The sequence below is a fragment of the Prionailurus viverrinus genome, chromosome B4 (genome assembly GCF_022837055.1).
Source record: "Prionailurus viverrinus isolate Anna chromosome B4, UM_Priviv_1.0, whole genome shotgun sequence".
In the NCBI taxonomy this organism is placed as follows: Eukaryota; Metazoa; Chordata; class Mammalia; order Carnivora; family Felidae; genus Prionailurus; species Prionailurus viverrinus.
In genome coordinates this window covers 97,148,104-97,436,461 of record NC_062567.1, presented here as the reverse complement: position 1 = coordinate 97,436,461, position 288,358 = coordinate 97,148,104, and the positions used below count along the sequence as shown (strand labels likewise).

Here is a 288,358-nt window from a genome sequence, read left to right as displayed (position 1 = left end):
GTGGTGTGGAATGGATCCAAAGCATCTGGAAAGCCAGGAGCTAAGGAGCAGTGGGGAGCAGGCCTAGACACCTATGTAGCCATCTGAGATCACTTTTTTTGCCTGGTCCCACCATGGGCTTTTAATAGTATATAAGTTCTGTGTTTTAAAAAGTGCAGAGTAGAGCAGAAAGTTTAGTAAGATGGAAAAAAGAACGAACTGGTGGTCAGGCTCTGCTGCTATGCAGCTATGTAATTTTACATGATCACATGTTTTTATATGATTATGTTTTTCTAAAATTAGGAAAAATAAGATATTTAACTACTATTTATTTCCACTCAGAATTCCCATTTGTTAGATTTTCTCTCATGTCAGATGGCATTGGAATGGCAACAGGCATTTTTAGAATCCAGCTAAGGAAAGCTGAGTTGGAAAGGGGCCACTTTAACTACAATTTGGAAAGCCATTTTAGCAAAACTAGTCAGAAATGATAGACTTTTAATTTGGAAATATACAAAGGTACCTTCTTTTGTCAGCTTTAAATTTATTAAAGAGCTGATAAAAAATTCTGGTAAAAATTTAATGCAGCATGAAACAAAAGGGATGAAGAATAACAACAAAACCAATGGCAATTATTCTGACATTGAGAGGCAAATGGTAACAAGATTTTTTTCAAACCATAACAAAAGCAATAACTTTTGTTAAGAAAAAGGAAGAAAAGGGGTTTGATACTGTCATCAAAAGAAGATCACATGGAGAAAATTTGAAATTTCTCACTTATTTGATAGATGCGTGGTTACTGGTGTACTGCCTCTCAGTTTCAAATCACCCTTTTTTGTCCGCTCTTTGAAAAACTGATGTTGGCCCTTGAAACAATTTTTCTTTCCTAGCTAGCATTGAGTCTTTGTCAATAGAGGGTGCTGGAGAAGCACCGCAGGAGGGAAGGAGTTTTGCCTCCTAATTCCCGGTGTGCTTGGGCAGGTTCCTGCAGCACACAGGAAGTGCTCACAGCTTTTCCAGCATTAGACTCCTATGGTGTGTGGTTTTGCCACCATCGGGCTCCTACAGTGCTTTAGCTTCTCCAGTACCCAACTCCTGCCGCGCACTGTAGCCTGTAGCTCCCTCTGCCCTCGCCGTCACACACACACACACACACACACACACACACACACACACACACACCCAACCCCGCAAGCCTCTGGGGCAGTTCTGTTAAGGAGTTCCTCAGGTGCCACCTAGATCCACGATCAGCTTTCGTCAGCACTCCATAGCCAGACCCCCAGCTATTTCCGCCAGGAGGCACCATAGCAACCTCTCTGCCATTCAGTGAATTACGGCCAGACCATGTAGGTCAGTCTTGACTGGGGGGCAAGGGGGTTTGGGATGCTCTATCTCAGCCCTGAAGGTAGTAGCTGCCTCTATTATTTGCTATGTCTATATTCTATATTATTTTTAGTTTATTCTTTTTATGTCTTTTTATTAAACTTTTTCCTATCAAATTACTGTGTGGTTTTCTCTCCTGATTGGACCCAGACTGAGACAATATGAAATGCTGATATCTATGAAAATAACACAAAACTCATTCTACACAACTACAAGGAAAACATTGATGATAAAGTAGTTAACAGCTATTATCAATTTAAAGAGTATAAAATTAGTCATTTCTCAAGAAAACTTAAATGCCCTGAGAACCTTGCAGTTTATACATGAAAAAAACTTGATAGAGGATTTTTTTTCCAATTTGACAATCCTAAAAATTTACACAATCCTACTAATCAGAATTATAAAACTGAAAAAAAACCTTTTCTAAGAACTATAATAAAAAATAAGCGTTGGTCAACCATGTTGGAGGAAAAATCAAATTACCTTCCAATTATTTGGAGAGGTGACTAAGAAGTATGCAGTCAAAAAAGGTAGGAAAGAATAACAGAGGTGTGGTGGGGCGCCTGGGTGGCTCAGTCGGTTGGGTGTTCGACTTCAGCTCAGGTCACGATCTCGCGGTCCATGAGTTCGAGCCCCGCGTCGGGGTCTGGGCTGATGGCTCAGAGCCTGGAGCCTGCTTCCGATTCTGTGTCTCCCTCTCTCTCTGCCCCTCCCCCATTCATGCTCTGTCTCTCTCTGTCCCAAAAATAAACGTTAAAAAAAAATTAAAAAAAAAAAAAAAAGAATAACAGAGGTGTGTTGAGCAGATGGTTAATCAGAATATTCTGGTATTTTTTGGATTTTGTAGTATTTGTGATAATCAGCTTTTAAAAATTTATGTGTTGTGAATTTTTTTTCATTATAAGTAGATATTTGCTTGTGTGCCTGTTGTTTCATTCATATTTGTGTATTCTTTATCTTAAAGAAGATTCCTACCCCCCCCCCCCTTCATCGTATAAGGTTTTTCCACTAGATTGGATTCGCCATCTGTGTACTGAGGAGATTTATTTGGGTAAGAGTCCACCAGAGAATGCTTATCCCCACTTCCTTGAGAGATTGTGTTCATAAGGTGACTTGTACCTATGAACATCATGAGACAGGAGAAAAAAAGTTGATGAATTTCAGTTCTCAAATTCTAAGACCCTAATTGACTTATTCTCTGTAGAAATGTTCTCACAAAATAGGCAGGAGGAAAAAAAAAAAGCTTCCTCAGATATTGAGGAAGTTTAGTTTCTACTCACATGTCAAGCACAGGAGGGAAAGAGCTGTGCTGGGCTATACGTGCCATGTGATACCATGTTGGGACCACCCTCCTGCTCCCCCAACTCTTACAAGAGTCAGAACAAAATTTTAAAAGTCTCACCATATAGACTTTTTTAAAAATCTTTTTTTTAAGTTTATTTATCTATTTTGAGAGAGCAAGAGCAGGAAAGGGGCAGAGAAGAGGGAAAGAGAGAATCTCAAGCAGGCTCTGCACTGTCAGCACAGAGCCTGATGTGGGACTTGAACTAATGAACCATGAGATCATGACCTGAGCCCAAATCAAGAATCAGACGCTTAACAAACTGAGCCACCCAGGCACCCCATCACCATATAGACTTTTCTGATGCCTGGAACTGGAGAGATCAGAAGATATCATCAGAAAGATAAAACTTGTGTTTCTACAATAAATAATAAAGCTATAGATCATAAGATACAGATACTTTCAGAGAGTGTAACATATTAACTCAAGTTCATACCGAATTGTCAAATGACTGCAATTATATCCTTTCCTCTAGTTTTTTTAAACTTTATTGAGAAATAATTGACTAATGTAACTGTATATATTTGAAGTGTGTGATGATTTGATATACATACACATTGTAGAATCATTACCAACATGAAGATAATTAATACATCCATCACATCACATAGTTAAAGTAATTTTGTGTACGTGTGGTGAAAATGCTTTAACATCTACCTCCAGCAACGTTCAAGTTTACAATACCATAGTAACTATAATCACCATACTGTATATTAAATCCTCAGAACTTATTCCTCTTAGAACTGAAAATTTGTACCCTTGACCAATATCACATTTCCCCTTCCATAGCAACCAATATTCTATTCTGTTTCTGTGAAATTAGCTTTAATTGATTGAGGAAAGGAAAAGGAAACAAGGATTGGAAAGTACCTCCAGAGAAGAGACTCTCTTTTCCATGTAAAAAGAGGCAGAAAGGCCCTTGGAGAGGGACCATTTCCACATCCAAGTTCCATCTGAAGACTGGTTGGAGAAGCTGACTAAAGTATAAGGAATATCTTTAATAAGAAAAATATGCATAAAATTCATTGTGGACAGAAATAGTCATAAATATGCAAAGGGAAAAAGAAATCTATCAAGAAATACTCATTGCTAGCCCTCTAAGGAACATGAGATGGAAAATTATAATAAGCTTACCACAAAGCTTCTCCAACTCAAAGACATGACTTTTCTGAGTTCTTTCATATTTAATTGTATCTATGGTAATATTTCAGGGGATAGCATTACTCTTTATTCATTATTTCTACTTATAGGGAGGTAAATTGGCTGCATTTTCTTTTTAGGAGAATATGATGTTTTTGTTTTTTGTCAATTTTGAGAGAAGACATGTAATGTCCTTTTTAATACCTGACAAGTACTTTTACATGAATGGCAGATCTTTATGGGGAAAATGTCTAAAATGGGAAATTGAGTAAATATCTCACATTTCTATACTTTTGAAATATTCTAAGTTATCATACGTGAATCTTGTATTGCAACTGTACTTTCTGAGAGAAGTTGCATATAAGTGATAAGAACAGAAGGGCCAATACTTCATTTTAAAAGTTTACCTGACTGTGAGCTTCATTTTACAGTTGCAGAGGGCGGTAGCAATCATCCAGTTTAAGCGCAAGGAAGTTGAGGCTCACAAGAGTTTAACCATTGGTAGCAAAGCTGAAACTAGAATTTATATTAATAATATGCCCAGTTCAGGGATCTTTTCACCACACCAAATTACTCCCTGTATTTGCCTCATTGTTCAAATGAGAATAATAATCAGGTATTACAAATGATTTATTGTCTTGTACCATAGAAATTTTTAAAGGGTTCTTTAGAAATAAAATGATCCCAGGAGGGTCTGAGATGCAAGACAAATGGCAAGCAAAGACCCTGGTAAACATCTAGAGCTATTTAAATACTGTCTGTGAAAAACAAATATTATCATCTAATTTGTAGAGGTATTTTATTTTATTTTATTTTATTTTTATTTTAATGCAAGCTAGTTTTTAGTGTAGTAATGGTTTCAGGAGTAGAATCCAGTGATTCATCACTTACATATAACACCCAGTGCTCATCACAAGTGCCCGCCCTCCTTAATGCCCATTACTCATTTAGCCTATCCCCCCCTCAGCAACCTCCCCTCCAGCAACCTTCAGTTTGTTCTCTGTATGTAAGAGCCTCTTACAGTTTGCTTTCCTCTCTGTTTTTATCTTATTTTTCCTTCCCTTCCCCTATGTTCATCTGTTTTGTTTCTTAAATTCCATATATGAGTGAAATCATATGATATTTATCTTTCTCTGACTTACTTCGCTTAGCATAACACTTTCTAGTTCCATGCACATTGTTGCAAATGGCAAGATTTCATTCCTTTTGATCATTGAGTAACATTCATTGTATATATATACCACATCTTCTTTATCCGTTCATCAGTCGATGGACATTTGGGCTCTTTCCCTAATTTGGCTATTGTCAATAGTGCTGCTATAAGCACTGGGGTGCATGTGCCCTTTCAAATCATCATGTTTGTATCCTTTGGATAAATACTTAGTAGTTCAGTTGCTAGGTTGTAGGGTAGCTCTATTTTGAATTTGTTGAGGAACCTCCATACTGTTTTCCAGAGTGACTGCACCAGTTTGCATTCCCACCAGCAGTGCAGAAGAGATCCTCTTTCTCTACATCCTCACCAACATCTGTTGTTTCTTGAGTTGTTAACTTTAGCTATTCTGACAGGTGTGAGGTGGTATCTCATTGTGGTTTTGATTTGTATTTCCCTGATGATGAGTGATGTTTAGCACCTTTGCATGTGTCTCTTAGCCATCTCGGTGTCTTCTTTGTTAAAGTATCTATTCGTGTCTTTTGTCCATTTCTTCACTGGATTATTTGTTTTTTGGGTGTTGAGTTTGGTAAGTTCTTTATAGATTTTGGATACTAATCCTTCATCCGATATGTCATTTGCAAATATCTTCTCCCATTATGCTGGCTACCTTTTAGTTTTGTTGTGCAGAAGCTTTTTATTTTTATGAGGTCCCAATAGTTCATTTTTACTTTTATTTCCCTTGCCTGTGGAGCCATGTCAAGTAGTAAGTCACTGCAGCCTAAGTCAAAGAGGTTGCTGCCTGTTATCTCCTCTAGGATTTTGGTGGTTTCCTGTCTTACATTTAGGTCTTTCATCCATTTTGAGCTTATTTTTGTGTATGGTGTAAGAAAGTGGTCAGGGTTCATGCTTCTGTCTGTCGTTGTCCAATTTTCTTAACACTATTTGCTGAAGACACTGTCTTTTTTCCACTGGATATTCTTTCCTGCTTTGTTGAAGATTAGTTGCCCATACACTGTGGGTTCATTTCTGGGTTCTCGATTCTGTTCCATTAATCTATGTGTCTGTTTTTGTGCCAGTACCATATTGTTTTGAGGATTGTAGCTTTGTAATACAGTTTGAAGTCTGGAATTGTGATGCTTCCAGTTTTAGTGTTCTTTTTCAACATTAATTTGGCTATTCAGGGTATTGTAGAGTTTTTTTTAAAGGGTAAAATAATGGACAAAAGATCATTATAATCAGGAGGGAGGTGATCAGATTTATGGTGTTCTAAAGTTCTCCCCAAATGTTAACATTTTACCTAATCATAGTGCAATGACTAAAACCAGGAAACACTGATATAACACTATAAACTAATTTACAGACTTTGTTCAATTTTACCAATTGTTTCACTATTGTACTTTTCTAGTCCAGGATAACACATTAAATGGGTAGGCTTGTGACTGCTTCAACCAATAGAATATAACAGAAGTGATGCTATGTGACAAGGGGAAGAAACATAGATCCCACCTCTCAATGGAAAGTATTTAAAGAATCTACACCCATTTTTTTTTCAACGTTTATTTATTTTTGGGACAGAGAGAGACAGAGCATGAACAGGGGAGGGGCAGAGAGAGAGGGAGACACAGAATCGGAAACAGGCTCCAGGCTCTGAGCCATCAGCCCAGAGCCTGACGCGGGGCTCGAACTCACGGACCGCGAGATCGTGACCTGGCTGAAGTCGGACGCTTAACCGACTGGGCCGCCAAGGCGCCCCTACACCCATATATTTTTTAAACTATCCCAAAGAAGAAAGTCCCAAAGATAACTAAGACACTCCTGAAAAAAAATAACAAATTATGGAAATTTTGTTGGTAGATATCATTATAAAACCATTAATTAATATGATGTTGATATAGGAATAGACAACCAATGAATAAAATGAAGAACCTACAAGTAGAAATACACACATGTAGAGGGTTTAGGGGAAGATGGCGGCATAGGAGGACGCTGGGCTCACCGCGCGTCCTGCTGATCACTTAGATTCCACCTACACCTGCCTAAATAACCCAGAAAACCGCCAGAGGATTAGCAGAACGGAGTCGCCGGAGCCAAGCACAGACGAGAGGCCCACGGAAGAGGGTAGGAAGGGCGGCGAGGCGGTGCGCGCTCCACGGACTGGCGGGAGGGAGCCGGGGCGGAGGGGCGGCTCGCTGGCCAAGCAGAGCCCCCGAGTCTGGCTTGCAAAAGCGGAGGGGCCGGATGGACTGTGTTCCGACAGCAAGCGAGACTTAGCGTCTGGGAGGTCATAAGTTAACAGCTCTGCTCAGAAAGCGGGAAGGCTGGAGGACAAAGGGAGGGAGAGCTGCTGAGCCCCCGGACGACAGAGCTCAGTTTGGTGGGGAACAAAGGCGCTCGCCAGCGCCATCTCCCCCGCCCATCCCCCAGCCAAAATCCCAAAGGGAACCGGTTCCTGCCGGGGAAATTGCTCCCTCCGCGCAAACACCCAACTCTGTGCTTCTGCGGAGCCAAACCTCCGGCAGCGGATCTGACTCCCCCTGCTGCCACAGGGCCCCTCCTGAAGTGGATCACCTAAGGAGAAGCGAGCTAAGCCCGCCCCTCCTGCCCCCGTGCACCTTGCCTACCCACCCCAGCTAATACGCCAGATCCCCAGCATCACAAGCCTGGCAGTGTGCAAGTAGCCCAGACAGGCTACGCCACCCCACAGTGAATCCCGCCCCTAGGAGAGGGGAAGAGAAGGCACACACCAGTCTGACTGTGGCCCCAGCGGTGGGCTGGGGGCAGACATCAGGTCGGACTGCGGCCCCGCCCACCAACTCCAGTTATACACCACAGCACAGGGGAAGTGCCCTGCAGGTCCTCACCACACCAGGGACTATCCAAAATGACCAAGCGGAAGAATTCCCCTCAGAAGAATCTCCAGGAAATAACAACAGCTAATGAGCTGATCAAAAAGGATTTAAATAATATAACAGAAAGTGAATTTAGAATAATAGTCATAAAATTAATCGCTGGGCTTGAACACAGTATACAGGACAGCAGAGAATCTCTTGCTACAGAGATCAAGGGACTAAGGAACAGTCACGAGGAGCTGAAAAACGCTTTAAATGAAATGCAAAACAAAATGGAAACCACCACGGCTCGGATTGAAGAGGCAGAGGAGAGAATAGGTGAACTAGAAGATAAAGTTATGGAAAAAGAGGAAGCTGAGAAAAAGAGAGATAAAAAAAATCCAGGAGTATGAGGGGAAAATTAGAGAATTAAGTGATACACTAAAAAGAAATAATATACGCATAATTGGTATCCCAGAGGAGGAAGAGAGAGGGAAAGGTGCTGAAGGGGTACTTGAAGAAATCATAGCTGAGAACTTCCCTGAACTGGGGAAGAAAAAAGGCATGGAAATCCAAGAGGTACAGAGAACTCCCTTCAGACGTAACTTGAATCGATCTTCTGCACGACATATCATAGTGAAACTGGCAAAATACAAGGATAAAGAGAAAATTCTGAAAGCAGCAAGGGGTAAACGTGCCCTCACATATAAAGGGAGACCTATAAGACTCGTGACTGATCTCTCTTTTGAAACTTGGCAGGCCAGAAAGAATTGGCACGAGATTTTCAGGGTGATAGAAAAAATATGCAGCCGAGAATCCTTTATCCAGCAAGTCTGTCATTTAGAATAGAAGGAGAGATAAAGGTCTTCCCTAACAAACAAAAACTGAAGGAATTTGTCACCACTAAACCAGCCCTACAAGAGATCCTAAGGGGGACCCTGTGAGACAAAGTCCCAGAGACATCACTACAAGCATAAAACATACAGACATCACAATGACTCTAAACCTGTATCTTTCTATAATAACACTGAATGTAAATGGATTAAATGCGCCAACCAAAAGACATAGGGTATCAGAATGGATAAAAAAAACAAGATCCATCTATTTGCTGTCTACAAGATACTCATTTTAGACCTGAGGACACCTTTAGATTGAGAGTGAGGGGATGGAGAACTATTTACCCTGCTACTGGAAGCCAAAAGAAAGCTGGAGTAGCCATACTTATATCAGACAAACTAGACTTTAAATTAAAGGCTGTAACAAGAGATGAAGAAGGACATTATATAATAGTTACAGGGTCTATCCATCAGGAAGAGCTAACAATTATAAATGTCTATGCGCCGAATACCGGAGCCCCCAAATATATAAAACAATTACTCACAAACATAAGCAACCTTATCGATAAGAATGTGGTTTTTGCAGGGGACTTTAACACCCCACTTACAGAAATGGATAGATCATCTAGACACACGGTCAATAAAGAAACAAGGGCCCTGAATGAGACATTGGATCAGATGGACTTGACAGATATATTTAGAACTCTGCATCCCAAAGCAACAGAATATACTTTCTTCTCGAATGCACATGGAACATTCTCCAAGATAGATCATATACTGGGTCACAAAACAGCCCTTCATAAGTTTACAAGAATTGAAATTATACCATGCATACTTTCAGACCACAATGCTATGAAGCTTGAAATCAACCACAGAAAAAAGTCTGGAAAACCTCCAAAAGCATGGAGGTTAAAGAACACCCTACTAACGAATGAGTGGGTCAACCAGGCAATTAGAGAAGAAATTAAAAAATATATGGAAACAAACGAAAATGAAAATACAACAATCCAAACACTTTGGGACACAGCAAAGGCAGTCCTGAGAGGAAAATACATTGCCATCCAGGCCTATCTCAAGAAACAAGAAAAATCCCAAATACAAAATCTAACAGCACACCTAAAGGAACTAGAAGCAGAACAGCAAAGGCAGCCTAAACCCAGCAGAAGAAGAGAAATAATAAAGATCAGAGCAGAAATAAACAATATAGAATCTAAAAAAACTGTAGAGCAGATCAACGAAACCAAGAGTTGGTTTTTTGAAAAAATAAACAAAATTGACAAACCTCTAGCCAGGCTTCTCAAAAAGAAAAGCGAGATGACCCAAATAGATAAAATCATGAATGAAAATGGAATGATTACAACCAATCCCTCAGAGATACAAACAATTATCAGGGAATACTATGAAAAATTATATGCCAACAAATTGGACAACCTGGAAGAAATGGACAAATTCCTGAACACCCACACTCTTCCAAAACTCAATCAGGAGGAAATAGAAAGCTTGAAAAGACCCATAACCAGCGAAGAAATTGAATCGGTTATCAAAAATCTCCCAACAAATAAGAGTCCAGGACCAGATGGCTTCCCAGGGGAGTTCTACCAGACGTTTAAGGCAGAGATAATACCTATCCTTCTCAAGCTATTCCAAGAAATAGAAAGGGAAGGAAAACTTCCAGACTCATTCTATGAAGCCAGTATTACTTTGATTCCTAAACCAGACAGAGACCCAGTAAAAAAAGAGAACTACAGGCCAATATCCCTGATGAATATGGATGCAAAAATTCTCAATAAGATACTAGCAAATCGAATTCAACAGCATATAAAAAGAATTATTCACCATGATCAAGTGGGATTCATTCCTGGGATGCAGGGCTGGTTCAACATTCGCAAATCAATCAACGTGATACATCACATTAACAAAAAAAAAGAGAAGAACCATATGATCCTGTCAATTGATGCAGAAAAGGCCTTTGACAAAATTCAGCACCCTTTCTTAATAAAAACCCTTGAGAAAGTCGGGATAGAAGGAACATACTTAAAGATCATAAAAGCCATTTATGAAAAGCCCACAGCTAACATCATCCTCAACGGGGAAAAACTGAGAGCTTTTTCCCTGAGATCAGGAACACAACAGGTATGCCCACTCTCACCGCTGTTGTTTAACATAGTGCTGGAAGTTCTAGCATCAGCAATCAGACAACAAAAGGAAATCAAAGGCATCAAAATTGGCAAAGATGAAGTCAAGCTTTCGCTTTTTGCAGATGACATGATACTATACATGGAAAATCCAATAGACTCCACCAAAAGTCTGCTAGAACTGATACAGGAATTCAGCAAAGTTGCAGGATACAAAATCAATGTACAGAAATCAGTTGCATTCTTATACACTAACAATGAAGCAACAGAAAGACAAATAAAGAAACTGATCCCATTCACAATTGCACCAAGAAGCATAAAATACCTAGGAATAAATCTAACCAAAGATGTAAAGGATCTGTATGCTGAAAACTATAGAAAGCTTATGAAGGTAATTGAAGAAGATTTAAAGAAATGGAAAGACATTCCCTGCTCATGGATTGGAAAAATAAATATTGTCAAAATGTCAATACTACCCAAAGCTATCTACACATTCAATGCAATCCCAATCAAAATTGCACCAGCATTCTTCTTGAAACTAGAACAAGCCATCCTAAAATTCATATGGAACCACAAAAGGCCCCAAATAGCCAAAGGAATTTTGAAGAAGAAGACCAAAGCAGGAGGCATCACAATCCCAGACTTTAGCCTCTACTCCAAAGCTGTCATCATCAAGACAGCATGGTATTGGCACAAAAACAGACACATAGACCAATGGAATAGAATAGAAACCCCAGAACTAGACCCACAAACGTATGGCCAACTCATCTTTGGCAAAGCAGGAAAGAACATCCAATGGAAAAAAGACAGCCTCTTTAACAAATGGTGCTGGGAGAACTGGATAGCAACATGCAGAAGGTTGAAACTAGACCACTTTCTCACACCATTCACAAAAATAAACTCAAAATGGATAAAGGACCTAAATGTGAGACAGGAAACCATCAAAACCTTAGAGGAGAAAGCAGGAAAAGACCTCTCTGACCTCAGCCGTAGCGATCTCTTACTCGACACATCCCCAAAGGCAAGGGAATTAAAAGCAAAAGTGAATTACTGGGACCTTATGAAGATAAAAAGCTTCTGCACAGCAAAGGAAACAACCAACAAAACTAAAAGGCAACCAACGGAATGGGAAAAAATATTTGCAAATGACATATCGGAAAAAGGGCTAGTATCCAAAATCTATAAAGAGCTCACCAAACTCCACACCCGAAAAACAAATAACCCAGTGAAGAAATGGGCAGAAAACATGAATAGACACTTCTCTAAAGAAGGCATCTGGATGGCCAACAGGCACATGAAAAGATGTTCAGCGTCGCTCCTTATCAGGGAAATACAAATCAAAACCACACTCAGGTATCACCTCACGCCAGTCAGAGTGGCCAAAATGAACAAATCAGGAGACTATAGATGCTGGAGAGGATGTGGAGAAACGGGAACCCTCTTGCACTGTTGGTGGGAATGCAAATTGGTGCAGCCGCTCTGGAAAGCAGTGTGGAGGTTCCTCAGAAAATTAAAAATAGACCTACCCTATGACCCAGCAATAGCACTGCTAGGAATTTATCCAAGGGATACAGGAGTACTGATGCATAGGGCCACTTGTACCCCAATGTTCATAGCAGCACTCTCAACAATAGCCAAATTATGCAAAGAGCCTAAATGTCCATCAACTGATGAATGGATAAAGAAATTGTGGTTTATATACACAATGGAATATTACGTGGCAATGAGAAAAAATGAAATATGGCCTTTTGTAGCAACGTGGATGGAACTGGAGAGTGTGATGCTAAGTGAAATAAGCCATACAGAGAAAGACAGATACCATATGGTTTCACTCTTATGTGGATCCTGAGAAACTTAACAGGAACCCATGGGGGAGGGGAAGGAAAAAAAAAAAAAAAGAGGTTAGAGTGGGAGAGAGCCAAAGCATAAGAGACTGTTAAAAACTGAGAACAAACTGAGGGTTGATGGGGGGTGGGAGGGAGGAGAGGGTGGGTGATGGGTATTGAGGAGGGCACCTTATGGGATGAGCACTGGGTGTTGTATGGAAACCAATTGGTCAATAAATTTCATAAATAAATAAATAAATAAATAAATAAATAAATAAATAAAAAAGAAATCCACACATGTAATGTTCTTGACATATTATATGGGTGATATTGTCAGTCAGTGGGAAAAGGACAAAGATATTCAATAACTAGTGCTCAGACACTTGGTGATCCAAATGGGAAAAAAAAATGTTATTGGATATTATACTCAGAAGTCAATTAGTCATTTAAAACTGGGGTGAAAGCACTGGATAAAAATATTATGATGGCATCTCAGTTCCTATATCTTCATCAGAGGCCCATCTTCATTCTTGTCCTTAGGTTTTTATAAGTCATCGTTATATCCTTATAATAAACCCCACATCTTTTTTGGTTTGGCTTCAGCTAGCTATACATGGTTTCTGCATAAGATGTTTAAGTTAAGCTGGTAGAAAAGGAAGGTCAAGTGTTTATCTACCACTTACATCGTGGCCAGCATCCTGTAAGCACTTTACATATATTAACTCATTTAATTCTCACAAAGAAGCCAATGAGATAGTCACTGATTATCCCCATTTTATGATGGACATACAGAGGCACAGAGAAGGGAAGGAACTTGCCTAAAGTCACAGGGGTAAGTAGCTAAACCAGGATTTTAATCTGTATATTGTGGCTCCAAATCTTAACAAAGGAACTGAAATTTGGACTCAGACTTTCTGGCTGCAAAGACCATATTCTTTAACCTCTATGTTGTGCTGTGAAAACCAGAGAATCACTGCACTCTTTAACGGTTTTAGTTGTGGCCAGGCCAATCCCAACTCTTTGGCCTCACAGAGAGGAGCCCTCTTCTGGCACAAACTTGGCAAAGGCTTCTTCTGGAAATACTGTGGTATTACCAAATAATTGCTTCTCACAGGCACTTCTGATTCTGGGACCAAATTTAATCTCTGTCATATTTTGGCTTGTAAGTTCCAGCACCATTTTGCCCTGCCTCCTTCCTCTACCCCAAGCATCTGTAGTAGAGTTCACTGCAGAGGACAGAGGAGACACAATTTGCTTCATCTGTGTTCAGCCTCTCCCACTTCAGGTGTCTGCAAGTCACAACTAAAGTACCCTTAGGCACATTTGGTTCAAGGAAATCAACAATGGTTGAATGTTGACTACAAGTCCAGCACTCTGCTAGGTGTGGCACATGAGATCTTGTACCATCTAGATTTTGCAGATCCTATAAAAATAAGAATTTCTTTTCATCCATCACCTTCAGAGGCTTTGGTTTATAAAAGGGGCCACCACCCAGGCTTGACTTGTGATATTGTACCTTGCAGTTGGCTTGGGCTGTCATAAGAAGCTGTCACTGAGTGCTACCTGAAGCCCAGCTCAAAAACTGTTAGTTTTGTTTTGTTTCTCAATGAGACATTTAGGGTTTGAATATGGTAAAGAGTCTAAAATATGAACTAATAGTTTCTATAAATTGTTTGGAATTTTACCTATCTTTTCTTTCTTTCTTTTCTTTCCCTTTCTGTCTTTCTCTTTCTTTTCCTTTTCTTCTTTCTTTCTTTCTTCTTTCTTCTTTCTTCCTTTCTTCCTTCTTTCCTTTCTTTTTTCTCTTTTCTTTCCTTCTTTCTCTCTCTGTCTCTTCCTTCCTTCCTTCCTTCCTTCCTTCCTTCTTTTCTTTCTCAGCAAAAGCTTCTCTGAATTACCACACCTAGAAATGATCTGCTTCTCTAGCTGCTATACAGTGTAGGCACTTGAAACATGCTCATGCTCTTTTACTGAATAAAGACCTATATACTTCTCTCACCTACCTACCAGACCAAATGCAGTGGTAACATGTGTTCTGCTTGAGCATAAGCTTCAAAAGTTGGCTCCTTTACAATAAAATTTTAAAGGTAAAGTATTGCTATGACAAAGAGATGACTTCTGTTTCATCTTGCATTCCCCACCACACTTCCGTAATACCTTGGCCCACAGTGGACCACCTCATGAAGCATGTCATCACAGCTTTCAAGCAGATGTGTTGAGAAATAGTTACCGTATGTAGCTAAGTCACACAGCCCTGGGTGTTTAATCCCCACACCTGGACTACTTTAAAATGAAGGAAAGAGGTGTTAAGAAAAAAAAGATCCAGTGGGTGCTTGGGTGGCTCAGTTGGTTAAGAGTCGGACTCCTGATTATGGCTCAGGTCATCATCCCTTAGTCTGTGAGACTGAGCCCTGTGTTGGGCTCTGCCCTGACAGCACAGAGCCTTCTTGGGATTCTCTCTTTCTCCCCCTCTCTCTCTGCCCCCCTCCTTCTCATACTCACCCTCTCTCTCAAAATAAATAAATAAATTTAAAGAAAAAGAAAAATCCAAAACTTAGAAATAAGGCAAAGGAAAAGCACCATGTTCTTTCAATATTAAACATTTTAACAAAGCCACTCAAGGGTTATTTAAGTATCTAAGGGATTATACCTTTGTTTGACTCACCACCTAGCACTGATTAAAAAAAACAACCACCCAGATTTTGTGAAGTCACATCTTACCTTACAGATTTTTTTTTCTTCTGGGAGAGATATAAATGATCTCTGTCTAGTGGAAGAATTATCCTAAACTTATGGTTTTATTGCCTTATAGGACATTAGCCAGTTTTATATGCACCCTAACAATCTTAATCTAATATTCTTTTTTCTTATGTCTTTAAATACCCATTTACTTAAATCCTCTGTGAATCAGCTTTGCCATTTTATTGTCTCCTTCATTAGTGACTGAACAAATCTCTGACATTGCCCATTCTATGTATGAGAAACATGGTTTTTAAATTTTTGAAAAGTATACTTTGCCCAAGAAAACTACAGAAATGAAAGTCTTGTTTTCTTTTTCTTTCTTTCTTTCTTTCTTTCTTTCTTTCTTTCTTTCTTTCTTTCCTTATTTCTTTCTCTTTTTCTTTTCCTTTCCTTTCCTTTCTTTTTCTTTCCTTTTCTTTTCTTCTTTTAGGGAGAGACAGTGCACACAAGCAGGGGAAAGGGGCAGAGGGATATATAAAGAGAATCCCAAGCAGGCTCCATGCTCAGCATGGAGCCCGATGCAGGGCTTGATCCCATGACCCTGGAATCATGACCTGAGCTGAAACCAAGAGTCGGACGCTCACTGACTGAGCCACCCAGGCACCCCAGGAAGCCTTGTTTTCTGATAAGAGTACTGGATTTGGTTTTGGGGAACACAGCTTAGACTCCCATTATTTCCTACCCAAATCACAAGGCTCCATGTTGGAGAAGTCTGTAGCCCCACCTGCCCAAGATCGCCAAGAAGTCCCACCCACCTGGAGGAACGCAGTCTAAGTCAATAATGCAGAATCTAAGAGGAGAGCAAAGGTACCAAGCAGTGGAAGTAGTGGCAATCTACACTCCCCACTTCCTAGGGCCAATATAGGTAGGGATGGTGCAAATGATTGGATTTCAAGCTCTTAGGAGAGAGTTTTTGAAAAACCCTGGAAATGGACATAACAAGACTCAGTAAGAGTAAACCTCCAGTTCACTTACATAAGCCAACAAAGGTAAAGGGAGGCATGAAAGAAGTGGATTTCAAATATGATTGCTCAAACCCCCAGGCAGTTAAAGAAATATCAGAAATCTGTCATTAGTTGAACACAAATTCAAATGTTTTGTGAATCCAGATATAATTTTATCTACAGCATGCACGTTAAATATTAATCTCTTTTTGAGTACTTGTTCCTCCTCCCCCTAGCAATTCAAAATAGCTCAAAATATTCAGGGAAAAATTATATTATCAAAACAAAGCAAACTTGAATCAGAGTGAATCGCCCCAGCTATCTAGTCAAAAACCAGTGCTAGACAAGGATGATTCATGTCTGAATTTGCTTGCCTGCAGGGAGGCAAGAAGCCACAAAGTGGGCACTGCACTTGTCTCCTGAGTATCTTTTCCAGTAGTGACTTACTTTCACCAGTTTTAATGTCCCCCCAAATCACTGCTTTTCAGACCGTGATGAAAAAATGTTGGAAGAAGCAGCGTCAACATCAGGAAAGAAAAGAGTCCAAGAGAGGAGTCTTCCTTATACTCACCCCTAGGTGTCTGCGGAAGGCATGCTCCCTCAGATGATGGAACCTTAGTAACTCTCTCCTTACTAGTGGGTAAAAGGGAACGTGTATAAAAAGGACTGATGTTGGGGCGCCTGGGTGGCTCAGTCGGTTAAGCGTCCGACTTCGGCTCAGGTCATGATCTCACAGTCGGCGAGTTAGAGCCCCTCGTCGGGCTCAGAGCCTGGAGCCTGTTTCAGATTCTGTAGTCTCCCTCTCTCTCTGCCCCTCCCCCATTCATGCTCTGTTTCTCTCGGTCTCAAAAATAAATAAACGTTAAAAAAAAATTTAAAAAAAAAAAGGGCTGATGCTCCAAAAGAAATGTTCAACTGGCTTAAAAAAAAAAATTGAACAGTACTTCAAAGGCATTATTAAATTGTACTTACATTAGTAAAAGGATAGAAATCAAACCTGGACAGGACCTTTGTCTATAAATGAATGTCTTTGGTATCACTGAATTCAATACTCAGGTAATAAAATTTCCATTCAGTAAACATTTTTCTATACAGGAAGCAGTTCTAATTCTATTTGAGGAATATAGATTGTTGATGAAATTCAGAGACCATTATCTCTTCTATTTAAAGGATTCAGATTCCCCCATTTTACAAAGCATCCAGTAGTCTTTTATAATCCTCAGGATAATCCTCAGGATAATCCTCAGGGAGGGGTTGGGGGGAAAGCAAGGCTTCAGAACAGGTAGAATTGCTTTTATTGTTCTTTGTTGCCATGACAGGAATTACGTATTCAGCTCTAAATGCTGAATTCACTAATACAATGTTTTTCTCCCTCACTAGGAATAAGACAAACTATTAAATCATTATTTTCTTTCCAGCTAAGGGTCCTTGTTGTCTTGACCAACTAAATGAAACACGGAGTATCTCCTTGGAAAAAAAATGTGGCAGAAGTGTAAATGGTTAAATGGTCACAGAAGCTGGGCTCTAAAAGTGCACAGCTGATTGCATAGTCACTGTTTGCAATTCGCTGCGGGCATCTGTTGCCATTCCGCACAACATTAATAGGCTACCCCTGGGAGTTAGAGCTGATGCTCTCTGAGTAACTCACTTCTAAAATCACCTAAGAAGTGAAGAAATTTTTACTTGCCAGCATGACTTATGCTGCTGGTAAAAGTCATGAATCCATGTTGTTAAACCAATGTGGATTTACTCTATCTTTGCATCACTCAGATTAATTCCAGGGATAATAGGCTAAACTGCTGTCAAGAGCCAGATACCAACAGCTTTGGCTGGAATCAAAGACAAAAGGGGCACCTGGTTTGCTCAGGTGGTAGAGCTGTAGAGCAGGTGACTCTTGATCTCAGGATCACAAGTTCAAGCTCCACTACAGGACACAGAGATTACTAAAACAAAACAAACAGTAATTATCTCTGCAGAAAGCTACCTCCACCAGCACCACCCACCCAAAGGGTCTATTAGCATGAAAAAGAAGGGCTTTTGAAGTCTCCTGTTTCTTGCCTCCTGGCCTTTACTGGCTCACCTAAGGAAACTGTTTGTTTTCTCTCCTGGTGCTTGCATTCTCCCATCCGACAGTGTAACCTTTGCTTCCTTTTTTTTTCCCTCTCATCTAATACAGGAAAGGGTATTTCCCTTTCCTGTCCGACAGGAAGTGTCCACACATCACACCATCCTTCTCTTTTACAAAATGGCATTTGGCAAAGGGAAAACACATCAGGAGCTAGTTCTTAAATCTTTATTGCACTATTTAAATCTTTATTGCACATCTCTAGATGACTGTTCTGTGCCCAAATAGCAAAGAGATGGGCTTCAAGGTTTCCAATGAAATTTGCTATTTACAGCTAGGTTGGGGGAGGAGTTGTGGCTCACAGTGAATGTCAGGAAATAGGGAGTGTAGTTTAATATGTGCCTCCTTCTTCCTTGACTTGCTGTTGGAAGGTGCCGCACTTTGAACTCAAGTGGAATTCAGACATTTCAGGGCTCTCCTGGTGAGCAACAAGGGTGGGGCTTCAAGAATTTGCAAGAGGAGTGCTCTGGGGAGAATCATTCCCAGAGAAAAGAGAATAGACATTACAGCTCTAGGAGGGGAGAGGCAATTCTGAGTACTACATAGTGTCTTCAACCCAGTCTTGCCGTCAGATCAGGCCCCAAAGACTCACATTCCATATAGGATGTAGGGATGGCTAGTTGAGAAAACTTCTAAGTAAAAATTGCTTGTTCACAAAAATTTGGTGAGACACCAGAACTGTCTTGGCAAACGTCTAAAAGGAGAGACAATTTGCACACATCACTGGCACCTACAGGGCTTTGCTCTATAAGAAGTACCAAGTGTGAGGAATCTGTATTGCCCAGCAGGCATAGCCAGTGTAAGTGAGAGCAGGGTCTCACAGACTGGTTCCATCTAGAGAAGCAGGTTGACATGATGAGTAGAGGTGAGAGGATGGAACGAAAATGGCTGTTTCTGTAGGTTAACTGAACAGCCTTGTTTGGAGTGACACCCTGGGGACCTTCATAAATACTTGGTTTGAGAGGATCCTTTACAGAACACTGAAATCTTGTATTAGCAGATGGGAACAAGAGCCAGTGAAACCAAGAAGACAATTGATTCTTTTCCTAAGTGTGGTTTTACTTTGCAGGGAATAACCAAGAGAACAGACTCTTGATGGTTTTTCTTTCAAAGGACAGATGGAGAGCCATGTTGCCCAAGCCTAGCTCCTGAAGTGCTTTGGCACCAGGAGTAGCAAAAGTGGAATGTGCTGTTTGTTTTTGGGGTGCTGCTGACCCACGGAAGATGTCACCGAGAACACTGCCAGGACTACTGATAATTTTAGCACTCCACTGAAGGAATTAAACTACAGTTAACTCTTCATAGCCTTCATCGTTGTCAGAGTAAGCTCCGCCCCCCCAAAAAACTGAGATCATATATTTTTGTGAATATCCTACACATGGCTATGACTAGCAGCTATCACAAATATGTTATGGAGTATTGTTGAAGAGTTGTTTTAACATTTAATTTCTGTAGCTCTTTATATGTTTATTTTTTTGAGAGACTTGGTTCATCCCTGGTGTTCCATGAGAAAATCTTCAAAGAGCTCAGATCTGGATCAATTCTCCATGCTTGTTTTCTATTGTATTTTGTGTATACTTAATTTAAAATTTTATTTTATATTTAAATAATTTGTTTATATTCCTGTCTCTCTTGGTGAGGCTATAGGCTCTTGATGGAACTTACAGGGACAGGGATTATATCAGACATTTGAACTGAACTCTTCATAGCCTTCATCGTTGTCAGAGTAAGCTCAGCCCCCCCCCCGCCCCCAAAAAACTGAGATCAAATATTTTTGTGAATATCCTACTCCATGGCTAAGACTAGCAGCTATCACAAACACTATTTCCCTCTTCTTCAAGAGTAATAAAAATCTTAGGCGGACCTAAAACAACCCAGTAAATACTGTAGTTCTGGCCACTGGGTTGTGAGTGAAGCGTTGAGTGTTACTCCCAGTCTGTGCCAGGAAACAGAAGGAGAATATCTTCCTTCCTCCACATCCTGCATCTTGGATCACAGATTTGGTGATGAACCATCTCCACCCTTAAAGACAAAGGCCCCCCTCTAGACATGGTAGAAAAAAAACAGCTAAAAGGATCCTGGGACCTGACAACACAGTCATCACAACACCTCTGGACTGCTCACCTCTAAACCATGAAATTCTGTGAGGGAGAAATAAATTTCTATCTAACTAAAATAATGGAATAATCACTTTGGTGTGTGCTGTATATAAAAATAGTCATTCCAAGGAAACGGTCAGTGTTATTTTCTTATTTATCATACCTTACAAATGCTCTTGGCACAAAATAATAAGGAGTTTAATATCTAAATAACCATAATAAGTCAGTAGCTGGCATATGAAATTGTCAGGATCTCTTTTACAAACTATCAAATTTCTAATATTTTAAGTCTTTCAATTGTGAAATGAGAGAAAAATCTCCCCTTTAGCATTCATCATTTCCACAGCCACGTGTCAACCACGTAAATATCCATTGGTCCAACTCCAAAAGGCTGAAGTCAAATGTTCTAGTTCCTGTCCTTCCGTTGCCCTGAGGTCATTCAAGTGTGGCTGGCTTCCTACCCTCAATGAAACTCACAGATCACATGCTGAACTCTGACCAAATGTAATGAGAACAAGTTGTAGTTTCTTTCATAATCACCTCCTTCACTCCTCTCTCATTATTTTATGCTCCTCTCCTTATTCCTTAATCCTATGTCTCCCACACATCAATTATTTCCTACCACCCACCACCACCACTGCCTTGTTCCAGAAAGACTTGCTCACAATATCCCCAGGAAGTGTTTATATCCACAACCAATTCTGCGACCTTTGCTCACCCAGGATACTTTCCATGTAGTGAGTGGTTCCACTTATAGGTCCTCTATAGCCTGGCACAGTGCCAGCCATGTGGGCTGAGGCAGGTTGGGCCCTCAAAGACCAGGAGGATCCTACCCTGAGACAATAAGCATTTGTGAAAATGAGGGATATGTTTGATAAAAAAGCCTTTCAAGACAGCAGAGAGTCAGACTTTGAGCATTTAAGGTAACATCATAAAAGGGCAACAGAGCTAAAAAAAAAAAAATGAATGAAAACAAGTCAAATTGAAGTTGGAAGTTACATGTTTCAGACCATTTCAGGTTGCTTGCTGGAATGTAATCAAACCTATACTTTGTTGTTTTTGATTTGAACCTAAGAGAGAACTTATTTACTGATGGCACACTGCTATTATCAGTCTGGGCAAGGGCTCTCTTTTATTTGGTTTTGTTTGATTTTCTTCTTTAATCCTTGATTCCCACTCTTGTTCCCCTCTCCATCACAAGGACCCACCCTAGCGTATAAATGATACACGTCCTTAACTATGTTTATATCATCATAAAACATATAGTATTATTTTGTGTCTGTATTTGTAATTCATAAATTCCAAATTATGTATAGTAACTATGTGAAAGAACTTCAACATGATTTAGGTAAGACCCACTTTCTCCTGACTTTTACAGCTTCATTGTCAATATTCGAATATGTCCAAAGGAACATACTGTGCTCCAGTAATGAAAAGTAATGTCCCTCATTTTCATATTCCCAGAGCCCTGTGCATCTGAAAAGATTCCCACTCCTTACCTTACCACATTCACCACAATCTGCCTATAGATAGACCAACAGAGCCAAATACTTGTGAGGTTTATTTTCTGGCCCATATACCATGCTCCACTGGGCTTGGAGGTGCCTAAGAATGTTCATGTAAAGAACTGTAATGGACTGAGGGACACCTAGGTGGCTCAGTTGGTTGAACACTGATTTTGGCTCAGGTCATGATCTCATGGTTCATGAGTTCAAGCCCCACATCAGGCTCTCTGCTGTCAGTGCAGAGCCCGCTTCAGATTCTCTGCACACACCCTCAAAAATAAACTAAAAAAAAAAAAAAAGAATTGTAAGAGACTGAGATTTTACCCCACTTGCAAGCTAAAAGCTACCTTGCCATAGTTTGACAGATGTTGGCAGAAGACACGAGACTCCTAGGTCAGGGACAAAGAACAGTTTATTATTCACAGCAATAGCAACTGCCAGAGTATCACTGTTTATTCTTTTTTTTTAAACGTTTTATTTATTTTTGAGAGAGAGAGAGAGAGAGAGAGAGAGAGAGAGTGAAAGTGGGGGGGGGGGCGGGCAGAGAGAGAGGGAGACACAGAATCCGAAGCAGGCTTCAGGCTCTGACCTGTCAGCCCAGAGCCTGGCATGGGGCTCGAACTTGTGAACTGTGAGATCATGACCTGAGCCAAAGCCGGACATTTAACCGACTGGGCCACCCAGTGCCCCATCACTGTTTTTTCTTATACCAGTTTGTCAAAGACCAATTCCTGGAGGGTGACACAGAGGTAATACCTGCACACATGGGGATGCATTACAGGAGAGGAACCCTGAGTTTAGGGAACACAAATCTTTTAAAATGGATAATAAGCCTGCCTGATCTTTGCCATATAGAGAGACAATTTTTATTATAATGAACAGTAAACAAACTTGTCCTTTGTTATCTATCTTCCAAAGCTGTTCACTATACAAGCATTCTTTTAAAGATAGAACAAATGCAGTCCACTCATGAGATATGCAAAATTTAAGAGAACCCTTGGAGATTGTCTCCCAAACCTCCTTATAGGCAATTTTCTTCTTTCTCAAACACCCCTCTATGAAGCTGATAATATCAAATAACTCTTTCTTGTTGCAATTGTTTACAAACTTTATGTTACTCTCTCTCATTTTCTGAAGATTTCTGAAGAAATCAGTGTATTGATGATCCTTTACTACCATAGCTTTTTGGTTCCATGACTTCTCCTTCAATAATCTTAACCTCTATTTTCTGATTATTTCTGAAGTTGAATATCACTTCATATGTTAGTTATTAGTATTTCACTTATGTGACTGCCATTTTCATATCCTTTACCCATTTTTCTCTTGGGTTTATCATTTTCTTGCAATTAACAAAATGTCTTATTTACTGTAGATATTTATCCCTTGTTGACTTTAGTTATTTCACATTTCCTTTTCCAATCTGTAATCTGCATATGAATTTTCCTTATTATATCTTTTGATGAAGCAAAGCCTTTAATTTTAATGTCTTTTCCATCCATTTCTTTTTTATCTTAGAGTTTGTGCTTTCTGGAGTTAGTTTAAGAAGTTTTCCCATACCCCAAAGTCAGAAAAATAATCTTCGTTTCTGTTTTTTCTTTTATATTAGTTTTTCAGATTTACATTTTCCATTTACGACTTTAATTCAAGTAAATTTCACTCTCCCAAGGGACATAAACATATATATATATATATATATATATATATACACATATATATATACACACATATATATATATACACATATATGTATGTATATATATATGCATATATATGTGTATGTGTATGTGTGTATATATATACATATATATATAATATTTTTGGTATTAAAATGTCATTGGAAAAGATGGAAAATTGGGGGGGGGGGAGTTCAAAAAAGTTTCTTAAGTAGGCAATATGAAAAAGGGTTGAGAAACACTGCTACAGGTTAAGAATCCAGCATTACTTTTCTCCATAAAATGACACTTTCCTAATACTATCTATTAAATGTTTCATCAATCCTTTCTCCACCTGCACATATCAGCTGTATAATACCTGAGCACCCGCAGGTCCTTTTTCAAAATTGTTTTAATTATTCCTAACATACTTAGTCTTCTTACACCCGGCAGAATAAGTGTGTTGAATTCATTTTTTTACAAGTCCTACTAGGGTGAACCTGGGTGACTCAGTAGATTGCGTGTCCAACTCTTGATTTTGCCTCAGTTCATGATCCCAGAGTAATGGGATTGAGTCCCACATCAGAGTCTGCACTGAGCATGGAGCCTGCTTGAGATTCTCTCTCCTTTTCTCTCTGTTCCTCTCCCCTCCTCATGCATGCTCTCTCTCTCTCTAAAAACAAATAAGAAATAATAAAAAAATAAAGTCTTACTGGAATTTTCATTGGGATTGAACTGAATTTACAGATTAATTTTGGAGAACTGACATTTTACACTGATGGCATCCATTTCTTGAGCATGGTATAGCACTCCCATTTATTTAAGGCCTTTATGCCCTTAATAAATTAAATTTTCTTTTCTTAGAGATCATATGCATTATTTATTCAGTTAAATTCATAGTGTATAGTTTTAATTGTTATTAGGAATGGCATCACAGAATCTGTTATATTTTTAGTTGGCTATTGCTGATGCAGAGGAACACTACTGACTTTTGTAAATAGATCTTATGTCTGACATTCTTATGAAATCTCTTATGAGATCTATAGTCTTTCTGTTAACTTACTCGGGATTATCTCAACTGGAAAAAAAAAAAAAAGAAGAGTGAGGAGATACTATGGCAGGGGAGATACCATGATCACGAAGGTAGTTTTCCCAGGATGAGGCTCATCCATTGCATTCCAGATGTCTTGACTCTTGGGATTTCCCCAAATGAGGGAAACTTGACTGCATAATTTGTGGTAGTAGGGAACTGTGTTCATGCTCTCCCCTCCCTGTGCCACCACACCAAAAAACAAAACAAAATAAAACAATCCAAAAACAAAAGAGAGAGGGGAGAAGAAGGAAAGAAAAAAAAAGAAGAGGAAAGAAAAAGAAATACTTTCTCTGAAGCAGATAAGGAGCAAATCTAGTAACCTATATGTAGCAGGAAGAACAGAGAATTGAACCTTTGTGGAACACACTATATAATAATCAGCTGGTGTGTTTAATGGCACAGGCAATTTCTGCTTTGCATTTGCAATGATCAACTTATTCAATTCTGCCTCATAAATACTTACAATTACTTTTGGCTTCCTTATTCATATGCTCAGTCCTTTTTGCCCTCTATAATTATGAATTTCAGAAAGGTATTTTATTACAAAAGATTAGAACCACTTGTATTGCTTTATCTCGGCAAGCAGAACAGTAGTCAATATTCTATGTCTTTCTTTGAACAGTCATTATTAATAATTCTGAACATTCTCACCAGTACTCAAAATGAGGAAAAAATTTAGTCCTATGGGTTGGAGGAAGAAAACAATCTCTTCAGTAGTTTCCTGAATGATGACTATCAAAAATGGCTACGTCAAAGTGATCCTATTTGCCTGATGATCCAAATTTATTGCTTAATAAGAGCTTTAAGAGATTAGTTGCATCAAAATATACCATTCTCTAAATTGAACACTATCTACAAAATGAAATTATGTTCCATTGCAACAAACTTGGACAAAGTTTCCATGCAAACATATGACTATAGAATCTGAAAATTTCCCCAAATAGTCACAAGAAAAAAACTAGATGACTTTAAATATTTTTAAGATGTTTTTAATGTTTATTTATTTTTGAGAGACAGAGATAGAGTGTGAGCGAGGGAGGGTCAGAGAGAGAGGGAGACACAGAATCCGAAGCAAGCTCCAGGGTCTGAGCTACCAGCACAGAGCCCAACATGGGGCTTGAACCCACAGACTACAAGATCATGACCTGAGCTGAAGTCGGATGCTCAACTGACTAAGCCACCCCGGTGCCCCAAAACTAGAAGCCTTTAGAAACAAGTTCCTGAAAATGATTAAATCAATTGGGACTGAAAATTTCTTCACCACCTAAAAAATCCAAGAAATCATTTGGCCAACAAGTAGTTTCTACCAGAATAAAAGTGTAGCACTTGGAAAAACTTAAACATATGTATTTTAATGTAAAAAACAAAAACAAAAACAAAAACCTTTTTTTTAAAGTAAGCTCTATGCCCAACATGGGGGCTTGAACTCAACCCTAAGATCAAGAGTCACATGCTCTACTGACTGAGCCAGCTAGGTGTCCCTAAGCATATGTATTTTAAACAGCATCACTTGGATTTCTACATAAAGCTTTTTGTAAGCTAAATTAAATACAGTGCTGAGGCATACAAAAGAAACACTAAGATTAGTTCTTATTTAAGAGAACAGACTTCTATGTATCTATTAAGTGGGACAGATAGACAAATTTGTAACAATGGGATAATCTTAGCTGCCTTTAGTAGAGTAGGACTCAAAGTAAAATATAATGGCTTAGCAAGAAGGGAGAAAATCATAACAGAAACATCTTTATGAAGATGATCCTGTATAATTCTAAGACACAAGAACGTGACATTTAATGGAAACGTTTTCAAACAGAACAGTACTGATTTAATGTAGGTCATCATTAAAGGCGGCAGAGCCACCAATGGTATTGCTAACTCACTGCACTTTGTGTATATCTCTATGAAAACACAAGTTCACCCTATGTCATAATTTTGAGCACTTGGCAGTCAGAAATTATCCCTTCCTCTCCTGTTTTGTTTGTTTGTTTGTTTGTTTTAAAATTTCCTGTACTCAGCATGGTGGATAGGTGTGTAGTAGGTGTTCAATCTTGGAAATGCTTTGTGTTTTCAAGTGATCTGATTATATGACTTAAGACTTTGAACTATTTCTAGATGTATTCACTATCACTGGGTTGTCTAATAGGCATATGACTTACTCTGCTTGAGCCACAATACCCTGAATTAGTTCAGTCTAGACCAATTATTCTAACCTCCAACTTGGACTTTTAACTCTGCCAGATGCTATTTGACAGTGGATTCTCCAATACTGAAAATCTTGCCAAGCATACATTATGTAGTTGCATAATTACAGCTTTCTAATACTCAGTATGGTATTATTAGCTCAAGCTGTAGCTCATTTAGTGTACATAATTACAGCACACTCAGCAGTGAACACTGACCTACAAAAAGGGGGGGTGGTTTCTGGTGCTGTTTTTTTATCTACTTCAATTAACAATGTTTGTAGTTATTACTAAAACTCCAAATTTTGACAAAGTTTGATATTCACATTACACTTTCATGTGCCTCTGGAATATCTAACATCACACTGATATTTTAGAACTATGATTTCTGCTAATGGTTATTGAATATTATTTGAATAACACTTCAGGGTTTGTTTTTGTTTTTTTTTTTTCTTTTCCTTCCTCTGGTGGGTACCTGGTGGCAAAAAAACAAGGGATAAAATGGTTTAAAAGAGTATGAGTCTTAAAGAAATGTTCTGCTGGAGAGTTATCATTTGTTAAATTTTTAGAATGCCTAGGGCATATTCACACTTCAGGAAATGACACTTTCTTGTCATCATTCCATTTACATATTTCACAGCATCCAGTACCCGTCTTTAAGAGGCACAGGAGTTAGCCCTTAAGCAAATGGTAGTCCTAGGTGTGTTCTCACAGGATTTGGGATTGTTCTGGACATGAGGTATTAAGTCTTAGAGGAACTTGGGAGGGGCTCCAGTTGCCTGGGCATTTCCTCTCTGACTAGCTTCACATCTTATTGCTCCCCTGTCACTGTTACACATCTCCTCTGAGCCACTTTTCCTTGGCCTACATGCTCCTTGGGACTTACCTGCATTACAAGAAAGATTAAAAACTTAACCCCAACATATGGCACTTAACTGCAACTCACAATATCAATAGTTAAAGAACTTTATTTTTAAAAAGAGATGTCCTGAAGACTATTCTTTTACCTTTCCTTAACTGAATTGTCATGAATAACAAGAGCTAATGCTTTCGCACATTATTTCACACTTGTAAATCTCTGTGAACCTTAAGAAGAAATCGCTTTAAGTGTGAAGTATATTTTCCATTTTATTCAAGTACTCAAATTCAAAAAAAAATGATTTTTAAGGAAGAAGCTTCAGTTTTCAAACTAGTCCTAATTTACATTTTAATTGGAATATTAAATATTCTGAAGGTGAAAGCCATGGCTGCTTCAATTTTAACGACCTCTTGCCATTTCCAAATACACATAAAAGTAATTTTAATTTATGTGGTTGAAAGTTCACATACTAATACAGACAGGAAAATTGATTTTAATTCCATAAAAGTCTTTTTGGTATTATGTAAAAAGATGCTTAACACCATAATCAGTTAAATAAAGGGGTTTTATTTTATGTGGTAATTTTTCAGACTGTGGTTTGACCAATAACACACACACACACACACACACACACACACACACACACACACAGAGTTTTCTTTATACTAAACCATGTTATAATATGGTTCCACTTAAAACATCTTGACATTTCCCTTACACTGGTCTTGTGACCATTATAGAACTGAATGACTATTATGAAACTCAGTGATAGGCTACATTAAAAAAAAAAAAAAAAGGGCCTCTCTTGTTAAGTGTCAATAAAGTACAGATATGTTAGCCCAAGCCCCACTTTGGGTGAGCCTGAGCCCCGCTTGGGGTCTGCACTCTCTTTCTCTCTACCCCTTGCTCACTCATTCTCTCTCTGAAAGAAAGGAAGGAAGAAAGAAAGAAAGAAAGAAAGAAAGAAAGAAAGAAGACAAGACCAGAGATAAAAAAAAAAAAGACTTTTGTTCATTGCTTTCATTCATAATTGAAGGAAATATGAATTTAATTAGAGATAAATTAAAATAAAGATGTCATTTTTATTCCCTATCTAGGTGTACAGACCCTGAAATGTATGCATAGTTATCCCTGGCTCATGCCTTCCTTTCACCCATCCTGTGTAAGAATTATAAGGACCCTGTACTAGACTTATTCTGTGCCATTCAAAAGAGCAGAACCAGGCTCAGTGGGTTCATGTTATAAGAAAGACAGATTTTTGCCTGAAACTAATATAACACTGTATGTTAACCACACTGGAACTTTTTTTTAAAAAAAGCCCACATCTACCAGTAAAAACATTTGGGTAACAGTATGTTTCATTTCTGATGAATACTTTAGAAATAAATACTAAGATTATATAATAGGCAAAAAAAATTAAGTCAAATTTCAGTTAACATAATGGAGAATCTCCCCAAAATTAAAAAATCCTCGAAAACAGGAGACCACATAAAGTAATGAATTTTTCAACGCTAAAAACTTCAAATAAAGTTGAATGTGATTAAATAAGGATTTCTGTATTAGAAATGAAATAAAATGTAACAAGAACAATGTTTTCTAGACATGTGGAATGCAGCAGGCCTGGTAACATTTGCCAGGCACAGCACTTCACCTTCAACAACTCATGCAATTCTAACAGAATACTGGGACGTAGGCAGTATCCCCTGAATATTAGCTCAGGGATTTTTAAATATCTTGGCCAGGCCAAACATCTAAGAGGTTGAATTCAAATCAAGGTCTTTCAGGCCCCGAAGGTTAGTAGTTTCCAACTGAAAAATGGAGTTAATACCTACTTATAGGATTGTTATGAGGACTTAAAAAAATAATAAATACCAAGTGCGTATACCAGACTATCATGGATAATAATATTCTAGGTACTTTACATGTATAAACTCATTTCATCTTCAGAGCAACTCTATGAGGTAGATGATATTATCATCCCCATTTTACAGATGAGAAAACAGAAATGCTAGGATGTTGAACAGCTTGCCAAAAGTTACACAACCAGTAATTGGACTTGAACCGAGGCAGTCTGACTCCAGGTTCCAAGTTGGTAACTACTATGCTATGCTGCAGTCAGATACGGTGCTAGCAATTTGTTTTATACATTTGCAAGATTTCTCTTCTCAACAAGACAATTATCGTTAAGGGTAAAACATTGTCTTAATAAAACTAGGGTTGTTTGAGACATAAAAATTCAAACGAGGCCTACAGTTTTTTTCGTCACTGTACAGTTCATAAATGTTCTGTGCTAAAGATCTCTGTCATCCTAACTTTAATTTACTTTACATGCTATATCTAAGTAGGAAAGAGCTCCTCACTTCTTGATTCTTATTCCTCCACTCCTACTTCTGTCAAGGCTGTTGGAAACAAAAACAAATGACTCCGAGACAAAGCAAAAAATCTGGGCAGGTCTCCTATCTGACTTTGAGGGAGATCAGCAACAAATCTATCAGCTTTACCTAAATCCCTCTGCAACACAAACAATAATCATTTAAAAGAACCTTACGATTTCATTTGTAGATTTCCCCCCTTTTTGCCCACCCACCATATCTTCCTTGTAAGTACGAGACTTTTCAGGATCCATCCCTGTCAGTTTGTTTCAGAACCAACTTGTTTTGCCTCTGTCACCTGTTTCTTTTAGTCATTAATATTATTATTTATAATCTCTGAAGACTTTTTGTTCCTGGTTGGTCACTGACAATGTACTCCGGGAAGAAACAAGAACCACCCACTCTCAGGGAAGCTTTGTAAAGTGCCACTTTGATTGTTGCTAAGCCCGGTTTCTCTGTCCTACGCTGGACTCCAGAATGATGATTCACAAGCTGAGATTTAAGACTTGCTATTTCAAAGAGACAAACAAAATATTTCTGTCTTTCTCTGGAGAAGTTATTTGAGTCACTCACATGTCTCTCTTGGCATTTAAAAGGCTATACTTTTAAGTAATTATATGACAATCTTGATAAATGGATATAAACTGCTAGCAAAGCAGGGTGTTACTATTGTACTTGCAAAGAAAGCAGTGTTTTAACATTCACATGCGTTCTCTCATTTGATCCTCATAAAAACTCTATGAGGTTTTGGGGCGCCTGGGTGGCTCAGTCAGTTAAGCATCCGACTTCGGCTCAGGTCATGATCTCGCGGTCTGTGAGTTCGAGCCCTGCGTCGGGCTCTGTGCTGACCGCTCAGAGCCTGGAGCCTGTTTCGGATTCTGTGTCTCCCTCTCTCTCTAACCCTCCCCCATTCATGCTCTGTCTCTCTCTGTCTCAAAAATAAATAAACATTAAAAAATATATATAAAAAAAAAACTCTATGAGGTTTTAATATTTTGTATGAGTGACTGAAACAAAGTGGTTGAGCAAACCACCGGAGGGCCTGTCCCTGGTATGTGGTAGAACTGGAATTCAATCCATGTCTGTCAGATTCCAGAGCTCAAGTTCTTAAACCTCTATATTCAGCTCTCAGGTACATTTTTCAACAACCCAGACAGGCCACTGGCAAATACTGCTGAAATAGTTGGTTTACATCTTATACACTAGAGTCTTCTATCTACTTATAAAAATGTACCCCAAGCTACTTTCCCTGATATTCTCTGTGTCTTTAAATCCTTTCAGACAGTTCTGTTTTATCTCCTGATCACCATCCTCTGTGCTGCTTAGTCCCAAGAAAAGTTACTTTTAGCAAGAAGTCTCTTCTGGGGGTCAATTTCACAAATGCGGTCACAGCCATTACCCTTCAGTGGGATCAAGCTGAGTCCGGCTGAATCATCCCTGGGGTAATGAGCTGAACAGAGTCTGTGTGTCAGTGACAGCTAACTCATACCCTACAACACCCACCTTTAGAATCTTCTAAGAAGCGGGAAACCACTAGGCCAAGTCACTGGGGGGAAAATTTGGACCCCAGTTATCAAATTCAGATTGCTCACTGTTTTGGAGAACTAGCAACGCATACACCTGTGAACAATATTTTCCTAGAAAGATCCTTTTAGTGTCTCCAGCTGTTCCTTAACCTTCTGACCAGGTCTTCATAATTCAAAAATAACTGCCAGAGTTATGCAGGTGATTTTTGTTAGCTCAAGTCAAGTACTTGTTCCCTCATACTTAAGGTGCCTATGGCTGCTTTGCTAAAGGATTGTTTCATCAATAAATACTGGACTTGACCTTATACCTCTGTTGGCAGCACGGAAGTACAGAAATGTTGTAAGATATCTGGTAGTAATGATTATAGTAAGAAGCATTTCATGGGAATTTATTCTCTTCTTTAAAAGAAATGTAGACTATAAATACTAGAATCTGCCAGAAGAAAAAGAGAAAATCTTAGGTTGGCGGAATTGGAGAATTTTTGTGTTGTTATGTATCATTTTGACTTCAGTTTGCAAAGCTTTAGAAGTCTTTAAATAAATACAATTAAGAAGAAAACCTTTTCTGTGAGCCAGAGAAGCATTTTAGTATTTGTTTGGATTTATTTTTAATTTCTTGCTTACTAAAAAAACTATGAAAGATATTTTCTATTTTTTTAAGTTTATTTATTTTGAGAGAGAGCATGAGCAGGGTAGTGGCAGAGAGAGGGAGAGAGAGAAGTTCTCTGCACTGCCAGTGCAGGGCCCAACATGGGACTCTAATCACAAACTGTGAGATCATGACCTAAGCCAAAACCAAGAATCAGACACTTAACTGACTGAGATACCCAGGCGCCCATGAAAGACATTTTCTAAAATAAGACGTAGTAATGGCTGATAAACACCCAAAAAATTGTTGTATCTAATTAGTGCAATTTTTTTTTAAATTTGTGAATTAAAAACAAGAGAGAGAGAGAGAGGAAGACAGAGAGAGGTCATCAATGGTTGCAGTGGTATGGTTCCTATAGCATGGGTAAGTTTAAACTGAAACAATCCGGGGCGCCTGGGTGGCGCAGTCGGTTAAGCGTCCGACTTCAGCCAGGTCACGATCTCGCGGTCCGTGAGTTCGAGCCCCGCGTCGGGCTCTGGGCTGATGGCTCAGAGCCTGGAGCCTGTTTCCGATTCTGTGTCTCCCTCTCTCTCTGCCCCTCCCCCGTTCATGCTCTGTCTCTGTCCCAAAAATAAATAAACGTTGAAAAAAAAAATTAAAAAAAAAAATAAACTGAAACAATCCTTCTGACAAATTAAGTCTGCATAGGTCTAACAGCAATCAGTCCAAGCTGAAATAGGAGGCAGGAGCAATGTCACCAAAGAAAACTGGGACTGATTATCAGTGTGTTTGACCAGGTCAGAGGAGTTTTACAAACAAAAATTGTGGCAGAAAGACCCTGTAATCTAGTATGTATGTAGATAAGATCAGATTTATATGTATGGCCATAATAATGTAATCATCTAATCTAATGTTAATTAAGTCATTACTAATAAATACTAATTTAACCTAATACAGGTTATAAAACTATATTTGAAGCATGGGAATTGGAAAAGCATGTGTGTGATGGGGAGGAGAAAGTGATGAGGTAGGCTTCAACCTTCATCTTTCATATTAAGAGGTTGCTCAGAATGAATTGAGAGATGGACGTAAGAGTCAGACATACTAAGATAAAAATATCAACTTTCCTATTGAGAGACAAGATTTGGGTTCTGGAAGATTTGGGGGGGAAGTGATCCTAGGAAGTAGAGTGAGGATGTGGGAAAGAGACAGGGAAGGGAGAGAAGCCAGTAAAACATGGGTCAGGGAACTCAATCCCCCAGGGAAACTTCTGAGAAACTGTGTGGAACCCATCTTAGAATTGTCCTACCAGGGAATGGGGAAGCTGGTCCCACTAGCTGAAGATGGTGTTGACTGCTCTGCATTTCTGTTTCCAGTAGCACTAAGTGCGCCTGTGGGGCCAGAGAAAGCCCTTCTGTGGAAAAGCAAAGAGGCAGAGGGGTCAGCCAGATGGAAGCCATCGCCACAGCCATAGGCAGGTAAGCTTAGAGACGGGTGTTGCATAGGGATGGGGTGCTAACAGCTTCTGTCAGACATCCGCTTGACTGAACCATGAAGGGTGAGCTTCCTAATATTTCAACTGTGAGTTGGGCCTACTTAGCCACTCTATCACTGGCCTCACACACAGAGGGCAGACTCTGCCTCAGTATGTTCACAGAATGGAAGCAGAAGGCACCCTGCCTCAGGCAGGTGCACACAAGAGAAAGAAGAGTGTGCTGAGGCAGGCCTCCTTCCTAGCCAGGTAAGTCACTCCTCCTCTATAGAGGAGGGAATGCCAGAGGAGAGAGAGAGGAAGGGCCCCAACAGAAATCAGCATATAAAAGCTAATACTGCAATTAAAAACAACAATGACAGAAAGGAGTGGAATTCACATATTATTTCAGATTATCAAGGTATACACCCCCATACAGCTAAAAAATTGCAGAAGTTATCTTTTGGAGAGTGGGAATTGGACTAGGAGGAATAGAAAAATGACTGCTCTTTTTCACTACAATTTTAATCATGACATCTTATTATTTTAATCTTCATCCATGCATTATTTTGATAAAACATTAAATTTGACAAAACTATATGGCAGACCCACCACACTGAGGAGGAAAAAGTTTTTTTTAACAGATATGACAGAATAATCCCAGGTATAAAAAATTCTACATGAACAGTTGTTACTTTTATAATCAGGAAAATAAACATACATACTAAAAATACTTTAAAATACATAAATAAAGCATAGATGAGTTGGACTCACTGATACGGTCCTTCTACATTTTATACTTACAAGTATTATACTTATTAAGTATTTGATTTTGTTTCAGTAATTAATTCTAAGAAGCAACAGTGAAAATAAATTTAAGAACATGAGTGGTTACACTATGCTAGTTCAAACACCCCTTTTGATTGAAATGTCTGGGTCCATCGGGATGTAAATAAAACCAGTGAGGTACCAATGTGAAATGCAAGAAACTCCAGATTTGGAAGAAAAAAAAGAAAGAAAAAAAAGCCTAAATTGGAGTTCTAAATCTGCCACTCACTAACTCTGATGTTGGTTATGTTCTTGAATGTCACTGAGCCTCAGTTTCCCTCTGTAAAGGGGGTGTAACAATGCTTACCTCACAGGATTATTTTTGAGATGAAGTGAAATAATGTATGAAAGCACTGTAAACAGTTATATAAATACAGGTATATATTTGAAAAGTGTTTTAAATATTATATAGTAAAACAAAAAAATACTTATAGATAACCTATTAATAGAAGAATTATAAAGGCACATTTTAAAATTAAAATTTCAAAAAACAATAAAATTAAAATTTCATTAGAAAATATATTTCAATTTAAAATGTATATGAAGATAGGGGCACCTGAATAGCTCAGTGGGTTAAGCATCTGACTTTTGGCTCAGGTCATGGTCTCATGGTTCATGAGTTTGAGCCCCGTGTCAGGCTCTGCACTGGCTGTGTAGAGCCTTTTTGGGATTCTCTCTTTCCCTCTCCCTCTCTGTCTGACCCTTCCCTGCTCTCTCTCACATGCACTCTTTCTCTTTCAAAAGAAAAAATTAAAATTAAAAGAATTAAGATGTTGATGAAGATAAAAATTTCCATCACTAGGTGCTAGCCAGTACCTTGGCATATTTATAGCAATCCTGTTTTTCACATTACAATTTTTTTATCTCATTATAAAAGAAATATGTGTCTATTAATATATCCTCAAATGTGTCTTCACCCAAAATGACTTTCAGTGGTTACAAAACATTTCATCAAGCAGCTGTGTAGTAATTTGACATCTTCTTATTGTTAAGATAGTTAGGTTGTTTCCAATTTTTCAGTATAATTGACTTGGGTTCAGTATGTTCCTAGACAAATTGTTACACTCTGAGTCAGAATTGCCTATTTACTCATCTGTTTCCCTACACTGGACAATAAGCTTTGGGAAGAACTATTTCTTTTATGCCTTTGTTACTTACTGCCTAGTATTTTGTCTGGCATATAATATCTACATATATAAATATGTGCTCTGTGAATGAACAAGGGAATGAGTTAACAAATGATGGTACTTTTCTACAATTTAAGTGGTATTGTAGGGATGCCCAAGAAAATGAGATAATCTTTATGAAAGTGCTTTGTGTGTTTTAAACTTCATTATCTTTTAATCAGCATTATTTTTGCTGTTTTTGTTGTTACCATGAACCAGAACAATAAGAAGGAGACACTTGAGGGGCAGATGTGGGTATCAGTGGGGATATGATATGATATGGGAGAGAGGGGCGAAACACACCTCTTCCTCTCCTAGACACTGGCAAGCAGGCTCCATTTAGAGCCCTTTGTCTGCCTTCGCAAGGACACAGCTTTCATCTTAATAGAATCCTCTGCTGGCAGTGCAGTAAGTAGCTGTTTCAAAGCAGGAAGGAAAAACAGTAAAAGGAATGGCTGTGGGAAATTGTGAGAGGAAAACATTTTTATCATTTTCTACTTAAAATTTGAGTTAGGAATACACAAAGGGGAATATATGGAAAGAAATGCAGACTGCCTCTGCATACCTAAGTTCTATGCTTGAGGCCAACACAAATGTGTATTTGCTAAAATCTGGATGTAATGTGCTGAAAAAACTGTAGAGGTTAGAAAGTCTTGGAAGCAGTGTGTATTACAGGAGGAGTGCTATATTAAGGTAATTTCTGCTTTCAAGGGTGCACCAAGAACCTTCTGGGTGATGGAAATAGTTCATATCGTGTTGGAGTGGTGGCTACATGGGTGTATACAACTGCCACAACTCTCTAAACTAAACACATAGGATCTCTGTGTATTTTATTGAATATAAATTGTAGAGGCTACTTTTAGGCAACTAACTTAAGCAATAGAAACCTGAATAAGTTTAAAAGATCCCATAGTGGCCACTGGGGCTGAATACAAACAGGCCCATCAGGTGGCCCACTTCAAAATATCCATAAGCCCTAGCTGACCAACTTATACCCAGGCACAGGTACCTAAAAAGGAAAATTCCTTAAGTTCCCATACCTTCTTACTTTCCGCACCCCCCCACCCCCCCACCCCCTCCCACCCCCCGCTTAACTATAGCCTCCCACCACTGCCTCCTGGCTAACAGTCTCTCCTTTGCTGTCTAGCCCGCTGCTGCTCCCTTGCAGTGTATTCAATAAACTTCTATTTCCTTTGTTCTGCCTTGGGTGAATTCTTTCACCACCAGTGCCTCTGGCCTCTACCCTATCAGATCAAGCCAAATAAATTATAACTCAATTTAAAAAATTATTAAGTAATAGAGAGACTCCTGGGTGGCTCAGTTGGTTAAGTGCTGGACTCTTGATTTTGGCTCAGTTCATAATCTCACGTCCATGAGTTTGAGCCCAGAGTCAGTCTCTGCACTGTGGAACCTGCTTGGGATTCTGTCTCTCTCCCTCTCTTTCTGCCCCTCCCCAACTCGTACGCACTCTCTCTCTCAAAATAAACTTTTAAAAAATTAATAAATTTTTCTTCTTTGTGGTTGCAAAAATAACATACATTCATTCTAGAAAGTTTAGAAAATACTGATAAGCACAAAGAAGGAAATAAAAATTATGTGGACTTGTATTGCCCAGAGATAATCACCCTTAACAGTTTGTGTCACTGTTATCTGAGTTTCCATCATCCCGCCATCCCATTTAGGAGGCTACCTAATAAAGCAATATTTATCATAATATGGACATAATGACCCAACCACTTATAAAATTTGTTCCCACCCAACATCCTCTAGCTTAACATGAGGTTTCATCCCCACCCATCCTGTCAAAGTGCTGGTCAGGCAGCCATTGCCTGAATGTTGGATATAAACATCCACAAATGTAACGGAAATTGACCCTAAAGTGAATTATAATTTTCTAAAAAATCAAGGTATACTTCATAAAGTCAGTGAACATAATGTTGGAAAACTGCTGGGTCGTGTAAAAGCCATGGAAAAATAAGGAGTCGACCTGATGTGCCTGTACTAAAAGAAAATAAACAGGCCTGATGATAAGCACTTCAAAAGAGAATGATTCGACTATTAAACATTACAAGAGGCTCTTTGGAAAATAACGAAGCCCTCAAACTATTTTTGTTACAAAAGTTATGATAGTACTATAAATGTCAGCCATAAAGTGGTGAAGAATATTATAACATACTATGATAAAATGATATTAAAAAGAAAAAAGCTAAAATCTCAACATTTTAAGTTTTTTCCCAAACATTTAAAAAATGTTTTTCTATAACATAGTAGCTCAAATATTAACGTGCATAGGAATCACCTGGAGATCTTGTTAAAATACAGATGATAATTCAACCAGGTCAGGAGAGGGGCCATAGAGTCTGCATTTGTAACAAACTCCCAGGAATGCTGATTCTGGTAGTCTCTGGCCCTTACTTGAAAAATAAGACTGTAAAATTGTGGTTTCAGTAGATTCACTTTGCATGGCCTTTATTCAATACTAATTATCTCTGAATATTAAGAAACTCCTCTCTATCCTCCCAGCTATTTCTAATTTAACTGTTCTAGACACATACAATATACATTTCTTAAAATCACGTGAGGGCTCGTTCAAACAGATTTTTGGACCCTGATACCCACAGTTTTTCTCTTGGTAAATCTGGGGTGGGGTCCAAAAATTTGCCTTTCTTACTAGTTCCCAGGTGATGCTACTCTTGTTGGTCCAGGTATATGTGCCATGAATCACTAGTTTAGACTGATAGCAAATAACTTCAGGGTGTTGTTTACAATACTCAAATTAGACATTCTGCTTGTAACATCTGAAAAACAAAGAACAAGATAGAAATTGTACAGATCACAGGAACAAGCCCCAAACATTAAACTATCTAAATGTTCCTGCTATTTACTGAACTCAATGATCCAGCTCACTGCCCAAGGTTCAGTATTATTTTGTATATGATGTATGTCAGTGTTCTCTGTTTTGACTGCGAAATTATTTTTATTAATGATTCTCTATAATTTGTATTTTTAATTATATTTCCAAAGAGAGTAATAAAACTGCATATATTAGATATGCTTAGATTATCAATTGTTTTATGTCTTTGCTGTTCACAAAGGATTGCCCCTCACTTTACAGGTAGCAGCTCTGCTATCATCTTGTGCTTGCATTATTAGAATGTGCAAATACATACATATTTATTGGTATAAACTACTCACTACACACATTTTCTTCGTATGGATCCTTTCAGACAATCCTCTCGTTTTGAGAAGATAAATGCAGATAATACAATCAAATCCACTTCCTATATTTGTAATACGGTGCAATACAATGCAATAGGCAAAAAATCAACAATCAACTTAAGACTTCACTATAATAACCCTCGTCCTCTGAGGACCCACCACTCAGGATACTGCAAACCTTTAATTACTACTCTTAGTATTGTTATTCAGTAGGCAGTGTAATCATGTAACTTCATTTTCATCCAGCACACAGGTTTGCTATCAGTCCAGAGTGCTGTCATGGGAAGCTATGTCAGATACCCCAGGAAGAAGCAGAGTTTGTAGTGGCTACGCGCTCTAACTCTAGAGCCAGATAGTATATAGTTCACATCCTGGCTCTATCATCTACTATGAGTTCTGCAGTCTTAAGCAAGTAAATGGATCACTCTGCTCTCAATTTTCTCATCTGTAAAATGGGAATAATAATACAGCATATTTCACAATATCATTGTGATACTCAAATAAGTTAATATGGTAAAGAATTTAGAACAGTTCCTGGCACAAATTTAAAAGGCAATAAATATAGCTATTTTATTATGCCCCTAACACTGAACTGGAAGTCAGAAGACCGGGGTTCAAGTCTTGGCTCTGTCACTAGTTTTGTAACTTTAGATAAGCTATTTCGCCTTTCTGAGCTTTGTCTGCAAAACAGGGCTCACGATCCCTGCCTTGCCAAGCTGACAGAGTTGTGATCTCAAATAAAATAGTACATGTAAATGTGCTTTAGAACACTGTAAAGCACTATATAATAGAAAGAGTCAAAAATCCTTTTTTATAGTTTTCTCTTATTATAAACCTTATTTTAATGCATTTAATTATATGAAATATTTTATAGAATAGAAATATGATCAAAGCAGGAAAGTATTCTGAATGCTTTCTTTTCTTACATTTTTATAGTCACTTATTTAGCAATTTAATTTTTTTCTGAGATTTAATGTTTATGTATTTTTGAGACAGAGAGAGACAGAGCATGAATGGGGGAGGGTCAGAGAGAGAGGGAGACACAATCTGGAGTAGGCTCCAGGCTCCCAACTGTCAGCACAGAGCCCGATGTGGGGCTCAAACTCATGGACCGTGAGATCATGACCTGAGCCAAAATCAGATGCTTAACCAACTGAGCCACCCAGGCTCCCCTTTTTCTGAGATTTAAAATGAAACTCATTAGAATAAAATTTCTACAGTGTCCTTTTCTCCACTAAAAATAAAAGAAACATTTTGCCATCACTAGTCTTCTAGCTGTCTAGTATGGTATAGTATAAAAAGTGTGGGTTTTGAGAACAGAAGACCAATACAGGTCCCATGTGAGCTGTGTGACCTTGCCCAAGTCATTTAAATGTTCTGAGCTTCTGGTTTTATCACAGGAATGATAGTAGCTGTACAGCTCACCTCCCTAGGTAGGCCCTAGAGGGAACCTAATAGGGAAATACAAATTTTCATAGTTGCATAGGTTGAAGATAGCATCAGATATATATTTAGCCCATGAATCAGTGAATTTTTTTTCATAAAGACTGAACAGTAAATATTTTAGCCTTGGCAGGCCATAAGCCTCTGCCAAACTACCCAATTCTCCCATCATTGCACAAATGCAACCATAGACAGTATATAAACAAATTAACATGGCTGTATTCTTTTTTTTAATAAAAGTTTTATTTGTTTATTTATTGAGCAAGAGAGAGTGGGGGAAAGGCAGAGACAGAGACAGAGAGAAAATCGCGAACAGGCTCTGTGCTGTGAGCGCAGAGCCCAATGTGGGGCTCAAACTCACGAACTGTGAGATTGTACCTAAGACAAAGAGTCAGACCCTCAACTGACTGAGCCACCCAGGTGCCCTGGAATGGCTGTGTTCTAATAAGACTTTTGTGGTAGGGTCCCCTCCTAAGGGGAAAAAAAACAAAACAAACCTCAAGGCAACCTGGCTATACACGTATGTGACAACATCCCTCATGACCTTGCAACATGAGACCATTTAATCAGACTACATGTCTGTGTGCTACCATATATGAGAGACAAAGAAGTAGGAAAAAAAAAAACTAAGCCACATGGCGTTCGGGGCTCAGTTCTTCGGGTACGAACCAAACTGAGCCGTGCCAGCAGGAATAAAGTTGCTTCCTGGAAAGAAAAGGCTCGGTGTCACAACTCTCGGTGCGAGAATCCTGCTACCCTTTGTGGACACTGAAGTTTGGTTTTCATATAAATTTCACGTGACATGAAATATTCTCCTTTCAATATTTTTCAAACCATTTAATTTACCATTCTTGGCACAGAAGCAGGCAGTGGACTGAAACTGGCCTATAAGCCATACTTTACTTACCATGCCTAGCACATAGCAGATGACAGTAGCTAATATTAGACATATAACGTTGATTTATAAAATGTAAACATTAGGTATAATCTATTGGCAACTTTCCTGTTCTTCATCATGACCTGAAGACTATCAGCCATTGTCCCATTATCACAGCTGTACTCTCCCAATAGATATAATTCATCTGGAACTGTGGGTTTGGCACCCTCTAAAGCATTGATTTAGACTCTTACTAAATCTTTCATATATATCAAATTTTAATTTTCTCATTTTCAATTAAATGTTAAAAATCTTTTTTTAAGTAAAGTAATTCTCATTCTAAAACTTTCAAAAAACAGAGAAAAGTAAAAATAATGAGAATCTCTCACAATGATAGCATTCATATCAGTTCCTGCTTATGTTTTCTACCTTCCCCTTTGAAGACTATTCTCTTTACTGAAAAAACAAAAAAGAAGTAAAGCAACAGTTAAGTGGTTACACTTTCTCTGCCATCTGTCAGTATTACATCATTTTCTACCTCCAAACATAGCTTTGCTTTGTTTTGTTTTAACTGAATTGTATTTGTTATCCTCAACTTCAGCTGGTTCTGCACTTTATCCTTCCTGAGTTTTTCTTCCAATGTGTGTCCTTGGTTGTGCACACCTCTTTCTATCATCAGCATTTATCTTAGCAGAGCCCTATTCTTTTCAGCCACATGTTGTTTCTTTGGTATTTTCTTATCAGCTTTATATGTGATTGTAATTTCTTACAACCCATGCTTCCCTATGGAAGGGATAAACCTAAGGATAAAATGGAACCACAGAACAGTAATAAATAATATTTTTTTCTGATTTTCATCCCAACCCTCTATTGTGGGACTTGTAGCTAAACTTTTTTTATTTTTTATTTTTTTAATGTTTATTTATTTTTGAGAGAGAGAGACAGAGACAGAGACAGTGTGACCAGGGGAGGGGTAGAGATAGAGAGAGAGAAACACAGAATCCAAAGCAGGCTCCAGGCTCTGAGCTATTAGAACAGAGTCCAATGTGGGGCTCAAACTCACAAACCACGAGATCATGACCTGAGCCGAAGTCAGACTTTTAACCAACTGAGCCACCCTGGCGCCCCCTGGCGCTGCTCTTAAAGTCTTGTCCAGTTGTCTCTAGGAAGCTCATAGGAGGTGTGAGGAAGCTCATGTGCTCATAAACAAGTCATGTCAGCTATCACCTCTGTCTGCCATGATTCTCTCCTACTCAGGCCCTCTTTGATGACATCTGCTGTCCAAACCTTTGCTTCCCATGAAGTTAGTTGATAGTGCCTGGCCATTGCCTCTACTGCAGGTGATATCCATACCAAGGGTGTTTTCTCCTATAGCTACAAACTATTAAAATCTCTCCCACTCTTGAAACTGGTTCTCACTGCTACAGGGTAATGAGGGCTGGCCTTTACTGCTGCTACCACCATCCCGGCTGGTCACCATTGTAGACTCATTAAATGTTAGAGTTGGAGGAGGCAATTTTTAGAGTCTTTAATGCACTGAAGCCTGCTGCACCAAAGTAGGATCACAGCTCTTCCCCTCTGTGTGTTAGCATTAACAGATGAGTAACAAGATAGGATTGTCTTGTTATCCTAGTATCTTACACAGTTCGTTGAAACAGAGATTTCATTTCTTGTATTCCCCCCTCCTTAGGACTCTAACATGGGTTTACAGACTCTGGGTCAGAGGCTAGACCTGAGACATAGACACCGTGCTCTACTAATTGCCCCTCTTGTGTGGCCAGTTATTGGTCCAAACCTAAGAGCACTACTTTCTCTTCCTTTAGAATGAATTCTTTCCCAGGAAACTCCATTTCCTATCATGCACAATAATGGAGGACTCATGCCCTGACACTATACATGCAGGCATGTCTGAATGCCAGTGGTGATTAAAATTTAGGTTCAAGCCAGAATCTTCCACTGCATCGGAAGAATTCTACCCCTTAGTCTCTCTCATTTTTCTTAATCTATTGTCCATTTTTAATGATGCTGGCCATAAAACCAGAGTTGTCTTTACTCTGAGCTTTTAGAAATCTGTTTTTCTAAAATCTTCCATATGTTTTTATAGTGGACATCTGTTGTTTTGCATGTCTCCTCAAGAACACTGCTCCATCAATCCTGCCTTTACTCTCCTATTATCATCAGTTTCCTCTCTCCACTAGATCATTCTAACCAACATATAAAATTTTCCCATTAAAAAAAATCTTCTCTTGACATCCCTCTTCTAGCTACAGCTCCATTTCTCTGTTCTGTTTTATTGCAAAACACAGATATAAACTGTATTGTTTTTTTAAATTTCTTTTTAATGTTTATTTTTGAAAGAGAGAGACAGTGTGAGCAGGAGAAAGGCAGAGACAGAGGGAGACACAGAATCTGAAGCAGTCTCCAGGCTCTGAGCTGTGAGCACAGAGCCCAATGCAGGGCTTGAACCCACAAACTGTGAGATCATGACCTGAGCCAAAGTTGGGGGCTTAACCAACTGACCACCCAGGTGCCCCTGTATTGCTTTTTTTTGATATTTGTAGCCTCCAAATTCTCTTCTCATGAAGATATCTCTCTTGAACAGACTCTATAGGGTTTTTTCACCTTCAGACATTTAAACTGCTCATGACAAAGCCTCCAAGTAGTTAAACCAAAGGTCAGTCCTTATTTTCACTTGATCTCTCTCTTTTTAAAAAAAATTTTTTTAATGTTTATTTATTTTTGAGAGAGAGAGAGACAGAGTGTGAGCAGGGGAGGGGCAGAAAGAGAGGGAGACACAGAATCTGAAGCAGGCTCCAGGCTCTGAGCTGTCAGCATAGAACCCAACGTGGGGCTCAAACTCCCCAACCATGAGATCATGACCTGAGCTGAAGTCGGACGCTTAACTGACTGAGCCACCCAGGTGTCCCTCACCTGACATCTCTTTATTTGACAGAGTGATCTCTCCCTCTTTGAAGTATTTTATTCTCTTTCCTTCCAGGATATCACATTCTCTTCGATTGCCTCTTATCTCATTGGCTGCTGCTTCTCATCCTCCAGTCTTCTTTAGGGATCCCTTATCATCATCCTGACATCTGAACACTGAAGTACTTCATCCTTGGAGTTCTTTTCTTCTATACTCTCTCTTTCCTTCAGTGATCTCATTCAGTCTCATGTCATTAAATATCATATATATACTGATAAACTCCACAGCCAAGAACTCTTACCTGAATCCTAGACTCATATGTTCCACTGCCATCAATATCTCCACTTTGAATCATAACAAGTATCTCAAATTTCATAAGGATGCAGTGGAACTCCAGTTCTTCCACAAACCTGTTCCTCTCACAATTTTCTCCATCTTAGTTAACTCCAGCCTTCCTGATCACTCTTACCAAAAACCTCAGAGTTATCCTTGATACTTTATTTTACTTCTCCAGCCCTCCCCCCAATTCATTACCTTGAAAATATATCCAGAATCCAACCACATTTTTTTTAAAGTAGGCTCCATGCCCAGGATGGAAACCAGCATGGGGCTTGAACTCACAACCCTGAGATCAAGACCTGAGGTGAGATCAAGAGTTGGTCGCTTAACTGACTGAACCACCCAAGCACCCCCAGAATCTGGCCACTTTTAACCCAGTCCACTGTTATCATTTTGGTCTAAACTATTAATATTTCTAATCTGGATTATTGCACTGATCTCTTACCTAATCTCCTGCTTCTTCCCTTTGGTCTACGTTTTTCAATGTCAGCTAGATGATATCACTACTCTGTTCAAACTCTCCAGTGGCTTCTCGACTCATTAAAATCAAAGTCAATAGTCTTCAAGACATTTTATAATCTTTGACCTCCTCTCCTACTCTTCCCTGGCCCACTTGAGCAAGATAAAAACCCACATATGCACTGCTGTTCCTTCCCCCCATTTACCCAGATATCTACAGAGCTCATTCTCTTATCTGCTTTGGCTCACACGTTCCCTTCTCAATAAGGGCTTTTCTGATAACCCTACATAAAACTGCAGCAATTCCTATTCCTCTTCCCTGATATTTTCCTACAGTACATATCTCTACCTTAAATATTACATATTTTATTAATGTAGCTGTTTATTGTCTCTCTCATCCCAACTAGAATGCAAAGTCCAATGAAGCAAGGATTTTTATTTTTATTATTCATTGTTATGTATCTGGAATCTAAACTAAGCCTACATGTAGTAGGCACTCAGTAAATATTTGTTGAAGCAATGAATCCCCAGCACCTGTAATTCTTGTTGTAGAACCTTAATTTTTCCTTATGGAACGATTCCTTTTCAGTCCATTAGTACTGACTTCAGCTCCTCAGCTTCAGACCTAGTATGTGCCTAGTATATTCCTACCCCCACCCCTCACACGGGTCACATAATTGGTTTAGAGATAGGCCCATACCACAAACCTGTCAAATGACTCTCCAATCCCAGAAATCTGTGGAAAATGTTGGGAAAGAGATATCTCTAATGAGCTTGTTAACCTTGAAGGACAGAAGCTCAGAGCTATTGGAGGCCATCTTGCCACTATGAATGGTGACCCTGTCTTAAGAATGAAGACAGTAGACAGAAAAGCAAATAATAACAAAAGAAAAATACTGTTACTTGATGACTTATTTTGAAAACCTGGATCCGACTGTGCCTGAGTCCATTTGAATTAGATTTCTGCCACTTACAACTAAAGAATACTAACAAATTCATACTCTACTCCCAGTGTTCAACTCTAATGTGACACTGCCTCTCTTTCTTAATCTTCTTGTAGCTTCTGTATACTTCACTAACTGGTTTTTATTTATTAGTAAAAGTCAATTCCCTAATTGCTTCCTTAGTCTTCTGAGTAATAAAATTATCAGGTAGGAAAGTAAAGAATTTTTTTCTAATTCTTTGCCTTTAGTAGAATGGAACATTCGATACACATTGGAAGAGTTGCCATTCCTCCTCTGAATTGCCTCTGTGTCAGTTTTGTAACTGGAATTGGAAAGCAGCTTCTAGAACATCTGTCTGATTAGGTGACAAGCAGCATAATCCTACAATAATATCACTTGCATTTTCCCCTTTTTATATTCAATCAAATTCCTTTCATTATCTCTATCCTGGCACTTTTAGATCTCCTTATAAGTGAACATTATTTTTGAAGTCAGGAAACATTTATTAAATCCAAACTTCATACCTCGTATTTTTCTAGATGCTAGGAATATAAAGATGAAATTTTGTTTTGTTAAATAGCATTATCTTAACACATAGTAGGTGTTTGACAAACATTTGTTGAGTGGGTAAATAAGTGGATACACTGATATGCAGAACTACTTGAATATTCACTGGATCTATTTCCTCTGAACAAGATTTACCTTTCTGTTGACATATTTTAGTCCATTCCAACAATTCTTGGCAGTGAGATAACAATAATTTTGATTTACAAACTACTAACTGATAATATACACAGTGTTTTATTTATATTACCACTATTCCAGTCTGTAATCTTTGGGTGAATAGGAACAAAAACTTATTCAAATTAACTTTAATGAAAAGGCTTTATAGTATATTGCAAAGAAGTGTTGTCAAAGCAATCTAAGAACACTCATAAAGAATTGCTGTAATAGTGCCAGAGAGGAGTTCTGGATTCACTGCATTTTTGGATACCTCCAACAGCAGAAATTCATAAATGTGATCCTTATGTATTATTGTTAATTGCCATGACTCAGTGGTATTCTACATGCCTGACTCCTTGTCTTGTACTCTGGTCAACTGCCACTCCTGGTTCAAGCAGCTCATGGCCAGAGTTAGAAAAACATGACATTAAATGGCAGTCGGCACTCAGTGTGGGAATGACTATTGACAGTATTGACAGTGGTGGAGATGGTGGTGAATTTAGGGGAATTTAAGCCTTATTTAAAATGGACTGCCAGTGTGGAGGTTCCTCAGAAAATTAAAAATAGACCTACCCTATGACCCAGCAATAGCACTGCTAGGAATTTATCCAAGGGATACAGGAGTACTGATGCATAGGGCCACTTGTACCCCAATGTTCATAGCAGCACTCTCAACAATAGCCAAATTATGGAAAGAGCCTAAATGTCCATCAACTGATGAATGGATAAAGAAATTGTGGTTTATATACACAATGGAATATTACGTGGCAATGAGAAAAAATGAAATATGGTCTTTTGTAGCAACGTGGATGGAACTGGAGAGTGTGATGCTAAGTGAAATAAGCCATACAGAGAAAGACAGATACCATATGGCTTCACTCTTATGTGGATCCTGAGAAACTTAACAGGAACCCATGGGGGAGGGGAAGGAAAAAAAAAAAAAAGAGGTTAGAATGGGAGAGAGCCAAAGCATAAGAGACTGTTAAAAACTGAGAACAAACTGAGGGTTGATGGGGGGTGGGAGGGAGGAGAGGGTGGGTGATGGATATTGAGGAGGGCACCTTTTGGGATGAGCACTGGGTGTTGTATGGAAACCAATTTGTCAATAAATTTCATAAAAAAAAAAAAAAGAAAAAAAAAAGAAAAAAAAAAATAAAATGGACTGCCAATTGTTGCCATGTGGGAATATGGGTCTATTGTTGCCACAATGTCTGACTTTTTACAAGGAGCTGGAAATCCTGAGCAAAATTTCTTAATTTTTGAAGGATGACAACTAAGTTTTAAAAAAAAAGAAAAAAGCAAAGAAGAAAACCCTGAATGGGCAAATTCTCTGTCTCCCTCTCTCTCTGCCCTCCACTCGCTATCAAAAATAAATGAACATTTTTTTAAATCTTAAAAAAAAAGTAAAAGAAGAAGAAAACCCTACATGGACAAATCCTATGCAAAATGGTTAATTTAGCAGGTCTACCTGCTTATTCTTAGAAAGGTCTACTGATAATTTACCCTTGGCTAGCATTTGGGAACCTGAACTTTGGGAGGGTTCCCACCATTCCTAAAACTGATAAGAGTGACTCACTGTGCCTGAACTGTTTGTACAAACAATATGGTTTATGCCAAGCAATTGCTTTCTTTCTGGAGTCTGGAATTTTGGTACATGCCTGGCAGAAGCTGCCTACATGATCAGTCCCCAATAAAATTCTGGGTGCTGAGCCTCTAACGAGCTTCTTGGCTGGCGGCATTCTATGTGTGTTGTCATAACTTATTGCTGGGGGCAACTAGGCACATCATGTGTGACTCTACGGGAAAGGACCCTTGAAAGCTTATGCCTGGTTTACCCTGGACTTTTCCCACCTGCTTTTTTTTCCTTCACTGATTTGGCTGCATATCCTTTGCCATGATAAATCATAGCCTTGAGTATGACTATATGCTTAGTCTTGTACGTCCTCCTGGTGAATCATCAAACCTGGGGGTGGTCTTGAGTACTCCTGACACAAGCCCAAGCAAAACTTATCTTTGAGCCATGTCCAGTCCACAGGATATTACTTTTTAACTTCTAATCTAAGAATTGGTCATGGGCAGGACAAGCACCGCTCCAAAATGGAGCATTTTTCCATGCCTTATTTCATTTAATCCTCACAACCCTGCAAAATAAACATTTTTATAATCCCATTTTACACATGAGGAAACTGAGACTCAGAGAGCTTAAGCTTGTATTAAGTCAAATAATCTATAAATAAATAGTAAGGACTCAAACAGAATTAAATCCCATTTTATTTCCATACTGCCTCTTTGAAATTATATTTCCCTCCTCATGTTAAAATTTCAGAATCACTTTATTTTTCATTTCTTATGCATAGCATTTATATCTCTGGAGCTAAAGGTTTAAATTTTTCCTTCTTGAAATATCTGCCTTTCTCTTATTCCATTCCAATCTTCCCTTCTTGTCAGCCATGAATGAAGCTTTCCGAGCCTGTATGGAAAGTGGAAATAGGCATGGACAAGAGAAGGGAAGGATAACCCAGCAGTTTGGCCCACCTTTGCTGGCCTGTCAGGAATCTCAGTAACAGGGTCTGAAGTGGTGTGGAGAATGCAGGACTAATTTGGGTCCACATCCAAGAGAGGATATGATGATTATTACTGACTCCTAGACTATAAAAGTTTTTGTCAGTGGGACAATGATAGTTGTTCCAGAGGGATCCATGGTGTTTGAAGCAACTCTCACTCAGCATCTAAGGAACAGTGGAATACTTGGGGTAACAGGTTAGGAGGGTAAGAAACGAACAGGCAGGTTGTCAGGGCCCTGGCTGAGGTCCAGGAAAAATTCCAATCTCAGGAAAAATCGACATGAAAAACAGGAATCTGGGTAGAAGACCCATTCTGTTTTTTTTTTTTAATTTTTTTTTAATGTTTTATTTATTTTTTGAGACAGGGAGAGAGCATGACCAAGGGAGGGTCAGAGAGAGGGAGACAGAATCTGAAACAGGCTCCAGGCTCTGAGCTGTCAGCACAGAGCCCGACACAGGGCTCGAACTCACAGACCGCGAGATCATGACCTGAGCCAAAGTGGGACGCCCAACCGACTGAGCCACCCAGGCGCCCCTAGAAGCCCCATTCTAAGACCTGAACTCCTGGAGTCAAAATTTAGGAAGGGAAAATGCAGCTTGATGGCTAAGTAAGTACTCTAGAGTCCTCATCTAGTCCACTGACTATCAAGCTTAGAACAGCAAGATGAGTTTGAGCCTCTTTTCTTTTTAAAAAAATTTTTTTTCAACGTTTATTTATTTTTGGGACAGAGAGAGACAGAGCATGAACGGGGGAGGGGCAGAGAGAGGGAGACACAGAATCAGAAACAGGCTCCAGGCTCCGAGCCATCAGCCCAGAGCCTGATGCGGGGCTCGAACTCACGGACCGCGAGATCGTGACCTGGCTGAAGTCGGACGCTTAACCGACTGCGCCACCCAGGCGTCCCTGAGCCTCTTTTCTGAGTAGCCTTCTAGGTAAAGATAGAACTAAGTTCATAAAGCTGATCAGACCTGCGTCTGGGCAAAAGTGTAGGGACTGGCACTTCTTACCCAAGGAATACACCAAAATAGGTTTCCCTAGCTTTGCAATATTGATACAACACCTCTCTTGAAAGATTCAATGAAAGATACATGAACTCTAAATGATACTCAGAGAGATACCATTTCAATGGACTCTTGAAATTATATATTTTTTAAAAAAGATTTTATTTTGGGGTGAATCACTGGGTGACTCAGTTGATTAAGAGTCCGACTTGAGCATAGGTCATGATCTCATGGTTTGTGGGTTTGAGCCCTATGTCGGGATCTGTGCTGACAGCTCAGAACCTGGAGCCTGCTTCAGATTCTGTGTCTCCCTCTTTCTCAGCCCCTCCCCTGCTTGCGCTCTCTCAAAAATAAATAAACATAAAAATTTTTTTTAAATGATTTTATTTTTATGTAATCTCTACACCCAACAGGGGCCTCGAACTCACAACTCCGAGATCAGTCACACGCTTTACCAACTAAGCCAGCTAGGGGCCCTGAGATTATATGCTTTTTTAAAATAAAGTATCATATTACCAATGTGAATGATTATTCCCTTACCAAATGTTCTATGGATATTTTAATGCTAGGTAGTCTCAGTTATAAATATCAGGCTTATGAGTATCCTGTGCATTTATGTATCCACTAATACCTGTTGATATCACATGTGGTCACTATGTGCCTTACGGTCATTGTGCAGTCATACTGACTAACATTTGTTGCATATTTATTCTGTAATCTGCACTGTTTATTTACGTGCATTAACTCTTCATTGATCTCAATAACAGTATGAGGTAGGTTACATCCATTTTAAAGGGAGAAAACTAAAACACAGAAAAGTTCAGTACTTTTTGTTGTATGTGAAAATGTTCTTAGCTTCAAGCAATAAACAATTTAGAAAGAGAGATCAGACATACCTAAATACAGACAACCAGTCACACTGCCTCCCCATATATTCACCCAAAAGCTGCCTTGATCCTAAATATTTCCATCCTCTGTTCTAGTTGGCATTCAAGCTACTCTAATGCCACCTGTTGGCCAGCATGGGAAACTATCTGACTCAGTACCTTTCCTATAATCCTATTCTGGTGGGATTTTGTCCTACATCACCCCCATTTTTTTTCTAGCTTTAAATATCCACTTTATTCCACACAATACTCAACACATACCATTTACATCTGAAGAAGAGATGGCTTATGATACACCTATGGTAAAACACTTACTCTAAGAAATTTAATCCACTGTGAAATACCAAATGGATGATTTCAGAAACATGAAAGAGTTTCTTTGCTATAGAGAATTCACATAGGAATGGAGATGTGTAAAAAGGTTTCTTAAAGGAAAAAAAGGATGATAATCTGGACACATTTTGTTTTCTGTACCTCACATTCTTCTCCTGCATTGTCTAATGTCCATAATGTTAGGTTGTCACTAAGCTACTGCATGATAAGAGTTCTGTCTTTGTATGAGTCTTGATTCAGTACATTAGGTTCTGTGATGGCTTCATCAAAAGTGGTTTTAGCTATGACACAAAAATAGACACATAGATTAATGGAGCAGAATAGAGAGCCTAGAAATAAACCCATGTATATATGGTCAATTAATCTACATCATGCAAAAGAATAAAATAGGACCAGTTACTTACACCATACACAAAAATGAACTTAAAATGGATTAAAGACCTAAATGTGAGACTTGAAACCATAAAGCTCTTCAAAGAAAACATAGGGCATAATTTATTTGATACTGGCCACAGAAATATTTTTCTATATGGGTCTCTTCTAGCAAGGGAAACAAAAGCAAAAATAAACTGTTGGGATTACATCAAACTAAACAGCTTTTGCACAGCAAAGAAAACCATCAACAAAATGACAAGGTAACCTACTGAATGGGAGAAGATATTTGTAAATTATATATCCAAGAAAGGGTTCATATCCAAAAGATATGAAGAGCTTATATAACTGAATACCAAAAAGGAAAACAACAAATAATCTGACTAAAATAGGCAGAAGACTCATATAGACATTTTCCCAAAGAAGTCATAGAGATGGGCAACAGACACATAAAAAGATGCTCAACATCACTAATCATCAGAGAAATGCAAATCAAAACCATAATGTGATATCATTACCCTACATGTGTCAGAACGACCAGAATCAAAAAGACAAGAAACAAATGTTTGTGAAGATGTAGAGAAGAAAGAACCCTCACACACTGTTCATGGGAATGTGAATTGGTACAGTAACTATGGAAAACAGTTTGGAGGTTCCTTTAAAAATTAAAAATAGGATGGGGCGCCTGGGTGGCTCAGTCGGTTAGGCGTCCAACTTCGACTCAGGTCATGATCTCGCGGTCCGTGAGTTCGAGCCCCACGTCGGGCTCTGGGCTGATGGCTTGGAGCCTGGAGCCTGCTTCTGATTCTGGGTCTCCCTCTCTCTCTGCCCCTCCCCCATCCATGCTCTGTCTCTCTCTGTCTCAAAAATAAAAAAACGTTAAAAAAATGTAAAAAAAATAAAAATTAAAAATAGAATTACCATGTGATCCAGAAATTCCGCTACTGGATATTCAAAAGTCTATATGCACCCCTATGTTCTTTGCAGCATTATTTACAGTAGCCAAGATATGGAAGCAACACAAGTGTCCATCAATAGATGAATGGGTAGGGATGCCTGGGTAGCTCAGTCAGTTAAGCATCCAACTTTTGATTTCGGCACAGGTCATGATCTCACTGTTCATGGGATTGAGCCCTGTGCCGGGCTCTGCGCCATCAGCTTGGGATTCTCTCTCTCCCTCTCTCTCTCTGATCCTCCCCTGTTCACATTTTCTCTCTCTCAAAAGTAAATAAATTAACTTTAAAAAGTAGATGAATGGATAAAGAATGTGTGGGGTGAAATATTACTCAGCCAAAAAAAAAAAAAAAGAATGAGATGAGATCTTGGCATTTGCAACAACATAGATGATGGACCTAGAGGGTATAATGCTAAGTGAAAGATAAGAGAAAGACAAATACCAAATAAAGAAAGAAAAAAAAAAGACAAAGAAAACTCTTTTAAAAAATGCTTTTTTTTTCCATTTTATTTTTTATTTAAATTCAAGTTAGTGGGGGGTGCCTGGGTGGCTCAGTCAGTTAAGCACCAGGCTTCAGCTCAGGTCATGAGCTCACAGTTCCATTGGTTCAAGCCCCGTGTGGGGCTCTGTGATGACAGCTTAGAGCCTAGAGCTGTCTAGCCTAGACAGATCCTCTGTCTCCCACTTGCACTCTCTCAAAAATAAATAAACATTAAAAAAATTAAATTCAAGTTAGTTAACATATAGTGTAGTATTGGTTTCAGGGGTAGTATTTAGTGATTCATCACCTACATACAACACCCAGTGCTCATCCCAACAAGTGCCCTCCTTAATGCCCATCACCCATTTGGCCCATCCCTCCACTCTCCTCTCCTCCAACAACTCTCAGTTTGTTCTCAGTATTTAAGAGTTTCCTATGATTTGCCTCCCTGTTTTTATCTTATTTTTCCTTCCCTTCCCTATGTTCATGTTTCATTTCTTAAATTCCACATATGGGTGAAATCATATGACATGTATCTTTCTCTGACTGACCTATCTTGCTTAGAATAATACACTCAAGTTCCATCCACATTGTTGTAAATGGCAAGATTTCATTATTTTTGATCACGAAATAATATTCCATTGTGTATATATACCACATCTTCTTTGTCCATTCATCAGTCAATGGACATTTGGGCTTCATTTTATTTATGTTAGAGAGTGAGAGAGAGAGAGTGAGTGGGGGAGAGGGTGAGAGGGAGAGAGAGAGAGAGAGAGAGAGAGAGAGAGAGAGAGAGAGAATCTTAAGAAGACTCCACACTTCATGCAGAGCCCAACATGGGGTTTAATCCCATGACCCTGGGATCATGACCTGAGCCAAAATCGAGAGTCAGGACACTAAACCAACTGATCCACCCAGGTGCCCCCAAAAATCTGACTCAAATACAAAGACCAATCTGGTGGTTGCCAGAGGGCAAGTGGGTGGGGAGAATGGGGGGTAGATACAGAGGTTTAAGAGTAACCTATGGTGATGAGCACTGAGTAATGTATAGAAATGCCAAATTATTATGTTATACACCTGAAACTAATATAACACTATATGTTAATAATACTTCAATAAAACAACAACAATGGCAACAACAAAAGTGTTGCCAGTGTGCAGGCAAGTTCTGGGTTATTAAGTATCTCATAGTAAAGTACAGAAAAGTTAAGAGTCAACCCAAGGTGGATGGGTGTGTGGGTTGCATCTCTTTATTGTTTATATCAATGCCTTTTGGGAAGCTTCTCCAGAATTATCTATAGTTTGTTTTCTGTTTTCACCATGTGCAACAAAGTTTTCTAGAAGTAAACTCCATTTTCAGATAAAAGACTTTTCTTTTTGGATTAGTTGCATTGGCTGTTAAGTGTTTATCCAACAACTACAGGACAGTGGTGCAGATGGATCTCAGTTCAGACTTTACTTTCTCCCAGTAGTTCTTAATTAGTAGCAACTTCTTATCAGACGTTTTGCTCTTCTGCTCTATGTTCAAGAAGATCCTCCAGGGGCACCTGAAGCCCCTGAAGATGTTCTTATAGGCCACCTAGAGCAGACTCCATAATGGCCTTCATGCAGGTGGGTATGTTGGAGCACTCAGCCTGCTCGGCCAGCTTCGCCTTCTGGATCACTCTTTGTTCTCTTTGGTGTGCAGGCTGCATTCAGGGCTGGTGGGGCTCCAGGACGAGGACACAGAGGAGAGCGAGGGCAAGGCACTGAGGGAGTAAGCACTGATAAGATATGGAAGAGTCCTCCTCAAGAGCCTTCTCATCTCTGCAGCCACTTTGATCTACCTTTGGCTTTAGCAGAGGACCCTCCTGGAGGCAAGGGGCAGGCTGTGGCCTACACACCATGTTTAACTGGTCTTTCTTTTCAGTTCCAATTCTTGGCTTACTCACAGAAAAATTTCACTCCCACTTTCTTTGCTCCATTTGCAAACTCAAAGAGTACTTCCCATGTGTCTACCACCTTGAGGATCATGCTCTTGACCTTCCTGCAGAAGAGTCCCAATACTGGGGGTAAAATCAATGATAACAGAAAACTTGACTCCAATGTGTTTAAAAGTTGTTCACATTCCCTCTCAGAATCATCATGAAGTCCTCAGTGACCACTTCATTCTCTTTCACTTAAGTCCATATTTTGCTAAATACCAACATTCAAGATAAAGATTTCTCATCCATCTAGTCTTAGGATATTAGAGTTGGAGGGAGCCACAGAGACCATTTGGAACTTAACCCTTCTGTTTAAGGTTCTACTCTGTTTGCCACCTAAAATCCATTTCATAGGGAGCCTTTTATTTATTGTATGACTAGGTCTCCTTCCTCATTCTACATTTTTCTCCACAGCCCCTGCTGTCATTCATAAAGGAAGGCCTATGTTGGTAGCTAGGATGGGCTCCTTCAATAATTAGGCATGCCATGCCTCTGGCAGGTCTCACTTCTTTGTTGTTGTGCTATTGGTTTATTTACATTACATTCTATTATGTCAATGACATTTAAATCCTGGAAGTTTGTATTTATAAACAGAAGCCAGTACATTCCTGGAAAAATACTATATATATATATGTATACACATATATATATACACACATAGTCTGTACACATATATATATATATATATATATATATATATATATACACACACACACATATATATAACAAAAACAAGATACAATTAACAGTTAATATGATAGTTGGGTAGCTTAATGAACATCTTGCTTCTCTGAGGTCTCATCTGGGATTTTAGAGTGAAGTATATCCAGAGGCTGCCAGTGGCAATTTATGAAGGAGCTGTAGAGTTCTACACGCTTCACCATAAACTCTTTACTTCCTCAATATTCAAATGAAGATTTGGATCTTCTAGTAGCTTTTCATCTTAGTTTTCAGCCAAGATCTGTGGTTTCCTCAGGTGTAACTGAAGATTTAGCTGTGTGTCTTGAGTAAGAAGGTGGTATCCAGCTCCATCTACTACAGCCACAGCTATAGCCAGAAAAAGAACAATAGCTATGCTGTTGCTCAAATCATTTGCCAAAGAGGCAATCCTGTCAGGGCTAGAACTTGGCTTCACTCTTTGCTAATACCAGTTATAATTATTTTGTTGACTGACACCAAAACCTGCACAACTTTCCTGTCCTTCCATTAGACAGGAGTTAACCATGAGATGGATTAACTGCTAGGCTTCCACGGCCCCAATTCCCCACTCCTCTTGTTACACTAGGGACGCCAAGAGTGGCACAAAGGATGGCAAAGTTGTCAGCTGTTCTGAGCTTAGGGTTTCAGCATTATTTCCCACTACCGCCCTCTAAGTAGTTTCTAAGAAGAAAAAATAAGTATCTCCTTTATTGAAGGCTTTCTTCTCATATCCTATTATTTTTGGCAATGGCAGAGCTGAAAGGGACCTAGGAATTGCTGGTCCCATAATTTCAGGGATGTCCTCTCCCCAATTCTTTAATATTGACCTTTGACAGTTCCTCAGTCTAATATAAAGTGCTTTGCAAAATCAGCTTTAGGGCTCCCCTTCTAACCACACTTCAGCCTCCCATCCATCCTAAATAGAACTTCTGGACATGCCATTGTCTCCTGGAGACCTTTATCAGGGCAATGACTCAAAGCAGGAGTTTGCTGTTTTTCCTGAAGGCCACATTCTATCCTTTGAAGCCTTCATTCTTCTAAACTGAATAGAATTAGAGGTACCTCAATCTTCTCTACATGGTTTGCATATGTGCAGGAGCAAGAGAACCCTGCACCATAGCCTGGCTTCTCAGCTAGCTCGTGGGTCATGTTCTTCAGAGTTTGTAGTATGTGGTTAGGGCATTTCTTAGTTTCAGCGTGGACAAAGTTCCCTTCTCTAATTGGCTTCTTTCAGTTCCTTTTAGTAGGTATGGAATGGGAAGGAATTTTTTTTTAATGTACTTTTTCCACAGCCTTTCTTACCCTTTCATTTTACAAGTGAAGAAATTGAGGGCCAGAGAGATAAAATGATTTGGTTGGATTCACACAGACAGAGAAGAGCAGAACAAAGGACTGAACCCAGGGTACTTGCTTCATAGACAAACGCTTTATTTACCTGTTTGACTTTTAAAAAATGTTTTATGTATTTTGATAGTGTTCATGCATGCATGTGTGAGTGGGGGAGGGGCAGAGAGAGAGACTCTTAAGCAGGCTTCACACTCAGTGAAGAGCCCAGCATGGGACCAGATCACAGGACCCTGGGATCATGACCTGAGCCAAAATCAAGAGTCAGGTGTTTAACCCGCTGAACTATACAGGTGCCCCTGACCCATTTTATTTAAAAATCAATATTGTAACTGTTTTTATTATGAAATATTTAATATTCAACTACATTATGGATTCAGTTAATGATATCGCCTCAGAAATGAATCCTTATTTAAATCAACTTTTCCTATGGGAAACTACATTTTTAAATCCAAATATTCAATTTCCTTGGTGTCAGTCGATTCATGCCAGTAAAATACTGTAGACTGGTGGCTTAAACAACAGACATTTATTTCTCACAGTTCTGGAATCAGGGGATTCCAAGATCAAGGTTGGTAGATTCCACGGTTTGTGGATGGTTCCTTCTTGCTGTGTCTTCATACGGGGGTTGGGGAGTTAGGGGAGAGAGAGAGGAGCACAAACACTAATCTCATCATGAGAACCCCACCCTCATGTGATCTGTAAGTAGACGTTTCTGACTATTTCCTAAACTCTCCTTTCCTTGAGCTCTTATTTGCAGTATGGGCCTGGACTTGTCCTTCTCCTGTGTATACGGTTACCCTGTTTCATCTAAACTGTCAACTCCTTGAAAGTAATTATTACCGTATTATTGAGATGTTTTAGTAGTTCTGCAAAAACATATATGATCATTAAAATTAAACGAAGTGCAAAATTTGTTAGAGATCACATTTAAATAAAATGATTGAAATTTGAAGAGAAAGTCAATGTAAACAACAGAACTTTTTTTTTCAGAGAGTAATTAACCTTTGTATGAAATGGAGGATTGGACTAAGTCACTTGTTGAGGTTCCTTTTGGACCTAGGGTTCCATCATGACCTTATTAGCAATGGAGTGGCAGAAAGCAATGGGATAGCCGATCTGGGCAGGCTTGTGACTTGCTTATAGTCAAAAGGATATGGTGGAAGTGACACTATATGACTTCTGAGGCTAGGTCATTAAAGGTGATGCAGTTTCTGTCTTTTTGGCTGGAACACTTTGGTTTTATAGCCCTAACGTGCCCCTAATACTGTTAAAGCTTGTCACTGTCTGATGTCACTAGCATGAGAGTCCCTGAGCCTGACTCACAGAAACCATAATAAAATGCCTGTTGTTGTTTTACTCCACTAAGCTGGAGGTGGTTTATTACAAAGCACTGTGACGAGAGCAAGTAAGTTAATATTACTGGAAGAAATAAACAAGGACTGGGAAGACCTGGGAGGGAAAGAAGTAAAAACGAGAGAAATCTGCACTTCGGTAGTTTTTAAAGAGCTAATTACAGCGTATGTCATATAGAGAATGGATTTGTTTGTGTATGTGGCGGGGGTGGGGGGTGGTGAGTGTACACAAGCACTCATGGATATGTGCCCAGTCGGGGAGGAGGGTACCAATCTGCATGCTCTACTTTGGGAACTTAAACAAAAAAAAAGATTATCTAAGAATTCTATTTTCATATGGACCCGAAAGTCTACAAGAAGAAAGTATGAAGATTTGGAATTGATATCATAGTATTTTCCACAATTAATACTTACTACAAGACAGTCTTATTACAAGACAGTGATGAGACAAAAATTATACCCACCCTGACTTTGGTTTTGTCTTTTTAAAACTGGCCTTTAAAATTACCCCACCTACTCTCAAGAGGATCCCTGAGGTGTTGAGAATAACTGCACTGGAACCTCTCTCCTAGCCTCAGTCCTCTGTCTCATGCCCATCCCATGTCCATTCTTTAGTAGAGGTACTGCAGTGACTAAGATTCCAGGCTCTAGAAAGACTGCCTGGTTTTGAATTATGGCTTCTCCATCCACTAGTTAGGTGGCTTTAAAATTCCAACAATTGGGATATTCCTTTTAAAGAAAGAAAAAATCAAGGGAATTGCCCAGAGCCTACCCGCCCCAGAGAAAGAGGGACCGGTTAAGAATAAGCTTCAATGAGTAAGAGACTTAAAAAATATAAACATACAGGATGTTATAAGCTGCCATAAAATGAACTTCATTCTGAATCTAAAAGTTAACCTAGAAAAATAATGAAGGAAAGAAATCTCACTTTGTAAGAAATCAAGAAAAGTAAGAGAGTTCTCTATATTGACTGGAAGAAAATGAAGAAATTAGATTCTGAATCAGATTACCTTTTTGTATATAGTATGTGTACCAAGATTTCCTCAAATATAGTACAAAAGTTTTGTGCTTTAATTGCATGGCTATGATAAAACAGGCAGATGACCCAGTGTGGACCAAGAGTAATAAAGGAGAAGACAAAATCTATTCTTTGGATAGATATGGCAAAAATAAAAACAACACCTGCATTTGAGAAATTGTAGGCAACCTCCATTTAAGGGATACCTTTGACTGGTTTCACCAAAGATACAAGGCCTCAATTCACCAGCACATAGCTCCCTTCCTTCCTTTGTGTTGCTCAGGCCTAGGCTATGTACAAAACAAACAATTCTGGAACCAAGCAGATCTCTAAAATCCAGGAGACACCATTCAAGCATACGAGATAAGATAAATATTTGGATATGTACACAAAAGCCAGTATGCTTTCCTGATAAAATGATTTTGTAGAGTTTTATGCTTTTCTAAGAGACTATGAAAATCAAATTAATTTTTCTTCAAGTAGCACTCATACTCAGCCTCCTAAGACCCTGATAAGCAGCTAGTTTATAATACAGATATGAAAACACCTGTCTTTTAATATTCTTTGGGAAATAATAGGAAGTAAAGATCCATGGAATTAAAATACTTTCCCCAGTACTAGGGATGGAAAGTATGAAAATTTATTTCATTTCATTTATTTAATGAAAATAAACTGAGTAATAACAATTAAGGTGATAACAATTAAGGTAAGTTTGAAACGGGGAGTAGTTGCAACCTTGACTGGTCCCAGTTAATGAGACAAAGCTCTCACCTATTTGAATAAGGAAACCAAGAGTCAAAGATGTGTTATTCATTTGTGCATAGGGGAAAAAGACATGCTAAAACTCTTCTTAACAAAGAACCTCATAAATATTTAATTACCTTTTAAAAAGTAGAGAGGTCACTAACATTTTTTTTAATGTTTATTCATTTTTGAGAGATAGAGAGACAGAGCACAGGTGGGGGAAGGGCAGAGAGAGAGGGAGACACAGAATGAGAAGCAGGTTCCAGGCTCTGAGCTGTCAGCACAGAGCCAGATGTGGGGCTCAAACTCATGAACTGTGAGATCATGACCTGAGCCGAAGCTGGATGCTTAACTGACTGAGCCACCCAGGAGCCCCCAGAGATGTCATTTTTAAAATAATTACTGGGGAAGCAAATTATTAAGATAACCAGTTAGACCTGCAGACTGTTGCAGGTTGTAGAGAACTTTTCAACCTCTCAGGTCTGGCTGCCTTTAAAAGACTCCTTTGTATAAATACCTTTCAAAGAGAGTTTTATAACAACAGAAAACAATTAGGTATTATGTTTTTATGAGTGTCCCCAAACTGAACAGGAAAATTAGACTGATACTTTTCTGAACATTCTAGATTCAACCTTTTATCAGAAATACCTTTATACTGCTGAACAATGTCTGCTTCTCTATAATAAAAGAAAGAACACTTCTCGCCTTCTTTGTTTTTCTGAAAAATTCCAGGGATACTTAGCAGGAAAAGGGCAAAACTTTAAGTTTGTTAGAACTTCTGGCGGCAACTGATAGAGACCCAGCCGAGCTACATAGAAAGGGAAAATGGCAGAGATGCAGGACCAGGGCCCCAAGCACCAATGGGAAATCAAAAGAGGCTCTCTACCCTAGGTCTCTGCTTCCCCTCCAAGTCTTCATTCTTCTCTCTTCCTGCACACTAGCTGTCTCTCTAGGCCACAGGACAGAAAATACCCACCATCAGCAACTCCTTTTCTAGAGTTCAAGACAGCTGAAATCCTCAGGCCTAATTCCAAATCCCCAGGGAAGGAGTCTCACTGGCCCATCTTGATCCCCAGGGTGAGTGTATGTCCCTCATTCTTGCAAAATGATTCCATTCCAGGTGATTGCCTTTATACATTTCATAGGTTAAGTAACCCTATTACATTGGAAATATAATAAACTCTGTATCAGTACATTTCAAGCTATTATCATTGCCTATTTGTGATGGTGTTTTCAGAGCAGTAATAACAAGCTCACTCAAATAAACTAGTGTTTCCATTTCAACTGATTTATTTGCAAGAAACAAGTTTATATGCTAATATGCAATTCTGATTCACATGAACTATCCATTAAAAAGTTAGAAGTGTCTTTTTAAGCTCATAAGCACTGAGAAGCAATGGTCTTACCTTGTCTTATGAAGAGAAACAAGGGAGAAAACTTGGGGAGTAAAAGATATTGTTCAATTTACCAAAGTCTGAGTATGGATGTTTGATTTTTATCAGATGATCTATTTTCTTCTATTTTATCATAATAATCTATTTTTCTAATTTCATAAAAATAGATACGAGATAAGCACTATTTAGGAACCACTCAGTAAAAAGCTGGTGTTGCCTATGCTTTCCATCTGTGGGAGAATTTGGAATATAAAGAATTGAAGAAAATTTTGATTACTCAAGAAAATGCCCATTTATTCAATCGACAAATATCTATTATGTTTTTGCTATTGTCTGGTGGTTGGCATACAGTGACCAACAAAACAGACAAATTCCTTTCCCTTTCAGAGATTACATCTAGTGGGAGAGATAGTTAATAAACAAGTAAATCCATAAAATTATGTCAGGTGGTGATAAGAAATATAAAGGAAAATAAAAACAGTATGAAGGGAAAGAGTGCAAGAGGTTCTAGTTTAAATAGAGTGAATGGTCAAGGAAGCCTCTTTGAGGTGATACTTGACAAGAATCTAAAGGAAATAAGAGGAGTAAACTATGTTAATATTTGGGAGATAATGAGTTTTGAAATTCTGAGTGTAGTTGATTCCCAAACAGACTCCAACAAGCTTCTTAAAGTCATCAAGTGAATTTTCCTACAGGACAATCTTAGTTTAGGCAGTGAATGTACTGGTTCATGTGCCCTCCATCAGCTCTGCCACTGCAATCTCTGGTTCTGCCCCCACCATCATTCTCTTGTTCATCTTGGGCTACAAAACACCACCAACAATACTAAGTGCCTTGGTTCTTTACAAGACTTTCTGGAGAATGGCATAACTCTTTCAGCTAACCTTTAGATGGTCATCCTAAGAGAGGTAAGGGTGGAGTAAGGGGACGTGTATATGTATGCAGGGACTTTTATTCTCATCCCTTTATCTCTATCAGCTGCCCAGACAAACCTGACAAATAAATATACAATGAAGTCATAGTGTACTTATATACAAGCAACTTCAAAATAAGCTCCCAAAGTGAGTTCCCCTCCCCCATCCTAATATCTTCAAACACACATACACGAAAGCAAATGCTGTTCCCAATGTCCCCAAATGGAAATTCTGGCACCAATACTGACTGGCCTCATATGGTTAAAGCTCATTTGGCTCTCACTAGCTAGCTTTCCCTTCTGTATTTACAGTTCCCACGTTGTTGTAAGCTGGGACCCCAGGAGCCAACTCTAAGACTAAGTTAATGTGTATGATGTTCATTAAGGGATGCCTTGGGATCAGCAACTGTGGAAGGGAAGGCAAGGAAGCAAGAGTAGACAGAGGGAGAAGTTGATGCTGCTGTGATGCAGTCCCAATGACAGGCTGACCTTATGCTACAGGGAACTCTAGAGCTGGAATGGTCCTTCTGCACTGCCCAAGGTGGGCCAAAAAGAGTAGATCTTTATACTCCCACACTGATCAATTATTTTGAAGAAGCCCAAGCCACAGAGAAAGGACATGTATACATGTTCTAGCCAAAAGCCCTTGCTGAGGTCCCAGCCAACAGCCCACATCTCCTGTACACATGTGGGTGCAGAAGCCTCAAGATGACTCTAGCTCCAGCCACAGTCTGACTGTAGCCACAAGAGCCTGGGCTTAACTGAGTCTAGTTAGCCTCCAAAGCCATGAGTGATGATGATAATAATAATAAATAAATAGACTATTGTTCTGGGCAACTGAATTGAGGTGGTTTATTACACACAGTCTAATTGATAATTAGAACAGTGAAGAATTCTACTAAGAAACTGAGGCAGCTTTTTCTTAACATTTTCTAGTAAAAGCACTTAGTATTATTGTCTTCAGATCTAACCATCATCCTAAAGTTCTCTTCACAATTTCTCTCAAGAGACTTTCATACCTTCAAAATAAGATCCTAAGATCTGCCTTTAACCTCTCTGAGGTAAACAAGCAAATAATTTTCCTGTCTAGGTAGGATGTAGATTATGACTCTAAGGACACTAAAGTAACAACTTATTTTCTGTTGACAGAAACTGTGCTACACTACAGAACCAAGTAGGTGCATCCAATGAAATTACTGCAGTTTATTGCTTTTCCTTTTATCTGCTCACATTTACTAGTTCATTCTGAGACTCTGTTTTAATATGTAGGAAGCAAATGCTAAATACCTTAAAGGAAAAAAACAGTCAACAGTGAAAGAAAAAAAATTTTTTCAAGTTCATGGAAGTCACTGAAGGATTTAAAAAGAATGTCATGTTCTGATTTACAATTTCTTAAATGCTTATTTCTGAGAGACAGAGAGAGAGAGAGAGAGAGAGAGAGAGAGAGAGAGACTACAAACAGGGGAGGGGCAGAGAGAGAGAGAGAGAGAGGGAAAGACAGAATCCGAAGGAGGCTCTAGGCTCTGAGCTGTCAGCCCAGAGCCCGACATGGGGCTTGACCTCATGAACTGCATGAACCACAGGAACTGTGAGATGGTGACCTGAGCCGAAGTCAGAAGCTTAACCAACTGAGCCACCAAGGCGGGGTGCCCCTGATTTACATTTTTAAAACTATGCTGTTTCTGTTGTGTGAAGAATAGAAAGGCGAAGCCATAGGAGGGCTATGGCAATCATCCCACGGAAAGATGATAAGACAAAAATCAGTAGGACTGGGGCACCTGGGTGGTTCAGTTGGTTAAGTGTTTGGCTCTGGATTTCTTCAGCTCAGGTCATGATCTCATGGTTTGTGAGTTCAAGCCCAGTGCTGGGCTCTGGGCTGACAGTGTAGAGCCCTGCTTGGGATTTCCTCTCTCTGTCTCTGTCTCTGTCTCTCTCAGAATAAATAAATAAACAAAAAAATCAGTAGGATTGATGATGACTTCAATATAGAAAGCAGGAAATGTGAAATTATCAAGGGTTTCTGAAATGAGCAGCTGGAAGAAAAAGCTAAAAGAGAAGTGGAGGGGAAGGAAAGATTCAAAGTTCAGTTTCAGCCATGTTCAAATTCAGATGTTTCCATAATGAAAATATCAGAAAAGAACACTCAGATAATGCCCTCTGGAACCCAAAGAGAGGTGTGGGCTGGAGTGGGGAAAATAAGAGAACAATCCAGTTTGCAAATGTGCTCCTGCAATTGTTGTTTAATCAAAGTGCTTTCAATTTCATTTAGAATCTTCAAAAATTATTGTTCAGTCTTGTAGAAATGAAGATGTGCCTTATTTGTAAGGTTGCTGTGAAATGTCTGCCATCTGGTGGACATAAATAAATATAAATTTAGATGTAAATTTTTCTCATCCAATGGAATAGAAACATTACTGCCAAGTTGACCAACATAAGTCTTTCTAACATCACTGTCTTGCTAACAAACATTTACATCTTTGTATTTCTCATTAGGGAAAACATTTAAACCTAAATCACATCAAAGTATACAGTACTGGAAAGATTTATAAGAGGAATCCTTAGTTTGATAAAATATTAAAACCAAACACACGTATAATTCCAAAAACTGGATTTTCTAAGAACTACCTTGGAAAAAAATGTAGCCTTTTGGCTCTTTAACAAAAAAATAAATTAATATTTATCTTTCCCCCAGATCACAGTCAGTGGGTGCTGGGGAGCTGGCTTCCATAGGCTCATGAGAGCTGACTGTGCACATCTCTTCCCAACTCTAAGTTCAGTGATTTCAGGTTGGTAACTTGAAACTGGCCATGGTGGGGGTATTTTTGCTACAGAAATCAGAGATACTTGAAATCAGAGTTGTTGGTTTTTTGTTTTTGCTTTTATTTCAGAAAATCAGTTTAGCAGCATACTATACATACCTCTGTTCTCCCTTGAGTCTATCAATTAAAAAAAAAAAGCATTCCATGAAGCAGTTAAAAACTTTAAGTTTCTACTTAAATACACATTTCCAAATTTTGGAACACTATGGAATTTTTTAGGAAATACTATTTGAGTTTTATATTTTTCTTTTAGTTGGAGGAGACCAGAGCGAACTTTTAAAAGGTTATTCATTATTAAAATTATTGCATAAAGGTAATAGATCTCAAATTGTTGTAGTCTTTACCAGTCCTGGCATTTGGATTCCTTGTACTGATGATCGTCAGTTAATAGGAGTGATGATTAACTACATAGCTCCAAAATTGGGACCAGAAACCTAATGCTCTATATGCTTTGAGACCTTCCTTTTAGAGGGGTGAACTCAAAGGATAGAAGTTCCTATTTGTCTGATGACTCAGAAACAGTCCCTCTGATATTTTCTGAGAGCACTGTGATCAGCTTACCTTTGCCTCAGGTGACATTGCCTTAAAGAGGCGTTTTAAACCATAAATGTGAGGTAATTCATTTCTTACAATCCAATCTCTTGTTAACACATACGGACAACTCCTACACATAAAGCTATTGGACCAGGGTCTTTATGTTCAGGTCCTCTACCATGCCATTTTCTAAAATGGGATTTTCAGACCTTGTGAATTCCATAAAACCCTCAGATCAAAGAAAAAGCAGCTTTCTGCTTTCTGAAACAGAAATTAATAGGCCTGTTTCATGTCAGCTGAGGTTCAATATGGCAGAGAAATTCTGTTCAGTGGAAGAATTCATAGGGTCTTTCGATTAGCCTTCAATGGTAACAAGTGATAGTATTTCATAATAGGTGCAAATGGATTGAGACGGGGATTTGAACAGAAAGGGTATTTGAGTTGGATCATGTTATGAGGCAATGGAGATGTCCAGCATTACTGGTCATTAAAAGTAACAATTAGAGGGGTGCCTGGCTGGCTCAGTGTGCAACTCTTGATCTTAGAGGTGTGAGTTCGAGCCCTCTGTTGGGTGTAGAAATTGCTTAAAAATAAAATCTTAAAAAAAATTTTTTTAAGTAGTAATTAGAAAAGTTTTACCAATGTAATGCATTCCCACCAAGTAGCTTCAACTTTCACTTTCTTGAGGACAGCAATTTTGGTATCTCCTACACCTAGCATAAAACCTCAAAAGATATTTGTTTGTTATGCAGGTAAAAGTGAATGCATTGTTAATTTAATGCCTATTTTCCCCCAGGAGACTGCAAGTTCCATTAGTTCAGGGATCATATCTGTCTTATAAACACTGTATCCTCAGTGCTGGCATATAGTAGGGAATTTATACATATTGATTGAATGAACTAAAAGAATATAGATATTAGGTATGATACATAGATACTGGATTCAATGCAGATACATTTAAATTTGTTTTGCAGGTATTCTGGCTTATCAGAATGCCATTTTGTCTTTTATAGGTGATTATATAAAAGCAATTAGGAGGCCTAATTTAACCATCTCATGATATACAGGATTCTGATTTTGCAGGGTCTGAATTTAGTGTAATCAGGAAATTTTCTTAGTTTCCTCATGTCAGACACTAGTTGAGGAAAAAACAATTCACCCACAATGTTCTTGGAGTAACTCTTCCTACTTTTTTTTTTAATGTTTATTTTTGAGAGGGAGGGGGAGGGGGAAAGGAAAGGAGGGAGGGGGAGAAAGAGAGAGGGAGAGAAGGAGGGAGACAGGGAGAGAGAATGTGAATGGGGAAAGGGCAGAAAGAGAGGGGGACAGAGGATCCAAAGTGGGCTCTATGCTGACAGCAGGGAGCCTGATGTAGGGTTCTAACTCACAAACCGGGAGATCATGACCTGAGCCAAAGGTGCACACTTAACCTACTGAGCCACCCAGGTACCCCCTCCTACTCTCCTTTAGAGAACATGAGATCTGTGGTTCCCCTGAGTTACTCAAACCATTGTGCTTTCCTTCCCTTTTCTTTTCACAGACTGAAGGAACCTGATCTCCACCTCATGTCTAAGACTCTCCATGAGACTTTCTTTGAAAACTGTCAAATTAAACCACTGGTATGTTTTTGCAATACAAAATGTTACCCATTCAACCCTAGGGATAACAGGGAGTAAAAGCCATAATTATAATAATCCAATTAAAAGTGGGCAAAAAATCTAAATAGACATTTTTCTAAAGAAGATACATGAAAGGCCAACAAGTACATGAAAAGATGTTCAACAGCATTAATCATTAAGGAAATGCAAATGAAAACCACAATGAGATCTCTCCTCAAGCTTGTTAGAATAGCTATCACCAAAAAGACAAGAGATAACAAATGCTGGCAAGGATGTGGGAAAAGGGGAAACCTTGTGCTCTGTTGGTGAGAGCACAACCACTGGTACAACCACTATGAAAAATAGTATGGAGATTTCTCAAAAAATTAAAAATAGAAATACCATTTGATCGAGCAATTTCACTTCTGGGAATATATCGAAAGAAACAAAAACACTAACTCAAAAGGATATCTGTACCCCTATGTTCATCATAGCATTGTTTGCAATAGCCAAGATATGGAAACAACCTAAGTGTCCATCAGTAGATGAATGGATAAAGAAACTGTGGTATCTATATACAACAGAATTGTATTTAGCCATAAAAATGAGGGAATCCTGCCATTTGGGACAACATGGGTGGACCTTGAGGACATTATGTTATGGGAAATTAGTCAGACAGATTAAGACAAACACTGTAAGGGAGTGCCTGAGTGGCTCAGTTGGTTAAGCATCCAACTTCGGCTCTGGTCACAATCTCATGGTTCATGAGTTCAAGACCTGCATCGGGCTCTGTGCTGACAGCTCAGAGCTAGAGCCTGCTATGTATCCTGTCTCTCTCTCAGCCCCTTCCCTGCTCTCACTCTGTCTCTGTCTCTCTCTCTCCAAAATAAACATTAAAAATATTTTTTAAAAAAGACAAATACTGAAAGACCTCACTTACATGCAGAATATTTTTAAAAAATCAAACACATAAAAAAAAAGATCATATTTGTGGTTACCAGAGGCAGGGAGTAACGAGGGGGGAATTGAAGGAAGATGGTCCAGTTATAAGATAAATTAGTACTAGGGATGTGACATACAGCATGCTGACTATAGTCAACATGGCTGTATGATAGATGGGAAAATTGTTCAAAGAGTTCTTATCACCAAGGGAAAAAAATTTTTTTTTACTTTCTCCTTTTATTTTATGTATATAAGATGATGGATGCTAACTAAACTTATTGCAGTAATAATTTAATAACATAATCTTTATGCTATAACCTTAAACTTATACAGTGATGTTATGTCAAATATATCTCAATAAAACTGTAAGAAAAAAAAGAGTCCCTGAGTACAAGCCTTTCTTAAGATAGATGTCCTAAGCAGGAATTACATGAATCTCTGGATGCAATCAGATAGTAAAAACCAATACTCCATGCTAAAAGGTACTACTTCCTTTTCATTTTGTGAAAAGGAAAAAGCACAAGGGCAAGTAAATACTTTAGCCATATAGAGTAGAAGAAACAAGAACTTTGAAACTGTACAGAACCTGGTTTTAAATGTCATTCTCGTTTGCCCTTGAGAAAGTTACTGAGCCTCTTTGCACCTTGATTTCTCTTATGAAAATCCAATTAAAAATATCTAAGTGTGGTTGTGAGGATCAACTGACACAATTTAGCATAATAAAGAACACATACAAATCATTCAATAAACATGTATCACTTTATTACAGATGTCTTTGTGATATATGGACCACAGAAAAGGTACAGATGTCTACAAAGAAACTCTACAGAGAATTAAAATACTGACTGCATCTTCCCCTTTGTGTTTATATTGTAAAGAGACAATATAAAGCCAGTCCAGCTCCCACCACCATTTTCTAACATCCTACTATCTATTACCTTTCAGTTCTTGTAAGTGCTATAAAATTAGTTTCCCCTTGAGGATAGCCACTTATATGCCTAATAACCACAATCTTCTAATATGTGTTAGGTTCCAGTTCTTGTAAGTGCTACAAAATTAGTTCCCCCTTGAGTATGCTACTTATCTGCTAATAGGTAGAGAACTGAACACACCATTTTGCCTCACACAAACCGTTCCTCTTTCTGACTTCCTGATTCCTGTGAATAACATCAAACACTTCCCAGTAACTCGTGCTTGAAGCTCTAATCATTTTTTTTCACAACCATTTCTCCCTCACCACCACTTAACTGATCATAGTTCCCACAGTATTTTCAAACTCTATTTCTACCTATTTCCTCTTCTAGGGTCACCATCCTAGTTCAGGCCTCCAACCCGGTTTTCTTGCCTCAAGTCCCTTTTCGCCATCAAATTCTTTTCATCTCTAGTTCCCAAATAAATCTTAAGCAAATAATGCTTCTATCATTGAACCTGTTTTACCCCATTACCTCTGCCTCTGCTGAAACACCTCTGGTGGCTCCTCATTGCTTACCAAACTCTAGGCTTTCAACCCCTTCCACAAGATGACCCCTTACTACCTTTCTGACCTTATCTTTAATTACTCTATTATTTGCATCCATCTTGCCTCTTCCCAAGAAGCCCCTGTGCCTTTTTACCTTCATACATCTATTATTGTTTCTCATACTTTGAAAAACCTACAATCTCATTTCACCTGTCCAACTCATGTCACTCTTTAAGGCCAAACCAAATGCCATCTCTCTAGCAAGTGAAATAGATTTACAGAAAATTCATTTTAAAACTGATGAATTTATTTAATTCATTAAACACATACAATGAAATAAAATTCTACCCTGAAGGATTAGGTTTGTTCCTGGCAACAAGATTAAGAATTAAAATGAAATCATTAGAAAATTAGTGTGGGGGTTTGACTAGTTAGACAAAAATAGAGGCCAGGAGTCTTTATTTTGGCAAGAAGAACGGAGGGTTAGAAATGGGGGACTGAGCTAGAGCCAGAATAGACTATGATGGGTCATGATTACCAGTAAGTTGGTGAGAGCAGTTAGGCCAGTATTGGTTATAATAGCATAGACTCGTCTGAGAGTGTGAAAAGTTGTGCATAAATGCAAATTATGTGAAAATGGATTGCTACCACACTTACAAGTTAGGTCCGCTTATGGCCAGCAGTTCTCAAAATGTGGTCTGTGGACAACATGAAGTCCCTGAAAACCTTTCAAGTAACCGCAGGGTCAAAACTATTTACAAAATAATACTAAGACATTACTTGCCTCTCAAACTGTGTTGACATTTGTACTATAATACGAAGGCAATGGTGGTAAAATTGCTGGTGCCTTAACAGAAATCATCGCAGTGATACCAGCCTATACTGATAGCCATTGCATTCTTCACTGCTGTATACTCACAAAGAAAAAAAAGTTTCATTTAATAATATGCTTGATAAAATAGCAATAATTACTCATTTTATTTCACATGAACTACTAATTCCATGTCTTTTAAAAATTCTATGATACAAAATGCATACAGCATTCCTGCTGCATACCTAGGCACAATGGTTGTCCTGAGGACAAGGATTTATGTGATTCGGTTGTGAGTTGAACAAGCCATTTTTTGTATATGGAACACCATTTTTACTTGAAAGAATGACAGACAAACTACAGTTATTCAGACTTGGGTATTTGGCAGATATTGTCTCAAAACTTAGTGAAGTCTGTCGCTTCAATGAAAACAAACTGCAGCATTTGTTGTTAAAGATAAAATTTGAGCTTTCAAGAGAAATTCAGAATTTTGGGAAACTTGTATCCATCCATGAGTTTGACAATTTCCTAATTCTTTTATTTATTTATTATTATTTTTAAAATTTTTGTTTAATATTTATTTTTGACAGAGAGAGAGAGAGACAGAGCATGAGCGGGGGAGGGGCAGAGAGAGAGGGAGACACAGAATCGGAAGCAGGCTCCAGGCTCCAAGCTGTTAGCACAGACCTTGACACGGGGCTCAAACTCATGGACCGTGAGATCATGACCTGAGCTGAAGTCGGACGCCCAACCGACTGAGCCACCTAGGCACCCTGACAATTTCCTAATTCTTAGGGACTTTTCTGATGAGATCAGTGACGATGGTAATAAATGTGAGTTTTTGATAATTCAAAATGAGATGTATCAGAATTTGGAAGATATGTATACCTTAGTGAACCACTATTTTCCAAATGACCAATGCATGATGTTACAAAATAATGCATAGTTCCATTCAAAGTTCAAGATACCCCATTATACATCAGTGGATTTTAATGTTACAGTATACAAATGTCCATCCATACAGCGTCAGATTCCACATTGCTACTAATCGTTAAGAAACTATCACTTGTAGGGTTTTGGAGGTGTGATATCAAAGAAGAATATTCACAATTATCTTTTTAAAAAAACTATTAAAATTCGCCTTCCTTCTCCAATTACATATGTGTATGAGACTGGATTCTCTAAATTTAATTCAACTAAAACAACATATCAGAACAGATTAAATATAGAAGTAGATATAAGAATTGAGTTGTCCTGTATTTGCTCTGTGGCAACCCCGCTCAGAAGGTAGCCTCATTTTGGAAGTAAAACGTTCGCTGATGTTAATAGTACTCTCTTGTTTAAATAGTAACAATCATAATGTACCGAACAAGAATGATTTTAGATTTTCAGAAAGTAGAGTTCACCAACAGGCAGGGGAAGATTCACCAACAGAAGGAAGATTGAGCTCACCTCCTCCCATGGACACACACCAAGGCAACAACTACATGTAATGCAACTCATTGTGAAAATGACCTGAAGACTAGCAGAATGGACCTTCCACAGGTAAAGTCATAAAGAGAAGGCCATATCAGGGGCACCTGGGTGGCTCAGTCAGTTAAGCGTCCAACTTTGGCTCAGGTCATGATCTCACAGTTCGTGAGTCCAAGCCCTGAGTTGGGTTCTGTGCTCAGAGCCTCTCTAGGCCCCTTCCCTGCTTGTGCTCTCCCTCTCTCAAAAATAAATAAACATTGAAAATAAATTTAAAAAAAAGAATTAATACCTATTCTTCTCAAACTATTCTAAAAAATAGAAGAGGAAGGCCTGCTTCCAAATTCATTCTACCAGAACCAAAGTACAAAAAACCAAAATTACAAACCAATATTCCTGATGAACATAGATGAAAAAATCCTCAAAATATTATCAAACTGAATTTAAAAATATATTAGTGGGGGCGCTTGGGTGGCTCAGTCGGTTAAGTGTCCGACTTTGGCTCAGGTCATGATTTCACGGTTCGTGGGTTCGAGCCCTGCATCAGGCTCTGTGCTGAATGCTTGCTCAGAGCCTGGAGCCTGCTTCAGATTCTGTGTCTCCTTCTCTCTCTGCCCCTCCTCCACTTGCACTCTGTCTCACTCTGTCTTTCAAAAATAAATAAATGTAAAAAAAATAAAAACAAAAAAATAAAAATACATTAGTGTGTTAACTAACTGGAATTAAAATTAAAACTGAAAAAAAAATACATTGAAAGAATCATTCAGGATGTCCAGTGTATGCAAGGATGACTCAATATCAGCAAACCAATCAATGTGATACATCACATTAACAAAATGAAGGATAAAAATCATATGATCATTGTAATAAATGCAGAAAAAACATCTGACAACATTCACATTCATGATAAAAGCTTTCACAAAATGGGTTTAGAGGGAACATACCTCAACATAATAAAAGCCATATATGACAAACCCATAGCTAACATCATACTCAATGGTGAAAGGCTGGAAGTGTTTTCTCTAAGATAGGAATAAGACAAGGATGTCTACTCTCATTGCTTTTACTGAACATAGTACTGGAAGTCCTAGCCACAAAAATCAAACAAGAAAAAGAAATAAAAAGCATCCAAACTATTAGGGGAAAGTCAAACTGTCATTATTTGCAGATGACATGATACAGTATGTAGAAAACCCTAAAGACTCCACCAAAAGACTATTAGAACTAATAAATAAATTCAGGAAAGTTGCAGGATACAAAATCAATTATACAGAAGTCTGTTGAATTTCTATACACTAATAGAAAAAGAAATAAAGAAAATAATCCCGTTTATAATTACACCAAAAAGAATAATATACCTAGGAATAAATGTAAGAAGGTGAAAGATCTGCACTCTGAAAACTATAAAACATTGATGAAAAAAATTGAAAAATGACACAAATGAAAAGATATGCTCATTGACTGGAATAATTAATACTGTTAAAATGTCCATACTTACCCAAAACAATCAACAGATTCAATGCTATCTTCATCAAAATACCAATAATATTTTTTCACAGAACTAAAAGAAGTAATCCTAAAGTTTGTATGGAACTGTGCAAAGAAGACACTGAATTGCCAAAGCAATCTTGAGAAAGAAAGAGCAAAGCTGAAGGTATCACAATCCCAGATTTCAAACTATACAACAAAGCTATAGTAATAAAAACAGTATGGTATTGGTACAAAAATAGACACATAGATCAAGAGAACAGAAAGCCCAGAAATAAACACATGCTTATATTGTCAATTAATTTATGACAAATGTGACAAGAATATACAACAGGGAAAAGACAGTATCTTCAATAAATAGTGTTGTGAAAACTGAACAGATACATGCAAAAGAATGAAATGGGACCACTTTTTTATGCTGAACATGAAAATAAATTCAAAATGGATTAAAGACCTGAATGTAAGACCTGATACCATAAAACTCCTCAAGGAAAACATAGACAGTAAACTATTAGACACTGGCCTTTGCACTATTTTTCCAGATCTGTCCCCTCAAGTAAGGGAAATAAAAGCAAAAATTAAAAATTGGGACTACATCAAATTAAAAACTTTTTTTTTTTTGCACAGTGAGGGAAATGATCAACAAAATGAAAAGGCAACCTACTTAAAGACAATATATTTGCAAATAATATACTCAATAGGAGGTTAATATTCAAAATACATTCTCAACACACACTCATACAACTCAACACACACATAAAAGCAAATAATCCAATTTTAAAAATGGGCAGAGGATTTGCATAGACATTCTTACAAGGAAGACATGCAGGAAGCCAACAGACACATGAAAAGATGCTCAACATCACTAATAATCAGGGAATTGCAAATCAAAACTACAGTGAGTGCGGTGCCTGAGTGGCTCAGTCAGTTGAGTGTCTGACTCTTGATTTCGGCTCAGGTCATGATCTTGTGGCTGTGGAATTGAGCCCTGAGTCAGGCTCCATGCTGGTCATGGAGTTTGCTTAAGATTCTCTCGGGGCACCTGGGTGGCTCAGTCGGTTAAGCAGCCGACTTCGGCTCAGGTCATGATCTCGCGGTCCATGAGTTCGAGCCCCGCGTCGGGCTCTGTGCTGACAGCTCAGAGCCTGGAGCCTGTTTCAGATTCTGTGTTTCCCTCTCTCTGACCCTCCCCCATTCATGCTCTGTCTCTGTCTCAAAAATAAATAAAAGTTTAAAAAAAATTTAAAAAAAAAAAGATTCTCTCATTCTCTGCCCCTCTCCCCAACTCTCCCGTGTTCTCTCTCTCTAAAATAAAAACAAACAAATAAAACACAGTGAGGTATTACCTCACACCAGTCTGTCTGTGGGAGTGTAAATGGTGCAACCACTATGGAAACAGTACAGAGTTACCTCAAAAAATTAAAAAGAGAAATATCATACAACCCAGTAATTCCACTTCTGGGTATTTAGCTGAAGAAACAAAAAGACTAATTCAAAAAGATACATGCAGCTCTATGCATATTACAGCACTATTTACAATAGTCAAGATGTGCAAGGAACCTAAGTGTCCACAGATAGATGAATGGATAAAGAAGATGTGATAAACATACACAATGGGGGCACCTGGGTGGCTTATCATTTAAGCGTCTGACTTCAGCTGAGGTCATGATCTCATGGCTCAGGGTTCGAGCCCCGTGTCAGGCTCTATGCTGACAGCTCAGAGCCTGGAGCCTGCTTCAAATTCTTTATCTCCCTCTCTCTCTGCCCCTCCCCAACTTGTGCTGTCTCTATCTGTCTCTGGCTCTCAAAAATAAATAAACGTTAAAAAAAAAAAAAACATACACAATTGATTATGGATTACTACTCAGCCACAAGAAAGAATGAAATCTTGGCATTCACAACAACATGGATGGACATAGAGGGTTTTATGCTGAGTAAAATAAGTCAGACAGAGAAAGACAAGTATTACACGATTTTACTTACATATGAAATCTAAAAAATAAAACAAACAAACAGAAAGAGACTCATATAATGCAAAGAACAACTGGGGGTTGCCAGAGGAGAAGGGATTATGGGATAGGTGAAATAGTGGAAGAGAACTAAGAGGTACAAACTGCCAGGGGGCCTGCGTGGCTCAATTGGTTGAGTGTCCAACTTCGGCTCAGGTCATGACCTCACAGCTTGTGAGTTTGATCCTGCATTGGGCTCTGTGCTGATGGCTCAGAGCCTGGAGCCTGTTTTGGATTTCTGTGTGTGTCTCTCTCTCCCCCTTCTCCACTCATGCTCTATCGCTCTCTCTCAAAAATAAATATTGAAAAATTTAAAAACAGGTACAGGGGCGCCTGGGTGGCGCAGTCGGTTAAGTGTCCGACCTCAGCCAGGTCACGATCTCGCGGTCCGTGAGTTCGAGCCCCACGTCGGGCTCTGGGCTGATGGCTCAGAGCCTGGAGCCTGTTTCCGATTCTGTGTCTCCCTCTCTCTCTGCCCCTCCCCCATTCATGCTCTGTCTCTCTCTGTCCCAAAAATAAATAAACGTTGAAAAAAAAAATTAAAAAAAAAATAAAAACAGGTACAAATTTCCAGTTATAAGTCACAGAAATGGAAAGTACAGCACAGGGAATATCATCAATAATATTGTAATAACTTTGTATGGTGAAAGACAGCAACTAAACTGATTGTGATGAGGATTTTGTAATGTACATAATTGTCAAACACTGTATTGTATACATGACACTAATATTGTATATCAATTATACTTCAATTAAAATTAAAAAAAGAACTGAGCTGTCCTCTATAAAGCCAGCCATTAAAGGGATTTGCAAAAATGTAAAACCAATAGTACTCACTAAATTATTTTTGAAAATACATTTAATTAAAAAAAATGTTACTTATGTTAAAATATAATGGGTATTGTAATTTTTAAAGGAATCAAAAAAAATTTTTAAGTAGGCTTCACACACCCAGCACAGACAACGCGGGGCCTGAACTCATGACCCTGAGATCAAGACCTGAGCTGAGATCAAGAGTCAGACACCTAACTGAATGAGCTACCTAGGCACCCCAGAAATCGATCAATTTCTTTTTAAAGTTTTATTTATTTATTTTGAAGTTGGGGGGAGGGAGAGGCAAAGACAGAGGGCAATAGAGAATCCCAAATAGGCTCTGTGCTACCAGTGCAGAGCCTGATCTGGGGCTTGAATCCATGAACTGTGAGATCATGACCTGAGCCAAAACCAAGAGTCAGATGCTTAACCAACTGAGCCACCCAGGTGCCCCAGGAATGAATTAATTTTTTAAAAATCCTGCTATAATTTCTAACACGATAAATATCAACAAATTTAATCCAGATAAACAAAAGCTCTTTGGAATTTTCCATAATTTTTTTAACATTAAACATTTAAGAACTGCTGCTCTTGACACGGCCCAGGGCAGCCTTCTTAGGACTGTTAGGAAACAGAGGTTAAGGAATGGATAGCTCCCCTGTTTAAGTGGCTGTGTGTTTTGGTTCAGAAATTGTTCAAATCTGTCTTGGGCCAAAGTAGAAGAGAATCTAAGGTCAGATGAAATTAGGATTACCTGCATCCCCTGGTTTATTGATGTCTATTCCAAACTTTAGCTTTATTTTGTCAGAGTTCTGATATCCTCACCTCAACGTAGCCTCTCAAGGACAGACTGGCAATACAACTAGATTAATAGAACTCCTAGGTCTGTTCTTACGAATCATACCCTTCCTAGTTAAGAAAACGACAATTATCTTCACCATTGTTAGGTAATCACGTGGTCTAAGCTCATAATCTATATCATCCACTAGGATGCAAGTGGAGAATGTGGGCTGCAAGAAACTGGGGTGCTTATTTTGCTTTAGAGGAGGAGAAACTGGTGAAATATGGGATAGATATAGAAAATGAAGAGAAGCTTCAGTTTTATGATCTTGGTGGTGGGGAGGAGACCCAAGAAGAGATTGGATAATGTTCACAGGGCTTTAGGAATGAGATTTCATAAACAACCCTAAATTTAGTTTCCTCTATGCAAGAGTTTCCCTGATATAAGTTGGATTAGACCTTGGGGATTGCTTCAATTTGATGAATGAGCATCTGTTTAAATGGTTTGTAGATGGTTTAAATGGTTTGTACATGGCTAAAGTACAGTGAAAGAGATGAAGCACTAGGAAAATGGAAAATATAGTTTATGTGGAAGGGAAGGTTCCATTATAAAATGGAAGGTTATATTATTGTTATTGGGGGAATTCAGTAATGAAAAGGAAAAATGATCTAATTATTTGTCTTGATAGTAGGCAATGATCCTGTCAATTAGACTAAGTCAATAAAGGAAAAAGTAAATGTTGACCTAACAGGCAAAAAGACACTGACAAAAACAGGATAGAAATGGGAAAGAGGGTCTAATCTTTCATGAGAACAGACCAAATTAGGGTTGAGTTGTAGCAAATTTCCAGGTGTAAAAAGCACTCTAAGTGCAGACTCTGTGGTGGTCACTGGCCTATTTTCTCTCAGATTCATCATTCCCTGGCTCTCCCTTGCTCTACACTCTGAATCACAGGATATGGCCAGGTTAAACCATATTTCCCAGTATCCGTTTGCCAACTGGTCACTAGTTAGTTTCAGCAAATAGAAGATAGTAGTGGGAGATCAGAAGGGAAAATGAGGGAGAAGCATCTTACCACTAGGGAAAAGGCACAGGAAACCATCATATACAACACTTGTCACTTGGAAGGCTGCCAGTTTTGAGTGGACTCAGAAAAAGATAGTTCCTGAGTACAATTACTCTTCATTTATGGACCTGAGAAACTAAAAGAAACAAGTTATCTGCCTCCAACATACCCAACATTCAATGGTGGCACAGATTTAGTATAATAGTTATAAACATTACAGTTCAAAAAGGGGGAAAATGAAAGGTAAAAAGAAGTCCTTGGTCCATAACATTTTGAAATACAACTAGGTAAATGTTGGGAGTTCCTTGATTAGGTTCTTTGTCTTTGGGATAATCCTCCATGGCTCTTGATTCTGCCCTCTGGGTTCAGCCCTCTGAGTCATCTTTCCTTTTTTATGGAAGGTTAACCTACATGAGTAGGTTTATCAGCCTATTTCCTGCCAGTAAAATTTGGGGGGGGGGGTCTGGCAGCCTCCTTTTGTTTTATAATTCTGTCTTTCTCATTCCAAACTGGCATTGTTTTTGCTGAAATAAGTTCCTCAAGAACTTGATGGGTCTTCACATATTTCAGTGAGGTTTACTCCATTAGACAAAGACCACACAAGCTATAGTTTGTTTCAAAAAAACCTCATCTCTATCTTTGGCTCCTGCTGAGAGCCTAGGGCTGAGAAATAGCATCTTTAAACTTCTTAGAGGCCAAGAGGTTTGATTGAGAAGATGTGAGGCACACCCTTCTACTGAAAAAGCCCTTTGTGTGATTAAAGACCTTGTCCTTTGATCTCTTTCAGGTTTTAACAAAAGGTTGTGGACTTATTCCCTGGGAATTTTCTCCAGAGTAAGCTTTCCATTTTTCTTTTTTAAGTTTATTTATTTGAGAGAGACAGAGACAGTGTGAATAGGGGAGGAGTAGACAGAGAGGGAGGGAGGGAGGGAGGGAGGGAAGGAGAGAGAGAGAGAGAGAGAGAGAGAGAGAGAGAGAGAATCCCAAGCAGGCTCCCCACTGCCTGCATACAGCCTGACATGGGGCTTAAACCCATGAAACCATGAGATCATGACCTGAACTGAAACCTGGATGCTTAACCAACTGAGCCACCCAGGCATCCCTAGAACAAGCTTTCCTGATAGTGTTCAGAATCCATTTCCTAGTGTTAATATTTTTACCATCTGGGGAGGATGAAGATTTTCAAAATTATCCAGTCCTGATCCCTTTTTGTTTAATAGTTCTTCCCTAAACTGTCTCTCTTTTCTTGAATTTTACTCTTACGTAGCAAGAATAAACCAGTAGTCACCTTCAACACTTTGCTTGGAAATCTCCTTAACTGTATAACCAAATTCATCATTTACAAGTTCTGCTTTCAACATAACGGCAGGAGGTAATTTTACTAAGTTGTCTGCAACTAGGATTCCCTTTCCCCTAGTTTCCAATAACATGTTCCTCATTTCCTTCTGAGTTCTCAATGTTAATGTCCTCATTTTCATATTTCTACTGATAATCTGTTCATGCTTTATCATGCTTTTCAACATTTTTCCAGCCTCCACCCACTGCTCAGTTCCTAAACCATGGACATATTTTTAGGTATTTGTTACAAGAGCACCCCACTTCTAGATACCAAAATCTGTATATTTTATATTTATGTGCAACAAATCCCATAAATTTAGCAGCTTAAAACAATACACTTTATTATCTCTGTTTCTGTGTGGGTTAAGAGCCCAGGCACACCTTAGTTGGGGTTTCCACTTTTGGGTCTCTCCTGGTTACACCGAATGTTTTGGGTGGGCTCTGTTCCCATTTGGAGGCTCAAGCAAAGAAGAATCTGCTTCCAGATTCTCTGAGATTTTTAGCAGAATCCATTTCCTTGCAGCTGTAGGACTCGGGGCTTTAGATGTTTTTTGCTGGCTGCCATCCAGAGGCTGTTTTCAGTTTCTAGAGGCCACCTGAGTTTCTTGCCACATGGTCCTCTCCATAGGCAGTTCACAACACAGCAGCTTGCTTCATCAAAGCCAGCAGGAAAATGAGAAAGAACAATTCTGCTACCAAGATGGATTCTTACATAATGTAACATAATGATGAGAGTGATGTATCCCACCACATCTATGATATTATAATATAATATAATTATGGGAATAATATCCTATCACCTTTGCCAAATTATATTGGTTCAAAGCAATTTACAGGCTCCATCTTATGAAAATTAATAAAGGGAAACCTCACTAAAGTGAACTTGGGATAATAGAAGGAAAAGCTGGAATGGGAAGCCATACCACTTAGTGTCAATTATAGAAAGAATTGTCAATTACAGATCCCTGAAACAAGCATTCTCAACAGGCAAGAATCATTAATCACAGGCCCCAAGAGGGAAAGATGTACATTGCATCTGCTACAAGAAACTAACTACCCCTGTAACCCTGCCAATGAGAAACTGCCACTACCCTAGACTCATGCTTTTCTCCAATGGATTTTTGTTCAAAAACAAACCCTCCCAATGTCCTCCTTTTCCATAAAATAACATTCTTTGCCTTTGTTAGACAATCAATAATTTTGCTATAACTTGCCGGTCCTGAATTGCAATTCTGTTTTTGCAAAATAAATCCATTTTTGGCTGGCAAAATACCTTTTATTTTTAAGGTTTACAACCTATATTTAGGGGTAGGAACTTAAGGAAGGACATTAATATTGGAAGACAGAGACCACTGGGAGCTACCTTAGGGTCTATTGCCACACACACATAATTTCTCAGGACTATTTTTAATAACGCAATGCTAAAACTTCATTGAAAAGAGCACACAAAGGAATTCCAAGATGCAGTATCTCTCCTCCATAAAAGCAGAACTTTCCCTGGATATTAGATTGGGCTAGGCTGGTAAGTGGAGCTCAATTAGTTTCTGTTGTAGACAGAGCATTTTATCAAGTATGAACCTGGCAGATCTTGACAGCTCAGAAAGAGCAACAGAAGTAATTGAATATAAAGGAGAAAACTGTTAAAGAACATTTATCACACAAAAAAACCTAGTTTCTTCAGTTATCTCTATTTCCATGGTGTCTGTCACCTCAAGTGGTAGCCACCACTCTTTCTACTTTGCTAGAATGACTATCATTCACTTTACTTTGGTCATTTGTCAAATCATAAAGATGAAATCAGATGACTTTCAGGTCACATGTTGGCTAGGGATGGAATTACAAAGAAAGGAAAATCATGACACTTGGGGAAATAGCTATGAGGAAGGAAAACCAATGGAGGACTTAAGAAAAGGACTTGAGTCAGAGTCATCTGACACCATGGCTAGCACACTGAATTTTTTAAATTCTCACATAAAACTTCTAAAATGGTTATCTTAAGATTATACTGGCTGAATAGTCAGGGTTGTTTCCTTTACTTAAAATTGGGTTAGTGTTCTTTGAAATGTCTAAAGAAATAGGGCTACCATTGGTTGAATGTATTGTATGTACAGGCCACAATTTCACAACATTTTTATGGGATAGATGCTATTTTCAATCCTTTCTCCTAAGTATGGGGAAATTGTTCATCTCAGTTAGGATGTTGAGTAACTTGCCCAAGGTCACACAACAAGTAAATGAGACAGCCAAGATGCCAGAGCATACCTGCTGACTCTAAAGTTAAAGCCTTTAGCCACTGCAGTACAGTGTTGCCTCAGGCTTCAAGATAGAGGAATCTCAAAAAAGTTTTTAATATTTAAAAATAATTTAAGTTTTTCCGTACCTCATTTTAGTCTATCTTAAACTAGTGAACTTAAAATTTGTTTTTCTTCTGGAAGATGCAAACTAATCTGTAGTGACAGAAAGCACATCAGTGGTTACTGGAGGATGGGAGAGGGTTGGGAGGGCCAGGAGACAGGAAGAAGGAAATACAAAGTGGCACAAAAAATTTTTAGGAATGATAAATATGTTCACTATTTTGAACTATGGTAGCGATAGTTCACAGTTGAATACATGTCAAAACTTATCAAATCATACTTTAAATTGTACAGTTTATTGTGTGTCAGTTATTCTTAATATTACAGATGAGGAAATAGATATCAAGAAGTTAAAGTCCCTTGTCCAAGATTAACCAGAGAGGCGGTAGCAGAGACAGGATAAAATACAGTTTTAAAAATTCTTGAAAAAAGTACTGTTCTTCCCTCTCAGTTTGATAATTTATACCTACATGGTTTCAAAAAGGGCTTGAAGAGACATAAAATATGAAATATATATTATAGGAAGAAGATCGTATTTAAGAACTCTCAGTTAACTTACATATCTCAGTTGAGCACTGGAAATCCATGGTGAATTCATTTAATGAAAAAGTTTAATGTATCTCATTAGAAGTCTGTCATCACAAGCAATCTGAGAAATATATATTTTTAGGAATTTTATAATTATGTGACCAGCAGGGGGCAACTAAATACTTGAGAAACAGCATCATATACGGGAAAACAAATTAAAATTGGAGACTATGAACATTCTCAGTTGTACAGAACTTAATTCTTTTTAAAATGATAAGTAACACCTAGGCACACATTCTCACAATATTGAATTTGTGAAGACAATTAGAACACTCCCCTAAGTAAAATCTATATACTAAGGCCTATATGTGGCAGATTGTTTTGGTTGTTTTTTCAGTCTACAAGGTTCTTTGCAAAAATCTATGAATTTTATAACCATTGAGTTTTTTTTAACTTTGTGTTATATAATATATAATACACATTGACATACATCTGTAGGTTATTCTAGGATTCTGAGATTTTACTCGATATTCTAAGATCAAAGTAATTAAGATTTGCATAGAATCTCATTTTTAACCTAAAATTTAATAAAGTATCATTTCCTAACCTTCTTTTAAGACTAATTTTTAGGTTGTTATATTAGTCATGGTTCTCCATTGAAACAGAACCAACTGTGTTAGAAGAGACCTATATGGTCAAATAATCCAAACTTCCTCCAGACAAAACTACAATAACTGGCACAACTAGTTTAATTTAAACTAAATTTAAATAAATTGAATTAAATACATCTAGTAGTGGTGGAGTTCTGCCAGAGCTCCAGTGTGGAATTGGGAAGTACTATAGGATAAAGGTTAAGCATGAATTCAGGGGTCAGATTATCCAGGTTCACATAATGCCTTCTCTACTTACTTTCTGTGTAACACTGGATGAGTTACTTAAATTTGCTAATCCTCCATTTCCTCACCTATACAAAAAGGACAGTAATAATAGCTATTCACAGTACAAATTGCTAGTGTTAATCAATATTCAGTTCTCTTTTTCTTCTGGGCGCTCAGTAGAATGACTGTCATTTCTCAGCACCCCTGCAACTGGATGGGCACATGTGATTCTGTCTGGTCAATGAAATACTGTGCAATCGACACGTGTCAGTTTCTAGATGAGGCCATGAAAGGTCAATATGAAATTTTTTAGTGTTTATTCTCCTACTGGGACAATCATGGAAAAAGACTCATATTAAGATGGTGGCACCACAAGGTTAAAGAGCCTAGATTATTATGTCATCACATGGAAGACATGAGCCAGAGCCAACCTGGAGCCAGAGCCAACATTTTGAAATTAGACATAAATCTCTGTTCAGTTAAATCATTGATTTTCCAGCTGCAGAATAACCTAGACTATTCTGTTCTGTCGGAGTTGTTCTGATGATTCAATCATAGTATGAGAATTGCTTGTCTGATAAACAATAATAACTCAAATATTGTAATTATTATGTTGAATCAATCATTGATATTGAATCAACGAATATAAAGCATTGCTTTGTTGTTGATTATTATAATGATTCAAAACTCAGTCAAATTAGAGTACCAGGTAACTTTTGTTTAAAGTATTCTCTTTGAACTTCTCCTTGGAACATTGCCTAACACACAGTAGGCATTCAGCAATAAATGAACAAATTCTTGTTTTGCTGATTATCTGATCATTGCTATCATTTTTTTCTGAGATCTTTTATTCTCTTGTTAGACTGGCAAGATTCCATTTTCCATTTTTTTATATTAGACCTAGCTTCTCAATAATTGTTCTATCAATAATGGGGCTTAGCCAGTGACAGCTCCTTATATATCTCACTCTCTTCTGAATTCAGAAACAATTGATAGGGTGTCAGATAAAGATGAAAACCACCTTCCTACTGATAAAGATGCTTAGACAAAGGACTTCAATGTACAGCCACAATGAAGCTTTTCAATACTTTTCCCCAGGTCCAAATGGGAGATGGCATAATAAAAGGAAAATTTGGGTCTTCAGGACAGATAAACTTGGACAGAATCAGTGCTCCACACTCAGTAAGGTCAAATGTAGAAAGAATGAGGGTTAGGATTCAGGCCTGCCTGTAAAAGCAAGCCCAGGCTCTGATCCATGTGTATTTAGTTTATTACACAGAATGAGAAACAGGACAGAACATAATCTGTTGTGGGTAGGTAGATTTGAAAAATATGGCAAGAAAGGGGCTAGGTCTTATTTTCTTCTTCTTAAATCACCAATTAAATAAAATAGCTCTTTCTACTTAGGGAAAATAGCAGAAATAAAAGTGGAAGGTACACTTCCCTAAAGTTCTGAAAGTAGCATATTTCTAATTTAAGATCCAGGTAGGAGAACACCTAAATATATAAGTATATAAACTTATAAATACATAAATGTCTAACTGAAGATTAAAATAATTAGAGATTATATATATATGATTATGTTGCTCAGGAGGGAGGACTAGGCTAGAAATACATATTAGATGGACTAAAAAGAATGAGAACACAAGATCCATTTTCTCCTCTCTTTTCTAGGAAGAAGATATAGAGTGAAAAGAGAAGAGGGCTGAGTATGAAATTTTGGAGCAATGAAGAAATAGCAGAGAGAGAGAAACTTGCAAAGAATGAGGAAGAGTCAGAAAGGTAAGAAGAAAACTAATATGACGACATAAAAACTAAATAATAAATAAGTGAATTTCTGCCAAAGATCAACAGAAGCATACAAAGAAGTTGCCAATTCGTGAGGATGCTACAGTGAAAAGGCTACATGACTCTAGAGCTGGGCCCTATGAACCATGGGTAAGATGAAAAGGCAAAGGAAAATCTGCAAGCAGAGAGGTTTTAAAAAAAGTAAGCGGCTAGGTTGATGCCCTGGCAGCCTCTTAATGCTGGAATGTTTAGTCTCGTGTTGATGATGATTCAGAAGCTATATGTTAAGGCTTAGTAAGAAATAGTGATTTTCTTAAAAAAAAAAAAATTCTGTTACTAGGAAAGTAGTATGTGCAGGACAGAAAGTTGGAAACTATATATAAGTAAAATAGAAGAATAAAAACATCCATATTTCCCATCTATTACCACCGTTAACAGCTTATTGTATATCTTTGCATACTTTTATTTATCTCTATATATGCGTATAAATATATATATATTTAACCAAAATAGTTTCATACTTGTGCAGTTTTACAACTTGCTTTTTAAAAATTAACAATCTCTAACCTTTCCAATAAATGAATTTTAATCTTACCTAAAACCCAAATTCAGATTTTCCCATTAGTCTCCAAGTTATCTTTTCTCTGAAGAATACTAACTAAAAGTAAGGAATTATTTATTTTTCCTTTCCTGCATAAACCATATTTTAAGGTAACCAAATAGTTCTAGGTATAAAAGGCAAGCTCTATTTTACTGAAAAAATGTCAGAATATAAAATGAATAATGGAATTAAAATTATTTTGCAATTTTTATTAAGATTATTGACTTGTGCAAGGGTTTACAACAAGTGTTAAAACATGAGGTTTATAGAAGCAGAACTGAGCATATGCATAGTATCAAAGTAATACCAAACAAATTACTTCCCAGTCACAAGTTTATAAAGTAGAAATGAGACTGCCATATCATTAATTCAATTATCAGTCTGAGCATCAATAACATTCAATTATCAGACTGAGCATCAGTCTGAGCAATCAATCAAATAGCATGAAAGATGCTGTAAAAACAATATACTACATCACCTATAAATATTCTAGCCCCAAATGTTTAATTTGAATCCACCAAATCTCTATATCTGATATCTTTAAAACAGTTCAAAAAGCGATTTTTACATCTACTGAATATCATAAACAAGATATCCTGGATATTCTATTGAATATCAGAAACATTGTGAGGGTAGAAGAATAAGGAAATGCATGTATTCCTGTATTGTGCTTAAAGATAATTTTTTTTTACTATGATTCGTAGTAAACCGAATTATAGTAAACTTAAGAAATAAGTTTGGCAAGAGGGGATTGGCTTAGAGTGTGGACTCCATGTACTGCAACACTCTAAAGGCTGTTTGAAGTCTTACTTGAATGGAAAACAAAACTCTGAAGTTGGGTCTATCTCCTGATTGCTGTAGAAGAAGCTTTCATTCTTACATCACATGTGAGACTGATACCTAAATCGGGGAATGTACAGATTCTTAGATAAATCTACTTCCGTAGCCTGAAGTTATGCCCATCTATGTATATTCTATAATTCTCAGAATTAGGCCAGCTGCCACAAAGCCTTGGTATCAACGTAAGGTTGGTAGAGTATACAGTCTGTGTGTAATTGTTCTTACCACTGAGTAAAGTGAAAATACAGTTAGTAAAATTGTGTACAATGTAATATTCCCCAAAGATAGTAATCATAATAATTTATGTTTCTTGAGTTAATTCTCATAACAACACTGTAAAATAAAAAAAAATTTAACTCTACAGATGAGGAAAGAGGCTGGGTGAGGTGGCAGGGCTAGTAAATGGCAGGGCTAACATTAGAACTGAGATATATCTGACGTTAGAGGTCTCCACCTCTAACGTTAACTGCACTATACTGTACTAGTTCAGTGAGTCAAAGTTATATTGATAAGCTTTGTAACATTGATTAAATTGAGATTTTTCTTTGGACTTGATAGTGATATTAATTCATAACAGTTTCTGGATTATAACTGCTAACTTAATGGGAACATCCATGCATAAAATGAAAGCACTTAGTTCTTGTCAAATATTAGCACTGAAGAAATAAAACATTAACAGAATACTTTCAACTCCCCCCCCCCCCGCCCCCCCGGAAAACAGTCAGTGCTAGTCAGGCAAAGCTTAAACTTTCACTTGACTTTTTGTTGCTACTTTTTATGAATTTGACAGTTGTGCATTTGGAATCTGTTCAAATTCTATTTGTAGCTGAATCATGTGAATGCCAAGGAGATCAGTACATCTGCTTCTTAGCATCTCTAATCTGTATTTGCAGAAGGCTTTATATAAATTTGAACATGTTAACGTGCTTAATCAGATTTATTTACCACAGTTCATATGATGTTTGGCCTTTCACCATGGCTTAACAGAGGTTTGGAGCAAATAACAGATTGCATGAGTTGCTTTTGACTTGAATACTTTTACCAAAAAATAATCATAGACACGACAAAGAGGAAAGGATTACTATCTTACAGGTAGAAAATAACTAGTAGGTGTAGAGTACATGCCCATGGATTTGACCTACAGGTAGAGAAAAGAAAGTGACATAATATGAAGGATTTTTTTTTTCCCTAAAGCATGGGCCCAATTATATAGCATGTGTCTCTAGATAATGAGACATTTAAAAACACCATAATCAAATATCATTATCATATCTAAAACAATTAACAATAATTCCTTGATATCAGGTAATATCCAACTAGTATTAATATTTCCCTGGTTGTCTCATTAATGTCTTTTGTAAAAGTGCTTTGAATCAGAATCTGAAAGAGGTCCACGCATTGCATTTGGTTGATATGTCGAATGAGTCTATTTTAATACATTAATAGTAACTTCCTTTTTTTTCTTGACCTTATTTTGGCATAAAGGTCATTTTCCTCTATAATTTTCCCTGTTCTTAGTTGAGATAATTGTCTTCATGGTGTACTACTTCTGTAATAACTTCAGGAAGGAGGGGTTGGGATGCAAACAATGTCAGGTCCAAGACTATTGGCTGACAGCAAAAGATAGTCAGAAGTAATCAACACCGTAGGACCACAAGCAGTGAAGTATTTGGCCATCTCTGGAAAGGAGCTGACATTTAAAAATGAAATCATAAATAGATGTATCCCAACTCCAGTCCATTTCCCGGAGGGTGTTATAGGGATTAAGGGTTAAAGGAAACCGGTGGCAGAATTGGATTGGGAGTCTGGTCTCAGCTGTCTGTGCATATAATAGCAGGCAAAAGTTAGGCTCCCATGGGAATTGACAGAAAACAACTAAGGGAAAATATCAACAGGGCTTAGAACAGAGGGATGAACCTGACAAGAATGCATTGGACAGACACTACTGGAATATAGGATAGGTGTCTTCTTTCTTCACCTTGTCACCTTTGGGTACCAGTGTTCTGGAGGAGTTAGAAAGATAATAAATACTTAGGAGATTTGACAAAAGGCATCTAGGTAACACCTGCCCTTGTTGGGAGTGGTACGGAGATTTCTACCTGATGATGTTGTGTGTATGGAACTTTCATTCCCAGCAGAGAACAACAGAAATGAGAGTTTTGAAACACTGTTAGTTTACAGGGCGAGTCTTTTGATAGCTTCCCATTCATTTCAGAAAAGAGATAGAGTAACTTACAGATACTTAATTTTTTTTGTAACTAGGATGGGCCTTGGACCCAGTAAAAACTGATAACTTATTAAATTGAAAGAATTAATGTACAATCTAGTTTATATGAATTACTTGTGAACTGTTAGAAAGTTTATAGATGTATAATACAGGTTGGACAAAGCTAACTGGAATAATCTATACTAGTATAATATAGAATCTCTCGAACATTAAAAACTATAAAGAAATGGAATTCATTTGGACATTCTGCAGTGAAATTATAGATTTGGTTTCATCAAGAAAGCATTAAAGAAGTAAGTATGTTTCAAATAATCTCATGTGGTTGAGGAAAACAAAGAGAGTAAAGCTTTGGTAAAAAAAAAAAGTAAGTTATAATTTCTCTGCATTGTAGTTACCACAACTTTGGAAATTTAAGGAATTATGCATCCTATGCTTTTCATGTTTACATAATTGTGACAAACAGCTTTTTATACACTTTGTCTTTTTAAAAATTCTTTTTCTTGTTTTAAGTAGGTCCCATGTCCAACATGGGACTTGAACTCACAACCCTGAGATCAAGAGTTGTACACTCCATTAACTGAGCCAGCCAGGCACCCCTATGCTCTCTTGAAATTGAAATGAAAACCATATTTACAGCTGGGAATGTGTAGTCCAGGTAGATATCAGAAAGAAATGGGTTCTTCTTCTTCATTTAAAAATTTATTTGGAATTCAGGATGCCCCCTGGGCTGACTTAAACCTCAGGAGTCAATCTTTACAGCCTGAGCATAAATTTTCTAACTATTTCCAGAGATAGTGTTAAAAGTCATAGCATGCATCTAATTTTGAATAGGCAATGTGGGTGGAAAGGGTAGGCAGAGCTTTTCAATAAGACTTAATTGCCCTTAACCTGTGAATACATAATTATATAATTTGTTATGATGAACTTTCATTTTTAGACTTCTATGGTGGGACTCATTAATTCTTCATAGATATGTGAAAAATAACTCTAATACTCTATTACTCTAAATCATGATCTCCTAAATATATGCTAATTTCTTAGTCTGATTATTAATAAATCATCTCCGCTGGTACATTATGCAAATTTGAAATAAAAATGTCATGAGGAAAAACACTTAAAATGCTACAGCAGTACAGTTATTTAAAAAGAGAATATCAATAAAATATTAATACAGTTTTGCCTATATGGATAAGAGAAAAAAATAAATGAAAATGTTTAGTGCTTTTGCTTTTTTTCAATTAAAACATTTTTATTTATTTAGAGAGAGAGAAAGAGCATGTGGGAGAGGGGCAGAGAGAGAGAGATGGGGAGAGAGAATCCCAAGCAGGCTCAGTGCAGTCAAGCACAGAGCAAGATGCATGGCCCTATCCCACCAACCATGAAATCATGACTTGAGCTGAAATCAAGAGTCAGATGCTTAACCGACTGAGCTACACAGGTGCCCCTAGTGTTTTTGCTTTTAAGGGCATATACCAGATGGAAATAATAATACAAATGGGAAAAATACTTGCTCTGATGAGGTCTGTTTAATAGTAGGTATAAGATAAGAATCTGGTTGGACTTATTCTGATGTTAGGAATATGAGTGATAGCTATATTTTCTTTTAAAAATATTATTAAATAATTTTAACAATTCTGTTTTGCATAGTTGGTGGGTTTAGATTCATGCAAGTATTTACCACTTTCAATGCTCTTACTTCAGTCTTAACTCCAGATCTTTTATAGGGGGATCATTTTATTTTTGTCTGAAGATAACTTTCTTTAGACTTTCTATTAGTGAGAATCACTATTAGCAGCAAACTCTGCTTTTGTTGGCCTAAAAATGCCTTTGTTTTGGCCCCATTCTTTTTTTGTGGTGGGGGAGGAAGGGCAGAGGGAGAGGAGAGAGAATCTTAAGCAGGCTCCACACCCAGCCCTGATTCCAACTTGGGGCTGGATCTCATGATGCAGGACTCAATCTCATGACCGTGAGATCATGACCTGAGCTAAAGTCAAGAGTCTGATGCTTAACCGACTGAGCCACCCAGGCACCCCTGGCCTCTTTCTTAAAAGACCTCTTCAAATAGGCATTGGATTTTCTTTTAGCCCACTGAAGGTGTTATTCCATGGTCTTCTGATTCTGTTGTTACCAATGAAGGTCGATTACCAGACACTTTGAGAATAATCTATTTTTTTCTCCACTAATTTCAAAGTTTTCTTTTCCTTTTGTTTTTTGGTGTTTTATAGTTTTGCTGTGATGTATATAGGTGTAGATTTATTATTCTTTAATTTGCTTGGGATCTGGGGGACTTCTTAACCTGTGAATTGGAATCTTTCATCAGTTCTGGAAAGTTTTCAACCATTATCATGTCTAATATTGCTTCTGCCACATTTTTTTCTTTCCTATTCTTTTGGAGTATCAATTTATTTCAGGCTTTCTCACAATGTCTTCAATGTCACATAAAGTCTCTTTTATATTTTTCATTTTTTTCTTTTTCTATTGCATTTGGGCAACTTCTTCATCTCTACCTCCCAGTTCATTAAATTGTACTTCTGCTATGTCAAATAGACTATTAAATGTGTCCCCTGAGTTTTAAATTTTAATAACTTATATATTTTAATTCTTTAAGTTCCATTTAAAAAATATCTTTGATTATTCTTTATACTTTCTTGTTTTGTGTATGTATTTTCAAGGTCATCTTTTATTCCCTTATTCATATTTTATATAGTTATTTTATAGTCTGTGTCTGGTAATTTCAATATCTGAAGTCTTTTTAAATGTTTTTGCTATCTTATGTTCACTGTTTCTCACTAATGGTGTCTTATTTTCTTCTGTGCTTGTTATTTTTTAAAATGTGAGCTATTTTCCTAAGACTTTTACTTATTATTCTTTAAGGCTTAAACTGAAGATGGGCTCCTCCAGAGAGGACTGACATTTGCTTCTGCCAGATGTCTGAAAGTACTATCAGTCAAACATTCTTCTCAATTATCAGCTGAATACCTTCTGGGATCATCCAGGTAATATGAATTCAAGTTATATTTTTTTGTGTGCATAAGAGCTGGATTGTGAGTCTAAATTCTCAGATATGATTTTGCTTTTCCCCTCTCCACTAGATGCCACGTTTAAGACAGTAATTTTCTTTGTAGAATATAGGGGAGAGGTGTGTATGCTACTAAGGGGCAAGTTTATTTCTAATACATCTTTACAGTAAGTGAATAATCCTTGGAACTGCAGCTCTGTGGGCATAGGGCAGGTCATGGGTTTTGTCTTTTATAAGGCCATGAACACCAAAGCTCATGTTAACTGGATTTGGCAAATGCCCTTGGGGTCATTTGGAGTGAAACTCTCTATCTAGGTTTCTGCCTTCATTCCAGTTTTGAACTACTAATTTCTTTATTACCAGTTAATCAATACATTTAATAGAATTTAAAACATTTTTCCAGGATTTTTGTTTCCAGTGTGATCACTGAGTGAGGTATATAAGCCATGATATTGCCAGAAATACAAGCCTATATTCTTTGTATTTTATTATCCAAATTTTCATTGAGGGATATTTAAGACAAATAATACTAAACAGAAATACTTAAAATCAATATGTAAATACTTTGCAAGAAAATCTGTAGATTTTTCAAATAGACTTTTTTTTTAATGTTTATTTCTTTTTGAGACAGAGAGAGACAGAGTGTGAGCTGGGGAAGGGGTACAGAGAGAGGGAGACACAGAATACGAAGCAGGCTCCTGGCCCTGAGCTGTGAGCACAGAGCCTGACGCAGGGCTCAGACTCATGAACCCCGAGATCGTGACCTGGGCCGAATCAGACGCTTAACCAACTGAGTCAGCCAGGCACCCCAGACTACTTTTTTAATATAAAAAATTTTTAATTTGTTTAAATTATTTTAATGCTTACTTTTTAGGGAGGGAGAGAGAAAGAGTACGAGTGGGGAAGGGGCAGAGAGAGAAAGAGACACAGAATCTGAAGCTGGCTCCAGGCTCAGAGTTGGCAGCACAGAGCCCAACACAGGGCTCAAACTCATGAACTCTGAGATTGTGACCTGAGCTGAAGTCGGATGCTTAACTGACTGAGCCACCCAGGAGCCCCTAATATAAATTTTTGGTTGGGTGCTTACCACATATCTAGTTGATGTCTATTAATTAATTAATTAATTAATTTATTTATTTATTTATTTAGGGAGTCTGGGGATGCACATGTGCTTGAGTGGGGGAGGAGCAGAGGGAGAAAGAGAGAGAGAGAGAGAGAGAGAGAGAGAGAGAGAGAGAGAGAGAGAATCTTAAGCAGGCTCTGTGCTGTCAGCACAGAGCTTGACATGGGGCTCGAACCCACAAACCATGAGATTATTACCTGAGTGGAAACCAAGAGGCAGACACTTAACCGACTGAGCCAGCCAGGCACCTTGTAGATGTCTATTATTTTGTTTTATTAAATTGAAGATTATTATTGTTCTACAGTGCATTTAGCCTTAGAACCACTTATCTGTTGGCTTAAATTCACTTAAGCTGATTTGTGAGATTATACTATATAACAATTTCAAAAATCTCTGTGATTTAGAACAACAAATATTTATGATTCACTCTTGCTTCATGTTAGTAGCTGCAGGTCAGCTGCTGGTGTACTGCTCTAAAGGTCAGTTTCAGGTCTGCTCCACGTATTTTCTCATTCTGAGACCCTATTTGGAACATGCCTTTCTCATGGCCAGGCAGCACAAGACCAAGAGATTGACCTGAATGTTGCATTCAAAAAAGCAGTTGGCCTGTGTTACATCCGCTCATAAACCATTCGTTAGAGCAAGTTACATGGCCAAGAGTAATAACATAATCTACCACAGTCTTCAAAGTTGTATTGAATACCTTATTTATGTTTGAGGTTGCTGTTAATCTTCTCTGAGAAAATGAGGATTTTAACCTAAAATCTTCATTAGCAATCTTTGGCAACATAAATGTCTAAATGGATAGGCAAAAGTAAAACAAAAAAACAGAAAACAACTTCAAGCCAATCTCTCTCATTCTAGGTCAGGGATGATGCATATTCTGTGGGATAAATTATCGTGCCTGTCAGTGCTTTAGCTGATTTGGAAAAAGAACTTCTCATTGTCAGAAATGTACAATGAATTAAACACTAGGCGTAAGAGATTCTTACTGGAGTTAAAATGGAATAGTTATAATAAAATTGGACAATTATATTAAAAAGTTTTATTAAAAATATTATTCTCAAAATAATTTTAAGAGTAGCAAACTTGCAGGGTATGTAATCATAGCAAATGGGAGTTTTAGGGTATTTTTCAGTTATAGCACAGGATCACACATTACAGTTTCTGTTTATGTTGTGATTACATCAAAATGCTAGTTTGATCATTTCCTGAAATCATACGATATTAGATGTGAAAGGATCTGAAAAGTATGTATTTCTCATTTGCAATGTATTGATACATCATTTTGTTGCAATCAATTGTGAGGTATGTCAAAATCATCATTCATGACAAGCAACTATTACTAGCAACAGTTAAAATACAATTACAGAAGATATACTTACATTTGTTGTCCCATAATATCTTCACTTTCATGAACTTGCATTGACTTTTTTTTTAGTGTGGTTGATAGCAGTTATAGGTAGTCAGACTAGACAATAATTTGCATAATCCTGTTTGTTTCCAATGTGAATATCATTCACTGAAAAAAAAAAGGTTGAATAACATTGGTTAAACAGCATATAGTCCAACTCCCTACTTTTTTTAAAAATTTATTTATTTATTTGAGGGGAGGGTGGGGAGAGAGAGAATCCCAAGCAGACTCTCAGCCATCAGTGTGGAGCCCGATGCAGGGCTTGAACTCACAAACTGTGAGATCACGACCTGAGCTGAAACCAAGACCTGTGCCAAAACCAAGAGATGGACGCTTTAACCAACTGAGCCACCCAGGCGGCCCCCCAACTCCCTACTTTTTATCAGAGCTTGATATGCAGAGAGTAATTCATCCAGTCACACATCTAATTAGCAGAGTCTGTAAACCACCACCACCTTGCTTCCAGAACGGTGCTTTCCGTTCCAACAAAAGACTGTTTATTTTCAACAACCAATAGAAGAAATTTGGGCTGACGCAGGAGAGGATTGTCAAGGAGATTTGCCTTATTTTACTATCTGTAGTTTTAGTTCCCAGAGTAAAGGAAAAGAACCAGAGAAACAGAGCCCAGAGGGTATATTTTGCATGTTATTTGTGCTCCAAGAACATTCTTTTTCAAATCTATTTGATTGTAACTCACACTAAGAAACACAGTTTAAATCACAACATAGGACACACTCTTATCCTTCCCCACAAATGAAACAAAAATTTCACAAAGCAATTTCTTGTCCACGCTAAATGTGTACTCTGATCTTTATATTCTATTCCATTCCAGCCTATTTGTTAAAAAATAAAATTGAATTTTAAGTCAATTTAAAAAATAGTGCTCTAGAAAATAGAAGACATTTCAATCTGATGCCAAACTCCAAAGTTACTGAGTTAGTGTCATTCACACAATAATAAAACTTTTCTCGTATTTATTTGAACTACAAATACAGTATCTCAGACTTCAGAACAGAACCTGTAGAATCTTTCCCTCATTGGAACATCAGCTCATTACAGTATCTCATAGATTCCAAGACCCATTGTTTCTCACATTTTAACAACTCTGAATTCAAGATGTGTCCTAAAAAATATCAGTGGCTTTGCATAGTTTAAATGGCAGTATTTTTCTTTCTTCACATGAAATAACGGTGAGTCCTAAAGTCTATTTCTTAGTGTGTCATGAAATACATTGATAATTACGATCATATAGGCCAAACTCTATTGGTAATTCAAGTATCCAGGTGATCAGAATGCTTTTTGAGGTCTTGTTAAGAAAACGTAATGAGGGCATAAAACATGCTTAAGCAAAAACCCTTAGTTCTGGGCCAGAAGGAAAAATGACTTACAAACTGAGAAAACTTTCTCATGTGCTTGCATGGTTAGCAGGGTTTGATTATGATCTTTCTGCTTTTCTACTTCCGTCATTTCTGTATTGTTACTCTCTTTCCTCTGGCGATTGGCATTTCTATTCTTTTCCTCTCATCACCAGGGGTAGGCGGGGAGAGTTCCTCGGACCTGGGTTTAAAAGGAAAGCAAGTTTACGTCCAAAAGTTAGGTACTTAAAAAAAAAAAAAAAAAGATTAGGCTTTATTTTAAAATTGCAACGAATTGCCAAATCCTGTGGATCTGTTTAAACTGCCACCAACCTAACACATTGTGAGACTTAATGACTGTAGAACTGGCACGAAGGATGCTGAACCTGACTAGGAACAAAAATAAGTTTGCTAGGCTATTTTCATCCCAGCGTGATTGAGACACACCATCCTTTCCTCAAAAAAAAAAAAACAACAAAAAACAAAAAAAACAAACTCTAATGAGGAAGACAGTAAATTAAATGCCACAATTAACGTGGTACTAGAAATAGGAACAATTTGTTACTGCTTTTCAAGCAAGACACCACGATGCCTTCTTTTTTCCTTTGTTTGTCTAAAACTTTAGTCAAGCCGAGGCTGGGGAGGCGGGTCTCAAGCTCGGGCCTGCGGGCCTCCGAGTGGGCGTGGGGTCCTGGGCCAATACCAGTGAGCTCTATTGTGCAGTCTTCTCAGGTTAGGCAGGGCCCTGAAAGACCGGTCCAGACCACGCCTCAGTAGATCACGGGCGGGCGGCGGTGGGCTCGAATCCCGAAGCCGCCCTCGGGTGTGCGGAGGCAATTCGGATGCGATAAGACTCTGGCAGAACTAGGTGTTGACAGTTGTTCCCGCGCGACTCCCTCCCGGCCCGCCGGGGAGGCGTCTCCGCGGCCGCCTCCGCGCGCCGTCACGTGACGGGAAAGAGGGGAGGGGGGCTGGTGGCTGGAGCCCGCGAGCTGGGGGCGGGGCCTGGAGGGGGAGGGCGCCCGAATGTAGAGGATCTTGGCGGCTGTGGGTGCTGAGAGAGGCGGCGACGCGGCGCATGACAACATTAGGCCGCGACGCGCTCGGGGCCAGGCGGTGGTGGGAGCTGTAGCCCAAGTAGCTGCAGCGTTAGCTTTCGCCGCGGCAGTGGTCGCAGCCAGTAGCTGGCGGACGGAGGGAAAGTGGAGCCCGCCCTGGCCAGAGGACCGCGGGCCGCGAGTTCCCGCCCCCCTCGCGGGCTGAGCCGGCAGCGCCTCCGCGGCCGCGAGCCAGCGCCCTCGGTCTGGGCTCGCGCCCTAGCTGCCTCCGGCGACAGCAGCCGAGAGAAGTTGGGGTCCGCCCGGGCGCGTGCAGGGCCCCGGAGGAATCGGCCTGCTCCTTCCCGCCTCTCCAGGGGCTCCGCACCGGTGAGTGTCACGCCGGTCCCTGGGTCGGAAGGGGGGGTGGTGGCGGGTCCGCACCCCTCCGGGAGACTGCACCCCCATCCCCACGTTCTGAGCTCGGGCCAGTGGGGACTCCCCGAGCCGGAGAGTTCCTCTTTGACTCCTTTGTCCCTTTTCGGAGTGGGGGATTCCAAAGGCTGGCGGGGGTGGAGTATTTTGGGGCCCACAGGACGTGCGTCTGCAAACCTTACATAGCCGCGGAAGGGGCGGTGTGGGGGGGGGGGTTGGTAAGAGCATTTTGACTGCCCGGAGTGACTCTTCCCGAAGTTTGGGCCGACCTCGGGGTCTCGCCTGAAGCCCCCGCCCGGGGGAGAGCTGGCGCTTTGTCACTTGGTGCGGTTAAGGCGAGGCTCCAGTTTTCCTGTGACAGCCCTAGAGGAGGCTGTGCCGCGCACCGCAGACCGCACCCGCCCTTGCAGAGCCGACACGGTGACACGGTGTTGTTGCTCTCAACTCAGTTCCTGTGGCCTCCTTGTAACATGGGAGGAAGGCGAAGCCTTTGCTGTACTTTTAAATGTATTGTTTGTTTCCAAGCCTTTTCTCAAGGGTGGAATCCGGTTCTAAGGAGCTTCCAATGGAGCATGCTTCTGGTTCATTGAGCCACCCACTCAAGACCAGCTGAGTGAAGCAACAGTACTTGCAGATTTTCCATTCACAAAAGTCATTTAACACACTCTTCCTTATGAAAGACATCTGCCTTGGGGAACTTGCCTAATTTCATTTTATCTAAATGCTGTTTGAAATAATAGATAACTTGGGCGCCTATTTAAACAGATGGGAAAACTTCTCTAACTTATGGTGTAAGCATATTTGCGTTCAATAGTTTAATGAAGTTTTTGCCTTTCTAATCCTAGAGGAGCTGAGTGACTTCTAATTAGTATTAGAATGTCCCATGTATGGTAGGGTTATTAGTTTTTACTTATGCCCCCTGAAACTTAGCCTCAAATTAATGCCACTTTAGGTCTTTTCAGATAATCATTTAAAACAGGTTTGGTGTGTGTGTGGTTGTTTTTGTTTGTTTGTTTGTTTGCTTTTTTTTTGTTTTTTTTTTGTTTTTGTTTTTTTTTTTTTTTTGGTTTTTTGTTTTTGCCTCCCTTAGGATTCCAGAGAAAGCAAGGATTGTGGAGAAACATGGGTGAATTGCTTGTTAGGGCTTCTTCATTCCATCAGGTGTTATCTAAAGTTGATCATGCTTAGCGACTATGGTCAATTTTTATGCTTGCTAGAACCTGTTTTACAGTGAAATTAAGATCATGCTAGTTTTATAGAACAGGTTGGGGAAGGGAGAGTAAGGGTATGCAGTTTGTCCTTTATAGAAGATATAGCTAATTTTACATATTTGTTGCCCCTTTTTTGTTAGTAACTGTGTATGAGATGACTACAATATGCCTGTTCAAAGTGCTGGGAAAGGGAATAGATGAAACATAAGAATTACTTTTTAGGTCTTTAATTATGGAGATTAGGTTGTTGTGGTCAATTTCCATGTGAACCGTTTGAGCCACAATATGTTACAGCTGCTTAGAAATGGTTTGGTTAAAAATGACTATGGTTTATTTCTTATTGAATATTAGTGTGGTATCTGTGATATGGGAAAGATGCTGTCATTTTTCAGTTAGAATATTATTACATTTTGGAGGCAATCAGATGTGTTTCCTATAGCACATTTATGGCACTTATAAATTTGGCCTTGTTAAAGAGCAAATTGCAGAATTTCTTTAGTGAGTACTCCTCCTACATTTAAACTTGGTTTAGAAATAATCCTTCAAGAACAGGTTCCTTAGGGCATGGGTGACAAAATAGGAATTGATGCTTAGATGTAGTTTTCAAATTTTGTGGAAAATTCTTATGCTAATAGCAACACCTGAAGTATTATATTTGAATATTATACCCCAAGCTGAACACACTTATAGCAATGATCTTGGAGCATCAAGAGTTCAAAAGTAGAAGGCGTAAGTCCTGCTTGTGCCTTGTGAATATGACGTATATGTAATGCATATATACAATTTGAATTGAAAAGCCTCTGAGTACTGCATAATGAAGGTGGCTGAGTGCAAGGAGATTGGTGGAGATGCTTGATAGGAGCAGTTGTAGCTAAAGTATCATTTTCTTGTGGATACAACTCAGAAAGAGATGTCTGGACTAACCTGTAGAGGTAGATTTCACATCCATGTGTGGGAAACCCCTGAGAGATTTTAGATCTGTCCTTTCTATCTTGGTTCCCCATTCCATTCCCTCATTTTCTCAAAGGCATGAAGTTGAAGGTCTGATCTGAGAGACCTTCCAGACTTTTTCCTCCCTGAAAAGTTTTATCAAGTATGCAAGGGAGAAGCTTTCTTCAGAGGCCTTGTAGTAAATGAATGCTTGTCCTTGATCATACTCTTACACCCCATGTTATTTTTACCTTTTTTAAAGTTGCAAACCCTGTAAACCATCTATGATAGCAAGGGCCTGTCTTTTTTGCTCACCATCCACTCTGCAAATGCTTAATAGTTACTCAATGAAAACATACAGTTCCAGATATATGACAGGAGAATGAAAAGGAGTGTGTGATAATGTAGTCCGAAATAGATACAAGGAGTGAGGTGATAAGGAAGGATGTTGGATTAGGAGGAAGGGAGCAGGTCATAACTGGGAAACTTTCTTAGAAGAGGTAATTCGTGAGTTAGGTTTTGCAGAAAGCTGTATATCTGAAGATAAGCAGGTGTTTTAAGGGGGTAGACAGCATGAACCAAAGCATTTAAATTGGACTGGGTAATCATGGGATTAAGCACAGTGAGTCTTTTTTGGTAAATTATGAATAATTTTTCTTCCCCTTATAACTGTTCTCTCTCCCAGATAAAAAGATTGGCACACTTTATAAGAACTAAGATTTAGAGTACTTGAGTTTTGGAAGTGACAGTGGTATACTGAAAGCAAGAGCATTGAACTAGGGGGTTCAGAAAATTTGAAACGGATTTCTGATTAAATCTTATACAAGTAAGTGCCTTTGGGCAAATCACTGGGCCTTAGTTATCTCATTTGTAAAAGGAAGACCATAATCCTTATCCCATATGGTTATTGGGAGAATGAAGTTTCATAATGTGTATGGAAGTGCCTACTTCAATATCTAAGACATAGAACTTTATGTTAAATTGTTTAAAATGGATCTTTGTCTTTAGATTATTAAAAAATATTTTGGTGTATTTATCATGACCTCATATCTACTTGATCTTTGAGTTGACCCTTTAAATTACCTTTAAATTTATAAGTATCAAAATTTTAGATGCTTAGTTTTCTTTCAGTCAAGCATAATGTTTTCTGACAGAAATGAGGCTTGTTTCATTTTAATATTACCAGGAAAAATGCTAGATGCCTTAAATTTTTAAAGCTTTAAGGGATATGTGTGGCTGAAAATCTGAGCCTTAAGCTTTTCTTCTTTATAGAATTTGTTTTTGAAGAAATAGTCCATGCCTATCATGTCATGTGTTCATTGTTGTGAAGACACAGGGGATTTTCCTGCTATTAAGGAAAAAAAAAATTACCCAAAACATCCTCTATGTTTTTGGTGATTTGAATGACTATAAACTATGGTGGATCTCTACCTGTGTGCTTTATTTTAGAATTCAGTATTTTTTGAGTAGGCTAATGGACTTCTGTATCATTTCTTATCTAAGCTTTTTGCTGTGGTAGCTATTTGGTTATGAATCTCAATTTTTCACTATACTTTGTGAACTCTTTGTAGTGTTTATAATCCTTGGAGCAATCTGTCCTTTGTATAATATTTGGAAGGGAATTTTATTATTAAAAAAAAACAAACTAAAAAAAAGTCTGGAGTTTTGAAATGATAAAGACACCAGTTACTACCTTCCATATTCACAAACCACCAAAGAAAAGAGGAAATGGTTTTGGGGTTGGAGACTCTTTTCACATAAAAAGGAGAAACCTTTGATTTAGGATTGTTAAAAACATGATGGATTCAGAAGGAGATTGTTAGAGCTCCTGCAGGTAGCTTAGTAGGTGTTGTTGCTGGTAATACTACTACTGATAACAGCTGATATGTGTTGATTGCTATGTGCCAGTTACTAGTTTGAAGTATTTGCCATGTTGGGGTACCTGGGTGGCTCAGTCAGTTGAGCGTCTGACTTCGGCTCAGGTCATGATCTCATGGTTCGTGGGTTCTAGCCCCACATCGAGCTCTGTGTTGACAGCTCAGAGCCTGGAGCCTGTTTCACATTCTGTCTCTCTCTCTCTCTGTGTCTCTCTCTCTCTCTGCCCCTCCCCCACTCACACTCTGTCTCCCTCTGTCTCAAAAATAAATAAACGTTAAAAAAAATTAAAAAAAAAAACATAGTGGATATAGTATTTTTAAGGTGACTTGTTAAAATTTTTTGAATTCATACTTTTTTAGGGTAAGACTGACTTACAGACTTAGTACGGAGGATTTTTATATAGTAATATTTGAGGGTCACAAATCTGTGTAATTGAAATCTATCCTATTGAAATTTTTCACCACTGAAAAAGCAACTTGTGTTTTGACTGCCAAGTGCCACAGTAGTTTATCAGATTACATAATTTCTTACAGAGAAGACTCGGGCCCCTGTGGAAATTATGAAATCTGGGTAGGTAAGTTTTGATGGCGTGGGAGTATGGTAGGTCTGGGGAGAGAGCAGTCCACTCTAAGTAGCATTATCTGGGTTAGAGTAAACAGGTAGAACACCTTGAACATGAGGGTGCAGGTACATTTTTTAAGTACAGATTGGGGGTGAGGAAATTCTGAAGACCAGCCTTGCGACTGTATATTTTTGCCTGTGTTGACTGTAATAGGACTTAAAATCAGCAAGTCAAAAGTAAAGAAAAAACAATGCTGTGCATCATAGTGGGGAGTTTGTAATAGTTCCTAGCCTGTTTTGCAAGATGTGGGGGCTTTATAAATATTAATGATCATAGAATTACTCTCTTACTACCTATTATTTTATAAATCTAAGGAGGCTGAATAGCATAGGCTCTGGAGCCAGACTACTTAAGTTCACAACCTGCACAGCCTCTTATTAGCTTATTGCCCTGCACGTGGTCTGGTGCTGACATGGTAGAAGAAGATGGTATATTTAGGCAGAGTAGGGCCCAGAGTTTTCCATGGTTCTTATGTAGTATGAAAGAGATCTAGAAGTTCTCACATAATCCTAGTGAAAAAAATAGAAGTTAACAGAGTGGGAGCCAGCAAGCTTGTCATGAGGCTACTATTGTGAAGGCAGGGACCATGCAGTAATTGTTGCGGGGGGAGGGCAGCTCTGTAAGATTCAGCTCAGTGCCCACCACAGTTGGTACTCCCTCTTGCTGTAGTATAGTTAACACTGGGAAGTAGTTGCTCAGCTAGGAGTGCATTTCTGTCATTCTCTCCTCTACCCTTGTGATCCTTCCCTGCATCTAGGTGGGGCCATGTATGTGACTGATTTTCACTAGTGGAATGTGAATGGAAATGATGTGTTTTCACTTTAGCATAGAGTGACAGAAAAGCAGGTGTTCTTTCTCCAACTTTTTTTTTTTTCCGATCCAAGGAACCAGGAGCACTTAAGAGGGTGGTAGAGCCATGAGATTGGAAGGATTTAGAGTCCTTAAATTACCATGTGGAAGAAAGCTGTACATCAAAGAGGAGTGTACCCATAATAGATTGTAATTTTAATGAGAGATTTTAATTGTGTAAAGTTAATGGAAGATCTGGAGTTTGTTAAGCAGCTAGTATTGCTTTAACTGTAAGCTTGGGCTGCCTAGGATAGGTAGTTGAGCTCCTAAGAATATCCATACCAGCAAGAGCTGAGGTGGGACCAAGTTAATAGATCCACTGGATATTGTTATAATATTCTCATCAGCATGTGCCATTATGACTCTCCTAAAACTCTGAAGCCCATGAGGACCCAGAGGGCATGGATCTACATTTAGATCCATCATAATACTTCTTGTGCGCATGAATGCTCTGTGCTCAGACACCATTATAAGAATGAGAAGCCATGAGAAACTATGAAAGTTCTTTTATAAAAGTCTGAAGAGTTCCCTCAAAACAGGTTTCTCCATCTTGGCACTATTGATATTTTGAGCTGGATAATTCTTTGCTGTGAGTGGCTGTCCTGTGCATTGTAGTATGTATAGCAACATCCCTCTATCCATTACATGCCACTAGCACCTCCCCTTGATCATACAACCAAAAATGTCTCCAGACATTGCTAAATGTCCTCTTGGGGGCAAAATTGCCCCTGGTAGAGAACCACTGACTTAACCAAGTTAAGCTGAAAGAAATTACTTTAAACTGAAAGACACTTAGCTTTATTTAAAAGACTTTTTCTCCTCTTAGGAGAGAGGTAGAGTTCATGGGAGAGGTTTGTTTCTGAACATGCAAAAAAGGAAGCTATGTTGTTTTTGTTTTCTTTTTATTTTATTTTGACAGAGATAGAGAGAGAGAATGAGTGAGTGGGAGAGGGGCAGAGAGAGAGGGAGAGAGAATCCCAAGCAGACTCCAAGCTCAGCATGGAGCCCAGTGCAAGGCTTAATCCCATGACCCTGGGATCATGACCTGAGTCAAAATCAGTTTCCCCTTTCCCTCAATTCTTTGGCATAGTGTGCTTTATATTGTATTCCCTATTTATCTGGAGTTGCCTCTAATTCTGCTTCAGTTTGCACTAGTTGCTTTTTAAGTCTCTTCTGGAAACTTCCTTTTGGTGTACTCTTGAATCCATTCTATTTTAGATCTTTTTTTCTAAATTTACTTGATCTTTTTTCTGGAGTCCTTGAGTAACTTCCTGAAAAAGTGTGTTTGATGGGTAAACTTCTAACTTATTCCATGTACAAATTGTCTCCATTCTATTCTAACATTTGACTGATAGCTGGGCACAATATTGTAGGTTGCAAGTAATTTTCCTTTAGAACTTTGAAAGTATTGCTTGGTTGTCTTCTAGCATCCAGGGGTGCTGATTAGAAGCCATATGTTGGCTAATTCACTATTTTTTCAAAGATGATTTGTTTTTTATTCTGTCCTAATAAAGATTGTTTTTGTTTTGTTGTTGTTGTTGTTAAAGTTTATTTTTGAGAGGGTGGGAGGGGCAGAGAGAGAGGGAGAGAGAGAGAGAATCCCAAGCACAGAGCTGACAGCACAGAGCCCATGCTGGACTTGAACTCATGAACCGTGAGATCATGACTTGAACCGAAATCAAGGGATGCTTAACCAGCTGAGCCACCCAGGTGCCCCTAGGTTGTTGTTTTGGTTATTTGTTTTAGGCACTCTGTTGTTCTTATTGTCTAAATGAGAGTCTTCAATTCTCAGAAATTCTCTTAGGTCTTTGTTATTTTCCAACCTTCACTTTTTTGTTTGCCTATGTGCTCTTAGGTAGGCAGGTATTTTCTCTCTTGGATTGATCATCTTTGTCTCATTTTATTTTCATATTTTGTGATTCTTTGTTCAGGGGATTTTTTCCCCTAGTTTTTTTGTCTGATATTTTTGGGTGGGTAATCTGTGAATTTTCTTGTTCTGTTTTTCTTTTCTTATCATTCTTCTCTGTTTTATGTTGTAATACTTGCTGCTCTTAGTTTCAGAATATGTAAAATAGGTTATTGAAACATAAGGTTCTTTTGTGTTTCTTCAATTATCTCTTTTTCCATTCTGGTCACTTTCTATGTTTGTTTTTGTAATTATTATTTTCCATGATTAGTTTTCCTTATATCCCTGGTGTTTTTTGGTTGTCCATTCATGGACTGGGCTTCTGGTCTGGGTCTCCCCTCTCCCACCCTGTTCCTTGGACTGTTTTCCCTACTAGTTTTTTCTTTGAATAGGAACTCTAGCCACAGCATTTCAGGGCTGGACAGTACAGGGTAGGGCCTGTCTATTGGCAAGCATTGTTTTAGGGTACGAGAGAGAGGAGCTAGCTTCCAGCCTGTTGGCCCTCTAAATGCCAGATGAAAAGGGTTTATTACTCTGCCAGCATCCTCACTTTAGTCTTTCCTAGTCATTTATTTTCTAGAAAAGCAGAATGTCTTTTTGCCTGGGGGTAAATGTTGCCCTTAGTTGTTTAGGTGCTTGCTTGGAGATGGGGGATGGGAAATGTAGTTGTTCTCATACAGTCAAGTAACATTTAATTCTGTTTTTTACCCCACAGTTTTCACCCTTTGCTGTATCGTTTAGTTTGCAATCATGCCTCTCTTGGGTCCTGTCACACATATGGGTTCCCACCCTTTTGTGTCACTCTTAAAGGGTATAACGGGCGTGTGGTTTTCTCTGCTTGTGATGTCAAGCTATACACACACACACACACACACACACACACACACACACTACCCCTATTTCCAATTTTAAATTTATTTGCTCTTATGGCTTTACTTCTTTCTGTATGAACTGTATGAATTTTTATTTCAATGGGATGGAGTAACTGGAGGGAAATTTTATGTTTAGTCCATCGTCTTTTATTAGAGTCCTTTTCTAGCTTCTTAAATGTCAGATATGTAGAAGTATTGAATTATTTTTTTTAAATGCAGGCTTATTCATAGAAATTGTGATCATGATACTATGTTAAAATATAATGATGTTCCTTCATTAGTGATTTGTATAGGTGTTTATATCTGTATGCCAGTTGGTCCTAAAACTTGTACTCCTTTTGAATTCTTGTTTGCTTCTTAGTTTTTCTGATTCCCCTTTTGTTGTCCTCTATCCCGGTTTGCACATGTCATTATGATTCTCTGCCATTTCTTCTTTGTTATTTGGAAACTGAATGAGACCATTTAAAATTGTGGATAAAATACTGACTTTGCTCCAGAGAATAACATATTAGCTTTAAGCCCATGGCTCTTGTGATATTTTGATTACTGAGAAATGTTATTTTCTGTGTCTTCACTGTGTCCAGATAGGTGAGGGCTTATTCTTTTATATTTATTTCTCTCCCTTAATTGTTACAGCTACTTTGGTTCAGTAGTTACTGATATTTTTCTCTATTTTCCTTCACTTCTACCTTATAATCTTTGGTGCTTTAAATGTTGAACTTAGGGGCGCTTAGGTGGCTCAGTTGATTAAGCATCCAACTCTTGGTTCCAACTCAGGTCTTGATCTCAGGGTTGTGAGTTCAAGCCCCATTTAGGGTGTGAAACCTACTTAAAAAAATGTTGAACTTAAATTGCCTAGCTAGTTCGTTGAAGGCCTTAATTTTCATCTCCTTCTTTCATTTTATAGTCATAAAATTTCTTTAACCTGTTCTTTTTTATTCCCATTCTTTACTGAATCTTTAGATATCAGATTGACTGATTGTAAATTATCCTGGAGAAAGACATTTAAATTTATTTCTTTCCCCTCTCTTCTGTGGTATTGCTGCATTTCCCCATTATTCTTGTTTTCTCTTATGACTTTGTGATTCTTTCTTCTATAGCTATGATATCTGCTGCTGAAATGTGTGTGTATGATTAGAGTCATAATTCTCCTGCAATCAAGTTTTTACAATTTAGATTTTAAAAATGCTGACTACTTTGCATTTGAAATCCTGTCAGAAGGTTGTGATATGGAAGGCTTAAACCCCCAGAATTGGCCTGATTATATATTATGGGAACTACACAGTAAATACTTAATTGAAATTTAAAGTAGCTTAGGAAATAAGTTAGCTCTTTATTTGCCTAATACAGGGGAGGTCAATGTTGTAAATATTCCCTAATACAGGGGACATCTATTTACTGATTATTTTGTGAACTTTTTTTATATTCTCTGAAACTCTTGATTTTTAGAATTCAGAGATTGGACTAGGTAGTGGTTATAGGTCTTTTGCTTTACTTTTTTCACATATCCTTAACATTTTCAGGTATCTACTATCACAATTTCCTTCTTGATTGGCTTGTTACAGTGTCCTTTACTGTTTCTATTATGTTTAGAGTTTTGGTGCTTTTTCTTACACTTCCTGAAATTTCAAAATATAATCTTTAGTATTATATAGATAAAATTTAACTGTTTTCAAAGGTTTTATTGTTTGGGGGATTATGGTTTTTATATCTTTATTTTCCCAAGAATTTATGATTATGATGTAGGAATTAAAAAAAAATAGCCTGTCATTACTGACAAAAAATTCATCAGGAAAAATGGAGATACACTTAAAAGGTTGGTTGCTTAACATATTTAACATTTTAACTGGCAAGGTCTCATGTACTTGGTTATCTTTGTGGTTTCTTTATTCACAGTATTGTAATTCACAGCCTCTTCAAACTCAAAAGTTGAAATTAGTGAAACATTTTGTGTCTGTGGGCAAAGTATGATTTTAATTAAATTCAGAAAATCTATGCTTTTTTAGTATTCTCTAAAAATGTTTTCATTGTCATCATATTTATTAGTTTTCTTTTAGGAACAGGATTTTAGTGTAAGAATTATCTTTATAGTTTTTCATTTTTGGTAGTCATTCTTAAAGTGTTAAAAATTGTGTTGGTTCTCATAGATCCCTTTTGAATTGGCATGCAAAACTATAATTATGAGTCTTGGTTCTCACATGATAAATTAAAGATGATGAGTACTTTGGTTGTGGTAATTTATACCTACAATTCAAAACCCAAAAGCATCTAGGCCAGAGTTAGGTACCCAGATACTCATTTTTCTTTCATGTCCAAGGTAGAAAGCCATTCTCTGTCTGTATCAAAATATGAAGAAACTGATTTTGGGATTGAATAAGAAAGTCAATACCAAAATTTTTTGAGATTGTCTTGAATTAACTTTAGATTTTGAATTTTAAAATGTTGATCCTTGATAAGAACTCTTAGCTTAAGTATGGGCATTAATTTTACTTGTAGGAAACTAGGTAACTCTTTTGGTTTATTATAACCAGTTACCATACTTAATAAATGAGAAACACATTCATTTTTTCCTAGTATCTTGATTTAAGATAAGGTTCATATTTTTCTTAGAAAAGAACCTTTCAGGGGCGCCTGGGTGGCGCAGTTGGTTAAGCGTCCGACTTCAGCCAGGTCACGATCTCGCGGTCCGTGAGTTCAAGCCCCGCGTCGGGCTCTGGGCTGATGCCTCAGAGCCTGGAGCCTGTTTCCGATTCTGTGTCTCCCTCTCTCTCTGCTCCTCCCCCGTTCATGCTCTGTCTCTCTCTGTCCCAAAAATAAATAAATGTTGAAAAAAAAATTTTTTTGAAAAAAAGAAAAGAACCTTTCAAGAAAACGAAATTTATGCATAATCAAGTAGTTTTAACTGTAATTTAAAATATTGTACCTAACTTTAAAAACAAAGACTTAAAATCCAAGAGAGACATTTAACCTGTAGTACTAAATTATTAATATATGATTGCCAGTATCCTATTTGCAAGCACTGTCCTTAAGTGGTCTTGATTTATTATTGTCTCAAAAATGCTCTTTGAGACCCTCTGTCACAGGCTTGGGCTACATAACATTACAAACACGAACTAATTTAGTAAACCGATGCACTGGGAGAATAAGAAACCTGCCAGAAGTATTGTCTTTCCTACTAAGTAACTGTGTGACCTTGGCAAACCACTTGGTCCTGTGGATCTTAGTAAAATTGAGAGCTTGGAACAGATAGCCGCTTAAGTTCTTTTGAGGATTCCTTGAAAATGTTAAGGGCTAGAATTCTAGTCAGATGATATACTATGTAATATAATCTTTATAATAGATGTGAAATAGATGGCATTATTCCCATTTTTAGCAATGGCGTGATTCATGTTGTACAGACTCCATATTTAAGTAGCATGCTCAGTCATGTAGCTACAAAGAGGCCAAGCCGGAAGTTGAATCTTGGCCTATTTCATTTTATATTCATATTCTATTTAGTGAACCAAACTGCCTCCGCAAGCCATGTTGTGACAGTAGACCACCAGATTTTATTCCTAAAATTTATTTCATTTTTTAATCTTTAGTTCGTAGTAAATGTGCTTATGCTTTACAGCATCTGTTATTCAAGAAAACCAGAAGTCACGGGTCAGGCCTATCCATGAATTGTGCCTAAAGTAGAAATGTGACCAATTTTTAAATATACTAGAACTTATGTGTCTAAGAGATAACTGGTGTTCACAGTTATTTAGATTTATTTCAGTAATGGTGTTGTTCAAAAACACTTTTGGAACTATTCTTTCTGTGTTTCTTTTGTTTCCTCAGTCACATTCTTTTAACCTACATTCTGTGGTGGCAAATGACATTTTTTTGAGGATGGATTTGATACACGGAAACAGTGGGAAGTCATTCTAGACCAAGTCTCATACATAAAATTAGGGATCAAAATAAGGAATGACATTTTTAGTTAAAAATCAGAAGACCAAAAGGGATGAAACCTATCACTGTAATGTCACTTGGAAGGTGGTTAAGAAAGAGATTAGAAAAGAGGAGTTCCAAAATTGTTTTGTGTGATGACAACTTGGAATATCCCCTAAAAATGACAACTCTGAATGGAGTTAACCTTTATTTGGATGTAAATTCTGCTTTGTTAAAGTTACATCTTAAGATAGTTATACCTGTTCTGCTTGCCACGTAGGTTAGTACTATGCCGACTTAGCATGCACTTTATTATTACTTTTTTAATTTTTAATTTTCTTTTGGTGGTGGGCACAGTTTAATCCACTTCATGCAGACACTGACCCACCTGCTCAAGGAGCTTCAAAATACATTGAACCACCTAGTGTCTGTCCCCCACCTCCCCGCAGACACAGAAAGACACTTGGCTGAATGAGGTTGGGGTCTGAGGATCCAAATGCCTCCACTGTGGGACAAGGCAGCAGTGTGGGCCCAACTAGTAGTGGAGGCAGTGCCCTTTCTCCCCAGAGGAGAAGTGCAGAGACAGGGCTGAGGACCCAGGCAAGGAGGCCTCATTCTCACTGTGGTTGGCAAGGTAAGCCAGACAGGATCCTTCCAGGTCGGCCCGCCTGGCTATGGGCTGAAGCTCTGGGGAGGCGCAGGGGCCAAGATGCCACTGGGGCAAGCTAGGCAAGGTGGGCAGCAGTGCCCTTGGGTCCTGGGCACCTGATGCTCAGTCCTGGCCTTCATCTGAACAGCACTCGAGAGCATGGTCCTTGTGTTTAGCATGTACTTTAGAGAAGAAGAGTTGAATGAATTACAGACAGCAGATATTCTTTCTGTTTTAAAGGAGATCAGAGTGTATAGAACATCTCTTTGCACACTAATTGGATTTTTGGTCATATTAATATTTGTGGTTATCCATATATAGGTTTAATTCTGAACAGCTACTCCCATCTCATTTCCTGGCATGAACTAAAACTACTTCTGTTACTAGGCCTGGATGTACTCTTTGATGCAGGTATACATGTAAATTAATTTTTGTGCAAAAATTATCTTAGGCTGCCTTATACGCTTAAATATTAGTGAATAGGTTTTGGATATCAGTACTTTTAGTGCAGTTAATAAACAATATGCCTATATATCTTGTTGTAGAGGAACTTATGATAGGAAGATTTCATTTTACCTTTTGAAGGTGGTATTTTTCTTGATTTAAATTTCCAGGTAGTGGAATTTAATGAAACTTCCTCATTTGTAGACATTGGAGGATAGTAAAAAAATGCCTGTAATCCCTTTTTAATAATACTTTTCCTTTTGGGATTTCAAAATAAATTAATGTCATAGGACCATTATTTCAACAGATATTTGAGTACAGGTCACTATGCAAGTGGCTAAAAAAATTCAGAGGAGACTACAGACATTGACCTCTTTGAGCTTGTGGTAGGGGCAAGGATGGGGAATAGACTGTAAACTGCTAATTGCACAATGCACTGTAATTATCATGTGGAGAGTGCTAAGAGGAAGAAATATAGGGTGATACAAGAATTTGCTGACCTAGTGGGGGAGGGGAGCCAAGAAAGGTGACTTCAGCTGAGGAAAAAAAAATAATATTTCTGGCAGAACATTTTGTTTAAATATCCTGGAACAGCAAGGAACTTGGCTTTTGCTAGGAACTGAAAGAGTCCACTGTGGAGGGGTGTGTAAAAAAAAAAAAAACCAAAACAAAAAACAGAAGGATTGATAGCAGTGTGGTACAGTAGGCAAAAACTGGGTCATGTAAGGCTTGATAGATCATGTTAAGGATTTTGATTTTTGTCTTAAGATCTCTTGGAAATGATTAGAATATGCTAAACAGAGTGAATGATCACTCTGGATGCTATGTAAAGAATGGTTTGAAGGCAGCCAGGGCAGATGCTGGGAGACATATTAGGTTGTGTTGAAATTAAGGTATCTGCAATTTATCCAAGGGAGAATCATGTAGGCCAATGGTTCTCAAAGTGTGTTACCTGAGAATTAGAAATGCAGATTCTTGGGTTTCTGCTCAGACCTACTGAATCAAAAACTTAGGAGGTGGGGCTCGGAAATCTCTTTGTGAGCAAGCCCTCCAGATGGTTCTGATGCAGGTCGTTTTTGAACTTCTGCAGGTCATTAGACATGTTGTTTTGAATGTAGGAGAAAGTTCTAGACTGATGGTATGAATAGGGAGTTACTGCATGAAAGTGGTAGTTGAAAGTGAGGGGGTAGAGAAGAGGTTCCAACAGAATAAAACCCTGAGACACTAAATTTAGACTCAAAGTCTTGGACAGAGTGAAGGGAACTAGTGAAAGGATTGACTACAGGGACTAGAATGTCTGGAAAGTCTTTGAATAAGGGTGTGGCAAAGCAAGCATTAAATTTACCAATGAATGATCTTTATGTGATTGTAGTGGAATTACAGGTGAGCACCAGTGTCAACAGGTTGAAAAAGAAATGGGGAGAGGAGTGAAGGAAATATAATTTACTCATTTAACACCTACCCTACTCTTTGGACAGATATTTAATATTCCAACATTATGGGAAATAAAAATAACATAGAGGACACCATGAGAAGTACCATAAATAACCTTGAGAGACAGCATGAGAGTCTGTGGAAAGCTATATAATCTCATTTTTTGAGCTCATTGATTCTGAAATTCATAATTTACATAGACGACTGAGCTCAAGTTTACCATTGTCTTTACCATGTTGCAAGGAATGCCATAGTAAAATAATAAACTATGTGGAGGAATGTTTAGCCTACTAAGAATTATGTTTTTTGTTTTTTAATTTTAGCAACAGAGAGAGAGAACACAAACAGGAGAGAGGGGCAGAGGGAGAGAGAGAAAGACAATCTCAAGCAGGCTCCACGTTCAGTGTGGAGCCTGACATGAGGCTCGATCCTAGGATCCTGGGGTCGTGACCTGAGTGGAAACCAACAGTCAGACGCACAACTGACTGAGCCACCCACATGCCCCAAGAATGTTTTTAGCATGATTAAAACCACTTTAGTAATATGCATTTATGTAAAAATAATTTTTAAATTACAAATACTCTTATTTATTACAAATACATTAATTTACTTTGTATTACTACTATGTATCTAAAGGACAATGTCTTTAAATGAGTTTTATAATTCAGTCTTTTACTTAAATTACCCTATATGTTAGAACTATTCTAACACATACATGTTGTGCTATTCTTAAAGGACGACCACATTTAATGTGAAGACAAATTAAGATAATTTGAAGGTGAACCCCAATTACATAGTAATATCTTTGAAGCATATGTGTGCACACACTAACACTCAGGAGTGGGGTGGAGGAGAGACAGTGAGAGAGGGAGATTGAGACTTAAACCATTTTGAGATGTATTTCCTTTTCTGGAAGTATGTATTTGTCTGAATTTTATTTTTATTTTTAAAGTGGGCTCCACACCCAATGTGGGGCCCAAAGTAATGACCCCAAGATCAAGAGTTGCATGCTCTATGGATTAAGCTAGCCAGGTGACCTAATTTTTTTTTTTTTTAAGAAGAAATTAGGTTATTACATCAACATGTGCTGACTATAAAATTCAACAGCTACAGAAACTCATAAAGTTAATCTCTGCTGCTACCGGACCCCATTTTATGTCCAGAATAGTCCATGTATGTGCAGTTTGGTGTCATTCTTTTAGGTAGTCTCCTTACTCCCCACTCTCCATGCCCTGTGTGGGTATTTGTATATATAATTCTTTAAAAAACAGAAGTGGTATTATAGTACTGTTTTGCAGTTTTTTCACCAGTCAGTACATCTTAAATATAAAAGGCCAAATCCTAATAATTCCTTCCATTGACTTTATTTTTTGTTCGTAGAACGTTAGACTGGAACTTATGAGACTTGGGTTCTGGTTTCTTTTGGCTTCCTGATCTTGGGCAAGTCACTTAGCCCTTCTGTTTTTAGTTTCCTTATCTGTAAAATTTAGAGATGGTGAATGGATGATTTGAAGATTTCTGATAGCTCTAAAATTTATTTAGGAATGCTAGGATTTCACAGGGCAGACATTTCCTTGAATTTTATACGAAAAGTGATTATGTTAACCTGCCTATTACACCCAATGGGGTAAGTTCTTGCCAAGTTAAAAACACAATAGTTGGGGGAGGGAGCACCTTAGAAACAAGATTCAAAAAAATGATATCCCATTATTTGCTAGTGTACTCAGTGTGCATACCTGTTGCTTTTAGGATTGTGCTGACCAGACAAACAAACAAAACCAAAAAAAGACTTTCTCAGAGCCTATTGGGTTTTTTGACTAAAAATCACAAAAATCTGTGCCGGCGCAAAGCCTGATGCAAGGCTCGAACTCCAAACCAAGAGATTATGACCTGAGCCGAAGTTGGAAGACCTTTAACTGACTGAGCCACCTGGTGCCCGGTTATCTGCACTCTTATTCCTAATCTTTAGCTTTTCTTTTTCTTTTTTTTATTTTAATTTTTAATGTTTATTCATTTTTTGAGAGACAGAGACATAGCCTGAGTAGGGGAGGGGCAGAGAGAGAGAGAGAGGGAGATACAGAATCTGAAGCAAGCTCGAGGCTCTGAACTGATAGCACAGAGCCTGATGCGGAGCCTGAACTCACAACTTTGAGATCATGACTTGAGCTGAAGTCAGATGCTTAACCGACTGAGCCACCCAGGTGCCCTGCTTTTATTTCTCTAATATTACCTTTTGTATTTTAAATATATCTGGCCTTCTCATTTGATTTTTTGCTTTAATCTCTTTTTTAAAATTTATTTTTTTTCTAAAATAAGAGTTTAGTAAGGCAGAGACACAAAAAGCTATCAAGAAGAAGCATTGAGAAAACTAGTGACTCCAACAATGGCTTGCCCAAGGAGAGCTTTAATTTAGATTTACTTTTTATTGTTATATTATTTTTTCTATAAAGCTGGCTGTTGGGTGGCTGTTTCTAAGATAAACAAAAAGATGCTTCATGCTCTCAGCAAGAGATTCACGCAACTCCCCCCACCCCTTTCCATTTATCTAAAAGTAGCTTTCAGTGCTTCTCATAAGAGACTTTCATATTCTTTTAAATTTTAAGCCTCTTCCTCAAAGCTTTAATCTGAATAATACAGATGTGTGATGGGCAAATTTCCCATCTCTAAATAAAGTAAGATTATTTACAGTGATAAAGCCTTTGAAGTACATGTGAAGGGGACTGCTCTCATGTTGATTGTCATCCCTTTAGACATTTTGAAGGTGCTTAATTTAAAAAGTTCACAATCCTCATTTTAAAAAGAATAATTTTTAGCAGTTTCAGCCTCCTGAAAATCTCCTTTCAGCAAGAAACAGTGTTGGGACTTAACTAATATTTTATTGCTAATCTTATTATTAAAAGCTTTTTTTTCTATTTTATATTTCTTAAAATAGTAACTTCCTTTTTTTTAGTGTGTATGTGTGTGTATTTATGAGATGCTTTAAAAAGTATTTTATAGTATAAAATACAATCATCAAAGGAAATTTTAAAGGGAAAATCATGATTCTGAATGATATAACACATTAATATTTTTTTATGCATTCATAATTATTTCAGGTATTACATTGATGTATATCGTGTGAGCCCAAGAAAGCAAAAGTAGATAATAAGGTCATTCTTTAGTCCCTACATGTTCTTTCAGCTAAGGCTTCTAACTGGATATTGCTTTGGTGTAGATGGAACAGATTAAACCTTTTGTGTTATCTGACTGTCACTACATTACATTCTTGTTCAATAAGAGACTTGAGTTAATTTAGTCCTGTAGCTATGTTGTCCTCACCATAGCTACATTGCTGCTACTCTGTTTAAAGGTCAGTGTTATTGCCCTTTAATATTTCCTCTTTCACTGTGCATCTCACTCTCTTTCTACATTTCTGTACATTTCTGTCTTAACTGGGAACTAAATTAGCTTAAGTTATTACTAGCCATCTTGGCTGTCACTTACCAGAATTAAAACCCTGAAATGACACTTTCCTGTTCTATTCATAGAATATAGAAAGGAGTTACTTTGGTTAATATGTAAAATCTTAATAAAGGTTTAAATTGATTTGAAAGCTATAAGAATGCTAACTTTGCATTCTTTTATTAAACATATTTAAGTGCATATATGGAATAACACTCCAAAATTGTAAATGCTCAAGAATCCTAAGCTTGGTCGCTTTAGGTCTTCTGAAAAATAATTTTAGCATTTTGACGTCTTTTAAGTAGCATGCCATGCGATAATTTTTGTTGTAGCTGAATAATTCTTTTGAGGAGATTTTTTATATCATGTTTTTCAAAATAATCACAGATTTTACATACTGGAAAATGTAGCTTTCATAATTTTAGGAGTGCGAGGACAGCTGCTCAGTAAGTCCATATGTTACTTAGCTATAGTTATATTTTAATAATTTTTTCTTTAGGGAAGGAACTATGGCTAACCTCCAAGAGACTGAAGCTGATGGTTGTAATCATTTATGTTTTTTTCAACAGAAAGAACTTTTTCTTTTTTTTTTTTTCCTATTTTAAATAGTTGAATTTATTTTTCTTGTGAAGTTGAGTTTATTTATGTTGTGCCATGGCATCAATTGGATGAAGTTACTATTTTGGATCCTACTGTAAAATTTAAATGAATGTTTATGTCAGATGGGAAGATTGCCCTGTTGTGTTTTTTTTTCCTGTTATTCCTGTATATGGACTTGCTGCCACAGTCATGCTAATTTTTCTCCTACATGCTTGCTCCTTTATGCCTCTATTCTTCTGCACATTACCATTCCCTCCACCCGCAATGCCCTTCTTTTTTTCATCCATTTCCTTTTCTCCTTTTAAAATTGGCATCTAAAGTTATTTCCTCTGAAAGTTCTTTCATGATTTATTCCATGTAACTGTTACTTGTTTTCTTGGTTTAACCTTAACACTTAACATGGATAGATACAGACTGGACCAACCTGAGTTGTGTTTCTCTGACATACCAGGTATAGTGTTAACTTCACTTAATTTTTACAGCTATCCTGTGAGTTATACTCATTTTTAAAAAAAAATTTTTTTAATGTTTATTTATTTTTGAGACAGAGACAGAGCATGAACGGGGGAAGGTCAGAGAGAGGGAGACACAGAATTTGAAACAGGCTCCAGGCTCTGAGCTGTCAACACAGAGCCCGACGTGGGGCTCGAACTCATGGACCGCGAGATCATGACCCGAGCTGATGTCGGCCGCTTAACCGACTGAGCCACCCAGGCGCCCCGAGTTATACTCATTTTACAGATGAAATTAAATTCCATGAGAATCCTAGTTTTAGCCGTGCTAGAATTTGAACTTATCACTAAAAAAATCGCTTTTTACAGTGTCATTCTGCCTTATGTATTTCTGTAGTCTTTCTTTTCTTGCTATCAACTTAACCGACCAACAGCACTGAAAATAGTTTTTGCTTTGGGTCTTTAAAAGTTTTATTTAATATAATTTGCATAGAGTAAAATATACCCATTTTATGTATAAAATTTAATGCATTTTGACAAATGTATACACCCACATAACTTTGTCTACAGTCAAGATATAGAACATACTCATCAGTCCCCCAAATCCCTGTGCCCTTTCCCCACTTAATATATCTCCTTCTCCACTGTCCCAGCTCTTCTTCAGGCAACAACTGATCTGGGTTCTATCCACTATACATTGTTTTTGTATGTTCTAGAATTTCATATAAATATGCATAGAATGTGTACTCTTGTGTGGCTTCTTTTGCTCAGCATTATTTTTGAGGTTGTTCCTTTTTATTGCTGGATAGTATTCCATTATATGAATGAATATACTATAATTTGTTCATTCATTTTACCCAGTGGTAGAAATTTGACTTGTTTTTAGTTTTTGGCTATTACAAATAAAGCTTCTATGAAAAGGCCATTTGCAAGTTTTTGGCTGGATATGTTTCCATTTCTCTTGGGTAAATACCTAGGAATGAATCTGCCATTTTCCATTTCCACTGACAATACATGAGAGTTCTAGTTGTTCCTCCTCCATGTCAACAGTGATACTGTCAGTTTAAAAAATTTAGTGTTTCTAGTGGTTGTGTAGTAGTATCTCATTATGGTTTTTTTCATTTACGTTTTACTGATGACCGGTGGTATATTGAGCATCTTTTCATGGGTTTGTTGGTCATTTGTATTATTGTTTGTTTTTGGTAAATTGTTTAAATCTTTTGTTTATTTAAAAACTTTTGTTTTTATTATTGACTTTTAAGAGTTCTTAATATAGTCTGGATCCTAGTTCTTTGTCAAATGTATGTATTGTGCATGTTTTCTCCTAGCCTGTGGCTTACCTTTTCATTTTCTTAACTCTGTTTTTGAAGAGAAGCTTTTAGCTTTTATGGAGTCTAGCATACCAATTTTTTCTTTTGTGTTTTTTAGTCTCCTAACAAATTTTTGCCTACTTTAGATTTGTGAAGATTTTCTCTCCTATTTTATTCTAAAAGCTTTATATTGAAATATTTATATTTACACCTATGTTGGCTTTTATAGTTAAATCTCTGATTCATTTAGAGTTAATTTTTGTGTTTAGCATAAGAATCAGGTGTTTTTTTTTCCTTTTAATGAAGTTTTTATTTAAAATCTTTTTATTGGGTTTTCTTGGCACTTCTGTTGCAAATTAATTGACCATATATGTGTGGTCCATTTCTGGACTTGCTATTCTGTTGGTATACTGTGGTATGCCAATATCACCTCTTTTGCTTTATAAGAAGTTTTGAAGGTAATATAAATCCCTTAACCCCAAATCATTTTGGAAATAGAAAAAAAAAAAAAGTCTTTGCATAATTTACTCTCTTGCTTTCACTGCTTGTGTTTTTGTACATGTTGATTTTTGTTTTCATTTACCCTTTTTGTTGCCACCAACAGGGCTTTGTGCATGATATTTTCCGAGGCAGATATTGTTTATATTAAGGAAGACATTAAGTACTTTGAGCTGGATAGAAGGAGTTAGGCAGCAATTGATGTTCTTCCCTTTGTTCAAAATCACTGGTAGTAAGCAACTCTAGGTTCCAGTGGTATATCTATATGATTTTGGAGTAGGTCAGGAAGTAGGGTCTACAGAAGCCAAGTGTTTAAATACCAAATCTGAATTTGGAAAGGATATGAAATTATAACACTTTTCAATTACTTTAAAATCATGTTTCTTTTTCTCCCTTTCCTGTCCCTCCTTAACAGACATCTTAGACTTACCTAAAGTAGTCTTTTGCATGAATATTTGAGAAACACTAATGGCAGTTGCCAAAACTAAAGGGTGTCTAAGTGGGAACATGTTGAATTGAAGAAAAATGTTAGATGCAGATTGCATTTAATTTGGTTTAACTACATGTAAATGGAAGTAAAAAAACGAATACTATTTGTGGTTTTAAATTAGCACCCAGATGCTTTCATTTTTCTTAAGCTGTCATACTTTAGAATAAAAATAATAGAAAAGGTAAATGTAACATATTCAATTACATATTTTTATTAATCTTTTATTTTGTCTTTTTTTTTTTTTTTTGTCCTTCCAATTGCATGCTTTCTTAGGGACTTCATCATCTGTTTATTTTGTATCTTTTTTCTTTACTTTGCATATATTGGAAATGATGAGTCTTGATTATGCCTTTCAATGAACTTGTTCTTGTGAATAATGAGTCTAGGCTATGGTAGAAATATGTGCGTATTTTTTCTTCCTATTGAGATGACATTTATCCTTGAGGGATGTTTCTAAGCTTTGCGCTTGACACAACTTAGAATTTTGGAAACCAGGTAGGTGATGAGATAGGGATTTATAGCTTCCCTTTTTTTTTTTTTTTTTTTTTTGGTTGCTGGGATACATTGATTATGTATGGTCCAGGGCATTAGAAGGATTGGTTATACACTTTGTTTCCACTCCTGTTATTTGCTTCAGAAAGACTGCAGTAGATTATAAGATCAGACAAATGGAACTGTCAGTCAGCTGCTCAAATAGATATTTTTAGATATGTTTCTCCTCTTGATAGTAATCATGCAGTTGACCACAAATCCTTCATTTGATAGTGGATGAGAAAATAAGAAGCAAGAGCTCCAGAGGAAGCATTTTGGATACTAAGACCAAATTAAAATTGAGGTAGAGATCACATTTCCAATTAAACACAGTTGTTTCTCCTTATGATTCTGATCAAAACCTGATCTTAATGATGTTTATGTGATAGGTCTTATTTACTAGAATTAAAACATCTAGCTAGAAACACATAGGTGAAACACATAGGTATTGTTGCCTTTTTTACTTTATAGTTTATATGGTGTTTTATGTTTCAGGTCTACATTCATTTCACTTTTGTGGATTCATTTAAAAGTATTTTGGAGTTAACTTTCATTTTGTTATTCAAAGTTTGCCTATTTTAGTCCATTTAGGGTTCTTTGGGTTAAGCAACAGGTAGCTTTGTCTGACCTAAGTAATATACCAGAATGATAAGCTTATTTTCTGAAGTAAAAGTTGAAAAACCAAGTTTTAGAATAGGCGTGTAAGCAGCTCCAGGGATCTCGAGAGCAGGAAGCAATGAATAGTCTTGCATTTGTAGAGCCTCCCTTAAGCTACATAGTTCTCTAATTGTTTTTCCATTCATGTGATCACTCTGCGCATGATTCACATATCTCAGTGAGTCAGATGGGGACTGATTGACTTGGTTTGGGTTTATTGCTCACTCTCTGCTAGGAGAGGGCAGGGTACCAGGATTGCATACACTAGAGAAGGGATGCTTTCTTTAAGGAAGATCAAGGTGCATGTTACCACAGGAAGGGGAAGTGGATGTGGACAGGTTAAAAAAAAAAATCAATTACTGCTATAGTTTCTTGGGTGACATAATATTTCTTTAATCTTATAATGCAGTGTTAACTATTTCTTGGCTGAACCCAGACGTTTCAGCCTTTATAAATTGCCATGATCATAATAAACCGTTTATTAAATGCCCATGAAGACTGGTCTGCTTTATACTTCAGTTGCTTTTCCTCTATCTTTTGTTCATACTATTAAGTGACTGTTTAAACCATGTAATCTTAATTATTTGTAAGAAAGTTTTTTGTTTCCACTATTCATTTAATGAATTTTTTTTTTTCGGCACTTGCTATGTGCCCTGGCACAGGAAGCTGAGGTTTCAAAAATAAGTAAGAGCAAATATGCTTTCTTCCCCCCAGCTTTGAGATATAATTGACATTGTGTAAGTTTAAGGTATAGAGTGTCATGATTTGATGCATGTATATGCTACAAAATGTTTACCACAATTATGTGTTAAACACATCCTTTATCTCATGTAATTACCATTTTGTTATGTTGTGGTAAGATCATTAAAGCTCTGCTGTTACAGCAGCTTTCAAGTATACAATACAGTATTGTCAACTATAGTCACCATGCTGTATGTTACATCCCTGGAATTTATTCATCTTCCTATTTTTTAAAATATTTATTTAATTTTGGGAGAGCACATGTGGGGGAGGGGCAGAGGGATGGGGATAGAGGATCAAGTCGGGGGGGGGGCAGAGAGAGGGGCACAGAGGATCCAAAGTGGGCTCTGCCTGACAGGCTGATAGCAACAAGCCCGATGTGGGGTTCGAATTCACAAACTGGGAGATCATGTCCTGAGCCAAAGTTGGATGCTCAACCGACGGAGCCACCCAGGTGCCCCTGGAGCTTATTTATCTTATACCTGGAAGTTTGTACACTTTGACCAACGTCTCCTCATTTCCCCTACCTCTCAGGCCCCTGGCAACCATCATTCTGCACTCTGTATGAGTTCAGTGTTTTTAGATTCCACATATAATTGAGGTGATACAGTACTTGTCTTTCTCTGGCTTAGTTTAACTTAGCATAATGCCCTTAGGGTCTATCCATGTTGTTGCAAATGACAGGATTTCCTTTTTTTATGGCTGAATAATTTTATAAATACATTATACACACACACAGATATATACACATATATCACATTTTCTTTAATCATCTGTTGATGTACACGTAGGTTGTTTCCATGTCTTGACTGTTGTGAATAATGTTGCATGAACATGGGAGCAGTGCTGTAGTGAATATGGGATATCTCTTCAAGATAGTTATTTTACTTCCTTTAGATAAATACCCCGACATGGAATTGCAGGATTGTATGGTAGTCCTGTTTTTAACTTTTTGAGGAACCTCCATACTGTTTTCCATAGTGGGTATACCAATTTATATTCCTGGCAACAGTGCGCAAGGATTACCTTTTCTCCATATCCTCACCAACGTTTGTACCTTTGTTTTGTTTGATAACAGCCATTCTAGCCGGTGTGAGTTGATATATCATTGTGGTTTTGATTTGGATTTCCTTTATGATTAGTGATGTTGAGCACCTTTTCATGTAACTGTTGGCCATTTGTATGTGTTTGGAAAAATGTCTATTCAAGTCCTCTGCCTGTGTTTAAATCAGATTTTTAAATTTATTTACTTTTTTGCTATCAAGTTGTATAAGTGCCTTATGTATTTTGGATATTAATCCTTTATCAGACATATGGTTCACAAATAATTTCTCCCATTCTGTAGATTGCCTTTTCATATTGATTGTTTCTTTTGCTGTGCAGAAGCTTTTTAGTTTCATATAGTCCAACTTGTTTATTTTTACTTTTGTTGCTTGTGTATTTGGTACATATCCAGAAACTCATTGCCAAGACTGATGTCAAGGAGCATTTTCCCTATGTTTTCTTCTAAGAGTTATTTGGTTTCAGGTCTTATGTTTAAGTCTTTAATCCATTTTGAGTTGATTTTTGTGTATGGTATAAGATCGGGATCCAGTTTCATTCTTTTGCATGTGACTATCCAGTTTTCCCAACATCATTTACTGAAGGGACTACTACCTTTCTCCACTGAGTGTTTTTGGCTTCCTTGTCAAATATTAGTTGATCATATGTGTCTGAGTTTATTGTTGGGTTCTCTATTCTGTTCCATTGGGTCTGTGTCTGTTTTTATGCCTGGACCATATTATTTTGATTACTGTAGCTTTGTAATATAATTGGAAAAGGGAAATTGTGATGCTTCTACCTTTGTTCTTCCTTTGTTCTGAAAATTGTTTTGGTTATTTGGAGAGTTTTGTGGATCCATATGAATTTTAGGATTGTTTTTTCTACTTTTGTGAAATGTGCCTTTGAAATAATGATAGGGATTGCATTGTATCAATAGATGGCTTTGGATGCTATGGGCATATAACTATTAATTCTTCTGATCCATGAACATGAGATGTCTTTGCACTTTTTTGTGTCTTGTTCGATTTCTTTCTTCAGTGTCTTACAGTGTTCAGTATTTAGATCTTTCACTTCCTTGGTTAAACTTATTCCTAAGGGGGGGTGCCTGGCTGGCTCAGTCAGTAGAGACTCTTAGTCTCAGGGTCGTGAGTTCAAGCACCACTTTGGCAGTAGACCTTACTTGAAAAAAATAAAAATAAAATAAAGCCAATTCTTTAAAAAATGTTATTCTCGACTATTTTATTCTTTTTGATGCTACTATAAATGAGATTGATTTGTTTCTTTTTCAGATAGCTTATTGTGATATAGAAATGGAACTGATTTTTGTTTACTGATTTTTGTATCCTGCAAGTTTTACTGAATTTATTAAGTCTATCAGGTTTTTAGATAGAGTGTTTAAGATTTTCTGTATACAAGATTATATCATCAGCAAACAGAGACACTTATTTTTCTTTTCCAATTTGGATGCCTTTCATTTCTTTTTCTTGCCTAATTGCTCTGGCTAGGACTTCTAATACTATGCTGAACAGGAGAAGTGAGAATGGCCACCCTTGTGTTGTTCCTGATCTTACAAGGAAAACTTTCAGCCTTTCACCAATGAATATGATGTTACCTGTGGGTTTTTCATATATGGCCTTTATGTTGAAATGTGTGCCTTCTCTACCCAATTTGTTGAATTTTTAAAAATTTTTTCAGTTAGTCGTGAAGAATGTTGAATTTTTTCAAATGCTTTTTCTGCAGCTATTGACATGATCATATGATTTTTGTCTTTCATTTTAGTAGTGTGGTATATAACGTTTGTTGATTTGCATATGTTGAACTATGCTTGCATCCTAGGGATAAATCCTATTGATCATTGTATATGATCTGTTTAATATGCTGTTGAATTCTGTTTACTAATATTTTGTTGAGGAATTTTGTATTTATAATCATCAGGATATTGGCTGTTTTCTTGTATCCTTATCTTTGGTATCAGGATAATGCTAACCTCATTAAATAAGTTTGGGAGTGTTTCCTTCTCTTCAGTTTTTTAAAAAAGTTTGAGAAAAACTGGTGGTAATTCTTCAAAAATTTGGTAGAATTTACCCACGTAGGTATTTAGTCTTAGACTCTTCTTAATTGAGGGCTTTTGATTATTGATTCAGTCTCCTTACTTGTTATTTGGTCTGCTCAGATTTTCTGTTTTTTTATTTCTGCATTTCTTGTAGGTTGTTCAATTTTTTTGGTGTATAATTGTTCATCTCAGTCTTTTATGATCCTTGCATTTCTGTGGTGTCTGTTGTACTGTCTCTTTTTTCATTTTTTCCTTTTTAATTTTATTTTTTCAAAAAGTTGGTTCTTAATTTCATTGGTCTTTATATTGTCTTTCTATTCTCTATTTACTTCACCTCTGATCTTTCTGCTAACTTTGGGCTTAGTTCTTGTTTTTTCATTCTTTCAGTTGTTAGGTTGTTGGAGATCATTTCTTTTTCTTAATTTAGGCATTTATCACTATAAACTTCTCTTTTACCACTACTTTTGCTGGATTCCATAAATTTTGGTACGTTGTATTTATATTTTCATTTACTTCAAGATATTTCTTTATTTCCCTGTTAATTTCCTTTTTGACTCATTGGTTTTTCAGGAGTCTGTTGTTTAAATTCTACATATTTGTGAATTTTCTAGTTCTTATTATCGGTTTATAGTTTCTTGCCTTTGTGGTTAGAAGAAACACTGGCGTGATTTCAGTCTTTTTAAATTTGTCAAGACCTGTTTTGTAACCTAACATAAGATTTATCATGGAGAATGTTCCATGTGCACTTGAGAAGAATGTGTATTCTGCTGCTGTTGGGTGGAATGTTCTGTATATGTCTGTTAGGTCTATATATATTGTTTATTTGTTTTATATATATATATATATTTATTTGTTTATATATATGTATTTATTTTGAAATATATATATAAGCCCAGTGTTTCCTTCTTGATTTTCTGTTTGGATGATTCATCCATGTTTGAAAGTGGGGTATTGTATTGCTGTCTGATACTCTCTTCAGATTTGTTAGTGTTTTCTTAATATTCTTAGTTGCTTCAATGTTGGATGCATATATATTCACAGTTTTTAAATCCTTATGATGAATTAACCCCTTTATCATCATATAATGACCTTTTTTTTTTGTCTCTTGTTAAAGTTTTTGACTTCAAGTCTATTTTGTCTTATGTAACTGTAGCTATCTCTGCTCTCTTTTGGTTTCCATTTGCATGAGATGTTTTTCATTCCTTCTCTTTTGAGCTTATGTGTGTTCTTGAAGCTGAAGTGAGTCTTTTGTAGGCAGCATATAGTTGAGTCACTACAAAAAAAAATGTTTATTTATTTTGGTGAGTTGGGGGGAGCACAAGCAGGGGAGGGGCAGAGAGAGAGAGAGGGAGACAGACAGTCCCAAGTAGGCCCTGTGCTATTAGTGCAGAGCCTGATGCAGGGCTCAGTCTCACAAACCTTGAAATCATGACCCAAGCTAAAATGAAGAGTCAGATGCTTAACTGACTGAGCCACCCAGGCACCTCATTTTTTTTTTTTTTTAAATCAAGTCCACCACTCTGTGCTTTTCCATTGGGGTGTTTATTTACATTTAAAGTAATTATTGAGAGGGGCGCCTGGGTGGCGCAGTCGGTTGAGCGTCCGACTTCAGCCAGGTCACGATCTCGCGGTCCGTGAGTTCGAGCCCCGTGTCGGGCTCTGGGCTGATGGCTCAGAGCCTGGAGCCTGTTTCTGATTCTGTGTCTCCCTCTCTCTCTGCCCCTCCCCCGTTCATGCTCTGTCTCTCTCTGTCCCAAAAATAAATAAAAAACGTTGAAAAAAAATTTTTTAAGTAATTATTGAGAGATAAGGACTTACTATTGCTATCTTGCTAATTGTTTTCTGGATATTTTATAGTTCCTTTGTTCCTTTCTCTCTTTGTAAATTGATGATTTTCCATAGTGGTACACCTTGATTACTTTGTCATTATTTTGTGTATACCATCTCTAGGTTTTTGTTTTGTGGTTACTCTGAGGCTTACCTGAAATATATTATAGATGTTATAGTCTATTTTAAGCTGATAACAACTTTGGTCTCATTAAAAAACAAAACAAAACAAAACTGCTCTTTCATTCCTCTCCCTCACATTTTGTGTTTTTGATACCACATTTTACATCTTTTTATATTTTGTGTCCATTTACAAACTATTGTAGCTATAACTATTTTTGATATTTTTGTCCCTTAACCTTTACATTTGAGTTAATACACCACCATATTACAATATTAGAGTATTCTGTATTTGACTTCTTACTTGCCTTTACCAATGTATTCTTTATTTTCATAAATTTCCCTTATTACTAGTTAGTGTTTTTTCATTTCAGCTTGAAAAACTCCTTTCAGTATTTCTTGTAAGGCAGGTCTAGTGGTGAAGAACTTCTCAGGTTTTGATTGTTTGGGAAGGTCTTACCTTGTCTTCATTTCTGAAGGACAACTTTGCTGGGTAAAACATTCCTGATTGGCAATTTATTTCTTTCCATACTTTGAATATATCACCATTTTCTCCTGGTCTGCAAGGTCTCTGCTGAGAAATCCACTGCTAGACATTGGGATTCCCTTCTTTGCAAGAGTTTTGCTTCTCTTGGTGCTTTTAAAACTCTCTTTGATTTTGGGGCACCTGGATGGCTTAGTTGGTTGAGCTTCCGACTTTGGCTCAGGTCACATGATCTCATGCTCTGTGAGTTCGAGCCCCGTGTCAGGCTCTGTGCTGACAGCCTGGAGCCTGCTTCAGATTCTGTGTCTCCCTCTCTTTCTGACCCTCTCCTGTTCATGCTCTCTCTTTGTCTCAAAAATAAATAAACATTACAAAAATTAAAATTCTCTTTGATTTTGGACCATTTTATTGTAATGTGTTTTGGAGAACATTGTTTTAGATTGAAAATTTGGGTCAACTTGGATGTCCATATATCTTCCAAGTTTGAGGAATTCTTAGCCATTATTTCTTTGAATAAACTTTCTACTCTATTTTTCCCTACTTCTCTTCCGGGGACTCCCATAATGTGTACTTGATTCTCTTAATGGTGTCTTACAAGGCCCATTGATTTCTGCATACCTTTTCATTCTTCTTTCTTTCTTGCTCTTCTTTCTGCATAATTTCAAAAGATCTGTCTTCAAGCTCATTGGTTATTTCTTTTGCTGTGCCCTAGACTGCTGTTGAAGGTCTCTGTTGAAATCTTCAGTTTAGTTATTATATTCTTCAGCTCCAAAATTTGTTCTTTTTTGTTTTCTGTTACTTTCCTGGACTTCTCATCTTCTTGTATTATTTTCCTGACATTGTTAAATTGTTTTTCTGTTCTTTTGTAGCTCTCTGAGCATCTAAAGAGTGACTATTTTGAACTGTTGGGCAATTCCTGGATCTCCATTTCTTTAGGGCCACTTAGTTACTGGAGATTTACTGTATTCCTTTGGTTGAGCTGTGTTTTTTTGATATTTTGTGAGCCTTACAGCTTTGTGTCTGTGCATTTGAAGAATCTGTCACCCCTTCCTGATTTTATAGACTGACTTCAGTAAGGAAGACTTTTATCTGCAGGTGGGGCATACTGGAGCATGCTGTGTCCCTGAGTTTAGTGGTATACAGGCATGTGACAGCACTGGGTCCTCAGTGGCCATGTTGGCTCACTAGCTAAAGCCATTAGGGTCCACAGCATCAACAAATGTGTGGGTCTTTGGCTAGCTCTGTGGGATATCTGTGGAGTCTTTGAAGACTATTGAGGTCCTCAGTAGGGCCTGCTGGTTCAGCAGCTAGAGTCCAGGGCAAGCAGTGGTAGTGGCTGGAACCTGTGGCTGGAACACCTTCAGCTGCAAGGGCCAGCTACAGGTGCAGCTAGTGGCAGGTGTGTTTGCAAACACACATGTAATGGTGGGGCTCAGGGCAGATAGATGGCTGCAGGGACCTTGGCTGTAGGTGTGCACTGTCATGCTTACTGTGTCTTGCTATGCATGCATGGCAGTGGAGGACAGTGAAATGGTTGGACCTATGGCATGCAGGAGGCTAGCTGCAGGTGAGTTCAATGGCATAGGCCAGTGACATAAGATAGGGCCTGATTTGGACCCACAGCAGTTACGGTGGCTCTGGCTATTGGTGTGCTCTTCTTTAGTTACAGTCTCCTCCCAAATGTGCATGTACTTGTACATGGTAATAAAAGCTGGTACCAGATGTCAGGGTAGTTGTATGCAAGTACACAACTGGAGGGGCTAATCTGAACACATGCAAATCTTAGAGGTGAGCACTGGGGGTCTGGGCTGGTATCTTGCACTCAGCAGCCACAGAGGCCTGGGCTGGCTGCTGGTGTGGTTTCCAGGCTCTGGAGGGGACAGGTATCTGTGCTGACTGTTGGTTTTTTTCAATGGAGAAAGTTCCTAGGGTCCTCTGCACAGCAGGTCACTGGGAACTGTGGTTGCTTCCATTGTATGGCTGCTGGATAGCCCCTGCTTTTCTTCCTTGTTCCTAGCCATGCCTATGTGTTTCAGTTTTTCCGGTCTCTACTTGGGTGAAATAGAAGCAGCCCCTTTGTGCAGTGCCCAGAAGGACTGGGGAACCTGATAGTTCACTTTGCTCTCCCTTTCCTGGCAAGGGGATCTCTTTCTAGCTAGGGAGTTCCCTCTTGTACTGAGCAATGCTGTCCTGGGGGAATGGGTGATGCAGGCAAAATAAAACTGTTTTCCTTCCCTTTTTGTGCAGTTATTCTCCATTTTTCTGTTTCGTTGCTGAAGTTTTTTAATGGACATAAGATCTCTCCTAAAGCTGTTTTTTGTTTACGGATAGCTAGATAGTACAAGGTGAAATGTTAGCGCAGAGTATTGTATCGGATAGTAGTGAAGTAGATAGGGATGAACAGACAGAAGACAATTCTCTATCGATGTCTTGTGTTTTTACATATCTTGCAAGTTAAGTACTAACTGCCCTTTGTTCTGGACTATCTGTTTAAGGATGTTTTGGTAGTGAATAATCTTGGAAGACAGAGCTAGTGTCTTCCAAGGAAAGGGCAGGCATACTTATTACCATTATAAAAAATATGGATTTTCTAAGCTCAGAGTTCTCCTGCATTGTAACCCACAGTTCCTATAGGAATCTTTCTGGACCTGTGCACATGGCTTCCTTGGGACTTGGTAGGGCTTAGATAACTAGAAAAGATAGGAAAGGTAATGATAAACATTTAGGATTTTCTAAATTGATTGCTGTACAAGTATTTTTAAGTTTTCCTTCATTTGTAGAACTAACACTAGAAATCTCAGATAATATGTATCATACCTGTGATTTAAATAAGAAAGGTGATGCTCAACTTTAATATGCACATGTGTACTCAATGAAAATGCCTTTCCATTCGAAGCCTAGAGGTGTATGTGTGTGTGTGTGTATTTCACTTGTAATAAAATATTTAAGATGTATAAATATTGCTCTAATTACCTACTTGAACTTTTTTTTTTATGTAGGGTAAAAAGTTTTTAAGTGAATTTGAAAAAACTTAGAAAACTGTAATGTAGTTTTGATTGGTTGAGGTTATTGTAAGATGCCTCACGTTCTTTTTTCCCCTATATATAAATCACTCCGAAGATACTTCTAATATGGACCTTAAAGTGGAGATGGTACCTTACAACTTATATTCTTTTGCAGTGCATTGCAGTGATTATGTCGTTATATTTGGTATGGTGGTGTGGGATGACTTCAACTGGTATATGGATGAGCATTTTACCTTTTTAGAGTTATGTATTATGTGTATTAGGAAAATGGGAACTTGTGACTCAAATCAATAGATGTATGGGTTTTATTAGATAAGGCTAATTAGATTTAAAATAAAGACAAGTAAAAAAGTTAAGTAAATAACTGTATGCTGGTAGTAGTACTGGCAGAAATTGTGAAGTTGGTATATGAATGGCTGTTGAGAAACACTGATAGAAAAATAGTTAAGTTCATATCTGGCAGCATAATTATGTGGCTGATGGAGAAATAAACATTTTAAAAAATTCAGTTAATACTTTTGTGTGCTATATTTGTTAATAGAACCCAATGCTTTAATTATTTGTCTATTAATAGTATTCTTTTTAATATATACATCTGTTTTTTCCTCTTGTGTTATTTAAAACATCTGTCATCACACTGAAACATGTAGTACTCTGGCTATGCCAGAAATTTGTTGCAAGCTTCTTTGAATTCAAATCGAAGTAGTATATATAAGAACAGTTAGCAACAATGGAAGGCAGTATGAATAAACTTGAACAAAAAACTGATATAAAATTTACATATACTAAATTGCACAAGTTGTAGGTGTACAGCTCAGTGAATGTTTACATATGTGTAAACCCAGGTTACCACCACTCGGGTCAGGCTATGAAACATTTCCAGTCCCCCAGTAGGTTCTCTCATGTCCCATCTTGTCAGTAACTCCCCCTCCAAAGATAATCACTTTACTCTAATTCTTAAGCTCCTAGAACAGTGGTTGGCACATAGTAAGTACTCAAAAATATTAGTTAATTAAATGAATGAGGCCTTAAGATTTTATATACTTGAAGGGATTTTTTTGTACATTATTATTAAACTTAACAGTTTGTTTTCCTTTTGTATTTTTTCCTACATAATTTTTATATATTTTTAAATGTTTAAAATGTTATAACATCTAACCATTTTCCTGTATTTCTTATGTACCTTTAAAGATAAGTTATTCAGGCATTAGGTAAATATTCCATTTTCATTCCTCTTCTCATAGTTTAACGTAAAATGTTTGTCTTACTCGATCTGCAGTTAATTTTGTTGTGGTCCCAATTTTTTTTCACTTTGAAAGTACACATTTTATTTTATTTTTTTACTTTTATTTTTTAAAGTTTGTTGATTTTGAGAGTGAGTGAGTGTGTGTGCATACAAGCAGGGCAGAGGCAGAGAGAGAGAAAGAGGGAGAGAGAGAATCCCAAGCAGGCTCCATGCTGTTAACACAGAGTCTGCTGCCAGGCATAAATCCACGAACCATGACTTCATGACCTGAGACAAAATCAAGAGCCAGACGCTTAACTGACTGAGCCACCCAGGTGCCCCGGAAGTAGACATTTTAAAGTTCACATAAGTCAAATAGTGGCTTAGGACCTTATCAGTGTACGTTAACCCTGTGACATTTTTTTTCAGGTGTTAGTTTATTAAGAACTTTTCTTTCTCTTCTAAAACTTGAGGAGTTCTAGAACTACTTAATTTATGAGCAGTCCTTAAAAAGCAGCAAAGTTACAGTCCAGTTTACTTGAAAGATTTAAGATTTAACCTGTTAATAGGAAGGGGAGGATCTTTTGTGCACAAATGAGACGAGAGATCATTAGATTTAAATGATTCAGTGTGAATAAGTAGTGCATCATGGAAAGGGATCACAGTGCCACCATAATTGATTTCTTTCTAAATAGAACCAGTCAAACCTGTCATCTTTGAGGAAAGTTGATAGGTCTTGAATCTGATCTCCAATTAAGGTATTTCTAAATAGGAAGAAAGGAATCACACTGCTTTTTCCCACCAAATTAAGAAAAATTGTGGTAAAATACACATGATCTAAAATTTGCTGTCTTAACCATTTTTTAAAAAAATTATATATATGTTTATATGTATGTATGTATTTTAAGTAGGCTCCATGCCCAGAATGGGGCTTGAACTCACAACCCTGAGATCAAGAGTTGCATGCTTTACCGGCTGAGCCAGCCAGGGTCCCTGGTCTTAACCATTTTAAGTGTATGATAGTTCAGTGCTTGTGCAGCCGTCACCACCATTCATCTCCAGAACAACTCATCTTGCAAAACCGAAAACTGTATACTATTAAACAGTAACTCTCTATTCCCCCTTCTCTCAGCTCCTGGCATCCTACCTTCTTCTTTGTCTCTATGATTTTGACTACTCATATAAGTGGAATCCTACAGTATTTGTGGTTTTTTTGTGACTGATTTATTTCATTTAGCATAATGTCTTCATGGTTCATGCATGTTGTAATATGTACCAGAATTTCCTTCTTCTTTAAGTCTGAATAATAGGCCACTGTATATACCAGTTTTGCTTAACCATTCTTCAGTGGACACTTACATATTTTAGCTGTTGTGAATAATGTTGCTGTGAACATGGATGTGTGCAGGTACCTGTTCAAGACTCTGCTTAGAGTTCTTTTGAGTTTATACACAGAAGTGGAATTGCTGGATTATGTGGTAATTCTAGTTTTAATGTCTTTGAGGAACATCTATATTCTTTGTGACAGCATTTGTACCATTTGACATTCTCACCAAATGGTGCACAATGGTTCCAGTTTCAATACATTTGCCACACCACTTTATTTATTTATTTAGAGAGAGAGAGAGTGCACGCACACGTGAGCTGGGGAGTCGGGCAGAAGGAGAGGAAGAGAGAGGATCTTAGTAGGCTCTTTGCCCCTGCCAGAGGGCTTGATCTCACAACCATGAGATCATGACCTGAGCCACAATCAACAGTTGGATACTTAACCAACTGATCCACCCACATGCCCCCTGCCACACACTACTTTTAATAACTCATTTTGGTAGGCAGAAGCATTAGCCTTGTTATTTACACTCCTTTACAGTCACAGCATGTTTGCATAATTAGGCATTGAATTTGGCCCCTGTGAAAACCCAAGGTGTGTATTATAAACAGTTAAGGATGTTATTCACACTATTTTAAGTGCTGATTTAGTAGGTGTAAGAAAGATTTGGACCTTGTTGTTGGATTCTTAAAGTACAAGAAATGCTTTTAGGAAGAAAATGGCAAATGAATAAGGTGATGGAAAGAAATATGTAGCTCTTTTTGCCTCACACATTATTTTTTTGACAACTTTCTTGTTCTGGAGAAGGAAAAACATCAAAATTTTACCCACTCTAATTGTTTCTCTTCCACATTACCTTGTGGCGAATAGAAATAGCTACTGAATAGACCCAAACCAATAGTTGATTTTCATTTCTTAAAACGTCTAACTAAATAGCATGTTTAAATGTCAGTTATCAAATTCAGAATACACGTTGCCCCCTTCCATCTTCTCACACTGCTCCTCTATCAGATTATTATCAATAATGTGAGATATTTACTATGCACTGTATTACTGGAAGTATGGGAGAGTATGTGAGTGGCCTCCTGCCTAAGGGCTTATGCATATTCTCTGGTGAGAATGTGTTGCTGGCCATTCTTTACTTAGCTAACTGCCACTAATGCTTTAGGTCCCAACTTAAAACATTTTCTATGAGAAATTTTCCATAACCTCTTGTAAAGTCGTTGAGGTCATGGACCATGGGTATTTTGTGTACTTTGTCTCTCCTGGGGGTAGTATAATGCTTGGCACTTACCATGCGCTCTGTATAAACTGTCTTTATGGGGCTTTGGATCTAAAATGAAGAAGGCAGATGTACTAGAAGCACTTTGAGTGCAAAGAGGAGGAAATACCTCTGTAATAGAGAAGAAGTGGAATCCATTTGGTCTTGTCTGTTCTTTTTTTAAAATTAGTGTGATATTAGTATGTATTTTTCAAGTGCATTAATTCATTTGAAAACATTTATAGTATCTGTTAATGCCAAGTAGTTTATCACAAAGCTTTTCAAAATGATTAAATTACCCATATTTTGGGTCTTGTAGCCTTTTGTTTTGAGTTGTTGTCTCGGAGATGTTTTATAGAACAGTATGTGGAAGGTAAGTAATAGGGGAAACTGATACTTTTTTCTTAGTGGTCTTTATTAAACTTATAAGCAAGCTCCTTGTATGTCATTTTGATTTTTTTAGGTTCTTGAAGCCAAATATTTAAAATTTACCATATTCATCTGCTTCAGAAAAAATAACCTTTTTGTACTATATATACAATTAGATATCATTTGCCATTCTTAAAACAGTTCAAGTTTCGGGGTGCATGGGTGGCTCAGTGGGTTAAGTGTCCAACTCTTGATTTCAGCTCAGGTCATGATCCCAGGGTCGTGGGATTGAGCCCCCTGTTGGGCTCTGTGCTGAGTGTGGAGCCTGCTTGAGATTCTCTCTCTCCCTCTGCCCCTCTGCCTTGCTTGCATGCTCTTTCCCTCTAAAATTAAAAACTAACAAACTAGAAAACAGTTTAAGTACCAGATGATAGAAGAATATAAATGAATACAACAAGTAGATAATACTTACATTTAATATTTGTTATAGTATTTGATAAAGCACTAATAACTTAGCTTTATCATTAGAATTTTAGCTATTAGATAATCAGTGTAAAATGTTTTTAAGACCTAAATTTTTAAAATTGTAATTATTTCCAGAAGCATATTCTAGAGAGCGTAGAAATGGAACATTGATAGCACTCAGAAACCTCCTTGTCCCATCCTTATCTTTATACCCTACAGCTTCTTCAAAGATAAACCATTATCTAGATTTCTATGCCATTAGTTTGTCTTGTTTTTGAACCCTATATGAATTGGATAATTAACCCCTTGACTTTCATACTGTCTTATGTAGGTATAAGTTTTCTCTGCAAAGTGGTACTGTCTTTGGCTACTGGGAGCCCTTTTGAGGTGGCTCCTGAGTCTTCACTATATAACTCTGGTAGACTTTCATAGCATTCTTGCTTGGATATGCAAGATACTGAAATGTAAGATACTCTAGGCTCACCTTGTACATTTGTTGTCTTAGACCTAGAATATGCCATTTCTCCAGGAAGCCCTGGTGTCTTTTAATGAGAAGTACTGGAGATCACAGACTGGGTGGTGGGTCTGGTTGCTACTGGGTGCTATTTTGCTATTTCCTTTAAAACCTATAAAACTAGATATTTCACTTCAGAATAGTTTTTTTCTTGAAGTTTTAAAAGGGAAGTATGAATGTATAGTAAAAGGTATCTTATGCAGTTTTCTGCAGGTTGGCTTGATACTTTTAAGGAAGTATCGAGCTCTATCCATACGTTCTTCTCTGTATCCAACTGTGCAAAATGTCCAGGGATTTATATGTGATAGAGTCTTGCTGTAACCAAAGTTTATTTATTTTTAAACTAGGCAGTTACATTTCTGATATATTCCTTTCCCACATGTATTTTTTTAGGCGGATTGTAAACTGTATAGTAATTTATTTGAGATTACTTCAGTTCTTTTTTGTTTTTGTAGAATTAAGTATATATTGGAGATGATGTAAACTAGTTTTGTTTGTCACTAAGTCCAAAGCCAAACAGATGAATCTCAAAAAAAAAAAAAAAGAAAACTTAAGTTCAAAATAGTCTGCATAAATTAAAAAAGCCGTTAGATTATAAGATTTATAAAAGATTTTGCATTAATTAATTCTAGTTAGGATTATTTATATATTCTATTTCTGGTAGTTAATTTGTTTTATTTAATATAAAAAGGCTTTGCAAAGTGTTTTGTTTTGTTTTTGCTTTTTGTATTCTTACTCTACTGCCTCCAAAAGTCTGAGTTTAATATCCTTATGTGTTTTTATAGGTAACATCACGCATGTAGCTTTGTCATAGGCTCATTATGTTGTAGCATACTAGTCAGTTTATTTTGCTTTCTTTCAGCTAGGACAGGAATGATGATTATTGTTCTATATATGTCCAGAATCCAGAATAGTGTCTCTACATGACAAGAAGTAAATAAATATTTGATGAATGTATTTTGAGCCCTACAAAGGGCATATAATTGATCGTGAAGCAACATAAGTAAAGGCTTATAAGCCATAAGTTTTATAAATTATATTAATGGTTGGTATATTAATGGTTGGTCTAGAGAAATTGGGAAATAGAATTTGGTTCGTAACTTGCTAGAAATTTGGTAGTAGTGATTTTCTGTTTTTCATTGAACTTAGTCCAACGCTGTTGGTTTTCCTCTGGGCAAATTGCTAATGGTATTGTTTTGGCTGAACTCTATATATTGTGTATTTCATCATCATCATTGTTGTTCTTGTTATTTTTAGAGGGGAAGGAATTTTAACATAATTCATAGGTGCCAAAATATTATTACACTGTAAGAAATGTATATATTACACTATCTTGCAATAATTTAGATGAAAGCCATTTGGATATATCAGACTGCTCTAATTGAGCAATTCACTTACGTGATTTTTATTTTTTGTCAAAGTACTTTTTTTTTTTAAGTTTTATTTAAGTAATCTCTATGCTCCATGTGGGGCTTGGACTCAAAACCCGCAGATCAAGAGTCACATGCTCTTCTGATTGAGCCAGCCAGGCATCCTTGTCAAAGTACTTATGAATAGGATGTTGGTGCTGGCGTGCTTTTTGGGAACTATCACATTTGTGTAATGAATTTCTCATATTAGGCTTACCTTAAGGATTTGACTTAGTGTAAATACTGTAGATTAGTTCAAACTAACTAAACCAAAATGTTTTTCTGTTTTTGTTTTGTTTTTTGAAAGAGTGAGAACAGGGGAGGGGCGGAGAGAGACAGGGAATCCCAGACAGGCTCCACGCTGTCAGCACAAAGCCCAACACTGAGCTCCATCTCAGGAACGCTGAGATCATGACCTGAGCCGAAATCCAGAGCCAGAGGCTTAACTGATGAAGGTACCCAGGCATCCCAAACCAAATTGTTTTTATTTGCAACCTATTATTGCCAAATTGGCAGTGAGTGAAATTAAAATTCTTGAATCCAATCCTACTTTTCGGTGTGTTATTCTTTGGAAGTATGGTGTATTCATTGATAAGCATTCTTGCTTTTGAGAATTTTTGTTTTTGCTACATTTTTAACAAAACAAAAAACCTTGGGGGCATCCTATGAGATCGTACCAATCGTATACAACCTGTCAATGCCTTCAGAAGCAGCCATCATTCATTATAGCATCAGAAGGTTGTTACGATTAAATGACATGTGTTAAAGATGTTAGCTTTGCTTAGTGGCTGATCATTCCTTTTTTTCTGTGACTGAAATAGCAATTTAAGCCCAAAATAGAGAAGAATTATTATAAAAATTACCTTTTCTAGGAACTTTTTTAGTTTAAGTGTAGACAACGAGGCACCAGGTTTCCAAACAACATCTAAAGTACTGATAACAAAAAGAACAAAAGAGAGAACAAAGTCTTCTTTAAACTTTGAATTTAGCTAGTAATTATGTTTAAATTTGGATGCAGGCCTAGCTCTAGCCTGGCAATTTGGAGAAAGGAGCCTTCAGGGTTTTGATATATTGTACTCTTCTGCAAAAAAAATTATTAGACTTTCTTTTTGATTATAGTAGTAACATACACTGTTGAAAATTTTTTTAAGTGTCAGGAGAGATTGCCTTTCTTCTCAACCTATTCCCTAGGGCCTCCTGCCATTAAATTTGTGTTTAATTACCATTTTAACTTAAAAAACTAAACTTTGTAATTCTTAGACTTATTATCACTTAAACATCTTTTGACTTTCACCTCTGAACGATGGGAAAATTATTGTGCTTATACTTTAGGCCACTAGTCAGTCAACCTTTCCTCTAGGATTTTTGTTTTATATTTTTAGTTGTAATCTTTGGCTTGAAAGAAAATACTAAAAACTTGTTTCTTGACTTATTAGCAGTGTCTCTTATCTCAACTTCTTGTTATCAAAGGTAAGGAATTTAGGGCACTTATCCTTAATTTTATCTTTCTTTTCCTGCTTCCTAATTCCTTAAATTTTTTTTTTAATGTTTATTCTTATTTTAGAGAAAGAGAGAGACAGAGTGAATGGAGGAGGGGCAGAGAGAGAAAGAGGGAGACACAGAATCTGAAACAGACTAGGCCCTGAGCTGTCAACACAGAGCCCAACACAGGGCTCAAACTCTGAACGGCCAGATCATGACCTGTGCCAAAGTCGGATGCTTAACTAACTGAGCCACTCAGGTGCCCCCCCCCCCCCACTTTTTAAAAAGTCATGTTATGATTTGACTTTTACTGTGTGTGTGTGTGTGTGTGTGTGTGTGTGTATCTTCTTTGCCTTTTATATTAGTTAATTCAGTCTTTACATAAACTATATGAGTAGTTCTGCAAATTGAAATGGGATTCATTCTATAAATATTGATCCTTTAATATTGAAGTACCTCAGAGATCTGACCTTGGTCCTTTTTTCTGTCTGCACAGATTCCCAGGAGATATCATCCAGTCTCATGGTTTTAAATTTTAAATTTGGGGGGTAGGGTTGTGGAAGAGTATAAAAATGTTAAGCTTTACAATTGGATCAAACTTATCAACTTAAAATAGACTGCTGTAGTTAGAAGTTGTTATATGTAAGCCTCATGATAACCACAAAGCAAAAAATGATAGTAAATGCACAAAAGATGAAAAGAATATAAGCATACCATTAAAACAAAGTTACCAAACCACAAAGGAAGAGTAAGAGAAGAGAGGATTTATGAAAATAGTCAGAAAACCATTAACAAAATGGTAGTAGGCACAATACTTATCAATAATTATTTTTTAAACATTAAAAAAGTGATTATTTTAAATGTAAATGGATTCAATTCTCCAAAGATTGGAGAGTGGCTGAATAGATTTAAAAAAAAAAAAAAAAGAACAAAATACAAGACCCATCTGCATGCTGCCGTAAGAGACTCACTTTAGATGTTAGGACACACAGAGTCTGAAAGGGAAGGGATGGAAAAAGGTATTCCATGCAAATGGAAACTAAAAAATGGAGTAGCTATACTTATATCAGACAGAATAGACTTTAAAACAAAAAGTGTAATAAGACAAAGATGAGTATTATATAATGATAAAGAGATCAATCCAACAGGAGGATGTAACATTTATGAATATTTATACACCAACATGAGAGCACTTAAGTATGTAAAAGGCAACTATTAAGACCTAAAGAGAAGTAGACAGCAATACGATAATAAGGGACTTTAATACTCCAATATCAATGGATGGATGATCCAGACAGAAAATCAATAGGAAAACATTGTCCTTAAACATTTTAGACCAGATGGAATTAGTAGACATATAGAACATTCCATCCAAAAGCAACAGAATGCACATTCTTCTCAAGTACGCATGGAACATTCTCCAAAATCAATCATATGGTTAGGCTATAAAACAAGTCTTAATCAATTTAAGAGTATTGAAACCATATCAAGCATTATTTTTACCACAGTGGTTAGAAACCAGAAATTATTTACATGAAGAAAACTGGAAAATTTACAAGTATGTGGAGATTAAACAACATGCTACTGACTGACCATTTGAGTCAAGGAGAAATTTTAAAAAATACCTCAAGGGGCGCCTGGGTGGCTCAGTTGGTTGAGCGTCCAACTTTGGCTCAGGTCATGATCTCATGGTTCATGAGTTCGAGCCCCATGTGAGGCTCTGTGCTGACAGCTGGGAGCCTGGAGCCTGCTTCGGATTCTGTGTCTCCCTCTCTCTCTGCCCCTCCCCCACTTGAACTTTCTCTCTCTCTCTCTCTCAAATAAATAAATATTTTAAAAAAATTTTTAAATTAAAAAATACCTAAGAGAAACAAAAACAGAAATATACCAAAATTTGTGGGATGAAGCAAGTCATTCCAAGAGAGAAGTTCATAGTGCTAAACGCCTCACTGAAGAAATAAGAAAAATTCTCATATAAACAACCTAACTTTACACTTAAGGAAACAGAAAAAGAACAAAGTAAGCTCAAAACTAGTAGAAGGAAGGAACTAACAGATTAGGGCAGAAATAATGAAATGGAGACTAAAAAAGACAGTAGAAAAGATCATTGAAACTAAGAGCTGCATCTTTGAAAAGATCAACAAAATTGGCAAGCCTTTAGCTAAACTTACTAAGAAAAAAAAGGACTCAAATAAATAAAATTAGAAATGAAAGAGGAGAAATTACAACTGACACCACAGAAATACAAAGGATTGTAAGAGACTACCAGGAACAATTATAATTATATGCCAACAAATTGGATGATCTAGAAAAAAAAATGAATACATTTCTAAAAATATACAAGCTACCAAGACTAAATCCTAATGAAATAGAATATCTGAACAGATCAGTTGCTAGTAAAGAGATCAAATTAGTGATTTAAAAACTTCCTACCAACAAAAGTCCAAGATCAGATGGCTTCACTTGTATATTCTACCAAACATTCAAAGAAGAGTTAATGTCAATCCTTCTCAAACTCTTCCAAAGTATAGGAGAGGACTCTTCCCCAAATTCATTTTATATGGCCAGCATTGCCCTGATACCAAAACCAGACAAAGATGCCACAAGAAAAAATTACAGGCCAATATCCCTGATGAACATAGATGCAAAAATCCTCAAAAAAATATTAGCAAACTGAAATAATACATCACAAGGATCATACACTATCATCAAGTGGGTTTATTCTAGGGCTGCAAGAATGGTTTAACATCTACAAATCAGTCACTGTGATATACCATATTAATAAACTCCAGTATACAAATCATATGGTCATTTCCATAGATGCAGAAAAAGTGTTTGACAAAGTTCAGCATCCGTTTAATCTCAACATGCAGATATAGAGGGAATGTACCTCAGTATAATAAAGGCCATATATGACAAGCCCACAGCTAACATCTTGTTTGGTGGTGAAAAGCTGAAAGCTTTCCCCCTAAGATCAGCAACAAGACAAGGATGTCCATTGTTGCCCTTTTATTTAATATAGCATGGGAAGGTACAGTTAAGTGAAAATTATATTGGCAGGAAATCCATATTTCCAGGCAGTGATGGTCAAGGAAGGCATAGTATTTGTTTTAATCATAAATTGGGATAAGGTCAAGAAAACATTAATTAAAATCATCAAAAGCTATACGTACAACACACACATATATGCACATACATCTGTGCTTCAGATTAACCTAGGTGTAGAACCAACATAATACATGTAGGCATGAAGTCAGGGGAACGAAATAGAGGAAATGAAGCATGAATATTTAAGAAAATTTCCAATGGAGGTAAAATAGAGGAGGGTAGCTTTTAGGGAGGTAGGACTGAGAAAGAAAGGCCTTTTTAACAATCAGTGGGGTTTGAGCATTGGGGACAAGCAGAAGGACTGACAGGACAAGTTCTTGATATATAAGTAAAGGCTTTTACTATCATTAGATACTAGAAGGGATAGCTCAGAAAGCATAGGTAGAAAACTTAGTCACAGAAAGGATGGTGGCTGATAGAAGAAATCCAAAATGGGAGCTTATAAAATTGCTCTACTAAAAGCAGTTGTGTATGTTATTGAATGTGTTTCTTTGTGTTAGCAAAGATTCTGTACAGGTTACCTTAAGTGAGTGGTCAGAACTCAAGCACTTACAGAACCTAGGCAGGTAGCAAAAAATGAGGGAAGCAATGAAAAGTACAGATGCAAATATTGTGTGAGAGGTGGGTGCAAACTGAAGAATGTTTACCTGTGTCAAGTAGTTGGCTGCTGCTCAGCTGTAATCAGTCATTCCTCAGTGTTGCCACATTTTCCATAGTGTTAGGACTAGTCTTAAAACTCCATTGTTATGTATACATTTTGAAATACTGGTTTGGAAAGAAGAACCAAAACCACAGCCAGTTGCCTTACATTTTGTGACTTCTGTTTTACATATTCCTTGTCATGTATGGTTTTGTTACTATTTTGTTTTCATAAAGCTTTCGAGAGCTGCCTATTGCTAAAGTATAAAATACTCCTCATGGAATCAAATCTCCTCATTATAAACTTACTCCAAAACCAAATACTGGTTTAAAAAAGTCATTTGAGAAGTATAGTATCTATATGCTATTCACAGGCTAACAAACATTTATCACATACCTGATACCAAGAATACATTCATGTCTTTTAAAAACTAAATGTGTTCGGGGCGCCTGGGTGGCGCAGTCGGTTAAGTGTCCGACTTCAGCCAGGTCACGATCTCGCGGTCTGTGAGTTCGAGCCCCGCGTCGGGCTCTGGGCTGATGGCTCAGAGCCTGGAGCCTGTTTCCGATTCTGTGTCTCTCTCTCTCTCTCTCTCTGCTCCTCCCCCGTTCATGCTCTGTCTCTCGCCGTCCCAAAAATAAATAAACGTTGAAAAAAAAAAACACAAAAACTAAATGTGTTCAAAAACTTTACCCCTCATTTTGCTATCTGAATCTTCATGGTGCTATATTTTTTCCAACTGCTTGCTCAACATACCCACTTGAATATCAAATAGACCTCTCAAACTTAACATGCCCCAAACCAAACACCTGTTTACCCCCTCCCAAATTCCCCCAAAGAAAAAAAACCTTACTTTCCCATGTGTCGTCTTCTTGTCTGATGGCCACCTTTTCAGTCCTTCAGGCCTTACCTCTGTGATCATATCTCTTGCTGCTCTTTATTCCCTTTGCTCACATTGTTCTAGGCACATGGTTTTCTTGCTTTTCCTCAGACTTACAAGTTAGTCACTTACAACATTTGCACTGGCTATTTCCTCTGACCTGAAAACTCTTTTTCAGATATCTACGTGGCTATTTTCCTCCCTACTTCAAATCTTCGGTCAAATGTCATCTTTTCAATGAGACCTTCCATAAATATCTGACTTAAAATTGTAACCCTTTCCTCCCTGGTTTTTCTTAGCCTGCTTTATTTTTTTCTCCTAGTATCACCTTTTTTTTTTTCTTCTTTTTTGAGGGAGAGAGGGAGAGAGCGTGCGCGTGCTTGTGTGTGTGTGTGTGTGTGTGTGTGTGTGTGTGTGTGTGTGTGTGTGTAAGAGAGAGAGAGAGAGCGCCAGAGAAGGGCAGGGGCAGAAGGAGAGAGAGAGAGAGAGAGAGGGAGAAAGAGAGAAAGAGAGAATATGAATCCCAGGCAGACTCCACACCCAGCTTGGAGCCTGATGCAGGGCTTGATCTCACAATCGTGAGATCATGACCTGAGCCAAAATCAAGAGTTGGATGCTTGGCTGACTGAGCCACCAAGCTTCTCCTCATAGCATCACTTTCTAACATATAACTTTTAATTTATTGTATTTATTGTTTTGTCTCCTAGTATATAAGCTCCATGAGAGTAGGGCTTTGTTTTGTTTATTGATGTATTTTTATTTTACATAATTTTAAAAAATATATATGTTTGAGAGAGAGAGTGGGGGAGGGGCAGAGAGAGAGAGGGAGACAGAGAATCCAAAGCAGGCTCTGCAGTATAAGTGCAAAACTTGATGTAGGACTTGAACTCACGAACTGTGAGATCATGACCTGAGCTGAAGTCAGATGCTCAACTGACTAAGCCACCTGGGCATCTCTATTTTAATTTTATTTTATAGATCTAATTGGCTTTACTAAATGATTTATGAATCAGGCAGTATCCCATCTACCAAGTAGAGGGGAACTCCTTCATTGATGCATTTTAAGTGCCTAATATAATGTCTAGTAATAAAGGAATCCTTAGAATGGAATGGATAAGATGAAAAAATTGGTAAAATTTAAAAAAAATTTTATATTTACTTATTTTTGAGAGAGAGAGAGACAGAACAGACAGAGCATGAGCAGGGGAGGGTCAGAGAGAGAGAGGGAGACACAGAATCCAAAGCAGGCTGTGGGCTCTGAGCTGTCAGCACAGAGCCTGATGCGGGCTCAAACCCACGAACTGTGAGATCATTACCTGAGCTGAAGTTGGACACTTAACTGACTGGGCCACCCCGGCTCCCCAGTAAAATATTTTTGAAGTTGAAGCTTCCAGTGGGTGTCTTATCGTTTTGTTTTTAATATTGCCAATTTCTAGAATATGTGTGTCAGTATTCAAATATGAATTATAGTGTGCATCACATAGACATAAATAATTTTTGTATCATCTGTTTTGGATTATTTTTTATTCATACAGGTAATTGAAGTGACAGTTTAGTGCAACAAATGTTTATGAAATGTCTGCCATGAACCAGCACTGGGTAGACAGATCAGTAAAATGCAGTCTTTGTCCCTGAAGAGAATTAGATCATGAGAATAAATAATTATGGTGCATTGTAATACATATAGTAGGAAAGTATACTTAAGGTTTATAAACTGCACGTTCACTTAGCTTGGGCTAATTGTATTGTTTATATGAGAGAAACCAAATGACAGCCCTCCAAAGCCCAGTTAAGAAGTATTTTCACCAGCATTTACACTTCAGTGAAGCTTTTTTATACTTGCAGAAACAAAATGATTTTAGAACTTCAAGAAATGACTAGAATTCTGCTGACTTGTTGATTTTGGTTTTGTTAGCTCTTTTAAGGAAGAATTATTAGAGAGTTTATTAGAGGCTTTTGAATATATGTACTTTTATATGATAAGAGTTCAGCTTGGGGGCACACGGGTAGCCCAATCGGTTGAGCATCTTGACTCTTGATTTTGGCTCAGGTCATGATCTCACACTTGGTGAGATCTGAGCCCCGCGTCAGGCTTTACACTGACAGCATGGTGTCTGCTTGGGATTCTCTCTGTCCCTCTCTACCCCTCTCCCATTTGTGCTTGCTCTCTCTCTCAAATACACATTAAAAAAAAAAAAAGACTTCAACTTGGAGGTTTTGTTTACAAAGTTCGGAAGAAAAAGACTTGTGATAAAGACATGCTTGTAAGACTTTCAAAATAAAAATAACTATGAAGTAATACATGTTCATTGTAAAATTGGGAAAATGCAGAGTATTTTATCAATAATGTTCTGTAATTTGCCTTTTCCACCTAATGTGGCCTTCTCTCTATATGAAGTAAATACATAAAGAGTATGTAAAAACACCTTCTTCGTTTTTAGAAGTTGCTGGCATGATGTTCCATTGTATGTATATAGTATAATTTAAGCAAACTCCTAATGATTGACATTAAGGTTGTTCCAGTTCTTCTCATCATATCTGTTACTTTGTTGGATGTATTTATATATCTTTGTGCATTTATATAAACAAGTACATATGGCATAATTATTAGCCTCTAAATTACTGGATTAAAGTGTACATATTTTAAATTATCTTTCTAAAAATTGTTATGATTTATATTCTTCTCACACAAGTATGAGAACACCTGTTTTCCTACATTCTTGTCAGTGTTGGATATTAGCACACTTTTTAAAAGTTTTTGCCAATATAATCATGAAAAAAGAACATTTTATTTCCTTAATTGTAAAGTAGATTTAAATATCTTTTTAAACATTGAACAGTCTTATGCCTGTAACCTTGCTCTTGCTATGCCTCTTCACTTGGAATATTGTCTGTCCTTCTTCCATTTTTCTCTGAACCTTCACCATTCTTCAAGGCCCATGTCAAAATCTGTTTTTCCCATTATTGGATTTCCCAATTACCTCAGCCTAAAATAATTTTTCTCTCCTAAAATACTTAATCCTTTTTTTTCTCATTTATCACAGTTTTATACTAGTCCTAATACATGTAATTTTTATCTTCTAGGATTTCCATATTTACAGGATGGCTAAAGATTAATGGAAAGAGAAGCGTAAACTTACCTTCTTTCACTATGGATGCAGGTTTGGCTGATGGAGAACCTGATCAGACTTCGGTGAGTGGTTCAAATACAGCATAATAAGGTACTATCATCTAGCTGTGAAGTGTTTGATACAAGCCATTGTTTTATTTTAAAAATGTATTTAAAACAAACTTAAAAGAATTTTAAAGTAACACTTTAACTCCTATGCTCATATGAAAATGACATATTTTAAAACTTATTGAAGCATAACCCAGTTTTCTGATATTTCTGTCCTATATCTTTCTCTGCTTACTTATATTGACTTGGTTCCAGCCCTTGGGATGGTAGGTTCTTTGGGTTAATGCAGAGGCCGATTTTTCTGTGTCATATTGCTGTGGAATTGAAAGTCACTATTATATTGAGATGTTTATAAATTTTAATTTAGTGAATGTCCTTCGTTCAGGCTCAAATGTAAGAATAGTCTAATGATTGATAGCAAAATGCACTTTTGTTTACTTGTGTTACTTTGTTCCCAGCCTTTTTTGGATTTCTGGTTTAAACTTGTTTTAGTTTCTTAAAGGGTCAAAAAAAGTTAAACTTTAAAATAATTTGTTAATAGAAAATAAAATGGACCTGGAAGTAATTTGTTTTATGAAGGTTATTATCACAGCGATTATAAAAGGAAAACTGATGGTAGCTTATTTTATTTTCACTATGATTTCAGCAAAAAGTTAAGATTAAAGCCTTCTCTTAGAACATGTTTACTTTGCCATAAATATTTTATTTAAAACTAATGGGCTTTCTTAACTTCTTTTAGCTGAAATATTTTTAATCTCTTAGTGATAATAAAAATGCCAGTAGTAACAACAGTTGCTATTCTCTAAGTGTATACTTTGTCAGACTGTCCTCACAACAGCCATTAAAGGTAGGTATTTGTTTATCCTTACTTTTATAGATAGAGAAATGGGCTCTAAGCTGGAGGTTAATTATCTTCTCTAAGCTCACAGCTTACGAGGTGTCTCTGAGTACTTTGCCACTAATGTGTTGACTCTGCCGTACCTGTCTTTCTGAATAGAATTGCTTTAAATTTGTTATCTTTTAAACTAATATCTAAACAGGTAGTATTAAATTCTGTACTGAACACTGGTGCTGTATTAATAAAGTTTTATTCATTTTTAATCTAATTCCTGTTGATACTGAGAGGTTTGAGCAAGGTATTTAAAAAGCAATGAGACAATCTTCTTTGTCTTCATTAAGTTTCTGTGAAATATTGTAGCTTATTTTAGGGAGAATACTACCAATAATTTCATTGTAAACTACTGAAATATTCTGTTTTTGAAACTAATCTTGAGAGTTACTTTTGAATTACCTATTTATAAAATATCACCTTTGAACTGCACAGCCTAAGCTGGTTACTGATTAGATCTAGGAGAAGTGGATAAGAAGATGGGCTCTGTAGACATTTAGCTGCATGTTAAAATCTAACCTCGGTTGCTTAGTTGTATAACTTGGGTAATTAATTAAATTCTCCAGGTTTTCAGTTTTTTCATCTATTATATAAAGGTGATAGTAATATCTACCTTCTAGAGTTGTTTTAAGTTATAATTGAGATAAGATATCTATAAAGCGCCTATTACAAAGTCAGAGACATTATAAATATCCAATAAATAAAAGCTACTACTGTTGATATAACTAGCTATATTAACCCTTCTCTCCAAAAAGGTAAATACAAGGCAGGAGAGGCAATAAAACATTGAAAAAAGCCTAGGCTATTCAGTAATTTTGGCTTTATACTTTCTCAGAATCTCAGTTTTTCTTCCTAAAATGTTGAGGCAAATATTCTACTACAATAGAAAAATATATAGGCAGGCATACTCATTCTGACTACTTGATAGGGACAGTATGATCTAGTGAAACCGGAAAGTTCTTTGAAAATATGAGCAGCATGTCAGTATGAGTTACTAGTGTTCTTAAAAATTGCATGCACTGGTTTTTAAAATATTAGTAAACTTTTTTTTTTAATTTTTAAAATTTTATTTAAATCCCAGTTAGCGTATAGTGTAATAATGACTTCAGGATTAGAATTTAGTGATTCACCACTTACATATAACACCCAGTGCTCATCCCAACAAGTGCCCTCCTTAATGGCCATCATCTATCCCACCTCCACATCCGACACCCCTCCAGCAACCCTCAGTTTGTTCTCTGTATAAGAGACTCTATGGTTTGCCTCCCTCTGTTTTTCTTGTTTTTGCTTCCCTTCCCCTATGTTCATCTGTTTTGTTTCTTAAATTCCACATATGAGTGAAATCCTGTATTTGTCTTTCTCTGATTTTGCTTAGCATAATACACTTTAGTGCCATCCATGTTGTTGCAAATGGCAAGATTTCATTCTTTTTGATTGCCGAGTAATATACTCCATTGTATATATATACACCACATCTTCTTTATCTATTCATCAGCTGGTGGACATTTGGGCTCTTTCCTTACTTTGGCTATTGTTGATAGTGCTGCTCTAAACATTGGGGTACATGTGCCCCTTCGAATCAGCATTTTTTTTTTAATCCATTGGATAAATACTTAGTAGTGCAATTGCTGGGCCTTGGGTAGCTCTGATTTTAATTTTTTGAGGAACCTCCATACTGTTCTCCAGAATAGCTGCACCAGTTTGCATTCCCATTAGGGCAAAAGCATTCCCCTTTCTCCACATACTTGCCAACATCTGTTGCCCAAGTTGTTAATTTAGCCATTCTGACAGGTGTGAGTGGTATCTCATTGTGGTTTTAATTTGTATTTCCCTGATGATGAGTGATGTTGAGCACCTTTGCGTGTGTCTGCTAGCCATCTGGATGTCTTCTTTGGAAAAGTGTCTATTTATGTCTTTTGCCATTTCTTCACTGGATTATTTGTTTTTGAGTGTTGGGTTTGTTCAGTCCTTTATAGATTTTGGATACTAAGCCTTTATCTGATACGTCATTTGCAAATATCTTCTCTCATTCTGTTGGTTGCCTTTTAGTTTTGCTGATTGTTTCCTTTGCTGTGCAGAAGACTTTTATCTTTTTTTTTTTTTTTTTAACATTTATTTATTTTTGGGACAGAGAGAGACAGAGCATGAACGGGGGAGGGGCAGAGAGAGAGGGAGACACAGAATCGGAAACAGGCTCCAGGCTCTGAGCCATCAGCCCAGAGCCCGACGCGGGGCTCGAACTCCCGGACCGCGAGATCGTGACCTGGCTGAAGTCGGACGCTTAACCAACTGCACCACCCAGGCGCCCCTGGAAGACTTTTATCTTGATGAGGTCCCAGTAGTTCATTTTTGCTTTTGCTTTTGCTTTTGCTTCATTCATCCCTTGCCTCCGGATATATGTCATATAAGAAGTTGCTGCAGCCAAGGTCAAAGAGGTGGTTGCCTGTTTTCTCCTCTAGGATTTTTATGGTTTTCTGTCTTACATTTAGGTCTTTCATTCATTTTGAGTTTATTTTTGTGTATGGTGTAAGAAAGTGGTCCAGGTCCATTCTTCTGCATGTTGATGCACAGTTTTCTCAATACCATTTGCTGAAGAGACTGTTTTTTTACCCCCCACTGGATGTTCCTTCCTGCTTTGTCAAAGATTAGTTGGCCAGAGATCTTCTTCTATGAAGCAATAAAATAACTAGAAATTTTAGTCACCAGTTGGTCATGTACGTACTCATTCTCTCTCATATTAATACAGTTCTGTCTCTTTCCAATAGCTGCTCGCTAAGTATAATAATTTGTATTTTAATTACACATTCATGAATGGTGTTATCTTGAACTTTTTATTATAGAAAATTTCAAATATATTTAGAAAAGGATGGACTAATATAATGAATCCTCATGTACCCATCACTTCAACAATTATTATTTCAGGTCAGTTTTGTTTCATCTATAGTCCCACCTTCCCACTCCATATTTTTTTTGGAGCAAATAATGGACAAATCATTTTATTTGTAAGTATTTCAGTATGTATCTCTAAAATCTAAAGACTTTTCTTTAAACTTTAACCATAAACAACATTAGAATCCTAAAAATGAGTAATTCTTTAGTCACATAACTAATCGATGCTTAAACTTTCCTGATTGTCTCCTAAATATTTTTTTTATAATTTTTATGTTGGACTTGGTTGATAAGTCACTGAGATTTTTTTAATCTTTTAAGTTTCCCTTGCATCTCTTTTTAACTTTTCCTTTTCAACTTATTGAAATACATGAATAAGGTAGTTTGTCTTGTTAAATTACCCACAATGTGGATTTCCCCTATGGTGATTATTTCATGTGTTAATCAGTCTCTTATGTTTGTTGCAAATTGGTCATTAGAATGAACGGCTTCCTCAAATTCAGGTTCAATTTTTTTTTTTTTTTGACAAGAATACATTAACAGTATTGTGTGTTACCATCAGGAGGCATATGATGTCAGTCATTCTTCTTGTATTAATAGCAGCCATTGATGATCATTGCCTAGGTATATTAATTCACTAAGGTATAAATTAATATCCTAACTGGTTTACAAAAATGGGGGCTCGAGAGAATAACTGTGACTCGTCCATACTTTTTTTTTTGATTAATTTTTTTTTTAATGCTTGCTTTTGAGAGAGAGAGAGAGTGAGTAGGGGAAGGGCAGAGAGACAGAGTGTGAGTGGGGGAAGGGCAGAGAGAGAGAGAGACACACACACACACACACACACACACAGACACAGATTCAGAAGCAGGCTCCACACCCTACAGCGCTGCACGTGGGGCTTGAACTCCCGAACAGTGAGATCATGACCTGAGCCAAATTCTGAGGCTTAGTGACTGACCCACCCCAGGCGCTCCTAGTCCATACTTTTCAAGCAAGCAAACTAGCCAACCTATATTTTGTTAGGTATTTTGTCTTCTAGACTATGAATCTTTTTGCCATTTTACAACTTTATTGAAACTTCTAAAAGGAGACAGTTTTTAAAAGGATAAAACAATTTGAAAAGTATACTTTATGCTTTATTATCTTCTTTAACTTATGAAAGTTACAAAATAGTACTTAAATATTTGTAATGTTTGAACTTCCTGAGTGGGGAAAATATGACTCAGTTATTTTTTTTCTTTCTTTTTTTTTTTTTTTTTTAACATTTATTCATTTTTGAGAGACAGGGTATGCGTGGGGGAGGGGCAGAGAGAGGGAGACACAGAATCCAAAGCAGGCTCTAGGCTCTCAGCTGTCAGCACAGAGCCCGATGTGGGGCTCTAACTCACCACAAGATCATGACCTGAGCCAAAGTCAGATGCTTAACAACTGAGCCACCCAGGTGCCCCTCACTTAGTTATTTCTTATTGTATGAATGCTTAGATTCTTATTATATCTTTTTTTTTTTTGATTTGCTAAGTATTCTTGTACTTATTAGAAGCTTGAATAATATAATGTGAAAAATTTGCAGATATAATGGAACTGTAATAAACTCTAATGGGAGTCAGAGAAAGAGTTATCTTTGAAAAAGAAAAATAAACAGTGATCTACGCAGTACATTAGCAGAATTCTAACCCAGCAATCTTTTGTATTTCCTTTATGTTTGGAGAACTTGTCCAAGTATGTTTACATGACTATGAAACTCCTCAAGACCCTTTCAGAAAGTTTGTGATATTAGAATAATTTTTTGAGTAATACAATGGTATTTGATTTTATTTGCCCTTTTTCTCATTCTGTCATGAGTATATGGTGTACTTTTCCAGAGACTATGTGAGGTGATGAGGTCATAATCTGCTGGCTAGTGAAATGGAGTGTGTGCTTGTGTATTCTTAGTCTTCAGGTTTTCTTAGTTTAATTCTTTTCTTAACCAGTTTTTTTAAAATAAACTTTATTTTTTAGAATAGTTTTAGGCATACAGAAAAATTGTAGTCCCCATGTACTTTGTATCCAATTTCCTCTATTATTAACCCATTTATTGTACATTTGATATAATTAATGAATCTAGATTGACACATTATTAATTAAAGTCCATACTTGATTTAGATTTCCTTAGTTTTTACCTAGTGTCCTTTTCTATTCCAGGATCCCATCTGGAATGACACATAATATTTAGTAGTCATGTCTGCTCAGGGTCCTCTTGGCTATGATTTCCTTGTTTGTGATGACCTTGACAGTTTTCAGGAGTACTGGTATAGATATTTTGCACGGTGTCCTTCAATTGAGATTTGTCTGTTTTTCTCTAATTAAACTGGTCCTTATGGGTTTGGGGGAAGAGACCACAAAGGTAAAATGCCATTTCATCACATCATTGTCAAGGGTATATACTGTCAACCTGACTTGTCATTTCTGATGTTAGTTTCATCACTTGGCTGAGATGGTGAATTTCTCGTATTAATTTATAATAGGGCAAAATATCAGTAGGTATAATCTACATAAACAACAGGTCTTTGGAGTCTTTAGTAATTTCTAGGAGAGTGAAGGGATCTGGAGACCCAAAAGTTTGAGAATTGCTCAATTAAACCTTTAGGAACTAGCACTTTAAAGAAGAATAATTGACTGTTACCTGATAGGAAAAGAGGGATCCAGAAGGTGACGGGGGTTGGGAGCAGGGTAGGAAGAAGAAATGATAGGGCCTTCAGGAATGAGGGAGTGGTGACCAAGTTAAACTTTGACTATTTGAAAATTGTACCTAGCATTAAGACATGATTTACATCTTTCTCTTTTTAAGTTTTTATTTATTTAGAGAGGAAGAGAGAGTGCAAGCCTGCTAGTGCATGTGTAGGAGCAGGGGAGGGGCAGAGAGAGAGAGAGAAACTCCAAGCGGGCTCAATGCTCAGTGCAGAGCCTAATGCAGGGCTTGATCTCATGACTGCAAGATCATGACCTGAGCCGGTATCAGAAGTCAACCAACACTCAACCAACTGAGCAACCCAGGTGCCCCTGAGCTGTACCTTTCAAGGAGCTTTTGTTTTGTTGCTGTTTTCATTTTGGCATTTACAGATACATGTGTTTTGTCTTCAGGAGTTTTAATGATTTGTCTGATTCATATCATCTACAAATAATACTTTATTTCTTTCCAATCTTTATACAGTATGTATGTCTGCGGGTGGGAATTGGAAGAGTGTTTATATATAGTCTTTTAATTTCCAGAAACTCATCCGTTTTGTGTAACTTTCAAAATTATTTAAGATAGACTATTTTGTTACTTTTTAAAATCCATCATGTCCTCTGTAGGGGGTCTCCTGTTTTAGGAATGTAGCCCTTTTGCTTCTTTTATCTCTCATGTTTTCTTCCATATCTTCCATATTTTCTTTTCATTATGCCTTCGTGTTGAATTCCTTCATCACTTTTCCAGCTCATTTATTGTAGTACATGTTTTGCTGTTCAAACCTGGTATATATTCCATCATAGTATTTTTATACTCAGTATTACTAGCTGTTTTCTCTGTGGATGTTTGGTCAGACTTCCTGTTTTCAGTATCCTCTCACATCTTTTTGAGCATATTTATTATGGTTATTTTAAGTTTTTGATGGGCTTGGTTCACTAATTCTCTCTCCTGCTGAGATTCTTCAGTTCTTTTTCATAGCATTTGGACGCCTTAGGATATTATTTTTGTGAGTTTATACTTCCTTGGAAATAATATTCTCTCAGGAATATTAATTGCTTTATCTGATTGATACTGATCTAGATAGAAAGGAAAGAGCCTAGGGACTCTTTTGGTCAATGTAGGAATATATGTCTTAGGATAGAGAATCTCTTGTTAAAATCATTGCTTCATTATTTTTCATTTGCTCCTCCCACCAATATATTCTTTTTCTTAGGGAACTTTTCTGTCCATCTCCTCTGCCTCCCTAGTTGTAATCAGTTCATTTGGGGAAAAGGGCAGTGAGAGATAGTGGTCAGCCTTTTTGCCTGCATGTGTTGTTTTGTGCATGCTACAACTCTATAGACATGCACAGTTTAAAAAAAAAAGTGTTTGGAACTGTGTTTAATGTCTCTGGTTGGTATTAAATCATGTTCTGCCCTGGTAGTAAAGACAGGGTAGATAATGGTCTGCTTATTACTAGTGAGAGAAAAGGGCACAGGAAGATGACTTCCAACCCTCCCTCCTACTGTCAGACCCCTGGTCTTACCTCCATCTGTGGTACTGTATTCTCTTTCTAGTCTGAGGTTGCTTCCCATTTGTCTACTTTTAAGGATGGGTTCAAGGACCGTATTGGTTATTTCACCAGTAAGTAACTGAGTTCCCATTTGCAAAATAAATTGGTTACTTTCTTTTTGGTTTTGTGTTCTCTGTATGTAGAATGGCTGAGGTGGTGGCTGAATCGGGACCAAAAAAATCAAAAGAACAGCAGCACTGTTTAACTTATCTTTCCTATTAAGATCTTTGGCAGTTGTGACATGCCCATAGTTTAAAAAGCAAAAGTAGGGGCGCCTGGGTGGCGCAGTCGGTTAAGCGTCCGACTTCAGCCAGGTCACGATCTCACGGTCTGTGAGTTCGAGCCCCGCGTCGGGCTCTGGCCTGATGGCTCAGAGCCTGGAGCCTGTTTCTGATTCTGTGTCTCCCTCTCTCTCTGCCCCTCCCCCGTTCATTCTCTGTCTCTCTCTGTCCCAAAAATAAATAAACGTTGAAAAAAAAAAAAAAAAGCAAAAGTAGAATGATTAAGGCAACTAACTCACAAGTAAATAGATTATATAATTTACCCAATAGGAATCTATTTGTTTTTGGTCTCTTGGGTGGCTCAGTAGGTTCAGCATCTGACTCGATTTCAGCTCAGGTCATGATTTCATAGTGATGAGATCGAATCTTACATCAGCCGTGCTGACAGCTCTCCCTCTCTCTCTGCCCCTCCCCTGCTCGTCCCCCCCCCCCCCCAAATAAACAAAAAAGAAAGCTATTTATTTTGCTAAACTAGACTTGAGGAGGAAAGCTGGCTTAAAAATTTATAATTTATTCAATATCCGTAAATAATTTAGTCATTCAGTTTTTTAAAGTGTGGTTTGGAGATTTTTCATGAATGTTTTTACTTCCTGTTTCTCCTAAGTTTTTTATAAACAATATAATTAAAGCCACTGCTCTACACTTAACTCTTAATTAAAAATTATGTCCAGGGGCGCCTGGGTGGCGCAGTCGGTTAAGCGTCCGACTTCAGCCAGGTCACGATCTCGCGGTCTGTGAGCTCGAGCCCCGCGTCGGGCTCTGGGCTGATGGCTTGGAGCCTGGAGCCTGTTTCCGATTCTGTGTCTCCCTCTCTCTCTGCTCCTCCCCCGTTCATGCTCTGTCTCTCTCTGTCCCCAAAATAAATAAAAAACGTTGAAAAAAAATTAAAAAAAAAATTATGTCCATTAAGAATCTTACATTTCTTCTTGCTTTTTAGAAAAATAAGCTGAGAGTTCCATCAAACTTCAGATTAGAATGTGAAGGATTAGAATTTTAGCATGTTAGAGACACATGGAGATGAAATTTGATTAAAATTTCAAGAAAATCTCTACCTGTTCAACTGTCTAGGAGAATAGAGCAATTGAAGGATTTTTATCCAGACCTCAGATCACCTTAGTAGGTTTTCATTAACTTAAGACTACTTCAGAAGTCTAATATGGTAAAAACAATAGTGATGGAGCAATGAGGAAAAGGAGGGGGGAGATGAATTTGTGTGTGTGTGTGTGTGTGTGTGTACGTGTGTGTGTATACACCTAAAATTTACTTTTTGGTCAAACACTTACTGGGTTTAGAAAACTAACCTACCTTCATAGAGCACATCTGTGCACAGGGTACCTTGCACTTGGGTAAGATCATAGGCAATATTGTTTGTTGCTTTAGGGGAATTAGTAGAAAATAAAACTATAAAATGAATAGCAACTAACATTTGTTAAATTTCTATCATGTGCCAGAAGCGATTGCAAGTTCTTTGAAGGCATACTTATGTAATTTTCTCATAACCCTATAGGGTAGTATTACTACCCTCATTTAATATAGGAGAACACAGAGAGATAAGTAACCCTCATTTAATATAGGAGAACACAGAGAGATAAGTTCAGGGTCATACAACTAGTAAGTGGCAGAATTAGGATACATTTTGGCTCCACAGGCCAAGCTTTAATTATTTTCCTATACTACAACTCAACCATGTTAGAATCAGCATATACAAATCCTTGAATACTATTTTTACAGTTTGGAATTTTTCTTTTTTTAAGGTAATGTCAAACCATTGAATTTGGTGTTTTTGAGCTAAGAAACAACCTGTTTAGAGTTGTGACTTGGGAAAATGATCTTGGCAGAATTATGGACTATTGCAGTGGTAACCAGCTGAACATTATAGAGTTATTTGTGGTGCTTTGAAAAATCCCAGTACTCAGGTTGCACCCCTATTTAATTAAATTAAAATCTCAGAGGGTGAGATGCAGACATCGGTACTTCTTTAAATTTTTTTATTTTTTTAAATTTATTTTTGAGAGAGAGAATGTGAGCATGGGGAGGGGCAAAGAAAGAGAGGGAGACACAGAATCGAATCAGGCTCCAGGCTCTGAGCTGTCAGCACAGAGCCTGATGCGGGGCTTGAACCCATGAACTGTGAGATCATGACCTGAGTCAAAGTCAGATGCTCAACCAACTGAGCCCCCCAGGCACCCCAGACATCAGTACTTTTTTATAGTCTCCTAGGTGATTTCAATGAATGGGCAAAATTGAGAACTATAGAAATAGAGGTAGTTAGCTCAGAGAACAAGTAAGCAAGCAGTTGTATAATCTAGGTTAACCTGTAGGGTAGTAGTAGCTGAATGGAAAATATGTCCCTTTTGGATTTTGCCTTTTTCCCTGGTTCTAGAATTTGCACTTTCCATATTTGGGTTACTTTATTAGTGTGGAGAGAAAAAAAAATTAGTTTTTGCACACTTACTGTGTTATCCTGATCTTGGCTTGATGTCTCACATGCTTTCTCATTTAATCTTCTTCATAATACTGTGGGGTAGATATTATTGTTTTTAGAAATGAAGAAACTGAGACTCTGAAGGGGTTAGTAATTTTTCTAAGATCACATAGCTAATCAGTGGGACATATTAGGATTTAAATACAGATACTCTTAATTTTGTTATTCTTGTCATTGAATGAGGCTACTGTTTTTATATTAAAAATTGATCTGTGTCATACCTAGCCTTTTAAAATTTGTATGTGCATTACCTAATGTGTACTTTGAAAAATATCTGATACATGATCTATTTTATTTATTGATTTTTAAATGTTTATTTTTGAGAATGAGCGTGCACGCAGGGGAGGGTCAGGGAGAGAGAGAAGGAGACAGAGAATCCAAAGCAGGCTCCAAGCTGTCATCCCAAAGCCCAACACGGGACTCAACCTCACTAGAGGTCATAACCTGAGCCAAAAGTCAGACACTTCACCGACTGAGCCACCCAGGCACCCTGTGATCTATTTTATTTAACTCAAAGCTTTGTTCTCCTGTAACTAATGTTGATTTTTCTGGCTGGGGTGCATATTTTGGCATTTAGGCAGTATATTGTTGCTAAAACATAAAGAACAGTTGCTAACTACATTTTTGTGTATGGTAGATATTATGAGTCATGGAGATTGATGTTTCCATAATATTATTATCAGTCTTTCCTGTGGCTTGATACTGAACAGCATGATACCCTAATCAGTGATTTGTTAGAAATAGAACTATAGAAGAAAAAAAGGTATTTGTTATATGGTTCTTATGTCTTAATTCAGATCCTAGTCATGATTCAGTATAGAATATAGGCTTATGTATCTGTGTAAGGAATTGACCAAAATGAAATTTCAAGTAAAATAAACTCTTACTTCAGACTGAAAATTAAAATTATTTAAATAGGTCATAAGATTAAGTGCCATATACTGAAATATTTATGTATATGAGCTGTCTCCTATAACCAGTTGTCATATCTAACTTGGCATGATTGTGATGTTTAACATGGTTTCTTTTGTGCTTTTCAGGTGATTAAGAATGGTTAGGTCAGATATAGAGTATGTTAATGAGGTCAGAGGCCAAGGTCGTGGGTTTCATTCTTTTAATGGGCAGTTCACTTTTTTTTGGTTTTATAACCACAGACTTCACCAAGCAGTCTCACCAGATGCATGACATTAGTTACAGCTGACACAGTCGATTTTGAACTTCCCTTGTATATAAAGTCCTTGATGAAGGAGGTTGCTTTAATCATAACAAGAGACCACCATTACCAGAAGAAATATAACTTATGCTCCATTACCAAAAATCAGTGGTGAGTCTATAATAGTGTTATTTATGAAGGACAGAATTATTTAAGAAAAAGGATGGGGGAATTCCTAACAAAGGTATTTGGGCTTATGATGGCCAGAGACTAATAGCAGAAGAAAATATGAATATGCTCTACATTACAATTAAAAATAATCTTAACAATTGAGGTAATGAGGTGATTTTCTATGTTGAATTGTTTGTATAACAGAATTTTAGGATTAGAACAGATCTTATAAGCAAATAAGAAGACTAAATTCAAAATATTTATTCAGATTTACCCAGGGAATCGAGCTAGGCTTAAAACTGAGATTTCAGAATTCAAGTCCATATTAGTTCTTTGTGTATATTAAGCATGCAGAATGTCATAGTTTGGAAAATACAAAGATGTGTAAGACTTTTTTTTTCTTTTTGCTGTAAGAGAATTTGACTCATATCATAAACAAAGGAACTCAGCAAACCACATACAAGAAATTCTTTGCTAGGGATTAGAGTTACAATAATGACTAAACCTTTTTTTCATTCGTGCATTTATCATTCAGTGTTTGTTGAGTGTCTGCCATGTGCCAGGCTTTGTTCTAGTCTTAAGGGATACAACAGTGACCAAAACAGACTAAGTTCCTACTTCAGTAGAGCTAACATTCCAGTGGAGGAAGACAAAAAAAAAAAAGAAAAATACATAAAAATATATACTGTTATGTGGTGATTGTTGTGATGGTAAGATGGATAGAGAATGGCAGAATAGGGGATGGGTATTGCTGTTTTCTGGGAATATTATGAAAGTCTTCTGATGAAGTTACTTTTGAACAGAGTCCTAAAAGTAGTTTTCTAGGCAATGATAAGAGCCAAGTGTGGAGTTTGCAGGTCTGTTAGGCAGACTATGGTGGTTAGGCTATACGTGTCGAGGGAGAAAGGTGAGTGAAGTGTCTTTCACCTCCTCAATCAAGTGATCTTGTTGGCAGTGGGGACCATGTTTTTATTGTGTTTTTGAATTCCTGTACCTAGCATAGTAAATGAATGAGGGAGGTAAGACTGAATGCAAGGATATGAGAAAAGGTGATAATTGGTCTGGCTTAGGTAGTAGTATTGATGGGAATTGAAGGAAAAGACTAGATGTGAGGTAGACATTGTCTAGGTAAAAATCATCACAACATAATGACTTCGTAAGACGGGGGGAAAGAGAATCTCAGATTATTAAAGGGTTTAGGTCTGAGTGAAAGAAAGAGGCTATCATTGGAAAACTTGGGCAGATTGGCATCAAAGCTGATTTCAGAGGGAAGCTACTGAGTGCTGTTTTTGACTTAAAGATGCTTTCTAAAACAAGCTAAATAATTTCTAAAATTGGCTTACAGAATTTTATTATTTTCAAGTTTATTTATTTTGAGAGAGAGTATGCTTGAACAAGTGGGGAAGTGGCAGATAGAGAGGGAATCCCAAACAGGCTTAACACTGTCAGTGCAGACCCTGATGCAGGGCTCAGTGTCACAAACCATGAGATCAGGACTTAAGGTGAAATCAAGAGTTGGATGCTTAGCCAAGTGAGCCACCCAGGTGCCCTTGTTTATAGAATTTTAGAACCAGAAGTCAATTTGCAATGTTTGAACATACAGGTAGCAATATTTTGGAGTGAAGATTTGGAAATAGACTAAGTCTGAAGAGGAAACTTGAAAGTTGTCTAAATAAACATAATAAATAAGCCTAGAGAATGAATGCAGTCTGCTGGAAAAGAGCAGTAGAGAAAAAGCAACAAATAGTTGAGGACTGAGCACTGATGATGGCCATTCACTTACCAAATGAGAAAACAAACTAGAGGCAGGAAAATAGGAGAAGGGAAGCCAGAGGAGTAGAGTACTTTAGGAACCAAGGGAAGAGAAAGCTCGCATGGGGAAAAGGCTGGTAGAATTATATGCCTACCAGGAGGGCAGAACTGTGAAAAGCTCCAGAACAGGCCAGAGAGGACTTCACAGATTGGCAGATTGACTGGAATTTACGGGAGCCTCAGAATTTTTTTTTTAAAGGATTTAGTTTCCAGTATAAACATATTATTGCACTTTTTTCCTACTTCTTAAAAGATTAATGCACCACTTAATTCATTTGATAAACCATGGGTGCTCTCTAAATTCAGATTCAAGTATATGACATTAAATCACTGCTGAGAAAATTTGTTTTTTTTTTAGATCTTGCCATATTCAGAAGTTGCTGAAGTTCAAGAGACAGTGAGTAATATATGGTGCTATGTTTGAAATGTTAACATTTTTATATTTTTTCAGGATTTAAAGTTGGATTCTTAAAATATATTTTTCACTGTATTTTATCATAGATGATTATGTCATTATACAAGGTAGCTAATATAAGTTAAAAAGATCAGATTTAAAATTTTCATTTTTTCCAAAATGTAAATAGGTTTAATTTTTTTTTTTTACTGTAAAAATAAATACATGCATACAAATGTGGCATGTTTAAACAATACAAAAGAATGTAATAAAATTCTACTTTCTAGAGGCAACTACTTTTAATATTCTGGTGGTCTCTGTAATTTACTAAGTTTATTCATATGTGTATATCTTACATATGTAATTTTATAAAAGCAGAGTCCTACAAACTTTTTTGTAGCCTATTTTTAAAAGTTAATATATAATGAATTGTTCGGTCAGTGAAAAAAAAATTTAACGACTACACGGTATTTCATCGTGTGAAGGTATTATTGTTTATTTCATAATAGATTACTGTTGGAGATTACTACAAATGATGTGATAAATACCTATGGATACATCTTTTTGGATATTTCAGATGATCATCTTGGTATACTTTCCTAGAAGTGCATTTGCTGGGTCAAAAGGATGATTAGGTTATTTTAAAATAACTGCTTGGCAGGCCAGTTAATATTTTCTATCTAACAGTGATAAGCTCTAGTTCCTAGAAAAGCACTTCTGTAAAATATCTCCTGTAAAACTCAGGGATAAAATGTACACAGTGTGTGTTTTGCTGATGATTGTAGGAATAGGAAAAGTTCTGCTAAGTATAGAGAGATGACTCCTGTCAGAAGAACGAACAAACATCTCTCACTGAAGATTCTTATTCTAAGGGCCAAAGATAACAATAAATACAGCACTTTTGGGATGTGTTATATATAATCCTCCTTCCCAATTGTGGCTCCTGAGAGCCAGCTGCAGCAGGATTGCTTCTCTGAGTACAGCTCAATCAACTTCATTGAGGGAAGAGGCGCTACTTGCTTGAAACTTTATTTTCAAGTTGTATCAATGCTTGATGAGCTGTACTTTGGCTTAAGCTCACAGGATGACTTAAGTCACATCAATATGTATGCTAAGAGGGAGATGCTATGCTACTGGCAGTGGACTCAAGCTCTACCTCTTATGGGATTGTTTCTGTGTTTTAGGGTGGTCATCTGTCCTGAATTGCTTGGGATTAAGGGGCTTCCCAAGATGAGTGTGTGACTGTGAACTTTTTCTGCCCATTCCTTTAACTTCTGAAAGATGGTGTATGCTAGTTGTTGGTGGCGTGGTAAATATTTAGAAGCACATTACAATAAAATCCCAATGTTTGCATAATGCTCTTTTCCTGAGATTTGTAGACTAAAACCGGTAGAGATTTAGGTAATGGCTATATTTCATGCTTTTAGTTAAAAGTAGTTGATAGGGTACTCATTAATAATAAATAGAAAAATGCTAGGCATCTTAGTATTATTTTACTATTTTCAATCCATAGTTTCTGCCAAAGTAGAGAATCTGTTTATATGATACACAAATTGTTGAAATGACTGTGTGGACATTGTTGAAGTGATAATGATAAATACGATGTTACTCAATTAGGGGAAATGTTTCCATCATATATTAATGGTCTTTTGTTTTGTTTTGTTTTTTGAACACGATGAGGAAAAGTTCCTGGATTCTTCCAAGATTCTAGTAGTATTTTGGTTCTCTAACAAAAGCCAAGAAGAGTTGGCTAGCTTTATATTTTTTAAACTATCTTACAAGATACTTATATGGAATGTTTCCACATCAGTAATTTCACACTGTCTTTATTCATGTGTTACACAACATGGGACTGTGCGAATTAGGCCCATGTCCTAAAAGCAGTAAAAATAAGTGTAGCGTGCAATTTAGCCTTGCACACAGGACCAGTGATGTAAGTTACATGGTAAAATTAATATGTAATCTTCAATTACTTAAATCACTTTTCCTATTGGCATCACTTACAGGCAATTCTGGGAAGATAATTTCACTTGTATCCCAGTTTAATGCTTTTGTATCCACAATCTTCTGGGGAAGGTTTCTGAAGTCTTGCTTATTTTTTTTTATTGTTTTTCCACTTTTGTTTGGAGTGTTTCAGCTTCTTAGTTCCGTTGTTCCATTATAATGTATGTTTTCTAGTGCCTGCCTGTTCTTTTATTCTGTGGCATTTTTCAGTCTTCTGCGAATAGCCATTCAGGTCATATACCCTAACTCTCATACATATCATAATTTACACTGTTTCTTACAAACCTGAACCTTTCCCTGTACAGGTCTGTGTGTCCAACTCCCTATTTGACATTTCAACTTGAATGTCTAACAGACACTTCAAACTTAACCTGTCCCAAACTTAGCACTTACATTTCTTTCTGTGAACTACTCCTTCTCACTGTCCTTTCCATCTCCGACAGTGACAGTTCCATCCTTCCAGGTGCTCAGACCCCAACATTTGACACCATTTTGATTCCTCCAGGGTTTTTGTTTGTTTTGTTTTGTTTTGTTTTTTGATTTCATACTTGCTCTGTTTGGAAATCTTGTTGACTTTCTTTTCAAAATGTATTCAGAACTCAGCTACTTCTTCTCACCCTCACTGCTACTTCCTTGGTCCAAGTCTCCTTCATCTCTCCCGTAGATTATTATGGTAACTCCTAACTGATTGTACCTTTGTTCCTCTAGTCTATTCTTAACATTACAGCTGGAACAATCCTGTTAAAATATATTCAAATTATGTCACTCCTTTTCTCAGAAATCCAGTGGCTCCCCATCTCATTCAGAAAAAAAGCCAAAGTCCTGACTGGGTCCTACACAATCTAGCACTCATTTACTTCTTTGACTTTATTTCCTGCTTCTCTCGTACTTCTAGTCCAGCGTCTCTGGCCTTTTTACTCTTCTCCAAGCCCTTCAGACTTGCTCTCATCCCAATCCTCCATTCTATACTTGTTCTTCTCTCTGCCTAGAATACTCTTCTCTTTTATGTCCTTATGCTGAACTCCCTCATTTTACTCAGTTCTGTAGTGAAGATTTCTTAGGCCACCCTATCTTCAATTATGACCCCCCCTTCCTTAATATTTTATGTGTCCTCATTTTCTGCTTTTTTCCTTAGCATTTTTACTATATAATATGTAACAAATTTTTAATTGTTACTATGTTGTTACTCATATCTTCCACTAGAACATAACTACCACAAAGGGCAAATTTTTGTCTTTTTTGTTCACTGTATCCTTTGGTGCCTAAAATGATTACTGTCTATATGATACCTATCATATCACAAGTATTTGAATGGATGGCTCAATAATAGGAATAGACCGTGTTTATTTTGATTATTCTCCAGTGTCTCAATATGAAAAAAAATTAGAATCCGATTTACATGACCCAAACATGCTTGAAGATATAATGTTGAAAGCATAATCTGAAACAAATATTCAGAAGTTGCTGTATATGCTAGGGATTATTTTCTGGGAGCAAACAGGCAAGGAGTACAGCTACAAAGAAGTTGACATAATGCTATTACTTAACAAAATTTGAGAATATGTACAATAAAAGTGAACTTAATCACTTACCCTAAATAGAAGACCAACTAAAAAACCTTCAAAAATGACTGGCCTTGTGAAATTAAATACTCCAAACTTTGCATATATGGTTAGAACCATTGCTTTCCTTTAAGAAATTTAGATTTACTGGTAAATTCAGGGAAATTAGTAATTATTCATATCAATAGAGAAAGATATTTTTAGAGGATGTCTATGAAATATTTGTCAAGCTTACCATGGTTATCTCTGTCAGTTTTCTAACTTCTTTCAGTTTTCCAATATCATAGTATTTATTGGTGCATAACAAATATTCCAAAATTTAAGTGGTATAAAACAATAAACATTTATTGTTTTACAGTTTCTGTGGGTCAGGAATCTAAGAGCAGTTTACTAGGTGTCTCTAGCTCAAAAATCTCTTCTATGGTTGTGGTCAAGCTACTGAGGAGTGTGGCTGCTGCAGTCTCATCTGAAAGCTTGACTGGGTGTAAGGGAGGGAGGAAAGGTCAAGGCAGGAGATTCATTTACAAACTCACTGGTTGTTGACAGACATCATTCCTTCACCTCATGGGCTTCCCTGCAAGGCTGCCTGATGACTCAGCAGCTGGCTTTCCCCAGGGTGGTCTATCTGAGAGAGAGTAACAGACTATAAACAAGATGGAGGTCATAGTCTTTTTACCGTCTAATCTTGAAAGTGACATCCATTCAATTCTGCCATATTCTATTCATTAGAAGTGACTCAGTAAGTCCAGAAACACACAAAGAGAGGGGATTATGCACCAAGATATGGGGATCACTGGAGCCTTTGCAGAGATTGCCTACCACAAATACTTTAATCTTTTTCCACATGCTTGAGAGTTGTGGTAACATGGTCATCAGTAATAAGGATTTGACCACAATTATTTTGTTGTCATTCCAGTTGTATTTTTTTAGTTTATCTGTGAAGCTGAAACCAGTCTATAGAAGAATAGGAAACTACAGAAAATGACTAGAGCAAATGCATTTAAAGGAATTAGAACATGGTTTAAAGCACTGTGAAATAACCATCACTTTAGGGAAGCAACAGGGCCAAGAGTTTTTTCCTAGGAGGCAGAGTGAACAACTGCTACCTTTCTTTTTGGTCACAGATAATTTTGCTTCATTCCCTTCAAATAAGAGCAAGCAATAATATAATCAGTGGGAATTTTTTATTTTTGTTGTTACTTTAGGTTTGATGTTACTGTACTTGGTATTTGAGCTGAAGTAAAGCTGAAGACTGTTTCTTTTATTTTTTTAAGTTTATATTTATTTTTGAAGGAGACAGAGACAGTGCATGAGCAGGGCAGAGAATGAGGGAGAAACCCAAGCAGGCTCCGCAACGTCAGCGCAGAGCCTGATGTGGGGCTCCATCTCACAAACTGCGAGATCATGACCTGAGCCAATTATCAAGAGTCAGACTGACTTAACTGACTGAACACCCAGGCACCCCAAAGCTGAAGACTCTGTTTCTGCCAAGGGAGACCAAAACACTTGTCCCTAAGCAACATTTGTGTGTGTGTGTGTGTGTGTGTGTGTGTGTGTGTGTGTGTGTTTTCAATATATGAAATTTATTGTCAAATTGGTTTCCATACAACACCCAGTGCTCATCCCAAAAGGTGCCCTCCTCAATACCCATCACCCACCCTCCTCTCCCTCCCACCCCCCATCAACCCTCAGTTTGTTCTCAGTTTTTAAGAGTCTCTTATGCCTAAGCAACATTTAGCATAATGTTGTATGTTAAGACAGTTTCCAGACAAAAGGTCACCAGTCTTTCCCAGTTTCTTTTAGGTGATTGCATGTTATTCATTTAAGAATTGGGTCTTCTTCCTTCTTAAAGCCCAGTAGCTCCAGGTGCTTTACTTCATTTAGTGGGTCCCAAGAAAATTTTGTCTGACAATAAAATTGTATCATTCTAATCAATATTCCTCTTCGGTTTTTTTCTTCTTCTTTTTTTGGTATTTGAGAAAAAATTTACTTTGTTGATGTGTTTGTAAAAGCTCTTTGCACAATGCTTGGCATATAATAAGCACTTAGTAAATGTTCCTTTTTTTTTATGTAAGAAACAGACTAAATTTCTATGTAGTGTTAAGTGCTCTCATGGCATGCAGAACTAATATTTAATAGTGCATGGGTGTTACAGATTTTTTAAACCACTTACATTTAAAGAATGAATAACTTTGGGCTGTCCTTTACATTTCTGAATAATTTTACCACTCCTAACCCATATCATGAGTTAAAATTTGAAAGTAATTTTTGACTTGAATAATTTTCAAAACAAAGTACTTGGTTGATTTCGGTTTTGCCTTTCCATCTTTATTTTCCAAAATTTAAACAAATATTTTATAATGCTTAAGCCAAGATCTTTTTATGTGTGGCAGAGGAAATTCCTTGTGAATTATGATTATTAGGATTGATTTGCATGTGCTTTCTACTTATAAACTAATGCTTATTTTCCTTGTCCTTTTGTTTCACTGCTGCTTCAATCCTGATGCATTTTGCTTCTTCCTGGTTTGGATTATATTTGTTTGCTGCTCAATTACCCTGCATTAAAAGCTTCTTGGTGATAGCAAAGATGTCCTTGGGCCATCAAGTAAGTAGCCAAAGTTTGAATGGCATATTTGGAGACAGAATGTTTTGATGTGTACTTATAAAAGGCATACAGTATTTCTCTTATTAAGTCTTCTACTTTTCTTCCCAAGCACTGAAATGCAAAGAATATAAATGGTGATTCAGTGCTCATCTGTTGTCAGTGCCCATATGAGATTGATAATGTTTGTGTATTTGCTTCTTGATTGTCTAAAGATGGATTATATACTTAGCTAAATTATCTAATTCATAATTTTAGACCTCATCTTCAGGCATGGTGGGAGGGGTTAAAAAAAAAAGACCTCTTCATAGTTTTCCTTTCTATAGTCATCATAAAGCATAGATCAGACTTCTTTGAGACTGGACATGATAAAAGAAATTCACTTTCATGTGAAAATGAGAAATATTGTTTTATTTTGTCACAATCTTTACATAATAGATAATTTGGTTATGAAACACATTTATTTTTACTCTGGGATTTTATAAGTGAAGCGTGTTTCATCTTAGTGATTTAAAAGATGTACCCATTAAATTTATGTCTGAAAAAAAATTTTTTTTGACCAGACACTGTGCTAGCTTTGGGGAATATATGATGAATAAAATATGCATCCTGCCTGTACCCTTACATTATAGTCTAGCAGGGGGGTTACACCTATGAATAGATAATTTTAGAGCATTGTGACAGGGGCAACTTTTTTTTTTTTTAAATCATAGTATTACTGAGGTGAAAGAAACCTAAAATATCATCTTTTTTTTCTAATATAATTTATTGTCAAGTTAGAGTGTATTGTTGACATAGAGTGTATACAGTGTGCTTTTGGCTTTGGGAGTAGATTCCCATTCTTAATCACTTACATACAACACCCAGTGCTCATCCCAACAAGTGCCCTCCTCAATGCCCATCACCATTTTCCCCTCTCCCTCCCTCAGTTTTTTCTCTGTATTTAAGAGTCTCTTATGGTTTGCCTCCCTCTCTGTTTGGAACTATTTTTTCCACTTCCCTTCAAGCATTAATTTTCTAGACAAAGAGCCTGAAGCTAAGAACTTACATGACTAAAAAGAGTTAGAAATGGGTACTATGCCACTGTGTCTTCAGCTAGATTCTTTTGAGTTCAAAAATCATAATGAAACCATCAGTTTGCTAAATTCAAATCTGACCAAATAATTAAAATATTACTGTCATAAATCAGACAAAAATTAAACTTTATTGAAGCGTAATGTAGAAATTATATTGATTTAGGAAGTTTTAGTATTTCTTCTTAAACCGTTATCTGACCACAGTAAGTCAGCTCAATGCTTTGGGGCTCATTTTTTTCCCATTGACTAAACAAGGTGAAATAGCAAGCTTTCTTCTAGTTGTAAAATTCTTTGGTATGGATTGGTTGCTATTTGTCTCTAATATTGATTATAGTATATAATGTAATTTTTTTCTAAAAAGAGGTGATTTAAAGTAATATGCTAAAATTCCTTTTTAAAATTCTTAATTTTAACAATTCATAGTATTTTAAATATATTTTTTATTGTACAACCAGCATTATTAGAATAGTAGGATTTTTTTTTTTGAGAGAGCACATGAGTGGGAGAGAGGGGCAGAGAGAGAGAGAGAGAGAGAGAGAGAGAGAGAGAGAGAGAGAGAGAATCTTAAGCAGGCTCCACCCTCAGTCCAGAGCCTGACACAGAGCTTGATCCCACAAACCTGGGATCATAACCTGAGCCAAAACCAAGAGTTGGATGTTCAATCGACTGAGCCACCCAGGCACCCCTAGAATAGTAGAAATTTTGAAAGTTGAAAAAAGTATACAAATATGAAAACATTTTTATGTTTTCTTGTCAGCCTTGCTTGTGATACCTGGCAGATATTTTCAATGGATTTTTCAATTCCTTTAGTTACCTTATGTATTTAGATGTTGGCTCAGGTGAACTGATTGGCAATGATGAACTGACCAGTAGAATTACATTTTTTTAAAGATAATTTTTATTTATTCATTAATTCATTCACATAATGCACACGAGTTGGGGAGAGAGAGAATCTTAAGTGGGCTTCATGCTCAGTACAGAGCCTAACATGGGCCTCAATCCCACCACCCTGGGATTATGATCTGAACTGAAATCAAGAGATGGTTGCTTAACTGACTGAATCACTAGGTGCCCTACAGTTGCATTTTTAATACCAACTACAGTTATCCTATTTTAGGAATTGGATTTTATAATAGGTCTTTAATTTCTGCTTGGACTAGAGAAAATTTATTGTGTTTATACATTTTCTGGATGCACAAATAAATGAAATATACAATATATATTAGAGGTGAGTTTATATTGTATTCTGCCAACTCTTAAAAAGCTGAGGATATATACTTACTTACTAGAGATCATGTATCTTTTAGAGTGAAAAGTAATTTCATTAATATTAGGATTTGTATTGAATGAAAAAGCTATAACGATATATACAAACATACTTAAATTCTTTAAGTATTTGAGAAAAGGTACATCATCTGTAAGGGGAATACTAGGATTTACATAGAAATTATTTATGACTTTAAAATAATTACATAACTTGATTTTAGCTTCCTTAGATTAAGGACCAATACCAGGCTATGAAGCTTGGAAAATTCTTCAGATTTTATATTGATGTATTGAATTCAGAAAGTAAAGATAGTAGTTATAGAATCATATCCTCCTTAGAAGTTGCAGTTGAGGGGCACCTGGGTGGCGCAGTAAGTTAAGCGTCCGACTTCAGCCAGGTCACGATCTCACGGTCCGTGAGTTTGAGCCCCGCGTCAGGCTCTGGGCTGATGGCTCAGAGCCTGGAGCCTGTTTCCGATTCTGTGTCTCCCTCTCTCTCTGCCCCTCCCCCGTTCATGTTCTGTCTCTCTCTGTCCCAAAAATAAATTTAAAAAAGTTGGAAAAAAAAATTAAAAAAAAAAAGTTGCAGTTGGTAAGTTAATTATATTACTATTAATTATTCCAGCGTGGTTAGTTTCTACAGTAGTTAAGATAGTAATGCGATATGAATAGCAAAATAGGTTACTTTATTTCTACTACAAAGTAGAACCAGGAGAGGGCACTGCTATGCTGTCTTTAGTAGATGAGGCAGTTGTAGTGTCAGAAACTGTATTGGAATCATGCAGTGATTCATTTATCAAAATCTGTCCAGTGATTTGGCAAATACTTATTGTCAGTTTTATGCCAAAGGGTACAAATCAAAACCGTGAGTTCCCTACTTGAGCTCACATTCAAATAGTCTAAGATTGTACAAATGATGTAGGACATCAAAATGATTTTTTCTATTCTGCAAATCCACTTGTCTGTATAGTTGTTAATACTTGTGAATGGGGCAAGAGAGAACAAGTAGGAAACAATTGTTTTTCTAAGTACTTTTATAAACCCTCCCACTTCAAGGTTCTCAAAATCATAAATAGTAATACCTCAACTGGTAAGGAGTTAGAGGTGAATACAACTAAATTTACAATTCTCAGACTATTTCCTTTTTTATATAGTGAAGTTACTTAAGATACAGATACCTATATCTTACTGATGGAATCCTGAAACATGCTTTAATTCTATTAGTTGTTCTTCTCATAATGTATTTTAAATATCCTGAAACATACTTTAATTCTATTAGTTGTTCTTCTCATAATGTATTTTAAATTAGCCTAAAAAGTATTGTCTGATACTACAAATGAATCTATGTAGCATATGTAGATTATAAAGCATAATCATCCAGTATGTGTTGAACCTACTACTCAACTTAAGAACCTGAGTCTTAAAAATCCCTCATGTTCAACTATGTACTTCTTCTCTCGTCTATCCCTGTGCCTGCCCTCAAGAGGTGATGACTAGTTTCTATTTTTCATCATTCTTTGCTTTTTTAAAAAGTGTATTTTTTGTTATTTTTGGGTGTTTTTTGTTTTTTTTTGTTTTGTTTTTTTGTTTTTTGTTTGTTTGTGGTTGTTTTTGTTTGTTTTTTAGAGAGAGTACACGAGTGGGGGAGAGGGGCAGAGGGAGAGAGAGAGAGAGAAAAAAAAAGAATCTTAAGCAGGCTCTACGCCCAGCCAAAGCTTGACACGGGGCTCTGTTCCACCACCCTGGGATCATGACCTGAGCCCAAAACAAGAGTCAGACTGCTCAACCGACTGAGATGCCAGGCACTTTTTTTTTTTTTTCAATATGTGAAATTTATTGTCAGATTGGTTTCCATACAACACCCAGTGCTCATCCCAAAAGGTGCCCTCCTCAATACCCATCACCCACCCTCCCCTCCCTCCCACCCCCCATCAACCCTTAGTTTGTTCTCAGTTTTTAAGAGTCTCTTATGCTTTGGCTCTCTCTCTCACTCTAACCTCTTTTTTTTCTTTTTTTTTTCCTTCCCCTCCCCCATGGGTTTCTGTTAAGTTTCTCAGGATCCACATAAGAGTGAGAACATATGGTATCTTTCTTTCTCTGTATGGCTTATTTCACTTAGCATCACCCTCTCCAGTTCCATCCACGTTGCTACAAAGGGCCATATTTCATTCTTTCTCGTTGCCACGTAGTACTCCATTGTGTATATAAACGACAATTTCTTTATCCATTCATCAGTTGATGGACATTTAGGCTCTTTCCATAATTTAGCTATTGTTGAGAGTGCTGCTATGAACATTGGGGTACAAGTGCCCCTATGCATCAGTACTCCTGTATCTCTTGTGTAAATTCCTACCAGCAGGCACTTATTTTTAAATTCCGTATATGTCACTAAGTTTTGCTGGTATTTAATTTTATGAGAGTGCTGTATGTCATTTTCTAGGATTTTTTTTTGTAGTTAATATTTTATGTTCCAGATTCAGCCATGTTTTGGGGTATAGATATAGATCATTCCTTTTCAGTGCTATATGCTATTCCATTAAATGCATATACCACAGTATGCAAAGCCATTTATTTTCAGTTGGTGAATATTGAAATGGTTTTGATTTTTACTCTGAACATTCTTATTGTCTCTTGGTAAACACATATAAGAGTATTATTTCTAGGTATAAAGCTAAAAGTGGGATTGTTGGATCCCTATGGTATGCTGGTGTTCAGTTTTATAAGGTAGTTCTAAATTTCTTTTCCAAAGTGCTTAGATCAGTTTATTCTCAAGCAGCAGTGCTTAAATGTCTCATTGATTCTCATCCTTATCAGCGTTTAGTATTATCAGACTTACTAATTTTTGTCAGTTTTACTGAGTGTAAAATATTTATTTCATTGGGATCTTGATTTGTATTTTCCTGGTTACCAAGAGGATAAACATCTTTTTTGTATATTTATTGGCCATTTGCATTTTTTCTTCCATGAATTCACTGTTCAGGTCCCTGCCCCATTTTTCTTTTTCTTTAATTAAAAAAAAATTTTATTGAGACACAATTGACATACAAATTTATGTTAGTTTCAGGTATGCAGTGATGATTCAGTATTTGTATATATTACAAAATGATCACCACAGTAAGTCTAATTAATATCCATCATCACACATAGTTACAGAATTTTTTTTATGATGAGGACTTTTCAAGATTTATTCTCTTAGCAACTTTCAAATATGCAATATAGTATTATTAATCATCATTCTGTACATTGCATTAATATGACTTATTTGTCTATAATTGAAAGTTTGTTACCTTTGATTCCCTTCACCCATTTTTCCCACTCACTACCACCCTGCTTCTGGCACCACCAGTCTGTGTATCTATGAACTTGGGTTTTCAACTTGGATAATACAGTATTTGACGTTCTCTTTCTGACTTACTTTACTCACCATAATGCCCTCAAGGTCCATCCATGTCATAAATGGCAAAAATTTCATTCTTTTTTTATGGCTGAGTATTCCATTCATTTGTCATTGGACACTTAGGTTGTTTCCATGTCTTGGCTGCTGTAAGTAATTCTATGGTGAACATAGGGGTGCATATATCTTTCCAGATTTGTGTTTTCATTTTCTTCAGGAAAATACACAGAACTGGAATTGCTGGATCCTATGGTTGTTTCTTTTAACTTTTTGAGGACTCTCCATACTGTTTTCCACAGTGGTGAATTGGCTACACCAAGTTACATTCCTACTGACTGTGCACAGGGAGTCATGTTTCTCCATATCCTTGCCAACGCTTGTTATTTCCTTTCTTTTTGATAATAGCCATTCTAACAGGTGTGAGGGGATAATAGCTCATTGTGGTTTTGATTTCCATTTCCCTGATGATTAGTGATGTTTAGCATCTTTCCATATACCTGTTGGCCATTTTGTCTTTGGAAAAGTGTTTATTCAGATCTTCTGCCCATTTTTAAGTCAAATTGCTTATTTTTTTGCTGTTGAGTTATATGAGCTCTTAGTGTATTTTGGACATGAACCCGTTATCAGATATATGACTTGTAAATATTTTCTCCCATTCAGGAGGTTGTCTTTTCCTTTTGTTGATAGTTTCCTTTGTGGTGCAGAAGCTCTTTAGTTTGATATGTAGTCCTACTTGTTTATTTTTGCTTTTGTTGCCTCTGCTTTTGGTGTCAGGTCCAGAAAACCATCACCAAGTCTGATGTTTACTGCCTGTGTTTTCTTTTTGGAGTTTTAGGGTTTTAGGTCTTATATTCAAGTCTTTGATTAATTTTGAGTTAATTTTTATATATGATGTAAGATAGTGGTTCAGTTTCTTTCTTTTGCATATGGATGTCCAGTTTTCCCAGCACCATTTATTGAAGAGACTGCCATTTTCTTGTAATTTCTTGACTTTTTTGTCCCAAATTAATATGACCATATATGCATAGGTGTACTTATGGGCCCTCTATTCAGTTTTATTAATTTACGTGTGTTCACCATGCTGTTTTGATTGTTGTAGCTCTGTTTTATAGTTTGAAACCAGGGAACATGATGCCTTCAGCTTTGTTCTTCTTTTTCAAGATTATTTTGGTTATTCAGAGTCTTCTGTGGTTTCACACAAATTTTAGAATTTTTTGTTCTAATTCTGTGAAAAATGCCATTGGAATTTTCATAGGGGCTGCATTGAATCTGTAGGTTGCTTTAGGTGGTATGGACATTTTAACAGTATTAATTATTCCAATCCATGAGAATGGACTGTCTTTCCATTTATTTGTGTTTTCAGTTTCTTTTGTCACTGTCTTATAGTTTTCATTGTACATGTCTTTCACCTCTTGATTAAATGTATTCTTAGGTATTTTATTCTTCTTGATGTATCCCTACATTTCTCTACTGTGTTGTTGGTCTTTTTCTAATTGATTTACAGGCTTGTTATCTTTCTTAACATATTCTGGATACCAACCCTTTGTTAATTATATATGTTGCAAATATCCTGTTTTTCTTTCTAAGTTTTTATGGTACCTTTTGATTAAAATCTTAATTTTAATATAGTAGAATTTATCAGTTCTTTATTTTTGGTTAGTGCTTTGTTGTGTCTTTTTTTTTTTTTTCCAACATTTATTTATTTTTGGGACAGAGAGAGACAGAGCATGAACGGGGGTGGGGCAGAGAGAGAGGGAGACACAGCATCGGAAATAGGCTCCAGGCTCTGAGCCATCAGCCCAGAGCCTGACACGGGGCTCGAACTCACGAGAGACTGCGAGATCGTGACCTGGCTGAAGTCGGACGCTTAACTGACTGCACCACCCAGGCGCCCCTGTTGTGTCTTTTTAAAGGAATCATTCCCTATCCCAAGTTTATAAAGATATTTTTTTTATATTTTCTTCTAAAAGGTTTTAAGTTTTGCTTTTTACAGTGATGTCTTTTATTTTCCTAAGACTGTTCTTTGTGCATGGTATGAGGGTAGGGACCTGATTTTCCAATACGTAATTTTCCTAGTATTATTAATGGAGGTAGTCCCTACTTCTGTTGTATATCTAGGCTCAGCTTATGCATGGGTTTGATTATGAGATCTCTCTGTTTTGTTCTTTAGGTCAATTTGTCTCTTCCTACATCTATACCATACATCTTTAATTTTAATAGTAATTTTTAGGAATTAAGTGGATCTTGGATTTAGTAACCAAAGGAGCTGCCATTTACTTTATGATAATAAAGTTTGATAAAGGTATAAAATTTGTTTATTGGTTCATTCAGCAAGACTCTATTGAACACCTTCATTATGTCAGAACCATACCAGGACTTGAGGATTTATGGAAATATAAGGCAGATAAAACTCCGTTCTCTTATGGAACTTAATGGTCTCCTGTAGAAGGCAGACAATAAACAAATGATATAATTTCAGATAGTGATAAGAGCAACAGTGAAAATCATGTATGATAAAGTGATAGAGTATAATCGTGGCAGAGTGCACACTAACCAAAATAATAAAAGAATTGATAAATTTTATAGGCATGATGAAGAGCTTTGTTGAAGATAGGGCATTAGAGCACAGACAACACGTAGAGAGTGGTCAATAATGTGAACCTCTGCGGTAGGAGTTTTCCAGGTTGAGAGAACAAGAGATAGAAAGACCCAGACACTGGAGCAAAATGGCATGTTTTAAGGGATACCACGAAGGCCATTCTAGCTGGAGCCAAGTAGCCAAGTGACTAAGGAGAGTAGTAGAGAATGAGATTGTAAAGGTAAGCAGAGGCCAGACACTTTTCAGTTCATATGCCATGGGATTCAAGTATAATGGAAAGCATTGAGGATATTTCTGTGTAGCGCAGATCTGATTCATGATTTACAAAGATTATTCAGGTTTCTGTGTAGAGAATGAATTCTAAACAAGCAAAGAGCAAGACAGTAAGTCTGGAGACTAGGTAAAAATCTGTTGCTGTGATCCAGTGGACAGGTAATGGTGGCTTAGAATAGGGTGATAGTTGTAGAAGTGGGAAGAAGTAAAAAGATTCAAGATAAATTCTGAGGGTAAACTATAAAGATCTCACAAATAAATCAGGTGTGAAGTGTTTAAAAAAGAGAAAAATAAAAGAATATATCTAAAGTTTTTGGCCTGAGACAGTGGTGGAGGAGAATAGTGAGTGGTAGGTTTGGAGGATAAACAGAATCAAGAATTATGCTCTGGATAAATTTGAGATGCCTATTAAAAAGTAGAGGCTAGTATAAGGCAGGCAATTGGACGTGTGAGTTTAGTTCAGGAAGAGATAAATTCAGGAGTCCTCAGTGTATAGATTCTTTTTTTTATGGACTTGATGGGAACATAGACTTTTTATATCTTTACTTGGATGTTAAGTGGAAGGTTTTTGTGTTTTGGGGTGTTTTTTGTTTGTTTTTTGTTTTTTAGTTTTTACATTGAAATGTACAGAGCTAAAATATAGATCTTGAAAACTTGAGCACAATAGAAAACAATTTAATTTAAAGGAGTTGATTTAAAAGGTACAGTGATAAAAATGTGAACATGATGTTCTGGTTAAGTTACAAATTAAATCTGTAGTGAAGACAGAATCATTCTTTCTCAAGATAAAGCTAAGCTTTTGTAGGCAGAAAGCACAGAAACATAAAATGAATGGACATGGAGATGGCTAGGGCACTGTGGATTTCGTCACAATTTGCCCTCTTCCTTCGTTTGAGTATTTTTCTCTTTTCTGCCCTCTCTGCAAGTGGGCATTGCTCTTCTTCATTAGCAAATGGGTGAATAACGATTTGAAACACTATTTAAATTGATTATTGGGGTAGCAAGCTTTTAAGAGATTAGACTTTGGAACCAAATGCTCCTGAGTTAGACATCTTACCTCTATTACTGAGTCTTAGGTAAAGCAGTCTCTGAATGAACCTCAAGTTTTCCTATTTCTGAAACAAGAATCATACCTATTTTTCATGAAAATTAGGAATTAGAGTAGAAATTCTAGTGAATATGAATATTTTATATTGCTACTAATTTGTATTTTTTCTGATTACTAATGAAGGTTGAGTATTTCATATGTTTAGTGACCGTTTGTATTTCTTTTTTAAAAAAAATTTTTTTAACGTTTGTTTATTTTTGACAGGGACAGAGTGTGAGCGGGGGGGGGGGGGGGGGGGGTGGGGGGGGGGGAGGGGTAGAGAGAGAGACAGACAGACAGAATCTGAAGCAGGCTCCAGGCTCTGAGCTGTCAGCACAGAGCCCAATGTGGGGCTCAAACTCCCGAACTGTGAAATCATGACCTGAGCTGAAGTCAGACTCTCAACTGACTGAGCCACCCAGATGCCCCCATTTTTTTTTTTTTAATGAAATGACTTTGTCTCTTGCTTATTGGTTTATTGGCAAATGTAAAGAGTTAATAGCACAATGAAAAGGCCATAGTAAACTTTGGAGTACCTTTCATTTTTAGTTGACTGTATTTTCATTTTTATAATGTCTAAATTTTGTGTAATTGGACCCATATGTAGCAATCAGTTCCTCTTGGATTGATGGCAAACTACAATTAAAAGAAAATAAAAGTTATGCAGATTAATAAAGTACAGAGTTGGAAAACAAATATAACTATTGAGGCTATTTCAATCATAGTTCTATACCGTATTATTAACTGTGTAATTATGTAAATGTGTAACATCAGTACTAATTCTTTTTTTCTTCTTTCCTTGAGCTGTGGTAGCAAACAGTGACGAATCTCAACATCTGACACCAGGAAAGATGAGTCAGCGCCAAGGGAAAGAAGCTTATCCAACACCAACCAAAGATTTGTATCAGCCGTCTTTTAGTCCAGCAAGTCCTCATAGTCAGGGTAAGAAATTGTGCTTTTAATTTAGTTGTGGTTATAAGGGGAGAATGACATTTTAGGTCTATCATAATTTTTTCTTTGTAGCTATTTGGTTTTATGGGTTTTTTGTTTGCTTTGGTCATCTATTTTACTCTTGAAATGAGTTTATTTTCCTTTAGAGTCCTTTTAATTCCTCTTATATTCCCCAGTGTACTTGGTTAGTTACACTGTTCTAATTGAGTGATTCTCAAACTTTGTGGTCTCAAGACTCCTTTACACTGTTAAAAATTATTGAAGACCTCAAAGAACTTTTATGTGGATTAACCTATCGGTATTTATCGTAAAATAGAAGGAAGAAATTTTAAAAATGTTTATACTTAATAATTTAAATTTATAATAATAAGCCTTTTGCAGGTTAATATGAATAACATTTTTATTAAAAATAACTATGTTCCTCCTTCCTTTCCCTCAAAAAAAAGTATTGAGACGAGTGGTATTCTTTTCCCTCATGGTCTTTCAGACTTGCCACTATTAACATTATGGGCTGGATAATTCTTGCGGAGGATGTCCTGTGCATTGTAGGGTATTTAGCAGCATCTTTGGCCTCTACCCACTAGATGACGATAGCATTTTCTCCAGTTGTATACAACCAGAAATAGCTGACACTTTGCCAAATGTCCCTTGAGGGACAAAATTGTCATTGGTTGAGAACTACTATTTACAATTTTTGCAAATCTCTTTAATATCTAGTTTACAAACAGACACCCAGATTTTCATATCTGCTTCTGCAATCATGATGTAATGATTCAATTGAAGTATATGAACAAAATTTGGCCTCACACACATACATAGTCAGAAAAGGGAGGATTACATTCATAGCTTTATACATAAATGCAAATAGTCTTTGATACACACCAAAATTTGACAAGTGGTAGTTTCTTTTTTTTTTTTTTTAAGTTTATTTATTTATTTTGAGAGAGAGAGAGGGAGGGAGGGAGGGCGGGAGGGAGTGGCAGAGAGAGAAGGGGACTGAGAGAATCCCACGCAGGCTCTGTGCTGTCTGTGCAGAGTCTGGCACAGGGCTCGATCCCATGAACCATGAGATCATGACCTGAGCCTATATCAAGAGTAGGACACTTAACAGAGTGTGCCATCCAGGCACCCCACAAGTGGTAGTTTCTTAAATATTGGTTGCAAAGTAGAATCTGAAACCGCATCAATAATCTTTTCATACTCTCTTAAGTTAAAGTCCATTCATCTCTCTTGAACTTTGAATGGTTCTTTACTCATGCATGATTTTTTTTAACATCAAGCATTAGTCATTTGGGAAATAGTTACTGAATTATGTAGATCTACTAAGTGTTGACACATTTTAAAATACAATATAAAGATGTACTTTATGCATACTTCTCATCTTGTCACACAGAAATGTTAAAACCATCAGGGTTTAAGATGAATAATTTTTAATGCTTCATCAACAACATCTGTAAGTGAAACTGGCCTTTTACTCTAAGTGCATGGCAGTGAAGAAATCAGTGACCCTACAACAGTTAGTCTCTTTGAGTTGATTTGTGCTAAGGTGTTAGCACTTTGAACATTGCTTTTGTGCCATCAGTGCAAATGTCAACACGATGAAAATCTATTATGGAACTAGTTTTAACCTTGCAGACTCTCTAAAAGAGTCTTGGGGACTCCTAAGGATTATGGATCTCACTTCCTAATTCATATTTGATAAATTTCATATCTTGAATTCTGCTTCTTAGCACAGTTTATTTAATCAGATGCTTTGAACTCTCTTGCGGTACTATGGTAGCAATGGTGGAAAGATTTCTGCTTTTAAAACTAAGCACTTAAGTTTGGTGTTTTAAGGCTAATGTATACTTAGGTTATCAAATATTTTAAAAATTTAATTTGGAGTCTTAACTATCACAATGTCTCTATAATTATTCAGGTTTTGGTATTGTGACTATGAATTATTCTTTGAAAGTAGGCTTTAGTGACTTCTTTTTAAATGAATATTAATTGGTAAATAGTAAGTTACATGATCATTTTGTACTTTATTTCAGTGGGAAATGTTTAATAAATAATAATTATGATTATTTTAAATAAATTATTCTGTTTGAGTTGTAAGCTGATATTTCAGCTGTTGCTGTACTTAAGCATCTTAAGCTCATTTAGAAATTAGTGACCCATGTAAACCTCTAATTTTTGCATTTAAAGCAGCTCTAGTGTCAGTTATATCTTGATTTGCACCTGATTAATATTTATGGAGTGAATTACATACTGAATATACTTTTTATTAAAGTCAACCTATTGGCTTTGTGTAACACAAAATATCTTGGGTTTACCTACTGAAATTCCATATCAGAGTTTCCAGGTGTCAGATTTGTTTTGAAATAAGGTAGATTCATTAACTCTTGATTATGAGGAAGATAAACTGCTGGAGGGGATTAACAAATGTTCTGTAAACCTCTTTGATTTGTCTACAGTATCTCAAATACTCTTGCTTAGTATTATCAGCTTGTGAATGGAAAGACTTAAGAGTTCTAGAAACTTACAGTAATAATGACTAACTTTTAATGCTCTTCATGTCTCTAAGTGATTTTTTACGTGCATTAGCTCCTAGAATTCTTGTAAGAACCTTATGGTGTATAAATCATTTTCCCTGTTTCACAAGTGAGGAAACTGAGCACTTGGTAAGGGCAATTTATTTTTATTATTCAGATTTATAACCAAAAATTTCACTAGATAACTGCATTTATGTCCCTCCCATTCTCAAAAAGTCATCAGTTGACTATTGCCTAGAGCAGTGGCTCCTGAGTCTGGCTGTGTCTGAGAATCAATCACCTGGGAGCTTTGCTTAGATACAGATTTCTACTCCAGCCTTTCAGAAGCTCTGGGAGCTGTTTTTTCCTCTAGGGTGAGGCTCTGTATTTATAAAACTTTCCAGGTGTCTCTGATGTAGTAACATTTGGACAAACCGTCGAGAGCTTAAATTCCAGATTCCATAAATTGGTAATCAGGACTCTTAATTTGTCTGATTTTATTCTACCTTTCCAATTTCATTTTGTGTTTCCCCTCATCATGAACCCAGCAGGATGACTTTCTTTGCTATTCTCCCGCAAGACTGTGCTTTTATTTATCCTGGTATCCTCCACAATGGAATGGAATGAATGCCTTCTCCCTTCCCTTTACTTATCTAAACACTTCTCAAATCCCAGGGTGCCATTAGTAAAGAATGGCCTCAGAATAAGGATCCAATCAAGATCAGGCTTCTGTAAGATTCTGTGTTGAGAGTTCAGAAAGGCAGTGTCTCTTGGAGCCTTTCAAAAGGGCTTTAAAGAGTCTAAAAGGTGTACCTTTCAGAATATCTCAGCTAGCCAGAAGAGCTTCTAAGGCTTTTAAGTCTGCTGTCCTACAGCACCATGACATAGCCCAGAGTAGTGAACTGGCTATCTCAAAGAAATTTGTGGATGTGGCATCTGTTAAATTGAGTTAATTCTAATAAAATTCATAAGAAACTCACAATGTTTTTACAAGAATGGTGCTGATAGAAACACCACACCAGCGTAGATGGAAAAGGATAGTTCAACTAAAAAGAGCCTTTGTGTGTGGGGAGAATCCCAATCTTGTGTGGGCATGAAGCAGGCTGAGAAAACTACACTGTTGCAATCATGGACCATTTCTTATGAAATGGGAAGACTGACTCAGGGGATGGGTCCAGGAGCCCAGAAGGCAGAGTCAAGAGCCCCAAAGGACTATTGTCAAAGAACATAACTGTGCTTTTTTGTTTTATTTATTTAATTAATTAATTTTTCAGAGAGAGCGCATAAGTGGAGGAGGGGGCAGAAGGAGAGAGAGAATCCCAACCAGGCCCCACTCTCAGTGCATGATGGAGGGCTCGATCCAATGACCCTGGGATCATGACCTGAGCTGAAATTAAGAGTCAGATGCTCAACCGGTTGAGCCGCCCAGGCACCCCCATAACTGTTCTAATCAAACTGCTGATGACATGTGCCAAGCAGATTTCACAACAGCTGTGAGACTATTTATTGTGCCTTCTGTGTAACTCCTCATCCCCTTCATCTTTTGAACCCCAGTGTCCATTGTAGTCCTACCTCTGGCTTACTACAGTGGGGAGAGAAGCTATCTTTTAAGGTGATGGGATTTTGGCTTCAGAGGAGGTACATCTGAGAAGCTACATGTGAGGAACTAAACCCAAGGAGTACCATTTGCAGTTGCACCTGATTTAAATAATTAGACCCAGCCTTATAGTCAGTGCTATAATAGAATGACATTTTGGCTTGGGGGAGACATTGAGTGTATTTTGGATGTAGAAGGAATGTGAATTAAGTGGACTGTGGTGTATTTCATTTTCAAAGATGACTGCAACAATATCTTTCATCTTACATGCCTTTTTTTTTATGCGTTCTTGCAACTTGCCCATCAAGAAATGGAGTTTATTCTTCCTTTACCCCTACCCTTTCAACGTGCAGTCTGGAAGCCCAAAATAGCTAGCCCCAGCTTGCTATAGTCATCCCAACTGAAGGTCCGTAAGAGTGACAAGCCATATTGGGTGTTCTGGCAGATACTGTGTGGATCAGAGACAAGCCACCACCAACCTCAACTTGCCTAATTGTAGCATTGTGAGCAAATAATTTAATGTTTTAAAGCACTAAGTTTTGTGTAGTTTAAGGTACAGCAATAGATAACTATAATAGTAGGCAACACAGTGATTAGAATTATATTCATAAATTGGGAAGAATATAGTACCAATGAGAAGATTCACTACTAGACTGTACTATCTAGGTAAGGTGAATACAGCCTGGATGGGAGTGACAGTTGTGGGAATAAAAAAAGGAAAATTTGTCCCGGATTAGTGAATGATTTGGGTGGAGGCGACAGTGGAAAGAGGGAAGGAAGAATCCGCAATGACTCCTACATATTTTGCTTGGGAAACTAGTTTAAAAGTTTACCAAGATAGGGAACTATGGAGGAAGACCCAAGTTTGGGGGAAAGATGCTGAGGATTCCAGTTTTGGACATGGTGAGTTTGAAGTGTGTTAGAGCTATCCACATGGCATGTTAAGGAGGAGATTGGCTTTATGAGTTCAGGGTTTAGTAGACACTTCTGCACTGGAAGTGTAGATTTGGAAGCCATCAGCATAGAGTAATTGAGATGGCTAAAACAACCATATGCATCAGTTTAGAGATTCCCAGACAGTATTGTGTTTTAAATGAAGTAAAATAGAATCAAAAGATCAAAGCTTGTGTGATCTGTGAAATTTTTATCTTCATACACTCATACGTGTACTTATGTAAAATATATTTCTCATTGTAAGTTGTAAAAAGTTTGGGAAGAATTGAAGCTTGAGAAAAGTAGTTGGAATACCATCCTAAAAAATGTCAACATTTAAGGATATGATGGAGAAAGTATTGGCAGAGGAGCTTTGTAAAGGAGTGTTGTATCCCAGAAGAATGAAACAGACGGTTTTATGAGGGAGGAAGAGTGACCTGTAGTTTTACGTGCAGCTCAGAAGTCAAGCCAGTTAAGAAAAATGATCCATTGACAAGATATCATTGCTAACATTTGTGAATTCAGTTTTGGTGACAGTGATGAAGGCAGAAGATGAGAGCAATAGGATGAGTAAGAAAGATAAGGAATTGAAGACAGTTGGCAAACTCTTTCAGGAATTGTGCCTTTGAAGGGGAGGAATGTGTATGGTAGCTAGAGAAAGACAATGGGGCAAAAAGAAGATTTAAGAAAGGCGATATTCGAGCATGTCCAAATGTTGACAGGACAAATCAGTAAAGAGAAATACATAATTAGTTGGGCAGGTCTCAGAGGAGGCAACCATGATGGGGTTCAGTGTGAAGGTGAGGTGTTGACAGGCCTAGGAACACAGCTGGAAAGTGGAAGAACCATGGTAGTGGGGTGCCAGATAGTGTTTGGGCCTCAGTTGAGGTTGATATTAACCTGCCTCAGTGTGAGATTGTCTTCTGTGAGGTTAGGCTTTACTAGGTATGTGCAATAAAAGTGGCAGAGTAGGCATGGGATGCTGGCAGGGGAGTGGAGGTTTAATGGATGAGTTTGGTTAATTGCTTCGGTGGAGGGGGTGGGATCTGTACAAGGAAATGTCAGAATTAGTGGACAGCTCAGTGTGTAAGTAAGTGGCTTTGGGGGCTGAGGCAAGCTCCACAGATGAATACTGAATTGATAGAATAATGGAGGGTTAATGTAAATGGAAGAAAGGTATGGAGAGTAAATGGCATTGTCAGTAAGCTCCTCAGGAAAAAGATTGTCCTTTTAAAAAAAAAAATACTCATCTGTTCCTAGCATACATAGTAACTTGAACATGGTAAGTACTTTTGTGTTGAATAACTGAATGAATGCCTATATTGAGCACCTTTTATGTGTTAGTCCCTGCCCTTGTGAAGCTTTAGTCTCATTTTTTTTTTTTTTTTACTGAATAGATGCAATTCTGGGGGCAATGTTCATGTACTTGAACCTGTTCTCTAACATGAATCTCATCTATGATATTGTTCCCATGTTTGCTAAAGAGAAAGTCCCACAAGAGAGTGGATGACAATGCATCAGGAAAAAAATGGCATTATATTGTTGCCATTTGCTGAACTCTTGCTATTAGCTACCATTTATTGAGCGCTTACCAAGTTTGGCTAATATGCTAAAAGTCTTATGTGCAAAATTCTATTTAACTGTTGAAACAACCTCATAAAACATAGAAGCAGTTACTCTGCTTCACAAATGAGAAAACTAAGGATCAGGGATGTTAAGACATTTGTTCAAATTCACAAAACTAGTAAATGTCAGAGGCAGTTTTCAATCTCAGGACTGTCATAGCCTATAGTCTTAATACTCCACTCTGCGGGAGTAAATTACAGGGTCAGCTGTTTTCTTTTTGTTTTATACATGCTGTCATGTTAGGAGTTTGTTTTGCTGGTACTTCAGCATGGCAAAGAGTCTGATTGTTCCTGTTTTCTGGCTGAGTCTCCTTCATGCATATTGATTCATACCAATTTAATGTAGGTCATTATCCCTTAAAAACAGTTAAGTTGTTAGTTTTTTGGGTTTTTTTTTTTTTTTTTTTTTTTTTTTTTTTGTGGTGTGTTTCCTTCCATTGATTTAGGATTTTCTTTTCTTTTTTTTGAAGAAACTAGGGAGACTGATTCTTCTCACTAAAGCCCACACATATCAGGATAGTCTTTTATTTGTTATATGTTTAAATTATGGTAATGAGATTATTCCAGAACTTATTTACATGCCAGATTTTTACCTTAAGTATACCAGTTTCCTTAAAAAATAGTTTGAACTTTAGAATGATTACAGTCTCTTAAATAGGATGGTATTTGTTTTATGCTGACTTCTTTGACATATTTTATGTAATTCAGTTGTTTGTCAAGAAAGAGAAATATGTATATTTATTAGGTTATTGTCTCCCCTTTCTTCTTCTACTTTTGAATAAGAACAGTGCCCAGGGAGCCTAGAGACTAAATTATAGCTCATCTCACATGTACTCTGTTCCCTCTAGAGAACATTTGCAATTGTTATCGAAGCTTAATGAGTTAACTGTAGTTCATCCTGTAGCTACCCTTTCATTCTTTGGTCATAAAAAGCGATTTTGCATACTTTTAGTTTTATAAAACCATCTTTCAGTTGTAGTGCTTTGTGAGAGAATATAAAATGTTGTTTTGTCAAAACTTAAAGGAGTAGGTTTCAAATTAATTTTTAAATGTTAAAAATTTTAAGACTTTTAACACTAAAATTTACCTATTTAATCAGTTATCTGCTTAACTAGTTTTAGCTAAAATAATTTAGACCATGCTTGGTTTATCTAGACTTGAATTAAAAGGTACATGCTTTGAATTAAAGATACAATGAGTTTCTGTTATCCTTTAGTAAATTTTCTTAAACCTCAAAGTCCCTCACCTTGAATGCCCTGGTAGCATTAAACATGATGTGATGGGTGTGTATCTACTACTTAATAGAAGACTTCAAAGTAAAGGGGGATTTTCTTTGCAGAGTTTACTAGTGCGAAGATGTTGTACCATATTCCCCAGGGTGACAGTTTTAGACATCGCTGGTATAAGTCTCAGGTGACACCTTCATTTAAGTGGTTTATAGACGAAAGGAGACCAAGAAGTCAGTTTGCTCCATGAATCGAAGCAGTTCCTCCTTCTTTGGTAAGCTATTCCTAGGATCAATTCTTAAACACTGATAAGACTCAAGACACGTAACAAATGTGTCTTGAATGTATGTGCTGTATTTCATGAAAATTGTTTTACCTGAAAGAGTATTTGAATTTATCCCCACCATCTTTATTTTTTTTTTTTTCTCCTAAATGCCGTGCTTTGGTTAGTAGCCACAGGTCATTTTCATTACAAATAGTATATAAGTTAGAGGTTATGTTAATTTTCTTCTGAGTTTTTGAATCCTCACTGTTGGACTTTTGAAGTTATTTCTTAAGACAGAATTGTTTTCTGTTTGAAATTCCTTGTGTTCAGATAGTTGCTTCAGAGGTATGGAAGTTATTAAATAATTAAAAAATTAAAATATTTGGCAAATTAAAAAAATGAGAACGCAATATTTTTCTAAATCCCTCCTGTGAAATGTTGCTATATCTGTGTTTTTCAAATGTTCCTATGCTCCTGTAGATAAAACTGAAATACTTTGAAAACATTTATTGAAAATAATTTAGCTCTGTTTTAAGCATCTTTGCAAAGATGAGACGAGTCTGTCCTACCATTGCCAGGCCTTGTTAATTGCTTCTTTAACAAAGCAGCAAGATTAACATTAAGAGTACTAAAGCACTGTTTTTCCTATAAATGTTCTCTGTGTTTGTGTATGCATGTGTGTATTTAGTTAAAATACATGCGTGTGTACATATTTATATTTACTTAAGATATGTGGGGGGGGGGGGGGCGCCTGGGTGGCTCAGTCGGGTAAGCACCCGACTTTGCCTCAGGTCATGATCTCGCGGCTCTTGAGTTTGAGTCCCACGTCGGGCTCTGTGCTCTGTGCTGACAGCTCAGAGCCTGGAGCCTGCTTCGGATTCTGTCTCTCTCTCTCTCTCTCTCTCTCTCTCTGCCCCTCCCCTGCTCACACACTCACTCTCTCTCTCTCAAAAATAAATAAAAACTAGAAAAATATTTAGAAAGGTGTGTGTGTGTGTGTGTTTACTTAAGATAACATTAAAGAATTATAAGGTACTACTTGCACTAGTTTCTCAGTGCTTTTTTCGTTGGGATTTCCTCCCATTTGTTTCCAAAGTCTGAGAGGTTGAGATCACCTTCTTAACAAGACTGGTAAGACACTCTATAGTTTCACCTATAGAGTTGATTGCTACAATTTTCCTTTCCTAATTTGAGGCATGGAGAGGCACGTTTCTGTATTATTATAGCAAGATGATATGAATTTAATTTACCAAGGAATATTTGCATAATTTCTGAGAGAAAATAAACAGTTTCATAGAAGTTTTTCGGTTTTCATTTTGGTTGTGGTAAGTTTGAACATACATAAGTTTTAAGAGTGAAGCAGTAAGGGGGGCCTGGGTGGCTCAGTCAGTTAAGCATCCAACTCTTGATTTCAGCTCAGGTCATGATCTCATTGTTCCTGGGCTTGAACCTCACATCAGGTTCTATGCTGACAGTGTGGAGACTGGCTTGGAATTCTCTCACCCTCTTTGTCCCTCCCCTGCTCGCTCTTTCTTTCTTTCTTTCTTTCTTTCTTTCTTTCTTTCTTTCTTTCTCTCTCCTTTTCTCTCTCTCTCTCTCTCAAAATAAATGCATGAACTTTAAAAAAGAAGAAAGAATGCAACAGTGAAAGTTTAGCAAACTCATATTTTCCAAGTGAAGGAAGGATGTTTGTGACAAATGGACATTTCCTCCTATGGAGTACAGGATTTTCCAAGGGTCTCCTCCATCAAGCTGGCCTTTATTTATTCTATTTGGTACAGAGTTCTATACTAGAAAACAAGACAAACCAAAAATGATATTTTCAGCCCCTGCCTTGAGTTTAATTTATAATTAGGAATTTAGGGACAACATGAGTTGTCTTCAATATAAAACTAAACACTGGTGAATGGTTTTCCTTACTAATTCTGAATTACTATAAATGTACAAGTTGTGCTACCAGTTCAACACTTAAATAGATTAAATCATCTCTGACACATGGTAGATTTCATACTATAAGGAAAATACCTAAAACAGTGCAATATACTGAACTGACCAAAGTAAAATGAACTTTGGAAAACAAGTCTGCAAGATTTTTGCTAACATACTGCAATACTTACGTTACAAATTACAGGTACATTGTTTATCATGGTTCTAGTCCTTGTGGGAACAAATTAAGCCCCTTCCTCTCAAAGGGAGAGCAAGGAAAAATTAGTTTTTTCGTAATTTTGTATACTTTTAAGCAACTCGTAAATATCACAGAAGAGTAATAAACATTTATGGAGACTATAGTGCAGTACCTTATTTATAGTATGGCTGAAGATCAAATTTCAAATAATCAAGTTTGAATGTACATAATTGTTAGTGCATTGACAATAATATGTCCAAGGGGAACAAAAGCCCCTTCTCTGCTCCCAGACAACAAAACCTGTGTATAATGGCCAACAATGATTGAACAGAAATCACAGATACCTGGTTTGTTGTATTTCTGTTGAGGAGTTCACATGTTTGAAGGGAACACTGTCCGTTAAGATGCATTTATTAGGTTTCATATTCCTAAAACAGGATGAGGTTACATTAGACTTTTTTTTACCCGATTAAAAATACCAAGACTGGCTATAATTTAGAACCCACTAATGTTCATTTATTCCCCCTAAAGATGTGGGTTTGTTTTCTTGTGGTTAATTTGTTAAAATATGGAATGTACATTTTAAATGTGCATACTAAGAGAAATTACCAGTTGCCTGAATACTGTAGTTAAACAAAAATGTTTTTAGAATCTTTTCTAAAAAAAGTTTTTTGAAAAACCCTAATTGATAAGTTCCAAATCTTTTTCATAGAACTGGCTGGTTAACTGTGGGTTTACATCATCATTTATCTCTATCCATGGTGATGAGAAATGATTCCCCCTAACCATCCACAGAAACATATGCACATACATAGCTCTCATTCCCCCCTCCTCCTTCTGAAACATTAGAGGTTCACTTGCATGTTATTAAAAATTAAGTTCAAAACACTTAAAATAATTCTGTATTAGAAACTTGACTCTGTCATAGGTCTCTTCTTTTTGAAAGTTATACTGGGCTGGTTAAATGCTCTAATTCCACTGTCCTTAACATTTAAGAAGCAGAAGAATATTTCAGCAAGCTCAAACTGGAGGTTTAGTAACTACAACTGACTCCTGGTTGGCTGCATGGGTTCAGTAAGGTCTACCCTTTTTCCTCTGGCAGAATTTGCTCCTGGTTTCTGTGGTTCATTCTTGGGCAGCATTTTAGCTACTGCCATGAATATTTCATTTACTTCATCGATGTCTTAGCTGATGTCTCCATGAATAATAAACTGTTGTCATCTTCGTAGGACTGTGCTTCCTGGAAATCGACAGCCCTTTCATTTGCAAGGTCAGCCTTGTTTCCTGATAAAGCTATTACATTGCTTGGATTGGCTTGTGTCTGAAGTTCTTTAGCCCAGTTTTTGGCTCTGCCAGAGGACTCATCTGTGATATCATATACAGCTATGGCTGCTTGTGCTTCTCTGTAGTACATGGTGCTAGGCTATGGTAGTGTTCTTGACCAGCTGTATCCCATATGTCAAACTCTACTGTTGTGTCATCAAGGCACAGCAGTGTCTTATGGTACTCTCTTGAAATTCATGAAATTGGCCCTTCACAAAATGCAGTTACAGGCTTGATTTGCCAACACCAGACTCTCCCAGAAGTACTAGTGTGAACTGGCATATATTATTTCCAGTATTTGGCCCGTTGCGTCTTGTTGCTCCTCAATTAGCCATGTCCAGATTTGAAAGAAGGCCCTAATTTTCAGTGTCTTAAATGAACTTCCAGGATGCAAGGTGTCAACTTTTTTTCTTTCTGGATGTAAAGAAAGCTGAAACTGCACCATGCAGAGCCATGGGGATAAAAGCCTCCCTGGCAGCAGGTCCCAGGCATAACCCGAGAAGAGGCTGAGGCTGTCTGAGGCTGTCACTTACCAGGTAGCATATCTCTTTCTCAGGCCACCCCCTTCAGACTCGGATACAGTGTTTCAAAATTCTATTTTTAATGTGTGATTGAACTGTCAGCAAAGTAAGGGAATTAGTAGGAAGGGCAGGGTTATTGAGAGTGGGAATCCAGAGAAATGATGAGCTCTGCAACCAGCATTTGTCCTGACTAGCACTTACTGTTTTCTGAAGGTCTGAAACTTGAGTTTTAGCAAGAAAAAGGGACAAAAGGCCTGCAGCCCATTCATGATGGAAATTTGGATTGGAGATCTCTCCATGTGAAATAACAAGTCCTTCTTAGTTAAAAAACAAAAACAAACTTGGAAAACATACCCATAGAGGAAGACACTAGTGTGTTTGCCTTTCTTTGATGTGACTCTAGGTAGAACGGGGGAGAGAGAGAGAGACTCAATACTTTGAGAAACACAATATACTCATGTAGGCTTGGAGCCAGAATTCACACTGTCTCTGTGGCAAAAACAAAAACATCCCTCCATTTAGTTTAAAATGACCTTGAGTTTTTAGTATTCAAAGGGGCCTAGAAGAATCAACACAGATACTTGTTACGGGAGAGTTTTAAGCACAAGCCTCCAAAAATTACATATGAGCTCATAACTAAAAATCAGTAAACAAAATAGCAATGAGATACCGTCATGCACCTATTAGAATAGCTAAAATCCGGTACACTGACAGTACCAAATGCTAGCAAAGATGGAAAAATGAGGAAAAACATGAGGAGGCAAGGCACCGTCAGAATCTACACAAACTACCTACCATCCAAACCAGTATCTGCACCAACTGGAATTATAAATGACAGAATGTGATTTAGTGGGTTGAAGGCAATATTGAAAGATAATGCTGGGAACCTTTCAGAATTGATGAAAGACAACAACCCTCTGATTAAGGAGGCCTCACGATTCCCAAGCAGGAAATCTAAACAACAAATAATAGTTTCAGTGCTAATACTTGACAAGCAGGAATGCTGAAAAGTAGTGAAGCAAGCATTTAACTTAGTGTTAGAAAAGTAATAGAATGAACCTGAAGTAGGTAGAAGAAAGGAAATAATAAAGATAATAGACATAGGTGAGAGTTATCAGGAAAGATAAAGTTGGTTGTTTGAAAAGGCAAATAAGAAATATCAAAATGAGCAGGATTAAGGGGGAAAAAAGTAGAAATATTTTTAGGAAAAAAAGACACAACTAAAAATGTAGGCAACAACTCTAGCCAATAAATTTGAAAAATTAAATGAACAAATTTCTAGAAAGAGTACTTCCCAAAATTTATTCAGTAATAGGAAATTCTAGTGATTTTTATTATCTAATTACTAATACATATTATCTTTACAAAGACATCATAGGCTCAGATAAATTTACAAACAAGTTCTACTGAATGTTTAGGGAAAAATATAATTCCAATATCACATTAATACTGTATTTCATTAAGTCTAAAACAGTACCCGTCCTCTGACTTTAACATCTCTGAAATTGGGTTAGATCTTTAATTGATAGTGTTTTGCAATCTCCATTGGCAATTGTTAAACACTTGATATCATCTCTGAATTTGGGATCTCTTTTACTATGTAATAATATCCATCAGTCTCCTTCTCCTCATATTTTTATGACATCTCTGAAGTCAGGAATGTAGCTGATAGTTGATGGCATCTTAGAATAGAAGTGGACAAATAAAAATTCTTGTATATGGAAAGCAGACATTACAAAGAAAAGCTACAAGATATTCTTGCTCATCAATTTAGATGAAGAAGTTCTAACAAATTATTAGCAAACTGTTGAATCAAGCAAGATATAAAGAAATAATACATTATAACCACAGTGGGGTTATTTCAGGCATTATAAGGATGGCTTTGGTATTAGAAAATCTGTGATTGTCATTTAACATACAGATTATAGGAGAAAAACTATGTTGTCATCCCATTAACAAAATGTATTTGAAAGTTTTAACATCCATTATGGTAAAAAAAAAAAAACTGTAGCAAATTAGAAATAGGAACAAATGCTTTCTTAACCTTGTAAAGTAACAATTAGGAACAAGGAAAATAGTGTACCATCTACACTTCATAACGATATTGTACTTGAAATTTAGCTAGTGAATAATGCAAAAAAAATAAGGGAGGAAACAAAATTTATTTGCAGCCAGTGTATAGTTGTTTATATAGAACCTCTCCCAAATTCACAGATAAATTATTAAAATCATTAAAAAATTATTGAATATATGTTAACTCCAGTTCTATGTACCAGTAACAAATGGTTGGAAAGATGCAGTTCAAAAAATACCACTTAAAACAACAGAAAATAAGGTGTACGTAGGCATACATCTAATAAATCTAACAGAATATCTTTATGTAGAAAAGTATAACATTAAGATGATGTATTCTCAATAAATGGAGAGATATATTTCAATTAAATAGACATACCATGTTTCCAGTAGGAAAATTCAGTATTATTTAGTATGGCACTTATCAAATTGATTTTATCTGTTCAATGTATTTTGAATCCATATCTCAACAGGATTTTTTCATGATACTTGATAAGATTATCCTAAACTGTCTAAGGATAACCAAGGGCAAAGAAGAGTGAAGACCCTCCTGAAGAATCAGAGCCAGGCAAGGGTCAGGGGTTATTTAGTACTTACCATAATGCTCTGGTAAGTTAGACAGTAGGTGTTGGTGCTGAAATAGAGACAAATGAAACACAACAGAGACTTAGAAATAATGTTATTCATTAGAGTTCTACATGACATTGTGTTAAAGGCAAAACTATGGAAACAGTAAAAAGATGCTTGGTTTCCAGGAGTTAGCAGGGAGGCAACAATGAATAGGCAGAGCACAGAAGGTTTTTATGGCAGTGAAAATACTTGGGATGATACTGTAGTGATGGATACATGTCATTATGCATTTGTCCAAACCCATGGTATGTACATCAAAAAAGTGAACCCTAAGATAAGCTATAGACTTTGATTATGATATGTCAATATAGGTTCATCAGTTATAACAAATGTATCACTCTGGTGAGGGAAATTGATAATAGGAGAGACTACATATGTGGAGAGCCATGTGGATATATGGGAGATCTCAATTTTGCTGTGAACTTAAAACTCTAAAAAATAAAATCTTAAAAAAAAAAAAAAATCAGTGTACTGGAAGTATACTCACCTTACCCAAACATCACGGCATGGGGCAAAGAGGAGAAACTTCACCAGTGTACTATCAAGACAAGAGCCAAATTCAGAAAAAAAATTGGGCAGAGTTCACCCAAACAATTTTTCCTTGATTTACAAAGAAATAGTACAATGATACAGGACTTTTTGGGTGATGACAGCTCTTTTATATTGAGTATCCTGTTTCCTGTATCACCTTTTGCTATCACTTTTTGATAGAATATGTATTGTAGTACAGCCATTTTCAAGTGGTGTCTTTTGAGGGAAATAAGGCCTGTGGAAAATAATTTAAGTGAGTATTTTCTAAGTTCTCCCAAGGATTATGGTGCATGGTTAGAGCTATTATAGATGTATGGAAGAAAAATTACTTCATTTTGAAGAGTGGACATTTTAGTGCACTAGCCCTAGTGAACCCTAAGTAAGAGGGACTACTCTAGTAAATTATTTGAAAATATGCATGGAAAGTGAATTTTGGGTCTTGCATGTGTAAAAATATCTTTATTTTACCCTAATATGTAATTGATAGTTTGGCTGGGTATAGAATTCTAAGTTGAAAGTCATTTTCCTTCCAACTTGAAACCATTGCTTATACTGTATTTTTGTCCTAATTCCAGAATAATTGCTGATATCAGTAGCTTAATCTGATTTCTGATCTAGAGGAACTTGTTGTTATCAATTACGTGCAAAAGGATTCTTTGGCATAAATAGGGCTGGTTCTCAGTTTTTGTCATTGCTGGTTTGTGATTTAAGCTTTGTGTGATCTGCAAAACAATGACTCTTTGTTAATTTCATGCTTTCCAGTGTCAAATATATGTTGCTGATGTATCCTGTCCTGGATACATACTTGTGGGATACATACCTATACTTTTTTATGGTTTTAAAAAATTAACCCTTTATTATAATTTTAGTTGAGTTTTAGGAGGGAACACATTAGGTTAGTGTCTTTATTCTGCCATTTTAATCTGGAACTTTGCTAGATTTTATATATATTCTCCAGTTTGATCCTTATAACAATCTGATAATATAACAATCTGATAATATAGGTAGTAGTATTTTATAAATGAGAGGACAGAGACCCACATAAATTAACTTAATTTCTTCAATGCATCCAGCTGGGATTTGAACCCAGGCAATTTAATTTCAAATCCTGCTTAACCATTACACTATAATGCCTTGAGAGGCAAGCACCACTGCATGAATTAATTATAATTATTTCTCTCTTGTCTATAATTAATGGTCATTTATATTTCATGACATGGAGAAAAGAAAAAAAAATCCCTCAAATCCCTGTTGTAGTTGTAATTATCAACCATTAACTTATTTTTACCACTAATTGATTTTGAAATGCCTTTGCTCAAGAAAGATCACGTTACATAAAGGAAATTGAATTTGTTTGTTGTTAAATGTCCTGTCTAGTAAAGAGAAACAGTCTTGGACTATACAGGATGCTGTTGTATAGGAGTGGAGAACTAGCCTGGACCCATATGCATAATAAAAGGAAGGAAACTGAGATCTTATGGTAAAGTACCTGCAAAAATGAACCACTAAGTCAGTTGTAACTGAGTTAGTTTTTCAACTAAGAGAGTGTATTTCTAGGTTGGAACTCTGACCAGAAAAAATTCAGGATATATAGAGGAAGTAATTGACTAGAGCTTTTTAATTTCAATTAAGGTAGAATAAGGAAAATAGATTTTAATATAACTAGGAAAGAATTCATTGAAATGTTAAAGGTTACTTATAAAGAGAGCATAGTGTATTGTTTTGGCTGTTGGTACTTTCCTGTAGATTTAATGATGTGAGATAATACTAGTAACTTAGTATTAACCTAGTAAAGAAAGATATTTCCATTTATTATTGTGATAATAAAGCTGCATTTTACTTTAAATAGGAGAATTTTAAGTGGAAAATCCTCATTGGTAGATGATATATTTTGAAAAGTTTCAATGCAGTGAAGACGAACTATAGCAGCTCATTATCTGTTTCAAGGAAAATGTATTGGAGCATTCAGCATTATTATGGTGTCTTTTCAATCTTTTCTGTTGATTGGTTTGCAGTAACGCTGTCAATGACTCCTGTATCTTTGCTAGAGGTAAAACTTAAATATTTATTTTCTGCTTTAGCTGTTAGAATCCATCAAAATTGCACTTGAAAGAGTACCTTTCCTTATGAATTCTTAATCATGGCTGAGGCAAGCAGTAGGTTAGATATAGATCTAGAGGTGTCAGGAAAGATAAACAGTGTTGTGTTTATATCCATTTCTAAAGTAAGCAAAAACTAGAAAGAATCGGAAGAGGTGGGAAGTGTGGCGGATACTACAAAAACATAACGGATGTGAGAAAAGGGTTGCATTTTACTTCATCCTGAATCTCTAAGTATTGATCTTGCTTTGTTTTACTAAGACACCAATTCAGTTCAGGGCATTGCTGGTTTGATAAAAAGGAGAAACATTAGGGGAATAGCCTTTCTTGTTTATCAGTTCATTAAAAAAAGAAAAAACCCACTAGCATGGCTTAATGCCTTTTCTGTTTATTGCTGATCTGACAGTCTCTGGTCCTTCTCCTTTGCTGTTAAATGTGTGTGTCCTTTGTTTGTGCTGGTGGGTTTCGCTACATTTGGATTTGAGAGAAAAGCCTCTTGTTGCTGTACTGATCTAATTAGCCTTCTGGGTGAACGTATACGTTAAATAGACCTTCTAAGCCATGAAAGAAGAGAGCTCACAACAACGTAGATTTTCTTCTTGTACTGTGTTTTCGCCTGTTTTATTTCCTCCACGAATTGATGGCCGAAAGCTTGTCCGGAATGCTTCATTTGGAGGATACAATGAACTTTCTCCTTCATTGCCAGGTTTGTTTGTTTAATCTTGCACTTTTTTCTTAATTTCTTGCCGACATTTCATTAAACTAGTATTTTAAAGTCTAAAAACTGCTTTCATTTAAATGAAACAGATTAGGTAGTGAAAGGTTCAGTTTTAGTGACTGCTGCTATATGGGTTGGCTTTTCCATTTTTTCTCTTACAATCTCTTAATCTCAAACTTGAGAACTAGTGATTCAGTGAAGTACAAATCTGGCATGCTGATAGCATGAATCTTTGTTTAATTGTAAAAATAAATATCATGACCCTTCGATAAAATTTAAACATTTTCTGGACTTGAGATAAATGTAAAATTCTATAAATAAACAAATATCTCTGAGGCTTTTGCAAATGAAACCCAAATATTTAATATTGATACTTGTTTGGCTGTTTTCTGCAGAATAGTAGCTATGTTACAATTGATGTTTAGTTTAAACTTTAATTAGCTCAAGTCCTGACTAAAGTGAAATTTTCTACCTGAGTATAATTTTTGAAATGCCTCCCTTCTTGTTAGGTGTGTATAATTAGGTTTTGCTAAGAAATTGTTATTTTTAAGGTAATATTTTTAATCTTGCAATTAGCCATTTGACAGTTAAGATTTAGACATTAAATGATTAATAAGATGTAGATATAAATTGGTCTTTTATTGTATGAAAAAGATTTATTGTAGCAAATATTTGGATATAGATTTTAAAATATTTAAAAATCTTTGTTTTCCTTTCAAAATTTTAAATAAATCCTTTCATAATTTTATCTATTCTTTTGAGGTTATATTTTTCTTTTAAAATAAAAATATTCTTTTAATACTCCTGACAAAGAAATACTGACTGAAACTGGTCTTGCTTTGACCATTTATATATTTTTCTGACACGTTTTGTTAAATTTGAATTATATTTTCTACTTTCACACAAGTATTTTTTTCTTGGCTTTTTGTGAAGATTCATGCTGACAGGTGGTTATATGCATCATTTTGAAATACTGAAACACCTTATGGAAGGTGTTACCTGGACAATTAATTTATTATAAAGTCACTGATTTCATTTTCTTGTCCAACAGTGTTTCAAAAAAGAATTGGAAACCATAGGCCTGAACTAAGTAGCATAAGCTGTAAATAGCATTCATAATCTGTGTTTAGTCTTCTCAGTATAGCATGGTTACTGTCATGCTTCTTATGTTCTCAAAATGGTGTACAAATACCTTTTAGTATTTGTATTTATCAGAAGTGGCTTTTAAAATACAATGTACTGAAATTTTTTAATGTTATTAAATACTCTATTTGCTTTTACAGTGTGACTTAGTTCTATTTCTGCATTTGTCTATTTCATTTTTTAGCCAGCAAGGTTGCTAGCAAATGTTTGTTAACCTTCATGCACTGAGTCTACTTAATATTAAAGAATAATCATGTGACTCTACTAAACAAGAGAAAACTTCACTTTTTAAAAGTTTGGTATTTACTTAATTGGGTAACTAAAGGCAGAATTGTCTGTTTATCTTGTCAAAGAATATACTAAAGTTTACCCTGGATCGACTTATTTGAAAGAAAAAGTAAATGATTATCTTTGTTTTCTGATTCTTGAAATAGAGAAAATCATATTCATAGGGATGCTTCCACATCCCCTTTTTACAACCAACAGTTGTATTGCAACTAGCCATGATAGAAAGCAATTTTCAATATATTTTATCAGCTAAGAAATAGAATGGAATTAGGTACTTCAAAGAAGTGGCTTTTTATGTTGTTGTTGTTTTTCCAGTTCAAGAGTAGAACATAGGAGCTTCTGGGTGGCTCACTCAGTTGAGCGTTAGACTTTTAATTTTGGCTCAGGTCAGGATCTCAGGATCATGGGATCAAGCCCCATGTCAGGCTCTGCACTGAGCATAGAGCCTGCTTAAGATTCTCTCTCTCTCTCTCTCTCTCTCTCTCTCTCTCTCTCTGTCTCTCTCTGTCTCTCTCTCTCTCTTCCCTCTGCACCTCTCTCCCACTTGCACATGCACTCTCTCTCAAATTAAAATAAATAAATAAATAAATAAACAAACAAACAAAACAAAACATATATTTCTTCTGGGACATTTCATTGTACTGAAAAATAAATTTAGATGCATTTATAATTATAATTAGATGCATAATAATGTCTATCTGGCATTATTAGAGGAGAGGTTCTCCACTAGTGACATTGAAAGATAATTTTGTCTTACTATTTTGAGCATAACCTTCTTTTCATTTTAGTTTCCTTGGGAAAAAAATTACTTTTTTGTCACTTGTACCTTAACAAATATGTTGGAATTATATGGAATTATTATGGAAGTATGTAAAAAGTTATACTTTATCAATGATGATAACACTTGTATTTTGTTAACAATGTAGAAGTTAAGGACAGCGTGTTCCTTTGTTTAAGAATAATATTCCAGGGACACCTGGGTGGCTCAGTCAGTTAAGCGGCCCAGGTCATGATCTCACGGTTTGTGGGTTTGAGCCCCACATCAGGCTCTGTGCTGCCAGTTCAGAGCCTTGAGCCTGTTTCGGATTTTGTGTCTCCCTCTCTCTCTGCCCCTACCCTGCTCACACTCCATCTCTCAAAAATAAATAAGCATTTAGAAAAATTAAAAAAAGAATATTCCATTGGATTAATAGGAGGAAGTAAACTCTGTGTATTACTACACTACTTGGAAATATCTTTATGACCACAGATTTAGGGAAGACTTTAAGACCAGAAAGCACTAACCATTAAAGGATGAGATGACTAAATTTGACTACATTAAAATTAAGAGCTGTTTATAAAAAAAAAAAAAATACATGGAATAAAAAGACAAGCCATAGAATAGGAAGTTATTTATAAAACAAAGTTGGTAAAGGGCAGTATCTGAAATACATCAGAATTGCTATATAAATCAATAAGAAAAAGATAGGCAATAAGTTGTGTTTTGTTTGTTTGTTTTTTAATGCACAAACGATCTAAAGAGGTCCTTCACAAAGAGAAAGTTAAAATGACTAATGTGAGAAAATGCTCAACATTGTTAATAGTCAGGGACCTGCAAACTAGAACCTTACGGATATATACACACACACATATATACACACATATATGTACACATTGATAATACACACCCAACAGATTAGCAAAAATAGTAAGTTTGTCAATATTGATGTGGACATGAATAAGGAGAAAGGAGAACTCTTACACACTATTAGTAGAAAAATAAACAATTTTGTTATCCTTAAAATTGAAGACACACATATACTATAACCCAAAAATTCTGCTTTTAGGTTTAAACTTAGGGAAACTCACGGATATATTTGTGTGTGTGTGTGTGTGTGTGTGTGTGTATATATATATACACACACACTGTATGTGTATATATATATATATATATATACACACAGTGTGTGTGTGTACACACACGCGCACACACACACACACACACACACACATATATGTTGACTAGGATACATTTCAGAGTATATTTGTGGCACCATTGTTCATAAAAGAGACAAACTGGGAACAACCCAAATGTTTATCTACAATCAATGGATAAATGGTGATATAGTCATGCAATAGGATTCTAATCATCAGTGCAAATGAATGAAATACCTGCTTGACATGCTGGTAAAGAATGTTTGCAAAAGTCAAGGTAGTTACTTTTGAGAAGAGTGGATTGTGATCAAGAATGGCACTGGGAGGTGGGGAGGATCTTACAGGATTTTGACAATTCTGTTTTTTTTATTTGGGTGGTAGTTATGCAGATATTCACTATATACATTAAATTACACATTTATGTTTTATGCATTTTTCTGAAGCTGTCTTTCACATATTTAATAAAATAATTGCAAGTAACAGAATACACTGTTGTTATTTTTTGGATCAATTTATCAAATTTCTGTGTTTGAAAGGGTAAATAAGGATTAGACCTTTCTTTTCAGGAATTCACAGTCAAGTATGGAATATGAACATGAAAAATAATTGAAGCAAATTGTGATAAATATGGTAGTACAAATGTATGAAATGCTCTATGTCTCAGAGAAGAGGACTGCTAACTATGCCTACACAGTCAAAGCAAGGCCTATCAGAAGAGGTGGCCTTAGGTCTTCAGAGGTACCCTGGCATTCTAAAAACAGCATGAATTTTATTTTACTATTTTTTTTTATTTTATTTTTTTAATTTGAGAGAGAGGGAGAGGCATGTGTGTGCAGGGGAGGAGCAGAGGGAGAGGGAGAAAGAGACTTTCAGCAGTTTCCACACCCAGTGCAGAGCCTGATGTAGAGCTCTATCTCATGACTGTGAGATCATGACTTGAGTGGAAATCAAGAGTCTGAAACTTAACTGACTGAATCACCTAGGTGCCCCATAAAAACAGCATGAATTTTAAAGTTAGACCTAAGTTTCTATCCGCTCTGACACTTTGACTTAGTGACATTAATCAAATTACTTAATTTCTGGGAGCCTTGATTTCCTCAATTCTATAAAATAGTTAATATTTGGAATTTTTTAATAATTTTTTTGTGTAATGTTTATCTTTGAGAGAAAGAGAGAGCATGAGCAGGAGAGGGGCAGAGAGAGGGAGACAAAGAATCCAAAGCACAGACCCCAGCGTGAGGCTTGAACTCACGAGCTGTGAGATCATGACCTGAGCTGAAGTTGGACACTTCACTGATGGAGCCACCCAGGCACCCCAACATTTGGAATTTTTTGTGGTGTTTTAAAGATTAGAAACTAAAGCACTAGCATAAGTGTCATAATCACAAATATTCTTACAAATGGATATTGGTTGCTTTATTGTTTTCATTAATACTGTGTTACTTATCATTATTGATGAATGAATCAGAATTAGGCAGGTAAAAAATTGGTTAAAGGGATATAGACTAAGTGAGGAAGGATGTCAAAGTGGAAGTCTAATAAACTAATAGAATAGACAAGGCTGGGTGAGTTTTTATTTTCATTTTTATTTTTCCCCATTAAAAAAAATATATTTATTTTCAGAGAGAGAGAGAGAGAGAATGCTGGTGGGGGGAGCAGCAGAGAAAGAGGAGAGCAAGAATCCCAAGCAGGCTCCTTCCACACTGTCAGTGCAGAGCCCGACAGAACCCAACATAGGGCTCGATCTCACATACTGTGAGATCATGACCAGAGCTGAAAACAAGAGTTGGACACTCAACTGACTGGGCCATCCAGGTGCCCCTATTTATTTTTTAATTGAGGCATAACTTACATATAGTTAAATGCACAGCTTTTTGAATTTTAAGTTACACATAGACACATGTAACCAGTTCCCAAATCTGCAGAAGACTCCCTCATGCCCCTCAAATCAGTTCCTCCTACAACAAAGATAAACCACTGTAACAACCTCTAACACTATAGATTAGATTTGCCATTTCCTGAACTTTATATAAATGGAATCATACAATGTGTGCTTTTTTTTTTTTTAATGGGAAGACATGGCTTCTTTCACTCAATATTTATGTCTGTTTTATGTAATAATAATTGGCTCTTTTTCATTGCTGTGCAGCATTCCATCGTGTAAATATACTGCAATATATTCTATTAATAACCATTTGAGTTGGTTTCAGATATTGGCTATTATGAATAAAGCTGCTTTGAATATTTTTGTACTTTCTTTTGATATATATACAACCATTTCTTTCAGGTATATCTAGGATTAGAATTGGTTTGTGTAGAATACCCATATATTCAGATTAAGTACATACTTTCAAATAGTTTTCCAAAGTAGTTATGCCCCTTTATACTCTCATCAATGGCAAGTAGACTTCCAGAGGCTCCACATTCTCATCTGTACTTTGAAAGTGTTAGCCTTTTTAGTTTTAGCATTTTGATGGGGATATAGGTCTCTGTTATGATTGAGGCAGTAGGGAGAATAGCAGGAAGATCATTTACTGCTAAAGTCACTGATAAACTTGGTAAAAAGTCATGATCTGAAACTGTTCTGCTTTTTTTTTTTTAAGTTTATTTATTGATTTTGAGGAGTGGGTGCACAGGAACAGGGGAGGGGCAGAGGGAGAGAAATAATCCCAAGCAGGCTCCGTGCTGTCAGTGAAGAGCCAGACACTGGGCTGGATCTCACAAACCAGGAGATTATGACCTGAGCCAAAATCAAGAGTGAGACAATTAACCAACTGAGCAACCCAGGTGCCCCTGTTCTGCATTATTAATAATTATGGTCAATAATAATGTGTCATAGGCTTTAGGATTTTGTCTATAAATATCACTCTAAAAAATTAAAGGAGTGGGGCGTCTGGGTGGCTCAGTTGGTTGAGCAGCCGACTTTGGCTCAGGTCATGGTCTCACAGTTTGTGAGTTCGAGCTCCGCGTTGGGCTCTGTGCTGATAGCTCGGAGCCTGGAGCCTGTTTCAGATTCTGTCTCCCGCTCTCTCTGTTCCTCCCCGCTCGCACTCTGTCTCTCAAAAATAAATAAATATTAAAAATAAAGGAGTAATTTTAAAGTATTTTGAATCACCACACATGGTGGAAAATAAAAGCCTAAGAAGTATTTTGCTTCTAATAAATATGCTTTTATTTTACACGTCTTTAGGAAACCAGCTTTATACAGACTAAAGTGTCTAGAGTGACACTTTGTGCTTTGCTTATTTTGGAATTACCCTTGAAAACTTAGTGTACAATCTGGCAATATTTCCTTTTTAAGGCTTTTGAACATTTTTGTATGTTCCTTGCACATTATGCTGATTATCTACTTGTATTTATCCTTAGTTGAAACTCCCAAGTATTTGACCAGACTTGGCATCTTGCTTTATCCCTCTATAATTTTAAGTAACTTGGGAGTCATCAGGGCCAGCTTTTAAAATAATGATTGGCAAGTTTGAGGTATAGAGAATCTTTTAAAGTGGTATATTCATTTACTGGGTTTGGCAGGTAATATACAACAAAGGTTTTTTTTTGTTTTTTTTTTTTTATGAAATTTATTGACAAATTGGTTTCCATACAACACCCAGTGCTCATCCCAAAAGGTGCCCTCCTCAATACCCATCACCCACCCTCTCCTCCCTCCCACCCCCCATCAACCCTCAGTTTGTTCTCAGTTTTTAACAGTCTCTTATGCTTTGGCTCTCTCGCACTCTAACCTCTTTTTTTTTTTTTCCTTCCCCTCCCCCATGGGTTCCTGTTAAGTTTCTCAGGATCCACATAAGAGTGAAACCATATGGTATCTGTCTTTCTCTGTATGGCTTATTTCACTTAGCATCACACTCTCCAGTTCCATCCACGTTGCTACAAAAGGCCATATTTCATTTTTTCTCATTGCCACGTAATATTCCATTGTGTATATAAACCACAATTTCTTTATCCATTCATCAGTTGATGGACATTTAGGCTCTTTCCATAATTTGGCTATTGTTGAGAGTGCTGCTATGAACATTGGGGTACAAGTGGCCCTATGCATCAGTACTCCTGTATCCCTTGGATAAATTCCTAGCAGTGCTATTGCTGGGTCATAGGGTAGGTCTATTTTTAATTTTCTGAGAAACCTCCACACCGTTTTCCAGAGGGGCTGCACCAATTTGCATTCCCACCAACAGTGCAAGAGGGTTCCCGTTTCTCCACATCCTCGCCAGCATCTATAGTCTCCTGATTTGTTCATTTTGGCCACTCTGACTGGCGTGAGGTGATACCTGAGTGTGGTTTTGATTTGTATTTCCCTGATAAGGAGCGACGCTGAACATCTTTTCATGTGCCTGTTGGCCATCCGGATGTCTTCTTTAGAGAAGTGTCTATTCATGTTTTCTGCCCATTTCTTCACTGGGTTATTTGTTTTTTCGGGTGTGGAGTTTGGTGAGCTCTTTATAGATTTTGGATACTAGCCCTTTGTCCGATATGTCATTTGCGAATATCTTTTCCCATTCCGTTGGTTGCCTTTTAGTTTTGATGGTTGTTTACTTTGCTGTGCAGAAGCTTTTTATCTTCATAAGGTCCCAGTAATTCACTTTTGCTTTTAACTCCCTTGCCTTTGGGGATGTGTCGAGTAAGAGATCGCTACGGCTGAGGTCAGAGAGGTCTTTTCCTGCTTTCTCCTCTAAGGTTTTGATGGTTTCCTGTCTCACATTTAGGTCCTTTATCCATTTTGAGTTTATTTTTGTGAATGGTGTGAGAAAGTGGTCTAGTTTCAACCTTCTGCATGTTGCTGTCCAGTTCTCCCAGCACCATTTGTTAAAGAGGCTGTCTTTTTTCCATTGGATGTTCTTTCCTGCTTTGTCAAAGATGAGTTGGCCATACGTTTGTGGGTCTAGTTCTGGGGTTTCTATTCTATTCCATTGGTCTATGTGTCTGTTTTTGTGCCAATACCATGCTGTCTTGATGATGACAGCTTTGTAGTAGAGGCTAAAGTCTGGGATTGTGATGCCTCCTGCTTTGGTCGTCTTCTTCAAAATTCCTTTGTCTATTCGGGGCCTTTTGTGGTTCCATATGAATTTTAGGATGGCTTGTTCTAGTTTCGAGAAGAATGCTGGTGCAATTTTGATTGGGATTGCATTGAATGTGTAGATAGCTTTGGGTAGTATTGACATTTTGACAATATTTATTTTTCCAATCCATGAGCAGGGAATGTCTTTCCATTTCTTTAAATCTTCTTCAATTACCTTCATAAGCTTTCTATAGTTTTCAGCATACAGATCCTTTACATCTTTGGTTAGATTTATTCCTAGGTATTTTATGCTTCTTGGTGCAATTGTGAATGGGATCAGTGTCTTTATTTGTCTTTCTGTTGCTTCATTGTTAGTGTATAAGAATGCAACTGATTTCTGTACATTGATTTTGTATCCTGCAACTTTGCTGAATTCATGTATCAGTTCTAGCAGACTTTTGGTGGAGTCTATCGGATTTTCCATGTATAATATCATGTCATCTGCAAAAAGCGAAAGCTTGACTTCATCTTTGCCAATTTTGATGCCTTTGATTTCCTTTTGTTGTCTGATTGCTGATGCTAGAACTTCCAGCACTATGTTAAACAGCAGCGGTGAGAGTGGGCATCCTTGTCGTGTTCCTGATCTCAGGGAAAAAGCTCTCAGTTTTTCCCCATTGAGGATGATGTTAGCTGTGGGCTTTTCATAAATGGCTTTTATGATCTTTAAGTATGTTCCTTCTATCCCGACTTTCTCAAGGGTTTTTATTAAGAAAGGGTGCTGGATTTTGTCGAAGGCCTTTTCTGCATCGATTGACAGGATCATATGGTTCTTCTCTTTTTTTTTTGTTAATGTGATGTATCACGTTGATTGATTTGCGAATGTTGAACCAGCCCTGCATCCCAGGAATGAATCCCACTTGATCATGGTGAATAATTCTTTTTATATGCCGTTGAATTCGATTTGCTAGTATCTTATTGAGAATTTTTGCATCCATATTCATCAGGGATATTGGCCTGTAGTTCTCTTTTTTTACTGGGTCTCTGTCTGGTTTAGGAATCAAAGTAATACTGGCTTCATAGAATGAGTCTGGAAGTTTTCCTTCCCTTTCTATTTCTTGGAATAGCTTGAGAAGGATAGGTATTATCTCTGCTTTAAACGTCTGGTAGAACTCCCCTGGGAAGCCATCTGGTCCTGGACTCTTATTTGTTGGGAGATTTTTGATAACCGATTCAATTTCTTCGCTGGTTATGGGTCTGTTCAAGCTTTCTATTTCCTCCTGATTGAGTTTTGGAAGAGTGTGGGTGTTCAGGAATTTGTCCATTTCTTCCAGGTTGTCCAATTTGTTGGCATATAATTTTTCATAGTATTCCCTGATAATTGTTTGTATCTCTGAGGGATTGGTTGTAATAATTCCATTTTCATTCATGATTTTATCTATTTGGGTCATCTCCCTTTTCTTTTTGAGAAGCCTGGCTAGAGGTTTGTCAATTTTGTTTATCTTTTCAAAAAACCAACTCTTGGTTTCGTTGATCTGCTCTACAGTTTTTTTAGATTCTATATTGTTTATTTCTGCTCTGATCTTTATTATTTCTCTTCTTCTGCTGGGTTTAGGCTGCCTTTGCTGTTCTGCTTCTGTTTCCTTTAGGTGTGCTGTTAGATTTTGTATTTGGGATTTTTCTTGTTTCTTGAGATAGGCCTGGATGGCAATGTATTTTCCTCTCAGGACTGCCTTCGCTGCGTCCCAAAGTGTTTGGATTGTTGTATTTTCATTTTCGTTTGTTTCCATATATTTTTTAATTTCTTCTCTAATTGCCTGGTTGACCCACTCATTCGTTAGTAGGGTGTTCTTTAACCTCCATGCTTTTGGAGGTTTTCCAGACTTTTTTCTGTGGTTGATTTCAAGCTTCATAGCATTGTGGTCTGAAAGTAAGCATGGTATAATTTCAATTCTTGTAAACTTATGAAGGGCTGTTTTGTGACCCAGTATATGATCTATCTTGGAGAATGTTCCATGTGCACTGGAGAAGAAAGTATATTCTGTTGCTTTGGGATGCAGAGTTCTACATATATCTGTCAAGTCCATCTGATCCAATGTCTCATTCAGGGCCCTTGTTTCTTTATTGACCATGTGTCTAGATGATCTATCCATTTCTGTAAGTGGGGTGTTAAAGTCCCCTGCAATTACCACATTCTTATCGATAAGGTTGCTTATGTTTATGAGTAATTGTTTTATATATTTGGGGGCTCCGGTATTCGGCGCATAGACATTTATAATTGTTAGCTCTTCCTGATGGATAGACCCTGTAACTATTATATAATGTCCTTCTTCATCTCTTGTTACAGCCTTTAATTTAAAGTCTAGTTTGTCTGATATAAGTATGGCTACTCCAGCTTTCTTTTGGCTTCCAGTCGCATGATAAATAGTTCTCCATCCCCTCACTCTCAATCTAAAGGTGTCCTCAGGTCTAAAATGAGTCTCTTGTAGACAGCAAATAGATGGGTCTTGTTTTTTTATCCATTCTGATACCCTATGTCTTTTGGTTGGCGCATTTAATCCATTTACATTCAGTGTTATTATAGAAAGATATGGGTTTAGAGTCATTGTGATATCTGTATGTTTCATGCTTGTAGTGATGTCTCTGGGACTTTGTCTCACAGGGTCCCCCTTAGGATCTCTTGTAGGGCTGGTTTAGTGGTGACAAATTCCTTCAGTTTTTGTTTGTTTGAGAAGACCTTTATCTCTCCTTCTATTCTAAATGACAGACTTGCTGGATAAAGGATTCTTGGCTGCATATTTTTTCTGTCTATCACCCTGAAAATCTCATGCCAATTCTTTCTGGCCTGCCAAGTTTCAAAAGAGAGATCAGTCACGAGTCTTATAGGTCTCCCTTTATATGTGAGGGCACGTTTACCCCTTGCTGCTTTCAGAATTTTCTCTTTATCCTTGTATTTTGCCAGTTTCACTATGATATGTCGTGCAGAAGATCGATTCAAGTTACGTCTGAAGGGAGTTCTCTGTGCCTCTTGGATTTCAATGCCTTTTTCCTTCCCCAGTTCAGGGAAGTTCTCAGCTATGATTTCTTCAAGTACCCCTTCAGCACCTTTCCCTCTCTCTTCCTCCTCTGGGATACCAATTGTGCGTATATTATTTCTTTTTAGTGTATCACTTAGTTCTCTAATTTTCCCCTCATACTCCTGGATTTTTTTATCTCTCTTTTTCTCAGCTTCCTCTTTTTCCATAACTTTATCTTCTAGTTCACCTATTCTCTCCTCTGCCTCTTCAAGCCGAGCTGTGGTGGTTTCCATTTTGTTATGCATTTCGTTTAAAGCGTTTTTCAGCTCCTCGTGACTGTTCCTTAGTCCCTTGATCTCTGTAGCAAGAGATTCTCTGCTGTCCTGTATACTGTTTTCAAGCCCAGCGATTAATTTTATGACTATTATTCTAAATTCACTTTCTGTTATATTATTTAAATCCTTTTTGATCAGCTCATTAGCTGGTGTTATTTCCTGGAGATTCTTCTGAGGGGAGTTCTTCTGCTTGGTCATTTTGGATAGTCCCTGGTGTGGTGAGGACCTGCAGGGCACTTCCCCTGTGCTGTGGTGTATAACTGGAGTTGGTGGGCGGGGCTGCAGTCCGACCTGATGTCTGCCCCCAGCCCACCGCTGGGGCCACAGTCAGACTGGTGCGTGCCTTCTCTTCCCCTCTCCTAGGGGCGGGATTCACTGTGGGGTGGTGTGGCTCGTCTGGGCTACTCGCACCCTGCCAGGCTTGTGATGCTGGGGATCTGGCGTATTAGCTGGGGTGGGTAGGCAAGGTGCACAGGGGCAGGAGGGGCAGGCTTAGATCGCTTCTCCTTAGGTGATCCACTTCAGGAGGGGCCCTGTGGCAGCGGGAGGGATTCAGATCCGCTACCGGAGGTTTGGCTCCGCAGAAGCGCAGAGTTGGGTGTTTGCGCGGAGCGACCAAGTTCCCTGGCAGGAACCGGTTCTCTTTGGGATTTGGCTGGGGGATGGGCGGGGGAGATGGCGCTGGCGAGCGCCTTTGTTCCCCACCAAACTGAGCTCTGTTGTCAGGGGGCTCAGCAGCTCTCCCTCCCTTTGTCCTCCAGCCTTCCCGCTTTCCGAGCAGAGCTGTTAACTTATGACCTCCCAGACGCTAAGTCGCGCTTGTTGTGGGAACACAGTCCGTCAGGCCCCTCCGCTTTTGCCAGCCAGACTCGGGGGCTCTGCTTGGCCGGCGAGCCGCCCCTCCGCCCCGGCTCCCTCCCGCCAGTCCGTGGAGCGCGCACCGCTCGCCGCCCTTCCTACCCTCTTCCGTGGGCCTCTCGTCTGCGCTTGGCTCCGGCGACTCCGTTCTGCTAATCCTCTGGCGGTTTTCTGGGTTATTTAGGCAGGTGTAGATGGAATCTAAGTGATCAGCAGGACGTGCGGTGAGCCCAGCGCCCTCCTAAGCCGCCATCTTCAACGTTTTTACAACAAAGGTTTATGATTGTCCTTTTTTTAACATAGAAACTTTCTGTGAGACTTATTTGCATGTCAAAGTCTATTCAGATTTATAACTTTTACTTTTGTTTTAATTTACTATTACGCTTTTAAAATAATGTGTGAAAGTAGAATGGTTTCTACCTCAAAATGGGTGTTAATCTAATAAATCGATTGGGCTAGATTCAGCTGAAACCCAAGTCAGTAGAGAAATTGAAGTTGAAAGTCTGTTCTTGTGAGAATAAATGACGTCATTTTTTTTATATTTATAATATATACTTTTAGAAAATTTTGTTCTTTTGTACATATATGTAGAAAATCTTTGAAGTCACTTATGTGAGTTTGTTAGTATTAAGGATTACATATTAACAAAATGTTATTATTCTGAGTAAATATATGACTTCAGTTTGCTTTATACTCAAGTCTAAAATTTTGGTTATTTAAAATTTCATGTTGCATTTATGAAAGTTCTTTTCCACCTAGTATTGGGTTTGAGTGATCCTTCTCCTTACCATAGTTGGGAGGACAGGGGGAGATTCCTTCTTCATATTACAGAAAATAATTCAACCAAATCTCTGGATTAGGAAATTGGAATGGATTTGTTTTTAGCTAATATAAACCAAATGCAGAATAAATGGTATCACTGGTATGTTAGAACGGATTTCTAAATGCTTCAGGCAGTGGTGCTACTGATGATTTTTTAAGTGCTACTTTATGAACAATTGTATATATATATATATATATTTATTTAATACAGGCTTTTATTGGACTTAGAACAAATAATTATAGGGAAGAGTTAATAATACTTTCCCTCAAAAGTAGAAAGAACATTATTAAAATGAGTACTCCTTTTACTTGACACAAAAATTTCAGTATTAACATTTCTCTCATTGTATTATAATAACATTAATTTGTTAATTGCCTTGGCACAGTGTTACATTAATGTGTTACATGAGTGCAGGGATCTGTGCATGTTCATCCCAGTGCATTGGTGTATTTTAGATTTATCTTTTTACAATTTGTGCAGCATTAGTGCCAACGATCATCTTAAGAGTCAATATTAACTGAATGTGTGCTATGTGGAAAATGCTATGCTAAGTGTTTTCTTTTTCTTTTCTTTTTTTTTTTTAATGCTAAGTGTTTTCTAATGGATCCTCATGTAATTCTCACAGTAAGCACATTGTTAGATTTTTTTAAGTCTGTCCCTCAACCTAGATTTATTTCCCTAGTCTCTCAAAACCGGTTCTGGAGTTGTTTCCAATTTGGCAAGAGGTGTGAAAAGTATGTTGAGTTGTTTCTGTCAGTTAGGATTCTTCATTAGAAAACAGCTCACTAGAATAAAAGCTCCACGAGGCCTGAATTTATACAAAGTGTTCTGAGATCACAGAAAAGAGGTCTTGAGCTTGATGTTGATGGATTCAGGAAAAGACTTCATTGCCTTTGTAAGCCTTAATTTATTTTAAAGAGTTATTAAGCTACGTATGATCCCTTAGAAATCTTTTAAACTATAATAGTTTAACGCTATGTTTGGTCTAGGCTTTTTATACTAGTGTTCATAAAATATAATGTATATTTGAAATTGGATGACTTATATGCCTCTACTTTCTAATGCCTACATGCTATATAGTAATATTGAAATGATGACAATGTGTTTTAAAGGTTTTGACAGAGGAAAGGAAGACATTTCTCAAAATAAAGATGAATCTTCACTTTCTATGTCAAAGAGCAAGGTAAGCATATGCTGTCCCCAAATACATTATTATGGCATTTTTCTAATATTTAAGATGAGGAACTAACATTAAAATCCTATCCAATTTTTATGACATGTTTTTATGTTGGTTTATCTAAACCATGATCCACTGGGGTTGATGTGGCTACTGTTGATTCCTTGGGAATAGAGTCTGTTGGTAACCAGTGTGTTCTCTCCAGAGTTCTGTTGTTTCTGGTATGTCTATTATAGTAACAGACCGAAGTCTGAGGGTTCCATTCAGATAAATTCTCAGGATTTGTGTGTGGTTTTGTTTTGTTTTAATTCTTAAGTGTTTTGAGTTTATCTGAATGGCTATCAAAATACATACATTTTACCAAAGGCTGAAGATCTCCTGCAGTAGCCTGCAGTTGAAAGATCTCTTCTTAGATAGAATAAGATAAAGTTTCCTAAATTAATGATTCTCAAACTGGGATACTTGTGCATATTCTTACTGTTGAGAATTTGTTCTTTAAAGGGTAAATATTCAAATTTGAGAAACATTGTGTAACACATTGGTTTTCCTTTCTTAATTCACTAGATTTGCTATAATTTGTTAAGGAATTTGACTTCTGACTATTATTTCTGGTCAGGTTTAATAGCAGAAGCAGCTTTTGTTTGTGGAATCAAACTTCAGTGACTGTAAGAAAACCTATTTCTTAAACTAGTAAATTCTCTGCTATTCTCAGCACTGGATTTTGGTTTTAAAACCCCTTATTTTTCTTCCACAGCTACTGGTCTGCAGCTGTTCTTATGTAGCAGTTGTGGCATACCTCTGTGGGAGAGAAACTGTTCCATGATTAAACACCTCTTTCTTAGCAAAATTGAAGTGGGCATATGTGTGACAAACAGAAGATGAAAAAAAACCCTACATTTTTGTTTCCATTCATGGGAATGATTGGGAAGAGTCCATGATATGTATATATAATTTTACATAAATTTTATCCACACTTTTCAAGTATTCATTACATAAATATCATATGTGTAAAAGTACTCGGGATGAAAGTTTAATAGTAATTCATATATATATAAAACATATGAATGAGAAATTCCTTGATCATTTTATATGAGATGTGTTATTAAAGAAAATTAAAGAGGAAATAATTTATCTTGGGTCTTCAGTGCTAGAAATACAATGAAATTTATAGAACTGTAAAGACCTATTTTCAGGCAGTTAATGCCAGAATTGGTGAATATGTAGTAGAGCAGTGTTCCTATTCAGAAGCCTAAATACGTAAATACTTACATATCACAGTCACCCATATGAAGTCTCTAAATTGGGAGGTGGGCGGCAGAGAGAGCAGGGAGCCTGAAAAGAAAGTTTACATACTTTACTGGAGCAGGGTGCATTAATGAAAAAAGCACAGGCTTTAGAAATGCACTTTGAGAACAACAGCACTGATCATATATGACTCTTTAAATTTGAATTAACTAAAATTGACTGAAATTAGAAATTTAGTTCCTCAGTTACACTAGCCACATCTCAAGTCCTCAGTAGCCACATATGGCATTTCTGTCATTCAGAAAGTTCTGTTGGACAGAACTGTTTTAGAATAAAAAGTGTGAGTTTGAATCTTACATACGTTACCTATATAGATACTAATTACAGTGATATTAATAGCTATTTTGTATTAAGAGCTTACTGTGTGTCCTCTTAACTCTCATAACGATACTTGAGGATACGGGTATTATCGGCCCCATTTTATAAGTGAACAGACTGAAACTTAGAGAAATTAACTCTCAAGAGTCAAAGTGGCTTTAGTTTTCTTGCCTGTGCAAGGCAAATAAGATCCACACCCCAGACTGTGATACCACAAGTGCCTGGCAGAGTACCTGACTAATAGTAGGTATTTGAGAATTCATTTTCTTTCTTTGAATAAGAATTACAGTGAGGGGCACCTGGCTGGCTTAGTAGGTAGAGTGTGCAACTCTTGCTTATGGTTGTGAGTTCAAGCCTCACTTTGGACATAGAGCTTACTTGAAAAGAAAAAAAAACCAAAAAAAAGAATTACAGTGAATGACTGGGGATTCTTAATGTGATAACTAGTGTAAGTAAGATTATACTCATCCTGTTATTTTCCAAGCTGGAACCTATTGATTCCATCTTTAGGTTTAATACTTGTTAATTCTGTTAGCTGAAGAGATTCATAATTGCTAGTTTGTCCTTAAATATTTTAACACATAACCTAGTCTCCTGTTTTTCACAACAATCTTAAAATTTATACATTTGTTGGGGTGCCTGGGTGGCGCAGTCGGTTAAGCGTCCGACTTCAGCCAGGTCACGATCTCGCGGTCCGTGAGTTCGAGCCCCGCGTCAGGCTCTGGGCTGATGGCTCAGAGCCTGGAGCCTGTTTCCGATTCTGTGTCTCCCTCTCTCTCTGCCCCTCCCCCGTTCATGCTCTGTCTCTCTCTGTCCCAAAAATAAATAAAAAACGTTGGAAAAAAAAATTAAAAAAAAAAATTTATACATTTGTCATTAAACTACATTCACATGGAATTCTGAACATTTTAGTCTTAAAGTTTTGTTATTCCTTCTTTAATCAGTGTGCATAACTGACTTTGTCTCTCTCTCTCAAAAATATTAAATTTTTTTTTTTTTTTTTTAATTTATGAGTTATGCTAACAGCTCAGAGCCTGGAGCCTGCTTTGGATTCTGGGTCTCCCTCTCTGCCCCTCCCCCACTTGCATTTTGTCTCTCTCTCTCTCTTTCAAAAATAAATAAACATTAAAAAAATTTTTAAAAATCAGTATGTGTAACTGAGCCCATCATAATTTTAACTGTATACTTTTCTGAACTTGATACAAAAAGTAATAATACTGCCATTTTGATCATAAGATTTGGGATTAAGTTATTTCTTAAAATACATGATTAAGACCAGTGAGCACAATGGAATATACCCTTTTTTTGGAATACACCCCTTTTTACCCCCGCATTTTTTTACACCCCCCCATTTAAAAAAATACGGTTTCTATTTCTCATGCATTCTGTAAATGAGTGTGAATTGGAAAAGTCAGTTAATGAAGTCATCCCATCTTCCTGTTAGCATTTTTATTTTAATGTTTATTTACTTTTGAGAGAGAGACCGAACGCGAGTGAGGGAGGGGCAGAGAGAGAGGGAGACACAGAATCTGAAACAGGCTCAAGACTCTGAGCTGGGGGCGCCTGGGTGGCGCAGTCGGTTGAGCGTCCGACTTCAGCCAGGTCACGATCTCGCGGTCCGTGAGTTCGAGCCCCGCGTCAGGCTCTGGGCTGATGGCTCAGAGCCTGGAGCCTGTTTCCGATTCTGTGTCTCCCTCTCTCTCTGCCCCTCCCCCGCTCATGCTCTGTCTCTCTCTGTCCCAAAAATAAATAAAAACGTTGAAAAAAAAATTAAAAAAAAAAAAAAAGACTCTGAGCTGTCAGCACAGAGCCCGATGTGGGGCTTGAACTCATGAACCATGAGGTCATGACCTGAGCCAAAGTTGGATGCTTAACCAACTGAGCCACCCAGGTGCCACCCTGTTAGCATTTTTAAAAGAATTTTTACTTTAAAAATTTGTTTTTAGCTTATTTATTTTGAGAGAGGGGGAGTGGGGAGGGGCAGAGAGAGAGGAAGGAAAAGAGAAAGAATCCCAAGCAGGCTCTGCATTGTCAGCATGAAGCCAGAGGTGGGACTTCAACTAAAGAACCCTGAGATCATAATCTGACCTGAAGTCAGGTGCTTAACTGACAGAGCCACCCAGGCGCCCCTAAAAGAAATGTTGTCCATCTCAACAGAAGGAGTTACCAGCAAGGGCACTGTGTCTAGTGGGATAAAAGGAATCCTGTTACAAGGATAGTGGGTTTTTGAGCCAAGATCTATTTATTGACTTGATTTTCCCCTCAGCCGTACATCTGCCCATCTATAGATACTCTGAATCACCTATCACTTGATATAAAAAATATATTTACTTGGACATTTAAAAGGACTTTCCAAATCAGAATATCAGATATAGTCATAGTAACTTATTATCATCATCACCATCATCATCATCATCATCATCCCTTATATATGTAGTATTTTTTAGTTTTCAAAGCAAGTTGAAAGTATTCTCATATAATGTTCATTTAAAGGTCAAATTTTTGACAGCATTTGCAATCTAGGAGATAGTCACAAACCTGAAACACAGTACATACAACTACGCTATACACATCATATACACTACCTCATTTAATCATCAAAGGAATCCTTAATTCCTGTTGTTCATGAAGATAAATCTTAAATTTGAGTCTGGCTAAGAGTCTGTGTGAATAGTTTTAAAAGGTGATAAATCATTAAAAAGGTGGCCAAGAGCCTGAGACTGGGAATTAGGTAGACCAGGGAACAAATCCCAGCTTATCTACTTACTGCCTCTATGACTTTGGGAAGTTATTTTTAGTTGGTTAGTCTTGGTTTCCTTATTAGCAAAGGGGAGATCCTACTACTATCTCATAGGGTTGCTGTGAGGATGAAGTATTTAGAATAGTTTTTGGTAAAGAATAAGTAGCCATTAATTTTCATTAGCATTAATTCTTCATTTACCAGTATCTAAGAAGTACATTATAATACACATTTTCCTATTAAGCTGGGGGAAATAGAAATCATCCTGTTCTTCTGACAGTACCTTTGCCATCCTTGGGTTCTCAGCGGCAAGAAGAAGACAGAGACCTGTTTGGCTTGAGGAATTTTGTAAAATTGTTTTGATATCATAATCTGTGCCATTCTCAGAGTAAATTGTATGGTGTTTCAAGTCTAGTCCTGAAAGGAGTGACTTCAACAAAAATTTAATTGGGTTAACCCCCACCTCCAGTAGTTTGTAGTTCTCTTCTGTCTAGTTCAACCAGTTATTATTACCACCACTGTAATAACCCATATTTTATACCTAGTAGCAGAGGCATTTTCAGGAGAGGTAAAAGAAGTGAGTTGCAAATGCTAGTTTAATTTGCATTTTATTAATTCATCAGGTATTTGGTGAGCCCTTTCTTTTCCCCAGGTGTTACCTGGGTATCATTGGTGAAAAAATATGGTCCCTGCCTTCATGGTTTTTAAAACTGAGTGAGGGAGTTTATACCCAAAGTTTTTTGGTTTTGGTTTTTTTTTTGTTTTTTTTTTTTTATCCGTGAGCACACCTAGTGATATGCACATCGGCAATTCAGCATTTGAAAACCACCATTTGGATCAAGCCCCCCATACTTTCTTGGCACTAGGAGTCACGCTTAGAACTTTAAGTACCTGTGTCTAACAATAGATAAAACAATAGATAAAAATGAAAATCATAGAACACAAAGCACTAAACATGTTTAATTGTATTGTTCCAAGATTTACAGAAGCAGTTTTCATGTTTATGCTCTTTTATTCTGGTTAAAGAATGTAGTTTCCTTAAAAGAGTGTTGGATTAAGAGACCTAGATATCCCTGTATATTTATTATTTATTGTTAGTTTAGAAGATCATGATTTGTAAAATGGAGATAAAACCACTTGTTAAATCTATTTTTCAAGGTTCTTGTGAAGATCAAATGAAAACAAATATAAACAAAGTCTGGAAACAAGTTTAAGACCATAATACTCAAGGGGCACTGGATAGGTAGGAAGAAATAGATGTTAGGAATATTGGGTTTTAAACACTACAAATGAGATAGTGTTTTAATACTAATTTCTGAAGATCTATATATTTCTTTCCATTGGAGAAGTAGCAATTAGGGCAGTACGTGCGGTAACTTGCTAGAATACACGTGGTTTGGTTTTTTGATTTGGAATATTTTAAGTGTTAAAAAATTAACATTCCTTTGGATACTTTTGTTTTAAGAATAAATAATTGCGTATGTTTCCTAGAAATTGTCTAGAAAATAGAATGCAAAAATTTACAAATGATCTTATTTAATCTTATATTGTGGTTTAATTTATTGACTAGGTTTTTTTTAAGTCTGTTTTTTTAGTAATCTCCACACCCAATGTGGGGCTCAGACTCAAGACCCCAAGATCAAGAGTTGCATCCTTTTCTGACTGAGCCAGCCAGACGCCCCTGATTAGCGTTTATTTTAGTACTTTTGTGGGTTTAACATGGATTAGTTTTTAAACACAAATGCTGTATAGGGAAAATTGACATTTGAAAATTTGTATTTGGCTGTATATGCTGTATATAATTTGTGTATAATGTATATAATTTGTATAGGCTGTATCACAGTGATAAATGGGAAGAATGTCACAAACATAGCTTTAACATTAATTTTTTTTTTTAACGTTTATTTATTTTTGAGACAGAGAGAGACACAGCATGAACGGGGGAGGGGCAGAGAGAGAGGGAGACACGGAATCGGAAGCAGGCTCCAGGCTCTGAGCCATCAGCCCAGAGCCCAACGCGGGGCTCGAACTCGCGGACCGCGAGATCGTGACCTGAGCTGAAGTCGGATGCTTAACCGACTGAGCCACCCAGGCACCCCTAACATTAATTTTTATATGCTGTATGTATAGAATAAGTGAAGGTTTTAATTATTATTTCTTTTTTGTTCATTTCCCTGTGATTTCAGTCTGAATCTAAACTTTATAATGGCTCGGAGAAGGATAGTTCAGCTTCAAGCAAGCTCACAAAAAAAGAATCTCTCAAGGTTAGTTTCCACAGCTATTTCATAAATAACATTATGCTTTGCATGTGCTTTTGAAAGTAGGATAACAGAAAGAGATGTATCTCCTAAAGAAAGAAAAATAATGTTAGACAGGCACACATAAAAACTGTTATTATTTGTGTGGCACACTGGAGTCAACTGAAAAGGCTACTTGATGACCATCCAGTGCCGCTTCAGGCCTCACCTTGCCATCCAGAGGCTGAGGACTGGTGTATCTGCACAATTGTACCTGAGTTAGGCATATCACTGTGTTATAGAACACATGATGGGAAGCTGTGATGCTTTTTGACATTCAAGTTTACTAAAAGTCATGGGCTGAATTTGGCCCACAGATAGATATTTTGTTTGACCCACACAATGGTTTAAAAATTTGCAGTAACAGTTACAAGTTCAGATTTCCAGCCCCTGGAATTCTCCCTTTGGATTGTCTTCCAGAATGACCACAGATCCTTGACCTTAAGAAATAACATGCTTTCCAGTCCACTCTGAGTCCCTGCATGGTCTATTTTACCCCCCCTTTTTTTTTCTTACATCTGGTCCTATATGCATTTGTATTTGCAATCCCATTTTAAATCTGTTAATTCATATATGAATATTAATAAGGACCAAAGTCTGAAGTATTTTGGTTGTATAATTATTAAAACTTCTTTACTATTATAAGTGCAACTAGGAAGGTTTTATAGCTAAGAGAAGTTCATCACTGGGAGTTTTCCACTACTCTTCTCTCTGTGTAATAACAACAGAGCAATAATGAGACTATGTTAATCCACTCCTGCCTTCCTAGACTATCTCACAGGTGACTTCTGAAAGTAAAACTTTAATATTTTGATTGAATAAATACCACTTTGTGGTTTCTTAATTATTTCTTACATCATAGTACAAAGAAAGAACAAAATTGCCAGTTGCAAATAATCATAGCATTGTTTGTAAAATGAAAAACTGGTAACAGAGTGGATTTCCATCAGTGAGAGAACTTACTAAGAAAAATTATAGAAGCAGTATAGCATGGTGGTTAAGACCATGTCTTTTAGAGCCAGTCTGCCTCTGAGGTGTGCCTGCATGACTTACTAGCTGTGTGATCCTGGGCAAGTTACTCTCTGTGCCTCAGTTTTCTCATCTGTAAAATAAAGATAATAATTGGCCTACTTCCGAGGTTATTTCAAAGATTAAATGAGGTAGTACATGTAAAGTGCTTATTAGTACAGTAATTGGTGCACAGAATATGCCCAGTAAATATTAGCTCTTACTGAGATAGGCATGGAAATGCTCCAAAAAATATTGAATAGAAGAACCTTTTTTAAAAATGTGTTTAAAAAGGTAGAACCACAAAAGCTGTATATTTTTTAGGTTGTATACATAGAAAAAGCCTGAAAGGATAGTGTTTTCTGGAAGTGTTAACAGTGGTCAGTTCTGAGGATTGGAATAGGATAGGGTATACTAAAGACAGCTTTAGTTTTATTTGTGTTGTTTGAAATTCTTACCATGAGATTGGATTCATGTAGTATTGTGTGACTAAAAGTAAAATTCTTCAAAAACATACAGAGCTAGTGATCAGAAAAACAAGATTCTAAACTCTAAAAATTCCTACCAGCTCTTTAAAAGTTCTTTTATCCTAAGAAGCTAGAATTCTAAAAGAGGTTTAGAATTGTATGCTCTACATTCTATAGACCTAAAAAATTTGGAAAGAAATTGCCCATTTCTAGTGAATTTTTAATTTTTCTATTATTTCTGTAAAATAGGTGCAAAAGAAAAATTACCGAGAAGAAAAGAAAAGAGCCACAAAGGAGTTACTCAGTACAATCACAGATCCTTCTGTTATTGTTATGGCTGATTGGTTGAAGGTCAGTTTGTATTGAAGCTTGAATTCAAATTGCTGGATGTTTACCTACAGGAATAGGAAAGCCCAAAGAGCACCTAAAGCCTACAAGACAAAAACAACTCCTGGGATGATTGTTTTTCACTGGCAAACTATTAATTGTATCCCAGAGGTTCTATGTTCTAGTCATAATGGGGAGAAGGAAACTTAATATTGTCTGTCTTGACAATAACATTGAAAATGGATAGCAGTTCTTTTTAAAGGGCTTTTTGATTTGTGTGACATTTATATAATCTAATTTTGCTGTTTAAATTATTAGTATTTATATAGGTGTGGCATGCATTATTGAGAAGATATGAAACAAAGTTAATATAAAAATTGTTATTTGGAAAGGATTAATTTTCAGAAAAACATGCATATTGCTGTTTCCATACCTTCTTTTGGCCTCTGGTTATTTCCACTTACTTTTATTTACTTCTTTATCATCCCGCTCTTTCTTTCTCATTCTTCTTTGGTAGCAATCTTTCAGACTAAATGCAAAGTGTAAGAATGATCTAGTGAGACTCTGTCTCCCAGGAAATTTTAGTATCTGGCATTAATCTAAAAGTCACCCCAGCCTTGAAAGCTTTCTATTCTCCCAAAACATTGGTCCAGCCTCCAACGTATAATCCTTATGAGATCTTTTGTCAAAGTTCTCTTACTAAAATGGGAGCCCAATGATAGTTTCCTTGTTGGTTCAGGTAGTGCTGGGATCTTCTTCAGTGTTGTACTCAAGACACATTCTGACTTATATTGACTCTACTTAGAAATCTTTATGCTGTATATCTCATGTGGGTTTTTCAGAGCTAAGCTTCCTCTTCTGACATAGGATTTCTGCAGCTAACCCCCTAAAAGTGTCCCTAACACATCCCCTGGCTGACTTTCTAAATCATAACCTTCATTCTGATCATTTTCCATCCATGTTATACTGTCACATGTCCCAAATACAAAATGTTATCTCAGGGTAACTCTTCCATTTGCTTCTCTTATCTCTCCGTTTCTTTTACATAAACATGTACTTTTCTCAAAGATTTTCTCTCTTCTTCATTCCTGACTCCAAACTCCCCATTTCTAACTTTTTCTTGTTTAGAGTTATTGTGGTATGCCTATTTCAGGGGTTAGGGAGCCCTATATTTATTTCATAATTCAGGTAAGTGCTTTGAGAGAGCAGATGTTTTATAGTAAATCAAAGTGAGGATAATCCTAGTTTTTATTCTAAGTAGATTAGCATTCTTTTCAGTATTGTGAATTCAGTGATTTGCATAGAAACATTTTTAACAGATGACAGAAATAGACATTGATAGGAAAAACCAGTTACAGACCTACTATTGACATAGCCTTAAACCCTGGGATGAGGAACATTTTGAGACTAGAGAGAGATTCATGTAACTGTATTTTAAAATTTTTCCAAGAACTTAAATGGCACATTTTATGTAATTACTAAGAACAAAGTAACTTAAAAAAGGTAATTTTAGGGGCTCGAAGGAGGTTCTTCCCTCTTCCTACCACTCAGTGAATATTTAGGGAATGCCTGGTGTGCATGCTGGCAGTGACTTCAGTACTGTCGATGTAGGGGGTAAAAGGGGAAAGAATCTTAAAAGATGGAATAATCTTATACTCCCACAAATAAAATTACAATAGACGGTAAGAAGAAGAGAATCTTGGGACTAGGAAAAGTATATTTTAATGGCCCCTGAGCTGGCCTGGAGGGTTAGGAAAAGCATTCTATTCTACTTGGCACATTACTTTGAAACTGTTGACCTAGCCTCTAGGTAGACTTTAAGTTCTTCAGAAGCAGGAGCCATGCTTTTTGTCTTTCTGTGCAGTCCTTGACATCTAGTAGCTTAAAAAAAAATCTGTTGAATCTTAAGTGTATATGTTGTAGAAATTTTAGATATTTGCCATTACTGAATTTGTATCTTGTGGAGCAAAAAAGATAAAAACAGCTTTATTTCCTAAATGAACTTATCTTTCTGTAGATTCGTGGTACTTTAAAGAGTTGGACCAAGTTGTGGTGTGTTTTGAAACCTGGGGTGCTACTGATTTATAAAACCCAGAAAAATGGTCAGTGGGTAGGAACAGTCCTTCTGAATGCCTGTGAGATCATTGAGCGTCCATCAAAAAAGGACGGCTTTTGTTTCAAACTTTTTCATCCTTTGGAGCAGTCTATTTGGGCAGTGAAGGTAAGCACTCTGTTATATAGGTGAAAGGTAAAGATGACAATCTGTAAGTAGAACGGAGATAAATCAATTAACCTAATGATTGCTAACCTCTGCAAGCACTTCTAAATTTGCTTGTTTTCAAGTGCATTATTCCTCTTTTTTCTCTACCCACAATGAATTGTGTACCAAAAGGCTTTGTTTACCGTTGAGATCTAACTTAAGGGATCTTAAGCCACCTGGGTGACTCAGTCAGTTAAGTGTCCGACTTCAGCTAGGGCATGATCTCGTGGTTCGTGAGTTCGAGCCACACATGGGGCTTTGTGCTGACAGCTCAGAACCTGGAGCCTGCTTCAGATTTTGTGTCTCCCTGTCTCTCTGCCCCTCCCCCCCTTGCATGTGAGCAAGCTGTCTCTCTTTCTTTCAAAAATAAGCATTAAAAAAAACTATAAAAAGATCTGACTTAAAATTTTTTGAGGAAAATGTTTCCCAAATTTACTCTGTACCTTATAAACTCTTATCCATGGGGATTCAGTTTGTAGTGTGTTTTTAAAAATTTGCAATTACCAGAGCATCTGGGTGGCTCAATTGGTTAGGTGTCCAACTTCGACTCAGTTCATGATCTCACAGTTTGTGGATTCAAGCCCCACGTCAGGATCTGTGCAGATAGCTCAGAACCTAGAGCCTGCTTCAGATTCTGTGTCTTGCTTTCTCTCTGCCCCTGCCCCACTCATGCTCTCTCAAAAATAAATAAAAATATTTAAAAAATAATAAAACTAAAAAGCATAACTGTGATCACTCCTGTGTTATAAAAGCAGAAACTTAATCAGGAAAATAGAAACGCCTTATTTGATTAACTACCAAGGGATTCTACAAACATTAGACATTCCATATATGCTAACGGAAATAATGAATTTAGTTAAAGTCTTACAAAGCAATAATTGTTTCAGTTTCTAAGAAGATCAGTTATACATGAATAAAGGGTTTAGATGTTCTCCCTTAAGGAAAACCACCTAATTGAGATATAGAGTTAAAATAGCTTCAGCTTAAATTTTTTTTTTTTTAGTGTTGCTTAATTAGGCAGTATACATACACCTCTTAAAAACCTGGACTTTTAACCTTTATTTCAGTAGTCTGTAGTCATACCAGGAATAAATTTAGGATTAGAGAGTTAGTTTCATTCTGGAATATGGTACTTCCCATAGGGAAAGAATTTAACCCATAGAACCTCTGTTAACTATATATCATGTGATTCTTAAGTAAGAAAAAAAAACACTTTCAAAACCTTTTATGTACAGTATTCTTTACTACTACTCTTAGGAATTGTAAGGATTATAATGAATTTTTATTTTTTTTTAATGTTTTATTTATTTTTGAGAGCATGTGACTGGGGAAGGGGACAGAGGATTTGAAGCAGGTTCTCTGGTGACAGCAGAGAGAGCCTGATGAGGGCTTAAACCCACAAACCATGAGATCATGACCTGAGCCAAGGTCGAATGCTTAACCAGCTGAGCCTCACAGGTGCCCCAGAATTTTAATGAATTTTTAAATTATTAAAAATTTTTAATGTCAAATTTATTGAATTCCCAATACTGGTGGGAGGAAAATTTGCACAATTAGACAATCATCAGAATATTTTCCACAAGCAAAATATGCTCAGGATATTGTTTAAACACCTTCAAAGTCAGTATCTATGATTAAGTAAAAGTAATATTTGTGAGTTTTTACTTTGTATTAGGGACTCGAACATTTTATATGGACTCTTTTTTAATTCTCATACCTTTAAGGAGGTTATAATTTTCCCCTGTTACCTAGGTAAAGAGATTAAGGCCTAAAGAGTTTACCTAAGAAATTTTTCTAGCATGGAACCAAGCTTGAAACCTAAGCAGTGTGACTAGATCCTACTCTGTGATGGTTCTAGGAACTGGCCCATAAATTAGAAAGCTATTTGAAAATACCCAAGGGATATTACAGTATTAGTTAAAATTATGTTGACTTTTTCTACTTTTTCATTTTGAATCTTTACCTTCTTTATGTTTATGCTTCTCAAATTCATTTTATTTTTGATCTTACAACTTAAAATTATGCTTTACTATCAAAATTATACTGTGAGTTCATCCTCAGATTTCCTTCCCAAAGAATAACTGCGTTCACCTAAGATTAGCCTTGGTGATACTAATTATTTAGGGTTCTTGGTGTCGTATACTCCTAAAACAAATAACCCTCGCCAACAACAACAAAGAAAAAATTCCATTTTATTTCTGGAAAAATAAAATTAACTGTTTTAGTTAGTATTTCAAAACAAGTATTTTATAACAAGTATATCAATGGTTGTAAAACAGATTTTTTTTCCCCTAGACCTATTCAAAATTCATTTCTCTTTTTCTTATAAGTTTTATTTCCAGGTTTTTTTTAGGCCTCTAGAAATTTAATATTACTTAGTAACTTTTGGATGGAAATTCTCTGTTAAATTAAACTTTGGTCTAGTATAATAAGTTGCAGGTTTTTCTTTACTATGTGAACCATAAATAGAGATCATGTTTAATGATAGCTCTAAGTTGTTCAACTTTCTATAAAAGATGTATACTTGTTGGAGGAGGAAAACTTTCCTTAATACTTACTTTCTTAAAACTTTACCTAATATTTTTTAAGCATAAAATTAAAGCTTGTTTGCTTTTAGATTATTATAGGTAATAGTGGATAATATGAAGTTGAGATTTCATAATATGAACTGTACACCTTTTCTTTGCTTTGCTTTGCTTTGCTTTGCTTTTCAGGGCCCCAAAGGTGAAGCAGTTGGATCTATAACTCAACCCTTACCTAGCAGTTACTTGATCATCCGAGCTACTTCAGAGTCAGATGGTAAATACAGATTTTGATGGATTTGATTTTGGCCCTCATTTTTTTTAAGGGTTTATTTTATATGCCACTGTGTATTTTCCTTTGGGGAAAATCTCTTTAGTATGGTACTGGAGCAGACATATTGTAATTATAAATTGCTTATAATACTAAAAACATTAACTTTGTAGACAAAAATCTGATAGGAAGGAAGCACTGTATAATTGAGTGATGAATTAGCAAAAGTTTTCTTCTTCATCCTCCATTGATATGTTAACACTCTTTTTACTTTCATTAGTGTTCTTTGTGGTAACTCACTAGGTTTTATACTTTTAGAGGTACATTTAATATTATTTGTATTTTGTTATTAAAAATTAACATTTATACACGTATATACTGTTTTGAGTTTTTTTATATAGAAGATTCAAATACAAATTTTTCTGCAGTTAGTAACTTAATATTTAATTCTTGAAGCAATATGGAGAGGGTAAAACTTATTTAATTGGAAAGCCACACTAACTTTAAAACCTTAATAATTGATAATGGATTTCTTCCTCACTTTTATATTTTATAGTTTAGACTAACTTAACCTAGAGAATCTTGTAACCTTTTAGAGTTTACTTTTACCTGATGACTATTTTTAAAATGTCATAGGCACAAGCTTATGTTATGAAAAGCGTTTTACTTGGCTGATGTTTTCAACAGATATGGAAATATATATATACATTTTAAGAGCAACTAACTTTTATTTTGCTAATACAGTTCTAAATTTTAATTTAAAAATAAAGTTACTAGTGTTTCTACTAATGCAGCAGTTAATGACAATATTGTACAGGCATTTATTTCCATGACTTCAGATTTTCGTACCTATAAGTAAAGTGGAGGGTAGTAAACCTGAGGTTAGACCTTTTATCAGAAACAAAATATTAATTTGATAAGTTTGTTTATAGTAGAAGCATAACCCCTTTAGTGTATTTTCTGTACCTTCGTTGGTAGCTACGAATTATACTACCTGTTAATGTTCTAAGATTTTAGAAGTAAAGTGTGTTTATTTTAGATTAGGTGTACTTTCTAATGTGTTCTATATACTGTTCATTTACCCGTGGTTTTTAGATGCTTGGTCTGTGAAAAGCACTTGCTAAACTGAAAAACTGCATTAAAAAATCCTTGCAAGATTTTATATTCACGTGAACTTTTCCAGTGAATGTTTCTCAAAGAAATAATAGTATGCTTAAAGGTTAACAGTATTAAATTAAGATGGATCCTTGTTTTTATAGTTTCTTGAACTATATTGCTTATGAATCTGTGTTCTTCTAGGAAGGTGCTGGATGGATGCTTTGGAGTTGGCCTTGAAATGTTCTAGTCTTCTTAAACGTACAATGATCAGAGAAGGAAAGGAACATGACCTGAGCATTTCATCAGAGAGCACACATGTGACTTTGTATGGCTTATTACGTGCTAACAATCTCCACACTGGTGACAACTTTCAGTAAGTAGCTATTGCCACTAATTTGGTGATTTTTAGAAGGGACGATGTTATTCACTAGGTTAGTGGCAGGCCTAGAATTTTTGTGGTGTATCTAGAATTGAACGTGGCTGTTTTCTTCCCATTATATGGTCTGAGGCCTGATTTACCATTTGCTTATTTGCTGTAATAAGGTATAGAAAGTTATTTCCTTTATTTCAGCTAATGTGAAGTAGTTGTTCTTTCCCAAATACATACCTTTTCTTTATACATGGTGTTCCCTCCATTAAGAATGTTTTCTAGGGGCGCCTGGGTGGCTCAGTCGGTTAAACATCTGACTTCAGCTCAGGTCACGATCTCGCGGTCCATGAGTTCGAACCCCGTGTCGGGCTCTGGGCTGACGGCTCAGAGCCTGGAGCCTGCTTCCGATTCTGTGTCTCCCTCTCTCTCTGCCCCTCCCCTGTTCATGCTCTGTCTCTCTCTGTCTCAAAAATAAATAAACGTTAAAAAAAAAATTAAAAAAAGAAAAAAGAATGTTTTCTAGTCCTCTTTGCTCTTTTTTCCTTTCATAATCCCATTCTTCAAGACCAATCTCAAATATTACATCAAATGCAAAGCGTTTCTTGCTTCACAATAGTGAGATATAATCTGTTCTTCTATTACTGTTTTGTAGCACTTTTTAATTTTTTTGGTAATGGCACTTGACTTGTTCTGCTTGGTATTTGTGGAATGCTCCTGTTATACCACAGGTGTTTCAAGTTGGAACTGTATCCTATTTGTGGTTTTATACCCTGAAACATTCATTGTAGTTAATACTAAAAAAAAAAAAAATATTTCCCTGAGGAAACAAACAAGTACCTTAGTTGAGGTTCAAATCTCTTTTATTGCTTTGGAGGGAAACTTAGACTTCTCCTCCCTTGCCCCAGTATTCAGCCTCTGCTCTGAAGCTACTTATTCCCAACAGCACTGAGGTTACTTTCCTCAAAGTTAGGAATGGGTGTTTGTTGGCGCCCCTTCCCAAGATTTTTCCCTTGAAGCTCTTCAGCTGTAAATAGTCCATTGTTTTTATTGAATACCAGATAATTTTTAAATGCTCTTATTTTGGAATCTTAAAAATTCATCTGCACATATTTATTCATTTAAATTTTTGAGCCTCTTTTGTGTATGAGACATACACTTTGCTGTATTATTCACTGCATTATAAATAGGGAGATGTATCAGATATGATCCTAAATTTGAATCCAGTGCAACAGCATACTAGCTTTCTGATTCTGGAGAGATGTTTTATTTTGTTTAAAACCTATAAAATGCCAGGCAACTATAAATGATAGGAAGATAAGAATGACACAAACAACCAAAGGAGAGATGCTGTAGGGTAATACAGGATCAGGAGAATTTAGAAGTTGGAAAGATAACATTCAGCTAGGGAATCAGAGGGAAGATCAATATAACAGATTTTTACAAAGGTAGTCAACATAGCAACATTTTCATTTGGCCGTATGACAAAACATGAGCTAAGAGATGCAGAGACCAGGTAAGTGGAGGCCTACCTTTGAAATACATAGTCTGCCTAGATGTAAGGGACAGGGAGTGGGTAAAATTAAAGAAGATTACAAGTTTTAAATCTCAGTGACCGATAAGATGATAGTAAAATAAAGGACCATGTTGGGAGATGATAATATATTAAATAATTGCACATGTTGAGGATGCATTGGCCCCAGGACATATAAGTGATATCAGCCAAGCGTTTAAAAAAACATAGGTCTTCGGGGCGCCTGGGTGGCGCAGTCGGTTAAGCGTCCGACTTCAGCCAGGTCACGATCTCTCGGTCCGTGAGTTCGAGCCCCGCGTCGGGCTCTGGGCTGATGGCTCAGAGCCTGGAGCCTGTTTCCGATTCTGTGTCTTCCTCTCTCTCTGCCCCTCCCCCGTTCATGCTCTGTCTCTCTCTGTCCCAAAAATAGAAATAAAAACGTTGAAAAAAAAATTAAAAAAAACAAAAAAACAAACAAAAAAACCATAGGTCTGAAGCTTATTTCTGCATGCATGGGTTTGAAAATCAAACAAATGATGGTGAAGGCTTGAAACTGGCAAGCCTGCCAAAGGGGAGAGAGGACAGAGAAAATAAAAGAGGGTCAAGGAAGATTAAAATATCTTACAGATGGAAGGAAGTAAAAAGGATCAGAGAGCTCAAAAAGTCAAACCACAGTTACATGGAACCGAGGCACTAATATCATTTTAAGAAAAATAATTGTCACAATCCTGTAATGCAGAGAAGTCAAAGAAGGTGAAGATTATACAAGGCCACTGGATTTGTCAACTAAGCTGTCATTAGTTACCTTTAAAGGAACAGATTCAGTGGATTTAGGGGAGTGAAAACCAGATCATGAGAGATGAAAGAGTGAATAGGTGATAAGAAAGCAGAGACAGCAATTTTAGACTGCTATTTTAAAATATATGATTATAGGGGTGCCTAGATGGCTCAGTGGGTTAAGCATCTGACTCTTAACTGGCTCAGTTCATGATCTCCCGGTTTGTGAGATCGATCCCTGCATTGGGATCTGTGCTGACAGCGAGGAACCTACTTGGGATTCTCTCTCCCCGTCTCTCTCTCCCTCCCTCACACGCATGCTTGTTTTCTCTCAAAATACATAAACTTAAAAAAAAAAAACATGATTATAAAGGGAAAGAAAGAAAATAATTACCATAAGAATGAATTTCTATTAGAAATTCTTTGGTTAGAATCCAAATGAAGATTTTGGAAAAAAGTTTTTTTTAATTTTTTGAAGCTGGAAGTGAGTTTTTTTATAAGTTCTATTTTGTACAGATTATTAACCCTAATCACTGTATGAATAGGGTGGGAGTAGCATCTTAATCTGTTTAGGCTATAGGTTTATTTCCATAAACTGAAACATCCATTTCTAGTTCTCTTTGGATTTTTTTTTCAAGATTAAACCTGTGAGTCAAGTATTAAAGCGATATAATTACTTACCTTTTACATTTTCACTCACTTCAAGTGATTTTGGAGAGACCTTTACAGAGGGAAAGTCATAATTCATTTGAGTTCACTTGAGAATCTGATAATCTTGACTTGGAAGTTTTTCTTTAGGCCAGAAGTGACAGGTTGGTTCAAGTGATGATGTTTGTAAAACCAAGAAAAGAATCTAGCAAGGCAAAGTCCAAAACTTTACTGTTGGAAGCTTTTTGCCCTAAATGGTAAAGAGGCAGAGTTCAGAGTGTTCTTTTGTAATATTTCCCAGGTTATTTAATTTCTCTGTGCTTTTATTTATTAATCTGTAAAGTGAGAATAATAATATTACTTATTTCATAGGATTATTTTTGAGTGTTAACTGAGTAAAATTATCTAAAACACAGAACAGTGCCTGACACTCAAATTCTGAATAAATGTTCATATCATTCTGATTTATAAATTAAATATTCTTTGTCTCTTTTATTCTTTCTCTTAATATTTCTTACCTTCAAGGTTAAATGATAGTGAAATTGAACGGCAGCATTTTAAGGACCAAGATATGTATTCTGATAAATCTGATAAAGAAAATGATCAAGAACATGATGAGTCTGACAATGAGGTGATGGGGAAAAGTGAAGAAAGTGACACAGATACATCCGAAAGGCAAGATGACTCTTATATCGAACCTGAGCCCGTGGAGCCTTTAAAGGAGACTACCTACACTGAACAGAGCCATGAAGAACTAGGAGAGGTAAAAGTCTATGATTTTCAGGGATATTGGTTTTCTGATCCTTGGAAATTTTCAGCTGAAATTGAAGACATTTCTTTGACCTATTGCATATTTTTCTGAAAGAGAACATTTAGATGATACCTATTTTATTTTAAAAATTGCATACACGTGAAATATCTCAGGATTTATAAATAACATGTGTACTCACATGAGTACCAATAAATTCTATTAAATTTAAAGTTTACATTTTCTTCAGGTTTGTTTTTGAAATAGGATAGTACTAGTACTCCTTAATGTCATTGCCAGGTACAATGTGAATTGCAAGGACACATGAGTTTGTAATGTTCCTGGTATTGCTAATTCTTAGAAGTGAATATGGTATAAAATAATTGCATGTAATATTTTTTGTAATGAATTCTTTGTGTATATCCTTCACTTTGATGTCTCTTAACGACTACTCTTTTTACCTAAGTTTTATAGCTATAGACTTATTACCTAATGAGTTATTTCCCACTTTAAGAATGCTTGGGATAGTCTTACAGAGTATGCATATTTCAACATCAGCTGTTTTTTTACATATCTAATGTGTCTGAGATAAATATGATATTTGAGTATTTTTTTTGTCAATTGCTAAAGGCAGGTGAGGCTTCTCAAACAGAAACTGTGTCTGAAGAAAACAAAAGCCTTATCTGGACACTGTTGAAACAAGTCCGTCCTGGCATGGACCTGTCCAGGGTGGTTCTGCCGACATTTATTTTGGAACCTCGTTCTTTCCTGGATAAACTTTCAGATTATTACTATCATGCAGATTTCTTATCTGAGTAAGTAGATTCTCATTTCTTAAAATGAAAGATGCTTCATGGTTTTAAGAGATTTTTTTTTCAGAGTACAAATTACAGTGGTTATGCCTTACCAAAACTAGGCTCTAATGAGATGTCCCTCTCTCCACCAGTTCTACAGTTGACCTTAATAAGAAGAATACTTAATACTTTGCTCTAATGTTTCCATTTATGCAGTTGAATTGAGAGGTCACAAGTGTGAGGAAGACAAGGAGTCTATCCCTTACCTGACAGACAGTACTGCTTTCACAGGCTCCCTGACCTGTTTCCTGACCTAACATGGGGAGAGGTGGTAGCGTTCCTTGTTCTCCCCCAGGTCACCTAAGCTCTTGTTCAAGTCCCATCCTGGGGCTTGTGCTTCTGTTTGTGCTTATCCTGTCTGCATGCTCATGAGGGATGTGCTGCTTTCCACAACCAGAATGCTCCGCCAGTTGCTGGCTCACGGTATAAATCCCCAGTTTCATCTTTGCTTTGTTTCCTGCCAGCTGATCCTGGATGTAATTCTGGGGAAGGCAGGCGTAAAGGAGGTGGAGGAGGAGCTGCCGATCTCTTTCCCAGCAGTTTCTTGGGGAACCAGTAAAAGACATCAACTTTATGTATACCTTTCCAGGTTTCACATGCTGCCCCCATTCCAGCTGTTCAAGACACTGCGTGTTCTGAGATGCTAGGTTCTGGTCCTGTGGCCTGGCTTTTAGATTCTTTATCAATATCTGTATTAAATTTATTAGTTGCTTTATTAGGCTATTAGTTGCATTAGTGAACGTTGCAAAAGTCATAAGCTGAATCAAAAGATAATTGAAAAACTGGGAGATTTTTTGCAAATTAAGGCATACCCAAATTGTTAATCTCCCTAAAATAAAAAGGGCTCTTAGAAATTTAATGAAAATGACCAGCAACCTAATAGAAAAAGGAGTAGAGGAAATGACCAGGTACTTCAAAGATGAGTAGAAACAGTGCTTAAATGTGTAAATCTCACTCAAAATAAGAAAAGTGTAGATTCAAACAAAAAGATACTGTTTTTTATCGATCACAGTGACCAAAATCCAAAAGCTTTTATACTCCAGTTTTGCTTTATATATTATAGTTCTTTTATCTGTGTAGAAATTCATTTCTCTGAGTGTGAGGCAGGTTCCTATGAATGACAATGAGATCTTCCTGAGAGATGCCCACTTTCCTAAGTTGAAAGGTTGCAGTTTTCTGGCTACACACCCTGTTGCCAAGGCTCTGTGGGGCAGCAGGCACTTGTATGCTGCTGCTGCTGCCACTGCTGCGTGACACAAACCAGCACGGTGCTTTTGAAAAGAACCTGGCAGTGTTTACCAGAATTATAGATGCAGTCAGTCCTTTGATCCAGTAATTCTGCTTCTGGGAAAACCCCTACAAATATATCTCTACATATTCAAAATGACATATATACAAGATTGTTGTGGTAGGGCTTGTAATAGAAAAAGATTAGATAACTCAAGTATTGAGCCACAGTTGACTGGTGGGTTAATAACATACGGTGCATTTACATATAAGGAAGAAGTTTGTAACCTGGTTTGGAGGGATCTCCAGGATTATGTGTATGTGAAAAAGGCAAGGTACAAAAAATAGGTGGTTTGCTTCCTGTTTTATCTTTTTAAGAAAAGGAAGGCAGCGTATTTTTATTTGCTTCTTTATGCTTAAAGAAAACTGTTTATTAAAAAAAGCTAAAAAAAGAAAAAAGTTGCCTATATGGAGAGATGGGACAATAGCAAGACATGTATACTTCTCCATGTTGCTTTGCGTTCTGAACTATGCAAATACACAATAGTAAATAAAGTTGAATAGCAAGAGAATTTAAATCAAGATAGGAAGAGCACAGAAGGTTGCTACTCCCTTTAAGAGCAGCGTTTCAACTTGGCACAGTGGTCAGTAAACCTAAGCCTCGTCTCTTCCATTTCACACTTCATCTTCAAAAATCACACACTGAACCTTCAGACATGCTTGAAGGAAATAATAAATAATTAAATTGTAATATACGTATGTACGAAGTTGTAATGTATATATTATATGTATTATATATGCATACATATACATGTGAAAACTCAGAATTCACTTCTGACATCTACAATGTTTTGCAACATTTTGCAGTTTAGAGCAATAGCAAAAGGGTAAAGGGGTAGCTGAGTCATGACTTCTAAAAATTTCTTTAAAATGAAAATTGTTCTTTGATTATCTGTTACAATGATCGAATTTATTTACTCTGGAAAATCATTTGGTAGCACTTAGGGTTGAAGGCTAAAAATAGCACCGATTGACTTAAATTATCTTAAAACTTCCATATTTGTGATTTGAAACTTCTCCATTTTGTAATAGGAGCTCAAGGGACATACGGTCCTATTCCTAGGGGGGCATTTTGCATGGGAGAGGCTAATACCAACCTCTTGTCCTCCCTTCTGGTAGGGCAGCATTCACTAGTTATCCTTAATCTCCTCTAATTGAAATAAGTGACTGAGAATAGACTAAATCAAATGAACGTAATCCTTCTCTGACATATAGAACTGAACACCTCTCACAAAATTGTTGATGGGGCTGCTTGGCCATTGCCCCATCATTGCAAATACTAGGCATCACACAGTTCTTGAATCTCAAAATACATTCATTTTTTTCAATCATAATCTCTCACAGAACCCCTGGCAATATCTAAGGCTCTCCAGAACCCCACTTGAAAAACCTTGGTTTGGAGAGTTTGTAAAAACTACTTGAACAAAGACCTGGGCAGTGTATCAAACAATGGGAAAAATGGGGAGAAAAATAACCAGATTATGAAAAGCTATTCTTACAGACTGATTTACATGGTTGTTTTTGCCATCTGTTTTAAATATGACTTATACTTGGGGCACCTGGGTGGCTCAGGTCATGATCTCATGGTTGGTAAGTTCAAGCCCCGCGTCGGGCTCTGTGCTGACAGCTCTGAGCCTGGAGCCTGCTTTGGATTCTGTGTCTCCTTCTCTCTCTGCCCCTCCTCCACTTGTACTCTGTCTCCCTCTGTCTCTCAAAAATAAATAAATGTAAAAAAAAAAATTTTTTTTAAATATGACTTACACTTTCCAATCATATACTCAGTTGGTTTACTTGATAAATACGAGGGAGAATTTGTGAGATATTTTGTAAAAGTTTTGTTTATACCATTTGGTGTTTTTAGGGCTGCTCTTGAAGAAAATCCTTACTTCCGTTTGAAGAAAGTAGTGAAATGGTATTTGTCAGGATTCTATAAAAAGCCAAAGGTAATGTTTATATTTAACTTTCTTTAGCCTACTATGAGTTCTTTATTTTTTATGTTATCCTTATCTATTTAAAAGCATTTCAGGGCCTCTGAGTTAGAAAAATTGTAAAATACTTAATCATTTAGACCTATATTATGATTGAAGTTACTTCACTTTATTTCCTGTCTCTACTGTGAAATTTTATAAGGATAAGAGTTAAACCCATTTTGACTGGGAGGAGGTGAAATCTTCCAGATGTGTATTTTGAAACTTGTATGTTTTTTTCCTAGGGACTGAAGAAACCTTACAATCCTATACTTGGTGAGACTTTCCGTTGTTTATGGATTCATCCCAGGACAAACAGCAAAACATTTTATATTGCTGAACAGGTATTAGAAGTGCATGTTACAGAAACAAAACTGGTTCAGAAGTTAACTGGGATATTTTAATAAAAAATATTAACTCAGTAAACTCACTGTTGATTATTAACCTTTCTTATTAGTGAACATTTGGTAAGCACTTAATCTTTTAGTACTGACTATGACTAAATACCATACTTATAGGTATTACTATTATAGTCATGGAATCCTGTGACCAAAAATAAATATGTTTCCTGAGCCATCCTCCCACACCGGTTTTGTTTTCTTTGTGACCAAAATTGTTCAGTGGTTTCCTATTTCCTAAATCAGATTTTACACCTGTTTGTCTGGCATTCAAGGTCTTCCTTATCTTTCTAAATTAATCTCAAATTTGATGCCTTTCTGAACCTTTGGCAGTAGTTAGACCTGTCTGTGGATTTACAACTAGGTAACCTGATATTGTACTTTTTGGCCTCATTATTTTTAAATTTAATTCTCCCATCCCAATATTTCTTCTTGGCTATTTTCCATCTAAATCAATCCTAACCTACTCCTCTTTCATGATCCAAGTGACTACACCTCCCACTGATTTCTCTCTTCTATATTCTTTTTTGTGATATCCATTAAGCTGTTATTTTAACACTTCCATTAACTTTTTACAGAATATTTATTTCCCTAATCAAATTGTCAGCTCCTCGAAGGAATGCCCTTCTTACAAATCTCTCTTTTTGTTGTATATATAGTAGGCAGTCAAAAATACTTCTTAATTTTGGGACTGCTGGCTGGCTCTGTCAGTGAAGCATGCAACTCTTGATCATAGGGTTGTGAGTTCGAGCCCCACGTTGAGGGTAGAGATAAAATATCTTTAAGATTTTTTTCTTGGTTTTAATCTTTCATTAATTTAGACATATATACATCTTACTCATGATTCTCAATCTTTCCCCCGTCCTCCCCTTTACTCCCTGGTCCTGAGGAATATGACATTATTTCTCAATAACAGTGACCCCTTACTATAATAATTCTCATGAGAAGTTTAAGAAGAATGAGGAGACTATGTTTCATTTGAAAAACCTTCCTCTTCCCTAGAAATTTTGATATACCTTTCAAATTGAAACCACTTATCTGTGTATTAATTTTTTAATTGATTATGCCACCTTGCATTTTAGTTCATTGTAAATCCTTGCTAAATTGAGAAGCTTGAGAAGAGTTTGATTTTAGCTTTGACTCATTTCAGAAAACATAATGTGTATATATTTTGAAAATATTAGATGACTGAAGTATCATTTGTTAAAACTTTTGTTTCCTACAGCCTATTAAGTAATCTATACAAAAATAGCCACTGTATTAGTTATCCATTGCTGTATAAATAAATGGCTTCCAAAATTTAATGGCTCAAAACAAACATTTATTAGCTCCTACAGTGTGGTTTAGCAATCTGAGAGCTGCTTAGCCGGGTGGTTCTGGCTCAGGGTCTCTCATGAGTGTGCAGTCAAGATGTCAGCCAGCTTTGCAGTCATCTAAAGACTTAACTGGGCTGAAAGATATCACTTCCAAGCTCATCACATGGCTTTTGACAAGAGCACTCAGTTCCCCTCCACATGGGCTTCTCCGTAGAGTTTCACAACATGGAAGCTGGCTGCTCAGAGCTAATGATCTGAGAGAGAGAGAGAGAGAGAGACCAAAACGGATGGTGCATTATAGCTTAATTTCAGAAGTGACATACTATCACATTTATACAAACTTGGTTTGGTACACTGTAAGAGGAGCCTATCTAATGTGTGAATACCAGAAGGTGGTTTCCTTGGGAGATATCTTGGAGGCTGATTACTGTAATCAATGTTTAATTTTACCACTTACCAAACATTTCTTCTTACTAATTATTAGAGTATACGGTTAAGACTTGAACTTTGACAATAGTACAATAATATGCTTATGTTACTGTATTTTATGTTTTTTTCTGTGTTCAATAGGTATCCCATCATCCACCAATATCTGCCTTTTATGTTAGTAACCGAAAGGATGGATTTTGCCTTAGTGGTAGTATCCTGGCTAAGTCCAAGTTCTATGGTGAGTTTCCCCTTGTCTTAGTCTGCCCTCTTTTTCTGGAAGGTAGTATTTCCTGGTGAGCTTTTCTATGGACAATGTCTTGGGTTGTTTTCAGAAAGGAATTTATATGTCATTTTAAGTATCATCTTTACTTGGATAATGGCCTTTCCTTTGTAGTGTTTTTCTTTGCCCATTCATAAGTATGATTCATAAATAGGACTCATTTTGTATAAGTATTCATCACATACGTGTAAATTGATCTCAAGCACCATTTATCAAAAGATGGAATGACCACTCTTAGCCATTTTAGTACATAATGTATTTTCTTGCTTTTAGTTCCACTGAAGATTTTTGTTCTATCTCATTGTATCTGAGGGGTTGATCATTCTATTTAGTCTTTGAATAAAGAGGGAAAGAATACAAGTACAGTTAGAATACTTGGTCCAGGGTCAGTCAGTAATGATCATTAATCTTGGGCCAAACAACATACTAATAAAAACTTTCATTAGTATAAGGGAAAATAGTGAAATATGGTTATTATAGGAAACCTTAATCTAAAAACTATGACAATTCAAATAAGCAAATGGCTAAAGCTGTGTACTAGTAGAACGTATTTAACCTTAATTGCTTTTGTTTTTTAAAATTAATTTTTAAATGGAGAAAAATCAATGAATTAAATGAAGAATTTTAAATCTGAGAGAAAAAAATAATTATTGTAAGATTGGGAAAATATGTCAACAGAAACCAAGGGTCTGGTTACCTGATAGAGTGGAGAACCATAGATGGGTCTATAACAGGGAAATCTAACAATAGTTTTTGATAAAAGAATATGGTATATGCCTTTATATTTCTTTAAGGTATCCTTTATGTGTTTTGATGTTTGGAGTCTTGATTTTGGTTTTTTGCCTAGTTTTACATTTTGCTTGTTTTAGAAGATGATTTTTTTTCTTCTATATTTAGGTTGTTCTCTCCCTGCTTACCTCACGTCCCTCCATGCCCCTCCTCTAATTATAACATAAATGACTTTTACGAGCATGTGTTCTGTACCTGAGAAATTTTTATGAGTACCAAGTGTATCGCTCACTTTCTGGGATTACTTCAGCAGTTAGCCTTGTTTTTTTCTGTTACATTATGATTTGTGTATATCAGAGCTATCTGTTACTTTATATTTTGAAAGAATTTACAAAATTCAGGCCTTGTAGGGGCACTTTTTTGATAACTTCCTCCTTCCATTTGGTTTTTGAATTGTTTGTATAGAAACTGCTAGGTGAGTTGATAGTTTATATTGGTCTAGGAATTCATTTTTTTTTTTAGTCTAAATGAAGCTAAACTTAAAGACATCTGGATAGAGTGTATTCCTCTTAACATGTAGTTTGTTTCTTTCTTGACGTTTTGTAGTTAATGAAAAATTTAAAAGGTGTGTTATGCAAGCATTAAGTACAGTTGAGTGGCTATATGAATACATTTTAAGACAAAGTATTAACAGAGTAAGAACATTTCATGAAGATAAAAGGTTTAATACATCACCATAATAATAAATGTATGCCTAACCACAGAACTTCAAAATACATGAAGCAAAAATAGAATTAAGGGGAGAAATAGGCAATTCTAGAACCATGGTTGTACACTAACACTCTCTCCTCAGCAAATGATGAGACAACTAGATAAAATATAAGCAAAGACATGTAAGACCTGAAGAACACTATCAACCACCTTACCCTAATTGATATTTCTAAAATATTACAACAGACAATGACAGAATACACGTTAGTTTTAAGTATATATATGGTATTTTCACTGGTAATGATGATATTTGATGACAAAATAACTCTCCATAAATTTTAAAAGAATTCATACAGAGTATGTTTTGCAACCTGAAGGAAATAGAATTAATTTTTTTTTAATGTTTGTTTTTGAGAGAGATGGAGACAGAATGCGAGTGGGTTAGGGGCAGAGAGAAAGGGAGACACAGTATCCGAAGCAGGCTCCATCCAGGTTCCGAGCTGTCAGCACAGAGCCCGACATGGGGCTCTTAACTCACGAGCTGTGAGATCATGACCTGAGCCAAAGTCGGACGCCACCCAGGCGCCCCTCAAGGAAATAGAATTAGAAACGAATAATAAGATACCAAGTTAAACTCCAAATATTTAGTAATTCAACAACACACTTCTACAATCCATGGACCAAAGAAGAAATCACAAGAGAAATTAGAAAATATTTTAAGCTAAATGATAATAAAAATGCAACATACCAAAATTGGTGAGATGCGGCAAAAGTGGTGTTGAGAGGGGAATTTATAACTTTAAGTTAGAAAAGAAGAAAGATCTAAATCAGTGATCTACCCTATGAAATTAGAAAAAGAGCTAATTAAGTTCAAACTAGAAGAAAGGAAATAATGAAGAGCAGACGTCAGTGTAGAATGTAGACAAACAGTACAGAAAATCAGAAATTATAAGAGTTGATTGTAGACTGATCAAAAAAAAGGTACAAATCAGGAATAAATGAGCAGAATCACTACTGATCCTACAGATACTGAAAGAATGATAAGGAAACATTATGAACAATAATGTTCCTTAGAACTCTTAGATGAATTGGGCAAATCCCTTGAAAAATAAAAATTACCAAACTGACCCAAGAAAGGCATAAAATTTTAATAGTCTTAAATCAGGGAAAGAAGTTGAATTAGTAATTTGAAGTCTTCCTTCAAAAACATATTCCAGTTCCAGATGTTTTCAGTTCTTCTAAACATTTAAAGAAGAAATTATACCACGGCACCTGGGTGGCTCAGTCAGTTGAACATCCGAATTCGGCTCAGATCATGATCTCACGGCTCATGAATTTGAGCCCCACGTCGGGCTCTGTGCTGCCAGCTCTGAGTCTGGAGCCTGCTTCGGATTCTGTGTCTCCATCTTTCTCTGCCCCTTGCCTGCTCATGCTCTGTCTTTGTCTCTCTCTGTCTCAAAAATAAACATTATGGGGCACCTAGGTGGCTCAGTCAGTTAAGCATCAGACTTTGGCTCAGGTCATGATCTCATGGTTCATGGGTTCGAGCCCCGCATCAGACTCTGTGCTGACAGCTTGAAGCCTGGAGCCTGCTTCAGATTCTGTGTCTCCTTCTCTCTCTTCCCCTTCCCACTGGCACCCTGTCTCTCAAAAATATATAAATGTTAAAAAAATTTTTGGAAGAAAAAAATTAAAAAGTAATCATTAAAAAAAAATTTAATATATATAATACCAAAATATATACCAAAGAAATAATACCAAAAACAAAAAAAAACCCAATCTATACAACTTTTTATAGAAAATAAGAGGAAATGTTTCTCAGCTCATTTTATGAGGCCTACATACCCTAATCCCAAAACCAGATATTATAGGAAAAGTACATATTATTATCTCTCATGAATATATAGTACATGCAAAAATCCTTACCAAATTAGTAACAAATCAGTATTTATGAAGAGTAGTATACATAAAAGGATATATTAAAATGATACATATCATGATCAGTTTATCAAGTGGGATTTGTCTTAAAGGCACAGGTTGGTATATCATTGAAAATTGGTGTAGTTCATGTTAAAAGAATAAAAGAAAACCATATTTTAATAAATGCAGAAAAAGCATTCGACAAATTTCAACACCGACTCATAATAAAATCTCTTAACAAACTAGGACTAGATTAAAGGTATCTGTGAAAAATAATAGCCAGCTTCATACTCTTAAGGTGAAAATTAAATAATTTTTACTTAAGATCAGGAACAAGGCAAAGATGTTGACTGTCACTACTTCTTTATAAAATTGTTACTAGAGGTTGTAGCCAATGCAGTAGGCAAGTTAAAGAAAAAGCATACAGATTAGAAAGGAGGAAGTTAAAAACCATATGCATACCTAATCTATATAGAAAATTCTCAAGAGTATACCAAACACTACTAGAACTAATAAATGAGTTTAGTAAGATTGCTGGATACAAGGCCAAAATAAAAAGTCAATTGTATTTCTGTATACTCAAAATGAACACCTGCAGAATGAAATTTAAAAAACAACTCATTAATTATAATAGTATGTGAAAATAAAATATTTAGGAATAAAATAATAGATGTATAAGACTTGTACACTGAAAAACTAAAAAAGCATTGGTGAGGAAATTAAAGAGAATTTAAATAAATGTTGTTAAAATGGTATGAAATGTTGGTACAACAGCATGGATGAATCTGGGAAACATTTTGCTAAGTAAAAGAAGTCAGACACTGTAAACTATTTTATGATTCCATCTATACAAATTCTAGAATAGGTAAAACTACAGTGATGAAAAACAGACCAGTGTTTTCCTGAGGCTGGAGGAAGGGGGAACTCTATGGGGCTGATGCAAAGTTCCATATCTTGATTGTGATGGTGATGGTTATGTGACTGTAAAGAGTTGTCAAGAGTATCAAAATACACACTTAAAGTGGGTCACTTATTGTATGTAAATTGTGCCTCAATAAAACTGATGATAGGGGAAAAGAAAAATACACTTGGGAGAAAAGCTAGAAGAAAATACCATGAAATTCTATCATCAATTGCATTTTGATGGTTTGTGCTTATGTTTTCTTTTTCTAAATTATCTATGGTAGTATTGTGTCCGTTTTAGTACTTAAAGCTTCGGACTTAACTATGTAACTTGCAGATAAATAATAATGTTTTTATTCAAACTTTAGGTACATTAAGCCATACCATAAAGCAGTGTTTTATTGCACGTCCCACACTTCTAAGATTTTTAAGAGCCTCATATAAAATAACATAATAAGCACATAACTGTACCTTTTTAACGTGCTCATTTTATAAGACCAGGAATATGGGTCATGTATGTTTTGGGTATAAGATAACAAATATATATTTGGGCACATTGAGATTGAGACGTTTTTAAGACATTCCACTGTAGATCTATGAAGGGTGTCCTAAATATATTTTATTTTGAATTGGTTGCATTGGTTTTGTTAAATTTAATAAATAATATTTAATTTAGGAAATTCATTATCCGCAATATTAGAAGGAGAAGCACGATTAACTTTCTTGAATAGAGGCGAAGATTATGTCATGACAATGCCGTATGCTCATTGTAAAGGTAAGTATTTCCCATACTTGAGTTAGATATTCCTTAAACCTGTTTAAGTAAATGTATATGGCTGTAATCTGTAATGGTTGTGTTTTCTGATTGATGGAGTCAGCCTTTCATTTGAAAGTGTCCTTGGTTTATAGGTACTGAAGATTATTGCTATCATCTGCTGAATATTTCTGTGGTGAATTAATTCATCTCCATCAGACTTTTTATAAAACATACCTAGTTGGAAGAGGCTGATTTATAATAATCGAATTTCATTTGCCTAATGTGCAGGTTTTAAAATTGATGAAACTGCCCATTATTTCAAAATCTTTAAAAGTGATTTTCATTTTCTTGTACTACCATCCCCTATTAAAATTTTAATTTCCTGCTTCTCAGTGTACTAAATACTTTAAAAATGTTTCTTATTCTCATTTGGCAATTTCTTAAAAACTAATGTATTATACTTTCCTCCCATTGTTAAAGATAGTTAAAATTAAAATAAAGATACTAAACTATCATTTACAACAGGCCAGGTACCCAGCCATTCTGTGCATTTACATTTATCAACTCATTTAATCATTCCAGCAGCCCTATAAAGTAGATAATATTGTCTCTGTTTTATGGATGTGGAAAATGAGGCACACAGAAGTTAATTTGCCAGAGATCACATAGCTAGGATGTTGCAGAGTCAAGATCTCTGTGACCTGCACTACTACACTATAGGGCATCAGCTTGGTCATTATCTGTATACTCCTTTCCAGCCCATTTTTTAAAAATAACTTTTTTGGGTACTTACCCTCTTTTAGGGACTGATTCATGTAAACATGGAAATTATTTAATGTGGCCTCATTTCACAGAAACAAAAACCGAGAGTTTTAAGAATGTTACCTAAGGCCAAATGAGCTACTTAGTAAGAACGTTGAGACTAAACTCTAGGCTTGTTGACTCCTATCGACTGTAACATGGACCTACTTTGTGTGAAGTACAGGAGTGGCCACCTTGTGGCCTCAGGCTGGATAACTCTTAGAGCTTCATGTGTGGTTCTTAAAATAGACATGAAGTGAAATATCTGAAATTATGAACGGAATTGATAAGAAATATATTTTTAAATTTTATATCATTTAGAATAAACAAAATGGTATTTTATATAGATACCCAATGCCGGTGGCTTTTTTTTTTTTTGGCATGAAAAAGATTATAATAACCCCTTTGTGAATGAGCATAGGAAATAATGATTGCTTTCTACCCTTGTGTATTTTCTAAGATGTGTTCCCCAAATCATTAATCTCGCAAATTGCTTTACAAAAGGAGTTCCATAGCCAAATAAGTATGAGAAACATTGCATCTCCTGGTCCCCTCTTGGAAATTAACATTGTACATTTGCATATTAAAGGCAGCTTTAACAGTTTCATACAAGAACACACACAGTTTAACAAAGTTAAATGAATTTTCTCAACTTTTCACCACAGAACCTATTTTTGAGGGAATTTTTTTATATGTTTGTCTTATTTATACAGTTGATTCTTGTTATTTGTAATAGCTATGTTCCATAAAGTTACCACAAACACTGTTTTATAAAGAATACTAAACTATTGATCCTAGGGGGAACACAAGGTTAGGTTCCTGTGAGCCTCTTGACACATTTTCATCAATCAATCAATACATAACCTTGTTTCTATTCAAAGACGCCTTATTATATATTATTGACTCATTAACATTGAACTGACAGCCAACAGCACTATAACTCATGCCTGAGTCAAGCTTTAACAAGATACATTATAGCCTTCTGTACTTAGGAATGCTGTACAGTACATTAGCACTGCATTTGGGGGTCATTTTTAAACAATAAAATCCCCAACAAAAAGCACCAAAATGTGAAAAATGTGGCACTTAAATATACTGCAAAAAAGGCACTTATTTACCAAATGAGAGATGAAACCAGAAGGCAGTGTTACCTTGTTCAACCTCAGCTGGCAGTTTGCACATTGGACAACTCAAATTTTTCACCACTCTGTGCATGTCCATGAATGATTACAAAAGTGCTGTGAGTATTTATTTGGAGATTGCTAATATATTTTCATAAGAATGTGAATTCTGAAATAGTTCCATCTACAAATGGAATGGAATCTGTAAATAATTGTATCCTGTATTTAAGTCCTACAGAAACAACTTTATGTGTATGCTACTGATTGTTACTGGGTGGGACAGAATGCTCTTGAATTATTGGTTTTTCCTAGAAGGAGATTAGATTATAAAGTTCTGCTGGTTACTAGCCAGTGTTGCTCTCTCTCCAACCTTTTGTCGAAATTGTTTTTTTTTCTTTAGGAATTCTTTATGGCACAATGACACTGGAGCTTGGTGGAATAGTCAATATTACGTGTCAAAAAACTGGATACAGTGCAATACTTGAATTCAAACTAAAGGTTAGTAGGGATAGAAGGTATCACCCAATTAAAGAAGATCTGTGCTATAAATATTGAACAAAGAGCACAGTTTAGTTCCTTATTAAAAAATAAATATAAGAACACAGAATTCATCAAAAGACAGCCTTGGCAGATCCAAATCCACACAAAACCATCATTTTTTTTTTGTTTTAATTTTAATTAATAAAACTGTTGGTATAATATAACAAATGAGATATATGGAGTAAATGGATAGAAATTTCTCAGTAAATTAAAACATTACAAAATACCACAAAGCATGTATCAGCTTGAGCTATAGTTGTGTACACTAAGAATTGTATGCCTAACAATTTACTCCAAAACTCACAGCCTTAAAAACAACCTTGTTCTGATCCATAGGGGTTCTGTAATTTGGACAGAGCATATTGTGGATGGCTTATCTCTGCCACATCATGTTTGGGGCCTTAGTTGGGAAGCCTTGCAGGTTGTGAGTGACTCAGCAACTGGGGCCAATAATCTGAAGGCTCAGTCACTTCCATGTCTGGTGCCTGGACTGGGAAGACTAAAAGACTGGAACTACTGATCTGAGCACCTAGTATATGTGGCCTTTCCATTTGGCTTGGCTTCCTTACAGCATAGTGGCTTCAAGGTAGTCAGACTTCTTAGTTGGTGGCTCAGGGTTCCAAGTGCAAGTGTTGTTGTGACCAGGGTGGAAGCTGTATTGCCATCCATGACCTGGTCTCAGAAGTCAAATTACATCACTTCCACCATTTTCTATTAGTTGAAGAGTTATAAGCTCACTCAGATTCAAGGGGAAGGGGCACCTGGGTGGCTCAGTTGGTTAAGCATCCAACTTCGGCTCAGGTCATGATCTCACGCTTCATGAGTTTGAGCCCCATGTCAGGCTCTGCACTGACAGTACAGGGCCTGCTTGGGATTCTCTGTCCCTGACCCTCCCCCACTTGTACTTTCTCTCTCAAAATAAATAAATTAAAAAAAAAAACTTTAAGAGGAAGAGATATGGACCCCACTTCTCAGTGGGAAGATGGCCATCTTTGGAAAATTCTCTCTGCCTCTGAGTGAAAGGGAAATTTAAGACCTTTTCACCATGGCTGCTAGTGGTATAGGACAATATATTATATTCAAAGAATATTTCTATGAACTGTTTAATATTTGTTAAATTTCTCCTATGTTGCTATCTAGCCAATCAGCAACTTTGTTCTAATAAAAAGTATCTCTTATAAGTATTATTTGGTGCAGTGCCCTTTGTTGTTGTTTTTTTTTAATCTTAGCAAATTTTTTTTTTTTTGGTGTGGTGATAGTGTTATTTGAAAATCATGACCAAAGATGTTTTAAGTAATTTATGACACTTTTAAGGGTTAGATTGGAACATCAAAATTTTGTCACAGATGAGCGACATTAGTAAGGCAATATGAGTTACTTGAGTAAGTAACTCAAAGTGTTTTCCTTATAACTTAATTTTGGAGGATTTTTGGTTAAGTATTGTTTTACTGTTTAGTTTTGAAGCAGGGGTATTATTACTTCTAACAGATGAGTTAAGTCCCTTAAGTCTACTGAATTGTTATTGCTTAAACATACTGTAGCATTGACAGCTCAGTTGAGTCAGGAGAGAGCAGAGAGCATGAGTTATCATTTGTGATCTTTCTCAACATGTTTATTTGGACTTCACACAGTCTGTTTATTTTTACCTATTTTTTCCACAGCAACAAATTCTGATTTCATTGAACGTTTCTGACTAAAATTTGAGTCAGCATTTCACCCTTCATGCTTTAGTAGCACTGTAACTATATACTTACTTCTTTCATTTGTTTTTGTCTACATTATATGTAAATATAAGATAAAAGTAAACTCTTTCTGTAACATTTTCTCTTTTAAAAGCCATTTCTAGGTAGTAGTGACTGTGTTAATCAAATATCAGGGAAACTTAAATTGGGAAAAGAAGTCCTAGCTACTTTGGAAGGCCATTGGGTAAGTATTTTTCTATTTTAGCTTTAACAAAAAGACTTTTATTCTGTAAAAAAAATTAAAAATCACATTTTAAAAGTTCACTTATTCCATTGCTAAAAACATCACTATTCACTATAAGCTTCAGCTTAACAAATATTTTGGCATTGATCTGTTATCAACAATATTTAGTGTCTTGTAATAATACTTTACCTTTCCAAAAGTTTAATTCAATAAAAATAGCTAACACTTATCATTTAGAATATACTGCATTGTTTAAAAATGTTACTCGTATTGACTCATTTGATACTGAATAACTGTATGAAGTGGGTAATACTGTTTCCATATTACAGAGGAGGACACTGAGGCACAGAGAGTTTAAACAGTTTGCTCAAAGTGATGGAGCAAGAGTTCCAGCCTGTGCACTCTGGCTCCAGGGCTGGCTGCTTCTCGGAGCAGTGTCCTGCCCCTCACCTAGAAGAAAGAGGCATTTCCAGTTAGAGTTACAGTTCCTTTTCAGGGACATGGAAAGGGTATAGTGGTATTTGGAAGCAACAGCTTTTATTTATTTCTCTGCTGACCTAAATTCGCACTTACCTAATTTTGTTAAGAGGAGCTTAAATGAAAAAGGGTATATAATGGTACTGCCTAGATGCACTGTCACTGTGAACACTGAGTGTATGCTGTTTTCTGCATTATAATCAGAAAATGATGAGAAATGTGATGAGAAAGTGAAACTGGATCTAGAGATTCAACCAAGAGGCCGCATATGCTCTGTAGCATATGCTCTGTAATTTTAAAATTTTACTTCTATCTAAAAATCATTTGGAAAAAAAGATAAAACTATCTTTTTTTAAAAAATGAAATTTCTAAGATTGTACTCAAATTTTTAATGCTAAGAAAGGTTCTTTGAGGTTTGTGTTGAGTACGTAGATAGCAGCATCTCATTGTAGCTGTTAGCAAATACTGTGCTCCTCTGTGACAATTCAGAAATCGTTGTTGAGGTTTTGCAAGTAATTGTTAGAAATTTGTTTATTAAGTAAAACTTGTGAAATCTCATGAACTTTTTTGTGTGTTCAACCAAAAGTTTTAAATGACTAGAAGTACTTATTTAATGGTTTTATGAAATGACAAGACATTTGGAGCTTTTAGAAAAGTGCTAGTTGTATTTGTTTTAGAAATGTGTTTAACTGTGGGATTAAGTACAGGAAAAAATTTTTATATTACTATACTAAATAATCCTAATTTAAATAATGATAGTTCTTTACATTAATTTTTAATTTCTTTAAATACAGGACAGTGAAGTTTTTATTAATGACAAAAAGACTGATAATTCAGAGGTCTTCTGGAATCCAACACCAGACATTAAGCAGTGGAGATTAATAAGGCACACTGTTAAATTTGAAGAGCAGGGAGATTTTGAATCAGAGAAGTAAGTATACCATTTTTCAGCCAACTTCATGAGCATCGAAGAGTATTTTTTAACCCCTCAATAGTTGGCCACTTTTCTCTGTCACTTTTCAGTCACATTTTAATTCAGCAAAAATACTTTAACATTTGTGCGATGTGACAGGATTTTTTTTTTTGTATATGTGAATGTCAAATAAATATGCAAATCATACTAGTTAAAAAATCATACTGGTTTTCTGCAGCTCTAAACTAAAACTTCCCATTTTTTCCTTTCTCTTATCTGCTCCAGGGCCTATTTAAAAACAAAAGCTTTTGTTTGTATAAAATTATGGGACTAATTATTCTTGATTTGCAAAATATATGAACTATGTCTCTGGATATGCAGGCTTCTAGAAACTTCCATTAGTTGAGCAATAATTAAAGACATAGTTTCTGTTCTTAAGTCATGGAATTCTTGCTGGATCTCTTATGCTTTTGAACCAAAAAATTATATGAATATTGCCCAGTTTTATTCTTGCTATATTTATTTATGTTAGAAGTTTTCTGTGTAAAACACACTCTACCAGGTACTTTTTACACATTAGTTTAGTCCTCACTACATGTTCTCACATGCATATCATTCTTTGTCATGGCGATTCAAGTCTGTGTACTTTTCTTTTGCACCCAAAATTGGGGCTGTCAGAAATGAAAGAATATGTATGCGGCAGTTCTAAAAATGGTTTCAGCTGTAACCACATGATGCCCTCTATCCAGGGTGAAGCTTTGCAAAGCATACAACAGTTTTTGAGGTGTGAATGTAATTTCACATATTTTAAAGATGAGGAAATGAGTCTTAGGATAAGTAACTTTTAGTTCACCAGCCAAGCAGTGACAGAAACAGGATTCAACCCAAGTGTGTCTGATTCCAAAACCTGTGTTCTTTCAGTCACAACATGCTGTCTTCACAGGTAGAGTAATATAGATGTCATAGTTTTATTTGTCTAATAAAAAACTAAACTTTAGTAGGGGAAAAGATTTTACCTCAGTCAGTGGTTCTCAACATTGGCTACACATTAAAATCACCCAGAAAACATTTAAAAAACCAGTACTTGGGCCTACTTCCAAGATTCTGATTTTAAAAGTTCTCTGATAATTCCTACATTCAAGGTTGAAAAGCATGGCATTACAGTGTTGGATCTTTGAGGCTAGTGGATCTTACACAGTGTGTATAACAATCATCCCAAGAACTTAAAAATGTAGATTCTTGAGCGTTCAGTACATTCTTATTATCTTGGGTCAGCACCATTCATCACCATATGTTTAAGAACCCAAGGTAAAAACTTTTCCTTGGCAAGAAGAAACTTAGTTTCCACTGTGTATTTCTACTCAAGACACCACTTTTTATATCTTGACTCATTTCTAAACCTATGAGCATAAGCTTTGTCAAAACCAAAAACCCACGTAGGCATCATTTTTCTCTCAAGGAGATTCAAGTCTATTCTATGTAGATTTGATTTTCTTTTGCTTTTTTAATGCTATTTTTGCACACGTATTAGACTCTGGCAGCGGGTAACTCGAGCCATAAATGCCAAAGACCAAACAGAAGCTACTCAAGAGAAGTACGTTTTAGAAGAAGCTCAAAGACAAGCTGCCAGAGATCGGAAAACAAAAAGTGAAGAGTGGGCGTGCAAGTTATTTGAGCTTGATTCACTCACAGGAGAATGGCATTATAAGTTTGCAGAGTAAGTAATTAAAACATAAATAACAAACAGTATATGAGCATTGTTTTTTGCCTTTATTTCTAGAATTTTTACTGTTGGGGTATTTTTTTTATTAAGCCCTATCTATAAATTAGCATGAGATTTTAAATTTGATGTTTCATTCATTGTAAATTTGATGCCATGATAGTGGTCTATAAAGTAAGCTGAGGATCAGAAGATTAGATATGACAATTCTTAATCTTACAGCTAGGTTCATAATTACTAATGAAAATCTAATTATTGACAACATTTTTGGAAAAGTGAGTGTTTAGTTATTAGATAAATGTTTTTTTTTTTTTCATTTATGCAGTACTAGACCGTGGGACCCACTTAATGATATGATACAGTTTGAAAAAGATGGTGTTATCCAGACCAAAGTGAAACATCGCACTCCAATGGTATGTAATAAAAAAGTAACAAGATCTGCTAGGCATATGAACTTTTCAAACCCATAGTATCTTTGGCAGCCAATGTTTAAAATTTAACTTCAAAATTTAAAATGTTGAGTCAGCAAAATGGCAGAATAGGTAGCTCCAAGCTCTTTTCCCTTCAAAGAAACAAAAAAGCAAGCAGGAGCTGTCAGAACCAAATTTGCCAAAACTATGCATAATAGGTTTGCAGCAACAGAGTGAATAATGAATCAAGAGAGAAGTGACTTCAAAGCAGTTATTTTTACTTGCCCTTGCCCCAACTCCTCACTGATGCACTGGTTGTCTTAAGGGCCCCCACATTCTCAATGAGAGCCCTGGCTCCAGAGGGAACAGAGTAGATCTTATTCACAAATTGTGTACGTCTATTTTAACCGGTCTAGGGGCTACTTTAAGTATGCTGACAGGGCAGGCATTCTGTTTTTGCTGATAACTCAGAGCCCAGGCAGAAAGGCTGCAGGCATTTCTTGGAAGTGCTATGAACCATACTGACATCCTGCACACACTTGGGGCAAAAGACTATCGTTGAAACAATACAATAGACTGTGTAAGGCCTAGGAACAAAAGCTGGGGAGAGATTGTTTGGAAAACTGGGGCATCAGGGATTTTAGAAAACCAAATGTCCAAGGTAAGGTGCTTATGCTCAGAAAAGAACAGTGAAAGAACACTGAGCTAACACCTAAGCTCAGTGCAAGTCTGGCTTAGTGCCCCTACACTGAACAGTCTGCTAAGAGTGGGAGAGTATTTTTTTGTTTTCGTTTTTGTCTTTTGTTTTGGTTTATTTGGCTACTGGTGTTCAAGGAAGTTTCTGTCAAAATGCTAACCGAACATAAGCTAAGGAACAGAAATTTCAGTAACCATGAACAACATTACAGTCTTTGCAGAAATAGTTTAGGAACTTCTGTGAACAAATGGAGTACTATAGCTTTCATCAATCCAGGAAACAGAAAAACCCTGGGGAAGGTGGAGAATCTGATTTCCAGAGTTACCACATTATCACACTCAGATGTCCAGGGTTTTCCATGAAGAATTACAAGGCATAGAAAGAAGCATGAAAGCATGACCCATTAAAAGGAACAAAATAAATTGACAGAAACCATCCCTGATGAAATCTAGACACGAGACTTAGCAGACAAGGACTTCAAAAACAGTTGTCTTAAATGTGCCCAAAGAGTTAAATGAAACAGGAACAAAGAACAAAAGAAAATCAAGAAAAAGATACATAAACAAAATTAGGATATCAACAAAGAGAAAATATATAAAGGAACCAAACAACTTCTGGGGTTCAAAAATACAATAACTAAAGCGAAAAAGAGGTTACTATTGACTATAGGGAAGAGGGAATGGGAAGTCATTGCTTAATTGTTAACAGTCTTTCTTTGGGATGATGAAAATGTTTTGGAAGTAGCTGTGATATTTACACAATATTGTGAATCTACTTAATACTACTGAATTGTACACTTAAAAATGGCTAAGATGAAAAAATTTATTGTGTGTACACACACACACACACACACATATATATATATATATATATATATATATATATATGTACACACACACGTTATTACAATTTAGAAATTTTAAAACATTTTAAAATTTTGTTTCTTCCTTCAACAACACTAACATGGTAGAGACAGACAGGGCTTCTGTATTTCCTCCTAAAAGTAGAGTTTACTGATGACAGTAAATCTTTGCATACAGAGACATAGCTTATTGACTCCCTTTGTCATTTTAAATACTTCTCACCAGTCTTCATCAATCTCCAATTTGAACCTACTCTAAGGTGGATTTGGATTCTGATGTAACAGTGTTCGGTCTCTATGACTTGAAGTAAGAGGGCATAATACAGGCTGAATCCAGAACTTAACCTGCTCATTGTTTATTTTCTATAATAAAATTATAGAAATTTTATTTTAATTTCAATCTTTTGAATAAAATTTTGTAAAAGAATAGGTAATAGAGGATAATTCCTATTTAGAATAGTAAACAGGTCTGAATAGAGTTAAAGACTTACGATGACTGGTTCCCTCTTTCTAAGCATGTAAATTACCTTACCCTTCTAATTCTAGTTTCTCTTCTTGAATTTGAATTTTTATATTTAGGATTGACCTTCAGAATTGCAAGCCTATTAATAGGGTAGACTCTGAAGTATATTATTTTAAGAAAAATTTAGTCCTAGTTGAACATTTAATATACTTCTGAATCTTGTGCGTGCATTCAAATGCTTTCTGTAGGTTTAAATCATGCTCTGCCAAATAATATTTTTATTTATTATAAGATGCTTTCTGCAATATCCAGATATTATTAAAAGTAAATAAATAATTTTATTGGAAACCCAACATCATCCAATGGGAATGTTTCTAATGTTGGGAATAAGATAAGTATGACTGAAAAAGGTACTGACTGGTGCAATTAGAAGCTTGGCGGGGGGGGGGGGGGGCGGGGGGGGCGTCTGTATTCACATTTGTACATAAAATTGTCTTTTGAAGGATATACAAACTAATAGCAGTATCTATTTTGTGATGGAGATACTGCATTGCTAGTAGAGGTCAGGAGTGAAGGGAAACTCTTCATTGTATGTTTTTTAATATTTTTCTTGTTTGTGCTGAATTAATGTTTCCTATTAAGATTAAATGATTGTATAAGTATTACCACCTCTTGTTAGGTTTTAATTAGACTATTTCATCTTTGTTTTTATTTCAGTATACTTAAAGTGCCCATGAACTGATAGTTTTGACAGTTTTACAACATTGGTATTTAATTACAAAACTCATTGCAAATTCACATTATAGTTTGGGCTTTTTCTTCAGGTTAGTGTCCCAAAAATGAAACATAAGCCAACCAGGCAACAGAAGAAAGTGGCAAAAGGCTATTCTTCCCCAGAACCTGATATCCAAGACTCATCTGGAAGTGAAGGTAAAAATGTTTACTGCAGACTATTCACTATAAGCGTCTAAACTTTTAAAAGGATATTACTGTATTATGTTTAATGTATAAAAAGCATTTTTCATATTAACTCAAGATGATTTGGGAGTTTTGGTGGGGACAGAGATGGTGTGCCTAAAAAGCAGTTTTAGATTATAGATAAATTGCAAGACCAGGCCACAAGGGAAAGGTGAGAGAAAACATGCAAATCAAGAACCACATTGTAGTACTAGTTCTTTTTACATCTTGTTAGCTCCTGAAAAGTTGTTGATGGTTTCCTAGATTCAATGCAGGGACCAGTTTTTGAGCTTTGAACTCAGTTCCATGCTTCAAAAAATTTTTTCACTTTTAGATTAAATTATTATAGTGTTTATAAGTCACAGACAAGTAAAAATATAACTATATCAAAATTATGAACTAGATTAACTAGTATGCCATTCTTGTACAAGCCAGATAATGTGTAAAATGTCTTGAATTACACTGACATATAATCAAGAAAGGATTAAAGTAATGAATGTCTGAGAAAATACAGTTTTTTAAAGCCATAGTTCTCTACTAAGCTCACTCTAAGCTGGGAACTTAATTTTACAGAGATGACAGTAGAAGTGAATAAATGATAAATGCCGGGAAATGAGTAGGTAACCAATAACAGTTTAAAGCAGAGGGAGCTGAATTCACTTGGAAGGCAGTTTTTAAAAGAACCCTGATGAATTATTAGGATTTCTAATGGATTACAGCAGTCTAAGCTTGAGGGATGTGGGTGGGATCAAGATACTGCAGTCAAAAAGGAATAAAAGTTTAAAAGTAGGAGTCATATGGAACCAATGTGCTAGACGGGGAATATTAGTTACACTGTTTTGTTCCCATTTTACAGAAAAGGAAATTGAGATACAGGTTAACCTGCACAAGGTCACATATCCCATAAGACAGTATATATACATGTAATATATGAAGATATTTTGGCTCCTTAATTCACTGTCTTATCCACTGCACTATTTACCTGTAATTTATAAGGTAAATAACACTTAACGTGTGCCAAGCTAGATGTTTAACATACCATACCACAACCATGTGGAGTTTGAGTAGTATTATTATCCCTATTTTACAAATGAGAACCAAAACGAACAAAAATGGAAAGGAAGGAATGATATGAGAGGTTTGAAGGTAAAAAAAAAAAAAAAAAAAGTTTACTGGTTGAAGGTAAAAATTTGTAGAAGAGGTAGCAAAAACAACTGAAAAGGCTTAAAATTGGGGTGACCAGGGAAATAAAGATAACAATTAATAAAACACTGAAAAGGGAACTTAAGAAGCTGACTTCTTCAGAAGTAAGCAAATGGACAAGAGACACGAGAATAATACCTTCCCCCAAATTAATATATGTATTTTTAATGAACTGTTTGTTGTCTATTTCATTTAGTTAAAAAAAAATGAAACTGATGCCACAAAAAAATTCAACTAATGATTGAAACTTTAAAAATGCAGAGTATTGGGGTGCCTGGGTGGCTCAGTCAGTTAAGCGTCTGACTTCAGCTCGGGTCATAATCTCATGGCTCGTGGGTTTGAGCCCTGCATCAGGCTCTGTGCTGACAGCTCAGAGCCTGGAGCCTGCTTCAGATTCTGTCTCTCTCTCCACCCCTCTCCCCCACCCCCTCAAAACTAAACATTTTTTTTAAATGCAGAGTATTACTATTATTATGTTACATTCTAAGCCATAAAAATAATGCCTAGAAAAAAATTTATTATATAAGACTCATTAAGCTGAAATGTAAATTGTTTATAATTAAATGTGTTTGCTATTTTCATCAACTTTATTCCAAATGTCTTTTTAGCTCAATCAGTAAAACCAAATACGAGAAGAAAGAAAGGGATAGAACTGGGAGACATTCAAAATTCCATCGAATCTATAAAACAAACGCAGGAAGAAATTAAAAGGTAATATATATGGACAGTGGCTATTTAAGTCTAGAGAGGTAGTTAAGAATCTGTTATGTAGGAAATCATATGCAAACTTTACATTTTTATAACATTGTTGAGCTATTAAGATAGATTGGCTTCTGTTGCCTGACGACTGCAACTTGTGAAATTCCATCACCATTCAAATATTGGGGGAGAGTGGTGATTTCTCCTCTGTGATTATACAAGTGGAATCTCTTTATCTTATTGCTGTAGCATACCTAGAAATGTAGGTGTGTTGGATGTGGTAGAGGGGTGGTTTCTGAGAAAGTTGGCTAGCAAAGGTTTCTGCAGTCCCTTTGTACCTGGCTAATATTTAATAGGAGTGCATCATGTGTTGACATATTGAAATGCTTCCATAGCAAGGGGTAAATAGCCACCACCCTGAGACCTTTGAGGGCTCTTTTTGTAGTCCCAGACCCTTCCTCACACATTCCTCCCCAGATCCAGCAACAAAAAATCATTAACACTTAGGAAGGTTCCTTGAAGGAGGCACCTGAGTGGCTCAGTCAGTTAAGTGGGCTCAGGTCATGATCTCACAGTTCATGAGATCGAGCCCTACATTGGGCTCTGTACTGACATCCCAGAGCCTGCTTGGGACTCCCTGTCTCCCTCTCTCTCTGCCCCTCCCAACTCATTCATATTCTCTCTCTCTTTCTCTCTCTCTCAAAAATAAATAAATAAACATTAAAAAAAAGAAAAAAAGAAAAAAAGAAAATTCCTTAGAGGAGAACTCCTGATTCTTTCTGCCCCATTGCTAAGGCTAGTAGGAGTGTAGATTGGTTTCCTCCCATTACTATATTAGAGGATTAAAAAAAAAAAGATTTTTCTCATTTCTTAGTGATCTTACAGCTTATATTTAGTTGTTTTTTTTCATTTATAGCCTTATCTCCTGCCATTCCCCTGTGCCTGTCCCATGCTCCAGTTCTGTGAAACTCCTTACAGTATACTCCAGAATATACTCTACTGTCTCATCTTTGGAGCTTTGCCCACACTGAATCCACTTTTTAGATTGTTCTTCCTCCCACCCTGCCCATCAAGAAAATCCCTGTTTATCCTTCAGAATATAATTCAAATGCCACCCTTTTTGTAACATTTCTAATTACCCACATTGCCCTGTAGAGTTATTAATCCCTGCACTGTCCTTGTACAGTTCCTTATGCCTGCTACTTTTGAGCATTTATTGGATTACAGAGTTGTTATTGTGTGTGTCTGTTTACCACACGACCACCACCCCCTCCCGCAACTGGACAATGAGCTCCTTTAGAGGAGGGAACATGTCTTCTGCATCTTGATATCATCAGCCCTTATATAAAATGCTCATTTCCTAGTTTAATTGTCTTTATAAATTAATGAGCCTACTTGTTCATTTGCCTCCTTTCTTTCTCTATACTGGTATACCAGTGTAGAAGTCAGGGGGGGCGGAATGAAATCAGCTTTTTTTTTTTTTTTTTTTTTTTAGCCAAAAGCATTTAGGATGGCATGAGGATAATGTAAGCTCATTTAATGACTAAATTAACACTTTATTTTCGTTAGTATATGAAATGCCTATATAGCATTTTTCAAATTAGGAATGTCATGAAATCTGTTGTATTATGTTTTCTTAGAGAATTTAGAATTTTTCTCCAAATCTACTTCTATCTTCCCCAAAGTAAAGATAAAAGAACTTTACTAGACCAACTAAGAAGCATAATTTTTGTTTTAAAACCACTGTGATAACAGAGAAAAGTGGTATATTTTTATATCCTCTAACTTTAATAATTCTGTTTGATGCACATCATCAAGTAATATATTTGGTACAATGTGGAATGTAGATTTAGACAAGACCTAATAACGGCTTCACGTAACATAATAGCTTCCTGTTGATGTTGTAGTAGTAATTGATTAAACAAGTTACCTTAGATAATGTAATTAAGTGTTCTCTTAACTAAGACTTTACTAAGTTTCACTATCAAATTGTGATTTATATGCTAACATTTTGACAAATAATTTTAAAATTTATTGTTTCTTATTTTTGTAGAAATATTATGGCTCTTCGAAATCATTTAGTTTCAAGCACACCTGCCACAGATTATTTTCTGCAACAAAAAGACTACTTCATCATTTTCCTCCTGATTTTGCTTCAAGTCATAATAAACTTCATGTTTAAGTAGAAGTTCCTTACAGTTGAATCAATGAACTGGAATGATCAAATTTGGCCTGGGACCAATGTTCAAGTTGGTTTGGTCTTTGTTAAAATGTCACAATATTTCTAAAACAAAAATCTTAGAGATAAATGTAGAGGTGTTGACCTTTCATACCTTTTTTCCTTAACCTGAAATAAGAACTCTTGGTCATTAAAGTGAGCTATGTGTTAAGTGCCAGAACATTTCTAGCTTTTGTGACAGTGTGTTTACATGTGAGTATAATAAGTCCACATGTATACACAATTGTGTCTTATGTATACCTGACAGTAGTCTTTGTATTCTATAGTGTGTTCTGAGATATAACATTAACATTCATAACAAAAATGCTATCAATCTTATAAAATATATACATAGCAATCTATTTTCTTCATACAACAGGCACAAGACTTTTATCAATAAGGAATTACAGAATGGGAAATGATGGCATAATAGACATATTATAAATAGTTCAAAACACTGTCCTGTTAGAAATATCATTTCCAAAGCACCCAGCTCAGTTGTGTTCTTAGAAACAGCAAGAAAAAAGTGTAGTCGAAATTGGTGTACTGAGAGAGACAAGGTGGCAGATTGCTTTTTTAAAGGTTTACACACAGTTTTTTTAACCCCTAGAATTTTAATATTTATAGAGACAGGTATAAATCTGTGTGTATGTTTATCGACATAAAAAACCGATATGCAGCTATTTGGATCTATTGATTATATCTTTCTTATACCTATATAATACCACCTTAAGCACTTGCTTAAAAAATTGTGGTCAAAATTGCTGTCCTTTTTTCTTATTTTTGTTTCTTGTAACCCTGTTGGTCCAGTAGCATAGGCCAAATTCTAGAGTTGTTTATAGGGCATATGATAATTTATGTTTTTCATTATGAAAAACTTATTTTAGCTTTTGTTTAGAACTTAGTGTATTCAGTGAGTAAATAGAATAGAAAAAAATTTATAACCAATATTTTACTTCAAAAGCCAAATAAGAGAAAGGCAGTAAGAAAAACTTTGTGTCGTAGCATTTATGTATACATTAAAATTTATTTCTTTAAAATGTGCAATAAGTTGAGCATCTAAGAAGAGCATCAAGTTCTGAGGTCTAATTCTTTATTCCTCTGTTCTCAGTAACTTCATTCTGTGACAAACCACACTTCAAGATTTTTTTTGTTCAGACTCAGGCACACTTTTTCCTAATTTTTTTTCAGGTTAATATTTTAATGTTTGTCATAAATATTTATAGCCCTCAGAAGCAATTTTTGCAAATGTAGCTAAGTTTAGGAACATGTTGTCCTAAGATATGTCTTAGAATCCTGAAAGTATACCTTTCGGAATGGTTATTAATGAAAAGTCAGAATAATTATTCTGGCTACATTTGCCTTTGACTAAGAAGAGACTGTGAAACACTAGCAAAATTACAATCAACTGTTTATGCCAAGATATATACAGTCAAGGAATGATTGCTAAATTACAAAAATTGAAAGTGATAAAGAGCCTGCTTTTTTTCTCCCTTACCAATTTAGCTATCTTAATAGTCTTCGGTTTTAAGAAGAGCCATATAGTTTGGGCAAAATAATGCTGTATTCCATATGTACATGTGAAAGCACTTTTTTTAATTGACTGAAATATAAATAAGATACCTATACCTGGTATAAGTATAGATATGTCTACACTAGAACAGGTGAGATTTGTTTGTATTTCATACTTGTGTCGTTTTTGTCCTCACTCTCTGTTACCAATGTCATGCTCAACTGCCTATTGATTGATATATGATATTTTGTAAATATTGTACAATTTGATCCTTTTTATGGTTTCAGTTAGTATTTATATATAAGTTGATTGGCTGATCACAAAAATAATTTCATCATTAAACCCTGAAAACTTAAAATTTTTTGCTGATAACCCCCTTTTGGGGTTTTAGTCCTACCCACCTGTGTGTTCTTTTCATTTGGTCGAAATAGTGTTTTATTTGTATAGGTATCTTCTAAGACTGGGAAGGTAGTTATGTTCTTTATGTTTTTCTTTTTAGAGCAGATGTTTTGGGTTCTTATTACTCAAGGAGTCAAAAACTTTCATGAAAAAGAGCAGGGTTACTCATGACTGTTTCTTATACACTGAAAGCATACATCTAATCTAATAGTCTTCTTATGCTTTTAGTTGTATGAGTTCCTTTCTGTGAACTGAACACAAAACTCAGGAATTGGTGGCTTAGTTTTTAGATCAGTGGTTATACTAGGCTTAGTATGTGAATCCTTTAAGACACGTAATTAACTTTGTATGTAGCCATATATGTAATTGACTTTGAATGTTCCCTACCTGAGATTAATACTCCTTCAAACATGGATTCATAAAAATTGTGATTTACAGTTCCCAGTTGTTTGAGAGCCTCATGATGGTTTCTAGGATTTAAGATCTTATGACCACTTTTTTTTTCATTTGATCAAAAATTTTATTTTTTCACATGAAAATTTACATGAGTAATAATTATCGACGTGTGCATTTGTTTTAGTTATGAAATGTACTATGCCTTCAATTATCCGCCATTTAGTGAGGTGTAGCTGGCCCAGGAACAGATAATAAATAGGGCATGTGAAATAAGTAAGTTTCAGCAATAGCTATGTCACTTGTATTTCATGTCAGTACTTTTTTGCATCACTTATAAAGGTACAGTGTAATCTTTGTCACCATTCCATTGAAAAAGTTGGCCTTGTAAAATACAACACTCATTTAGTATTCACGCTTTTGTGCCTTTAAGAAACTACTTTTTGTTATTTTTGTGTTACAGAACTACAATATGATTCTCTAAGTGTTTATAGGCTTAACTGCCATAAAGGGTCATTTCTCTGTGTCATTTTATTTCCTTTTATATAGCTATAGTATATTTAAACAGTAATGCTGTACTTTTATAAGGGTTTGTCTATTTAACTATTTCAAGTATATTCTTCACTCTCAGACATCATTGAAGTAGATTTGTCAGATTATTCTGAGTATTGTAAACAGTGCCTTTTTGATGGAATTCACACTGTTTTGGGTGTCAACTTGTGCCATACTACACATAAAATTCTGTGGAAGGCAGTTTTAACTTTTTGAAGAATATCTTAGTCAACTATTTAAGAAAACAAAATTCCATTTTTTTCTGGTGTTTAGCATTTCTAATGAGCAATGAATATATTTTTGAGGTTTTTTTTTTTTTTGGTTGATATACGGTGATGATGGCAAAATTGATGAGCCATACCTGATGCTGTAGATGATTTTGAATTATGTTAAATGTACAGAAATAAAATACTAATATTAGCATTTATACCAAATTTTCCAATTTGAACCAGTAAGGGGTAACACCACACAAATCACTGAGTTTACATTTCAGCTTCTATTTCATGTGACTACATGGATAAAGAAATTCTTTAAAATGTATAACCTGCCACTATTGTGTCATTTGACTTTATGTAATTTGACTTGATTTTGTTTACGTATAGTGTGTGAATTTAGTATATTTAAGTTACTTTTTGTTACTCTTTAATATACTGTTTGTTTGGTTACAGTTTTTAATTGAAGATGGACTGTTAAAATCGTATAGGACCAGTGTCTCCTTAATATGATTAACATATTTAGAAGAGCCACAAGAAACCCATGACAAAATGAATGTGAACATACTTTCTAAAATGTTTAGAAAATTTTATCTTTTTGCATTTATCATGTAAAATTATTTAGTATTACAATATTGATGTTTATTTAAAGAAAAATGCCATGAAACATTTGAATTGATGAGCCACAGAATTACTTCAGTTGAAAATTTTTTCACTTTTTAGCATGCTAAATATACATTTAAGTTAAATATCCTGTTTAATAGCCATTTATAAATTCAGACACTACCACTGGTCAGTTTTGTATAATAGAATAAAAAGTGTGTTATCTGCAGTGTAAGTACAGCACACTGTCACATCCTTTCCCTAAGGTGCATAGTAGATGTACAGATAGTCATAGGCAACTGTTTTGTAATGTATTACATTTCTAATCTGTTATTCCTAACCTATTATAAATGTTTGCAGAGACAAAAGAATTGAATTTTTCTAATCTGTAAAATTATGCTAACTTCTACAGGTAGGCATTCTGAATAAAATTCTTAAAAAGAGTAAACTGTGATCAAATGACTTTGAATATAACATAATGACTTTGAAGTGACTGAATTACTTCATCCTAATTTTTAAATTGAAAAAAAAAATCTTTTTTTGTAGGGGTAGTTGTGAAGGAGGGTGAAGGGCTGGGAAGGGATTTAATAGTTAGAATCCCTACTGTATGCTTTCCTTGGTGCTTTATATTCATTCTTCTTAACTACTCATAATAACCTTAAGCTAAGTGGAAGTTAGCCCGACTTTATAGATGAAGAGTCTGAGACTCAGAGAAGTTAAGTGACTCCAAAAGCTATACAGTAAAAGTGATAGCAAGCATAAGTTTGAATCCATGTCTGACTTCAATATCCACTCTCCTTCCACTCTACGCTTAAGTAGAACTCTGATGGTAGCACTTTTAAATGTTTACATTAATCCACTGCTTCAATCAGTATACTATAGCTATATCCACTGCTGCTTTGTGATGGGTAGAACCAGAAAAAATGTTACCATTAAACAAGTATATATACAAAACCTATATAGAAGTTTTTTTCTCCCCCCCCCCCCCCAAATCACTTACTAGTCCATACTGAGTCAACATCAGGTGAGTTCCAAATCATTCCTGCCTGGTTTTCCTCTCTTTTCCTCTGTCCTTCTCCCCTTCCATTTTTGCTCTCTCCTCAGAATCCACTTGCTTCTGGCTAATAGTTGGTTCTGTCTTACTAATTGGGGGGAGTGGAAAGGAGGGCATTACAGATTTTCCCTAGCCTATGTATAGGAATGAGAGGAAAGGAGAACAGCCCCTCATTCTTCAACCTCAATGAAAAAGCTGCAAGATAAGTAATTTTGTTACTAATATTGACTGCACTGTAATAGGCGTCCTGTGTTGTGCTATCATCCTAATTGGCTCTTCTGCAATTTACAAAATATCCTTTTCTTGTAGAGAGAGTGGGTCAATACGCGACTGAATATCACAGTTATTGGGGGGGGGGGAGGGTGCTGTAAATAATCGTTGAGTGCTTAATATATGCCAGGCACCATGAAAAAAAAAAAGCTCTTTGCAAACATTGTCACTCTCGTGAGGTTTTCTTTTATATACTATTTTTTTTTTTAACTGGAGATGGAAGAGGTTACTTACTGAATGTAGCAGACAAGTGTCATCGCAAACCCAGGTGTATGTTCTTTCTGCCTGTTTTCTTCTGCAGTTGTACCCTAAGGCCACTGTGCTTTCTTTATTTTTTTTTTTTAAACAGTTACTTATTTTTGAGACAGAGCATGAACAGGGGAGGGTCAGAGACAGACGGAGACACAGAATCTGAAACAGGCTCCAGGCTCTGAGCTGTCAGCACAGAGCCCTACGCGGGGCTTGAACCCACGGACCCTGAGATCATGACCTAAGCCGAAGTCAGACACTTAACCGACTGAGCCACCCAGGCGCCCCTGTGCTTTATGTGCTTTAAAGGCATACTAGTGATCACTAGTGTAGCTAAGTCTTCCCATCTATCCCTTCTGCTAAAGAAAAAGTAAGTTGTGGTGGCTGGGGGACTTAAAGTGATATCCACGTCAAGGAAATCTGGCAAAGCCCCCTGCGGAAAGCATGAAGCCTGCAGCTCGTGACCGTGAAGGCCAGGCCTTTGCCCATCCGTCCTGCATCCCGAGCCGGCCTCTGTGATGGGAAGAAAAGCAACTGATGATACTGTGGACAGAATATTCATGAGTCCAACGCGGAGGTTTTGTCAGGGGTGGAGCACGAGCCCAGGTCCGCCCGCGGTGCCCATTCCCTCCTTCACATACGCTACCCAGGCGTGCCGACTTCCAGAGAAGGAGGACGTTTCCTGGGAGACGGAGAGATTTGGTGGCAGCTGAAGCCGCTGCAGGGTGTGAATTTACCCAGGGAACTGGGAAAGGGCCAGCAGTTTCCGCTCCAGGAACAGCTAGCTCCTGGGAAGTCTTGCCCTCTTTCCTAGCTTCGCGAGCTATTGGAACGCTAGTCCCAGGTGGCCGAACAGCAGGCTACTCCGCTAGTGGGTCATAGGGGGGAGTGAGCCGCGCTGGGCCAGCTGACAGCCCCCTCCCCGCCCCTTCCGCTTCCGTCGGGCTCCTCCCTCCTGGTGGTGCTAGGGCTTCGCCGCGGGCGGCCGGAAACCACGCGGCTCTTACGCCCTATGGCCGCCGCGGGGTCCGCGAAGGTGGCGTTGCGGGTGGCGGAAGTGCTGGAGACCATCGTGAGCTGCTGCGTGGGCCCCGAGGGGCGGCAAGTTCTGTGTACGAAGCCCACCGGCGAGGTGCTGATCAGTCGGGATGGAGGCTGCCTTCTGGAGGCGCTACACTTAGAACATCCCATAGCCAGGTACCCGTGTCCCGCCTTCCAGCTCGTTATAGTGTCCCTTAGCCAGGTACTATTGTCCCATTCTCCTGCCCAGAGCCGGGCACCGCAGTCTATCTCCTGACCCTTCCTTAGAATGTACTATTGGGAAGAGTGACCTCGGGTGAGACTATTGTATGCTCAGGGTTCGAGCGGTGTGCAATGGAATGTTCTTGGGGACGTCAAATCTTACAAACTTCCAAGAACATTGATTCCCCCTCCTCCCTGCTCCACCTAACCCCAGAATCTTGAAATAGAACAAAGTAACTTGAAAAAAAGGAAAAAGTAATACTAAAGACATCAAAAGGACAGTATTATTTTATGCCTTTACCTGTGAAGCCATGGTTTGGACTTGATTTATTTGTAAGAAGGCAGCCCGCTGAAATTCTGAGTTGCTTTATTTCTTTTTTTGTACAGGATGATGGTAGCCTGTGTTTCCAGTCATCTAAGAAAAACAGGAGATGGTGCTAAAACATTTATTATCTTTCTTTGTCACTTACTCAGAGGACTTCATGCAGTAACAGACAAAGAACAGGATTCTTTGATTTCCAAAAATATTCAAACCCACAGAAGGCATTGGAAAAATTGTTGTCAGTGGAAATTTATTTCTCAGGCTCTTCTGAAGTTTCAGACACAAGTATTAGATTATATTATGGGCCACTACTTAAGCAAACACTTTTTGTCCATCTTTTCTTCATCCACTAAAGAGAGAACATTGTGTAGAAGCTCTTTAGAGTTGCTCTTAGAAGCATACTTTTGTGGAAGAGTGGGAAGAAATAATCAAAATTTTATTTCACAATTGATGTGTGACTACTTTTTCAAGTGTATGGCTTGTGAAAGTGGATGTGAAGAAGTATTTGAGTTAGTGGATGACTATTTTATAGAGTTGAACGTTGGTGTCACTGGCCTTCCTGTCTCAGATTCCAGGATCATAGCTGGGCTTGTGCTTCATAGAGACTTTTCTGTCTACTGTCCAGCAGATGGTGACATAAGAATAGTGATAGTAACAGAGACTATTCAGCCCCCTTTTTCAACTTCTGGATCAGAGTTTATTTTAAATTCAGAAACACAGTTTCGGACATCTCAGTTTTGGATTATGGAAAGGACAAAAGCAATCATGAAACATTTACAGAGTCAGAATGTAAAATTGCTGCTGTCTAGTGTGAAACAACCAGATATAGTTATTTATTATGCGGGACTGAATGGCATATCTGTCGTGGAGTGTTTATCCTCTGAAGAAGTATCTCTTATCCAGAGGGTTGTTGGTCTTTCTCCCTTCGTATTGCCGCATACCTCTTCGCGGTATGAAACCTGTAACACTGCTTTGATGAATTTTTGTAAGCCCCTTATCCTTAGATCCAAAAGGTATGTTCATCTTGGCCTGATTGGCACATGTTCGTTTATACCACACTGTATAGTTCTTTGTGCACCAGTGCAGGGTCTTGTGGAACAGCATAAAAGTGCTTTACGTGGAGCATTTAAAATGCTTCGGCAGTTATTTAAAGACCTTGATCTAAATTACATGTTACAAGCCAGTGATCAAAATTATGCATCAAGTCCTCTTACCTACAAGAATAGCAGAGAAAGTACGCCATTGCCAGAAATTGTTAATGGCTCAATGCAAAGCCCATATCAGGGCACAGTTATAGAGAACAAAGGTAAGCTGGCAACAACTCAAACATATTTAAAAGTATATTCAAATTTTGTAGTTCCAAGTATAGAATTAGAAACACATATTCCACGTTCAATACCAAAAGTGACACCAACAGATACATACCAGACAGATGAAACATTGAGATATTTATCTCTAGCCAAAACCAGGATAGTTGATGACAGTGAACCATTTATGGAGAGTAATTCTGCTAATTCAACAACAGAAAACACTAGGATAGAAATTTCTTATGAAAATTTACAAGTCACAGAATTTGCTGGAAGGGGAAGCATGTTAGCAGTGAGAGAGAAGTCACTGGAGATGTGTACATCCCACGGTTACTGCTTCTCATCTATACCAGCAGGTTGTGTTTTGCCAGCGGGTGGTAATTTTGAGTTTTTATTACATTACTATCTTCTTAACTACGCCAAAAAATGTCACCAATCAGAAGAAACTATGGTTAGCGTGATAATAGCTAATGCTCTTTTAGGCATTCCCAAAATCCTGTATAAGTCTAAGAAGGGAAACTATAGCTTTCCACAAATATATGTAAGAACTCTCCATGCGATACAAACCCATCAACCCATGGTAAGCAGTCAGACAGGTTTGGAATCGGTAGCTAGTAAATACCAATTACTAACTTCCGTTCTTCAATGTTTAACAAAAATTTTAACCATTGATTTGGTAATCAATATTAAGAGACAACCTCAGGAAGTTTATGATCAAGATTCAGAAGAGGAAGTATAAAATTGGAAGTTTTTTTATTAACCAAAATTTTAACCCAACTCAAGCCATAAAGTAAAAAATGTGACCACTGATTCTCAAATCAATTTGGTCTAGTTAGGAAAACATCAAAACTTAAAAAAAAGTCTTTAGAAGAACTACAGTAAGAGGCTAGCAGACATTCAGACCAAATATTAGACAACATTCTGGGACTGTTCTGAGGAGGAAGCCTTCCACATGATGGAAGCCAAGATATGACTGTGTGTCTTTCTTCCCCTTAAATTTCCCTGTGTCTCAGCTCTGTGTTAGTCCGTGTATATGCGAGAGGGTGTTCCTTTATAGTCCTTCTTACTTTTCTGTACATTTTTTCACTCTCTTCATCTGTCCTCCTTGCCTTTCTGTATTTATTTAGTTCATAGGATTATTTAATCTGAGATTTGGGTAAGGTCTTCAAATGTCATCCTATTCTAATTGTTTATAATATTAAACATTATTTGCTTCATTTAAAATAATGTATTTTCTCTATTCCTAATTTCTAAAAAGCAATGAATAAAAAGTCTTGATTTCTTTTCTCAAGAAGCATATAAACTAAATTAGTTTTTACTTTTATATATCCCCTTATTTATTTCTGTTTTATGTGGAAAAGCCTGGATATATTTTTTTCACTGTCCATACACCACTGAATATGTAACTAGAAATATGACTTTGTGCATTGCAAACTTACTTTCATTTCTGTAGTTAAAAGTTAATTTCAGAAAGCTTATGAAATTCATACTGTATTTTCTCCTGTTCTCTAAGAGTTTGTAAAAATAATTCACGTATTTGCTGGTTTTTCTTATATTTGGTGCATAGCCAGAGTTCATTTGTAATAAAGAATTTGAAAATTATTTATTTCTAATGTGAATTTCATATATTTATATTTTATTATAAAGGTTTATAAGTGCAAATGATGTGCATCTAGCCATAGATAAGGACAGTGTCTTCTACTTTTAATAGTTCTCTGTAACACCCAAAACACCACTATGTTTATATCAAGTATTCAGAAGTGCCTGTTGAATAAAACTATTACCTTTAATCCATTCTCCTAAGTACATGTTTCCAACTTATGAAGTCAACAAATTCTTTTTTTTTTTTTTTTAATGTTTTTATTTATTTTCAAGAGACAGAGAGAAACAGAGCACAAGTGGGGAAGGGGCAGAGAGGGAGACAGAATCTGAAGCAGGCTCCAGGCTCCGAGCTGTCAGCACAGAGCCAGATGCGAGGCTTGAACTCAGGAACCACGAGAGCATGACCTGAGCTGAAGTTGGTCACTTAGCCCACTGAGCCACGCAGGCACTTCACAAAGTCAACAAATTCTTAATGAGTGCTTTTCATGTGCCAAATGCTGACTCCACTGTGGTAAACTGTAGTTCCTGCCTCCATACCCCTTTCCTGAAAAGGTAATGACACTATCTTGGATTGATATTGAATTTAGGAAACCTGATTTAAAAATTTTAATTACAGTAAAACTTGAAAAAGCGATGACTAAGAACATATTAAACTAACATCTTGCAGTATCTCATGATCTTTTAAATTAACTGTAATTTCATTTTTTTAAGGTTTATGCCATATGATAGCATTATTTCATTTCTGAGATGGAGAGAGTAAATTAATTCTGTTTCTTGTACTGAATTCATAGATGTATGAACCTACTGTAATATTGCTGTACAATTTTTTTCCATTAATTGCCTGTTAGATCATTAGATAGTTTTAATTTATTATATTGTTGCTATTTTAAATACACCGTCATTAAAGGCATTCAAAGGCTTTTCTAGCCGTGCCCAGACATATGTCCTTGCCCAGACATACGTCCTTGCATATGGTAGGCATTTTATAGCTATAAATAATCAGGAGTCCAGAAGCCCCTTTGTAAGCTGGGCCTGGGTCTTTGTATGTTTGGCACCTGGTCTAATATCTGGCACACAATAGTAGCCAATAAATGTGTTGAAGAACTATTTGTTGACTGAATCAGTCATTTGATCGTCATAGAGGAGGTCATAATTATTTCTGTCAAAGTTTCATGGGAAAGAATCTGTTTTGGGGGAGAAAGAGCAGAAAATGTAGAACAGGTCTACACGAAGCAATCTTTTTTCTTTTAAATCTCTTCTAATCTCTTTAAAAAAATATCCCTCAAAAATGGTGATTGAGCTTTCATGGGTTATCTTTATCGTTTACAGAATAACACCAGGGAGTTTACATCACTGGGTTAGACAGGAGAGCACTTTTACAAATGTAATTACATTGTATTTAAACCCTCTTCCACAAAGAATTTGAGACGGCCTGCCTGCAACAAGAGCAGACAAAATTACTGTAAAATCTGAATATAAATTAAAGAATCAAGACCAAAGAAAATATAAAAGATGAAGTCAAGCCCATGTTCCTGTTTTCTGTTGCTGCATAATGAATAACTTCAAAACTAACTTACTAGATTTGAACTACTATATTATTACCTCCCATGGTTGTGGGGGTTACCCAACCTTAGCTGGACAGCTTCCACTGTATTCTGTTGGTTCAGGCAATCACAAAGTTCAGCTGAAGTTCAAGGAGAGGGAACACAGTCCCCACCACTCAATGGCAAGAGTGTCAATGTCACATTATTAGAAGATCATGTGGGATGAGATATGTTGAGGCAGCTATCTTTGGAAAAATACAATCTGCCACACCATGGAAGGGAGAAAAGGACAAATACGTGCTAACTTCTCAACTGGGATTTTTATTATTGTGTCCTGAAGTTACATGACCCCTTCCCACAAATGCATTTCCCTGATAACTTTTGTGAACCTCCTGATTTTTTTCCACTAGGCCAGCACAAGCTATTTTTATCCCCTAAACAATAGGCATTAGATTGTTGAATAGCCCTAACTCTTTGAAGCCAGGGGAGCTATTTAATCACTTTATACTGGAAGTGGAGTGGCATGGTGTCCATGTGTCATACTAGGGGAGGGAAGAGGAATGCAATTGCAGCCTGAACTTTCATCAGATACTACTTACCCCTCTCAAAAGGAATAGAATATGTCTTTCCCATCATCACAGCGCAGCAGAGAAAACAAAAACTACAGCTCAGGAGCCATCTATCTGTCTGTCTATCATGTTATAGTTATTCCTTGCAGCTTTGTAAGAAAGAGATTGGTGACAATCTAAACTCCAAGTGGATACACAAACTAAAAGGGGTAGGGGCAGTAATTTGGGGGGGAACATACATAGGGAAGAGGTAGAAAGGTAATTTCTCAGTATGCCACTATGTGCTGGTTATTACAAATTTTGTTTTCCCAGCCAGCCTCTTCTCTGAAGCCTCGGCTCACTCACTGAACTGCCAACCTAGTCTCTACTTGGAGACTCACCCTTAACTTGTCCAAAACAGGATTGCTATTTCCCATCCCCTAAACCTGGTTCTCTCCCTGCTGTCCTGTCTTAAGTTAATGGTATCCACCACCTGTCCACAATGCTCAGGACAAAACCTGAAGAGACAACTTGACTCTAAACTTCACATCCCACAGCCAGTCTATCAGCAAATCCTCTGGTTCCACATATAAAACAGATTTCAGATCCTCACAATTGTTGGTGCGGCCCAGATCACCTCATCTCTGACCTGCAGCAGCCTCCTACAGCCTTTGTTTCTGTCTCATCTTGTACTTCTCTTATTTCCCCCCAATTTTTTTATTTAAAAATTTTTGTTTATTTTGAAAAATTTGTTTAATGTTTATTTATTTTTGAGAGACAGAGACAGAGCACAAGTAGGGAAGGAGCAGAGAGAGAGGGAGACAGAATCCGAAGCAGGCTGCAGGACAGAGCCTGATGCAAGGCTCGAACTCATGAACCACGAGATCATGACCTGAGCCGAAGTTGGCGCTTAACTGACTGAGCCACCCAGGCGCCCTGATTTAAAAATTTTTAAATCCACAAAAATGTTGAAAAAACCATACAATGAACACCTACATACCCTTCATCTAGATTTTCCAACTGCCATTTTACCCCTTTGTCCATGTGCACATGCACATACATGCAAACACACATTTTATTAAACCATACTGAACATACTGTAAGTAAGTTGAGGACATTATACTTTATCCCTAAATACCTCACTATGTATTTCCCATGAATAAGGACTTCCCCTACATGCATGACTGCATGATTCTTTTTTTTTTTTTTTTTTTTTTTTTTAGGAAGGAAGGGGCAGATGGAGAGGGAGAGAATCCCAAGCAGGCTCCACCCTCAGCACACAGCCCAACGTGGGGCTTGATCCCATGACTGTGAGATCATGACCTGAGCTGACATCAAGAGTCAGATGCTTAACTGACTGAGCCACCCAGATGCTCCCAATGATTCTTTTAAAATGCAAGTCGTTATGTCATTCTCCAGCTTGAAGCTCTCCAAAGAGTTTTCTTTCATGCAGAATGAAATCCAAATGTATCATAATCTACAAGGCTCCACATGATCTGCCCACCGCTTATCCTTTAGATGACATCTCCTACCTCTCTCCCTCTAGCTTTCTTCCATCAGTTACGCCGACTAGATCAACTAGGACAGGTTATGCTATACTGAGGCAAAAACTCCAAATCTCAGAGGCTTGGCACAATACAATTTGTTTCTTGCTCACATTTATGTCTATTAGGGGTCAGCTGGGAACTTTGCCCCCATTGTTTTCTTTCTCATTCTTAGATTCTGGTTGATGGAGCAGTCACTGTCTGAAGTATTTCCAATCATCATGCCAGAAAGAGAAAAAAGAGTTGTAGACAGCCTTGCATTCACCCTGTCCGTTAAATGGCACATGTCATTTCTGCTCATGATTCGCTGTCTAAAATAAGTCATATGGTCCTACCTATGCACAGAAGAACTAGCTAATGCAATCTTATCTTGTACCTAGAAGGAGAGAGAACCAGCACATTTGGCAAGTAGCACTAATGAGTACCCAAACTGGCCTTTCTGTTCTTTGAACATACAAATTCATTCCAACCTCTGAGCTTTCTACTTGCTGTTGTGTTTACTTAGAACTCTCTTCCCCACTAACTTTATATGGCTCATTTTCTTATTTAATTCAAGAATCTCTGCCTTAAGGTTACCTGTTCAGATGTGCCTTTCTTGACCTTTTAATCTAAAATAATGCCATTTCCTTCCTCATCACTGCCCTCATTCACAGTCTTCCTACCTTCTTAAGCTTTTTTTTGGAGCACATGTTATTGGTATGTGTGTTTATTTTTTTGTATTGACTGCCTTCCCCACTAGAATGTAGAATCCATAAGGACTTTGACTTCTTTACTTCCATATTTCCAGCATTTAGGATAATGCCTGACCGGGTAGGCTCTTGATAAAGTTCAGTTAATGAATGAATAAGAGTGGACCATTTAAAAGACTAAGGCTTCCTCCTCCTGAACAATGATCAAATAGACCCAACCAACATTTGCCTCAATGACCATTTTTGTTTGTGTTCAAAGCCGCCTAAATTCTGATGGACGATGGTGTTTTCATAAAACACTAAATCACCACAAAGCCCTGCTGGCCTGGAAGCCATTCTGTTCCCTCCAAGTGACTCAGCATGTCTCCATTCCGAACAATCATTTATTCATTTTAAAGAATAGACCACGGGGTGCCTAACGGTTCCATCGTTTAAGCGTCAGACTCTTGATTTCCGCTCAAGTCATGATCTCACCGTGTGTGAGATTGAGCCCCACATCGAGCTCTGTGCTAATGGCACAGAACCTGCTTCGGATTCTCTCTCTCTCCCTCTCTCTCTGCCCCTCCCCCGCTCTCTTTCTCTGTCTCAAAATAAATAAACATAAAAAAATAAATAAATAAAATAAAGAGTAGGTTTCAGTAGGAAATTTTATTTCCAAGTCAGTGTCAAAAGCCTCTCAGCAGCATGGATTGATGACATACTGTGTTACGGTTGAATCGCATTCCTGCTTGGGTTAACAGTATGGTAAAGTACGTGTAATTCTTTCAGTCTCTGTCATTCACTACTCCTTTAGATTTGGATTTAGCACCACGTAAGAGAGGGGCATTCTTATCCCCACCATCACCAGTGCCAGATCTTATAAATAGATATCTGAGTGAAAATCTCCCTGATCATTGCAACAGAGGTCCTTACACCCAGATTAAACACACCTAATTGATGACTGAGGGGTTCTAATTATGATGAACTCCATTATCTGTGCCCCACTATAGGGAAATCCCTGCTGCAACAACAGAAATGTCCATTTTCTCTACACAGGGTGTCCCATGGTATATTTAATATTAATATGTATTCCTAAAGTACATATGTACAAAACGTGGAACTTGTATCTCAATTTACCCATCATTTTGTACTTAATTAACTCCCATACTGAATTCCTCTATATGTCTTAAAATTTACATTACCTTACAATATAATTAGCATAATAATTAGCATAGGTTTCTATTTTTTTTTTATTTTTTAATGTTTATTTATTTTTGAGAGAGAGAGACAGAGTGAGAGTTGGGGAGGGGCAGGGAGAGAGGGAGACACAGACTCTGAAGCAGGTTCCAGGCTCTGAGCTGTCAACACAGAGCCCAACACAGGGCTTCAACACACTGACCATGAGATCATGACCTGAGCCAAAGTCGAACACTTAACCGGCTGAGCTACCCAGGTGCCCTTAATGTGGGTTTCTCATAGAATTCCCCCATGTAGTAATTTCTACATTCCTACATGGACAAATGATAACGTGGGCATTAATTGAGAAGGGAGTTATATTAAATGCTCCTTGAGAAGACTTTGTTGGTTATTTAGAAAAAATAAGTCCATTCATACATTTATACTATTTGCCATATTTTACTCTAACCCTTTTGAGAAGTAAGAAAAGATCTTTTATGTATGCATAAGAAGAAACAAAATTAACTACATAGAAAAAACAAAATAGGGATATTTTACAGATTGTGTTTATAGTCTACACTCTGAGGCACAGCATGGCGGAAAGAACATAGTCTTTGAAGTCAAGCAGACCAGTATTGCCATCCTGACTCCATCAGTTACTGGTTGTATAGCTGGACAAGTTGCTAAATACCTCTTCTGTCTTAATTTCCTCATCTATGAAGTGGTAGTAATAGTACATATTATGTGGTGAAGATTAATAAGGATCTTGAAATCTTGAAATTAATAAAGATCCATGACAGGTGCCCAACACAAAGCCTGCCATGTTGTTAAATAGGAACTTAACAAATGTTAACTTTATTTCTTCCTTTGGTTGACTATAAAATACTAACTTTTCCCTTCTTCCTCCAATTTTTCAATTATACAAGCTAATCTCTGCCCTTCGTGTGGCAGCATGGAAAAAAGCAGAGACCTTTGGGACCCATGCCAGCATGGACTATGGATATCACAGACATAGCAGAAATTTGTTGTGGCGTATTGTATTTCCTCCCATATTTTCCTTGCCATATGCTCTTCTTTATTTTTTTTAATGTTTATTTATTTTTGAGAGATAAGAGTGTGTGGGGCAGGGAGGGAGAGGGACACAGAATCTGAAGCCATATGCTCTTCTTATGGTAAGACCTTGACACTCTTCCCATGGAGTGGTCCCCTCCCCTAAAAATTGGACGACTGCCCTGCCCAATAGACTATAATGAACTGACGCTGTGTGACTTCTTAGATTATAAAAGGCCACCTCCTGGTTCTCTTGGAACCCAACCACCATGCTGTAAGGAAGCTCAAGCAGCTTGAGGAGAGGCCCAGATGGAGAAGAACTAAGGCCCTAATCCATAGCCCTGATGAAGTTTCCAGCCAACAGCCAAGCATCAACTTTCCAGTCATTTGAGTGAGGCTTTAAAGTGATCCTCCAGCACCCAGAATTCAGAGGTTTTCTTCATACAAGCTATGCCTATTCCCAGTTGAATTAGATAACATAGTATAGGAAGAAAACTTTCCAGTTATATTTTAAGGATTTGCTGTTAATTTATGAGTAAGTCAACAAGTATGTTATTTAAGTGGAATGCCTTGATAGAGCTGTACACATTGTCAAAACAATGACGTGCTTCTGAAGTGGTTTAGTAAATAGCTATGACCTTGAGCCTTTCAAGTGCTGCCACCCTCCCTGCAATCCTCAAAATCACGTCCTACCACCCTGGTCTCCCGGTCTCCTCCCAGGACCCCTTGGAGCACCCTACAATTCAGATTAACACCTGGTTCAGTGAGGGAATTTTTAGGGATCCTGCCCCAGTTTTTCGGTATCTACTTTATTTTTTTAAACATCATTTTATTTATTCTTTTAATGTTTATTTTTTGAGAGAGAAAGAGAGAGAAAGCACCGTGTGCACGGTCATGGGAGGGGCAGAGAGAGAGAGGGAGACAGAGGATCTGAAGTAGGCTCTGCGCTGACAGCAGAGAGCCCAACGTGAGGCCCAAACTCATGTACCATGAGATCATGACCTGAGCCAAAGTTGGATGCTTAACCGACTGAGCCACCCAGGCGCCCCTGGTATCTACTTTAATTGGTAGAGTATTAACCATGCCATGCAGGTTGAAATATTGTGAATATCACTTCTTTTTTTGTTTTTTGGTTTTTTTAAGATTTTTAAAAATTTATTTAAGCTCTACACCCAACATGGGGCTTGAACTCATGATCTTGAGATCAAGAGTCGCATGCTCTTCTGACTGAGCCAATCAGGTGCCCTGAATATCACTTCTTACTACAATAATATATATATTGTGGTGACACCGTAATACTGGGTTTTGGTGATTTTTCCCGTTTTGCTTATCTCTCTATACTCTGTTCCTCTTCTCCTTTCACATTGTATCCCAGCCACCACCCGCCAAACTGGGCAATCCTATGAACTACTTACCAGGTATACTTCCATATCTCTCACTCTGCTGCTTACAAAATCAGATAAAAATGTGCATACATATTCCTACATGTGCATTCGGATTGTTTTTTACTTTCTTGGTTGAGACTTCCCTCAGCTCTTGTCTCACTCACTGCCCATCCCAGGAGGCAGAGGGACTTGCCCGACTGGTGAGTGTGGGTAGAAGAATTTTATGTGTTTACTCAGCACTCCCTTTCTTTCTCTTGGTTATGAGAAAGGAAGCATGGTCAGCCTCACCCCTGCAGGCCTGCAACAGAAATCAGCAAGGCTGGGGATGGTGACTGGGTCCATGTGTCTGAGGCAGAGATGGAGTATCCATTCGCCTGCTTCACTTAGCTCCTTAAGCCCTGCAGACCAGTGTAAGCATTATCAGGTGTTCCTGTCTCCCTCAGCCTGAGTCCCAGGTCTGCCTCCCAGTGAGAGGGGAGTTGTTTACTGAGTCCCCAAAAGTCCCATCCCTGCCAGAGACATCACCAGCTTTTTATTGCCAAGGGTCAGTAAAGAAGCAGTGAGGACCAATTGGAACTACTCATGTCCCCACCATCACCTCCAATGTGCCAGCACTCACATCTACACGTGCCTGAACCCTCTCCTACCTCTCCTCACCCCACCAGCTGGGAAGCAGGCCCCAGGAGAGGAGTGGAAAAGAGAGGCCGAACTCCACGTCACAGACAACTGAGCTCCCGTTGGGGGATGGGCTGTGAAGAGGACAGGATTCTGAGATTTTAGTTATCGGCTCCAAAAGTAACCACTGGAGGGCGCCTGGGTGGCTTAGTCGGGTGAGCGTCTGCCTTCAGTTCAGGTCATGATCTCGTAGTTCACGAGTTCGAGCCCCGCATTGTGCAGTGTGCTGACAGCTCAGAGCCTGGAGCTTGCTTCAGATTCTGTGTCTCCCTCTCTGTGCTCATACTCTGCCTCTGTCTCTCGCTCTCAAAAATAAGTAAAATATTTTTAAAAATTAAAAAAAATAAAAAAAAATAAAATAAATAAAATTTAAAAAATTAAAAAAATAAAAAACAAGTTACTTACTTACAAGCACTGGAATGGGCTTTATTTAGCCAAGGAGACCTAGGTACTGTTACTTGGCATTATTAATTTTTTTTCCAGCTCCAGGGTGATTTGAGATTCTTAAAAAACAAAGTTATTGGGAGAACCAAAGTATTCCATGTTCCTTGCCACCGAGGAGCAATTCTCAAGTTAAATCTCCTGCACAGACATGAAGATGGCATCACATACAAGGGATGGAGAGACATCTCTCTGGTTCACAATTGCAGAAATTTCCATGGAGCAGCAACATTCCTGCTTCAGGTGCCAGGGGATCTCGTCATAAATTAGCTTAAAGAGTCCAATACTCGTGAGGAGGAAACTAGTGACAATGCTTTAATAAAGAAAGACAGTAAAGATGAGTGGAGTGATTAGATGAAAAAAATGTTTTGTTAATTTGAGAAGAGGGAAGGAGTAGAAGGAGAAAGGGAAATGAGTCGTTCCAGGGTGATGGAATGAAGATACTAGTTCTAATCAGCATAGACTGCAAAAGCACTGGGCACCAGGCATGTAAATAGCTTGCAATGGCTAAATAAGGTTGTATGTTGAGATCCCTGCTTTCGTGTCCTGTTGAAGAAATCTTTGCCTACTGCAAGGTATGGACCTTTGGAATAATAACTAAGAAATCTGAGTGAAATACCAAATTTCAGTAATTCCCTCATGTATACCATATATATATATATATATATATGCACATCATATATATATATGCACACACCATATATATATATCATATATATACCATATATATATTTATAAATATTTATTAAAGATGTGTAATATATAAAATATTAAACACATCAATACGTAGAATATATAAAAAATTGAGCAATCTAGTATAATGCATTCACAGTGTGAAAACTATTTTACTACACCACAATAGTGAGCTAAAGAAAAAAAAAGTTACTTTCAGGTGTTTAAACTTTCTCTTTTTAAATTTATAACAAACTTGCTTCAATCCACTCATCCAACAGAACGTCTTCACAGAAATTCTTTAAATAGTTCAGTACACTTAAACTTCTCCATTAGAATTGCCTTTTGACTTACTCTTCTCTGAGAAACTCCTCCAGTCAGCAGCTTCTTTGGAAATCCAGAAAGCAGCCTCCTGAAACTGTAACATGAACAAATCTGCAAAGATTTTGTAAAGCAGCCCAACGATTTTGCGTTTGTCATGCTAAGCACCTTTAGGAGGCAGCATGGTGTGACACAGAGAAGCACGCTCTGGGGCCACGTGACCTGTGTTTGGATCTCGCACCTGCCATTTACTGGTTGTGTGACCTTAAAACAAGTTACTTACGCTTGCTGTTCTTTTCTTCCCTCATCACCTCTTTCAGCTTCTCTTGTGTAACAAATCATCTTCAAACTTACTAGCGTGAAACAGCCAACATTTATCCTCTCACACAGTTTCCCTAGGTTAGGAATCTGGGAGGGGCCTTAGCTGGATTGTCCTGGCTCAGGGTCTTTCATGAGGTTACAGTGAGGTTACAGCCAGGGCTGCCGTCCGAAGGCTTGACGGGGGCCTGAAGGATCCAATTCCGTCCCTGACATGGCTGTTGGCAGACGGCCTCCGTTACTCACTGCGTGGGCTTCATAAGCCTGCTGAATTGTCTGCATGACATGGCAGCTGGCTTACCGCAGGCTGAGTGTCCCCAGAGGAAGCAAGGAGAAAGTGCCATACCTTTTATGATACTGTCGCTTCTGCTGTATTCTGTTTATTAGAAGTGAGTCACTGAGTCAGCTTACATTCAGTGGGAGAGGAATTAGAGCCCACCTTGTAAAAGGAGGAATGTCTAACAATGTATGGTTTAAGATCATCACATCAGAAAAAAAATCACTAAAGTGAAACAGCAATGATAATATTGATCTTAAAGAATCAAAAGTAAACATCTAGAACATCACTAGTTTCAAAGTATGGATTCATTTACTTAGTATTTATTGAGTACCTACTACTGTATTTTTTTTAATTTTTTTTTAACGTTTATTTATTTTTGAGACAGAGAGAGACAGAGCGTGAACGGGGGAGGGGCAGGGAGAGAGGGAGACACAGAATCATCCGAAGCAGGCTCCAGGTTCTGAGCCATCAGCCCAGAGCCCGATGCGGGGCTCGAACTCACCGACCACAAGATCGTGACCTGAGCTAAAGTCGGACGCTTAACCGACTGAGCCACCCAGGCGCCCGGACTACTACTGTATTATATGCTAAGCATTAGATCATGAGCAAAACCCAGCCCCCGCCCTCAGGAAGCTTACGGTTTAAAGGGAAGACTAACCAAAGAATACACAAACAAATGTGAAATCGCCATTTGACATGTGTTCAGTGCAACAGAGAGGGATTGGAACTACTCAGGAAAGCCTTCTCTGAGGAAAAGGTGTCAAAGCTGAGATCTCAAGGATGAGTAGGGGCTGCCTAGGTGCAAAAGAAAGAGAAGGGTATTCCAGCTGAAAGGGACAAGAGGGGTAAAACTTGAGGGTGGAGGCGTGGAGAGGACAAGGGACCCAATAAGGCTGGTGTGGCCACGGCCAAGGAAGCACTGTGCACGAAGGCAGGAGAGGTAACTCACCTGCTTATCTGTGTCTGTCATGAGACCCTGGTTGCTAGGAAGCAGAGCTGACTGCAAAGGGGTGTGAAAGAACTTTTTGGGATGACAGACTGTTCTGTATCTTGATTGCAGTGGTGGTTATAAGACTATGCATTTGTTCAAACTCACAGAACTATAGACTAAAGAGGGTAAGTTTTGCTACATATAAATTACATCTCAATAAACCTGAGTTTAAAAAAATATGCTTTTATGCAGGCACTTTAATGGAGGGGTACCATAACATTGAATTTTTCTACGATATGGGTTTGGATTTCTCCCCAACAGGTTTAACGCCTGCAATATCAACAGAAGAGTGTCCTAAGGAAATTTAACCTATCTAGCGGTGCTGTAGCTAAACCCTGCACGCAGTCCGTAGGAGTGAGTTCAATGTGAGTGTGTGTGTTCTGCAGGGGGAATAAACACATATCAAAGTCAATTACATACAGTATCATTTTTGGCATTATAAGGAACATGTCCTCACAATGATGTAACGCCTGAAGGGAGGGAAAATTTCAAAGGTAATAAATCAAGTCGCTCTAATGTAAATGCTGACTTTTTGGTTGCTCTATCTTTATTCTGAAAAGACATTGTTGTGTGAATGCCATTCTAAGATCAACAACAATACTTCACAGCGGAATTTAAGAGACCACTATTTTGTTGCAACGCCACTAACAGGTACCAAGCAAAACGAGTTTCCCTGTTACCACTTCCCTCATCCCATTAGTCACCGTGTTAGTTTCCTGTGGCTGCCCTAACAAACTACCACGAATTGAATGGCATAAGACAACAGAAATGTATTGTCTTGCAGCTGTGGAGCTCAGAAGTCTGAAGTCAAGGGGGCAAAAGGGCTGTGCTCCCTCTGGAGATGCCAGGGATAATCTGTCCTTTACCCCTTCCAGCTTCTAGTGGCTCCAGGGCTTTCTTGGTTTGTGACCAATCCTTGCTTCCATGGTCACATTGCCGCTTCCTCCTCTTCTGTCAAATCTCCCTCTGCCTCACTCTTATAAGGACACTTGCCACTGGATTATTTACAGCCCACGTGGATAATCCTAGGTAAACACCTCCTCAAAAAACCCTTAACATAATCACATCGTTTGCCATGATCGGGTAACCCATATATGTTTTTGCCGGATAAGATAATATTCACAGGTTCTGGGGATTCAGACGTGGACAGATCTTTTTGGCTCTACCACAGTCACCAAGTTCTCTAAAGATTCTAGCATGGTCACTTTTTACAATAATATAAGTTGAACTGAGGCGTTATCTGCACAGAAGAAACGGTGGGAGGTGGGGAACAGTTATGCCAGATTCAAACCCAGCCTGTATGACTCCAAAGTTTATGTTTCAATCACTAACTAGTACGGTCACCTTCTTGCCTTTTGTGTGTGTTAGTTGTCAGTATGTTCAAAAGTGAGCAGTGATGGAAAGGAAGCACGGGCTACAATCATGCCAGTATCCCCTGGTGCTTGGTGTGGCAAGGGTTCCACGGACATAGGAAGCCATTTACACCAGCACCACCACTCCCAGAAAAGATCCCCCGTACTGAAAAATCAATATGGTGCACACGCGACCAGCAATTGAGTAACCAGGAAGCCAAATTCTTTCTGGTTCCTTCTAATTTGCAGTTCAGTGCTCAGAGTTTCAGTCTGGCAAGTAAAAAATGACCATCATCTGCCTTCCAGATGAGTTCTTGAGTGGGGATTGGTGCAGTCTAGTGAGAAACAGCCCTGATCAGGGGCATTCATAATCAGCTTCTCATTTCGAAGCAGAGGATCTCTGCCCTGCCGGCCTAATAAGAACACTGGAGCATAAATCCTTAAGAGTTATGAAGTACTTTATATTTCATAAGCACTTGGTTAAAATTAATTACTCAATTAATCTCCAAGGATGATAACCAAATGAGTTATTTTACAAATTATCATTATTTATTACCAGATCAGAAAGCTGATGAAGAGATTTTGCTTGAGTTTCCACAGGGAAAACTGGAGTCACTGAGAAACCAAATTCCAGTCTCTTCAAGGTCACTTAATGGAAAAGCAACAGGAGCCACACTCACTGCGGAAGTAGGACCTACGGAGGTGAGACACGGCAATCTGCCCATCTCACTGTGTGAAAGTCATGAGGTAATAAGACCCCTACAGCCTTCTATTTCTTTGTCAGCCACAACACTAGGGTTCTGCCCCTGCTTCTCTTGCTAACAAGATATTGAAGTCTTCATGCGAATGAAATGTTACATTTGGAAATGTTGATTGACTTGCATATTAAATTAATAAAATTGGAACACCTGGGTGGCTCAGTCAGTTGAGCATCTGACTCTTAATTTTGGCTCAGGTCATGATCCCAGGGTTTTGTGTTTGAGCCCCACATTGGGCTCTGCATTGAGCGTGAAGCCTGCTTAAGATTCTCCCTCTCCCTCTGCTCCCCTACCCCACTAGCTCTTTCTCTCTAAAAGTTAAAAATTAATTATCATTAAGCAAGAATGTTTTGAAATCATGGATCCCTTAACTGGTTTTTACTGCTAGCTTTGCTGGTGATACGTCATGGCTGAGAACGTAGGATCTACAGCCAGATGGCAGGATTTGAATCTCATTTACTACCTGGGTGACTTTGGGTGGGTTACATGCCTCAGTTTCCTTTTCTATAATATGGGCATCATGATAGTACCTGCCAGCTAGTGTTATTTTGAGGATTCAATGAGTCAGTATAGGTAAAAACATTTAACCTAGTTCCAGTGCATAGTTGATGCCCAATAAGCGAATCATGTCCCCACTGTGCGTTAAGGACATGGAAATTTTTATCACCACAAGGAAGTCATGAACATATCCCCGTTTCTCTGTCTCCACAGCCCGGTACTGACCAAGCATCCAGAAGACTCACTAACCCCCTCACTCCCCTCTTCCCTTTCCCTGACCCTCCATGTCTATCTGTCTTACCCCATCTCTCTGTTTTTCTGTCTTTGTCTATCTTCTCTCTACTTCCCATTTCTTTTCACCTTGCTCCTCCTGTTTCCGCACCATCCAGGACAATGAGGGACCCTCCAATGAATTGTCTGAGTCTGCTTCTGAGAACTATTTTGTATCATAAATTAGCAGAGAAAATCAACCAGGCCTGCAGAGGCATCTGAATTCACTCTCCTCACTGAACTGACTCTGAGCCTCTACCCCTACTTTTTATATCTATCTGTGTCTACTTTCTCCTCTGTCGCCACCTCTGTCTGTGTCTCTGAATCTCCTTCGCCTTTTTCTGACCGGCTCCTTGTTTCTTGGCCTGCATGTCTTTGTTTATCTCTATATCTCTCTGTTGCTATCTCTTGCTCATACTCTCTCACTCTCTCTGTCTCTGTCCCCTCAGCTGTGGGAGATGAACTCCCTGGGCCCTCTGAAGACCTTCTGGTGTGGAAGGAGAGGGAAAAAACCTCAGATCCTTTGTGCCTCCTCCTGCATTCGGGTATGTTTGAGAGGACTGCTTTCCCAAACTAGAGTAACTGTCAGTACAACCTGGCCGGCAGTTCTAGAACTCCAGGGCGTCAAGTCCCTCTTGTTAGCCCCGAAAGTCGCAAAGACTATAGGCGGTGTATCTCCAAGCAGGTGTCTAAGTGGAACAGATATGTTGATCCTAACCAAGACAGGTTACATGAAAGTTAATTGGGCATATACTTAATGTCACACATGATTATGATTGTGCTGCACAGTAATTAGGCATAAATGGTGAGGGGCTGATGTAAGTGACTATAATTAGTATTACTTTTACACAGCTAAGCCAAATTTCATTTCCCCTTTCTATATACTGCTAATTTGCCAGTATCTGTAATCAGTGTCAGCGTTGATAATTTCTTGATGTCCTATTCCATTTAACAGCCACGTCCTGTGAACATACACAGATCCAGACACACAGGCATACATGGATACATACACCATGATCACGCACGTGCGCGCGTGGGCGCACACGCACACACACACTCACACACACACACACACACACACACACAGAGCAAGTCTGGATCCAAGTCTCTAAAATGAGCATTCCTTTGTCCCTGGCTCACTAGCCCCGCTCTGCAGGACAGAGGTTTACTCTTCTCCATCCATGAGTCCTTACCCTATTCCCCTCCTTCCTGGCCCTGGAGCAACAGAGATCTCTTGAGAAAGCTTGACCACTGGCTGAGGTCATCTGCAAGTTCCTTTCTATTCCCGAAATTCCATTTTAAAAATAGTAAGTGGGGATGAAAACATATAGGTGAGTAGGTTTTAGTGCCTTCATAATTATCACCACATCATCACCAGAAAAAAATGATAGTGACTGGATTTTAATATACTCCATATATTCTTTATATCCATAATCCCTTTAAATTGTGAGGTGGGCACTACTATCCATTTCCCAAATGAGAATACTGGAACTTACTGAGGTTAAGTATTTGCCCACAATCATGGAGCAAGTAAGTGGGAAGTTAAGATTCATATTCTGGGGATTTGAACTTTAAAGTCCATGATATGTCACCAACTTGTTCTTCTGGCAAAATATAAATAATCAGGACAAATATTTCCTTCCCCTGAATCGTAATTGTTTTAACTACGTTTGTAGGGCAGATCTGTCTTACTTTTACCGTGTTGGGAAGGAAGGCCTTGCTCTGCCCCAGCTGGACTTAGAAGCAAATTGACATGAGACAGATTAACAGGAGAAAATCAAATTTAATAGGAACACATATAAGGAATCCACCCAAACATGAAATTGCAAAGACGATGAGGCAACGTGGAGTTTATATGAGCTAAAGATGGGGTAGGGTCTGAGGATGCAAAGGGGAGAAAACCCATTAGCAGGAAGGTGAAAGATGTTTGGAAAAGCAAGTTTGCTCTATTATGCAGATAAGTTTCTTAGGTAAAGGAGAATCTCTTAATAGCTCTCTTCCTGGTACAGACTCTCCTTTTCAATATAAATTTAGGCAGCTGAGGGGGAGGCAGAGAGCTTTTCCTGCATCTGTTGGGTTTTGATTACTTTTAACTCAAAATAATCTTTATGCCAAAGTGGCCCATCTTGGGGCAGCCTGCCCTTGGCCCCTATAATAGGAGAGAAGGGGTTATGGGCACTGAATACCTGAAAGGGGAGAGAGAAAAGAATGAAGAGGCGGGGAACACTGCCAATATTGGGATGTTTATTCAAACCAAACTTGTTTATCTTCCCTAAGTGTCCATGGTGATCATTTAGACAGTTCTCAGGATTGTGGAAGAAATCTGGGCATGAGGGCCATGTCCAGCTTTTATGCTTAGGGCTGCTCTCAGAAGGATTTTCATCTCTGCGCATTAGGCAAATAGATCTCTGAGCGGTCCTCCCCTAAGCATTGTCCCCTAAAGGCAAAATTGAGCTGTTCACCTGGAAGGAGGAAAAGGAGGGTTTTGTGAACACAGATGAGGATGAGGGGTGGGGGCTGTCCCACTCACTGTGATGCCCCCATGGGCCAGGTCCGGGCTACTCCTTCCTTATAAGAGCTGTTCCTCCCTTGTTCTAGCCTTTGGATCTGCCTAGGAACAGCCTCTTCATTCTTGGCTCTGACTCCCTGAGCACAGTGAGTGGTCCAGAAATAAGCACGATCAATCAAAATTCGTCCCTAGGATTTAGCCAACTGCATGTGGGGAAAATGGTCTCTCTGGTCTGAGGACTATGAGGTGTAAGAGACGCTGAAGAACTATAAAGTGTCCACTGTGGCCCTCCGTGTCCCTGTCCACTGTAGCTTGCACCCCCTCTTGCACATGACCTCAGCCCCTCACTGTTCCTTCCACTTCTCTTAGTAAAATCCAAATTGTCCAAACACGGCTGTTCATTAACCGGAATAATTGCTCCCTTCCCTGAGTACCACCCTTGAACAAATATTCTTGAAACTAGCTGAACTTCAGCTGACCCTGCCTGCTGAAGCCTTATACAAGATTCCACCTCCTTCTCAAGTTAGAACGCTCCTTCTCATGCCGACAGTTTTGAAAAAGACTTATGCTAATGGTGCTCTTGTTTTTTTCCACAGAGAATATGAGTAAGAGGTGCTGAGATGCTAGCAGCCGGACCACCACTGATGGAGAAGGCAGCCTGGCAGAGTGAAATTAACACGGGAACAGGTGCTGGAGAGGTGAGGGGGGGCGGGCCGCAGAGATGGAGACAGAGACAGAGTGATATCCAATGGTGTTCAAGTTTCCATCCTGCTTCTTAAACCTAGCACATCTGTTATTACCATTTTTTTTTGTTATATAAGTGAACAAGTTAAAATGGTAGGATTTAAAAAAAAAAAGGAGAATCACAGCAGTCCTCAAATTTGCCTATACAAACATAAAATGCTTTTATAACTCTATACTGAAATCAACCCAAATCTAGAACCTCTATATCCAGGAATAAGGGTAAATATTATCTTATTTTTTCAAGTAGCTCATTCCACTAGTCACTTCTGGGTAAATACTCAGTCAAAAATTCAGGGTTCTCCCCTCACTCCTTGTCAACCCCACTTTTGAGGTTTTTTTTTTTTAATTTATTTTTTGAGAGAGAGAAAAAGGATGCAAGTGGATGTGGGGTGGGGCAGAGAGAGAGGGGGACAGAGGATCTGAAGCAGTCTTCACGCTGATAGCAGAGAGCCTAATGTGGGACTCCAACTCATTAACTGCAAGCTCATGACCTGAGCACAAGTCGGAAGCTTAACCAACTGAGCCACCCAGGTGCTCCTTGACCTCGCTTTTGGGGATGAACTAAGTTGCTAGAGAACCAAGGTGTTAAAGGTAATTTTTAAAAATGTGATTCATACAGGGGCACCTGGGTGGCTCAGTTGGTTAAGCATCCGACTTCAGCTCAGGTCACGATCTCACGGTCCGTGAGTTCAGCCCCGTGTCGGGCTCTGGGCTGATGGCTCAGAACCTGGAGCCTGCTTCGGATTCTGTGTCTCCCTCTCTCTCTGACCCTCCCCCGTTCATGCTCTGTCTCTCTCTGTCTCAAAAATAAATAAACGTTAAAAAAAATTTTAAAAATTAAAAAATAAAAAAAAATGTGATTCATACAAATATGAAATGAGTACGTGTCAAAGATTTTATTTTACTCATTCTTTAATGAGGAAACTAGTAAGAAATAAAAACTCGTTCTAAGGAGGGGCGCCTGGGTGGCTCAGTCGGTTGAGTGTCCGACTTTGGCTCAGGTCATGATCTCACAGTTCGTGAGTTCGAGCCCCGTGTCAGGCTCTGTGCTGACAACTCGGAGCCTAGCCTGGAGCCTGCCTCTGATTCTGTGTCTCCCTCTCTCTCTGCCCCTCCTCTGCTCATGTTCTCTCTCTCTCTAAAAAATAAATAAACATTAAAAATAAATAAATAAAATAAATAAAAATAAAAAACTCGTTCTAAGGAGACTCCAAGGAAAACATATCTACAGGTAATCTGGAATATTGAATTGAATTTGCTGATAGAGGCAAAACTGGCCTCTTGCACTAAGTAGAAATCAATACATCCTCATTGGACAAAATTCATTTGCATTTCTTAGGTGGGAATTATTTGCATCTCTGTCAGCCTTTTACAGGTTAACTTCAGTTTCTACAGACTGGCAAAATAGTCAAGGGCAGTGAAAGACACAGACCCCTGTAGAATCAGATAATCCTGGAAGTTTCCAGAGATTTTGCCAAGAATTCCATCTGTACAATCTGATCCTCTACACAGGCTCTACTGACTGGCTTAAAAAGTGAATTTGAATAACTGAATTTCAGACATTTCCTGCCAAATGACACTATAAACTACTGCCAAACTAAAAATACTGTTTTCAGACAGTCCCCCAACCCAATTCATGGGCATTGGAACAACATAATAGGCACTGGAATTTCTGGTTTTCCCCATGGATTGTAATTGTGGCAGGTTAGCCAGGAGCGTCGTCCGGGAAACCTTGTCACAAGCCTTTGGCTCCCCAACTTGAGATGGATGTGCAAATGGGCTGCTACTCAGAAACTAGGGTTTCTGTAGGAAGGAATCGGTTTTGGATTTCAAAATCAGACAAACACACATCTGATTATGGACTTATAGCCCCAAGTAGGAAAGCCTGAAAATCATGGGGGAAAAAAAAACCTGTAAAAACCAATACCCCTGTTATGGCCCCCACCTGCCTCTTGGACACATTGTGCTTCTATTTGGATATTTCATCCTAACACTTTATATTAGGAAGCCTGATGTATCACTTTTGGTTCAGTAAAGATGAGAAATAAAAATATTCATGGGGTGGCTCAGTCCATTGAACATCTGATTTCGGCTCAGGTCATGATCTCACAGTTTGTGAGTTCAAGCCCTGCGTGGGGTTGTGTGTGGACAGATCAGAGCCTGGAGCCTGCTTCCGATTGTTTCTCCCTCTCTCTCTGTCCCTCCCCCACTTGTGCTCTGTCTCTCTCTCTCCCTATCGAAAATAAACATTAAAAAATTTTTTTTAATTAAAAAAATTTTAAAAAAAAGGAAATAAAAATATTCATGATCTGGTGGGATTGCTCCTGAGAGCTCATGGTGGATGTATTTACTCGCAAACAGGAGATAAATTGGTCAAATGAGGAAAATTGAACATTACAAACAGGTGGAAGTTCAGCCTCCTAGATAGCTTCCCACTTCATAGCTGTGACAGAGGTGGAAACAGAAGCTGAGGGTCAGTGATTGCAAAGTCCAAGCCAAATGAAGTTTCACTACAGACCCAGGTGAAGGAGCATCAGATAAAATTCTAGATTACAGGTCTCCATACTGAGAGGAATTGTACACGTATGCCCCACTTAGTATGCTTTTCTCTTGTTCTGGGATGGCCCTCTGGGCTTAAATACCAAAGTTGGTATGGTACTCAGTAGCACACCAGTAGGTCCTTTCCATCATCCATTTCTTCATTAGTGTACATCCTAAACACATGCTGACTGTCATCTTGGTGTCCCTAAGTCCTCTAGTCTATATAGTTGCTTATATATTTAATGTTGAAACAGAGGTGGCTTGAGTCTCTATTTTACACTGTGGAGAGTTCAGTGCCTTTCCCAAGATTTCTGCAAACCCCAAGCTGCAACCATTGCTGTGCTCACTCCTTGCCCAGACTTCCTGGTCCCACTAAACTCTCAGTCCACCTTACATTCCATTTCTGTGGTTCTTCTCTTCTCTCCATCCTTTGTTACTGTATAAGGGAAAAACAGTACACATTTCTCTGATTTTCTCACCAATGCCAAAAGTTCATATGTAGCAAGGCATTTATCAAAGTTTAAGATAACCAGTACTTGCACGATGCCAAACAGCACAGCAGATGATTCAAGATAAAACATGCTTCTTCTTGGGGTGCCTGGTCAGCTCAGTCACTTAAGCATCCGACTCTTGATTTTGGCTCAGGTTATGATCACGGGGTGGTGAGATCAAGTCCTGTGCTGGGCTCCACGCTGGGCATGGGATTCTCTCTTCCTCTCTCTCTCTCTCTCTCTCTCTCTCTCTCTCTGTCTGCCCCTCCCCTGCTCATGCTCTCTCTTTCTCTCAAAAAAAAAAAAAAAATCCTCCTCTTAAAAAACCTGGGGGAAAAATAGATGCAGTAAATGTGGTGAAAAGTTGATAAAGTCTAAAACTAGATGGTTACATAGGGTTAATTATACCATTTTTGTGATTTTTATTTAAGTTATATAGTTTTCATAAGAGTTTAAAAAAATACATTGATCATGAGATCATGAAGATATTTTGCTGTCTTTGTCAGTTAGGTAACAGACTGCCACGACAGTCTCCAAAACACAGGACTGATGAGGTACATGTTTATTACACTCTTGCATAACAGTCTTGAGTCTACCCTCTTAACAAATTTTTCAGTGTATATTACAGTACTGTTAGCTACAGACACTATGTTGTACAGCAGAGCTCTAGAATTTATTCGTCTTGCATAACTGAAAGTTTATACCTCTTGAGCAACAACTCCCCATTTCCTCCTCCCTCCCACCCCTGGTGGTCACCATTCTACTTTGCTCCTATGTATTTGACTATTTTAGACTCTTTATATACTGGGATCATAGTGAGATATCACCTCCCAACTGTGAGGTTGGCTATTACCAAAACAAACAAACAAACAAACAAAAAACAAACAAAAAACAAAACCAAAACAAAAAAAAACAAAAGATAAATGTTGGTGAGAATGTGGAGAAACTGGAATGCTTGTATGGTGTGTGTGGGGGGGGGGTGGGGAATGTAAAACTGGTTACAGCTGTTATAGAAAACAGCATGGAAGCTCCTCAACAAAATTAAAAATAGAACTACCATATAATTCAGCAATCCCACTTTTCAGTATATACCCAAAAGAATTGGCATCAGGATCTCAAAGAGATATCTGCATTCTCATGTTTATTGCAGCATTATTTATAATAGCCAAAATACAGAAACTACCTAAGTGTCTGCTGATGGTTGAATGGATAAAGTAAATGTTTATATTGTTGATTTGCAAGCTCCTCAGGTGTAATCTGAAATTGGCCCCCATAGTGAAGGGCAGGGAGAGAGGGAAAAAAGAGGCAGGCCACTTCAGATTGGTAGGTGGCAGATTTAACAAACACAGAAACTTACATACAAGGCTTGTCCTGGGCTGCAGCAAGATAACTAAATTTCTGCACCCACCTACCAAATCCTTAAAGTTTATATAGAGGCTTAACTGGGTTCAGTCATATATACCATCCAGATGGTCTCAATAGCACAACATTATCACAAGGGTATGTCCTTGGGGAAGCCTCTGAGAGCAGGGAAGGCAAGCAGAACCCACGTTGTAAGAACCAGAGAGGGCTGTAAGAAGCCTCCAGTTGCCCAGGGCCGGTTCATGGGTCAACTGACAGTCACAGCCTCTTGATGACCTCCTCCAACATATGCATACAATGGCATATTATTCAGCCTTTTAAAAGAAGGAAATCCTGTCATATGCAACAACCAAATCCAGGTTCATATGGTCAACCTGAAGGATTTCATGCTAAGTGAAATAAGCCAGTCACAGAAGGCAAGATAGGGTCTTTAACGAGGCAATCAAGTTAAAATGAGGTCATTAAAGTGGGTCCTAATTCAATATGACTGGTGTCCTTATAAGAAGAGGTAATTAGGACACAGGCATATGCAAAGGAAAGACCATGTGAAGACACAGCGAAAAGATGGTCATGTACGAGCCGATGAGAGGCCTCAGAAGAAGCCAAGCCTGCTGACACACTAATCTTGGACTTCGCCTCCAGAACTGTGAGAAAAGAAATTTCTGTTATTTAAATCCACCCGGTCTGTTTTACTTTGTTATGGCAGCCCGAGCAAAGTAAGACACCGCTCATTTTAATGTAGAACAGTTTTATTCTCCACTTCACTGCTCTGAACTCCTGAAAGCCTCCCTTGGTAAATCCTTAACCTCATTAAGCCTCTTTTCTAAACAAAAGACCATTCTCTCAGGATATTTGCCCTTTAGTAGCACAGAGTACCCATAGAGGCTGAGAAATTAGTCTTTGCTCGAGTAAGATCAAACTCGTTGGCACATCAGTCTTCTTAAGTGGGAAGGGAGCAGGATAAAAGTCTATTCTTCCGTAATAAAGAATACGCCACCTCTTAAGAAGCTGGAAGCACCTACGGCCAGATTTTCTTTTGTTTGCTTGAAATGGCAGTTTCCCCCTTCCCAGTTGGTTCATGTGTACTCACACAGCCATTCACTTAACAGTGGATTATTAAGAGCCTCCTGTGTGCAAGCCACTGTGTCAAAGATAAGCCCATGAAGTCTTGCTTAAAGGGCATCACAGAAATGAACAGTAGCTGAAGGCGGATGTGGAGTTAAGGGAACAGTTCTGTTTTTCTTTCCTTTTCGTTTTAAAAAGAGCTCGGGAGATACACAGCGCTGACAGGAACATCTCAGTAGGAAGGGAGAGAAGGACAAAGGCAGGACCTTACAAGCTCGAGCAGGTGAGGGGCTGGGGTCCTCTTTGCAGAACTGGTGAGTGCTGGGCCAGTCACCATGGCAGGGAGGGAGCCACGTGTGAGTACTGGCACAGGTTCCTCAGGGGAATTGGGGCTGGGAGCACGTGAAAGTTCTCTTCAAATTTTCTTAATGAATTAAGAATCTAAGAAGTTGTAAATGCATTGAGGGAGGGGCTATTTGACGTTGGAGGAGAGAGAAAAGTGTAAAATTGTCTCAGAGAGTGGGAGAGTACATTGATGAAGGAAGCAGCTCTCAAATTTTAGGCCACCTCAGAATCACCTGTCTTTGGCATGTCTCTGGGATGGGGCCAGAGAATTGGCATTTCTTTCTTTCTTTCTTTCTTTCTTTCCTTCTTTCTTTCCTCCTTTCTTTCCTTCTTTCTTTCTTTCTCTTTCTTTCTTTCTCTTTCTTTTTTCTTTCTCTCTCTCTTTCTCCCTCTCTTTCTTTCTTTTGATTTTCTTTTTTTCAGGAAGAGAATTTAGTGATTCATTGCTTACATATAACACCCAGTGCTCATCCCAACAAGTGCCCTTCTTAAGGGCCCGTTTAGCCCATCTCCCCACCCAACACCCTGCCAGCAACCCTCAGTCTGTTCTCTGTATTTAAGAGTCTCTTATGATATTTCTCCTTCTCTGTTTTTATCTTAGTTTTGCTTCCTTTCCCCTATGTTCATCTGTTTTGTTTCTTAAATTCCACAAATGAGTGAAATCATCTGATATTTGCCTTTCTCT

General features: G+C 37.2%; 2 protein-coding genes, 1 long non-coding RNA gene, 2 other non-coding genes and 2 pseudogenes across 13 annotated transcripts; 4 read left to right on the top strand and 3 right to left on the bottom strand.

The window, feature by feature from the left end:
• The first annotated feature begins 24,798 nt into the window (after nucleotides 1-24,798).
• On the top strand, nucleotides 24,799-24,959 carry LOC125171465 (U1 spliceosomal RNA). The gene has a single exon (XR_007154367.1). It is a non-coding gene; the product is annotated as a U1 spliceosomal RNA (small nuclear RNA).
• A 20,756-nt stretch (nucleotides 24,960-45,715) lies between these two features.
• Nucleotides 45,716-54,988, bottom strand: LOC125170659 (14-3-3 protein theta-like; annotated as a pseudogene).
• A 9,957-nt stretch (nucleotides 54,989-64,945) lies between these two features.
• On the bottom strand, nucleotides 64,946-96,913 carry LOC125170223 (uncharacterized). 2 transcript variants are annotated; one of them, XR_007153937.1, is made up of 4 exons: nucleotides 96,684-96,913; nucleotides 96,014-96,182; nucleotides 94,597-94,733; nucleotides 64,946-65,073 (listed from the first exon to the last, which is right to left on the bottom strand). It is a non-coding gene; the product is annotated as an uncharacterized LOC125170223 (long non-coding RNA). The 2 variants fall into 2 exon arrangements; XR_007153938.1 differs by lacking the exon at nucleotides 64,946-65,073 and adding an exon at nucleotides 80,245-80,504.
• OSBPL8 (oxysterol binding protein like 8) lies at nucleotides 95,716-254,606 on the top strand. Of its 7 annotated transcripts, none has more exons than XM_047866610.1 (25): nucleotides 95,716-95,815; nucleotides 145,198-145,306; nucleotides 159,592-159,630; nucleotides 165,762-165,798; nucleotides 176,295-176,432; nucleotides 209,119-209,189; nucleotides 215,733-215,810; nucleotides 217,568-217,669; nucleotides 219,663-219,866; nucleotides 222,620-222,704; nucleotides 223,998-224,169; nucleotides 227,627-227,864; nucleotides 228,480-228,664; nucleotides 231,852-231,933; nucleotides 232,203-232,301; nucleotides 234,242-234,338; nucleotides 239,320-239,418; nucleotides 241,723-241,820; nucleotides 243,699-243,788; nucleotides 245,060-245,196; nucleotides 246,710-246,895; nucleotides 247,224-247,311; nucleotides 250,155-250,260; nucleotides 252,099-252,201; nucleotides 254,243-254,606. In XM_047866610.1, the coding sequence occupies exons 2-25, from the start codon at nucleotides 145,265-145,267 to the stop codon at nucleotides 254,373-254,375; spliced, it is 2,709 nt and encodes a 902-aa protein (XP_047722566.1). In that variant the 5' UTR covers nucleotides 95,716-95,815; nucleotides 145,198-145,264; the 3' UTR covers nucleotides 254,376-254,606. The 7 variants fall into 7 exon arrangements, with proteins under 7 accessions (XP_047722566.1, XP_047722571.1, XP_047722572.1 ...); XM_047866611.1 differs by lacking the exon at nucleotides 95,716-95,815 and adding an exon at nucleotides 97,002-97,407 and having other exon boundaries at nucleotides 176,304-176,432; XM_047866609.1 differs by lacking the exon at nucleotides 95,716-95,815 and adding an exon at nucleotides 97,002-97,407.
• Nucleotides 187,766-188,383, bottom strand: LOC125169800 (ras-related protein Rab-5A-like; annotated as a pseudogene).
• LOC125171438 (small nucleolar RNA SNORA41) lies at nucleotides 209,930-210,060 on the top strand. The gene has a single exon (XR_007154342.1). It is a non-coding gene; the product is annotated as a small nucleolar RNA SNORA41 (small nucleolar RNA).
• A 5,977-nt stretch (nucleotides 254,607-260,583) lies between the features above and the next one.
• On the top strand, nucleotides 260,584-281,610 carry BBS10 (Bardet-Biedl syndrome 10). Of its 2 annotated transcripts, XR_007154226.1 has the most exons (4): nucleotides 260,584-260,849; nucleotides 261,282-264,037; nucleotides 268,446-268,450; nucleotides 281,600-281,610. XR_007154226.1 is itself a non-coding variant. In XM_047868470.1 (2 exons), exons 1-2 carry the CDS (start codon nucleotides 260,665-260,667, stop codon nucleotides 263,260-263,262), a joined length of 2,166 nt encoding a protein of 721 aa, XP_047724426.1. In that variant the 5' UTR covers nucleotides 260,584-260,664; the 3' UTR covers nucleotides 263,263-264,125. The 2 variants fall into 2 exon arrangements, 1 of the variants encoding a protein (XP_047724426.1); XM_047868470.1 differs by lacking the exons at nucleotides 268,446-268,450; nucleotides 281,600-281,610 and having other exon boundaries at nucleotides 261,282-264,125.
• Nucleotides 281,611-288,358: the final 6,748 nt, after the last annotated feature.

What these genes read in the sequence shown, in the direction of transcription:
- OSBPL8 (XM_047866610.1), top strand. Translation starts at nt 145,265, where the DNA reads ATGGATGCAGGTTTGGCTGATGGAGAACCTGATCAGACTTCG. An exon ending in GAGAACCTGATCAGACTTCG is followed by an intron (nt 145,307 to 159,591) that starts GTGAGTGGTTCA and finishes TTTTTTTTTTAG; the next exon opens with ATCTTGCCATATTCAGAAGT. An exon ending in GCCGTATGCTCATTGTAAAG is followed by an intron (nt 239,419 to 241,722) that starts GTAAGTATTTCC and finishes TTTTTTCTTTAG; the next exon opens with GAATTCTTTATGGCACAATG.
- BBS10 (XM_047868470.1), top strand. Translation starts at nt 260,665, where the DNA reads ATGGCCGCCGCGGGGTCCGCGAAGGTGGCGTTGCGGGTGGCGGAAGTG. An exon ending in TTAGAACATCCCATAGCCAG is followed by an intron (nt 260,850 to 261,281) that starts GTACCCGTGTCC and finishes TTTTTTGTACAG; the next exon opens with GATGATGGTAGCCTGTGTTT.